This window comes from Elephas maximus, chromosome 1 (assembly GCF_024166365.1).
Source record: "Elephas maximus indicus isolate mEleMax1 chromosome 1, mEleMax1 primary haplotype, whole genome shotgun sequence".
NCBI lineage: Eukaryota > Metazoa > Chordata > Mammalia > Proboscidea > Elephantidae > Elephas > Elephas maximus.
This window is the reverse complement of record NC_064819.1, coordinates 13,542,334-13,750,286: the sequence shown is the minus strand read 5'-3', so window position 1 is coordinate 13,750,286 and position 207,953 is coordinate 13,542,334. Positions and strand designations below refer to the sequence as shown.

The window sequence follows — 207,953 nt, the reverse complement described above, 5'->3', positions numbered from 1 at the left end:
CGAAAGACCACAGCCTTGAAAACCCTATGGAGCAGCTCTACTCTGCATACATGGTGTTCTGGATTGAATTGTGTCCCCCCAAAATATCTGTCAACTTGGGAAAGGGCCACATGAACCAGCGACTACATCATCCTGAGACCAGAAGAACTAGATGGTGCCCAGCTACAACCGATGACTGCCCTGACAGGGAACACAACACAGAACCCCTGAGGGAGCAGGAGAGCAGGGGGATGCAAACCCCAAATTCTCATAAGACCAGACTTAATGGTCTGAATGAGACTGGAAGGACCCCGGTGGTCATGGCCCCCAGACCTTCTGTTGGCCCAGGACAGGAACCATTCCTGAAGCCAACTCTTCAGACATGAATTGGACTGGACAATGGGTTGGAGAGGGTTGCTGGTGAGGAGTGAGCTTCTTGGATCAGGTGGACCCTGAGACTATGTTGGCATCTTCTGCCTGGAGGGGAGATGAGAAGGTTGACGGGGTTAGAAGCTGGTGAAATGGACACAAAAAGAGAGAGTGGAGGAAGGGAGCGGGCTGTCGTATTAGGGGGAGAGTAATTGGGAGTGTGTAGCAAGGTGTATATGGGTTTTTGTGTGAGAGACTGACTTGATTTGTATACTTTCACTTAAAGCACAATAAAAATTATTAAAAAAAAAAAAATCTGTCAACTTGGCTAGGCCATAATTCCCAGTGTTGTGTGATTGTCACCTGATGTGATTTTCCTATGTGTTGTAAATCCTATCTCTATGATATTAATTTGGTTTTGGTAGATATTAATGAGATGGTATTAGCGGCAATTATGTTAATGAGGTAGGACTCAATCTACAAGATTAGGTTGTGTTTTAAACCAATCTCTTTTGAGACATAAAAGAGAGAAGCAGCACAGAGACAAGGGGACTTCATACGACCAAGGAAGTAGTGCCAGGAGCAGAGTGTGTCCTTTGAATCCAGAATCTCTGTGCAGAGAAGCTCCTAGACCACGGGAAGATTGATGACAAGGACCTTCCTTCAGAGCTGACAGAGAGAGAAAGCCTTCCCCTGGAGCTGACGCTCTGAATTTGGACTTCTAGCCTACTAGACTGTGAGAGAATAAACTTCTGTTTGTTGAAGTCATCAGCTTATGGTATTTCTGTTATAGCAGGACTAGATAACTAAGACACATGGGGTCACCATGAGTCAGAATCGACTTGAGGGGAACTAACAACAACACACAGCCTGTAAATGGCAGAGCTAGGATTTGAACCCAAGGCTGTTTGTGCCGGGTAGAAAAAGCCCTCATCCCTGCCTCCCAGGCTTCCACCTAACTTTTTTTTTTCACCCAGCAAAACTTTACTGAGCCCGTTCCATGTGCTAAAAACATTCAGTATGCAATCAGTTATTCATTCGACAAATGTTTATTGAGCACCTACTATGTCCTGAGGCTCAAGATATACAGTAGTGAGACAGACAAGAAAAACACGCAGTCAGGGGCTGGTAGCTGAAAAATCTTCCGCACTTTCTGGGGGTTCAGAGCTCAAAACCTGGAAGTCATCCCTAAATCACTACCTCCTCAACAGGCCCACCAACCCATCATCATGTCCTGTCAGTTCTGCCTCCAAAATATGTCTCTCTGTCATCTCCGGAATCTAAGCCACTGTTGCAACTCACCTAGGCAAGGGCAATCGTCTCCTAAAGGATTTGCCTGCTTCTTCCCACTCATATCCCCTACAATCCAATTTTTAATGTCACTCAAATTCACGCTTGTCACTTCCTTGAAGCCTCCCAATGGCTTCCCATTGCCCTTGGAATGAAATCCAAACTCCTCACCGGGACCTGGCTGCCCTGCCTGGTCCGGCCCCTGGCCTTCTTCACCTGCCTCCGCACCCCCACCCTTGCACTCTTAGCTCCGGTTAGCCAGGCCATTGCTTCCTGTACCACCACTCCCAAACTGCTTCCATTTCATTGCCTGTACTCTTCCTATCTGTCTCAACACCCTTCCCCTGGCCGTTTGCCCAGCTGGTACCCGCTACCCCTTCAGGACCCTCCTGTATGTCCCCCCTCAGAGGGGCCCCTCAGAGCAACCTATCTAACAGAGACTTTATCCTCTCCACCCCCAAGCCTCTTATTCTCAGCTCAGATTGTGCTTATTCCTTTTCCTTCTCCAGCACACATGAGGTCACCATGAGTCAGAGATGACTCAACAAGCCACTGGTACTGGAAGTTTCCTTGGGCTGCCAAAGCAAAATCCCACAAACCCGGTGGCTTTACAAAACAGAAATTTATTCTCTCACAGTTCTGGAAGCTGTTGCTCTTGTTATTAGTTGTTGTTGGGTTTTTCAAGGCTGTGACCTTCCGGAAGCAGACCATCAGGACTGTCTTCAGAGGCATCTCTGGGTGGGTTCGAACTGCCAACGTTTCAGCTCATAGTCAGGTTTTTAACTGTTTGCACCACCCAGGAATCCAAAATGAAGATGTTGGTAGGGTCATGCTCCCTTTGAAGCCCGTGATCCTTACTTGCCTCTTCCAGCTTCTGGTAGCCCCAGAAGCCTAAGCCCAAGTTCTGCCTCTGTCTTCACAGGACGTTCTCTCTGTGTGCCTGCCTCGTTTCTCCTTTTCTTGTAAGAACACCAGTCATATTGAATTAAGGGTCCATCTTACTCCAGTACGATCTCATATTAACTGGGGCAGTTCTACTCTGTCCCATAGGGTCTCTATGAGTCGGCAACGGGTTTGGTTTCATTTGATTTAATTACATCTGCGGAGATCCTAGTTCCAAATAAGGTCACATTCACAGGTCTCAGGGATTAGGACTTCAACCTATCTTTTGGGGGGACACAATTCAACCCACAACAATTTATAAACATGGTCATAGCAGCTTTACTCACAGTACCCAAAACTGGAAACAACCCAAATGTCCTTGAACAGAAGAATAGATAAAGCAAAGATAGTTAGTATATTCTTCAACAACAACAACAAACTACTGGTACATGTGACAACATGGGTGAATCTCAAAACCATTATGTTCAGCAAAAGTAGTCAGACACAAAAGAGTACATACTGTATAATACCGTTGTTCTGAAGTTCAAGAATAGGCAAAAGTGATCTATGGTAATAGAAGAAAAAGAGAGGTTACCTCTGGAGGTGGGGGAAGAGTCGAGGTTGACTGGGCAAAAAGCATGTGTGAACATTCTACATGCTGGAAATGTTCTCTATCCTGATTAATGATGATTATGTAACCATCTACATATGTACAAATTATTTTCTTAATCAAGCCGAGTTAAATAAGCATCACAGGAGAAGTACATCATTTTTGGTAAAGTAGAAGGTCAGCGAAAAAGAGGGAAACCATCCATGAGATGGATTGACAGAGTGCAGTAATGGGCTCAAGCACAGCCATGATTGTGATGATGGCTCAGGACCCATGCAACATTTCATACTGTTATACATAAGATCACTACAAGCCGAAGCCCACTAACATGGCACCTAACAACAACAGTAACGATGCCCAAGATTTGTACACTTTACTGTATGTAAATCATATCTCAATTTTTTAAATGTCCAAAAAATGAAGGGTTGAGTAAATCAGGTAATTGTCAGGATTCCTCTTACATCTTTGGACTCCAGGACTAGCTAAAAGCTTCTGGGTCTCGGGTGAGCAGAACTCAACAGAAATGTAACTGCCAAAAGGGGGAAGAGGCCAGGAAAGGAAGGAAGGAGGGAAGCCATGCGAGTGTGAGCCAGGGAACCAGAGGGCGAGGGATTGAGAGGGAAAAATAAAAATTGCCAAGAAAACAGGCCATTTCATTCTGCAATTGAGAGGAGCGAAAATGAGATTTATGGCCCTACTGGGAATGTTTAACAATTCTCAGCTTCCCTCTCCCCGAAATATCAGAATAGCACAGGGCAAGTGCTGTCCCTCCTCCATTACGGCCTCAGTGGGAACCATCCATTTTTGAGCAGCAGCCCCGCGGGGCCAGGGCAGAGAAACTTCTTGTCCTGCGGCTTATTGTGAATTGTGACACCACCTCGCATTTGTGTAGCTAGTTCCTCTCCATCATCTCAGCTGTAATGAGGACTAGCACCACGACCGTTTTCTGACATTCTAGCAGAATGAGAATTGGCCCAGAACAAAAAAAGAAAAACATTGAGCCAAAGAAGCCAGGCACAAAAGAGTATGTTCTGTAGGATTCCATTTATATCAGGTACAAAAAGAAGCAAAAGTCATCAATTTTGTAAGAAGTCAGGGTAGTGGTTACCTTTGGGGGAAGGGGTCCGTTGGGGACTGGTAAGGTCTATTTCTTGATCTGAGTGCAGAGTACATGAGTGTGTTCACATGGTGAAAATTTATCGTGGGCATTCGTGTGCACTGTTCTGCGTGTATGTTACATTTCAATTTCAAGAAATTTACAATTTAAAAAAGAGGAAGAATGATATGGAGGGAAAGGAAAGTCAGCTCCAAGCAGGGAAGGTGAAAGGAGGGGGAATTCCAAAGAAGAGACAACTGGGAAATAGCTCAGTGACCCCTCTGCCTTGGTGAGCAGCTAGTCTCACCCATGAGGGGTTAAGCATGGATGGCTTGTGGTGCCCTGACATCAGGCTGCCTCACAAGTCTTAGCTTCTGCTCATCCCTTCTGCTGGAGTGTCCATTCCACCCCTTGTTTGGCTGATACCTACCAAGCTGGGGTACCACCTCTTCTAAGAGCCTCTGCTCACACTCATTACCCTCCTACCAACACTCCCATCAGTCTGGGGCTAAGTGCCTCTTTTCTGTGCTTCTGTAAATTCCCATGTAGAGCATGCGCTGTAATCCTAGAAAGGCATGGGTTTGAGTCCTGGCTCTGCCACTTACTAGCTGTGTGACCTTGGGGAAGTCACATGACTTCAGATTCCCCTTCTGTAAAATGGAGATAATAACGGTACTTTCTTCACAAGATTATATTGAGGATTAAATGAAATTATGTATGCAAAATATCCAACTAGCATTTGTACTGGATGAATATTATAATTTATTATAATTTCCTGTAGTGTCCAGTTTCCCAGCCACCTTACCCCCACCCTCCAGCACACACACACACACACACACACACATACATGCACACACTTTTTCTTAAGGAAAAAGGCTGCTTCTTGTTTATTTTATTTATCTTTGTATCCCCAGTGGTCAGGCCAGTGTCTGGCACACAGTAGGAGCTCAATAAGTATTTGAAAGAAACTGTAACATGAGGGTTTGACAATACAGACAAGGAAACGTTTCAACATTAATACGAACAAACAGTAGAACAGGCTGCTGTGGGAAATCCCTCAAGTGTATTTAAGACCGAAAAGAATCCTCCCAGACCTGGGTTAGGGTATGGCCTTCCAGAAACAGGGGTCTAGAAGGTATAGAAAGGACAGCCTTAGGGTATCTTCATCAGCCTCTTGTTTCCATGGCAGACCTGGTACAAGCAAGGCTGGTTATTGAATAATAATTAGTCATTCATTATTGGACATTGATTGGACATTCATCATAGACTCTTTTGTAGGGTTTCCCTCTGACATTTCATTAAGAAAACATCACATTAAAAAGCTCAGGTTTCAAGTTAGTAGAGCACTTGCCACCTGCCCTCTCCAGTCTCGACCTTTATCACTTCCAACTACTTCACCTACCCGTGCCCTGGCTCCAGCTAGTATGCTCCTTAAACCTGTGGACGGTCAAGGTCCTTTCCCACAGGCTTCCAGGCCCACCCTGTGGCCCCAGCAGTCTGCCCAGTCCTGCTCCCTTTGTCTGTTCCTTTGAACCCCCTTAGAAGTCTGGACCTGAGCTGAGACTGCAGAATCCTGAAGTAGCGAGTCCTGACTTCTCCATCCTGATCAGTAGGTATCCTTGAGAGCTGTATCCCTGATGTCTCTGTATTTTTTTCTCCACTTTTTCCTGTTTTCTCAGAAGTTAGCTCTCTCGGTGGCTTCACCTACAGAGCCCCAGGCTCTGTCTAGCTCATTAAAAAAAAAAAAATTGCTTGCTGAAATTAAATCCAGAGTTGGCCTTGGAAGACACCATTTTCTTCCCTAATAACACCCAAATTACTGAAGACTTCAAGTTTACCTTTAAAGCCAAGTATAAGAACCCAGGATGTCCTTATATCCTCTACTTTGTAGGGTCACCCTTCTGTTACTTAAAAAAAAAAAAAAATCCATCGCCGATCAAGTCGATCCTGACTCATACTGACACTAACTGCCCCATAGGGCTTCCAGGGGGTGCCTGGTGAATTTGAACTGCCGATCTTTTGGTTAGCAGGCAAGCTCTTAGCCACTGTGAATAGTTACATCTAGATGACTTAAACCCTCGTCCTGCAAATAATGGGAAACCTAGCACCTTCCCCTACCAAATACCCCTGGGGGGTGTCTCAGAGATAGGATCCCAGGGAGTCTCAGAGATAGCTTGTCATCTCTAGCTTCAATACCTTGCTCCCACTGAAGCATGTAAATCTCACTGGCACTCTGGCTTCTCTCTGCCCTGCGCTGACACAAACATGATGCAGCCTCTTTCCCTTTGATTCTCCATGCACAAACACTGGGATACGGCAGAGCGAGACTGGAGGTTAGGGGATTACGGAGGAGGGTTACATTACCATGCAATTACCAAGCAATACATCAAATAGCAAATGACTTAAGTGGGCGATGAGACATCCTTGTTCTTAAAAGCCCCCACAGCGTTCCCATCCCAAGGAACCCCTCACTGGCTGTGCCTTCTCCTTATACCCCTTGGTTTCTATGTCATCTCCCTCTGGAACCCTTCTGTGATGGGCATTGCTTTTGTGGTGTGTGTGTGTGTGTGTGTGTGTGTGTTGAGGATCTGCAGCAATGTAGGTCTTGGTTGGGGGTCAAGATCCTGTCTCATAGAAGCCTCGAAGACCATATTATAACCAGGGTGTAGGCACAATGATCCAAATGTGGCCAATTAGCTGCTTGGGCCAAGACTTTGTCTTTGGAGCAAGTGCTACAAAAAAGCAAGGGATGTTTACAAAAGGGGTATCTATGTCTAGGCAGCAGGACCTACAATGTCCATCCCTCACCAGGTTGTTCCTTGATATGCCTTCGGCTGAGGTGCTGGCTGCCCTGCTCATTTTCAAAGCTAGTTTACCAACTTACCTATGATGGTTTTAATTTTAAAATACATCCACAACTTCTTTGATACTCCTCTCTAGAAGAGATGGAGCTTAATCTCCCTCCCTCTGAGCATGGACTAGACTTAGTGATTGAATAGAATATGGTGGATCTGATGGTGGGCGACTTGCAAGACTAGGTCATAAAAGGCACTGCGGCTTCCTCCTTATTCTCTCCTGGATTGCTGACTGTGGGGGAAGCCAGCTGCCATGTCACAGGACACCCAGGCAACCCCTTGGAGAGACCATATGTGAGGAAACGAAGCCTCCTGACAATAGCCAATGAAGTACTGAGGTTTCCTACCAACATCCAAGTAGTGAATCATCTTGGAAGCTGAAGCTCCAGACCCAGACCAACCTCGCTGACTGAAGCCACAGTCGACGCCTCCACTACAGTTTCACAAGACTCCAAACCAGAGCTACTATACTCCTTCCGAATTCCTGACCTACTGAAATGATGAGACAACAATAAATGTTTGTTGTTTTAGCCTCTAAATTTTAGGATAATTTTTTACTCAGCACAAACAGCTAATATACTTACCCTGGATTCTGTAAGCCACCCAAAAGTCTACCAGTAATTTTTTTTTTTAATTGTGCTTCAGGTGAAAATTTACAGAGCAAATTAGTTTCTCATTAGACTATTAATACACAAATTATTTTGTGACATTGGTTGCCAACCTCGCGTGTGTCAATTCTCTCCCCTTCTCCACCTCAGTCTTCCTATTTCCATTGGTCCAGTTTTCCCATCCCTTCCTGCCTTCTTGTCTTCGCTTTTGGGCTGGTATGCCCGTTTAGTTTATATACATGATTGAACTACGAAGCATGTTCCTCACATGTGTTATTGTTTATTTTTCCAGTAAATTCTTTTTCTGTTTAAATTAGTGTCTTAGTTATCTAGTGCTGCTACAACAGAAATACCACAAGTGAATGGCTTTAACAAAGAGAAATTTATTTTCTCAGTCGAGGAGGCTAGAAGTCCAAATTCAGGGTGCCACTCCAGGGGAAAGTCCTTGTCATCAATCTTCCATGTTCGAGGAGCTTCTCAGCACAGGAGCCCTGGGTCCAAAAGACACTCTGTTCTCCTGGCTCTTGTTTGTTGATAATATGAGGTCCTCCTGTCTCTCTGCTCCATTCTGTCTTTCATATTTCAAAAGACATTGACTTAAGACACAACCTAATCCTGACCATTGAGTCTTTCATCATTAACATAACTGCCTCTAATCCTGCCTTATTAACTTCATAGAGGTAGGATTTACGACACATAGGGAAATCACATCAGATGACAAAATGATGGACAATCATACAATACTGGGAATCATGGTCTAGCCCAGTCGACGCACATTTTGGGAGGATACAATTGAATCCGTGACGGAGTAAGTTTCTGTTGTTTACAACCAAGAGCCCTAACTAGTACTATTTTTTCACATCTTCTCGCTCTACTCACCATCCTCAGGCTGCCTCCAACCTCTACTCCTAATCCATAGCCCCAACCTCCAACTGCTGTCCCTTTATTAGGCAGGGCAGTTCAGGCTTCTCATGATTTCACTGTCATATCCAGGTTGTGTCCTAGGAGCCTCAACTTTCTTACTCAAGCAGGCTGTCCAGACAGTTTCCTCATTGTAAAGACATCCTCGCCACTCCCTGAGAAGGCAAAAGTAAAAGTAGCTGTAGACTGCTGAGGCATTAAATTACTTGTAGCCTCCTCTCCCCAAGGCCTTGCCATCTGTCTTCCACCCCCATCATTGACTCAATGTTCCCAGGAGGTTTTCCATGATCTCTTCCTCAGCGGTTCAGTCGTCTCTCCTCAGTCCCATGAGAAAGGTCCTTTCTTGGCCTGTCTGCAGTTTTGAACACTGTTCACTGCCATCCCTTAGTGTCTCCTTCCTCAATTTCCTCAACATGGCATTCATTGTGTTTCAGCCCTACCTCTGTGGCTTCTTTTTCTCTCCTACCCAGATTATCCCTTCTATCACTTCCTGAGGAAGGTGCCCACCCCCTCCTCTTCCTCTGTGCTCTCCCTGGGCCATCTTGACCTCTCTAATGGCTCCAGCTCTGTGCTAAGGGGCTGACTTCCCAATCTCTGCTTCTCAGCTTACTTTTCTCCCGAATGCCAGATCACGTCTCCTTCTACTCAGTTACTCTAATTAGCTCTGTCAGTGGTTCCTCAGCTCCACATCAGTGTGTGAGAGCCAGCTCATCTCCTCTCCTGACGTGTCTCCTTCTATTAATGCTTCGTTCTTCCTTCTAGTAACCAGTTTCCAATTCCCAGCCATCTTCAACATTTTCTTCTCCTTTTACTCCTTCGTCCCCTCAGTTGCCAAGTCCTACCACGTGCTTTCCCTCAGTGCCCCCACACACATTTCCTGCCGCTCAGGCCCTCCTCAACTCTCATTCTGACCTGCGAGTGCTTCTGTTATTATCCCTGCTTCCCATCCACGCTCTGCCAACTAATCTCTCCTACATACAGCCCCAGAGCAATATTCCTGAAGAATAGTCTCCATCCTATTTACTGCCTTGCTTTAAAACCTTCAATTATATTCAACAGTTATTGAGTTCCTACTGCGTGTGTATTATTTATGAGTCTTTGCATGCAACCTACCAAAACCAACTTGCGCCAGTTTAAACTAAAAAAGGAAAATTATTACAAGGAAAAAATGGAGGTCTTATAGAACTCAAGGACAGGGATGCAGCCAGGCCACAAAACAGAAAAACCCTCAGAACTCCACGGTCCTCTCTTTTCTTTGTATGTGCTTTGCTCGTCTCCCTCTGCAGGCCCTGATTCTCTCTGCTCCTCAGGCCCTGGCAGAAGATCGTTGCTCCACAGGAGCCAAGGTTATTTCTTTTCCTCACCTCCAAATGGAAATGGAGTCTTTCAGTCCCTGTTTCAAATTTTCACACTTACTAGTCCAGAACCTTCTGGTTGCAAATGATGGAAACCCAACATAGCTAACTTGGACAAAACATAATTTTTTTTTAATTATGTTTTAGGCGAAATTTTATAGTGCAGATTAGTTTCTCATTCAAATATTTATACGCAAATTGTTTTGTGACATTGGTTGCAATCCCCGCAATGTGTCAGCACTCTCCCTCTTTCCCTTTCCACCCTGGGTTCTCCATGTCCCTTGGTCCGGTTTTCTCCCTTCGTGTCTTCTTGCCTTGGCTTTTGGGCAGGTGTTGCCCGTTTGGTCTTGTATACTTGATTCAACTAAGAAGTATGTTCCTTATGGTGTGTTATTATCTGTTTTATAGGCCTGTGTAATCTTTGACTGAGAGGTGGACTTCAGGAGTGGCTTCAGTTCTGAGTTAGCAGGGCGTCCAGGGGCTATTGTCTCGGGGGTTGGCGAAAGTATAATTTATTGGCTCTTATTTTTATATAAAGGCAGAGGTGTGGCTAGGCAGGCCTTTTAGGCAAAGGGGAGCAGCGACTGGAAGGCATTCAGTCTCCATCTCCCCTCTCTGCTTGTCAGTATCTCTCCTTAACGCAGACCTGATCCTTTCACATGTTGATGGACATGACCACATTCTTGAGGGGGAGGAGGGGGAAGTTTACCTAAAGGAGGGGATGAGACAGCGCTGGCCAGACCAACAGTAGATGTCCCACTTCGTTGCTAATTCCCAGGCCTAAATATTCTAGCTTGGGTCAATTGCTCAACCCAAGTCCTGGTGATGTACTTCGTGCTCAACCAGCACGAAGTCCTGGTGATGTACTGGTTAAGCACTTGGCTGGTAATCGAAAGGTTGGCAGTTCAAACCCGTCAGTGTCTTCGTGGGAGAAAAGACCTGGCAATCTGCTTCTGTAAATATTTCAGCACAGGAAACCTATAGGGCAGCTTTACTTTGTCCTATAGGGCTGCTATGGATCGGAATTGAATCGACAGCACACAACCACAACAACAATAGACACCAACAGTGGCTGTAGAAGGAAGAGCGGGGTCACACTGTGCAAAATAACTGTTGGGGACAGTGGGCATTTCTTAGAGAAAGGGCTGGGATATTGGTTCTCCTGCTGGGCATACAACTGAGGTATTGTCCACCTCTATGTGCAAGGTGCAGGTCACTCACTGGGAGATTCAGACATAAGCAAGAAGACGCTTAGTACTCCAATGAGGGTTTATGTTCCATGAAAGCACGAATGGCAGAGCAGGGGACACGGGTTAAGTGCTCCGGGAAGCACAGACAAGGCAGTATGGGAGCGTTAGAGACGATCGAGACATTCCACATAGGGTGGGGGTGGTGGCTGGAAGAGTCTTTCTAGAGGAATATCAGCTGATCTTAGAGAGTAGAATTTTCATGGGCAAAGAAGATGTAGTGTTGGAAGTGGAAAAAGGGGACCCCATGGTCAGAAAACAGTGAGGAAATAAATAATATAATGTGTCTGGGTGGTCAAATAAAAAAAAATGATTGCAAACATTCATTGAGTGCTAACTGGGTGCCAGACAATGTTTTATGCATTCAACATGCATAATTTCTGCTATCCTCCCACGACCTTGGTTCGTTTCTGTTTTACAGATGAGGCTCAGTGACATGCCCAAGGTCACACAATTGGGAGGTGGTAGAGCCCAGAGTCTCCGTGCTTAACCACCATCTCCTACAAAGGATAAGGTTGGAAAATTGGTTAGGCCCGGAACATAGCAGCCTGTGCCAAGGAGTTGAATTTATTCTGCAGGTAAAAGAAGCCACTGAGGAATTGCAGGCAGAGGAGAACCTGACTGGGCCTTTATTTCAGGGTGACAGCTCCAGTGGCGGAGTGGAGGATGCTATGGGGTGCAGAGACAGTCTAGAGGGGAGAACACTTGCCTTCTCCCACCCACAGGGAAGAAGAATTAGCCAGTCATTCTACAGAAGACAGCACCAGGCGCCAGCGGGACCATTTACTAGCTCGTTCCTTTTCATTTAATTTTTATTGAAGCATAATATTCATACCAAAAAATGCACAAATCACAACTATGGCTTCATAGATTTTTTCACCAGATAAACATAACTGTGTAAACTTCAGAGTTTCATTTTATGTAACTACCCCAAATCCTTCTCTGTCAAGCCCACTTTGAATCCACTTTTTTTTTTTTTTACCCCAAATCCTTCTCTGTCAAGCCCACCTTGAATCCACCCTTCTAACAGCTCACCCTTTTTCTGATAAATCTCCCACTGTTTAATTACAGTTTCTTTTGGAGAAACATATGTGTCCTTGGAAAGGGATATGGGCAGCGCAGAGCTGGCCAAACCTGAGTCACATTGCCCAGAGGACCGGCGTGGCTGCTCAGCCTTCCTCACCGTGTGGCTTCGGGCAAGTTCCTTTACCTCTTAAGGCTCACAGTCTTCATCTGTAAAATGGAATTAATAATTTTTTTTTAGCTTCTCAGTTTGGCAAGGCCTCAAAAGGTTAAACTTAGAATTACCATGACTCAGCAATTCAACTCCTAGGAATATACCAAAAAAAAAAAAAAAAAAATTGAAAGTAGGAACTCAAACAAAAACCACCCATGTCCCTTGCAGCACTATTCACAATAGTCGAAAGGTAGAAGCAGCCCAGGTGTTTGTCAGCAGATGAATGGATAAACAAAATGTGGTATACGAATAGAATGGAATATGACTCAGCCATAAAGTGAGATCCAACAACACCCTGTAACATGGCTGAACTTTGAAAACCTTACACACTAAGTAAATAAGTTAGACATAAAAGGACAAATACTGTATGACCTCACTTCCATGAAATACTTAAAAAAGGCAAATGCACAGAGAAAAAAGTTTATTAGTGGTTACCAGGGGCCGGGCCGGTCAGGGATGGGGTGTTATTACTTAAGAGTACTGAGTTTCTGAAACCCAGTGCCATCGAGTCGATTCCGACTCATAGTGACCCTATAGGACAGAGTAGAACTGCCCCATAGAGTTTCCAAGGAGCGCCTGGTGGATTTGAACTGCCGACCCTTTGGTTAGCAGTGGTAGCACTTAACAACTATGCCACCAAGGTTTCCGAGTTTCTGTTCGGGGGCGTAAAAAACATTTGAAAATAGATAGTGATGGTATTTGCACAACACAGTGAATGTAATTAATGTCACTGCATTGTACACTTTAAAATGGCAGTTTTGTTAGATGTATTTTACCACAATTTAGAAAAAAGAATGTATGTGATCTTATTAACAATTTTTTTTTTATATTGAATATAGGTTGACATGCTCATATTTTGGATATAAAACCGACTGCCATTGAGTCGATTCCGACTCATAGCGACCCTATAGGACAGAGTGGAACTGCCCCATAATTTCCAAGGAGAGCCTGGCGGATTTGAACTGCTGACCTCTTGGTTAGCAGCTGTAGCACTTAACCGCTACGCCACCAGGGTTTCCATTTTGGATATATTGGGCTAAATAAAAGATAGAATTCAATAAAAATAATGATTAGTATCTACTTTACAAGTTTAATATAAAAGCCATGGGAGTAAGACAGAAACTAAATATTGGCCCCCACCATCTTTGATGGTGTCCATTCCGTTTACTTGGAGATCCATTCATCAAGGAGTTTCTGGGCCACAAGGAGGCAAGGTGCTGCAGGAGACGCCCCCCGCGCCCCCCTCCACCAGGCACAAGTGATTTAGTGGGGAGCAGTGGAGAGGGTGCTGCCTGGAAGCCAGGTACACAAATGACCTTTAAAGATTCTCTCCACGGGTGTGAAGTTTTATGAGCTCTGATGGAGTTTGAGATATTTACTATCCCTCTTCAGCTGCTCCGAAGGGCTGTGCCCTAGGCCTGAGGGAATTCAGGCCCTGAAGGCGGTGATTGGGGTTAACCCTTTACTGCCCAGTCTGTGACTGGTGTTGGGCTGACAGCCACATCTCTCAGCTACGTAGAGTGTTATGGGGGAGCTTTCTACTTACTGCCCGTACCATTTTCAATGATGGATGATTGTATTCCCCCCCCCCAACACACACTTTCAATTCACCCTCAGAACTGCCTCTCCACTCTGTGCATCCTGGCAGGTAGACACACCTGTGAGAGTGGAACCTCCAGGGGAGAGCTGTGCTGGCCCTCAGCCTCATCTCAGCCACTGACCTCATGGTAAGTCCGCTGCCCAGCCCTGCTTCACCTCCCATAGTCCTCTGGGAGCTGGGTCCTTGGGCACCCTTCCAAACCTACTCAGGACTAGTGGGTGTGGTGCGGGCAGGACAAACCACAGTAAATGCGAACCCGTGTTTTCTGGAACGTTTTGACCTATCAGAATCCTGCTTCTCTGGGGTTCATTTCTGGAGCACAGAATTGTGAGGAGGGCACTGGGATCAAAAAATGTTGGGGTCAGAGGGCTGGAAGCAGGGGCTCTTTAACGGGTAAACGTAGTAGGAAAAGGGCTTACAGTAAGCAAGGTACACATGTCCCTGGATGCAAGGCAGAAGCTCTGGACTCCAGTCCACTTTTTGCAGGTCCTGATGCTCTCACTATGAGGAATGTATGAGATTATTATTCTTACTATCTTTGTCTCTCTTCCCTGTCCCCACTCTTGGAAAATCTTATAATGTTCTTTCAAAAATAAAATGACAAACGTAATGCATGCTTGAGGCACATGATACAAACAGTAGAGAAGGACCTGGGGTGAACAGCTCAACTCCCCCCACACTCCCCACTCCCACACCACCAATCCTACCTCCCTGGATCACCAGTATTAGTAATTCCTTATGTGTTTTTCAGACACCTTCTGTGCAGATACAAGCGAATATGCAAGTAATAGTGTTCATTTTACCCAAATCAGATGCCATCTGTCTCTTCTGCACCTGGATTTTTTTTTTTTTTTTTAGTTATTTATTTATTTATTATTGTACTTTAGATGACGGTTTACAGAACAAACTAGTTTCTCATCAAACACTTAGTACACACATTGTTCTATGACATTGGTTAACAGCCCCACGACACACCAACGCTCTCCCTTCTCAACCCTGGGTTCCCTATTATGGGCTGTCCTCTTCCCTCTTGCTTTCCAGTCCCTACCCCAGGGTTGGTGCACCCCTTTAGTCTTGTTTTGTTCCCTGGGTCTGTTCAATCTTTGGCTGAAGGGTGAACCTCAGGAGTGACCTCATTACTGAGCTGAAAGGGTGTCTGGGGGCCATGCTCTCAGGGTTCTCCAGTCCCTGTCAGGCCAGGAAGTCTGGCCTTTCTTTTGGAGTTAGAATTTTGTTCTATATTTTTCTCCAGCTCTGTCCAGGACCTTCTATTGTGATCCCTGTCAGAGCAATCAGTGGTGGTAGCCGGGCACCATCTGGTTTTACTGGACTCAGTCTGGTGGAGGCCATGGTAGATGTGGTCCATTAGTCCTTTGGACTAATCTTTCCCTTGTATCTTTAGTTTTCTTCATACCTGCTTGCTCCCAAAGGGGTGAGACCAGTGGAGTATCCTAGATGATGGCTCACAGGCTTTTAAGACCCCAGACACTACTCACCAAAGTGGAATGTAGAACAGATTCTTCATAAACTATGTTATGCCAATTGAGCTAGATATTCCCTGAAACCATGGTTCCCACAGCCCAGCAATCTGGTGCCTCAGGGAGTATGGATGTATCTGTGGAGCTACCAAGACCTTGGCTTGTGTAGGTTGTACTGGCTTCCCCAGTATTCTGTCTTATCCTTCACCAAAAAGTTTCCACTTATCTATTGTGTATTAGGTGTTTTTCCATTTCCATCCCTCCCCTCCCTCATAACCATCAAAGATTGTTTTTGTATGTAAACCTTTTCAGGAGTTTTTATAGTCGTGGTCTCATACAGTATTTACCCTTTTGTGACTGACTTATTTCACTCAGCATAATGCCCTCCAGATTCATCCATGCTATGAGATGCTTCACAGATTCATCATTGTTCTTTATTGTTGCATAGTACTCCGTTGTGTGTATGTACCACAGTTTGTTTATCCAGTCATCTGTTGATGGGCATCTGGGTTGTTTCCATCTTTTAGCTTTTGTGAACAATACTGCAATGAACATGGGTGTACATATGTCTATTCGTGTGACAATTCTTATTTCTCTAGGATATATTCCTAGGAGTGGGATTGCTGGATCATATGGTATTTCTATTTCTAGCTTTCTGAGAAAGTCCCATTTCATTTTCCAGAATGGTTGTATCATTTTACATTCCTACCTGCACCTGGATTTTTTAATTCAGTATTTCAAAGAGCTTTTCATTTTAGCACAAATAAACTCTTAACGGCTGCCATGACACTCCTCGATGTGAATGTACTGTGGTGTGTTTGCCAATCCCTGAAAGCTGGGCATTTGGGATGCCTATCCTTTTAAGATCCCTCAGGCTGGCAGCTGGAGACACCACAGAGTCAGGGTTTGTGGGAACTGGGTGTAGCAGCACACACAGCCTCTGGATGGGAGGAGCACGGAGAGAGACGCAGTGGTACCCAGGGCTGGAGGGCTCCCTGGGGCACAGCAAGTAGGCCTGGGGAGATCAATCAGGGTCTGTGTTCCTACTGACCTTCGCTGCTGTGTATCAGCCTCCCTGCCTGGCTTTGGGCCCACACACAGGTGCTCAACCTGGCTGTCAACTCGAATCACCTGGGGGACTTTTAAAATTCCAGAGCAAGGCCACACTCCAGGCCAATTAAGCCAGAATCCCTAGGGGGTGGGGGGGGGGCAGGCCTGGTATCAGTAGTTTGGTAAGTATTCCAAATGATTGGAAGGTGTAGCCACAAGAACCACACACAACACAGAAGCCTGGAGATAACGCTGTGACAAGCATGAAAGACTTTGCTGTCTTCTTGTCTTTTCAGTCCTATGAGAGAGATGATTATGCCACAGCATACAACCCAGAGTGCGTTCCCCCATTGCGTGTACGCCTTATAAATGGCTTTTATTTAGCTCTTTGCTAAGTTTTTATTTGGTCATCTTTTTGACTCGTATTCAAAATTGTTTATGTAATTTGGCAAGAAGATTTCAGCAGGCGATTTGGCAATATGTATCAAGAGCCATAAAACTGTTCAGAATCATTGGTTTAGTTATTCCACTTTCAGAAGCTATTCTGAAGAAACAACACAAATAAGGGGCGGGGGGGGGAGCTATGTGTATAAGATGTTCATTGCGGCATTATTTATATTAACGGAAAACTGGAGAAACCTAAATGTCCAATAACATTAGAAGGGGTAAGCAAACTGTCCCATATGTATTTGGTGGAATATTAAGTAATCATTAAAATTAAGGCAATGACGACAAGGTAATAACAGGGGAAATGCTTGCACTATAAAGGTAAATGAGAAAGCAAACCAAAAGATTCTGCAGATACACTGTAATTTCAACTACATGCAGAGGAAACTGAATGGAAGGGGAAATAACAAAATGCTACCATAGATTGCGCTAGAATATTGAGAATAATTTTTTTCCTTTTTCCTACTTTCCAAGTTTTGTATAATATGATTACACTGTTACAGCTTAGATGGAAACAAATGGTTTTTAGTAAAAAGTTCTGCCTTGTATATTTTTCGAAAGATGTCTGGGGGCATCCTAAGATCAAGGCGGCTGCTTAAGCTAAAGTCACCCAACACCCAGCACCTCAGGCTGCCTACAAAAGGCCTGGAAATACTGGTTCAGCAGGCAGAGGATCTGGCCTTCAATCCCTGCCCCAGTTTCCAAGTATGGCCTTGAACAAGTCATTTCTCCTTTCTGAACCTCAGTTTCCTTATCTGTGAAACAAATGGGTTCCATCAGGAGAATGCTCAAGAACCCCCCAGTTCTGAAATGCGATGATCACGATAATGACAATGATGAGAATGAAGGCGACCTGAATGAAACTTAAGTGCACTCAGACTCATTAAAGGGAAGGCTCAAGAGGCAGAAAACTACCTGCTGATCCTCCCGTGGCAGGCTGCCTCTGCTCCTGGTTTATACATTCAGCATTGCTACCCACCTCTCTGCATTTAAATCCTGAAAAGCATAACTGAATAAATGTAAGGCAAATCGCACACCTCTGTTTGATATTTGGTAATTTCTCTCCACATCGCATGCACGCAGTCCTGATGACTTGTAAATATAGGTGCCTCTGAAATATGCAGGACACTGCTTTCTTTCTGGCTGAGAGCCAGACAGGAAATCCTGCTCCACCCCCACCCCTGGCTTTCCATCTTGATAAAGTGATATTCCTCAACAGGCAGAGGACTGGGAGCTATAAATCAGTGACAACACAGCTCCTGGGGGTCCGCACAGCTCTCCGCTGGGAAGAGATAGGTCTCTTCCTTGGTATGGATGTGCCACCCTCGGGTTGGAGAACAACAGGGAGAAAGGTCTGGGGTTGTAAAAAGCAGGCTCATCTGGATGTGAAGGAAAATTGAAACCCCAGGATTTAAAGAGAGCAGTAAGGTGATGATGGGAAATGTGAGGCCCATGGATATGCAGGGACACTTCACTCATCGGCAGGAGGGAAAGAGCCCTTGCGATAAGTCCATTTTCCAGATGACTGAAGCTTAACTGTTGAAGTGCCAGGACCTGACTTGTAACCACACGAAGAGGCTTTTCTACCTTCTTAAGTGAAACCTATGGGACTTAATTTAGCCTTTTTCTGATAACACAAGGGATAGGGACCACGAGTTATACCGTCGTATATGTATTTGGGTGATTATCTGCAAAATGCCTGTATTCCCTGCTGGACTATAAATTCTGTGAAGATAGCCATCTGGTATCCCAGGCACTAGAACATGTCTCCACCACTCGTCTGTCAGTTTGTCATACTGTGGAGGCTTGTGCGTTGCCATGATGCTGGAAGCTATGCCATTGGTATTTCAAATACCAGCAGGGTTACCTGTGGCACACAGGTTTCAGCGGAGCTTCCAAACTAAAATAGACTAGGAGGAAGGACCTAGCAATCTGCTTCTGAAAAAAATTGGCCTGTGAAAACCTTATGAATAGCAGCGGAACATTGTCTGATATATTGCCAGAAGATAAGTCCTTTAGGTTGGAAGGCACTCAAGATACAACTGAGGAGGAGCTGCCTCCTCAAAGTAGAGTCGACCTTAATGACTCCACTGGATGGAATAACGCTCTCGGGACCTTCATCTGCTGATGTGGCACAACTCAAAATGAGAAGAAACAGCTGCAAACGTCCATTAAGAATCAGAACGTGGAATGTACGAAGTACGAATCCAGAAAAATTGGAAGTCATCAAAAATGAAATGGAATGCATAAAGACTGATATCCTAGGCATTAGTGAGCTGAAATGGACTGGTATTGGCCATTATGAATCAGACAATCATATAGTCTATTATGCCAGGAATGACAAATTGAAGAGGAATGGCATCGTATTCATCGTCAAAAAGAACATTTCAAGATCTATCCTGAAGTACAATGTTGTCAGTGATAGGATAATATTCATGTTGTTTTTTTTTTTACAAGGAAGATCAGTTAACAAAACAATTATTCAAATTTAGGCACCAACCACTAAGAAACTGAAGATTTTTACTAACTTCTGCAATCTGAAATTGATCAAGCATGCAATCAAGACGAATTAGTAATTACTGGTGATTGGAATGAGAAAGGTGGAAACAAAGAGGAAGGATCAGTAGTTGGAAAATACAGCCTTGGTGATAGGAATGACACTGGAGATTGAATGATAGAATTTGCAGGACCAATGACTTATTCATTGAAAATACCTTTTTTCAACAACATAAATGGCAACTATACACATAGACCTCTCCGGATGCAATACACAGGAATCAAATCTACTACATCTGCAGGAAGAGATAATGGAGAAGCTCAATATCATCAGTCAGAACAAGGCCAGGGGCTGACCGCAGAACGGACCATCGATTGCTCATATGCAAGTTCAAGCTGAAGTTAAAGAAAATTAAAACAAGTCCATGAGAACCAAAGTACCATTTTGAGTATAACCCATCTGAATTTAGAAACCATCTCAAGAATAGATTCGATGCACTGAACACTAATGACTAAAAACCAGACGAGTTGTGAAAAGACATCAATGACATCATACATGCAGAAAGCAAAATGTCATTAAAAAGAAAGAAAAGACCAAGATGGGTGTCAGAGGAGACTCTGAAACTTGTTCTTGAACATGGAGTAGTTAATGTCAATGGGAGAAATGATCTTGTAAAAGAGCTGAGCAGAACAGAAGATTTTAAAGGGAGGCTCGAGAAGACAAAGTAAGTTATTATAATGAGATGTGCAAAGACCTGGAGTTAGAAAACCAAAGGGGAAGAACACGCTAGGCGTTTCTTAAGCTGAAAGAACTGAAGAAAAAGTTCAAGCCTCGAGTTGTAATTCTGAAGGGTTTTATGGGCAAAATATTGAAAGACACAGGAAGTGAAACATCAAAAGAAGATGGAAGGAATACACAGAGTCACTGCACCAAAAAGTATTGCTTGACGTTCATCCATTTCAGGAGCATGTGGTCCAGAACCGATGGTACTGAAGGAAGAAGTCCAAGCCGCACTGAAAGCACTGGTGAAAAAGTAGCTCCAGAAATTGGTGGAATATCCATTGAGATGTTTCAACAAAGAGGTACAATGCTAGAAGCACTCACTTATCTACGCCAAGAAGTTTGGAAGACAGCTACCTGGTCAACCAACTGAAGAGATCCATATTTGTGCCATTCCAAAGAAAGGTAAACCAAAAAAATGCAGAAGTTCTCTAACAATATCATTAATATCACACACAAGTAAAAATTTTTTGAAGTTAATTAAAAAACAGTTGCAGCAATACATCAATAGGAAACCGCCAGAAATTTAAGCTGGATTCAAAAGAGGACATGGAACGAGGAATGTAATTGCTGATGTCGGATGGATCTTGGATGAAAGCAGAGAGTACCAGAAAGATGTTTGCTTGTGTCTTAATGACTATGCAAAGGTATTCGACTGTGTGGATCATAATGAATTACAGATAACATTGCAAAGAATGGAAATTTCAGAACAATTAATTGTGCTCATGAGGAACCTGTACATAGACCAAGAGGCAGTCGTTTGAACAAGTAGATACTGCATGGTTTAAAGTCAGGAAAGGTGTGTGTCGGGGTTGTATTCTTTCACCATAGTTATTCAATCTAAACGCTGAAGAAATAATCCTAGAAGCTGGACTATACGAAGGACTCAGCATAAGGATTGGAGGAAGAGGATGATACAATCTTGCTTGCTGAAAGTGAAGAGGACTTGGGGTACTTACTGATGAAGGTCCAAAAGACTACAACTTTCAGTATGGATTACACCACAACATAAGGAAAACAAAAATCCTCACAGCTGGACCAATAAGTAACATGATAAACAGAGTAAAGACTGAAGATGTCAAGGATTTCCTTTTACTTTGATCCACAATCAACGCCCACAGAAGCAGCAGTCAAGAAATCGAAAGACACCTTGCATTGGGCAAATCTGCTGCAAAAGACCTCTTTAAAGTGTTGAAAAGCAAAGATGTCATTTTGAAGACTAAGGTGTGCCTAACTCAAGCCATGGTATTTTCAATTGCCTTATATGCATGTGAGGGCTAGACAATGAATAAGGAAGACAAGAAGAATTGATGCTGTTGGGGAAGAATATTGAATATACCATGAACTGCCAGAAGAACAAACAAATCTGTCTTGGAGGAAGTACAGCCAGAATGCTCCTTAGAATGGATGGCATCCCAAAGGAGCCCTGGTGGTGCGGTGGTTCGCCTCACACACTTTGGACAAGTGAGGGACCAATCCCTGGAGAAGAACGCCATGCTTGGTTGTAAAGTACAGGGTCAGTGAAAAAGAGGAAGACCCTCAATGAGACGGGTTGACACAGCAGCTCCAACAAGCTGCTCAAACATAGCAATGATCGTATGGCTGGCGCAGGGCTAGGCAGTGCTTCGTTCTGTTGTACGTAGTGTTGCTACGAGCCGGAACCAACTCCACGGCACCTAACAAGAACAGAATATGCCTGACAAAGTAGGCGCTCAAAACATATTTGCTGAATGAGTGAGTGAGAATCCTTGACCTAGTTTGTACGCTGTATTATGAAAAACACCATTGGTTGAAAGTTCTTGTTAGGTGCCATTGAGTCAATTTCAACTCGGCCACTCCACGTGACAGAGCAGAACTGCCTCATAGGATTCCCTGGGCTATAATCTTTACAGGAGTAGGTTGCCAGCTCTTTCTCCCATGAAGGAGCTGGATGAGTTTGCACCAACAACCTTTTGGCTAGCCGCCAAGCAATTAACATTGCGCCACCAGAGCTCCTGTGGTTGTAAGTAGTAGAAAACAATCCTTATGAAGCTAGGAAAAATGGAGATACATCAGAGGGCTTTATGGGTTCTCTAATGGAGTCCAAAAGAGCCCTGGTGGTTCAGTGGATTGTAGTGCTCAGCTGCTAATCAAAAAACCAGCAATTCCAAACCACCAGCTGCTCTGTGGGAGAAGGATGTGGTAGTCTCCTTCCACAAAGATTTACAGCCTTGGAAACCCTATGGGGTAGTTCTACTCTGTCTTATAGGGTCACTATGAGCCAGAAGCAACTGACAACAATGAGTTTTTGGAATGCAGTCAAAAGGAGCCCTGGTGGCATAGTGGTTAAACACTCAGCTGCTAACCAAAAGGTTGGCAGTTCAAACACGCTGGGCTGCTAATGGAAAGGTCAGTGGTTTGATCCCACCAGTGAGCTGGGGGGAGAAAAGACCTGGTGATCTGCTTCCACAAAGATTACAGCATGGGAAACCCCATGGGCAGTTGTACTCTGTCATACAGGGTCACTATGAGGTAGAACTGACTCAGTGGCACACAACAACAACACTGGAGTCCAAAGAAGTCCTTGGGTGGTGCAATGGTTAATACACTCAGCTGCTAACTAAAAGGTTGGAAGTTTGAGTTCACCCAGAAGGAACTCGGAAAAAAGGCCTGGAGATCTACATCAGAAGAACCAGTCATTGAAAACCCAGTTCTACTCAGACAGGTGGGGTTGCCATGAGTCGGAACTAACTTCAGGGGAACTGGTGGTTTTTTTTGGTAATGGAATCCAAGGGTGGGGAATGGACTGGCACCAGTTCCTGGAGCCCTATTGGGGGCCCAGGAAGTGTTCCTTCTCTTTACCTCTGTTTATCCTGGGGCTCTGTCTTAGTTACCCAGAGCTGCTATAACACAAATACCACAAGTGGGTGGCTTTAAAGAACATAAATTTATTCTCTCACAGTTCTGGGGGCTAAAAGTCCAAATTAGGGTCTTGGCTGTGCCAATTCCTTCCTTGTAGGTAGGCCTGGGGAATTCTTTGTCCTTGGTTTGTAGATAATTCTCGCATGTCTTTGTCTATTCTGGTCTTTTTATAACTCAGAAATGATTAGGTTTAGGATCCACAGTACACTAGTATGGCCCCAATAACATAGCAAAAGAAAAATCCTATTTCCAACAGAAAAACATCCACAGATACAAGGGAGGTGATCCAACACATATTGTTGGGGGGACACAATTCAATCCATAACAGGCTTCTCCTTCCTTATCCTCTCTCATGGCTGACCATCTTTTTCTGCTTGGTAAAACAGAGTTACCTTCGTCTTTCGAGTTGATTGGTCTCAGTTTCAGGAGTGAGATTGGCCCTTCTTCCTTGGTCGTTTCAGTTCTTAAACCTCCCGGGAGCGGGCTCCAGTGGAGTCCCTGGGTAGTGCAGATGGTTAAGTGCTAAACTACTAATAGCGCTATGTACTGGAAAGGTTGGTGGTTCAAACCCACCCAGAGGCACCTCAGAAGTTAGGCCTGGTGATCTTGTGAAAGGTCACAGTCTTGAAACCCTGCGGAGCAGTTCTACTCTGTACACATGAGGGCCGCCATGAGTCAGAATAAACTCCATGGCAACTAACGATAAACAACAGGCCCCGTTTGGCTAGTGGGTGTCTCAGAGCAAAGAAGCAGGGATCACGTTACCAATGGGTGGATGAGTGGTCCTCAGACAAAGGAATTCAGGTCCGACAAAATAGCAGACATCCACCTCGTTCACATCATGGAGACAGTGGTCGTTCAGTGGTCGAATTCTCACCTTCCCTGTGGGAAAGTCAGGTTCGGTTTCTGGTCAATGCAACTCACTTGCAGACACCACGCGTCTGTCAGCGGAGGCTTGCATGTTCCTACGATGCTGATGGGTTTTAGCAGAACTTCCAGGTGACAGACTAGGGAGAAAGGCCTGGTGATCTCCTTCCAAAAAGCAGCCAATGAAAACCCTATTGATCACAATGGTCTGATCTATAACTCATCCTGGGGATGGCTCAGGACCGGGCAGTGTTTTGTTCAGTTGGCATGGGGTCGCCATCGAGTCAGAGGCCTGTTGGATGGCAGTTACCACCAACAGCAGCATTCACAGTATTTCCTTTAATGTTTACAATATCCTTGTAAGGCAGATGGGCATGTTATCCCAACCTGTAGGTGGAAACACTAAGATTGAGAGAGGATGAGGAATCTCCCAGGGTCACATAACTAGTGAGTGGTGAGACCAGAGGCAGGAGTGGTAGGATACAGATACAGACACAGATAGGTGACATCAAAGCCTAGGAGAGTCCTTCCACGCCTTGTGTCCTCCCAGGGTCAGCATCCCAAACGCTGGCCATCACTTCGTACTGCGGTGATTGTAGCTGACACGTGGCCCAGAGGGCTGAATGATCACTGACCCCAGGAAACACCCTGCAAATTGCTCTCTTGGAAAAGCCCCCAAATCAGCTTGCTCTTTGGCTATTTGCTTCTCTCTCATAAAGCCAGGTGAAGGTTGTGTCCTGCCTGCCCTTGAGGGCAATGTACAGCAGGTTGCCTTTCTGCAAAATTAATTAGCGAATCAAAGGTCAGAGCTGTTTTCTCCCAGCGATGGCTTGGTCCACCAGAAGAGCTGTTTCTTCTTCTCTCCAGCCCTCAGTGTCTTTTAACCCTTTGACAGCAGTAGAAGCTAGTTCTGCATCTCCACCACCAGGAACTGGACTCTCACCCGCTGTTCCTTCACCTTTGGGAGGTTTGGGCGTGAAGGAAGACTATCCCTGGCCATTTCAAGAAGTTGTGCAGGAGAATTTTGACGTCGCTTTATTGCACCATTGACACCATCACCCTTCTCATCATCAGATGACATGTTTCTGCAAATATGCGACTGGTCACGATTTCTTCAAGATCATTTTAGACTTTCAACAAACAAGCAATATGAAAGGCACGTCTTTAATGTTGTCCCGAGGCTGAAAAATCCTCTGTAGTGTCTTTACGATAGAGCTCCTTGTTCATGACATTTGTTTTGTAAAAATACTTCATATTCTGAATATCCCCCTGGTCCAAAGTTCAGGTCAGAGAAGTAACATGGCAGGGAGGAGGTGATGGGGGAGGGCAGGAAAACGGTAAAAATATTATCAGACCATAATCTCAGGGAGCATTTTCTAATTATCTAGTAACAGGATACCTTTGCTTACCTAGGGAGTTCTGTGGTTCTCAAATAATCTTTCGTGAAAGGTTCAAAAGGATGTTAGGATGAGTTAGGAGAAATTTCTTTGGCAGCCAAGCATAAATTTTCACCCTGAGAACAACTGGTGTCATGTATTTAAAAGATTCATTCAGTGCAATTTTTAAAAGGAATTATAAACCCTGAGGGAGAGGGTTTTCAAATAACAGAAAACAAGTCCAAGTGTCTGAACCAATAAAAAGATTTATTATTAATTCACATAACAAGAAGCCCAGAGGTAAGACAGTTTCAGAGTTGGCCAATTTATTATTTCAACAACATCATCAAGGACCAGAGTTATTTCTGCCTTTCCTTTCTGCTATCCTTGGTACACTAGCTGACTTTCCTCACAGTCACAAAACGGATGCGCTGTCTCCAGACATCACAACTGCATACACCACCATCCAGAGGCAGAAAAGGGACAAACTCTTCCTTGTGCCTTTGTTTAAGACTAAGAAACCTATCTTAGAACTGGGACCTTTTACCCAGCCAATGGCTACAATATCGCATTGGATAAATTCCACATGTCCCTTTCAAAGTCAATCGCTTGCAAGGGAAATAGAATTGTTTTGAACAGTTAACACTGTCCATTGGGCCTAGGAATGGGTGAACCACCCCTGAAATACATGGGTGCCTGATACCCAGTGTACATATTCTATTAGCATGGAAGTAGGAGGGGGGATGGCACCAACAATGTCTGTTACAGGGCTACAGGGCTCAATACGTATTTCTTAATTTTAATCTATTTCATTCTGCTTAAACCCCAGGACATTTGATTCACCGACACCTACTGGAAAAGATGTTAAGCCTCACAAAACAAATGGTTTCAGCCACACTATGAAACTGCTCAAGAGAGATGGTATTCAGAAAAGAGTTCTTGAATTGGTCTACAGCTTTATGACGGAGTGATTGTTTTTCACTAGCTTGGTATAATCTTCTGATTCGTTGTCTCGTTTTGAAATGCCAAAGCAGCCCTTCAGAAAATACATGACTCCATCAACCACACTTGCTTGTTCAAATCCATTTGCCTTTTGAGTTAACACTGGGCCAGAGAGAGAATAATTATATGATATTTGAAATAAAAATTTTATTCATACGTATCTGTATGTCTACCTACTCTCTTTTCCTATTTTTCTATCTATCTGTCTGTCTGTGTCTGTCTGTCTCTATGTATCTATCCACTGAACTGCCTGTCACCTTTTATAGCTGTCCACGTTCCACGGCACCTGACATCTGCTGTGACATTTTCATTAGAGGAACTTGGGAATTCTTTTCATAGGATGACACTTGTCATACCTCCAGATCTGTCCTGCCACATATGTTTTCCCTTCAGTTTGACATTCAGATCTTTCCATTGCAAGCAGCAGAAACTGACAATGGCTAATTTATGTGAAAAAGAAGTTTACTTGAAGGACATGGACATGGAGTAATCCGTAGAGTCAAGCGAATTTCCAGTGATCGAGAATAGGAACTAGTCACAGTCTCATCAGAGTATTGCTGTGGCTGGGATGAATTAACTCCAGCTTGCCAGTCCTGCCACTCAAGATTCAAGAGTCTGGGGAGAAAGTCCAATTGGAAGAAAAGCCTTGATTAGCACGCCTATCAAAATGGCAGCAATGGTTGTCATGAATTGAATTGTGTCCCCCTAAAATATCTATCAACTTGGCTAGGTCATGATTCCCAGTATTATATGACTGTTTACCATTTTGTCATCTGACGTGATTTTCCTATGTGTTGTAAATCCTATCACTGTGACATAATGCGATGAATTAGCGGCAGTTACATTGATGAGATCTACAAGATTAGATAGTGTCTTAAGCCAATCCCTTTTGAGATATAAAAGAGAAAAGCAAGCAGAGAGACATGGGGACCTCATACCACCAAGAAAGCAGTGCCAGGAGCAGTGAGTGTCCTTTGGACCTGAGGTTCCTGCGTAGAGAAGCCCCTAGACCAAGGGAAGATTGATGACAGGGGCCTTCTTCCAGAGCTGACAGAGAAAGCCTTCTCCTGGAGCTGAAGCCTACTAGACTGTGAGAGAATAAACTTTTCTTTGTTGAAGCCATCCACTTGTGGTATTTCTGTTATAGCAGCACTAGATAACTAAGACAATGCTTGCAGCGCTGCTCACAATAGCCAAAGGTGAAAACAACCCAATTGTCCACCAACAGATGAATGGATAAACGAAATGTGATATTTACACACAAAGGGATATTATTCAACCATAAAGAGAGATGAAGTTCTAATACAAGCTACAACATGGATGAACCTTGAACACATTATGCCAAGTGAAATAAACCAGTCACAAAAGGACAAATATTATATGACCCCACTTATCTGAAAAACCTAGAATAGGCAAATGCATGGTGACCTAAGTAGATTAGTAGTCAGTCGCCAGGGGCTGGTGGATCAAGGAATGAGGAGTTATTGTTTGTTGGGTACTGAGTTTCTATGTGGGGTGATGAAAAATTTTAGAAATAGGTAACGGAGATGGTTCCGCAATGTGGCAAATGCAATGAACGTCACCTGTAGCCTTAGAATCGACTCGACAGCAATAGGTTTGGTTTTTATGGGTACCCTTAGAAATGGGCAAAATGGCAGATTTTATTGCATGTATTTTACCACAATAAAATTAAAAATGAAACAAAACTGCAGCAATGGCGGAAGAGTGGATACTCACATGACAATCTGAATGCTGCCCACAGAGGAGGCTGGGCAGGCAATTAGAGGCTTCCACTGCACAGCAGAGCACTGCCTGAAAACAACACACAACTCGTACACTGAACAAGCAGGACTCATGGGATGTGATAATAAAACATCTTCTTCCTGATTCCCATGTGTTTTCAAACCTGCTTAGCGGAGAAAATCTACTCCCTGCCTCTGAATGTAAACTCTGTTGCTGTTGATGTTAGTTGCATCATGTGAATTATGACTCATGTCGACCCCATGCGTGCAGAATGGAACGGCTCCATAGGGTTTTCAAGGCAGTGACCTTTCAGAAGCAGATCATTAAGCCTATCTTCCAAGGTGCCTCTGGGAGGGCTTGAACTGCCAACCTTGTGGCTAGTAGTTGAGTGCTTAACCATTACCCTAGGACTCCAATGTAAATTCAAAAAATAAAAACTATTGCCATCTAGTCAGTTCCAACTCATAGCGACCCTGTAGGACAGAGTAGAACTGCCCCTAGGGTTTCCAAGGAGCGGCCAGTGGATTTGAACTGCTGACTTTTTGATTAGCAGCATCCAAGCTTTTAACCACCGCACCACCAGGGCTCCGATGTAAATTCTAAAAAAAAAACAAACCCTTTGCCATTGAATCGATTCCCACTCATAGTGACCCTATAGGACACTGTAGAAACCATAGTGTTTCCAAGGAGTGGCTGATGGATTTGAACTGCCGACCTTTTGGTTAGCAGGCAAATTCTTAACCACTGTACCACCAGGGCTCCTTGTCAACTCTGCTCCCTTCTAAATAATAAAACAAACTGAGATTTTTTTCAAGATGAAGACACAGTCTTCAATTCAGTAATAGAATGTCCAGCTCAATTTATTAATTAGCACGTTAATCTGCATTCAAAGACCAGACCTCTCCCCCATTCCTCCAACTGAGAACAATTGCATGCAAGCTGTCTACCCTTGGGCATGAGAGTGGTCAGCTCATTTTCTCTTTTTCTCATTATCTGTTGCTTCTTGCCCCTCTGTGGTCACAGCAAGGGAGGAAGGAGAGGAAAGGAGGATCAGAAAGTTTTTATTTAACTGGTACTGTCATAAAACAGGAAACCCTGATGGGGTAGTGGTTAAGAGCTATGGCTGTTAACCAAAAGGTCAGCAGTTTGCATCCACCAGGTACTCCTTGGGAACCCTATGGGGAAGTTCCACTCTGTCCTGTAGGGGTCCTGTAAGTTGGAATCGACTCGACAGCAACCAGAGCTGCAGATGTTCACAGCTGACCCTTTCCCTCCTGGCACCTTCATGTATTTTTTTTTTTTTTTTGAGACTTCCCTGCTGTGTCTCTTTGACTGCAACTTCCCTCCTCCCAGCCTCCCAAACAGCCTACCAGTTCACCTCTCTTCCCTCTACGTGTCATGGGATGGGAGGCAGACACCAGTCTCCTGGGCTTCCCTTTTCCAACCATTACTACCACCGGTTGCTGTCCAGTCATTCTGACCCATGGCAACCCCATGGGTTTCAGAGGAGAACTGTGCTCCATAGGGTTTTCATGGCTGTGACCTTTCAGAAGCAGGTCACCAAACCTTTCTTCTGAGGTGGTTCGGGGTAGATTCAAACCACCAACCTTTCAGTTCGTAGTCAAGCACTTAACCATCTGCGCCACCCAAGGACTCCTTCTCCAACTGCAGGGGTCACATATTTAGTTTTCTGAGTGGTTCTGTTGAAACCCTCTTCAATAAGCTTGAAGGTGAGGCACTCATCCCACCCTTGATGGGAGGACAATCAGACTCTCAATGCAACTCTCTCCAAAGGAATCCTCTTAAATAACTCTCTCCTTCCCCAGTTGTCATCCACTAAATTTCTTTCATAACCTCATAGAATGTGACAGGTTCAAGCATTATAGACAAATAAAAAAAGCTTTGCTTATTTGATAGGTGACAATGATATTTTGTTCTCATTTGCATTTCTTTAGTTACTAATGAGGGTACCTGTTTTTTCATATGCCTCGAGTACATTTCACTAATAGAAATAATTCACCCCAAAGTTTACCCTTCAGCCAAAGATTAGACAGGCCTATAAAACAAATAATAACACGTGTGAGGAAGGTGCTTCTTCGTTCAGTCGTGTGTAGGAGACCAAATGGGCAACAGTTGCCCAGAAGAAGGAAGGAAGGGACAGGAGGACTTGAAGACTGGAAACAGGGAACTTGTGGAGAAGGGGAGAGTGTTAATACATCGCAGGAATTGCAACCAATGTCCCAAAACAATTTGTGTTTAAGTTGTTGAATGAGAAACTAATTTGCTCTCTAAGCTTTCACCTAAAGCACACACACAAAAAAAAAAAGTAAGTGAAAGACATAATAATAGAAGTAATGAATGCTCACAGAGCTCTTCCTGTGCAGCTGGTACTTGGCTTACGCTAGCTCATTTAATCCTCACACAGACCCTTGGCGGTAGGTACTATTATTACCTCCACCAGGCAGATGGAGTCCAGAGTGATAAATTACACAGCGAGTGGGTCTGGCTCTGCAGCGCTCCTGCCTGACCTTCCCACCATTTCTTGCCCTCTTTGTTCTACTTTAGGTCCCTGGGTGCTGCAAATGGTTTGCACTCAATAACTAACTTAAAGGTTAGGGGTTCGAACCCACCCAGTGCACCACCAGAGAAAGACTTGGCGATCTGCTTTTGTAAAGATTACAGCCAAGAAAACCCAATGGGGCAGTTCTACCCTGCAACACATGGGGTCACCATGAATTGGAGTCGGGTTTGGGTATTTCATTCTACTTTGTTCCGCGTCTTCTTCCTTTTTCTTTTGTTTTCTATCCTTACCCGCCTGTATTCTTCATCTTCCCAGGGAGCGGTTTGACCTTATTAGCTGCTGTCAATCTGTTCAGTTCAATTCCACAGACGCATAGCAAGTGTGTAGCACAAATCTAACACTGTATTAAGGGCTGAGAGAGAAATACAAGGACAAATACAACCCAGTCTGACCCTCAGGAGTAAAGACATGTGATGGTTTCCCCAGCATGCTCACAAATCTTCCCACCACAGTTCTTGGTCTCAGAGAGGTTAAGTGACTTGTCCAAGGTCACACAACTAAAAAGCGGTAGAAGAGAGAAGAGAATATAAGGGTTTCTGGCTTACAGATCAGCCCATCACAGCATGAGCTCTTCAGGGCTTTCCTTCTTTCACTGTTTTCTTTGTCACTTCATGTCCAGGGACTATTTCTTTGTCATTAGAAACAGCTTTCATCTTCATTTGGGGGCTATACCTGATGATGAAAGCTCCTGGAAGGATAATCTCTCATTAATTGAGGAGTTGGTGTAACAGCAACAATAAAAACCAGGCTAGCAATACACATTCCACATCCACAGACTCAAGTGTGCCAACATGTAACTTCCTTTTCTTATAACCCAAGCTCTTTTGGGACACTGAGCTCCAGTTCTGCTTGAAGCAAGAAATGTATTCCAGGCACTATCAACTAAACCCAAGAAAATCCAAAATTTCTTAGCCATTTTTTATTTAAAAAGTAGCCAATTCAGGATGAGCCCCCTTTTCCTGCTAGGGAATGGCATTGAACTGCTTCTGCAAAAATTCTCCCTTGGCAGCTGGGTTCTGGGAAGTGTGGTAGTATCCTAGTCTGTGGCTCCTGCAGGCCTCTTTGCAGGGTCTCCGGAGGGGTAAGGGGTCCTCCCCTGAATGGAGACTGTGCAGTCCTGGTGCTGGGGATCCCCGAGTGTAGTCAGATTGACTGGGGGAGAGTTCCCACATCCCTCTGGTGAATGCCCCCTCATCCCAACTGAGATACCCTTCCAGGGGCTCTGGCTTGCTCTCTCTTTCAGTTCACTATCTCCCTCAACTCATAGGAACTAGATGCCACTCCCCAGACCTAGGCAATCCAGGGGATTTTCCTTCCTCATCTTGAGGCCAGAATGGGGTGGTCTCAGAGGAGAAGACAAGAACACAGTGGTTAATATTTCAAATATCATTCTGCCACATCAGTATAAATTACCTCTTCCAAAGCAGTAATATTTCTCATTTCCAAGTTCAAATCTACCAACATGCTCCTTTTGTTGCCTTTTAACCAGGCTTCTAATTTATTCTTAGGCGGATCAAAAAATGCCGAGAACTTCTCCCTCACTCAGGAACCTCCACAGATGTTCCTTTTCGGTCTCCATGCCAAATAAGCTAACCTATGACATTCATCCACTGCCAATCATCTCTGCCTTCCCCAGCCATCGGGTCCCTGCACTTGGGACCTGTCACTCTGTTCCCACGGCCAGTCTGAGCCTTCACCCAGCCTCACTTTTCACTCTCCATTCTTGAATCACAAGCCCAACCAATTGGTTGATATGTTTATTTTCTTTTTCTTATATATGTCGTTGTTGTGAGTTGCCATTGAGTCAGCTCCAACTTGTGGAGACCTTATGTGTAAAAGAACGAAACAGTGCCCTGTCTTGTGCCATTCTTACACTCTTTGGTATGTTTGAGCCCATCGTTGCAGCCACTGTGTAAATTCATCTTACGGAGGGATTTCCTTGATTTTGCTGACCTTTACCAAGTATGACTTCTTCTTCTAGTGATTAATCTGTCCTGGTGAATAAGTAAGCAAGCGAGATGAAATCTCACCATCCTCACTTCTAAGGAGCATTCTGGCTGTACTTTACAACAAATTTGTTTGTTCTTCTGGCAGTCCATGGTTTATTCAGTATTCTTCACCAATACCACAATTCAAATGCATCAATTCTCCTTCGATCTTCTTTTCTCATTGCCCAGCTTTCACATCCACATGAGATATTGAAAAGACCATGGCTTGGATCAACCGCACCTGAGTCATCAAAGTGACATCTTTGCTTTTTAACACCTTATCGAGGTCTTTTGCTATATAGCTTTGTTTTGTTTTGTTTTCTACTTGCCTTGAATCCTCTTTGGAAGTGGATGAGGTCTAAAGCAGAATTGTAATAAATAAAACTATTGTATCCCTTTTAAGGTTCAGTGACCAGAGCCACCCACATTATTTCAGACGAGCGTGCACTGTAATTTTCCAGACTTCAAATTGCTTTCATTTTGAATGCATCTCTTTGATGTTTTCCCCCTTCTGAGTCAGTGGAATAATATTGTTGAATTACCTCTGATATCCCAGGCTCCATGCTGCACACACTTATCTATGTTATCTCATTGCCTGCATTCAGATTTGTAGGGACCAAACCAGAGCCTAAGTTAAGTTTACCCTAAGTAAGGTTTAGACAAGCCAATCAGGAGGCTGCAGTGGAAATTTTCTAAGCCTGAGGAAAGAATCCAGTTGGAAGAGAAGAATTGAGTCCATTTGTCCACTCAACAAACATTTACTGAGTGCCTAAAACGTGCCCATACTGTGTTCAGCAGTATGGGATACAATTGTGAGAAACTCAAGGGCAAAGAACCAGTGTGGGAGGGGCAGGAGAATCCGGAATGTGGCAGGGGGTATATCACTCAGGTTGTCCTCTAACCCAGACCCCAGTCCTATGGCATGACAGCTGCAGTGAAAAGCAAAGAAATACCAAATTTTGCTTCAGTCTCATTTTCAGGGGACAATAAAAAGTTCAGAGAGAGAAAAATAGAGGCCAGTGGTTTCTGCACACTGGGAGACAATGCTGTCTATGAAAACATCAGGACACTCAACCTTGGAGATGTTCTTCGACACCCGGAGGGCACTCAAATGGGACATTGGTAGAGATTGGGGAGATCAACCCAAACAATCAAAGCAAGGAGGAGGGACAATGCAAAGGTAGCAGATGGGACTAGGGCCTAGGGTCGGCTCAGACATATGCCGGGGCTTGCAAGGACTAACTGAGAGGAATTCGAGGAGAGCTGCAATGCCCGCAGAGCTAATGGGAGTGGAACCTGAGACCTACAGCTTTGTGACTTTTGCCAAGTCTCTACTTTTTGTCGTTATTGTTTGTTGCCATCAGGTGGGCTCCTACTCAGGGTGACTCCATGTACAATGGAATGAAACGCTGCCCGGTTCCATGCCATCCTCATGATTGCAAGTATGCTTGAGTACATCGTTGCCTTCCAACCCAGGGGACTCATCTTCCAGCACTATATTGGACAATATTCTGTTGTGATCCACAGGGTTTACATTGGCTAATTTTCCGAAGTAGATCGCTAGGCCTTTCTTCCTGGTCTATCTTAGTCTGGAAGCTCTGCTGAAACCTGTCCACCACGGGTGATTCTGCTGGTATTTAAAATACAGGTGGTGTAACTGCCAGAATGATAGCAATATGTAAGCCATCACTGTACGACAAACTGACAGACAGGTAGTGGTCTCTACTTTTATCCCCAGGCTAATGTGGCTTGGGAAGATTATGTTATTTCTTAGTGGACTCAAAGGAGATAAAGTACTTGCTCAAGGTGACTGATTTAGTAATGATCTTTCTCCCAAAGACCCAGTCCACTATATGGTGTAGTAGAAAAACCTCAGATTCCTATCTCTGCTCTGCTGTTAACACATTTTAAGACCTTGGGCAAGTGAATTTATCTCCTTGAGATCAATTTTTTCAACTTTCAGCGGAAAGGGTTGGGTTAGAAGAATTGTAAAGTCCTTCCAGCTACGACGTTCTATGATTCTTGGACTAAATCCAGCCTCTCAGTACTGGTTCTGGGTACCGTTGGTAATCTAGCTCAATCTTACATATCCAAACAAATCCCCCTCATTTTCAACCAAACCAGTTTCCTCTCTGTCCCTGAACACAGCACACTCATAATTCATTCCTGACCTTTGGCCAAATCCCTCCATAGGGACCCTAAGAAAATGAAAATGCCCATCCTAGTCAGACCACGGTCTCTCTGGCCCATTGTTGGAAGGGATATACCCACTATCTTCTCTGACACCGACTGTCAAGGTAGCCATATATCAGCTTCCCTGGGCATCCATTATGTCTCTGATATTAATTTATCGAGACCCTTTGTGAATTCATTTATATTTCACTCATGTACTACATCTTGGAGTAATGTGTTCCACGAGTTTATTGCCCATTCCTTTTATTTGTTCTAACTGTTCCTTGCTCATCTTTCCCTCCAGCAAGTGTTTAGGTTGAGTAAGTTCACCTTCTCCTGGTTATTGATCAGCTTACCCATTTCCATTATGTTCTTCTCCAGTCTGGAGAGTTCTAACCTTTGGCAGGCTCTCACTGTTTTTTTTTTTTTTTTTCCAGTTCCTTCAAAAAAAAAAAAAATTTTTTTTTCCCCCAGTTTCAGAACTTCCCTTCCAATGCTCAGTGACTAGACCTTGAGGTTGATGAGGTGTGGACGTGCCATGTATAGAGAAGAGTGGAGGCTCTCATTTTCAGTCCCCCACTTGCTGGTGCCTGATATGGTTTCTTGCCCTCTGGAAGCAAAGCAGTACTTCAAACACACATATTAGGACGGAATATGTTATTCCAAAGGCTGGGCCCCTTTCCTGGTGTGATGGATTGAATTGTGTCCTCCAGAAATGTGTGTCAGCTTGCCTAGGCCATGATTCCCCATCTTGAGTGGTTGTCCACCATTTTGTGATCTAATGTGATGTGTTTATCCCATGTATTGTAAATCCTACCTCTACGATGTTAATAAGGCAGGATTAGAGGCAGTTATGTCAATGAGGCAGGACTAGATCTACAAGATAAGGTTATATCTTGCGTCAATGTCTTTCGAGATATAAAAGAGAAGCAAGCAGAGGGACAGAAGGACCTCATTATGACCAAGCAAGAAGAGTCAGGAGTGCGTGTGTCCTTTGGAATTGGGGTCCCTGCACCTGAGAAACTCCTAGAGCAAGGGAAGATTGATGACAAGGACCTTTCCCCAGAACTGACAGAGGGAGAGAGCCTTCCCATGGACCTGGCACCCTGAATTCAGACTTCTAGCCTCCTAGACTGTGAGAGAATAAATTTCTGTTTGTTAAAGCTATCCACTTGAGGTATTTCTGTTATAGTAACACCTGATAGCTAACTAAAACACCTGGCTTGGGACAGAGATATTAGTCACAGAATTTGGATTTCTTTATTCTTAAACACATTTGCACTTGGCGTATTAAATTCATCTGTTGCTTTTCTGCCAATTTATATAAATCCAGTTGATAATAACAATTAACATTTAGCGACCTCTTAAAATGCCCTGGAAACCCTGGTGGCATAGTGGTTAAGTGCTATGGCCACTAACCAAAGGATCGGCAGTTCAAATCTGCCAGGCGCTCCTTGGAAACTCTATAGGGCAATTCTACTCTGTCCTATCGGGTCGCTATGAGTCGGAATTGACTCGTCGGCAGTGCATTTGGTTTTGGGTTTTGGTTTAAAATGCCCCATGCACTGTGCTAAGTGCCATATAATCAGTATCCTTCTTAATCCTCTTGGCAGCCCTAAGGTAGGGACTAATACTACCCCATTTTGAAGATGAGAATACCAAGGAACAGAGAGACCAAGACTCAAACTCAGGGAATCTGACGTTTTCAACCATGATGCTCTGTACAGTTAACCCCAGCTGTACATTAGAATAACTTGAGGGCTTTGGAAAAAACACTGATGCCAGGGCCTCACTCCAGGGCAGTTAAATCAGAAGCCCTGGGTGTGGGGCCCAGATACTAAAAACAAAAACCAAAACAAACCTGTTGTCCTGGAATCAATTTCAGTTCATGGTGATTCCTTATATTACAGAGTAAAACTGAGCTTCATAGCGTTTTCTTGGCTATAATCTCTATGGAAGCAAATTGCCAGGCCTTTCTTCTCCAGCACCACTGGGTGGGTTCAAACTACCAGCCTTTCAGTTACTAACTGAGTGCAAACCATTTGCATCCTCCCGAGGACCTCGGGCTCAGAGAGAGCTAAGTGTAAGAGTCCCCCAGCTGGTCCTAATGTCCTTCCAGGGTTGAGAGTCACTCTCTGGTGCCTCCTACTGTCGAAGCCTGTCAATTTGTTTCTACTGTAGCCAGAAGAATACATTTGGATTCCTCTGCAATGTGAACGTTTGCCAGGTAACGTTTGTTCCCCTCCAGCGCGTTTATAAGGATGTTAAATCAGACCACTTTTTGCACAGATTCTTGAGATTTTTAGCAATGCACCATCTGTGATTGTTGTTAGGTGCCGTTGAGTTGGTTCTGACTCGTAGTGACCCTATGCACAACAGAACAAAACACTGTCCAGTCCTGCGCCATCCTCACAATCGTTACGTTTGAGCCGCTGTTGCAGCCACTGTGTCAATCCATCTCATCGAGGGTCTTCCTCTTTTTTGCTGACTCACCATCTAGGGAAGCCTAACTGTGCTCCTGCCTTTTGTTTTCTGTTTCTAATCCATTACCTAATCTTGATAAAAGAGACGTCATCCCCTCCTCCTCCTCCTCCAGCCCTAAGGTGACTTAAACTTTTTAAAGAGCCTTTTTGAAGAGAACTTTCTCAAAAGCTTTAAAAAGTCTGCGTGGTTCATAGTTGTTTCCCTTTATATCTGATGCTTCTTTACTTTCTCAAAGAACTCCACTAAACGTGACTCTTCCCTCCCCTGAGTCTGCTCACTCCTACATTTTCTTTATGGCTCAGAGCAAATTCCCACCTCCTTCAAGAAGTCTTCCTAGACACTAAGCCCTAGGGAGCTCCCTCTCCCCCGAACTTGCCCAGTGTTTACTGCCTGTAGTGGCCAGTCTGGCATTTACTTGCTATTTACTTCTTGCATGCACCTCACATTCCCAATAAGATCATTATCCCTTAAGCATTGTTTATCCTCTATGTCCCCTGTAGCCTCAGTACAGAACTGAGCAAATAACAGGGGTGGAAAACAGTCTTGTTTAATTGAAATGAGGGAGCCTGCTGCCTGTCTCCAGTACTGGTGCTTCTCGGCCAGCATCTGAGATGCAAGCTGCCGTGGCGTTACCAGGATGGCTGAGGCATATCCCATGGCGCCTTCATTTCCCAGACTTGGGGCAGAGCCAGCATTAAGCCAAATGACAGGGGCAAAGTTCCTTTTCATCAGGCCTTCACTTACAATTCACTTGGCTCAACCCCTCTTGTTTTCCGAGCATGTATTCCTGTTATTCTTTTTCACTCCTCCCCACCTCAATTCCCTATTCTGTGATCCATTCCCTTACATAACAAAGGTGGGTAATGGCTTTTAATTCTTTTTGTCCTATCTGCCCCCAGTCAGGTCTCAGTCAGTTGCCAGGGCTGTCGTTAGGGTCTTCTAACCGGGTTCCCTCACTCATGTCCATTCACTGCCACAAACCTTACCATGTCAGCTTCCCACCCCAAACCTCTGATGGTTTCTCTCACCTGGTCCAGAAGAAAATATTCAACCCCCTTTCCTGGCATCCAAGGCCTCCCTAACCTGGTCCTGCCAAGGTCCAGCATCAGCCCCTGCTACATCCCTCCTTGTAGTCAATGACCAATAAAGTATTGAATGTCTTCTCTCTGTAGGGTTCTAAGTGCTTTGTATGGTCCTGGTACATTTGTGTGCTCAACAGAAATTGCAGAAGGAATGACTGCTTCCCTCTATCCCTGCTAAGGTGTTGTTAATTTATGTGTTTCTTGTCTAGATAAGGCATTATGCCAACCCATTGTTCCCCCAGCGTGAGGATCTCAGGGGCCATGGAACACCAAAGGCAAGACGCTTTGATGAAGGCAAAGGAGGTTTTCTGAATCTCTCAACCACTCCAGTGGTTTTCTACCTCTACTCAGGCAAGAGGTTCTCCTTCAGACTCCTTCATATCTCCTGTCCGGGGGTCTCGTTCTTTGCGGGTCCTATAAGCACCAGAGCTATGCCTGGTTTCGGCTACAACCCAGGATGCTCTTCTTAACAGGGTTCAGATCCCCTCTGGGAACACTGCCTTAGGTTACCTTGGCCAACACTCATCCTGTCCTGACATGTCCAGGACTCCTGTAGCTTCACCCTGGCCCTGGGAGATAATCACAGAGACAGAACTCCTGTTTTCAAATGTCTTCAGGAAGGGTGACCACACCTGTATTCTTCCTTGGGTCCAAACATCCTGCACGTGACCCTGTCCCCTCGCCCAGAGTTGAACACTTAATGCAGCTCATCTACCAGGAAGCCTGATATCCTCTGCTGAACCAGTCAGGTCTTTGTTTGCCCTTCCTTCCAATCTTCCACAGCCTTTCATGCTCCTCCCACACCTCACTTCCTCCTAACTCATCTTCAACCCAAATCTGACATCTTTGCTGGGACTTCAGGAAAGGGGAAGGCAGTGGAGCACTTTGGAGTGCCTGGAGAGAGAGTCATGTTTATCTCTGGGTGTCATCCCAAGGGCCAACCACAAAGTCAGCCTTCTTTTTCTCATCTCACCCTGACTTAGGAGATGGGGAGAAGGTGTGTGTTGTGTGTGTGTGTGTGTGTGTGTGTGTGTGTGTGTGTGTGTGTGTGTGTGTGCAAGCACAGGCTCATTTACATGTGTTGACAGACATAATATGTGAAGGTAAACAAACATCTGAAGGCCTGGAAGAGGATTTACTTTTTTTTAAGAATTGGGAAGAAAAATCAGAACAGTAACACAAGAAACAACGATGATTCCAGGATGAATGTAGGCTTGTGGGGTTGGTTTGGGTTTTCAGAGCTAATTTTTCTCTATGTTGGTGTGACTTAGAACGGTGCTGTGAAGGCCAATAGGCTCATGTGGATAACTGGGTGGAAAAGAGCTTAGTATATATTTTATTCTAATATGCTCTTTCTATTAAAAAGTTTTTAAAGTGCTAATATGGATGTTAACTAATAGTCAGTTGAAGAGAAGAGTTTGGAATGAAAAATCTGAGTTCAAGTCTCAGCTCTGAAAATCAACCATTGGGTCACTGAATCTCAGTTTTCCTATCTGTAAAGTGGGGATAATGGTAATATTCATTTGCTAAATCATTATTATGTACTTCTTTTTACCAGGCACCATTCTGTGGGCTGGAATTATAACAATGAACAAAGCAGGCAAAGCCTCTGCTTTCATGGAATGCATATACTGGCTAGGAGAGACAGACATACATAAATAAGTACGTACTATATCAGGCGATGATAGAACGTGGCAGGGGTTTCCCATTTTAGAAAGGATAGGAATGCACCTCTGATGAACTGGTATTTGAGCAGAGACTGAAGGAAGGGAGGGATGATCCATGTGGACATTTGAAGGAAGAGCATCCCAGGCACAGAGAACATCAAGTGCAAAGGGCCTGAGGTGAGTGCCTTGCATGTTAGAGAAATGGCAGGGAGGCTGCTGCGGCTAAAGAGAAGGGAGAAGGGGAGAGTGGGAAGGGGATGATGTCAGAGAGGAGTGGGGGAACCTAGTGGGCCCAGTAAGAACATGGCATTTTCTCTAGTGAGCTGGGGAGCCATAGAAGGTTTCTGAGCAGGGGTGTGGACTTAGGATCTAACTTAGGCTGGCTTCTGTAGGAGAACAAACAGCAGGGCAAACGTGGAAGTGGGAAGACTAACCATCAAGGTTAGAGAAAAGGCTTAAATTGCAGTGCTAGAAGGGCTGATGAGAAGTGGTCAGGCTCTGGAAATATTTCAAAGGCACGGACAACAGGATTTTCTAATAGATTGAGTATGAGGTGTGGGGTGACTTCAAGATTTTGGTTTTGAGGAACTGGGAGAATAAAGTTTTCATTTAGAAGCACTGGTGGCGCAGTGGTTAAGAGCTACAGCTGCTAACCAAAAGATCAGCAGTTCAAATCCATGAGCCACTCCCTGGAAACCGTCTGGGGCAGTTCTACTCTGTCCCATAGGTCGCAAAGAGTCAGAATCGACTCGAGGGCAATGGGTTTTGGTGAGACTGAGGGAGGAGCTCGTTTGGGAGAGAAGATCAGAAGGTATAGTTGAACATATGAAGTTTGAAATGTCTTTTAGCTGTTCACCTGGAGGAGGGGGGTAGTCAATTGGTCTGAGCTTTAAGGAGGGCTCAGGGCTGCAGACACAAACTTGGCAGATGGTGTTTTCAGCTATGGGACTGGACAAGACCATCTAGGAAGTGGGCGTAGCTACTGCCCTCACAGGGGTGTGAAGGTCAGAAGAGTTACTGTACAGAAAATAATTTTGTAAACCGTCAAGTGCTACCCACATGGAAAGGACTAAATGCGTAAATATGGTAAAGAACATGATTGAGAGCTAGAGTTCAAAGAAATACCTGCAGGTGGGCTTAGAATCACAGAATCTTACTGGGAGAACCTTAGAAACCGGTTAGATCAACCCCGCTCATTCTACCCATTAGGTACTGAAGTTGGAGAGATGAAGAGGCTTGCCAAGGACACCCAGCTCATCCGTGGCTGACCTGGTCCCGGAACTGAGATGTCCTAACTGCTGGTTCAGTGCTCTTTCCACCCCACGACGCACCTGCTCACATTCACTGCTTCGCTGTCCCTGAATCTGTTATCCAAGGCCACGTCATTCTTCTAAAACAGAGATCTAATTATATCACCATGTGCCTTTATACATGCTATTTCCTCTGCCTGGAACCCTCAGCCTCCCCCCGCTTCTCTGTCTGGCAAATGCCTGCCCCTTCTTCCGTTCCCAGGCAGAATGCCACTTTCCCGTGAAGACTTCCTTGCCTCGCGGGGTAGGGCTGGCCGTTGGCCCTCCGCGTGCCCTGTCGGGCACTGCATTTGCTGAGTCTGTGCCTCCTTCCCGGGGCCTGCCTGGGAGGCCCTGAAAGGCGGGGCGGTGCCTTTCTCCTCTTCCTATCACCTCCCGGCCTAGCACTGTGAGTGGCACTTAAATGCTTGTGGAAGGAAGGAAGGAAGATCTCTTCTCTTATATTAGCTCAGGACAATGGCAACGATGCCATTTAGTGACACTTCAGTTCCTCTGACCTGAGTATGCTCTTGGAGGGAATTGTCTTTTTTCCTTGCCACCCCCAGGCACAATGAGCAGATGATTCTGGGACCAGGAAATGATTTGGACATTATAAGTGATTGCAGCCTTTTTTCTTTCAATTCTCTCTCTCCTTTCAGTACACAAGTGAGTGTTGCTTGCTTTTTGCTTCAAGGTGCGTGTACACACACACACACACACACACACACACACATGCACACTGCTGTCTTCCTGGGAGAGGCTGCACTCTTGTTTTACAGAGGTAGCATCATCTCCCACGAAATGCCCTCAGGTGGGAGGGAGGAGACGGACTTGTACTCCCAGCTTTGCCACCCTTGACCATGAGGATTCGGACTCACTCCTTAACCTCTAGCCACCTTAGTTCAAGGTAAGTTTGGAATTTCTAGGTCAAGAGTGAATTCTAAGGGACTCCTTCCTACCCCCATGGTCGCTCCTCTTTAGCATGTTTGTTTTGGGTAATTCTGTATTAATTACTGTATTTACAGTCTGCTTCACTAATACTGTTTTAGTCGGTGAAGACCTGCTCCTGATAGAAATAATTACTGTACAGGTTATTGTAAAGATCTAAGGAAGCTGCCAGAAGCTGGTGGTGAGCCTGTGGTGGTGAGGTCAATGCTCCCGGTCAAGAGGTTCTCCCCAGGCTGGGTTTGCCAAACTCTGGGGGATGCCTGGAGCAGGCTGGTCAAGAAACTGTCCCTGGCGAGGTTTGGGCTTCTGAAGTCCTCTTGTATTGAGAGCTCTCGAGTAATCACTGTTAATCAATACAATAGGGTAGAGTGCAATTAGGATTAATTACCCGAGCCTCAGAAGCTCCCCTGCTCCTCCTTCCATCTGTGTCTCTTTGGGTATCTCCCTGTCCTTGCTCCTGCAAGTGATGGTGGGAAGGGAAGAAAAAGATAAAACAGTCAAAACATGGTGGGAAATGAGCAGGAGGGTGAGAGAATGTGGTGAAGGATGGAGATTTTTAATGCCTTTCAAGAGAGAACTGTGCAGGGCGAACCCTCTTAGAAAGCATTTTTCTCCTCTCCCAACTAGACAAACCGGAAACTCCGTGCTCCTCCTGTACAGGGAATATTTTCATGTTCTTGGATTAATGTAAACATGTCTATATACAGCACAATGAGCCCTGGCAGTGCAATGGTTAAGCACTTGGCTGCTAACTGAAAGGTTGGCAGTTTGAGCCAGCCCACTGGCAGCTCTGTGGGAGAAAAGACCCGGCGATCTGTTCCTGTAAAGATTACAGCCCAGAAAAACCCTTTGGGGGCAGCTCTACTCTGTCACATGGAGTCGCCATGAGTCAGAATCAACTCTACAACAATAACATATTGCACACAATTATATTTTTTAAAATCACAAAAACAATCCCATGGTTCTATAGGAAATGGTGATGTGGGGGGCGGAGGGGATGGGGTGGGAAGGGAGCCAACGCTCTCAGTACTGGAAGGAGAGCTGCCTGGGGATCAGGAGGCCTGGGTTCTGGTCTTGAAGCTGCTCCCACCCCAGCCTGGAACTCTCGGAGAATTGTTTTCCTTCTCCACATCTCACTGTCCTTGTCTGTAAAATCATAGGGTTGGACTCAATGCCCTGCCTTGTCTCTTTGAACTTGGTTTCCTACCCCAGTACTAAATGGATGATCTGCCAGGCTGGTACACTCAGAGACATGACCCGTTCCTGGCCTTTTTCCCTCTTGTCTGTGTCTCTCTCCTCTTGTCCTGAATGTGCTTTACCTTTCCAAGTTCCTCTCCGCTCTGCACATTATGAGTTGCAGCATTTCTGTTGCTCTAGAAAGACTTTATCCCTGAGATCTGCACCGTTTCTCTTTTTATAGTCTCATGAACTCCTTCCTTGGATTCAGAGAAAACCCTTTCTTTCTTTCCCATCATCCCGGCCAAACTGCTTTTTACCTTGGTTCAGAGGTGTGTGTGTGTGTGTGTGTGCGCTTTACCCAGGATTTTGTTATGTAAAATACTGCACCTGAGTTGGTTCTAACTCTTCAATTTCTGGCATACTTTTAAACAAGTCTTTTAACGTTTTCCTTATTCCTACATACTTAGTTCTATTTCAGAGTTCTTTTTGGTTATCTTAGAATCACCCTCCCTCGGTTTTAATTTTTCGGTTTCTTTGTCGTTATCCTTTACTCTTTCATTTTCTGTGCTGAGGTAATCCTTTTTTTTTTTCTTCTTCTTAATACCCTTTTTTGTTCAGCAGAGGGCTCCCTTCCCATCCCTCTTGCAGTTTAGGCAGCTAGGATTCAAGCTTGCCCCCTACGTCGTTCCCTCCCGCCTCCTTGCCGTCGAAACAAGATCACTTAAATTTGTAAACAATTCTGCCTCGTTTGGTGTGATCACGCTAGACCTTAAGCCGAGAACACCCCGCCGCCTCCTTGCATGGCTCATCTCTTGGACGCCCTCCCAAAGTTCCTGATGTTAATTTTACTCGCTGTACTCCTTGCTTGTTCTTCACAGTCCTTCTGGAGGGTGGGTATTATCAACCTCAGTTTAGAGCCGAGGAAACTGAGGTTTGGAGAGGTTCGCCCAAGGTCGTGCTCGTAGTTTGTAAGATGAACTCCAATTCGGTCAGTTCCTGTCTTTCCAGTCCAGCCAGCAGTCTAGCCTTAACTCCCTTCCCCTGCGTTTTATACCCCTCTGTCTCCCCTTTTTTGTACCCGGTCGGTCCCCTTCCCCTTCAAACCCCCGGGCAGGAAGGTTGTGCCTAGCTAATAGGGCTGGGGAACTTGGGAGTCTGGGGGAGGGGGGGGGAAGAGAAACATTCCTCTGGCCCCCAGGGTTGAGGTGCTCTGGCAGTGCCCATGCCCCAGGAGGAAGTCAAGTTCCAGATAGCGGTTACCGAGGGCGGAGAGCGAGGATATGGCAAAAGGTGGCAGGTGATCTGGGGACTAGGTCTTGCCGCTAGAGCCCCGTTTGGGGAGGGGGGTGCTTCTGTTCACCCTCCCAGTAGCACACTCTTGGCAGGCAAGGGGCGGGAGTCCGGCGGGGCCCGGGGACACGGGATGCAGGGCGCCCCCTCGCGCTCTTCTGCGCGCCTCAGGGCTGGCGGGTGACGCGCCCGCCGCGGCAGGTCCGCTCCAGCCCCCTCCTCCTTTTCGCTCCCGCGCCCCCTCCTTCTCTCCCATCGCTCCCAACTCCTCCCCCGCCGCCTCTCCCTCCCTCCTTCTACTCCCTCGGTCTTCTCCTCCCTTCGCTCTCCGGCGCGCCGGGTAGGGAGCTAGTTGGAGCGCGGGGGCTGGTGCCAGAGCACAGCTCCGCGGAGCCGGGCGGGTCGGCCGCGCGTCCAGCGCCTGCTGGAGGGACGCGAGCGCAGCGGGTGCAGGCCCAGGGTGGCACTGCACCGGAGCGCGGAGCACGGGGCCGGGGGCCGTTCCGGGCGGCCGCCCCATTCCGAGACGGGCCGCCAGCCCTCCTGGCTCGTCGCCGCCGCTCCGCGCCACCGGGAGCCGCCAGCCGCCGCTAACGGCCGGGAGCTGGCACCTGCGCCCGCCGCCGGGAGGTGAGTCCCGGGGCTCGGGGCGCTTGCCTCGCGCGGGCTGAGGCTGCAAGTTGCAAACTTCAGCAACTCGGGTGGGTAGAGGGGTGGGGGCCCGGGGACACTTGGAGCCAGGTGGGGGAAGGCTGCGGGCGGAAGGAGAAGGGTCCCGGGCTTCCGCGCCGCCCGCTGCCACCTCGGCTTGGGCGTCTTCGGTGCTGCTGCGTTCCCGCCGCCCGCCCGCTCGCTCCGGGGCCCGGCTGCACGGGGCCCTCGCCCCGGTCGCGGTCAGCGCGTCTGGGCTGCAGCCGCGGTGGAGACCCGAGTCCCGGTCCTGGGGGAGGGGACCAGCGAGGGAGAGAGCGCAGCAGCGGCGTTGAGACCGGCGCGGTGATGGAGGCTCCGCGAGGGCTGGCGAGTCAACGGGGCCGAAGGAGAGTGCGGGCAACGAGGCGCGTGGGAACGCGTGGCCCGCCCGGAGTGTGAGACCGCGCTCTCGGGGTCGTCCCCGCTCCGCCGCCGCCGCCGCCGCCTGCGGGACCCCCACCTGGCTCTTCCCGGACCCCCTCCAGGACACTCTGCCGCGCCAGGCCCCGGCTGCAGCAGCCGGGGAGCCCCGCGCTCCAGCCGGGCCCGAGAGGGGTGCGGCGGCGGGAACGCGGGGCGCGCGCGGCGATTTCCTGATTTATTTTTCTCATGGTAATCTGTCTTTGTGGTTGGGGCTGCCCATTGACTTTCCGCTCACGTCGTGCGGGAGCTCCAGAGCGGAGGGAGGAGCGGGGGGCGCTCGGGCACTGGGAGGGATAGAGACCCGAGAGGGGATCGGGGACCCGTGCGGGGCGGGAGCTGGGAGGGAAGTGGCGATAGGACGGGCGGAGGGCGAAGGCCCGGCGGAGGGAGGATGGAGCCCGCTCCTCGCCTGCTGCAAACTTTAAACACCGAGGAGGAGCCACCTGAAGCTCCGTTCTTGCCCCTTCCCCATCCCCCCGTGCCCAGCCCTCGGCTCGTTCCTCCCGCCCGTCGCGCCTGGCTGGCGTGGGCCGCGAGTTTGCAAAGGGAGAGGTAACCGCCGCTTCTGTCCCCACCCCTGTGACCCTCCAGGCTTTCGGCGGTGGGGGATGAGAGCAGCCCTCGGAGCGCGCTCCTTCTCGGCCCCCTCTGTGGAATTGGGATTGGAGGGTTGGAAGCGTGCCGGAGTCTAAACCCCGCCACGATCCCACCCTCTCTGACCCCAACCCCTATCCTCTTGCGAATCCCACCGCCCTTCGCATTTCTCTGCCACCCCCCACCCCCACCCCACTTCTTCTTCAATCCTCTTTGTCGCGGTGCCTCTCCCCACCGCCCTCCCTGCCCGGCTACTCCTCGTCTTCCCCACCCCCGTTTCCCCTCATCTTTTAGCCTATTCTGTTCCATTCTTTCTCCATACCTCCCCTTCCCCCCCCCTCACCTTCTTGACACTCAGAAGTGGCCTCTCACCCTTTCTGGGCCTCCCGGATAGATGACCTTGAGAAAGAGGCAGAGGGGGGGACTTGAGCCTGAGAATTGGACGCCACAACTAGGGAAAAGGGGGGACAGATTAAGAAGCAGCCAGTACCCTGCCCAAAATCTGGGTTCCAAACGCCAGAGGAAGGGGATAAGATGTAAGAGAAAGAGAGAGAGAATTTGCCACTTGGTGTCACAGGGCAGTTAGAACTGCACTGAGCCTGGGGAGGTGTGGGCTAGGCCACTCAGGTGGGCCACATCTGCCTGTGCCAGGATGGAAACGTGGGGTGGGGCCCAGCTTCCTTCTGTACATCTAGTCATGATTGTCAGTTTGAGAGGAGATGGCACACCCTCCATCTCTTCTTTTCTTCTCAGGGAGTCAGTGCCAGAGCCTTCCCTCCTCTAGGGGTGACAACCCTTTGCCGCTGAGTCATCACTGTAGATATCAGATACTTCTAAAGCACATACTGTGTGCGAGGCACCATGCTAAAACCAAAAAAAACAAACCTGTTGCCATGGAGTTGATTTTTGACTCATACTGACCCTATAGGACAGAGTAGAACTGCCCCATAGGGTTTCCAAGGAGCGCCTGGTGGGTTCAAACTGCCAGTGTTTTGGTTGGCAGTCATAGCACTTAACCACTACGCTACCACGGTTTCCTGGTACCGTGCTAGGTGCTAGCAAATATAAACAGGTACAGGTCTGAGCCCACACTCAGAATGGCTGCTTAGTTCACCAGTTTGATCTCTAGACAGTTGTGTGTTCATCTGGGAAGAGAAAACACGGACAGAAAAATGCACGGGCAATTCATGGCAGCAAAGGCTTGGTGCCAAACAATGACCTACGGCTTGAGCTGAGGAGAAGAATGGCTTGATGGCTCGGGGGGACAGAGAACTGGGTTTGTTAACTCTGCCCTTAAAAAAGGGGAACTAGAACCCTCCTCCCCACCCGCTCTTTGTACAGGGAGGGAAGGAACTCTCTTTTCATATCTCCTAGAGCCATACTGACCCTGTAGGACAGAGTAGAACTGCCCCACAGAGCTTCCAAGGAGTGCCTGGCAGATTTGAACTGTTGACCTTTTGATTAGCAGCTGTAGCATCTAATCACTAAGCCAGGGTTTCCCCTTTTTTTTTTTTTTTTTTGGTTTTTTAGAGCCAGACTAGAAAGTCAGAGAAGCTGAGAGGTCCAGTCTTGCTCTGTGGGTCTGTTAGGATTGGGGAAACTCCAGAAGGTTTCCTGTCTTAGAGTGCCCCATTAGTCACTTCTTTGTTGTTGTTGTTGTTAGTTGCCGTCAAGTTCATTCTGACTCGTGGCAACCCCGTGTGTGCAGAGTAGAGCTGCTCCATAGGGTTTTCAAGGCTGTGACCTTTTGGAAGCAGATCACCAGGCCTCACTCCTGAGGCACCGCTGGCTGAGTTTGAACCACCAACCTTTTGGTTAGTAGTGCAGCGCTTAATTATTTGTGCCACCCAGGCAGCCTGGTCACTTCTTACTGAGGCTCAAAGCTGGACGAGGGCTTGGAGATTGTCCGTGCTGGGGGAGTCACAAACTCAAACGCCTGTGGAGGGCAGGCAGGTAACAATGTATTGATCAGGCTGTCAGAGGAGGGACCGGGCTTATAGACAACGGGGTGTTCAAAGTCAAACTGGCTCTTACAGATTGAATTGTGTCCCCCCAAAATGTGTGTCAACTTGGCTAGGCCATGATTCCCTGTATTACGTGGTTGTCCACCATTTTGTGATCTGATGTGATATCCTGTGTGTTGTGAATTCTAACCTCTATGATGTGGCAGGATTAGAGGCAGTTATGTTATTGAGGTAGGACTCAATCTACAGGATTGGGTTGTATCTTGAGTCAATCTCTTTTGAGATATGAAAGACAGAATCTAGCAGACAGGAGAGGGACATTCTACCATCAAGAAAGAAGAGCCAGGAGCAAAGCATGTCCTTTGAACCCAGGGTCCCTGGGCTGAGAAGCCCCTAGACCAGGGGAAGGTTGATGACAAGGACCTTCCCCCAGAACTGAGAAAGAAAGCTTTCCCCTGGAGCTGGCGCCCTGGATCAGGACCTCTAGCCTCCTAAACTGTGAGAATAAATTTCTGTTTGTTAAAGCCATAGCCTTGTGGTATTTCTGTTATAGCAGCACTAGATAACTAAGACTTTGGCCAAATAAAATGGTCCAAACAAAATCAGTTTGCAGCCCTTGACTAGTCTGACCTCCTCTTTCTACAGATCAAGAAATTAAGCTTCTAAGAAGCGATCTCATCTACTTGGGAGGTACATGTTATCATGTCTCCCTGTACTGTGGGGATCGATTGGAACATCCCCCAGCCTGGTCCTGCCTCTGACCTGCTGGGCTGTGGAAGCCCACCCTCAGGACCCACTAGGATTTTTCTGTGAGATGATGGGTCCTTTGAGGTCGAGGAGACATCTTGTTTTATACAAATCTGAACACTTCACATACGTTGATAAAAGGTTCTAGATGCAGAGTCAGGACTGGAACTCAAGTCTTCTGCTCTTCCTTCCCCCCAGCCAGGAGCCTAGAAGGAGGTGTAATTCAATTTCACTTTTTTACAAAAAGGGAAAAATCCAGCTATGTCTTTTGCTTTCCCTAATGAGGCAAAGAGGAGCCCTGGTGACAGAGTGGTTAAGCACCCGGCTGCTAACCGAAAGGTCAGTGGTTTGAACTCACCAGCTGCTCTGTGGGAGAAAGATGTGGCAGTCTGCTTCGGTAAAGATTTACAGCCTTGGAAACCCTGTGGGCCCAGTTCTATTCTGTCCTATAGGGTCACTGTGAATTGGAATGGACTCGATGGCAATGGGTTTAGTTTTTTTTTTTTTTTTCGTTTAATGTAGCAAAGCCTTATTCAGAGGTTGGGTGAGAAAAGACTGGAAGCTCACATTGGAGGTTTGGTGAACCCAAGGACCATCTGGAAAGCACTGGGCCCTGAGTATGGGGCTAAAAAGGGGAAAGGGAGCCACATAAAGGAGTTAGGGGATGGCAGACATTGATGGAAGATCAACCTGGCAAGGCTAAATATTGGTGGATGGGGTATGTATCCTTGGGAAGAAGATGCTATTGGCTCCAATTATTTTGAACATTGATCCAGACACTCCTGCCCTTAATCTTGGTCACCTTCCCAGATCCCACAGGGGAAGTCTTCGAGGTAGCAACTCAGATCACTACCAGACATCCCACCAATTAACTTCTTTTACTGAGGATTGAAATGGCAAAATAGACACGGAGGGCCGAGGACAAGCTCCCCTAGTCAGAAGTGTACATCATCTTACTTTATTGCCTTAAAGGGCCCAGGGCTGAGCCCTGGTGCCCTACCACCACACCCATGGCAGTGACCAGGTGTTCCCCCGTGATTCTCAAGTGTTGGCTTTGTTTTTCCCGGGGTCCATGGTAAAAATGAGGCCAACAGCAGCGGTAAACACATGCTCATCATTTACTGAGCGCCTTCTGTATGCTAGGCGTTGTGCTAGGAGCTGTGGATGCAACAGTAAGCAAGACTTGTCTCTGATCTCACTGGATGGGGGTGAATCAGCACAATTAGGACAACACAGTTATTAGCATTGCCTTGACTTCTCTGATGAAATTGGCTGTGTTTTTCCTGTGGGTTTGTCTGGGTCACCTAACAGCTAGTGTGGAGTTATCCAAAGGATTTGGGGTCCAGGATTGGGGGACAGCTGAGAGTGCTAGGATTCCATAACCTCAACTGTTCCCCCAGCTCCAAGTCCTCTCCGTGTCTTGCATTCTTCACTCAATAAGTGAGGCCGATCACCCACCTGGTTCCTGTGATGTTGTCGTTGTTGTCTTTAGGTGACCTTGAGTTGGTTCTGATGCATAGTGACCCTATAAGACAGAGTAGAACTGCCCTGCAGGGTTTCCAAGGAGCAGCTGGTGGATTTGAACTGCCTACCTTTTGATTAGCAGCCGAGCTCTTAACCACTGTGCCGCCAGGGCTCCTCCTGTGGTGTAAACAGAGGCAAAGCAAGGCACCTGGAGATCTGGGGGTGAGAACGACTGCGAGGGGGTGTTGGTTATTTCTACCAGGGTCTGAACCTCAGTGAGTCCTGGACTCCATCCATCCTTTGCCTCATCCAGTCACCTTGGTCACTAAGTGCCTGTCTTCATTTCCTGACACTTTTGTTGTTGTTGTGTGAGATGGAAATAATTACCTTTAATGTCTGAGTTTTCTTTACGTTCAGATTTTTTTTGCATTTGAGTTTAGCTGCCATTAAGTACTTAATTGACTTGGTCTTAAATTTACGACAAAAGCTTAACTAAGTGTATGACGAGAGACCAAAGCAAGTGCCTTGACTGGTGGAATTTCATTGAACGACTAAATAGAGCCCATTTTAAAGCTTGTGTGGGCAACCCCTAGATTTTTCATTGGGTAATGATATACTTTGGTGAATCTCTCTCAGACTTTTGCTTGATGACATTTGCCTTATCTGAGGAGATGGTTCCCTGATAGGTAATCTGGAAAGAGACCTTTGTGTATGCCATCCCCCATTTCGGATGGAGGAATCTTCCCTAAGACTTTCTGAAGAAATTTCCCTTATAACCGGCTTAAATGCTAGAAAGTGACAGGGAGGCCTCCAGCTGTGTGCAGAGTTCTGAAAGGGAAAGGTGGGGGGTTGCCGAATGTTCTGTGGCTTTGCCTCTTTTCAGTTTTAGTGTTTTGCTTTAGAGGGCATGAAAGATGAAAACCAAACCTTGCAGAATGCACTCTTTAATCCCGACACCAATCACCAATGAGAAATTATTACGCTTTGTAGCTTCAGAGTGGAAAAAAAGGATGGTTCCTGTCCGATTTGCTGTGGGGCATGGTGGGGAAAGCAGGAGGAGGGACCACTGGGATGGAGACCAGGCTTCTGAGAATTTGACCTTGAGCACAACTTCCTGACAGTCAGGCTGCTTATCCTCCTCCATTCTCTGACTTGAAACAGGAGGACAAGGATTCAACTGGGCTTTCCCTAAGTAAATGAAAGCCTTTAAAAGCAAGGCCGAGTGTGCCAAGTCTCACCGTGACCCTACCCTCATTGGTCTGCATTTGATAAGGATGACTTAATCAGACTTGCACCTGGAACTCGTCTGATTTTGAAGCCTTGTCGATATCATCAGAATATCTTTGCATTTGAACCAAGAAAGTCTTTGGCCAGCATCTTCTATGATGGGAAGGGTTGTTACTTGAGGGTAGTTGGTGACCATCTGTTCTGCCCATCCCCTGAGGATCAAATTAGAGGAGATAGTTTCACATTGCCAAGGGAGGAGGCTGGGTGAGAAATGAGGGAGGCTTCCCTACTTGAGGTGCTTCTTCCAAGCCATCAGATTCCTACTCTGAAAAAGCGAGGTGGCCTGATGAACCTTACCACCCTAGCTGGCCCTCAAGCTCAGTAGTTTTTTTTTTTTACAAAACATTTTTTTATTGTGGTGAAAATATATATAACAAAACATATGCTATCACAATTTCTGCATGTACAATTCAATGACATTGATTACAGTCTTCATTGTACAACCATATATCCTTTTCCAAATCACTCCACCACTATTAGCATAAACTCAATGCCCCCTGGCAAAAATCTCATTCTTTCTCCCTCCCACCCATCCTTGGTCAAGCCCAAGTCCGTTGCCGTCAAGTCAATTTCCGACTCATAGCAACCCCATAGGGTTTCCAAAGAGCGGCTGGTGGATTCGAACTGCCGACCTTTTGGTCAGGAGTTGAGCTCTCGACCACTGCACCACCAGGGCTCCCCCATCCCTGGTAGCCACTAATAATCTTTGATTTCTGTACATTTGCTTATAGTACCTCAGTGAGATCATACAGTATTTGCCCTTTGTGATTGATTTATTTTGCTCAGCGCGATGTTTTCAAGATTCCTCCACATTGTGGCATGCATCAAGACTTCATTTCTCTTTATGGCTGAGTAGTATTCCATTGTGTGCATGTGCCACATTTTGTTTATCCAATCATCTGTTGATGGACATTTCAGTTGTTTCCACCTTTTAGCTATCGTGAACAGCGCTGCAATGAACATTGGTGTACAGGTTTCTGTTTGTGTTCCTGCCCTCACTCTTCTGATATATACCTAGGGTTGGGATTACTGGGTCACATGGTAGTTCTGTGTTCACGCTCTTCAGGAACTGCCACACTGTCTTCCACAGTGGCTGCACCATTTTGCATTCCCACCAGCAATCAATGACCGTTTCAGTTCCTCCACAACCTCACCAAGACCTGTTGTTTTCCTTTTTTTTTTTGGTCATTGCCATTCTAATAGGGGTGAGGTAGTATCTCACTGTAGTTTTGATTTGCAGGTCCCTAGCCAAAAGGTCCATGGTTTGCACACTAGCCACTCCATGAAAGAAAGATGTGGCAGTCTGTTCCCATAAAAATTACAGCCTTGGAAACCCTGTGGGGCAGTTCTACTCTGTCCTATAGGGTCACTATGAGTCAGAATCGACTCAATGGCAACATGTTTGGTTTTGTTTGGGGTAGAGGGCACAAACAGTTTGCACTTGACTGCTAACCTGAAGGAACTAACCTAACTCCATGGAAGAAAGGACTGCTGAATTGCTTCCATAAAACACACAGCCAAGAAAACCCTATGAACAGGTGTATTCTGTCTACTCCTGGGTCACCATGAGTCCGAAGGCTCAGTAGTTTTGATTGAAGATTATAGTCACCCTTGATTTTCCAGGAGTGGTTCATCCGCCTTTTGTGGATTACTTGTGGTAAGTGTTTGGGTGTTAACCAAAAGGTCAGCAGTTCAAATCCACCAGCTGCTCCTCAGAAACAATGTGGGGCAGTTCTATTCTGTCCTGTAGGGTCACTATGAGTTGGAATCGACTCCGTGGCAATGAGTTTGGTTTTTGGTTTGCGGTAGTCTCGGCCTAGTTTTCAGTTACCATTCAACCATTTCTGGATGACTGCCAGTCACTCACCTTCAGAGAGTGCAGTCGATCTCCTTTTAGCCTCAGCCTGAACCAAACATAATTCGGAAGGTCAATCTGCTGTATAATTAGGTATACATCTGTGGTGGTGCAAATGCTTAACGCGCTCAGCTGCTACCCCAAAGGCTGGAGGTTTGAGTCTGATCAGAGGCACCTCGGAAGAAAGACCTGGTGATCTGCTTCCAAAAGAATAGCGACCGAGAACCCCGTAGAGCCCAGTTCTACTCTGACACACACGAGGCTGCCATAAGTCAGAGTCGACTTGATGGCAACTGGATTTTTTTTTTTTTTAATACACATATACACAAATGTCCTCACGTAAACATGGTGTAACACATTACAGAGCTGTGCTCTGTGGTGTGATCATCTAGCGGTTTGTATTATCCACAGCACTGTTCCTCCCCCAGAACTGACGTGAGGGGCCCACAGGGAGGCAGCTCCAGTGAAACCGTGTGTGAGGGAGCAATTTTGACCAATCCCTCCTTGCCAACCCCACTGGTCTCCCCAAGTCAAAGCTCATCCCTACCGCCCTAGTCGTTGTCCTGAAGGCTCCCCAGGAGCCCCACTCTGAGGATTACAAAAGAGCTGCAGTTGGCTCTTCATTATTCAGGGATGGATGGATCCAGTGTGCAGAGCACCCCACCCAGGCCTCTTCTTTCCCTGCTTTCGGTGCCTTGAGTAACTCTATCTGTAGTGAGAAGCTGAGCGAGATCTTATCATTTAATACAAACTTTTGTTTCTGGCAGAGCTGTTCTGGCTGTTTCTCTCCCCTCAAGGCGCCTGTGGGAAACTAGGAGCCCTTCAAGAGGCCTCACCCACCCAGAGGAGGCGGCTTTTAAGATTCCCCCACTGCGCTGTTGGTTAGCGTGTATTGCTGCCCAAAAGCAGGACACGAGAGGAAAATCCCACTGCCTCTGGCTTAGGCATTGTCAGGCCCCTGTAGATTTCTTAGGATCCTGGTTTTTTTTTTTTCCTCTCTCTTTGTAGAGTACCTGTACTTTTGTTTTATGGAGTCAGCTGGTACCTGAGCCTCGTCAGGTGTCAAATCAAGTGGAGAGCAGTGTCTTCATGGCAAAAACTTAAGGGCCCCTCAAACAGGCAAGGTCCCAGGAGCATTCATGTTAATGTCCCCCAAGGGGTAAAGGGACATTCTCCTACATAGGCCTTGGGGGCACGTGTTTCCTTTCAGCATCTCTCCAGCTTTCAGAGTGAGTCTTCCTTTACACACTGGGCCCAGTTTAGAGAAAAAGGCTGACTGTGCACTGGGGTGAGCAGCCTCAAGTATCCACTGCATACAGCTAGGAGTCGCTCAGTCCAGCTAACACTTAATTCACGGGTTCCTATTAGATCACCTAGGGAGCTTTTAAAAAATATAAGTGACTGTCCCTATCCTAGATCTTAATTAAGTCAGAATCCCTGAGGGTGGAGCCTGGGCATTGGGTTTTTTTGGGGGGGGTGCTGCTCCAGGAGCTTCTAATATGCAGCCATGATTGAGAGGCACTGACCTAGATCTAACTTTCCTGGGCTTCACCTGGCCTCACGCCAATGGCATGCAGGATCCCTTAGCCCTCAGCCCTTCCAGACAGCCAGTTCCTTTCTCATCGATACCAGCTCAGCTCCCGGCATTCAGATCAGAGCTACTGTTTGTGTTCCTATGTTCTGAATTTAATGACTTTTTATAAGCTGATTGTGGGAGCATCCCCTGGACATTTTCTTTTTTAAGCGTTTATAAAAGCAATGCGTATTCATTTAGTATTTTTGCGTCTATCCTTCTAGGTGTGTATGTTACAAAATTGTGATCATAATGACTGTGCTATTTTATAACCAGCTTTATATTGTGATAATTTCCTCACGTCTTAAGTATTCTTCTGAAATGGACTGTTTTAATGGTTGCTTGGTATTTTATCATAGGGATGTGCCATGATTTATTTAACAAACCCCCTGTGGTTGGACATTTAGACCGTAAACAATTTTTTATATTATAAATAATGCTGCAGTGAACATCCTTACCCATAAATCTTTGTGCCTGTGGATGATTATTTTCTCAGGACAGATTTCCAGAGGTGGAATATTTATGCTTATTTTTAACATGGATCGTTTAGGTCATTTTTGACTGATTTCTTATAGCAATGAAAAGTTCTCGTATTCAGAGCTGAAAAACGAACTATTTTCACTGAACTCCTCTGAGGCTTCAAGCTGGCTCCCTTGACTTAGCCTCGTTCCCTAGCCTTACCTCCAGGTTAGTGCCACAAACTGCTTCCTTGCCCTTTGAGGTTAACACAAAGTCTCTCCTTCTCCTACCTCAAGCATCCTCAGGTATCCTTAGTTTTGTTTTTTTTTTTTTTTCCACCTTCTTAGCCCTTTCTCTCGTAGCTCCAGTCCCTGAATTATCAGCACTGGTTTTAAGCTATTGTTTGATAATAACAGCTAATATTTACTGAGCTGTTGCTATATACTAGACAGCCTTCTAAACTTTGTATATCCATTCTCTCTTTTGATCCTTTTGGGCCTTATGTGCAGGTAAAATTATTTTCTCCACTTTCCACATGAAGAAACTGAAACCTTGAGAGAGAAAACAGTTTGCCTAAGGTCACATGGCTGTAAGTAGTAGAGGCGGGATTTAAACCCAGACTCTTTGGCTTCCGAACCTACACCCTTAATTTCTCTCCATCCTCTCGGGTAACTCTTGGCTCATAGTGTCAACGAGTTGTTCACAAATGTTCCATCAGCCTCCCACGGACGTAAGCTGTGCCTTTCTCGGGCAGAAGTGGTGCGGGTCTCCCATACAAAGTGCAAATGGCAGGAGAGGCAAGCTGCTACTCATCAGTGCTCCCTTTCCTGTGTCACTTCTGTGATTCTGTCCTCATCCCCTTTTCCAGGTAACCCCCACCGGAAAACATTTCTTGCCTCCTCACTGACCAGCTGCCAGGATCCCAACGTGCCTTGTGGCTGAGCAGGTCCAAGTTATGACATATCCCTGTTACAGCTTCCCCAGCCAGTCGGAAGAATTTGGATGCTCCTTTCCCAGAACAGCTTATAAAGCTGTCAGGGAGACATGCTGTAGTAACTATGGCGAATAGGCAGCCTGACTTCGATCCCATGTCAAATATTTCCTAAAGTAGCATCAGATACATTCTTACCTTGTCATTGCTCAGAAGGTAGAGAAATGACAACCAAAATTGCCTTTCTGATTTGATTCTCACCATGACCAAGAACTAGGTGGTGATGTGACAGAACGCTTGGGTGAAAGAGACCATGCCAGCCTGGAGTTTACAATGGCCAAGGAACGAAGTGCCATACCCTTAGACCTTCCTACACTGTAGGAAGGCTGATCTGGCAAGAGACAATCATATGATTAGGGATTCCAAAAGGGAAGGTAGTCTGTGGCAGGTGAGATTCTGCAAAATGAAGCTTCACATTTTTATCCGTGACTTGGATGGAACCGGAGTGAGCGAGCTTATCAGATTTGTCGATGACAAGGCTGTGATGGGCAGCTCCTATAAAAGACAGAATAAATATTCAAAGTGATCTCAACAGACTGGAATTCTGGGCATGGACCAACAAGATGAAATGTAACAGGGGCAGATGGAAAGTCGCATTTAGATTGCAAAAATTAATTACTCAAGTTCAGGAGGGGCGTCAGGGTTGGGGCAGACCTGACTTGGCAGCAGACCCTGAGAAAAAAGATCTTGGCGGTTTAATTGTGCACAGATTTCATAGGAGCCAACAGGGTGATGGGGTTGCTCAAAACACCATCTTAAGCGGCAGTAAGAGAGTGCAGGGTCCAGTTTGTGTTCTCCCTGATCAGTCCGTGTTCACTTCTGGGCATGAGCTTTAAAGGGGACACTGATCAACTAAAATGTACTAAATGGATGATCCAGCCACACAGGTCGGGTGAAAGGAACTCATTTGTTTAGAGAGGCGTCAAATGCTGGGGGTCCTGGTGGCCAACCACAGAAGAATCAGGACTTCCTGCAGAAGAGAACGCAGCTCGCCAGTCTGGGAGAGCCAGAGACCTCAGAGTGGAAAGCTGGATGCTTTAGAATGAGTATCTTCCCAACCAGATGGGCTCCAATGAAACAGATTTCTGTCCCAGCACCAGCTGGCAGTCCTGCTGTCCGGGGTGCCGTTGGGGGGCTGCTGCCCTGGAGACAGGTGATCGACCCAGCAGCGTACCTCTGGCTCTGTGGCCCTAAGGCTAGATGCCCACCTCATTTCTCTAGAGCAGTGGTCCTCAAAGTGAGGTCCCTGGCCAGCATCCTCAGCACCACTCACAACTTACTGAAATCTAAAACCTTGGGCTAAATCAGCAACTCAGGGAGCAGAGCCCAGCCACCTGTGCCTTAACAAGCCCTCCAGGTCGTTCTGGTGCAGGTTCTTGTTTGAGACACAGCCATAGAGAACACTAGATGGTTCTTTCACTGGATGGGTGTGGCACTTACTTGGAATTCACAGTATGCAACCCTTTATGGGGGAAGCACCTTGGGATGAGCATGGGCTTGGGAATGAGAAAGACTTTGGTTCAAACCTAGCTTGACTTTTGGGGTTGTGGGTTTTGTACATGTTCCTTTCCTTTCCCTCTCTGGGCCTCTTTTTTTCACCAAAAGGTGAGAGAAGGCTAGTTTAAGGGAGGATTAAGCGAGGTGGCAGAATGCATGTAGATGCTCATTGTTAGTACTGAGACAGTCTGGGAGGTATCTTATTGGCATCAGAGTTGCCTACTGCAAAAGAATGGTCTTCCAGATGAGCTCACCTTGAGCCCCTCAAAGAGAGGCCTGGCTCAAGGCTTCTGTCTGTCCCCTCACAGTACCCACCAGTATGGGGCTCCCTCAAGCTAGGGGTCTGTTAACTCTTGGGCTGATAGTTCCCTCCCTCCCTTGACAACAGAGAACTGGAGTACTTTCCTTCCCACTCCTCATCCTCCATCCCCTATCCTTGTGAGCACGAGTGGGTTCATCCCTCCAATGGACCTGCGTCTCACTAACCAGATCTTCTGAGGTCTGTGAGTCTAAACCCTCTGACCTCAGCATGCAGTTTTATCTGTTAACGCCATCAGTTAAAGGTCTTGGGGCCAAAACAACTCATGGCAGCCTCTAACTTGAAATGAGTAAGAAGCCTAATTGCTGGTGTCAAGTCAGGTGAAGAATGCAAGTGTATCCTTCTTGGAGCTGCTAGATGCTGGAGTCACCTCTACAAGTCCCTACCAAGTGGTCAGCTGATGGTGTCTTGAGTTCCTCAGAGACAGAGATCTCTGATTCATTTGATATTTTGGGGCAACAATGTCTAATAGAAAGTTCTTATGTTTCTCTGAGATCTGTTTTTCTCTCCCCATGGGATCCATCTCTTCCATGCAAACCCAGTCACTCTTCATACTATAACTTTTCAAATCTTCAAAGCCAATTTGCCTCCCACCTCTTCTCCACCGCTGTTATTCCTCTTCTGACTTCATCTTTGGCCACAGGACCTTGAAAGTCTTAAAATCAGGTCGTCAGGACCAAATCTGGCCCTGCAGGTGAGGCCTGATCAGCATATCCTCATCAGCCCAGGTACCACACCTTCTGTTAACTGGGCCTCAGTTCTAACCTGGCTATTTTTGGCAGCCACAGAACACTGCTGACTTTTATGGCACTTACAGCCAGCCAGCACCCCCAGGTCTTTTTAACACAAGCTGTAACAAAGCTCCATCTTCCCAACTTGGCCTTTGTGCTCCAGCTTTGTGGTCTCATGTTTCGGACTTTACATTTTTCCATAATTCATTTAATCTCATTTAAGTTGAGTCCATCTCTCCAGCTGACTAAGACATTTTGGATCCTGTCTGTGTCATCCAATATATTTACTATCTCTCTTAGCATCGGAAACCCTGGTGGCATAGTGGTTAAGTGCTACGGCTGCTAACCAAACGGTCCGCAGTTTGAGTCCGCCAGGCGCACCTTGGAAACTCTATGGGGCAGTTCTGCTCTGTCCTCTAGGGTTGCTATGAGTCGGAATCGACTCGACGGCACTGGGTTTGGTTTTTGGTTTTCTCCTAGCATCAAATGCTTCCTGTGTATTGATTTAAGGAATTGATAAAATGTGGCGTGATATGAGGTCAGAGCCCTGTGGCAGGACCCTGGGAATTTCCCTCCAAGGAACTTCGATCCATTGGTAAGTACCCTTGGGGTACGATTGTGCAACCAGCTACAGAATACCTCTAATTCTACCACCTTCTAGCTTCCTCTCTCGAGTGCATACACAAGAATTTCATGAAACCAGCTACACGGCAAACCCCATTTCCTTTGCCTGCTAGCCTGTGACCCTGTCAACAGAGAAGATGAACATTGCCTGACAGGACTTTATTACCCAACACACGCTGTCTTCTCATGATCGCAGTTGCCTTCTGTAAGTGCCACCAACCAGCATTTATAGTCTCTTCAGGAGCACATCAAGTTTGCAAATCAAGGAGCACTGTGTGGTTTGCAAACACAACCACAGACCCCTTTCTGGAAGTGAGGACTGTGTGGCCTGTCTGAGGCCCCCAGCACCCTTAGTGCTTGCCAGGACCCTTTCAGAATTCCTCTGAGGTCCCTACAGCTGTTCCCAAGGTTCATTTGCATGTTCCCCCAGTTCCCTTGGACGTGTGTCGGGCCAGGTGGCTTGAACTCATTCAGAGCAGCTGGAGGTTTTGCAGTCTTTTCACCAGCCTTCAGCTTGGACCTCCTAATCCTGAAGCTGCTCTCATTCCTTCCTTCCTGTGAGGCAATTCCCTTCACACCCTGAAGGAGAAGACTGAAGCCAAGCTGGAGAGAGAGACTGTGGGGCCCACCAGAGAAGTCCCCCAGATCTGCGGATACCACATTCACCCCCTTTCAGCGTCCTTTGCCAACTCTAGCACCTCTCAAATTTCTCTCGTTTCTAAAGCCTTTCTGTCCTTTGTGACTCCAGGGTGGGAGAGCATTACAGGTGGGGTGCTTGCATAAGTGGAGGTGAGGTGTGTGTGTCTAGGGGCTGGACGGGCAGCAGTGGGGGCATGAATCCAGCTAGACTGGGGGCGGGGAAGGGGGAGTGCTAAACGCTGGAGGCCTCCGATTATCATGCTCGGGAGCCTGGCTTGGAAGGCAGCCTGGAGTGGTAGGAAAAGCCTGGAGCCACACAGACCTAGGTTTGAATGCCGCCTCTGACATTTACTTGTAGGGTAACTTTGGGCAAATTATTTCTCCTCTCTGAGGCTCAGTTTCTTCATGTGTAAAATGGCCACGACTGCTACTTCAGAGGGTTATTGCGGGAGATAAATTCAGTGAGGTTCTTTTTGTAAAGCAGATCACTAGAAAAAGTACCAGGGACCCAGGGGTTCCAAACAAGCCAGTCCTTCTGCAGAGCAGACTGGTGGGGAAGAGGGAGACCTGTGTGGAAGGTGAGGCCGGGGATGGTCACAGACTGGGCCCAGGTGTGTGAGGCTGAGGGCCGGGACTGTGCTGATGCCCCTGGTATGGAGAAGAAGGAGCGAGTCTAAGAGAGCGGGGGCAGGAAGAAGCCCCAGGAATGAGCAATGGGCAGACGTGGGTGGAGGTGTTGTAAGGATTTCCTAGAGTTTACTGAGAGTTTGTGGTGTGCCAGGCCATTTTAAAAACTGTATGTTTTAGGTCACAAAAGCCTTAAGAGTAGGTACGATTTTATTACTCCTGTTTTTCAGAAGGGGAGACGAAGACATGGAGATATTAGGTAACTAGTAAGCCATGGGCTTCCATCCCGTGTGGGCCCACTGCCTCCCAGTTCTCTCCCTCGCCCACCCAACGGACTTTTCCCTTCCCTGTTTCCCTTCATCCTTCACACTTCCTCCATCCCTGGGTCTATCTTGCAGGATCCTTCACTGAAATCAGCCTTTCCACCATCTCCTCCCCATGGTTGGGTTGGGGAGCTCAAGGCTTTGCCCTTCTCCAGGGACACCTGTCAGGGCTCCCTCCCTAACTCACGTCCATTTCATTTATTCCCCACTCCCTCCCTCAATCTGTAGAGGGAGCGATGTATGTTAGACAACCGGAAACACTTCCTGATATGAATTGCAAAAGGTATTCAAACAGCTGGTTGGAGGGAACTCTGGCATGACTTTGCTGGAGGTCTTTAGGATTAGGGCTGAGGGGTGGAGAAGGAAGAGGAAGCCAGGGAGGTGGTGTGGGCCACATCATGGCCCCTTCAGTTCTGGGCCTCTGAGAAGAATGGCTCTGAATGCACAATGCCAAGGGGTGAGGTGCTGCTTTCAGAAAGATGGCTGCCGCTCCTAATTAACCCATGGCTTTAATTACACTTCACAGCCTGGTCCTGCTGAGAGAGAGGATTGCTCAGAGATTGTCATGCTGGGCTAAATGTCTGAAGCGCTTTCCACTTCAGAAACTCTTTCTTTGAGAGGACAGGACCAGTGAGGAGGGCTTCACAGAGACCTGGGGCCTGGGTGGGCAGGGAGGGGGTGGAGCATGGCTGTGGCTTTCTCCTGCCCTCCCCATGTCACCTGCCTGGGAGACCTCCCTCCACTGTGAATTATTCCTCCTCCTGAACTCACCCATGGGCTCCTCTAGAGGGAAGGAGGCATAGGTAGCCCTGTAGGGGTGGACGAATGCCCCCAGCCCAGGGATCAATTCAAGTGAGGCTCTGCTTTATAGTCTCAAATAATAAGAACCACATGTGAGGGCCTACTATGTGCCAGTGTCTGATTAAAATCCTCAAAAAAGGAGTGCAAGGGAGGGCTTATCCCCCAATTTACACATGAGGGAAAGACTTCAGAGAGGTTAAGCAACTTGCTAACATCACACAACTATATACAGGTAGAGGCAGGATTTCAACCCAGGCCAGAGTGAACCCAAAGTGAGTGTTCTTCCACCTGACAACAGGCCTCTCCCAGTAGCTGAACACCCGCCTACAGGCTCCTGTAACTGGGGCGCCAGACAGAACCAAGGCAATGGATTTGGTGATGGAGGGGAGCTTGGAAACTAGGGGGCCAAAGCATTTGGGGTATGAAGTGTTTTTCTGCAGGGATGCTGCTCTGAAGTGCTGTCACTTCTGGGAACCCCAGGGAGAGTTCCTCTTGGGTCATTCTGTGTCTTGGGGGAGAGGATGGGGAAGATTTTATGGGAAGCCATCTTCCCCTTCTCTATGTTGTTGTTAGTTGTTGTTGTGAGTTGGTTCCGACTCATGGTGACCTTACTACAACAGAATGAAATGTTACTCAGTCCCATGTCATCTTTATGATCAGTGGTGTGTTTGAGTCCATTTTTGTGGCTATCGTGGCAATCTGTCTCACAGAGCATTTCCCTCATTTTTGCTGACCCTCTGCTTTACCAAACATAATGTCGTTTCCTAGCCATTGGTCTTTCCTGGTGATGTGTCCAAAGTAAGCAAGCTGGAGTCTGGCCATCCTCGCTTCTAAGGAGCGTTCTGGTGGTATTTCTTCTAAGACTGATTTGTGTTTTCTTCTGACGGTCCATATTCAGTATTCTTGGCCAGCACTGCTTTCTCATCCATCACAGCCATGGCTGCCTTTCTCTCTTCTCTCTCTCCCAGGTTGTCCCTCTCCTGTGGCCTCGCTGAGGCAGTGGCCTCAGTGCCTTCCCGAGCCCCCTAGTGACTGTTCTGAGGCCTGCATCTTTATCAGGAACCTGTGTCCTGGGAACTCTTTCTGAGCTTCCAGGATGGAAGCTTTAACCTTGAGTCATGGGTTCTGTGTGTGTGTGTCTGTGTCTGTGTGTCGCGTATGTTGAGGTGGAGGACTTACTTCAGGGAGGTCTGAGGCACAGCTTCCCACCCTATGGAGGCCTCATCTCCCAGCTAGGTCTGATTTCAAGATTCCTCCAGCTCTTGGGTAAAACACCACACTCCATCTTGTATCTTCCCACAGGCATAGGAACATCTGTGTAAATTAGGGCTCAGGATGAGCCCTGGATAACCCATAGTCCTCTGCACTGAGCCCACATGACCGCGATCTTCCTCACTGGTCTGACAAGGAGGTTGGACCAGGACCACCATGTCTTGTGCACTGCACATGCCAAGGCCTCTGCTCTCTAACACACCTTCCCTGATCCCCAGGGGTCCATTCCCAGAGCTGTTCCCTCATCTTATGAATGGGGAGACCAAGGCTCTGGTAGATAAATAAGTAGCCCAGGTTGTAACCTGATTGGCTCTCTCCGTTCTCTTCCAGCTGTGTAACACAGTCTGGGCTGGGGGTGAGGTGGCAGCTTGAGAGTGGAAGGGGCTCAGCAGCTCCGTGAGAAGGGAGCCTTCTCTGTGGTCAAGAATGGCCCTTGGGCCTGTCCACTGGAAGGTGGGTCCTGGGACAGATTGTGAATGATGCCTCTGCTGCTGGCTTTGGGGTCCTAGCATTCTATCTGGTGAGAACATTCACATCTCAAAGTGAGAGGTGAGAAACCAGAGACACATGGCCTCAGTCAGGTGAGGAAGTTAGGATGTGAGGAAATCACAGCATCTCTGTGTCAGGATTCCTGCAGCCCCCAACACCCCAGTGTGCGTTCACATTCAGCAGCCAGAGACGAAGAGAGAGACCAAGAAGAGACACCCAGAAGCTGGTGTTGGTCCCCATGGTCAGGGTGGGCTGTGGTGTTACCTGCTCACTGTGCCCACTCGGACTTCTGGGCTCTAACAGCTCAGTCTGGGGCTTCTTGTTCTCAGACTCAGCCTCCTGGCCTGCCCTATCAACTTCTCCAGTTCCAGCTTGGACTGATCATATGTCCAGTGTTGTTGCTGCTGTATGCCATCGAGTTGATTTCAACACATAGCAACCCCATATGACAGAGTAGAACTGCCCCACATGGTTTTCTACTCCCAGCCCTTTCTCTCGAGAAACTGCTGGGTTCAGTTAGCAGCTGAGCGCTTAACTGTTGCTCCACCGGGGCTCCTTAATGTCCAGTATGCACTGTTTATTCAATTTATTTGACAAATATTTACTTGAGTGCCTACCGTGTACCTGGGTTGTACTGAGTGCTATTGAGACAAGAATGAGTAAAGCATGGCTCTTGCTTTCAAGGATATTACAGCTTCTGGGAGAGGCAAGAAGGTTGGCCCCACTGCAGTCTGCTGAGCTCCTGCACTTGCCCATGCCACTGTCTGCCATGCCTCAGGGATACATCCCTTGGAATGAGACTTTTTATGGTCCCAGGTAATTCACCATTGCCTGCTCTAGGCTAAAAGATGATTACATCCATTTACTAGGGCTGCTACAACAAAGTACCACAAGCTAGGTGGCTTAAAACAACAGAAATTTATTGTCTCCTGGCTCTGGAGGTTAGAACTCTGAAATCAAGATGTGGGCAGGACCATGCCTTCTCTCTGAAGGCTTTAGGGGAAGATCTTTCTTTGCCTCGTCCTTGCTTCTGGTGGTTTCTGGCGATCCTTGGCATTCCTTGGCTTGTAGGTACATCACTCCAGTTTTTGCCTCTGTCTATACATGACCAGCTTCCCTCTGTGTTTGTGTCCCTTCTCTTGTTTTTTAAAGCATCCCAGCCATATTGGAATAAGGCCCACCCTACTCGAGTATGGCCTCATGTTAACTGATAACATCCTCAAAGGCCCTATTTCCAACCCAACCGCCCCCCCCAAAAAACCCATTGTTATCAAGTCGATTCCAACTCATAGCAACCCTATAAGACAGAGTAGAACTGCCCCACAGAGTTTCAAAGGAGCGCCTGGTGGATTTGAACTGCTGACCTTTTGGTTAGCAGCCATAGCTCTTAACCGCTATACCACCAGGGTTTCCCCTATTTCCAAAGAAGGTTATATTCACAGGTACCAGGAGTTAGGACTTCATATCTTTTGGGGGGGACACAATTCTCCCAATGATATTGACAAACCCCGTTTTTTAATGGAGTCCTTTACCATTGTCAAAGAACATTGACATCCTCGTTTCACCTACGTCTCCCAGCAACTACAACTTCCTTTTCCTGAGCACTTCTCCGTGCCAGACACTGCTTTAACTGCCTTATGGGCATTATCTCATTTAATTCTTACAGCAAGTCTGCGTTTGGTACTGTTACACCCACTTTAGAGATGAAGAAACTGTCTAGAAAACTTACCGAAGGCCACACATCTAATAAGAGGCAGTTTCAAACCCTTGTCTTCAAACTCCAGATTCCCTGCTCTCTTCCTTCATACCATACCTCTGCTGTCAGTGTGAGTATCTTGGGGGACAGTGGGGTGCCGGACTCTGCCCTGAGTCCTGGAGTTCCCTATCCTCCTAGGGACCTTCCCAACCCGACAGCCAATAGAGCTGTCCATCCTTGGGTACTGGCCTATTCCTCCAGGGCGAGCCCTGTCCTCTCTGTCTAGACCTGTTTGAGAGTGGGCTTGAAGAGCCCCAGCCAGAGCGTGTGCGTCACCCATCAGCACCAGCCTCTCCCTTCCTTGGGCATCGAGGGCACTCAGCCGAGGTGCTGTGCCTTCTCACCCCTCCAGAACACTAGGATGTTTAGAAAAGGTAAGAATAGGACTCAGAAGGAGTTTCAGAAAGAGAAGACTGGGGTGTTCCTAGGTTCCAGGTCAGTAAAACCTCATCCTCTTGGTCTTCCCCAGCCTCAAGGTCAAGGTCACAGGGCAAGGAGCGCAAGCCATACACTTCTTACTCTGGGTTGTCCTGGCATTGGCTGGGAGTGGTGGTTTGGGAGGGGAGGGGATGTTATTGTCCCCACATACCTACGGTGCCACTGCTTCACAAATTCCAGCTTGTAGCACTTCCATGATTCTTTGCCGAGGAGGTAACCCCTGTTTTCCTCTGTCATGCCCATTTTGAAAGGGGATGTTTGGTTTAACAGTCGTTCTTGTCCCCGGCAGCACAGTGGAGTCACCTGGGGGGCTTTTAAAAATACGGAAGCCCAGGCCCCACCGTCAGAGTGATTAACTTGGTCCCAGGTGGGGCCTATGCGTCGGTATATTTAGGGCTCCCCAGGTGAGTCTCAGGAACAGCCAAGGGAAGAGCCACTGGGGCTCTTCCTGCCGTTGCCCTTAGCCTTAGGGGCAGCCTCTACTGCCTGTCTTTGTGAGGGTCTCCTGCCGTGAGCTCCATCTCCAGGACAGGGATAGAGTCCCATTCATCATTGTGTCCCTTCGCCCAGCCCAATGCCTGGCTCTGAGGCCTCACTCAGTAAATGTTGTCACTAAAGAGGAAGCTAAAGCCAAAAACCACCCAGTTTTCTCCTCCCTGTATCTCTCTTTTAGAGCGTGAATGGGGCATACTCTCTAAAAATTCACCTTAATTTTGTGTTTTTAGGGTAGGGTCCTGAACCCTGCAGAACATCAAGTTCACTTAGCGAGTTACTTTATAACTCCCCTCCCCACACTAAAGACCTTTGCCTAGAGAGTAGGGGATGGAGTGTGGGTGCATTAATAGGAGTCTGGGTAAAAACACCCTTTCATTTCAGGCTGAAACGCTGCGCTCATTAACAGAGCAGGGGACACACGCGGGGACTTTGTGGGGCAGCTGAGGAGCCACGTTCTCTCGAATTTTCTCTCTCTTTATCTCTGCCTCCACCCTTTCATACAAATGGAAATGGAGACCAGAAATCTTTAAATACTGGAGTTGGCTAGGGTGCAATGTGCAAGGCTTGAAGAAACACACTGTGTACTCTGGATGTTTCTACCTCAAGTTTATGAAGTTCTCCCTCGTCCCACAGGGGCAGCTTGGGTCATAGAAACCCGCAGAGAGAATACAGACCCTTCCCTTAGCCCCCAGCCCCTCTTGTTACAGGCACCCTCACTGCCTCTTCTTCCCCAGGGAAGTGAGGAAATGGAGAAGAAAGTTAGAAAAGCCCCTAACCCCCCTCCCCGCACTGAGGACCCTGCCCTAGAGAGTGGAGAACGAATGGCGTGTGGGCCCATTAATAGGAGCCTGCGTGAAAACTCCTTTCATCTCAGGCTGAAACGCTGTGCCTTGATTTCCTGCCAGCCACTGTGCCTCGAAGCGATTGCCCTGCCACGGGCCCACATGGTCAGCGCCTTACTGCAGTCCCACTGAAAACTGGGTGGCATTGATGGAGCAGGCTGCACCGGGAAGCTCAGGTTTCCTCCGCCCTGCAGCCTGCGCCACATCAAAGGCGCACCTGCAGTGGGGGCAGGGCCGCTGCACCCGGGGGGGGGGCTGCCCCCTGACAACAGCCCTCCAGCCTTGGGCAGCTGCAGCCCCTCTCCCCCACCCCCACCCGCCCTCACCCCAGCAGAGCCCCCTGCCGTAGTGATGCCAGTCTCCACCCTACCAGTCTATACCCTACCTGCCCCTTGGATGGCCAGGACTCTCTTTTCTGTCTCCAAACAGACCCAGTTTGGCCCTTCACCAAAAACATTCACCCAGCTCAGCTGCCCTCTGAAGTGCCTGTGTTTTTTTCCTTTTTCTGTGGCTGCCAGGTTTTCAAATGCATGCTTTCTACTTGCTGCATCTGTGTAACCGCCTCCCCCAATTCCCTCCTTAGCGTCTCATACTCTGGTTGCCACCATCACCGCCACCCCCAGCTGCCTTCTGTGAGGATGGCCTAGGGATTCGTGGCAGTATCAGATGGTAGCCTAGCAGGCCCACCCGAGGTTATTTCAGCTCCAGGGCAATGTACTTTTATTTGGCTTTCTGCGTGTTATTGATTAGGTGCCAGACTTTATGAAGTTAGATGCTAACTATAGATTAATACGTTGCAAGTGATTTTTGCCCAGCAGAGATGCAAATGATTTCTGTTTTGTAGAAACTCAAAAGTTCATGGTTTCATTGCCCTGTGGGACGTTAACCACTTTTATCTCAACTTATTTCTGCATGCTTTTCCTGACTGATTATATAAACCTCTGTTCTTCAAATCCTCCTTTGAATGAGCTTTACCATCCATCGTTAACGAGTTAAATAAATCTGTGACATATGTTCATTTTGTATTTGTATGAGAGCATTGGGAAAACAGAAGCCCTGATGGCATAGTGGTTAAGTGCTACGGCTGCTAACCAAAGCGTCGGCAGTTCAAATCTGCCAGGCGCTCCTTGGAAACTAAGGGGCAGTTCTAGTCTGTCCTATAGGGTTGCTATGCGTTGGAATCGACTCGACGGCGCGGGTTTGGTTTTTTGTTTTTTCATAGGGAAACTATACTTTGACAGTGGCTTATGCATTGTCTGTAATTTCCCTTCTTATTGTTAGCTGTTGTTGAGTCGACTCTGACTCATGGCGACATCTTATACAACAGAATATAAATGTTGCCCAGTCCAAATTGGGTTCATACTTAATTTTCTTTTTAAATGTTTTTTATTGTATTTTAGATGAAGGTTTACAGAGCAAACTAGTTTCTCATTAAACAACTAATAAACATATTGTTTTGTGACATTGTCAACACTCTCCCCTTCTTGACCTTGGGTTCCCCATTACCAGCTCCTGTCCCATCCTCCCTTCTTGTCCTTGCCATTGGACTGGTGTGCCCATTTAGTCTTGTTTTGTTTTATGGGCCTCTCTAATCTTTGGCTGAAGGGTGAACCTCAGGAGTGACTTCATTACTGAGCTACAAGGATGTCCGGAGGCCATACTCTTGGGGTTTCTCCAGTCTCTGTCAGACCAGTAAGTCTGGTCTTTGTTTTTTTGTGAGTTAGAATTTTGTTCTACATTTTTCTTCAGCTTTGTCCCGGACCCTCTATTGTGATCCCTGTCAGAGCAGTTGGTGGTGGTAGCCGGGCACCATCTAGTTGTGCTGGACTCAAGCTGGTGGAGACTGTGGTACTTGTGGTCCATTAGTCCTTTGGACTAATATTTCCCTTGTGTCTTGGTTTTCTTCATTCTCCGTTGCTCCAAATTGGGTGAGACCAGTGGAGTATCTTAGATAGCTTTTAAGGCCCCAGGCACTACTCACCAAAGTAGAATATGGGACAATTTCTATATAAATTATGTTATGCCAGTTGAGCTAGATGTTCCCCGAGACCATGGTCCCCGCAGCCCTCAGCCCGGCAATTTGGTCCCTCAGGGAGTTCGGATGTATCTATGGAGCTTCCCTGACCTTGCCTTGGTCAAGTTGTGCTGGCTTCCCCAGTATGGTGTACTGTCTTACCCTTCACCAAAGTTACCACTTATTTGTTGTCTGTTTAGTGTTTTTCCCTCCACCCTTCTCCTCCCTAGTAACCATAAAAGATTGTTTCTTTTCTGTGTCTTTACTTAATATTTATAAAGGGAGAGTCAAGGTTTCAAGTTGAAAAGTGCTTAGCAGATGTCATGTAGCTCTGGAGTGAGGGTTGTTGTTGTTAGTTGCTGTCCAGTTGGTTCCGACCCATGGTGACCCCATGTGTGCAGAGCAGAACTGCTCCATAGAGTTTTCAAGGCTGTGAAGTGATCAAAGAAGGTCCCATTGGCTCTGGCCTCTCTGTACTCTACCCTCAAGAGTGAGGGGAGGGTCAGGATCTGTGTGTTAGAGCTAGTCCCAGGGGGTATCCAGAGAACCCTTGTTGACTTTCTGCCCCTGGGAGCAAGATCTAACATTGAGTGGGAAGCGAGGGAACCCTTGCTGACCTTCTGCCCCTGGGAGCAAGATCTAACATTGGGTGGGGAGGGAGGGAAAGGGCAAGGGCGAAATCTGTGTATGTGTGTGGGATGCTGGCTTGCCTTGCTGAGGGGGCAAGGGAAACATTGTGGGAGTGTTCTTTTATGTCTGAAAATCACCACCCTCTGATTCCTCTTGCTTTTCTGGGTGGGAAGTTCTCCTTTATATCTTATTCCAATTATTCCATTACAGTTTAGGCCCAAGGATGTAATGGGAGGTGGGCATATCAGAAAATGCATCTGGGATTGTAGTGGGAGGGCTAGTTTGCGGTGAGAAGCAGCTGCCGGTTTCATCTTCTAAGAAGCTGTGTTTCTCTTGCGAGCACGGGGTGGTGGTAGTGTTGGGTATGTGCCTGGAGCAGAACTGAACAGAGATGGGGGAAAATGAGACTCCTGTGAGTTCCCAGGCCTGGTGGCTACTCAGCATGGAGGACCATGTCTTCCCTTGGCTTGACAATGCCCAATTGCCATCCCTGCTCTCTCTGCCTCCTGAGAGCCTGTCCCACCAAGAAACCAAAATACGTGGACTTAGGGGAAGAGTTTGTCCTCTAAGGCCCTGCCGCAAGCTTCTAAATATCCTAATTCCTAATCTCAACATTCAGTGCAGCGCCAGCCCAGCCAAGCACCCTAGAGAGTTGTTAATAAAAAGGGATTTTCCATTCCCTTTAAAGGTTGAATGTGTTCAATATTTTATTTAAATTAGCATGGGAAAGCTTTAAGAATAGCCTTTTCTATTTGGACCTAGAATTACTTTTTAAAATGACCTGTCTAATCAGTGAAGGGGAGGGGCATATTTGAGTGTCGTTACTCGGTGGAGACAGGGTTAGAGGAAAGGGATAGTAGCATTTTTTCCTTTATCCCTGTCTTCATTTTCACTGTCCTAAGTTGTTAGTCGCTCCTCATCCTCCCCTGTCATCCTCTCCTCATTCGGCTTGTGGACCACCCACGGGCCATCCCCCAGGAGACATTTGCCAATGCCAGACACTAGAGACACAAAGATGAATAAGACATTTTTCCTGCCTGGAGGCTCTCTGAGCCGAGTGGAGAGTCATCCTTCATGAGTGGACAGGGCTTTCTGGTTGACGGAGCACGTTCACATTTATTGCCTGTTTTGAGCTTCTCGAGAACTGGGGAGACAAGACAAGTGTTACCGGTCCCAGAAGAGGAAGATGATGTTGCAGGACATCCCCAAGGTCACACAGGTAGTGCTCAGTGTAGCCAGGACTGGGAGAGCCTTCTGGATGATGGTCAAACCCATAATCTCTGGCCACACAGAGGCTGGTAACTGAAGGCCACAGGAGTTGGGGAGGTGGAGGCAAAGTGACAGACTGAGGACTGGGCAGCAGGACATGGTGGCCTCCACATTGCAGGGCAGGTCTCCAGGAGCTAGGTCTCCTGGCTGGAGTGTTTCAGGGACCAGGACACCATTGCTTTCTCCCTTGCTTGGAAAAAAGTGAAGAGTGTAAATCGCCTCCTCAGACTAACCACCCTTTGGCCGCTTGGAGTCGAATTCTGGTAGCCAAGGAGTCCTGAGTCCCTCTTCATTCCCTACTCCCACCTGTCCACTCTTCAGCCATCTGCAATGAGAGGGATTGAGGCTAGACATGAAATGAAGAACATCTTTGAAGAGTGAGACAGGATGGAGTGGAGAGTTAATTACAAAAGGAGCCTGTGGAGTAGAAAGTGGCAGTGGTACCATTGAATAGGTGACAAAGCTTTAGTGACCTTCCTGGCTGGAGAGGGATCATGTTTTTCAAGCTACCATTGCCCCCCCATTTCCTCATGGCTTTGCTACTGTTGGGGGTGAGGGAGGCTCTGGGCAGAAAGAGGTTAAGTAAAGGAATAGTTGGGTTTCAATGGGGGAATGGCTGTGGTTGTCGAATAAGAGAGTTCCTTGATGAATGAGGTGTGTCAGGTACTATTGGTATCTGCTCCTTGTTGCTGGGGAGGTAGGGGTAGACTTGGGCTTGTGCCCTGAAGAGTAGGGTGCCAGAGCCTGTGCTGTCTCTGACCTCTCATGTGGCCTTCCTAAAAGGCAAGAAGGTACAAAAGAGTTGACCCTCCCATCGAGGGCTTTTCCTGTGGAGTATTCTGGATTCTCAGGGAGGTAGTGGGAGGTTTGGTCTGGCTGATCAATCAGCTTTACAAGGGGAACTTTAAGAAAAGACAGAGGACCAGGCTCCACTCCTGGACCTTCTGATTTGACTGGTCTAGTGGGGCTGGGATTTTGAATGTTTGTTCTAGGACAGCAGCATCATAATATAAATACCTACTGTTGTTTGGCATTGGTAATCAGCCACCCAGCCCAGAGAGGAGGTGCAATCAATTCCCATCAGAGTGAAGGAGTATCGGGGGAGGCCAGCCATGACATATTGCTGGACTCAGTGTATGGTATTTGCCGTCTGCACACTAAATCCCAGCTCTAGAGAAGCTGAGTGGGTCATTCCAAATTTCAAAGTTTCCTAACTCGCTAAAGATTTATCCCTTTAAGCAGCAACGCTTGTAAATTGTTAACGACTGTGTTTGTGATTCTCTATAAAATGTATTACATGCATCCTGCCTTCTTAAACAGAGAAATGCAGGCATAAATGTAACCTTTTCTTGATGTCCCAAGGGTATGTTAGGAACCTTAATTAATGGACTGGGCTGTAATTCAGTGGGGCTTATGCGACTATTTGCTTATACCAAATGGCCCTCGGAGGTTTTGAGTTTTTGTGCCTGCTTTTTAGTTTTTCCAGCTGTGCTTCTTGTTGACTGATGTCCCTTCTTGCTAGGCACTGTACCTGCCTAAAGCAAATTTTCTTCATTTTTAATTTGTATTTATTAAATGAGCTTGAAAAATGGATAGTTAAAGTTCTTATAACTAGGTAGGTTACCTTGTGGTTAATTTCTCAGTGTCCATTCCACACCTCCCCCCTAGTCATGAAATCTGGGGTTGGCCTCAGCCTAAGGAGGTGGGCCTGGTTGGTTTAAAGGCAAACTCCTCTCCTTTGCCAGTGGTTGAGTCATAAATAGACTCATGACACAATTTTGACAAATGGGTTTCGAGGGAAGGTTTTTGGCTGATTTCCGGGAAAGTTCTTCCTCACTAGCAGTAGAGAGCCACAGGAAGTCATTCTCCCTGTGGGTGTAAACAAGGAAGCACACAGCCCCGGTTGTTCTTGGAAGCCAAATTAAAACCTCAAGAACTTTCTTTGGGAAGAAGCCTACTGAGGTTGGCAGAGTAGAGAGATAGAAAGAACCAGAAACTGAGTGATTTTTTGGAATCTCTAAGTCTACTTCCTGGGGGAAGTGCTGTTTCAGTGGTAGATTTCTCATTTTCCATATGGGAGACTGGAGTTCAATTCCAGGCCAATGCTCCTCACGCGCCACACACCTCATGCGAAGCCACCATCTGTCTGTCCGTGGAGGCTTGTGTGTTGCTATGATGCTGAACAGGTTTCAGCAGAACTTCCAGACTAAGACTGACCAGGAAGAAAGGCCTGGTGATCTACTTCCGAATAGCAGCCAGTGAAAACCCTAAGCCCGTCGTGCGACCTCCTCTCGTGAGACTCATCATATTTTCCTTTGTTTAAGCCCTTTTGAGTCGAGTTGAATTTTGGGGTTACTTGCAGTAAGAACATAACATACCAATGGATAAATATTGAATGTGCGAAATGATAGTGAGTGGGTTCTGGGTGAGGCCTGAAGGCTTTAGTATGTGGACTTTGTTCTCTGTTTTGGTTTCTCAGAAATCTGGTTTTGTGTTTTGATTCTGGAGCGGGGGCTTAATTCTTCACTGGGTTTTCCAGGTGGGTGGCAGCTGTTTCTCATTCATCTTTGTATCCGTTGTATGCCTTCCCTTTCCTGGACATCCAAAAACCTGTTAAATTGACCTGAACTCAGCAGTCGGCAAGTATCCACGGTGTGTTTTCTTCCCTTCTTGTTGGCATTTATACACGTTTGTTGCCCTTTACCTATCAGGTTCATTAGGATGTTAAAGCCATACCACAAATATTGGTGTTAGTAATTTTTGTGCAGTGTTTCTTAGCTTACAAGGTGCCATCTCGTTCTTATCTCAGGAAAAAGGAAAGACTGGGGTCAACACTATTTTACAGATTAGAAAACCATAGGTCAGCAGATTTATATGACATTTGATTTTATAACTCTTTCTTAACAAATTTAATTTGGAAAGGAGCCTAGGTGGCACAATGGTTAAGTACTCACTCGCTGCTAACCGAAAGGTTGGCTGTTCGAATCCACCCAGTGGCTGCACAGGAGAAGGACCTGGTGATCTGCTCCCATAAAGGTTACAACCTAGAAAAAAAATGAAACGGGACCCATACCTCACACCATACACAAAAACTAACTCAAAATGGATCAAAGGCCTAGATAAAAAAACTAAAACAATAAAGATCATGGAAGAAAAAAATAGGGACAATGCTAGGGGCCCTAATACATGGCATAAATAGTCTAGAAACCATAACTAACAATGTACAAATGCCAGAAGATAAGCTAGATAACTGGGAGCTCCCAAAAATCAAACAATTATGCTCATCAAAAAATGTCCCTGAAAGAGTAAAAAGAGAACCTATAAACTGGGAAAAAATTTTTGGTTACGGACATATCCAATAAAAGACTAATTGCTGAAATCTACAAGACACTGCAACATCTCGACAACAAAAAGACAAATAATCCAATTACAAAATGGGCAAAGGATATGAACAGACACTTCACCAAAGAAGACCTTCAGGCAGCTAACAGACACATGAGGAAATGCTCATGATCATTAGCCATTAGAGAAATGCAGATCAAAACTGCAATGAAATACCATCTCACCCCAACAAGGCTGGCCCTAAATCCAAAAAACACAAAACAACAAACGCTGGAGAGGTTGTGGGGAGATTGGAACTCTTATGCACTGCTGATGGGAATGTAAAATGGTGCAACCACTTTGCAAAATGATATGACACTTTCTTAAAAAGCTAGAAATAGAAAAACCATATGATCTAGCAGTCCCACTCATAGGAATATACCCGAGAGAAAAAAGCCATCACACGAATAGACATATGCACACCCATGTTCATTGCAGCAGTATTCACAATAGCAAAAAGAGGAAAACAACCTAAATGTCTATCAACAGATGAATGGATAAACAAATTATGGTACATACATACAATGAAATACTATGCAATGACACAGAGCAATGATGAATCCACGAAACATCTCACAACCTGGATGAATCTGGAGGGCATTATGCTGAGTGAAGTAAATCAGTAACAAGAGAACAAATATTGTATGAGACCATTATTAATAAGAACTCAAGAAAAGGTTTAAAGACAGAAAAGAAGGATTCTTTGATGGTTACGAAGATGGGGAGGGCTGGGGAGGGCAATCACTAACTAGATAGTAGACAAGGCTCAACTTTGGTGAAGGAAGGAACACACAGTACAGGGGAAGTTAGCACAACTGGACAAAAGCAAAGTAGTTTCCTAGACACATCCAAACACTTTGAGTGACAGAGTAGCTGGGACTGGAGCCTGGGGACCATAGTTTTAGGGAACATCTAGATCAGTTGGCATAACATAGTTTATAAAGAAAATGTTCTACATCCCACTTTAGTGAGTAGTGTCTGGGGTCTTAGAAGCTTGTGAGTGGCCATCTAAGATACATCAATTGGTCCCATCCCACTCGAAGCAAAAGAGAATGAAGAAAACCAAAGATAAAAGGAAATACTAGCCCAAAGGACTGAAGAACCAAATGAGCCAGAGACTTCACCAGCCTGAGACCTGAGGAACTAGATGGTGCCCGGCTACCACCAATGACCGCCTTGACAGAGAACACTGTGTGTGGAGAGTCCCGGACAGAGCAGGAGAAAAATGTGGAACAAAATTCAAATTCACATAAAAAGACCAGACTTAATGGTCTGACAAAGACTGGAGGAACCCGAAACTATGGCCCCTGGGTGCTCTGTTACCCAGAACTGAAACCATTCCCAAAGCCCACTCTTCAGACAAAGATTAAACAGAACTATGAAACAAAAAACAATACGCATGAGGAACGTGCTGCTTATAATTCATTCAGATATACGAGACCAAATGGTCAGCTCCTGTCCAAAAGCAAGATGAGAAGGCAGAAAGGGACAGGAATGGGACTAATGGACCCAAGGAATCTGGGGTAGAAAGGGGGAGGGTGCTGTTGCATTGTGGGGACTGAAACCAATGTCATAAAACAATTATGTGTATAAATTTTTGGATGAGAAATTAACTTGAGCTATAAATTTTCACCTAAAGCACAATTTAAAAAAATGTATATATAGACAATATTGATAATAATGTGTATAGATATTTGATGAATGAATAAAGAGCAATTACTCTGAGCCAAAAAAAAAAAAAAAGATTACAACATACAAAACCCTACGGGGTAGTTCTACTCTGTCACACAGGGTCACTATGAGTCAGAATTGACTTGGCGGCAACAACAACCATCTTAATTTTGAAATGGTTTCCAAAGCACTTTTGGGGGGAAGAGATAACCCTGTGCTCCAAAACGAACCCCTCCTCTTAATACTTCTCCCAACAAGTGCTCCGACGTTGGCTGAGATACATAAATAACCTACAAAGATCCGCGAAAGTGAGTTGGGTCTTCAGGAGGCCTCTCTGGCTGGGCCCTGGCTCTGCCTTCTGCCATTGCCCTCTGAACAACTGCAATTGGCCAGGAGGTAGAGCTCTTCAGGAGTCACAGCTTGAGCTTCTCGTTTAGCTAATTGGTGCTTATTCTTCAAATTACTTTGCTCTCTCCAGTGGAAGACAGTTGGCCCCATCTCTTCTTGCAAGTTTTGCAGCTAAAAATGAACTGTGAAACTTGACTGTTTTTCTTGCTTGGGACATGTTCTCGTGACGCGTCTTCACACAAAGGCCTTCGGGAGCAGGACACTGGTGTAGGTCTGCTTCCCATGGAACGCATTTTCTTGTGTACGTGAAGAATGTGAAGTGCTCCTTTGTGACAATTGTGTGCGCTGGGGTAATTGAATACTTAAAAATGTAGCTCTCCTAGACCCCTCCCTTCCCCCCATTTTTGATGCCCGTCCCAAGAATGATGCTCTCAAGTTGCCGCTTCCCGTACTCATTTCCTGTTGCTTTGGAGCCCAGTTCTACTCTGACACACATGGGGTCACCATGAGCTAGAATCAGCTTGACAGCAACTGTTGTTTTTTCGACTGGCCCCTCACCAGGGCCTCTCTAACGATGGCTTGGTAGGCTGGGACGCACAGCCCATTCTGATTTCAATGCCTTGTCCTATTGGAGCTGGTCTCGCCTTCCCTTCAAAACGTCTATAGAACTTATTGTCCATAACACTTATCGTGGCGTTGCCTTGAAAATGGCGTTGTGTGTATGTCTTGTCTCCTGGAGGACAAGGATCATGCCTTACGTTGCTCTTGCATGATGCACAGCATCTAGCAGTTACCTCCTTGTGTAGAATTTTAGGGTTATGGAGGGAGTTTGTTACCCAGTAAGTACCCGAGGAATGTCATCGCCTCTTAGTTTTCTGCTTTATGGATTATCTGTGCTCACTCTTGCCACTAAGTGCCTTGCCCGGCTACTCACTGTGAGGCTGAATTAGAAGTTGTCAGGCCTGGGTTTTCCAGGGAGTGAGTGGGTGTGAACTGAGCTTATCTTGTCTGAATGCGTTCTTCAGCCAATTATAAGTGTATTTTGGATTATTGGTCCCTGGGAATTTTGATGGGGCGAGAAGTGGGGCTGGTTATTGAATACTAGGAGAGAAAAGTTTGAAGACTCCTCCCATGTCCCAGTTGCATGCTTGATGATGAGATGGAGGGGGTCCCTGTTAAGGGGGACAGAGGACTCCCCCAGACTTCTCCGTGTTGCTGTAGCTGATTGTGAATTTTCTGCTGTTACCAGCCAAGGAATCCCTGGGTGGTAGAAATGGTTAATGGGCTGGACTGCTAACCAAAAGGCTGAAGGTTCAAGCCCACCTAGAGGTGCCTTGGAAGAAAGGCCTGGCAGTCTACATCTGAAAAATCAACCACTGAAAACCCTATGGCGCACAGTCATACTCTGACACACATGGGGTCACCGTGAGTCAGAATCCACTCGGCCCACTGGTGTGGTGACTAGCTGAGGTTAAAAAGAATGGTGTGAGGGATCATTTCTTTTGCAAAGTCCACGGCCCTAGGTTCTCGGACTTGTTTTCCCTTTTTGTCTGTGATACCCCTGCTCCTACCCAGGCCTCTGCAGAAAAGCACAGACCCAGAGATGCTGAGAGCTGTGACCAGTCTGCCATTGTGTGAAAGAATGAGGAGATACTGAGGTCAAGCAAAGGCAGTTGAGGTGAACCCACACTCAGACTCACCTGGGATTTCTTTTTCAAGCCTTGGGTGTCCAAGTTTCTGGGCTCTCCCCAGTCGTTTTCCTGTTTCTCCAGCCTCACCCTTCCCCACCACCTGCTGCAGCCCAGTACCCTGAGCTCCTCCCAGGCAGCCCCTCCTGTGGCTCAGCCCAGCACCCAGTCTAGGAGCAGTCCCTTCGCTGAGCTTCTGGAAATTCAGTGCATCTCCCCATCCATCCTTGTTTCCATTGGCTCCCCTATTGAGGAACACTGTGCACCCCAAGCCAAAGGACCGGCTTTTGATCTACGGAATCAGAATAGGCTTGATTCGCTGGGTTTGAGTTCCTGCTCTGCCCCTTATTGCCTCTATGACCTTGATTTCCTGGCCTCTCTTTCCTCATCTGTAACATGGGACTAATAACAGTGCCCCCACTTTGCAGAGTTTAAATCGGATGACATTTGTTAATACATGCAAAGCACTTGGTTCAGTCCCCAGTACCTATGTGCTGTAGACGCATTAGCTATTATTATTATGCTTTTTAAGGTCCTTCCTGCTGGGCCTCCAAGGCCATGTTGAAACTGTTGTATTGGCAGACATTTGCCTCGTCAAAAACCTGGGCCTGTGGCCACCATAGCGGAGAACCTTGGCTCCAAGTGTGGGCGCTTGCTCAGGGTCCTGGACCCGAGCCACCCATGGGTGCTTGCATTTCCTTGATTCTGCTCTCAGTCCAGCTCTGCCCTCCTGCCCTCACTCCACGGGCTGCTCTTCTGTTCCTTTTGCCCGGAGTCCACTTGGTGTTTCCTTCTCTGGCCCCATAGCTGTTGTGTGTATGTGTTGTTTTCTTTTTGAAAGCCTCTTTTAACCCGTGGCGTGCAAAGCTTAGTGTGCATCAGACTCAGCTAAACTGGCCTAAAAGTGCAGGTTCTCAGGCCCCACTCCAGAGAGTCTGACTGAGGATTTCCAGGTGGTGGCCAAGAATCTGCATGTTATCCTGGTGCTGGTGGTTCTTGGCAGAGCCAGCCTCTAGCTCCATCCATCCAGTCTGTTGTCTCCTCTTCCCCAGGAGTGGGAGGGTCGTGGCTGCCCTCACTCCCAGGGGCACAAGGCCCATTAGCACGTTACAGCTGATCGCCATCTGGCACAGGTACATAGATCATCATCCTTACCCATTGCCTCGAGTTGATCCCAACTCATAGTGACCCCTATAGGACGGAGTAGAACTGCCCCGGAGGGTTCCCAAGGTATGGCTGGTGGATTAGAACTGCTGATCTTTGGTTAGCAGCTGAGCTCTTAACCACTGTACCACCAGAGCTCCTCGTCATCCTTAGTGGGCTTTTATCTACTTAAAATTCCTCATTTATATTTTCTTTCTGCTGGGGCCATGCTTCAATCTAGAATCACTCCTTTGGGTAAATAATAGATGATAGGAAGTAAGGGGTGGCACTGTTTCCCTTTAGGCAAAGTGGCAATTGGGAAGGAAGGCCTCTGGACTGGAACTGCATGACTCGGGTTTCTAGCTCCGATTCCATCACTAACCTGCTGTGTGACCTTGGTCGAGTCACTTAACCTCTCTCGGCCTCACTTTCCTCATTTGTAGTACAAGGGAGTTGGATAAGTTGGACTTGCTGAAGTTCCCTTCCAGTTCTAAAATTCTGTTAGTCTATGAGTCTATTTAAAAGTGCTGACAACTTTAGAATGGCTAATTAATGAGTTTTTAGTGGGAACACAATTAAGTGATAATGAAGGCCTCAGAAGTAAATCTTTCCACTTCTTCCTAATGAGTTGAGCGGACGGACTTGGAGTGAGTTTTTGCTGAGTGGAGCCCCTGGGAAGAGGAAGCATTGAGCCCCGGGCTCCTTTGTGGGGACTGAAGGAAGCCAGGAGTCAGGAACAAAGTCACACATCATAGGAAGCGAGGCAGCACACTGATGACTCGGAAGGTGGGCTTGAAGCCATATGGATGGAGTAGAATCCTGGCCGCTCTGTGTAGGCCTGGGCAATAGAAATCCTACCTTACATCATCATTTCCAGAACACGTTTGTCTGCATTGTCTTGTTCAGTCCTCTTAAACCTGGTAAAATAGATAAGCCTGGTACTTTTATCTTCCCCATTTTACGGATGAGAAATGGAGGCTCAGAGGAGTGCCCTGTCCAAGGTCATGGAGCCAGTAAGTGACATATCAGGATTTAGCCCCAAGCTGCTGGATTGCAAAGCCCACGTCCTTCAGATCCACCCAGCTAGTTCCTCAGCCTGGCAGGCCCCCTCTTCTGGCTGCTCTGAGTGCGTGACCTCAGGGTGAAGTGGGCCACCCTATTCAGAGCACTCCGAGGGTGCTTGCAAAGCCACCCTGGGTCATGGAGCTGTGGAATGTGCCCCGGGAGTAGGAAAGACCAGGCTGGGGCATGGAGTGTGGGATGCTCAGTGTGTGGTAAAAGGGCCCCAGGGGAGGCCAAGTTCCTCCCTGTGAGGCCTCCCAGAATCTTCTGGACAGACCATGGCCTTGTACCTGAGCGCTGGGCACAGCCAGGCGCGGGAGAGTGCTCAGGGTGCTTGTTGACTGGCTGAGTTTGCATCTAAGGAGGGAATGTCCCAAGAGGGGCTTGTGAGCAAGAGAAACGGTGATCCAAAGAGCCTGGAGGATCTGGATTCCAAGGTGACAAACAGTAACAATGACCCAGCAGGGAGAAAAGCACAACCTGAGGTGTCTGGGGAAGGCAGAGGGTCTCCTGGCCTGGGGGTAGAGCCTGGGAGCTGAGGAACTCAAACACCGCCACTGGTGTCTTTGCCTGCAGAGACACAAGACCTTGACCTTTCCCTTCTGAGTGAAACGGGGCGCAACCGCAACCGTTATGCAGAGTTGCAGCATCTTTGCTGCAGAGGGAGGGAGGGAGGAGGGAACGCATACTTGTCTGGGTCCTGCCCTAGAAATGCTTCAAGTAATAAAATCAGGATGGCTTAAGATATTCACTACCTCTCTCGGCCTCCCACAGCCACCCACATGTCCTGGTGGAGAGCCTGGGGACCCAGCTGGGTAATGTGGCCTCAGTCTCCTCACCTATAAACCAGGGGGTAGAGTGAGAGGATCCTGAGGGCCCCGCCTGCTCTGACCTCAGGTGGGTCTGGAGCCGTTTTTCTGGGGGAACAGAGGGGGAGTTGAGAAGAGATGCCAGAAAAAAAGGGAGGAAGAGAGCAGGGCGGAGACAAAGAAGAGGAGAGAAAAATGAGAGAAGCAGAAGAGAGGTGAAGAGAGAGTCACGTAAAGTGAGAAACCCACAGGGCTTGGAGATCTCCTGTCCTCCTGCCACTTATAGGTCTGTGCCCATGGGCAAGTCAGACCCTTAGAGCTTCAGTTTCCTCACCTGAAAAATGGAGATGGTCACACTCACCTCATCGTTGTGAAGGGCAAATGAACAGTTTACACACCATGAAGTGCCACACAAAGTAATACATGGAAGGAAAGAGGAAGAAGGAAATGGGGAAGGCTGGGGGTGGGGAAGTGGGGCAGATCCTTTTTTGAACATTTCCTTTCCCAGGGATGTGGATAGGGGAGAGTAGATGAGAGTGGGAAATAAACACTGAAGAAGGGCCAGGAAGAAATAAAATCTTCCCGCAGTGAGGTTGTTTGTATCCCCTCTGGGAGACAGAGAATCCAGGGGGCTGTCTGTGCCCAGGCTGTATCTATGTGTCAGCTGAGGAGACTGCCTGGGTAAGAACAGTCCCTGTGGAGCTGGGCAAGCAGAATGCTGCTCTGGCTTTCTTCTCAGAGACCCAGAGCAGGGAGAGGGCAGTCTTGGGCTTCAAGGCCTCACGGAACTTCCTAATTTGTGTCCGACTTAAAACTCTGAAAGGGCTGAGGAGGCTGGTATAAAGGGGACATGGTGGAAGCTTCTGGCAGAATCCTGGACAGGAGAAGTAAAGGACTAGAAACACTAAAGGACTAAGAGAACAAAGTGTGTGAAGAACATTCCAGAAAGCCCCAAACCAAGACAGGGTCCTCGGTCCGTGTGGGCCAAGCACCACAGTCCCTCCTGCTGCTAGTGCCTGGATCCTCCTCTTGGCATGAGGCGAGGCCAAGGCGGGAGAGGCACAGGGCCGGGGTCAGGGCAGCCAGCTTCCCTGGCAGGCTAGATTTATGATTTGGCTGAGCTGGGAAAGAGAGAGCCCGCAACCATCCAGGGTATGAAAAGCAGCCCAGTGTTTCCTCGAGGAGCCACAGTGCCAAAGGCAGGGGCATCCATCTGGCCTCACCGTGTAGTACATTTTCCACCCTGGATCCCAGGGCCTGCCTGGCCTTCTTTTTGTCATTTGCAGCCACCGAGGCCAGCTCCCACCTTTAGCAGCTTCTGCTTCAGGGCCTACAGCTCCAACAGGTGCTCTGAGCGGGGAGGCCTCCTCCCTCCCTTGGGGCCCTCTCACACTGGGCCCTCCAGCTGGTGCCCCATCAAAGCTGGCATCCAATTAACTTTCCCTGGGGATAAAAAGCCTTGGAGTCAAGAGAGGTGAAAAGGCCCTCAGAGACTGCAGTAATTTCATGCCGTGTTCTGGAGAGCTCTGTGTTGAGAGCTGCTGTGGGAAGCTGTGCATCAGGGTCTTGTTCCACACCCCCACCCCCTACCCTGCACCAGAGTAGCTCTGCTTGTATCTGCTCTATATACAGATGTTCTAGGTAAGACTTAACTTGAAGAATTGGTTCAACTGCTGAAAAAGACTTGGAAGACCACAAATCTGGTCTCATTTCAAAGAGGAAGATACAGAAGGCCAGAGAAGGCCAGCAGTTCAGCCAGTTGTTGGCAGAGTGAGGACTAGAACCCGAGTCTCCTGGCTCCCCTAGCCAGGGTCTCTCCATGATACTAGGCTCCGTTTTCTAAGATGCTGGCCTGAGCATTCACAGCCAACCCCCTTCTCTTCCCCAGCAGTGCTACCCCCACCCCCATGCTGTCCAGCAGAACCAGACCACCCCCCCACAAGCCAGACCTAAAGCTTGGGTACCACTTCAGCTTTACCTCTGCCAGAGGGGGCTTCAGGATGTAAGCCATGTCTGACCCAGGCAAATGTTGTTTCGGATGTGGAACTTGACCTCCACGGTTGGCCCTGTGCTTCGGCTGCTTCCAGGTCCAGACCCTTGGGTTGCAGCCTCCCTGATATCCCAGTGGACCATTTGGTGGTTATTGAGAGTCTTTTGGTAGAATGTGGGCCATTTCCTTTACTTTCCTTTTGGTCTTGGGAGAAACTTGGCCCCCTTCTATTTAGGGCTCGATTTGTCTATTTTATCTTCTGATTGTTGGTGCCAACCTGGCTGTCCTCTGCAGTGGTCCCTAGATTCAGTTCTAGAAAACCCCACGCTAACCTTTCTCCTGGGCAAGGGGCTCTCTCCACACCCAACACTCCATGCCCTGTTTCTCTGGCACAGTTCCTGCAGCCATCACCAGGGTCCTGTTCCTCAGCTTGGTTTGCCCTGTTTTATGTTCTACCTTCTCTCTTGCACTTTTCTCTCCTGGCTTTTCCAACACATAACCCCTCAGCCTCGTCTCTCTGAACTGACACCTTTGCTCCTTCTATACACCTGGTAGAGCTGGGCCCTTCTGCTTCCTCACTGGCCCACCCGGAGGCTTCCTTCTCATTATAGAAGCCACCACATTACTTTTCCATATTCTGTAGAAGAAGGTAAAAAGGGCCCAGCATTCCCTGAGGGCTTGATATGTACCAGGCATTGTGGGCAGTGCTTTACATGTTTTATCCCATTTGATGCTCACAACAATCCGAGGAAATAGATATTAGTATCCCATTTTCCTATTCATGTTTTCATTTCCTAGATTCAGGAGAAAATGGATCTCAGAGATTTAGCAACACAGTTGATAAGTCCTGCTTCTGCCTAACCCTTGAGCAGTTGCCCCCAATAGGTAGCAGCCTAATAACCCTACTGATAACCCATAGGCCCTGCCAGTAACAGCCTGGTGGTGATCTCTGTCCAAAGCACTCATGCCAATCCCAAATCTTTTATCCTGCTTATTCTTGCTCTTCATTTCTCCCTATAGGTCCATCAGCACCTACCTAGCATGGTGGGGAAATGTAGGAAAGAGAGGTAGGGGCTCCCACTCATTTCACAGGTGGAGAAAGACTAAGGTTGAGAGCAAGCCACCATTTTCTCCAAAGAAGAAGGAAAATGTTAAAGCCACAGAGGGATCCCGGGCTTCTCTAGGGTAGCCAGGATATGAAACTGAGAAGAGGTGCTCAGGCCCGTAGGTGCTAGTCTTAGAGAAAGCTTCTGGGCTCAGCATCTTCTGGAGAATGGGCACTGGCGTGTGGCGAGGGGCTGGGGAGGGAAGGCAGTGGCCCAGATGGGGGCAGGAAGGGACCTGGGCTGGAAAAAAGAAGGACCGTGCAGGCACGTCCGCTTTCGTGGAATGCTCCTTCTTCTGAAGTTGTTACCCGAGAGTGTTCGGCAGAGGGAGCCGAGTGCTGAGAGCAGCTGCTGTGGAGGAGGCGGGAGGGAGAGGAGTGGCATTATCACCCTTGAGGGGCGGGCGGTGGTGGGGGCGGAAGGAGAGGATGGTGTCTCCTGCCTCATCGGGATCTGTGAGTCTCTCACCACCCATCCTCCAGCCTCATAACTCAGGAGGAGAGAGCCAGGACTGGTTGAAAATCAGAAGACAGAAACCCCGGAAGATGCACGTACACACATGGCCTCTTAGACTGTCTCTCTCTCACGTGCGACCTCACAGACAACCTCATACACACACGCACACACACACACAACCTCTCACACTCCTTTCATACACACACACAACCTCACACACATAGATGCACAACCTCTCACACAGCTTCTTTCTCTCATACATACACACAACCTCACACGCATAGACGCACAACCTCTCACACTCCTTTCTCTCTCATACATACACACAACTTTACACACACACAGCCTCCCACGATCCCTCTCTTTCTCTCACACACACTACCTTTTAAAATCTTTCTCACACACACAGCCTCTCACATTCTGTCTTGCTCACACTCACACACACCTCACGCTCCCTGTCTCACAACCTCTCTCGTACATACTTCTCTCACATACAACCTCTCACACTTTCTCTCTCTCTCTCACACACACACAAAACCTCTTATACACACACAACCTCTCACTCTCCCTCTGTCTTACACACACACACACACACAACCTCTCACACATAACCTCTCACACATACACACAACCTCTCACACTCCCTCTCTCTCTTACGCACACAACCTCTCACACACACACAACCTGTCACACTCCCTCTCTCACACACACACTGCCTCTCACAACCGTTCTCTCTCACATGCAGCCTCTCACATTGGCTCTTGCTCACATACACACTCACACACATGCACACAAACTCTTGCAGTGTCTCTCTTGCAAACCTGGGGCATCACACCACTGCTCTCTGGTCCAGCCAAAGTTGGAGCAATCCACTTCAGGGGGAGAAATCACCCTAAACCATCCTCAGGCATCTTTGAGGAAACTTGTGAGAGGAAGCCAGTCCTCAGTAGGGTGGCCGAGACTCCGAGGGGAGGACAGCCTGGGCGCTGGTGATTGGTGTGTCACTGCTGGGGCCCCGAGCTGTTTCCAGCGCTTTTGTCTGGTCCTGGGAGCCAGGCTGGCAGTGTGAGGGACAGACAATCAGAGCTGTTCCTGGGAGGGCTGCTGGCTGTGCCCTGCTTTCCCTGCGGTCGGACAAGTGGGCACAGCTGCCAGGCAGGACGGAGGTGTTTTTTTGCTGACCTCACCTGAGCACAGCGGCCTGGGTTGATCTCACAGGGAAATGTTTTCTCTCTGAAAGCAATACAGCAGTCCTGGCTCCCCTGGACTGAGACTCTGGGACTTGAGCCCTGGCCCCTCCTCAGCCCAAAGCCAGGCCGAGCCCCATTGGGAGGCCTGGGAGCTGGGCGGGCCTGGTGGCCCTGGGTCTGCTCCTGACAGTGGCCAGTCTCCTGGGTTCTGGGCCTGCGAGTGAGGAGTGGGAGAGCCCACTCTTGCCCAGGCTCTGGTGAACCGTCGAGCTGATGGTGCCCAGGACTGCTTCTCCTGCCTCCATCTGTTCCCTGCAAGGTGTCTGGGCTTTGGGGACTGTAGCTGAGCCACTCATGGGTCAGCACTTGGACAGATGTTTCTGGTGTGTCCGTGTGAGTGGCAGTGCAGTAGCTCTGCAGCTTCATTTTCAGAGACCAGACATGCCAGCTGGGCATGTGGAGGATCTAGGGAGCAGGGTGCAGCATGGGGTGAGAAGGGGGGGTGTCAGAAAACGAGAGCTATTTTTCTCAGGAGTAAGGAGACTGGGAAGAAGAAGCTTCTTCAATTGCCATCCTCTCCTGGGTGGGAAAAGATGTGCCTAAGGGCGTATGGTGGGATGGCGGCCCCGAAATGCCTGCCGTTCGCAGAGCTTCCTGCTTTACGGGGGTAACTTGCACTCTTGCTGCCAACCATCTGCCAGTTGAAGGTTGGGAACGCAGAGCGAGGTTTACCCTTTTCTTCCCCTGGCCACGTGGGGCACCGCCTCCTCCCAGCCTGACATCACCACTCTGGGGCCATTGCAAAGGGGCCTGCTATCCTGCTTGCTCCCTGGGAGACCCTGCTGGCTCCTGAGGCCACTGGCACTGCCAGGAAAAGCATCAGGACAAGTGAGACATCACCTCGCCTTTTTTGCAAAATAATTTATTTTTTGGTTGTTAAAAATATACACAGTAGAATATACGCCAATTCAACAATTTTTACATGGGCAATTCATTGATATTGATTACATTCTTTGAGCTGTGCAACCATTCTCATCTTCTTTTTCTGAATAATTCCTCCTTCATTAACATAAACTCATTGCCCCCTAAGCTTCCTGTCTAACTTTCTGAGCTGCTATTTTCAATTTGATCCCATATAGATGGTTCTCTAGAAGAGCACAATGTGGCCCCGGTTTTTTGCAAACAGTGGTAAGTTCCCACCTCAAATGTGCACAAAAGGAGACCCAGTGAGACTGGAGAGGGGTAGCCCTTGGGATTTAGGGACTTTCTGTTGTAGCCCTGTCCCCTGCCTACCCGTCTAAACCCTTGTCCTCAGTGGTTATGGTTATGTTTTCAGCCTGGACTGCCTTTGGGAGTAAGGAGGTCTGTGAGGTCGCTACATGCTAAGTGAAGTCACGCTTTCTATATTCCTATTTGTGCCCTCAAATAATCTCTTCTGATTTCATGGGAGGCCTATTTTCTAGCGTTCCAAGCGTGGCTGTGATCACGTTTCCTGCTCCTTTGCTTCTATCCCCGTACGTTTCATGCGGTGTTCCCATTGGGAAACGTCTCCAACTTCCCAAAAGATTGTCGTGGAGGACAGCTCTACACACCCTCTCCCCCAGTATATCCTGATCCTGTCTGGAATCCAAGGCTAAGTCCAAGAGGACTGGGATTCTAACTCATTTGAGAATTCTGTTCCTAGGATTCCATAATCGTGGCATGGAGGGGCTGGCAGTCTTAGATGAGAGTTTCTCAACCTTGGCACTGTGGACTTTTTGGGCTGAGTAATTCTGTTATGGGGGGCTGCCCTGTGCAGCGTTGATGTTTAGCAGCATCCCTGCGTCTACCCACTCTACCCACTGGATGCCAGTAGCACTCCCTCATTTGTGACAACCCAAAATGTCTTCAGGTATCACCAGATGTCTCCCAGGGGTGGAGGCAAAATCTCCCCTGGTTGAGAACCACTGGTTCAGGTTAATGGTGCTGCCGCTGCATTGTCTCCTTGGGCCGTCACGCGGACTTTGGCCTCATGGTGTTGGGCCTCTGGGTGGCCAGATGAAGTGTTGCCTTCTCTGGCCTGGGAGTGCAGACACCTGGGCTCTGGATTATATGATCTCACTCAAGTTCCCATCCCAACCTAGGCTGGAGAATGACTCTAATCCTCCCAACCTCCAGATCTTCCTCCTGGAAACATGGTGGTGAAGCTCAGAGATGCTGGCTTGGCCCCTCCATCTGTGTGGTGTGAGGTCTGGAAAGGAAAATCCCATTGCAGGGCACCACTTGTCCTTCCTGGTACTTGCCCAAAAGCCAAAAGTGGCACCGAGGCCAGAATGAGTTCAGCGCCCAGGGTGTGTGTGTGTACGTGCATGTGTGTGCTTGCATGTATGCATGCATGCAATTGCTTGTACCTTTTTGGACCCTCTACCAAATGAATGATGTGTAAGCGAGTCCCGCCTTGGGGAGCTTCCAGCATGAGACAGACATCTTGTTATGTTCCAGTGGAGAAATAAACCAATCAAGAGGACTCTGTGCCTTGCTTGGGATAAGTCTTGTCCTTTTAAGCAGAATACCTTTGCAGAAGAGTAAACAAGGGGAGAAGAAACTCTTGAGTTCCATGTTTATCAGGATCCCTGTGGTCATGGTGGTCTTGCTCTTCATCAATCTAGGAGGACTTCATGAAGGAGGAGATGTTTCAGAAGCAGTAATGTTGTGGATGGGAGGTAGGATGGCTAGTGTGTGTGTGCATGCTGTGAAGCCCTTGGGTCCTTTTTTTCTCTAACTGGGAGTTTGGAGGAGGGAGATAGGAAAGATGGCTAAGGAATGCCCTCGCCCCATCCTCTCCTTGAGTAGGCAGGTACTAGTCCTTTTTCCCCAAGCATACTCTGCTGAAACTTCTTCAGAGCTGGAAGACAGGCTTCTCCCCCTTAGCACGGAGGAACAATTTACAGGAAGCTCCACGTTGCACAGAAATTATACTCAAATTAGAATTTGTGGAACAGGGCGCAGTGGTGCTTCGGGTGGTACGCTCTAGCAAATCATCTCCTAATCAGCCTACTGGGCTTGGAAATGCCTTGTATGGTCCATCTGCAGCAGATTTTATCTCTTAATGATGCTTGATTCTGGTGGGTAAGTTTGTTGTTGCTAGGTGCCGTCGAGCCAGTTCTGATTCATAGAAACCCTATGTACAACAGAACAAAACACTGCCCTGTCCTGCACTGTTACCATCCTCACAGTTGTTACTATGTTTGGGCCCATTTGTGCGGTCACTGTGTCAGTTCATCTCATTGAGGGTCTTCCTCTTTTTCCCTGACCCTCTACTTTACCAAGCATGGTGTCCTTCTCCAGGGACAGGTCCCTCCAAGTTATCAAACGTGCCCAAAGCGTGTGAGACGGTCTTACCATCCTCGCTCCTAAGGAGCATTCTGGCTGTACTTCTTCCAAAAAGAGAGTTGTTTGTTCTTCTGGCAGTCCATGGTATATTCGATATTCTTCACCAACACCATAATTCAAAGGCATCAATTCTTCTTCATTCTTCCTTATTTATTATCCAGCTTACACATGCATATGAGGCGATTGAAAATATCATGGCTCGGGTCAGGCGTACCTTAGTCCTTCAAGTGATATCTTTGTTTTTTAACACTTTAAGGAGGTCTTTTGCAGTAGATTTGCCCAACACACATTTCATTATAATTCTTTACTTTGTCTTCTCGAGTCTCCTTTGAAATCTTCTGTTCAACTTTTTTACGTCATCATTTCTTCTTTTCAATTTAGCTACTCTGCATTCAAGGACAACTTTCAGAGTCTCTTCTGACATCCTTTTTGATCTTTTCTTTCTTTCCTGTCTTTTTAATGACCTTTTGCTTTGTTCATGTATGATGTTCTTGATGTCATCCTACAACTTGTCTGATCTTAGTGTTCAATGCATCAAATCTATTCTTGAGATGGCCTTTAAATTCAGGTGGGATATACTCACAGTCGTACTTTGGCTCTCGTGGACTTGTTTTAATTTTCTTCAGCTTCAGCTTGAACTTGCATATGAGCAATTGATGGTCTGTTCTGCGGTGGGGCCTTGACCTTGTTCTGACTGATGATATTGAGCTTCTCCATTATCTTTTCCCGCAGATGTAGTCAGTTTGATTCCTGTGTATTCCATCCGCTGAGGTCCATGTGTATAAAAAATAGTAGCCGTTTATGTTGTTGAAAAAAGGTATTTCCAATAAATAGGTCATTGGTCTTGCAAAATTCTATCATGCAATCTCTGGCATTGTTTCTATCACTAAGCCCATATTTTCTGACTACAAAAAAAAAAAAAAAACCCATTGCCGTCAAGTCGATTCCGACTTACAGCGACCCTATAGGACAGGGTACAACTGTCCCATAGGGTTTCCAAAGAGTGCTTGGTGGATCCAAACTACCAACCTTTTGGTTAGCAGCCGTAGCTCTTAACCGCTACACCACCTTCTTTGTTTCTAGCTTTCACATTCCAATCACCAGTAATTATCGATGCATCTCGATTGCATGTTTGATCAATTTCAGACTGCAGAAGTTGGTAAAAGTCTTCAATTTCTTCATCTTCGGCATTAGTGGTTGGTGCATAAATTTGAATAATAGTCGTATTAACTGGTCTTCCACGTAGGCATATGGATATTGTCCTATCACTGACAGCGTTGTACTTTAGGACAGATCTTGTAATGTTCTTTTTGACAATGAGTGCGATGTCATTCCTCTTCAATTTGTCATTCCTGGCATAGGACACCATATGATTGTCTCATTCAGAATGGCCAATACCAGTCCATTTCAGCTCACTAATACCTAGGATATTGATCATTATGCGGTCCATTTCAGTTATGACAAATTCCAATTTTCCTAGATTCACACTTCATACCTTCCACGTTCTGATTATTTATGGATGTTTGCAGCTGTTTCTTTTTGAGTCATGCTACATTAGCAACTGAAGGTCCCAAAAGCTTGACTCCATGCACGTCACTAAGGTCCACTCTGCTTTGAGAAGGCAGCTTTTCCCCAGTCATCTTTTGAGTGCCTTCCAACCTGAGGGGCTCATCTTCCAGCACTGTATCAGATGATGTTCCGCTGCTATTCATAAGGTTTTCACTGGTCAGTTTGTTTAGAAGGATCACCAGATCCTTCTTGCTAGTCTGTCTTAGTCTGGAAAAATCTGCCCACCATGGGTGTCCCTGCTGGTATTTGAAATACCGATGGCTTGGCTTCCAGCATCACAGCAACACACAAGCCACCACAGTACAACAAACTAACAAACAAGGGTAAGTTTACAATCCGTGAAGAAACAGCATCTAAAGAACAGAGAAGGGGAGGGGACTGGACTGTGCTACCCGGGATCTAAATTCTCCCCAGGTAAGCTACAGCATAGCGTCTTTAAACCCAACCCACTGCCACTGAGTCCATTCTGACTCATAGCGACCCCTAAGGGACCCCAAATCTCTATGACTGCCCACAGAACTAACCAGAATCTTTTTTCCCCAACATTGATTTGGGAGGCTTTGACCTTCTCTTCTTTCCCCAGCCTCATCTCCCTCAAGGAGCTGGTTTCCTGTGAAAAACTTGATAGGCATTAGATAAGGGGAGAGAAATCCCAACAAACGGGCAACTTTGGGGCAATAAGCAGCTCAGTGGTTTGTGGCTTTCAAATCTATAGTATTGTGACAATGCTCAGTGGTTCATGGCTCCCTGGCCCCAGGACAGAGTTGGATCCTGACCCACTCTGTATCTGTTCTGTTCTGGGTTGGTCACATAGGGGCAAAGGGCTTGTAAGCAGGGCCAGGCCTGAGTTTATATAACTCCCAGGGCTGGCATGAGGCTCAGCCCGAGTGAACAGGGCCAGAGAGACCACGAAGAGACCCAGAGGCCCACGTGTGTGCTCACATGGAGGGCACAAGCATGTGTACAGGAAAAAAACATAGAGCTGGGAAGCCCTCCGGGGCCCTGGTGGGCCAATCCAGGGTCTGCTCAATGGGAGCAGCAGGGACCAATCAAAGCTACCTCTGGAGTCGTGGTGCAGCTCCATAGCACCACCACCTGAGCATGGGAACGTTAAGCAGCGGACTCCAACTCACAGGACCCTCTGGCCCACGGGAGGCCTCTGGCCCTGGAAAGTGGTTGGGATTAAGCTGGAGGGGGTACTGGGACAGAGACTGGGGGTAAGAGAAGCTCTGTCGGGGTCTGTGACTCCAAGCCTATTCCCCCTGCGTAGGGGTGTTAATTGTCAGAACATGTGCTGGTCAGATGCAAAGTATTTTTTCCCCTAGCAGAGCAGGGAGAAAGATGTGGGGATGGCATTTTGGAGAGGAGGGACTGCTGCCCATCCCATGCCCGTTAGTAACAGGAGCCCGCTGGCCATTCCGAACCTAGGAGAGTTATGCTCAAAGCTTAACCGGGTGTGATTCCTCTGGAGGAAATATCCGGTAGCCAAAGGGCTTTGTTCATTCCTGCCTTTATTCATTTATTTATCCAGCCTTTACTGAGTGCGCCCTAGCCCTGTGTGAGGTGACGCCCTCTCTGGTTTCGAGGAGCTGGCAGACCAGAGGAGGGCAGAAGATGGACGTGGCCAGTGGCCCCAGGCAGGTTGAAGCGTGGAGGACAGGAAGCGCGAGCACAGTACTGTGGGGGCCCAAACGAGGGCCAGGTTGGACTGGTTTTCTGGCCCTTCTCCCAGCAGAGCTTTCCAGGCCCCACCCCAGGGCCTTGGAGGGGGATAACTGAGATGTGGGGTCAAGTCACAGCTGGAAGTGGGCCTGCTCCCAAACTGCCTTGTTCTAGAGGGGTTGTTAATCTCTGCCCCCTGGGGCTGGCAGGACTCCCCAGTGCCCTTCGATTATGCACCCTGGGTTAATTGCTCTCCACAATCCGTTCACTCCCTTTCTTCCTCTCCCCTGCCCGCTGCAGTCTGCCTGCCCAGCTTTGGGACTGATCACTTCCTCCCCAGTTTTTCATCAGAGCCCCCAGTGGGACCCAGGCGTTTGGTGTTTCTGCAGACCCTCCCTCGACATGTGGGGAATGCAGAGAGGGTGTGATTTTAACTGTACCTGGGGTTCTTCCTCTCCTTTGCACTCACCTCCCCCTTGGGGGTTTACGCTAGGCCTGGCGCCATCTTTGATTCTCACCTTGTCACCAGCCTTTCTCCTGTCCCAGTGGGGAGGAGATCAGGGAAAGGGGCTGTACCTACTAAAGCCCACTTAACTCAGTTTGCTAGAACAGTCATCCTCAAAGTGTGGTGCTCTGACCAGCAGCATCAGCATCAACAGGGAACTTGTTAGAAACGCAGATGGAGACCCGGAGCCTCACCCTGATCACAGAATTGGAAAGGCCTGGGGGTGGGCTGGGTTGGGGCCCAGCAGCCTGTGTTTTAACAGGCCTTGCTCATGATTCTGATGCAGCTCAAGTTTGAAGACCACCAGGCTACAGCATGTCTATCTAGAGCCACCTTCAGCTGTAGCTCTGTGGCTGGTCTCCTCATATTCCAGTGACTTGCAAAAAATCCAGGAACTCCTGGCCCCACGTTTTACCACATTCTGGAGCACTGCCAGTTATCTTGAAAAAAAGTTATCTTGAAGGTATCATTAAATTCTCAAAATCCCTCCAAAAATCAAACCAAGCCGAAACAAAACCACTGCTTCTTCTACCCTGGCTTTTTCTAAAAAGGAGTCAAGGTAGTTTACATTCCCTTTAATTTAAAGGGCTCTCTTCTCCCAGTCCCTTCGGGGGAGGAGGCTGCAGAGGTGGCCATGCAAGCCAGGGCTTCTGTCCCACATACCACTGAGAATTGGTCGCAGGATGCGGCCAGGCTTGACCCTCCTGTATCCTCCCCCAAGCGGCATACACATTCCTGCCTTTTCAGAGCTTTAGGTGAGCCCAGTGCCCCGGTGATTTTAATACACTTCTCCCCCCCAGCAGCAGAATGCCCTAACATCTCTCTCCTGCTGCTGGCATTTAGCCCATTGCTGAGTTAATTCAAGCAGTACTAATAACTGGTTTGCTGGTGAGAAGACCTCTTGCAGACCCCTAAATCCTCCTCGCTGGGGTGCCGATAACCGGCTAAGAATCCTGTCTGACCACCGGCAGTCATTCAAAAAACAACGCACAAAGGGCCTGGCGCTGGGCTGGGTTCTGTGAAGACATCAAAAGAAATAAAACCCTGGTCCCTGCCCGCTATGGACTCTAGGTGGGGTATCAGTGCCTCGGGAGTGGTGGTGGTGGTGGTGGTGTTGGGGACCTTGAGTCAATTTTGACTTATAGTGACCCCATGCGACAGAGTAGAACTGCCCTATAGGGTTTTCTAGGCTGTAATCTTTATGGGAGCAGGTTGCCAGGTCTTTCTCCCATGGAGGGGCTAGATGGATTCAAGCTACCAACCTTCAGGCTCGCAGTCAGGCGCTTAACCATTGCGCTACCAGGGCTCCTTGGAGACCCAAAACGTTTGTTCAGAGTTGCGTAGATGAATAATGAAGCTCGTTCTGCTACCATCAACAGTTTTCAGTGTTGGGCTTGGGCTTCCTCCCTGCTCCTGCTTTTCCTCCTTCCTGTGTCATTCCCCTCTCCGAAACTCCTCACAGGCGACCAGCTTCAGTTTCCGGGAGGTCCTCAAACCCCAGCTGATCTTGCTCAGTCGGGTCAGGCTCAGCATCCTGCCTTCCACTGGTTCTCTGAGGGGCCCGGCCCCAGCCCCAGCTGAGACCTCTCCTGGCCTTTTTCCTGTCTCCAAGGAGCCTGCAAGCAATGCAGCCTGAGAAAATAGCCTCCCTTCCCTTCCCCCACTGCTCTGTTCTCCTTGCCCACTTCCCGCAACTCCCTGAGGCTTCCCCAGGCCTGCTTGCGCTGCCCCGTCCTTCTCCTCTGCTCTCCCAAACTCATGTTTTATGCAGGAACATCCCATTCTCACGGAAAGTGCAGCAAAGTTTGGGAAAGAATTTCAAACTTCTTCTTAAGAGGGCGGAGCAAATGCAGGGTTGTGGGGTTAACCTCAGCAGGGAGTTTTTTTCCCCCGGCTGGGTGTGTGCTCAGAGAGAGAGAGAGCGCGCACATACTTTTGTGTGTGTGTGTGTGTGTGTGTGTACGTACATGTCTCTCTGTGTGTGTGCTTTCCTTGATCCCTTCTTTCCACCATTTGCACTGCAGACAGGGAGGAAGACCAACACACAGAGACAAACACACACACACAGACATACACACAGATACACACACACACACCCCGTGGCTGGAGCCTTTCCTCACCTTCCCAGTGTCCCATCCTGCCTTGCCTTCTGCTGAGCACCAGGACTGTCTTATCTTGGATTTAAACATTCCCAGAAATTTGGGAGGCACAGGGGAAATGGAGTGTTGTTTTCACAGATTAGAAGGAAAGTGAAAATACTTGTAAAACTTTCAGGGTTTGATTTTCTCAAGATCTCACGTCCCTTTGTTTTGAAGCAACAAAATGGTTGTATAGAATTGATTTTTAAAAATAAAATTAGATTGTTAGGTATATCAAATTGTATGTTACAGTGCTTTCTGCTAACAACTCCAGGTTGCCTGTTATTAAGGGGAAACCGTGGTGGCGTAGGGGTTAATTGCTACGGCTGCTAACCAAAGGGTCGGCAGTTCGAATCCGCCGGGCGCTGCTTGGAAACTCTATGGGGAAACTGCTTGGAAACTCTGTCTTGTAGGGTCACTATGAGTCGGAATCGACTTGACGGCACTGGGGTTGTTATTAAGGTACCAGCCATTTTCAGAAGTTTAGCACCCCTTCCTTTCTGACAGTTTTTAAGAAAGGCAAAACCTTCAACAGAAGAATCTGTCCGCAATACACTTAGGGTGAGACAAAGGACAGTATTATGTTTTCTGGACTTGGTGTTGACTAGAGAGACAGAAAAGCCCTTATTTCCAGAAAAGGAATTGTGGAAAGAAAGGCGAGGGAAACCTTTAAATCTCATCCAACGCAATTTGTACCACAGAACTTTATCTAATCAGCCTCATTCTCTGCGCCATCACCTTGAATCATTTCTGATTCTTCTAACACTTCATTTTTATCAGCCTTCCCAGGGTCCTGAAAACTTAAGATTTGCCTAGATTGAAACAAGCCTCCTTCCCTTTTCACATGGTAATTTCCTTTTTTTTTTTTTTGAAGCTTTGTATTGTGCTTTCTGGTGAAGGTTTGCATAGTGAATTCAATGATTCTTACACAAATTGTTTCATGATATTGGTTGCAATCCCTCTCTCCCTGCAATATGTCAGCACTCTCCCCATTTTCTCCCTCGCTGCCCTGTTTTCATTAGTCCAGTTTCCCTGTCCCTCCCTGCCTTCTCATCTTTGGTTTTGGGCAAATGTTGCCCATTTGGTCTCATATAGTTGATTGGTTTAAGGAACGCATTCTTCACAGGTATAGTTTTTTATTTCATAGCCCTGTCTATTATTCGGCTGAAAGGTGGCCTCCAGAAGTGTCTTCAGCTTCAAGTTAGAAGGTTATTTTGGGGGAAATAGTTTCGAGGTTCCTCCAGTCTCTTTCAGACCAGTGACTCTCGTCTTTTTTTTTTTTTAATTTGAATTTTGTTCTACATTTTTTACCTATTTTAATCGTGACTTTCTATTGTGATCACAGTCAGAGTGGTTGGTAGTGGTAGCTGGGCACCATCTAGTTCTTCTGGTCTCGGGTTAGAGGAGGCTGTGGTTCATGTGGGTCTTTAGTCCTTTGGATTAATTACTTCCTTGAGTCTTTGGTTTTCTTTGCTCTCCTTTGCTCCAGGTGGGAAGAGACCAGTAGTTGCTTCTTAGATGGCTGCTCACAAGCTTTTAAGACCCCAGATACTACTCACCAGGCTAGAAGGATGTAGAACATTGTCCTTATGAACTGTGTTTTGCCAGTTGCCTAGATGCCCCCCAAGACTATGGCCCTTAACCTTCAAGCCCAGTAGTTCAGTCCCAATGTCTAAGAAGTTTCTATAACTCTGCCCCCATGTGCTCTTTTATATGTATGAATATACATGCAGAATTTACAAATATGTATGTAGAAATATCCATACCTATATATGTACAAGGGTGTACTCCTGTACGTCCTCCCTCACCTATTTAGCACACGTTAGCCTATGTATCTGCTTACAAATTATTGTTATTACTGTTGTTACAGGATTGTATATGTTATAGCATTTACCATAGTTTCTCTTTATTCTTGCATACCTCTCAGTGTCTTCTTTTGCCTTGGTCACATTGTATTGACTTCCTCCATATTGCGTATTGCCTTTCCCTTCACCAGAATTGACACTTGTCTACTATCTAGTTAGTGATTCTCCCTACCCCTGCCTCTCGTTCCCGGAAACATTAAAGAATGTTTCTCTCTGTGTGTAAAACCTATTCTTGACTTTTTATAATAGTGGTCTCATACAATATTTGTCCTTTGGTGATTGACTTCTTGCACTCAGCATAACATCCTCCGTATTCATCCATGTTGTGAGATGTTTCGTGGATTCATTATTATTCTTTATCATTGCGTGGTATTCCATCGTGGATGTGTACCACAGTTTGTTTATCCCTTCATCCGTTGGTGGGCATTTAGATTGTTTCCATCTTTTTGCTGTTGTGAACACTGCTGCAGTGAACATGGACATGTATTTGTGTGTTCCTGTTATAGCTCTTATTTTTCTAGGATATATACCTAGTAGTGCCATTGCTGGATCATATGGTATTTCTATTTCTAGCTTTTTAAGGAAGCACCATACCATTTTCCATAGTGGTTGTATCATTTTACACTCCTACCAGCAGTGTATAAGAGTTCTGATCTCCCCACAACTCTGCCAACATTTGTTGTTTTCTGTTTTTTTTTATCAGAGCCATTCTTGCTGGGGTAAGATGGTCTCATTATATTTTTGATTTGCATCTCTGTAATGGCTAATGGAAGCCCTGGTGGCTGCTAACTAAAAGGTCAGCAGTTCCATTCCACTAGGCGCTCCTTGGGAACTGTATCGGGCAGTTCTACTCCGTCCTATAAGGTCGCTATGAGTGGGAATTGACTTGACGGCAACGGGTTTGCCTTTTTTTGGTTAATGGCTAATGATCACGAACATCTCTTCATGTGTTTGTTAGCTGCCTGGATGTTTTCTTGGTGAAGTGTCTCTTCGTGTCCAATGCCCTTTTTTTGTTGTTGTTTTTTAATTGTGCTTTAAGTGAAAGTTTACAAATCAAGTCAGTCTCTCATACAAAAATTTATATACACTTTGCTATATACTCCTCATTGCTCTCCCCCTAATGAAACAGCTCACTCCTTCTCTCCACTCTCTTTTGGTGTCCATTTGCCAATACCCATTTTTTAATTGGATTGTTTGTCTTTTTGTTGTTGAGGTGTTGAATTTTTCCATAAATCTTAGAGATTAGACCCTTGTTAGACAAATTTTTTTTCCCAATCTGTAGGTTCTCTTTTTACTCTTTGGGCAAAGTTTTTTTATGAGCATAAGTATTTAATTTTTAGGAGGCCCCTATTATCTGGTATTTGTGTTTTTTTTTGTTGTTATGTTTGGTATTCTGTTTATGCCTAATATTAGGGACCCTAGTGTTGTCCCTGTTTTTTCTTCCATGATCCTTATAGTTTTAGATTTTACATTTAGGCCTTTGATCTATTTTGAGTTAGTTTTTGTGTATGATGTAAGTATGGACCTAGTTTTATTTTTCTGCAAATAGGTAGTCAGTTTTGCCAGCACCATTTGTTAAAGAGACTTTCTTTTCACTGTTTAATTGACTTCAACCCTTTGTCGAAGATCAGCTGTTCATAGGTGCATGGATTTACTTCCGGATTCTCAATTCTGTTTGCTTGGTCTATGTATCTGTGTTGTACGAATACCAGGCTGTTTTGACTACTGTGACTGTATAGTAGGTTCTGAAAATTGGGAAATGTGATGTCTCCTACTTTGTTCTTCTTCTTCAGCAATGTCTCCTAACTTCCAGTATAAAGTTGGCGATTAGTTTTTCTGTCTCATTAAAGAATGTTGGATGGATATTGTCTCATCTTTCATGATATTAGGGAAGTTTTCTGCCAGCAAATCTTCAAAATTTTTCTCTGTGCTTTTTTTTTTTTTTGGCTCCTCCTATTCTGAAATTCCTATCACGTGTAAGTTGTTCCTCTTGATAATGCCCCACGTAACTCTTAGGCTTCCTTCAATTTCTCCATTCTTTTTTTTTTCCAAATATTCCTCAAAAAAAATAATTTCAAGTGATTTGTTCTCTATTTCCCAGATTCTGTCTTCCATGGGTTCAATTCTACTCCTGTGTTCTTCCACTGAGTTATCTATTTTTGCATTTTTCTTTTGGTTAAACTTCTGGGTTTCTAGTTGCTGTTTTTGTATGCTTTCTAGTTGTCTATTTTTCTTGTGTTGTTTTCCTGAATTCTTCTGGGGTTTTGTCTGTGTTTTCCTTGATCTGTTTGAGGATCCTATATATAAACCTTTTAAATTCTTTATCAGGTAGTTCCATTACCATTTCTTCCTCAGGAAGGTTTTCCGCCTCTTTATTTTGGTCATATGCCTAAGCTATCTTATCCTATTTCTTTATATGATTTGATATTGTCTTCTGTCTCCGAGGGTTAAGATGTTATTTTATTTATCTATGCTTTTTTGTTTTGTTTTGATATATCAGTGCGGGCAGGTTGGGCGTGCTCCGCTGATCATTCATCTGGTGGCATGGGAGCATACCTGCAGTGGACAGGTCAAGCCCACATCACTGTTCACTTTGTGTGTGAGTTGGCTGAGGGCATGCTGGGTGAGTGCTGGCTGCCGTCTGTCATCGGTCTGGTGGTATGGGAATGCATCCAGTTACGGAGGCATTCACTCCACCTGCTTGGTGGGTTGGCAGGTGAGGGGCAGGTGGGAGAGGCAGGTGGCTGAGGAGTACTCATCTCTGCTGCTAAACTATTTCCCTTCTTCCTGTATTTTCCCTCCTTCACTCCAGTTCATGTCCTGCTCACCTTGCTTCACTCTGGGTGTGTCTACACAGTTTCTCTCTTTCCTATTGGGAGTTCTGTGAAGTTGCCTTCCTGTGCTCCTCACCCGGGATCCCTGCTGGCTTTGTCTCAAGATGGCTATACTGTACCGAGCTGACTGGCAGGGCATCTCTGCTCCATTTCTCAACTTGTTCACAGTTTTCATTTAGCTGCTTCTTCCAATCGATGTTTGATCTAATTCTTTATCCTTTCATTCAATACTCAGGGTTCCAGGATTGTCACCTGTAACAGTTTCACTTGGCTACTCGAGTCTTTGCTGTAGAGGGATGGCATGGTGTGTCTTACTAAGCTGCCATCTTGGCTCTTCCTCTGGTAATTTATTTCTTGATTTGCACTGTGTATTTTTCCAAATATGACGCTAATTCTTTCACATGTGTAGAAGACTAAGGGAGCGGATTGGAGCTATTCAATGGAGTGGCCATCATGTTGGGGTAGAATTTGCTGGGAGACCCCCACATCTCTCCAGACCCAACCCCCTGAAGATGCCTGGCTGTCTGTAGCATTTGAAAGACTTTAAGACCTTTCCCACCCTAAGCAGCAGGGAATTTTGTTTTGTTTTTGGTAGATCCGTCAAGCGCTGTGGCCATGTCACTCTTATCTCTACACAGATCTGTCTCTGAACCTTAGATCCTAGATCCAGTACTTCATAACTACTTGAGTTGCTAAGGACAAAATTTTTCCCATTTTTCATTAAAGTGATTTTTTACTTTCCTCTATACTTCTAAGTGGAAATGTACTTGGATTCCCAGGAACAATTGATTTTTCTGTAGGTCATTCAGAAAAGAATGTTAAACAAGGTGCATCATTATATGCAGACGAAAAGATTGATGTAGCTAGTTTAACATAAAATCTTATTGCATAGTTTTTAGAAATAGTTTGGGAGTGTAAAAAAAACCTTATCCTAAACTCTTTATTCATTCTAAAAAGTTTCAGAATCCAGAAATGTATATTATATTTTCAAGAAGTTCTTGGGACAAAAAAGAGGGGAGAAAGGATTTTTTTTTCTCCCTTGTATGTTTTTTTCTGGGTCTTCACATTTTCAGTCTTGTCCCTGGGGAATCTCCTGTGTCAGACAAATTTAGAATAAAGTCTACCTTACTCTTTCCTCCTCTGTAGCTTCCTTTGTCATTATTCTTAAAGAAACGCATTTATGTTGTGTTCAGGATTCCACTATGGCTTCTGGGTGGAGCAGAGGAGACCAAGAGTGTTAAGAGAGGGAGACAGCAAGGAGATAAAGACATGGTCCCAAGCAGAAACCACAGACAGACATAAAGAAACATCAACGGATTAGCAACCCCAACTGACAAGTGACAAAGAGGGCTTCAGCGGCAAACCCAGATGCTCTTCTAACAATGGATACCCCTCCTGACTGTAAAGGGAGTCTTTAGGTATCTCCAAGCCTTTTTCTAGGCATATCCATCAGCTGTGGAGGTGGAGATGATGGGGAGACTGGGCAGACAAACCGGAGGTGAGGTCCCACCCTAGGCTCTTGGACTTATATCTGCAGCTCCCAATCCCTAGGGGGATGGCCCTATGTGAATGAGTCTATAGAAGCCACTTAGGGGAAGCAGCAAATGAGAAGATTAGTTGAATTATGGACAAACTATAAGAAAACGCTGTAGGATGGTGAAGTTTGCCTCCATCAGTCTTGCTAGTTGTTTATTTATTTATCCCTCTTCACAGCAGCTGATGATTACCTGCTCTTGCTTCTCTCTCCCCTTTCTTTTCCCCACCTCTACTATCATGTTTCCTGTCCTTCTGCCTCTTCACAACGGTGGTGATGGAAAGAATCATAATTGTTGTTGTTGTGTGCCCTTGAGTCGATTCTGACTCATAGTGACCCTATAGGTCAGAATAGAACTCCCCCCATAGGATTTCCTAGGCTGTAATCTTTGTGGGAGAAGATGGCCGTCTTTTCTCCTGTGGAGTGGCTAATGGGTTTATTTAACATTTAACAGTGACTATGTGGTGGTTCAGTGGTAGAATTCTCAACTTCCATGAGGGAGACCTGGGTTCTACATTACTACATTACCGGCCAATGTACCTAAAGGGAAGCCATCTGTCAGTGCAGGCTTGTGGGTCACTGTGATGCTGAATAGAGTTCAGCAAGCTTCCAGACTAAGATGGACTATGAAGAAAGGCCTGTGGATCTACTTGAAAACCAATCAGTGAAAATTCTGTGGCTCACAATGGTCTGATCTGCAACTGGTCATGGGTATGGCGCAGGACCGGGCACCATTTTGTTCCGGTGTGCACGGTGTCACGATGAGTTGGGGACTCACTCTACGGCAGCTAACAACAGCTATCATGTTCCCTGCCACTCTGCTTCCCTCCCCCTTCACAGTTGTGGTAATGGGGAGAATCATAACAGCTCACGTGTATTTAGCAGTCACTGTGCCAAACTGGAGTCCTTGAGCCGTGCACATGGCGAAAGTGCTTAGCTGCTAACTGAACGTTTGAGGTTCAAGTCTACCCAAAGGTGCCTTGGAAGAAAGGCCTAGTGGACTTCTGAAAGATCAGCCGTTGAAAATCTCCTACTCTGACACACAGGGGCTGCCAGAATTGGAACGGACTCAACAATGACTAGTATTGGTCTGTGCCAAGCTGAGATGAACTGCCTGACTCTTAGGTTCTTTTTGGCAAATATTGGTAACCTCCAACATCTAGGAAGGAGTATTGAGGGTTATGGGGCCTTCTCCCCACCTCATCACCAAGATGTCACAAAAAAACAAGACTAAAGTGGCACACCAGCCCTGGGGCAGGGACTGGAAAGTAGGAAGGAACAGGAAAGCTGGTAATAGAGAACCCAGGGTTGAGAAGGGAGAGTGTTGACATGTTGTGGAGTTGTTAACCAATGTCGTACAACAATGTGTGTACTGTTTGATGAGAAACTAGTTTGTTCTGTAAACTTTCATCTAAAGTTCAATAAAAATAAATAAGACATCAGAAAAAGCAGTATCACGCCGAAGTCTGTCTCTCTGCAGGTATTTATTGATAAGGAAGCACAAAACAGCCATACAACCTGTCCTGGAAGCTTGAGGAAGTCCCAGCTCTCTGTCCTTCTAAGTGCTCCAGCAACACCTGGCCTGGGAGGTTCCCTTGAGACAAACGTCACAAAGATTTGGCTAACCATCTAGTGCAAGGATTCTGAACCATGGAAGATATGTAAAGGAGTTGGAGTTGTCCGCCCCAAAGACAGCCCTGTAGGGAGGGGACGTGGATGATGACACGGGTTGACGGATTGTTTTTAACACTCTAGTGATTTATTATAGAGAGATGGTGGGGCTTCAGATGGCTGCACTCAGAACAACCCATAATACATCAAACCTGATGCAGGAAAGATTTCGGTTAGGTTGCAGAAAGAATTTCCTGGATTTTAGAGTACTAGAAATCAGGGATATGGATACAGAAGGAAAGAAAATGATAGTCTTGAGATGACCTTGATGTCGTTCTGGTTGGAGGCAGGGAAATAAATGAGACCACCTACCTTAATTTCCTAGGGGTGCCTTCAGTGGGGGGCTTTAAAGAACAGAAACTTATTTCCTCACAGTACTGGAGGCTAGAAGTCCAAAGCAGGGTGCCAGCCGTGTTGATTGCTTCTGGAGGCTGTGAGAGTGGAACTTTTCCGAGCCCCTCTCCTAGTTTCTGCTGACTGCTAGCAATCCTTGACATTTCTTTGCTGCTGAGGGATGCTGCTGATGGATGCATGAGATCTGTGTCCCCCATGTGTGTGACCCTGTTTCTGTGTCTGTCCTCTTTTATAAAAAAACACCTGAAGACAGTAGGATTAGGACCCACTCTACTCCGGTAGGAGTCCATTAATTTAACCGATAATATCTGCAAAGAAAAACCCTCTTTCCCCAAACATGGTCACATTCATAGTGCTGGGGTTAGGACTTAAGTATATCTTTTTAGGGGACATAATTCAACCCATAACCCGTAAACCTGTTGCTGTTGAGTCTACTCCAATTCCTAGCGACCCTATAAGACAGAGTAGAACTGCCCTATAGCGTTTCCAAGGCTGTAATCTTTCCAGAAGCTGACTGCTTTCTCCAGTGGAGCTCCTGGTGGGTTTCAACCACCGTCCTTTTGGTTAGCAGCTGAGCGTTTAACCACTGTGCCACCAGGGCTCCTTTCAACCCGTGATAGCACCATGAAAGATCAGGGTCTTGGGGCTGCCCTCAAAGAACTAGCCTGGCTGGGCACCCCTTGCTTTTTCTGACCAGCAGGAGATAGAGGAGCCTCCCTGGTCAGGGGTGATGGGGCCGTGGTCACTGCATCTCATAGCCAACCTCGGAGGTCTGCCCAGCTGTCTGAGACCCCTTCTCCTGATGCATTTTTTCCTCCTGAAGCCTCTAAGCCTGCCTAAGCCAGTCCAAGAAAGTGACTCTCGAAAGAGAGAATGACCAGCTGGTGGACAGGCCTGGGATCTGAGCCCAGCCCATTCCTGGGTGACCAGGGCAGCCCAACAGACACACTCTGGCCCTGGGCCCGAGGGACACCAGGCAAGGTGCCTGGAGGAAATGGGGCAGTGGAATGAGAGGAAAGTGAATGGACTCCCTGCTTTGCCCCCATTCAGTGTGTGGTTTCCATGGGGCTCCAAGTGTTTACAGGGAGCAGGCCTGGGGTTGGGGGGACACTGGGGGACCTGGGCTGCAAGGCTGCAGTGACAAGAAAGGGAAGACTGGGGGGCAGGCGGAGGGCTGGGGCACTTGAAAAACCAAATAAAAAGTTGGCTGTAGAATGCTTTTTGCCAACCATAGTTAATTCTTAATTATCCCCGTAATGGGAGGGAGCCGGGGCAGGAATAATTCAAAGCAGCAAATAATCCCAAACCATTTAAGCTACATGATTTTTAAAAGAGAGAGAAGGAGATTTTCCTTCCTAATGATGTCTGGCGCGGGCCGATGGTAAATGAGGGAAGTATTAACAGTGAGCTCCCCAGGGATCAAGGCTTGAACTAGTCTTATTTAACATGTTTATAAATTATTTAGAGTTCACATTTCCTGATTTTGTGAACTGTGCTGGAAGGGGGCTGTTAGTCCTCCCCGGCACCGGAGGAAACCCTCTTCCAGGGATTATGCACTCACTGGGAGAAATCCCCGAAGTGGGAAACCAAGAAGGGATTGGAGGTGTCAGGCTAAGCAGCTGCTGCTTATGGAAGGGGAGAGGGGTCAGGAGACACCCCCTCCAGGCCTGTGGCTAGCAGCTCAGTGTGTGAGTGTCCTAGGCTGCAGTAACAAAGTTCCATAAACTGGGTGGCTTTTAAGAAAAGACATTTAACAGTTGCGGAGGCTAGAAGTCTGAATAAATTCAGGGTGTGGGCACAGCCATGTTCTCCCTGAAGGCTCTTGGGGAGCCTCTGTTGTCAGTTCTAGCTTCTGGCTAGTCCCAGGTGTACTTTGGCTTGCAGCTGTAGCCTAACTCCATCATCGCATGACCATGTCCCTCTGTCTGTCTTATCTTCTCTTTTGTAGGACGGCACTCAGGTTGTGATGACTGATAACGCCTTCAGAGACCCTATTTCCAAACAATGTCATGTTCACGGGTACCAGGGTTTGGGACTTCAACATATATTTTGGCCAGACACAATTCAATTCCTAACAATGAGTCTCTGCTCTAAAACTCTTAATGGCTCCCAGTTTCTCCCTGAATTAAGTGCTTTTAAGGACCCTCTGCAGTATGGTATGGTCCCAGCCTCCTCTCCCGGCACTTCCCTCAGACTCCTGACATGAGGACTGACAGCCTGCAGGGGCTGGTGGCCTGCCGTCGTCACATGGCTCAGTGCAAAGCACTTGGAATTGTACCCAGAATTCTGATTCAGAATCTCTCCATCCGTCCACTTCACACTGAATCCTGGCTGACTCCCAAACCCACACCTTGCTCTCCATCCTCAGGTTTTGGGATATAACTCCGGCTACTTCTCCTATACCCACTGTTTGGAATTCTGTTGATCTCAAGTGCCACGTCATCTGAGAAGCTCCCCTGCTTCAAAAGTGCTTTCTCATTTGAACACCAGTGGTGCTATGTACCTCTTTCCCAGCTCGTGTTGAGCTCTGCCCTGGGTAACAACCACAGGCGTTTGTGTCTCCTTCCCCCCAGACACCCCCAGGAGACTTCTTGCTCTGTGTCTCCTCCCTGCAGAGCCCAGCACCCTGGCTTGCCCTTGGTGGGTGCTGTCAGGGGTTAGCTGAGTAGAGAAAAATGAGAGCCTCCCCTGGAAAGGGTATAGGAAGATTGATCAACTCACATAAGCCAGGCGTGCCCTTAGCGATGTGGTAACCTTATTTCCTGACAAGGTCCTCACCTGTTGGTTTTCACAAGAGGTTGTCAAATTCAGACTCTCCTCAACACATCAGAGCCAGTGCTCATTGCAAATAGAGCAGCCCCTAGGACCCCATGGCTCCCAAAGTGTGGTGCCTCAGAATCACCGGTTGCACTCTGCTTACCCGGAACCTCTGCAGGCCTGGGAACTCACACTGTTGACCGGCTTCTGATGTCTCTTATGCACAGGGAGTGCTGAGAGCTGCTTCTTAAGGGAGGGAGGGCAGCCCTCTGGGATTCCTGGAGGGGTGTGTGTAAGCATGTGTGTATTTCCGTGCACAGGCCTGTAAGGTCCAAGTGTGTGCACTTGTCCACATTTATGGGTGTCATGTCAGTAATTGCATCCATTCCTTCTTTGCCAGTTGCCCCAAGTGCCACCCATTGACATGCCTTAAAAAATAATTGAGGCCATTGCCCTGCCTCTGGGAAGAGCCCTGCTAGCCAGAATGATCAGCCCTGCCCCTGATCTTGAAGCTCTCCAGGGAAGGTGCGATTACACCCATCACTGCCCTGCCCAGTGCCCCACAGCTCTGGGGAGCTTCCTTGGGTCCTTTAGAGTCCACAGCACAAAAAGTCATTCTAGGACTGGGAGGGGTGTAGTGTTATGAGTCAGAAACTGGCTCAAGAACCAAACAGAAGGAAACAATACTTCTTTGGATAGAGGAAGTCATCAAAGCTTCCAAATGATGAAATGTCAGGTCAGTGGCCCAAAAAGTGTCAGCTTCACTTGAATATATAAGGCCACACATTCAGGGAAAAGTAAGTAAAGTCATAATCACAAATTGGGAGTTGCCAATAGCCTGATATAAGCCAGCACATCTGTCTAAGGAGCTTTTGGAAACGTTCTCCTAAAGGCTTTGGCCCCATGTGCTAGTTTGGCCAAAAAGACCAGCCAGCAGCCAGATGTTATTGTAACAGTATTGGCAACAATATGCCATTTCACTGTGACTTCAGCAGAACCAGACGTGTGGTGTTATAGATTGAATTGTGTTCCCAGCAAAAGATACGCTGAAATCCTAACCCGTTGCCATCGAGTCAATTCTGACTCAGCAAACCTATAGGACAGAGTAGAACTGCCCCATAGGGTTTCCAAGGAGTAGCTGGTGAATTCGAACTGCCAGCCTTTTGTTTAGCAGCCTTTTGTTTAGCTCTTAACCACTGCACCACCAGGGCTCCATTCTGAAGTCCTAACCCCTACTATCTGTGAATGTGACCTTATGTGGAAATAGGGTCTTTGAAGATGTTACCAGGGAACACAAGGTCATACTGGAGCGGAGTGCATTCTGATCCACTCTGAATGCTGTTCTATAAAAAAAGGAGAGGAAACATAGAGAGAGACACAGAAGGAAGGTGGCCATATGAAGATGCTTCTATACACCAAAGAATACCTGGGGCTACGAGAAGCCTGGAGAGACAAGAAAAGATTGTCCCTTAGAGCCTTCAGCAAGAACATGGCCTTGCTGACACCACCCTGAATTCAGATTCCCACCCTCCAGAACTGTGAGACAATACAGTTCTGTTCTTATAAGCCACCCAGCCCATGGCACTTTGTCGCTGCCGCCCTGGGGAACTAAAACATAGGCCTGTCGTTCCTTGCCTAAGGGACGGTCTTTCTGAGATGAGACTGAAATCTCCTGGGACTCCAGTGCAGAAGGAAAGTGTGAGGGGGACATCCCGATGGTGAATGCTCCCCACCCCCGTCCCCGCAAGAAGGCTGTGGCTGCAGTGACATGCGGACTTGATCTCCAAGCCCCCGAAATCAGAACGAGAAAGCTGGCAAAAGGTAGCTTTAGCACAAATGAAAGTAAGTGCTATTTACACAGCAGGTAGTAAACTTCAATGGAACTTATAACCCCAGAGGTGGCATAAGCTGAATATAGAAATAGACTCAGGGAGGGTATGGAAACATTCATGGATGACAGAGCCCTAACGGGTGGTCAGTGTGGCCGGCTTCTGCATCTGTGTAGGGCCTAGCGGCGTTTCCTCTGGAGACACCCTGAGTGCTCTAACACAAGGTGGGCCGGGTCAACGCCAAGGCTGCAGTTCTGATTTTTCTCCTCAGAGTGTCTTTCCAAGGTTCTTGCTCACTTTGCACTATCCTTAGGGCAATGGGTGTGTTGGATCATCCCCTTTGGGTAAGCAGCCTTCAGAGGCCTAAGGGTTTTATTTCCTAACCCCACCTCCCATCCCATATGTATTCTTGTTTGTTTTCCAGGCCACAGAGTTCCAGTCCTTTATAGTTTCCTTTCAGGGTGTTCTTTGCACTTCTCTCCCTCTCTGTACACCCTTCCCAGCTACTGTGCAATCATAGCGCTGGCTGAAGAAGGCCAAGCAGGACCCAGGTAGGTGGACTAGGGCGGAAGGGCGCATGGTGGTGCTTGAGGTCACACAGAAGGGCTGGAAAGAGCAGCTCAGAACTGCAGGACACAATTACAGGTGCCCAAAGGTTCCCGGGAGCCTTGGTGGCTCAGTGCTTAAGAGCTTGGCTGCCAACTGAAAGGTTGGCAGTTCGAATCCACCAGCCACTCCTTGGATACCCTATGGGGCAGTTCTACTCTGCCCTATAGTGTTGCCATGAGCTGGAATCTACTCCACGGCAATGGTTTGGTTTGGTTTAGAAGTCCCTGGATGGTGCAAACAGTTTGTACTCACCTACTAACTGAAAGATTGACAGTTGGAACCCAGCCAGGGGCACCGCAGAAGAAAGGCTTGGCGGTCTGCTTCTGTTAAGATAACAGCCAAGAAAACCCATACTCTCTAACACATAGGGTGGCCATGAGTTAGAATCAACTCCATGGCAACAGGTTTTTTGATTTAAGGAACAGCCAACAGCTTCCTCTGCTCCCCTGTGCTTTAACCTCTCCCTTGCCCAGTTCAGCTGTAGTTGCAATTATTGAGCGCTTATTTACTTCCAGTAGGCACCATGCAAAACCTTGAAGATGAACAAGTCTTCTGGCCCAAAACTCGCTGCCCTGGCCTCCACCCCTGAAGTAGCTTCCCCAGCGCCCCATCCCGGGCCACCTGGCTGAGGCCAGTCCCCCACCATGACATCACACTGAGGTGATTTAGAAGGTCAGTGCTGGGAGAAGGGGCCCAACCAGCTCCCGTGTTTCTCCTTCTGTCCTAACTCCCTCCACTCACAGGCTTTTACCTATTTCCTGTTAGGTTTCCAGGGACGTAACTTTTACCCATGGTATATAGGAGCCCATTAAAAAACAAGCTGTGTCTTAATGGGCTTCTACTGTCCTCTATTGATTTTCTTCCTTTCAGAAGAAAAGGAAGAAACGCTGGCTGCCCAGTGTTTGGGATGCACGGGACCCTGCATCCAGCGCCCTGTAGCCCCGCACCTCCCTGGCTCACCCCACCCCCTTCCCCTCGCTGTGGATGGCCTGTGAATGCTCAGCCTCCGGCTTCCCTAGCTGAGTGAGCAGTTCTTTTCAGGGGCAACCAACTGCACACAGATTCCTGAGCCATGATCTCATCGGCCCCTGACAGACCCAGCACCCAGCACGTCCACTGACTCACACAGACAGAGAGGGCACCCTGGGGCCCTGGGGGAGCAGGAAAGGTTCAGAGTTCACCCTTTTGGTTAGTGCTGGGTGGCATAGGCACCAGGCTTGCCCTCCACCCACAGCTCTGTCTCTGGGTCTGTCTGCAGCAGTGCTGTGGATCCCTGCCTGCTAAACAGGTTGGCTCCCTGTCTGCCTTCACTCTGCGCCCCCCAGAGCCCACAGGACACGCTCTTGCTGGGGTGGCTTGGGCCTTGCTCCACCCAGTACTTCCCTGCCCACACTCGTTTACCTTCAGCATTCCTTTAGTTGGCAAATATTTATTGAGCTCCAACTGCAGTGCTTCCCAAAGGGGGCCCATGGAGCCTCTGGATTAGAATCATCTGGAGTGATGGTTAAAAATGCTGGCTCATGGGCACCACGCCAGACCTAATGCATCAAAGCCTCTAGGGTGGAGCCTGGGGTCTGCATTTCAGCCAGTCATCCCAAGCGATGCCTTTGTGCTGCAGTGTTTGAGACTCGCGGAGTTATTGTGGAAGGCTCTGTGTACCTGGGCAGGTGTCAGCTTAGAGCCGACTCTGCCTGGCTCTGCCCACCGGTCCTGGCTCTGCAGGCACATACTCTGAGGAGCCAGAGAGGCTGGCTGGGCAGAGTAGTCATCCCTGTTGTCCAGCCCTGATGCTCCTCTGGGCCAAGGATCCCAATCCTCCCACCCTTCACCCGACAGGACTTAGCTCCTGGGGTGGCCCAAAGCACTTGCTGTCCAGTCATTTCTGACTCATGGCCACCTCCTGTGTGTCAGAGTGGAACTGTGCTCCACAGGGTTTTCAAGGGCTGATTTTTTTCAGAAGTAAATCACCAAACCTTTCGTTTGAGGTGCCTCTGGGTAGATTCAAACCTCCAACCTTTCAGTTAGCAGCTGAGCACGTAAACCATTTGGACCACCCACTGACTCCCCTAAGGTTGCCAGATTTAGCAAATAAAAATACAGGAGGCCCAGTTAAATTTGAATAATATTCACATATGTCTCATGCCACCACACATCTATCAGTTTTTCATACTGTGGTGGCTTATGTGTTGCTGTGATGCTGAAAGCTATGCCACCAGTATTTCAAATGGTAACAGAGCCCCCCATGGTGGACAGATTTCAGCAGCCCTTCCAGACTAAAACAGACTAGGAAGAGGACTTGGCAGCCTACTTCTGAAAAAGTTGGCCAGTGAAAACCTTATGAATGGAAGCAGAACATTGTCTGATATAGCGCCAGAAGATAAGCCCTTCAGGTTGGAACCACTCAAAATATGACCAGGGAAAAGCTGCCTCCTTAAAGTGGTGTTGAACGTAATGATAGGGATGGAGTAACGCTTTCAGGACCTTCATTTGCCGATGCGGCACAACACAAGATGAGAAGACAGCTGCAAAAACATCCATTAATAATGTACGAAGTATTTTTTTTTATTAGTCTAGGAAAATTGGAAATCATCAAAAATGAAGTGGAACACACAAAGATCAACATCTTAGACATTAACATGCTGAATTGGACTAGCACTGGCCATTTAAAATAGGACAATCATATGGTCTACTATTCCAGGAACGATGATACATTGAAGAGAAATGGCATTGCATTCATCATCAAAAAGAACAGTTCAAGATCTATTCTGAAGTACAACACTGTCAGTGATGGGATAATATCCAGACACCTACAAGGAAGACTAGTTAATACGACTATTATTCAAATTTACACACCAACCACTAATGCCAAAGATGAGGAAATTGAGGATTTTTACTAACTTCAGTGGTCTGAAATTGATCAAACATGCAATCAAGATGCATTGATAATTACTGGTGGTTGGAATATGAAAGCTGGAAACAAAAGAAGTATCTGTATTTGAAAAATATAGCCTTGGTGATAAAAAGGACACCAGAGATTGCATGATAGAATTTTGCAAGACCGACTATTCATGGCAAATACATTTTGTCAACAACTTAAATGGCAACTCACCAGATGGAAAATGCAGGAATCAAATTGACTACATCTGTGGAAAGAGATGATGGAAAAGCTCAATATAATCAGTCAGAATAAGGCCGGGGGCCGACTATGGAACAGACCATCATTTGCTCAAATACAAGTTCAAGTAGAAGTTGAAGAAAATTAAAACAAGTCCATGAAAGCCAAAATACAATCTTGAGTATATTCCACCTGAGTTTGGAGACCATCTCAAGAATAGATTTGACTCATTAAAAACTAATGACCAAAGACCAGACGAGTTGTAGAATGACATCAAGGACATCAAACGTGAAGAAAGCAAAAGATCATTAGGAGGACAAGAAAGAAAGAAAAGATCAAGATAGATGTCAGAAGAGACTCTGAAACTTACTCTTGAGCTTAGAGTAGCTAAAGTGAATGAAAGAAATGATGAAGTAAAAGAGCTGAATAGAAGATTTTGAAGGGTGACTTGAGAGGACAAAGTAAACTATTATAATGGAATGTGCAAAGACCTGGAATTAGAAAACCAAAAGGGAAGAACACTCTCAGCATTTTTCAAGCTGAAAGAATTGAAGAAAAAATTCAAGCCTTGAGTTGTAATATTGAAGGATTCTACAGGGAAAATACAAAAAGACACAGGAAACATCAAAATAAGGTGGAAGGAATACACAGAGTCACTGTACCAAAAGGAATTGGTCGACGTTTAACCATTCCTGGAGGTAGCATATGATCTATAACCAATGCTACTAAAGGAAGAAGTCCAAGCTGCAGTGAAGGCATTGGCGCAAAACAAGGCTCCAGGAATTGACGGACTACCAACTGGGATGTTTCAGCAAATGGATGCAGCGCTGGAAGCACTCACTTATCTATGCCAAGAAATTTGGAAAACAGCTGTCTGGCCAACCGACTGGAAGAGATCCATATTTGTGCCCATTCCAAAAAAAGGTGATCCAACAGAATGCAGAAATTTTCTAATAATATCATTAATATCACACATAAGCAAAATTTTGCTGAAAATAATCAAAAACAGTTGCAGCAGTACATCAACAGGGAACTGCCAGAAATTCAAGCCAGATTCAGAAGACAATGATGTGGAATGAAGGATATCACTGCTGATGTCAGATGGATCCTGGCTGAAAGCAGAGAATACCAGAAAGATGTTTACCTGTGTTTTATTGACTATGCAAAGGCATTCAACTGTGTGAATCATACAAATTATGGATAACATTGTGAAGAATGGGAATTCCAGAACACTTAATTGTGCTAATGAGGAACCTGTACATAGACCAAGAGGCAGTCGTTTGGACAGAACAAAAGGATACTGTGTGGTTTAAAGTCAGCAAAGGTGCGTGTCAGGGTTGTATCCTTTCACCACACTTATTCAATCTGAATGCTGAGCAAATAATCCCAGAAGCTGAACTATATGAAGAAGAATGCAGCATCAAGATTGGAGGAAGACTCATTAACAACCCGTGATATGCAGATGACACAACCTTGCTTGCTGAAAGTGAAGAGGACTTAGAGTACTTATTGATGAAGATCAAAGACCACAGCCTTCAGTATGGACTACATCTCAACATAAAGAAAACAAAAAATCCTCACAACTGGACCAATATCATGGTAAGTGGAGAAAAGATTGAAGTTGTCAGAGATTTCATTTTACTTGGGTCCACAATCAACACCCATGGAAGCAATCATCGCGAAATCAAAGGACATGTTGCACTGGGCAAATCTGCTGCGAAAGACTACTTTAAAGTGTTCAAAAGCAAAGATGTCACTTTAAGGATTATGGTGTGCCTTACCCAAGCCATGATATTTTCAATTGCCTCCTCTGCGTGAGAAAGCTGAACGATGAATAAGGAAGACTGGAGAAGAGTTGGTGCCTTGGAATTATGGTGTTGGTGAAGACTACTGAATACGTCATGGACTGCCAGGAGAACGAACAAGTGTGTCTTGGAAGAAGTACAGCCAGAGTGCTCCTTGGAAATGAGGGTGGTGAGACCCCATCTCACGTACTTTGGGCATGCTGTCAGGACGGATCAGTCCCTGGAGAAAGACATGCTTGATAAGGTGGAGGGTCGGCAAAAAAGAGGAAGACCCTCAATGAGATGGGTTGACACAGTGGCTGCAACAATGGGCTCAAACGTAGCAAAGATGGTGAGGATGGCTCGGGACAGGGCAGTGTTTTCTTCTGTTGTTAATAGTGTCACTATGAGTTGAAACCCACACGACGTCACCTAACAACAACATGCTTTGTGCAATATTTGGGTGTTGTTGCTTTTGTTGTTGTTAGGTGCCATTGAGTTGATTCTGACTCATGGTTACCCTGTGTGACAGAGTGGAAGTGCCCCATTCGGTTTTCTAGGCTATAATTCTTACGGGAGCAGATCACCAGGTCTTCCTCCCACAGAGCTAATGGGTGGGTTTGAACCTCCAACCGTTCCATTAGCAACCAGGTGCTTAAATGTTATACCACCAGGGCTCCTTATTTGGGACTTACATATATTTAAAAATTATTTCTAGTTTATTTGAAATTTTCACTCAGCTGGGCATGTGGCCACCCGATGATGGCTCTGAACACTTGTCTCTCCAGCGTGGAGTCAGGGATTGTTTCCTGTTAATTATACAGCCCAGGACTTTTTCATGCCGGATTTCATCACAGCTTTGTATCAATGAGGAGACAGAGCAGGTGTCCTCCTCAACATCATCCTCATCATGGCCATTCCCATTTCACAACAGTGGGCTGAGGCTGGTGAGGCAGTCAGAGGCCCCAGCTGGAATCAGGGCGGCCCTGGCTGCACAGTGGAACCACCTGGAGAGTTCTGACAACACTCACATGTGTTTGAGGTGACATGTCCCATGCTCAAAACTTATTCTGAAGTGCATCAAAAAGTCAGGTGAATGAACTCATGGGCAGAGGGATGGTAGATGCATACGTATGTATAAAGCAAATATAGCAAAATGGTAATGATGGAATCTGGGTAGGCCGGTATTCACTGTACAATCTTTTAACTGCTCCGTATGTTTGAGAACATTCGTAGTAACATGTTGGGGTGGGGCTTGAATGTGGAGGCGCCATCCTAGATAGACCAATTAAGTCAGAATCTCTGCAGATGAGGTCCAGGCGGCAGTATTTTTTCAAAGCTCCCATGCCATGTGCAGGTGCAGCCAGGGCAAAACCTCTGACCTCACCCATCACTTCCATCACAACACCCCATGCCCGTGGTTCTCCAAACTGAACGTGCCTCAGAGGCCCTCGGAAGACTGGTTAAAATACAGATTACTGGGCCTCACCCTCAGGATTTCTGAGCCAGTAGATCTGGGGTGGGGCCTGAGAAGGAGTGTTTCTGACAAGTTCCCAGGTGATGCAGATGCTGCTGGTCCGGGACCGCACTTTGAGAAGCACTGCCCACACATACACAGCCAAACCCAGGGTGAGTAGGAGCCGAGAGCAGTATAAACCACTGTGAGCATATATGTCAGCAGAGGAAGCCATTAGCTGTGTGAGGGTCAGGATCAGCTCCACAGAGGAGCGGGCAAGCGTCGGAGCCTCGAAGGCTGGAGAGGTTTTCATTGGTGGAGAGGGCATGCCACATGGAGGAAATAGAGTCAGCAAGGCCACGGAAGCACAGGACGGGGGTGGTGTATGGTGGTGGCTAGATTTGGGATAAGAAACAGTGGGGATGGAGGGGGCATGGCCAGAGGAGGAGGCAGGAAAGGTAGTTTGTGGCAGATGGAAAGGGCCTTGCGATGGAGGGCGTTTGGATCCAATTCTTAGGCAGTGCAGAGCTGGTGGAGGTTTTTAGCAGCAGAATAATATGACCAAATCATTGCCGTGGACTGTCCTGGCAGCTCTGTGTAGGGTGGTGTGGAGCAGAGAGATGAAAGATAAGCAATGTCCTTAGGAGGCTATTGTGAGCATTGGAGTGAGCGATGTGGAGGGCCTGCATGCTAACGACACTAATAATGATGGTAAAGTAATGGTCCACATTTATCGAGTGCCTTCTAGGTTCCTGCCAGATAGTGCTCTGTGCTTTTGCAAACGTGGCCTGTTTTAATCTTCGCAACTGCCCTGCATGGTCTTGCAGATGAGAAAACTGGCTCAGAGAGGTGAAGGAATGCCCGGTCTGGATTTGAACCCAGGTCTGTCCGTCCTCTGTGTGTGTGTGTGTGTGTGTGTGTGTGTGTGTGCTGAGGCTATCAGCCTGAGGCTGGGCAGGGTAGGTGGTGGGGAGAGGAGACCACCATGTCTGCCTTGGTCTCCATCTCCCCAGTCCCCAGCTGAGGACAAGGCCAGGAGAGGCCCAGCTGGGCTTGGGAGTATCCATCACTTTCCTTCCCCACCAGTGGGCAGCAGCTACTTTCCTGGCAGGCAGGGCCTCAGCAGGGCCTCCCCTACCCTGCCCTGGCATGGTGCCCAATCCTTGTGCCTCCTCATCCAGCACTTCCTACGTCTGCCTGCAGACCACACCTGCAGACCACGCCTCCGGACCACGCCTACAGACCATACCTGCAGACCGCACCTGCAGACCGCACCTGCAGAGTACACCTGCAGACTACACCAGACCACACCTGCAGGCCCTTGGCTAAAGCTTCTAGAAGAAAAACGATGTTGCTTCCCACTCCCTTTTGTGTTCCTGCTGGCCCTTGAGGTCTCAGCAGAGGATACTTCCAGGCGCCCTCCCAAGAATTTGTACATTTCAGATGTCCTCCAGCAACTGTGAGCTAAGGAATCCTGGCACAGCCGCTCTGTACGCAGGCAGTGACATTACTGAAACGGAGGCTGGAGGCAGGGAAGAGCAGGGGTTGACAGGGCCCACAGGGTGAGTAATAGATAAAGTGCTTATAGAAAAATGCCTGCAAATAGTGGGCCAGTTAGCTGCTATTCCTATTATAACTGGGCTCCATGAATGAGGAGCTTACGGGGCCTTGGCACCAGTGGTCAGGTTTAAAGAGAGACGTTCATTAAGCACTGGAAGGGCTTTGTCAGATCTTGACAGTCTTTCTGTCTCTAAGAAGGGCTGCTTTTATACCCAATCAGAAAGAGCTCAGTGTACTGCGCTCACACACCCCTCTTCTCCTCCCATCCCCTGGCCACGGGCAGAAGCTCTCTGTTTGCCCTGAACCAAGCCCCACAGCCTGCCCACCTCCTAGACACTGTCCATCTGCAAGGCCCTTGAGCACGTGCCCCAGCCATGCCCCTCAGCACATCCAAACCCAGAAAGACCAGTTTAGGTGCCAAGGGTTGGGCCAGCAGTGAGACTGCATTATTCCACCTGCAGGAGAAGCAGTGGAGGAGTACTTCTGGGTCTTAGCATCTGTGTGTGTGTGTGTGCACATCAGTGTGTGTGCATAGGTGTGTGTAGATATATATGTGCATAGATGTGTTTGTATGTGCATAGATATATGTGTCTGCAGAGACATGTGTGAGTAGACGTGTGTGTCTATAGTTATGTGTGTGCATATAGGTGTGTGTGTGTGTGCATGGACGTGTGTACACCCACTTGCACATTCACATGTTTAGGGTGTGGGGGCGAGTGGTGGCGATGCAGCCTTGAAGACCCCAGCCGCAGGGCTAGCTTCACTCAACCACCTGTGGCCTGTCTGTGGAGGAGAGGAGGGCTCACTTGGCAAAGAGGAAGGAGGGGAGGTTCAGGGAAGGGCTTCTTGTTGGAGCTGAACAGTGGGGCCGTGCTGTGCCCTGTCCTCTCTCCCAGCCTCCCGTCCTCATCAGCCAACCACTTGTGAGCCTTCTGCCTCCCGGACTGCAGTGGGTGTCGCTGTTGGGAGCAGATGGGGGTGGTGTGCTTGGTTGGGCGCTTTCTCCAGACTTCACTCAGCCAACCATTTGCTCTCCAGATGGACCTGGGCACTGACAGGTGTGTGCGGGGGATGACAGCCTGCTCCCGGCTGGCCCATGGCCTTGCCCCCACCACTTGGGACATAACCACGTTCTAGACATTCGGGAATCTGAGCTGGCAGGACCCGAATCACCAGGAACTGAGAACGGTGGAGGAAATTCTCAGCCCTCCAGGAGGAAGCCCTGCAGGGATGTGAGGACAGGAAGCACGGCTTTCTGCCCTTCCGCAGCTCCTGCCCAGCTCTTCCCCTCCACTCCTTCCCACCACTTTCTCGCCTCCCTGGCAATCTGCAGCCCACCCTATTTGCAGCTTCACGCAGCTCTAGCACAGACTTCAGACACTTATCCTGTCACTGTCTTATTATTTATTGCACAAACACCATCATAACAGCAATAACATGTTGTTGTTAGTTGCCGTTGAATGGATTCTGATTCATGGCGACCCCATGTGTGCAGACTAGAAATGCTCCGTAGGGTTTTCAGGGCTGTGGCCTTTTACAGGCGGATCACTGGGCCTGTCTTCTGAGGCGCCTCTGAGCAGGTCCAGCCTGTGTACTCTGGATTTGGCAGCTCACTGGCGGGGTCCTCTAAGACCTGGGAGTTCTGGCCTGTTTGGCATCCCTGACTACAAAGCTGGAATAGGAAGGGGGAGAAGCATATAAAAGTAAACTGGGCTCAGGCTGGAGTCAGGGAAGCCAGGGATGGGCATCTATCCTCTCTCTTTCTGGCCCCAATCTCAATATTGTTCACTCTCCAAAAAGGATGTTGAGAGTGATTTTGCTGGGGACCTTGGGATCCAGTCATTCTCAGATCCCAGGTTTCTAAACCAAGGTATGTAGACATTGAATTGCCTATCGTTAATCAGTGCCTCCCCCCCCTGCCCCACAGTTTCAAGACTCCCAGCCCCAAGTTACTTGGGTCTTGTCCGGTGTGAGCCCGGGCCCCCAATCAAGGCCCAACAGGGGGATGAGGGAGCGTCCAGGGCATGGAGGGGGTGTGGGGTTGGAGGGAAGATCTACCTGCGTTAACTTCCCACTCTGAGCAGTTGGATCTGTGGTTAAAGTCAAGTCATTTAACCTCTCCAGGGCTCTCTCTGATTTCGCATCTGTTCAGTGGGAGTGATGGCAGCCTGCCTGCAAACATCATAGGCCATCTGATGGAGTAGTGGTTGTGAAAAGCAGAAAGGGTTTGTCAAAGGGAATATGTGTGATCCTTGCACTAACCTTTGTTAGTTATCTCTGCTGCTCCCAACCCAGAAGCCTAGCCACTCTCACCGACTCAGACAGAGTTCTCTCCCTGGGGCTGGACCTACTTTCCCACTAGCATCACTGGCACCATCTGAAGGTAGTGGGTTAAATAGTTCTCAAGTATTGTCTCAGGCTGGGTTCTCTAGAGAAGCAAAACTGGTAAAGCATAAATATATAGAGAGAGAGATAGATATCAAAGAAATGGCTCATGGGGTGGTAGAGGCTGGAATGTCCCAAGTCCATGGGTCAGGCTGGAGGCTTCTCCTGATTCAAGTAGTTACAGGGGCTGGCGAACCCGAAATTGGTAGATCAGACAGCAGAGCTTTTGCTGACAGGCTTCAAAGATCAATAAACCCCAAGGTTGGCAGGAAAGATGCTAGGTAAGCTGCTAGCTCAAGTCCCAAGAACTGGAGATCAGATGAACAGGAGCCAGCTGCAGGATCCAGAGTAAGCAAAAGCCTTTGAACCTTGCCAGAGAATCCACCTATATTGGATGTAGGCCGCACGGCCAAGGAAACTTTCAACTGATTGGCTACTCACAGCGGATCCCATCGTGGAGGTGATCACTTTATATCAGATCCCATTATGGAAGTGACCACATCATCATACAGCTGCCAAGCTACGTCATAAATGCCAAACCATTGAGAATCATGTCTCAGACAAGTTGACACAACATTAACGATCACAGGTATCCATATGAATGAAGTTAAACCATGTCACGGATAATGTAAAACTGTAATCCAAGATCAATTTTTATTTGACTCAAATTCTGGGGATGATTGGTCCAAGTTGAGTATTGAGCACCCATAACTGGACGAAGGGAGAGATCAGAGTGGCAGACAACAGGGCTGGCATGCTTCCCACATGGGCAGCAGAACCTTATATGTTACTGTATGGCTCAGAGTTGTGTAGATTTGGACATATCACAAATTAAATCAACACACACTCTCCACAGCATAAGTGCATCACACCAAAACGCCTGTTACTGCCTGCCTTCCCCATGAGACACAGGAGAACAAGTGTTACAGAAAGGTTCTACCAACTGCTGATCTCTTTACTGTCACTACAGACAGCGGAGTAAGATGTTTTAATTTGCAGTAGGAGAACGAAAACTAGACAATGGAAGAACTTCCCACATGAACAGGTGAAGGGCTCTTCTCTATCTGTGCTGTAGAAGTGGCCCAGGCATGGCAGATCTGTCCATGAATTCACTTGGTCAACAAGCACTTGTTGAGTGGCTACTCTACTCACGGAGTAGCCACTTTCCCCAGCATTTCATCTTCACAAGTCTGTGGAGTAGGTAATCAGTGTTATTATTACCCCTCTTTGAAAGGCAAGGACCACCTCCCCGTCTCTCAGTATGTCATACTGTGGTGGCTTGTGTGTTGCTGTGATGCTGGAAGGTATGCCCCCAGTATCTCAAATACCAGCAGGGACACCCGTGGTGCCTAGGTTTCAGAAAGGCCTGGTGATCTAGTTCCAAAAATTAGCCAATGAAAACCTTATGGATCGCAACAGAATATTGTCCAACCCACTTGCTTTGTGCACATTATCGGGAGGAATTAATTGCTGGAGGAGGATATTATGTTTGGCGAAGCAGAGAGCCAGTGAGGGTGAGGGAGACTCTCAGGGAGATGGATTGGCACAGTGACCACAGCGATGCAGTCTAACATGCCCGTGATCATGAGAGTGACACAGAATCAGGCAACCTTTTGTTTTGTTGTATGCAAGGTCACCACAAGTCAGAGTCAACCTGATGGCAGCTATCTACCTCCCTCCCTCCCCACCTACCCACCCACCCATCTACCTACCAACCGACCTACCCACCTATGTACCCACCCTCAAAAACAAGGAAGACGTGCGGGACAGTGGCACTGCTTCACTGAGAATTTGTCTGTTGACTAGTTCAGGAACGAAGCCAGGGCTTCCCACCCCAAGTCCACGCTCTTCCCACCACTCCCAGCAGCCTTTCTGAAAGATCTGGGGGAGACTTCCTCTGCAGAGGCACGCCACCACCTCTGTGGCATAGGCAATAGGTCTGCAGACCCCTACCCTACGGGGCATTCAGGATGGGAGACTCACACATTCATTCATTCAGCAGACCCAGGGACAGCAGATTCAGAGGAGAGCGAGACATTACTCCTGCCAGCTCCTGGCAGATCTGTTAATATCTTTGCTTCTCAGCCCACGATGGATTTGGGAAATATTTCCGATCAATTACCTTGAGCAGAGCTATCATCTGTCTCGTTTTCCTTCTCCAGGCTGGCTGCTTTATGAGTGTCTAAACTTTCAACCTGAGTGAGCACATTATCCAAAGTTCCTTTGACGATAAACAAAACTTGCCTACCCTTTGTTCTACCATTTTGTCATTCAAAGAATAATTCAGCGTCTACCTCATGTCGGGTGCTGTGTTAGGAGGTAGGGATACAGCATTGAACCTTACAGACGTAATTCCTGCCCTTGTGAATTTACAGACATTAACCAGATAATCCCCCATCCTGCTCTGATGTATTTCCAAGGACTAAGGCACTTTGTTCAGGAGTGGCTTCCTCAGGCGTGACTTACCCAGGACCCCATGCATCTCCAGAGCCAGGCTGTCCTGTCTTCTGGGAATTATAGACCCTGTGGCAGTTCTCCTCTGTCCTATAGGGTCGCTATGAGTCGGAATCAACTCAAGGACAGCAGGTTTGGTTTTTGCTTTTTTGGTTCAGTGCCCAGGGCTTGTTGATCCTTCCCTTTGGAAGGAGGCAAAGGACACCTGTACCTCTCCTCTCTCTAGGTCTCCTGGCTCTTGATCTAGCCCTTCTTATGAGAGTTGGCCTTGATGGACAGACTTAAAGGGCCTTAAGGAGGAGGCCGTGGTCACCCCATGTGTGTCAGAATAGAACTGCACCGTAGGGTTTTCAATGCCTCATCTCTTGAAAGTAGATCACCAAGATTTCTTCTAAGGGACTTCCAGGTGGACTTGAACCTCTAACCTTTTGGTTAGCAGCCAAGCGCATTAACTTTATGCTACCCAAGGACACCATCCACCAGGAGTCACAATCCGCTTGACAGCAATTGATTTACTGGCTATGGAGGAGGCCATTCTGCTCAATCCCCAGAAAGAGGACTTACTATGAAGAGGGAGTTTGATGGCTTGGGAAAATTATGGGTGCTGGAGTTAGACTGGTGTGGATTTCAGCCGCAGGACTGTCACTTACTAGCTGTGTGACCTTGGGTAAACCACGGACCATCTATGTACCTTAGGCCCTCAGCTGTAAAATGGGGGCAGTAACGCCTACCTTGCAGGGACGGTGTGATGATCAAATGAGATATTGCTTATGAAAGTTTCTGATGCGTGTTTGACATTTAATAAATGTGAGTGCCCACCCTTTCCTCAGAGTACATCTGACTTTCGATTTCATGATACTTGAGCTGACACTGGAAAAGGGAGACCTGGGTTTAATTTCTGGCCAATTTCAGCAAGCAAGGTTGTGTCATCTGCATTTCTGGCCAATACCCCTCATGCACAGCCACCACCCATACCTCAGCCTGTTGCTATGATGCTGAACAGGTCTCAGCAGAGCTTCCAGACTAGGAAGGACTAGAAAGAAAGGGCTGGCAATCTATGTGAATCACAATGGTCTGATTCACAATATATCATAGGGATGGTGCAGGGCCAAGCAGCCTTTCCTTCTGTTGTGCAAGGGGTCTTCATGAGTCAGGAGCTGGCTAAACGGCAGCTAACAACCACAATAAGGATGTACTAAGCATTTTCCCCAGCACCAAGACTTTAACGGTCAAAATTACCCCAATTACATAGCCACGGCTATAGCAGTGGTTCTCACAGTGTGGCCCCTGGACCATCAGCTTCAGCACTACCTGGGAACTTGATGGAAATGCAAATTCTTGGGCCCCATCCTAGATCTGCTGAATCTGAAAATCTGGGGGCAGGGCCCAGCTATCTGTTTTAACCTTTTGGTGACCCAATTATTTCCTGCTTTGAATTTTTTGTTGATACCATGTATTTTCACTAATGGAAGCATGCTAATTAAAGGGCCAATTCAGAAGTTTTGTTATCAGTTATGGATTTTGATACCCATTATCTGGGATCCCATATATCCTAGTGGATCCTTGTTGTTGTTAGCTGCCAACTCATAGCTACTGTATATACAACAGAATGAAATAATCGTTATGATGCTTGAGCCCATTGTGGCAGCCACTGTGTTAATCCATCTCTTTGAAGGTTTTCCTGTTTTTTGCTGGCCCTCTACTTTTTCAAGCATGATGTACTTCTCCAGGGACTGTTCCCTCCTGATAACATGTCCAAAGTATGTGAGACGAATCCTTGCCATCCTTGCTACTAAGGAGCATTCTGGCTGTACTTCTTTCAAGACAAATTTATTCATTCTTCTGACAGTCCATGGTGTATTCAGTATTCTTCGCCAACACCATAATCCAAAGGCATTCTTCTTCATATAGTTCAATTTCTGGGATTATTTGCTTAGCATAGATTGAATAAGTATGGTGAAAGGATACAACCCTAACACCCACCTTTCTTGACTTTAAACCTCTTGTTCTGTTCTAACAACTGCCTCTTGGTCTATGTACAGGTTCCTCATGAGCACAATTAGTGTTCTTGAATTCCCGTTCTTCGCAATGTTATCCATAATTTGTATGATTCACACAGTCGAATGCCTTTGCATAATAAAACACAGGTAAACATCCTTCTAGTATTCTCTGCTTTCAGCCATGACAACAGCAATGCTATCCCTCTTTCCACGTCCTTCTGAATCTGGCTTGAATTTCTGGCAGTTCCCTGTTGATGTATTGCTGCAACCACTTCTGAACGATCTTCAGCAAAATTTTACTTGTGTGTGGTATTAATGATATTGTTTGATAATTTCTGCATTCTGTTGGATCACCTTTCTTTGGAATGGGTAAAAATATGGACCTCTTCCAGTTGGTTGGCCAGGTAACTATTTTCCAAATTTCTTGGCATAGACAAGTGAGCACCTCCAGTGCTGCATCCATTTGTTGGAACATCTCAGTTGGTATTCTGCCAATTCTTGGAGCCTTGTTTTTTGCCAGTGCCTTCAGTGCAGCTTGGACTTCTTCCTTCAGTATCATTAGTTCTTGACCTGATGCTACCTCGTGAAATGTTTGGATTTTGACCAATTCTTCCATCTTCTTTTGATGTTTCCTTTGTCATTTAATATTTTCACCGTAGAATCCTTCAATATTGCAACTCAAGGCTTGAATTTTTTCTTCAGTTCTTTCAGCTTGAGAAATGCTTGAGAGTGTGTTCTTCTCTTTTTGTTTTCTATCTCCAGGTCTTTGCACGTTTCATTATAATTCTTCTCGAGCCACCTGTTGAAATCTTCTGTTCAGCTCTTTTACTTCGTTGTTTCTTCCTTTCGCTTTAGCTATTCTACATTCTAAAGCAACTTTCAGAGTCTCTTCTGACATCCATTTTGGTCTTTTGTTTCTTTCCTTTCTTTTTAATGACCTCTTGTTTTCTTCATGTTTGATGTCCTTGATGTCAGCCCACAACTTGTCTGGCCTTCAGTCATTAGCATTTAATGTGTCAAATCTGTTCTTGAGATGGTCTCTAAATTCAGGTGGGATATATTCAAGGTCGTACTTTGGCTCTTGTGAACTCGTTCTAATTTTCTTCACGTTCAGCTTGAACTCGCATATGAGCAATTGATGGTCTGTTCTGCAGTCAGCCTCTGGCCTTGTTCTGACTGATGATATTGAGGTTTTCCATGTCTCTTTCCACAGATGTAGTTGATATGATTCCTGTGTATTCCATCTGGCAAGTTCCACGTGTATGGTCACTGTTTATGTTGTTGAAAAAACATATTTGCAATGAAGAAGTCATTGGTCTTGCAAAACTCTGTCATATGATGTCCAGTGTCATTTCTATCACTTAAGCCATATTTTCCAACTACCAATCCTTCATTTCCAACTTTCACATTCTAATCACCGGTAATTGTCAATGCATCCTGATTGCATGTTTGATCAATTTCAGCCTGCAGAAGTTGACAGAAATCTTCATGTTTAACCTTAGTGGTTGGTGCATAAATTTGGATAATAGTTGTATTAACTGGTCTTCCTAGTGTTGTTGTTGTTGTTAGGTGCTGTCGAGTCGGTTCCGACTCATAGCGACCCTATGCACAACAGAACGAAACACTGCCTGGTCCTGAGCCATCCATACAATCGATGTTATGCTTGAGCTCTTTGTTGCAACCACTGTGTCAATCCATCTCGTTGAGGGTCTTCCTCCTTTCCGCTGACCCTCTACTCTGCCAAGCATGATGTCCTTCTCCAGGGACTGATCCCTCCTGACAACACGTCCAAAGTATGTAAGATGCAGTCTCGCCATCCATGCTTCTAAGGAGCATTCTGGCCGTACTTCTTCTAAGACAGATTTGTTGGTTCTTTTGACAGTCCACTGTATATTCAATATTCTTCACCAACATCACAATTCAAAGGCGTCAGTTCTTCTTCGGTCTTCCTTATTCATTGTCCAGCTTTCACATGCATACGATGCAATTGAAAACACCATGGCTTGGGTCAGGCGCACCTTCGTCTTCAAGGTGACATCTTTGCTCTTCAACACTTTGAAAAGGTCCTTTGCAGCAGATTTACCCAATGCAATGCATCTTTTGATTTCTTCACTGCTGTTTCCATGGCTGTTGATTGTGGATCCAAGTAAAATGAAATCCTTGACAACTTCAATCTTTTCTCCATTTATCATGATGTTGCTCATTGGTCCAGTTGTGAGGATTTTTGTTTTCTTTATGTTGAGGTGCAATCCATACTGAAGGCTGTGATCTTTGATCTTCATTAGTAAGTGCTTCAAGTCCTCTTCACTTTCAGCAAGGAAGGTTGTGTCATCTGCATAACGCAGGTTTGTTCATGAATCTTCCTTCAATCCTGATGCCACGTTCTTCTTCACATAGCCCAGCTTCTCGGATTATTTGCTCAGCATACAGATTGAGTAGGTATGGTGAAAGAATACAGCCCTTACGCACACCTTTCCTGACTTTAAACCATGCAGTATCCCCTTGTTCTGTCTGAACAACTGCATCTTGGTCTATGTAAAGGTTCCTCATGAGCACAATTAAGTGTTCTAGAACTCCCATTCTTCGCAATATTATCCATAATTTGTTATGATCCACACAGTCCAATCCCTTTGCATAGTCAATAAAAAACAGGTAAACATCTTTCTGGTATTCTCTGCTTTCAGCCAGGATCCATCTGACATCAGCAATGATATCTCTGGTTCCACGCCCTTTTCTGAAGCCGGCCTGAATTTCTGGCAGTTCCCTGTTGATATACTGCTGCCACCATTTTTGAATGATCTTCAGCAAAATTTTGCTTGCGTGTTATATTAATGATATTGTTCTATAATTTCCACATTCGGTTGGATCACCTTTCTTGGGAATAGGCATAAATATGGATCTCTTCTAGTCAGTTGGCCAGGAAGCTGTCTTCCATACGTCTTGGCATAGACGAGTGAGCACCTCCAGCGCTGCATCTGTTTGTTGAAACATCTCAATTGATATTCCATCAATTCCTGGTGCCTTGTTTTTCGCCAATGCCTTCAGAGCAGCTTGGACTTCTTCCTTCAGTACCATCGGTTTCTGATCATATGCCACCTCTTGAAATGGTTGAACATCGACTAATTCTTTTTGGTGTAATGACTCTGTGTATTCTTCCATCTTCTTTTGATGCTTCCTGCATCGTTTAATATTTTCCCCATGGAATCCTTCACTATTGCAACTCGAGGCTTGAATTTTTTCTTCATTTCTTTCAGCTTGAGAAACGCCAAGAGTGTTCTTCCCTTTTGGTTTCCCATCTCCAGCTCTTTGCACATGTCGTTATGATACTTTACTTTGTCTTCTCGAGGCGCCCTTTGAAATCTTCTGTTCAGTTCTTTTACTTCATCAATTCTTCCTTTTGCTTTAGCTGCTCAGACGTTCGAGAGCAAGTTTCAGAGTCTCATCTGACTTCCATCTTGGTCTTTTCTTTCTTTTCTGTCTTTTCTTTGCTTTCTTCATGGATGATGTCCTTGATGTCATTCCACAACTCATCTGGTCTTCAGTCACTAGTGTTCAATGCATCAAATCTATTCTTCAGATGGTCTCTAAATTCAGGTGGGATATACTCAAGGTCATATTTTGGCTCTCGTGGACTTGCTATGATTTTCTTCTGTTTCAGCTTGAACTTACATATGAGCAATTGATGGTCAGTTCCACAGTCAGCCCCTGGCCTTGTTCTGACTGATGATACTGAGCTTTTCCGTCGTCTCTTTCCACAGATGTAGTCAATTTGATTTCTGTGTATTCCATCTGGTGAGGTCCATGTGTATAGTCACCGTTTATGTTGGTGAAAGAAGGCATTTGCAATGAAGAAGTCGTTGGTCTTGCAGACTAAGACAGACTAGGAAGAAGGACCTGGCAGTCTACTTCTGAAAAGTATTAGCCAGTGAAAACTTCATGAATAGCCACGGAACATTGTCTTCCTTGTAGGCATATGGATATTATCATATCACTGACAGCGTTGTACTTCAGGATAGATCCTGAAATGTTCTTTTTGAGAATGAATGTGACACCATTCCTCTTCAATTTATCATTCCCAGCATAGTAGACCATATGATTGTCTGATTCTGAATGGCCAGTACCAGTCCACGTTAGCTCACTTATGCCTAGGATATCGATCCTTATGTGTTCCATTTCATTTTTGACGACTTCCAGTTTTCTTAGATTCGTGATTCGTACATTCCATGTTCCCATTATTAATAGATGTTTGCAGCTGTTTCTTCTCGTTTTTACCTTTGCCGCATTGGCAAATGAAGATCCCAAGCGCCTTACTCCATACTCATCATTATGGTTGACTCTGCTTTGAAGAGGCAGCCCTTTTCTCAGTCATATTTTTAATGCCTTCCTACTGAGGGGCTCATCTTCCAGCACTATATCAGACAATGTTCTGCTGCTATTCATAAGGTTTTCGCTGGCCAATTTTTTCAGAAATAGAGTTCCAGGTCCTTCTTCCTGGTCCGTCTTAGCCTGTGAGCTCCGCTGAAACCTGTCTACCAAATACCTGATCCTGCTGGTATTTGAAACACAGGTGGCAAGGCTTCCAGTATCACAGCAACATGTAAGCCAGCACAGTACGACAAACTGACAGACACTTGGTGGACCCTGGACAGAGTAAATCCTACTGATATGAGTCAATTTATAATATCTTTTTTTTTTTCAATGAACATTTCCAAAACATGAGGTAAAACATGAAGGCAGCAACGGGCAGTGGCTGCACATAGATTTTATTCTGGTCTCCTTCTTCTTAGCATTTTTATTATTTTTCATGAAACTTTTCAAAAACATAGTACAACAAATTCTTGCTTGCTGTAAAAGCAGTACTTATAGCCCAAAAAAATAAAGCCAAGGTTTTTTTATCTCGGGAAAATTACCGCTACTGTATGTTCTTCATTATAACAGAGGCGGTACTAACAGCTAAGAAGCAGAAACAGCTGCCCCGGAACACTGCAGAACTGCTCACAGCGGTGCATTCCACCTGCTACACGTGGAAGCAATGATTGGGTCCTCAGATTGGATGGTGGGCAAGAATAACTTACAGGACTTTGAGGCTCTTGAAAAGTATCATTACGGTGCATTATTCCTTATTGCAAAGACATTATTGACTGTTCATAAGCTAGAAAAGCAGGCAGCCAATAACCCTGGAAACAATGAATGACATCAAAGAGAAAATGGCCACTATGACTCAGTGAAGACTGAGAATAGCTTATTCTCACGATTAAGTATGTTCTCATGAGAGCATAGTAACTGGGAAACATAGTGTGGAGGCTTATCTCACAGAGATAAAAGCAAACCTGTCAAATGTTTAGAAATCTGACACAACCAGGAGGCATCACCTCCTGTAGACAGTGTTCAATCTACACAAAAATGAGGCTCCAAATTGGGGTTCTTGAGCTTTGTGCATTTTAAAAGGCTCCCATCATGAAGGTAAATGCTTTAAAATTTAGCTACCTCCTTCCCAAAGAACTCCAGAGGCGTAAAAAGTGGTTGGGATACCGTGTGTCCCACAGGTCAACCAAGACCTCCAGGTGTTTCCGATGCAAGCTGAAGCTTGAGAACCACTGGACCAGATCTTGCAAACCAGTTGTCAGTGAGCCAAATTCTTTCACAGATATATTTTTTTTGGCTCCTACCATCAGCTGGAGCGGAGTAGCAGCTGCCCCTGAGGAGTGGCTCTGGCCTTCTGAAGGGGCTCAGAGTCCCACTTAGCTACTCCCTTTTGTGCTACCCCATCTGGCTCCCCTTGCTTAGCTGCCAAGCCCTTGTAGGCATCAAGTTTGCAGCCACAGCTCCAGATCAGGGGGAGAGCATTGCTCTGACTTCTAGAGAGGGGGGAGCTCTGCCAAATCTGGTCCTGAGTGACAGTCTGAGCAGTGGAGCTCCCTGGCTTAGCTGGAAATAGGAATAGTTGGACAGCTTTCTAATTCCTAAAACCAGCAGTCAGGTCCTGCTGATTTAGCTTTAGTGTTTGGTTTGAAATGTTGTGAGTTCGCAACACATCACACACACCCACATTCTACTGTAGGTCCAAAAATACCTTCCATAGCCAAATAGAGATGATTTTTACATTCCCCACTACTTTGGATTATCTGCCTCGCTGCTCTCTGCCACCCCCGCCGTTGGCACAGCTAATGAGCAGTGACTTTCCCTGCGACTGTGAACACTGAACATCTCAAGGAGCAGAAGGAGCCAGTGACTCCAACTCCTGCAGCAGTGAGCAGCTCAGCCGGCCAGAAGGATTTCTCTCACCCTAGAAATACAGATACACATGGGCTCCATGAAGACTGGGTGGACCGGGGGCTGTGATATTTGGGGTGAGAGGGGAACTGGGAGCTCTGGTTGAAGAGGCTGGAATAGAGAATCTTTTTGTGTGTGTGTGGTGAACATATACAAAACAAAAATACACCAATTCAACAATTTCCACATGTACAGTTCAGCGACATTGGTTACATTCCTCCAGTTGTGCAACCATTTTCGCTATCCTTTTCCAAATTATTCCACTGCCTTTGACATAAGCTCTCTGTCCCCAAGTGAACGCTCCCCCTTTCCTTTCCCCCTCCCTCCCAGCCCTGGTAACCACTAATAATTTTTGGTTTCTATATATTTGTTTGGAAACCCTGGTGGCATAGTGGTTAAGTGCTATGGCTGCTAACCAAAAGGTCGGCAGTTCGAATCCACCAGGTGCTCCTTGGAAACTCTACAGGGCAGTTCTACTGTGTCCTATAGGGTTCCTATGAGTCGGAATTGACTCGATGGCAGTGGGTTTTTTTTGGTTTTTATGTATTTGTTTGGGGCCCTGGTGGTGCAGTGGTTAAGCATTTGGCTGCTAACCAAAGGTCAGCAGCTCGAATTCACCAGCAGCTCCTTGGAAACCCTATGAGGCAGTTCTGTTCATATAAGTGAGATCATACAATATTTGTCCTTTTGCAACTGACTAATTTTGCTCAGCGTAATGTTTTCAAGGTTTATCCATATTGTGGCTAGCATGCATCAGGATTTCATTTCTCTTTGTGTTGTTGTTGTTAAGGTGCCGGTTCTGACTCATAGCAACCCTATGTACAACAGAACAAAACACTACCCGATCCTGCGCCATCCTCACAATAGTTGCACTGCTTGAGCCCATTGTTGCAGCCACCGTATCAATCCATCTCTTTGAGGGTCTTCTTTTTTGCTGACCCTCTACTTTACCAAGCATGATGTCCTTCTCCAGGGACTGATCCCTCCTGATAACATGTCCAAAGCGTGTGAGACGGAGTCTCACCATCCTTGCTTCTAAGGAGCATTCTGGTTGCACTTCTTCCAAGACAGATTTGTTCATTCTTTTGGCAGTCCATGGTATATTCAATATTCTTCGCCAACATCACAATTCAAAGACATCAATTCTTCTTCAGTCTTCCTTATTCCTTGTCCAGCTTTCACATGCATATGAGGTGATTTAAAACAACAAGGCTTGGGGTCTGGCACACCCTAGTCTTCAAGTTGACATCTTTGCTTTTCAACACTTTAAAGAGGTCTTTTGCAGCAGATTTGCCCAATGCAGTGTGTCTTTTGATTTCTTGACTGCTGCTTCCATGGCTGTTGATTGTGGATCCAGGTAAAATGAAATCCTTGACAACTTCAACCTTTTCTCCATTTATCATGGTGTTGCTTATTGGTCCACTTGTGAGGATTTTTGTTTTCTTTATGTTGAGGTGTAATCCATGCTGAAGGCTGTGGTCTTTGATCGTCATCAGTAACTGCTTCAAGTCCTCTTCACTTTCAGCAAGAAAGGCTGTGTCATCTGCATAACACAGGTTGTTAATACATCTTTCTCCAATCTTGATGCCCTGTCCTTCTTCATTGAGTCTAGCTTCTCGGATTATTTGTTCACCATACAGATTGAATAGTTATGGTGAAAGACTACAGCCCTGATGCACACCTCTCCTGACTTTAAACTACTCAGTATCTCCTTGTTCTGTTAGAACGACTGCCTCTTGATCTGTGTACAGGTTCCTCACGAGCACAATTAAGTGTTCTGGAATTCTCATTCTTCACAACGTTATCCATAATTTGTTATGATCCACACAGTTGAATGCCTTTGCATAGTCAATAAAACACAGGTAAACATCTTATATTCCATTGTATATATCATATCTTGTTTATCCATTCATCTGTTGTTGGACATTTTGGTGGTCTCCACCTTCTGACTGTTAGCAATGGTGCTGGTGACCGTTGGTGTCATGTGTCTGTTCGCCCAGCTGCTTTTAAGACCCTTGAGTATATACCTAGGAGTGGAATTGCTGGGTCATGTGGAAGTTCTATATTCAACTTTTGGAGAAACCTCCAAACTGTTTCCACAGGAGCCATATCATTTTTGAATAGAGAATCTTGATCAAAGGCTCTGACAGCCACAGGGATCTGACCAGGAGAGATGAAGAAAATGAATCCAGGACCTGGCGTGTAATGGGACCTAGGGAGGTGGAGGGAGAGGAGCTGACCTAGACTCAGCCTTGGGTATGGGGAGTGAGGAGGTGCCCTCCCTCCCTGGGAGCTGCCCCTCTCTGTACCCCCACTGCCTGGAGAGAGCACAAAGCCCTCGCCTGCCTTCCTGGGTGAATCCACCTCCACAGCAGCTCTGTAAGGAGGTGGGAAGGAGACTGGCTAAAGGCACAGCCTTTGCCGTCAGGCAAACCTGACTGAGATCAGATCCAGGGCATTTACTGTGTGACCCTGGCCAAGCCACCCAACCTCTCCAAGTCTCCGTTTTCTCATCTGTTAAAAGGCAATGATGCCTGTTTCATAGACATAGGGTGAGGGTGAGATGAGGTAACATTTGTAAAGCAACTAGCACACTGTCATAGAGTGAAGAACCCCAGAAAGCTTAGCTGTAACTATGACTACCAGAGGACAGAAACCATGTGCTTTCCCTAGAAGACCTATTATCTGGGATTTGGAAGATGGGGGGCAGGAGGGAGTCATTTGTGAGTAGAATCAGATGTAACTGTTAATAAATGGCCAGAAGACCATGGAATTCTCAAAGATTCCCCCAAGGAGAGAGATGGTGTCTTTTCCCAGTACTTGGGCTCCTAGCTATTTTTAGGGCCTTTGACAAATGTTGGTCCATGTAGCAGAAAAGTTGCAAGAATGTCCTGACATTGAGGGGCACCAGACACTGCTGAGGTCACTAAGAGATGTGGTTGAAATCAAGTGACCCTGGACTGAGGGAGGAGCTGCCTTGCCTAGAAGTGGCAGAATGGATAGAGTATCCTCAGACGTCCATGCAAGGCACTGTTAACCTCAAGAAGACATGGAATTACCTGATTTCCCCTGAACCTTCTTAGAAAGAAATGGTATTTCCAATTGTGCTGGTGTGAAAGGTTGGTAATAGTGCAAAGAGTTGCCTCTTCCGTCTTCCAAACTAAGAGGCATAGCACCTGGGGCTGGAGCCAGTTGGCCCTTTCAATCCCCCCTCCAGTGCTAGGTCACCCCCAGGACCAGCATCTCTTCTGGCTCAAGGTCATTGCCTCTGGGGAGCCCAGCCCTGAGAAAGAGGCTTAGGGGGTGATTAGCATACATTTGTTTTCCACTCTGTCCAGCTGTGTAAATGGTTTAGAGGAGAATAAAACAGTCCATAATTGTCACAATTGTAATGAGAGGAGAGAGAGGCATGGGCTCAGAAGTCTGATCCAAATTAAACCCTAAAGGAGAGTTACATTTTCTCCCAAGGCCCTTTCAACACTAATGGTTCATGAGTCTGTGAGCCTGAACATTCCTGGGGGCCTGTCCTGATAATCTGTGACATGGAAACCAATTGATTTTTGGATTCACAGCTTTCCAGAAAAATGTTTTGGGGTCTGGGAGAGGATTTACACATTTCCTCGGAAAGAGGTGGGGGTTGGAGAGGTCCAGAGAGTAGGAAGGATGAAGGCTCCTGTACCAGCTTTGGTCTGGCTCCTGCCCTCAAGGGGTCTGAGAGCTGGGGCCTGGTCCACGTTTTCTCTTGCATGCAGGGTGAGGGGACCAACCCTGGGCCAAGTCAGACGTGTGCGGAGTTTGTCCTTCCCAGCAACCCACTTCTTCCCGTACCTCCTCCCCAGTCCTCCTCTGCGAAATTCCCCTAAGGGCTTACCCTAGGTCAAGATCCCTGGAAGTGGAGCCTGAGGCTGGGATTCTTGTGCAGGTGGTTGACTGAGGATGTCCTCATGAAGAACCTGTGAGGCACTGAGGGAAGCGGGACACAGCAGAGGAAGAAGCCAGGCAAAGGTGCCATATCAGCCTGATCCCAGGGGCACTCTGGAGTATGGATTGTACCCACAGAATCTGTTACACCTAACCAAAAGGTCGGCAGTTCGAATCCGCCAGGCGCTCCTTGGAAACTCTAGGGGGCAGTTCTACTCTGTCCTATAGGGTTGCTGAGTCAGAATTGGCTTGACGGCAGTGGGTTTGGTTTGAGACAAGGGGGCTGGGCCCTTATACTCTGCATTAGTCAATGATTGGCCAGAGTGCGTGGAGTGGGGGCTAGGGCTGGAAGCTCCCAGGCACATCTGGGTGAGGAGACTACTCTAGGCTAAAGTCAGGCCTCTGAAGAAGGTTGCACGTGTGCGCCATTAATTGTCAACACCTGCAGCAGCTGGGAGATGGAAATACCATCATAGTAATGGGGATATGGCTAAGGCACCAAAAGCAATTTCTACAGGGCTGTTCCCCTCCCACAGATTTACCCTCTTTCTCTCCTATGAAACTCCACATTAGTTAAACTTAGAAATTCCTCAAGTGCTTGTGAAGATGATGTAGAGGTCATTTATGGAGTGGCTGGGGAAGGGGAAGTCTAAGATTCCTCCCCACCCCAAAGTCTACAAAATTACCCTAAAAAGTGATAATTACTGGGGTAATTCTTTCAAGACTAATCACATTTTTTTTTAATATTTAATTTCATTTTTGGTGAAAATATACACAGCAAAACCCACTCCCATTCAGCGCTTTCTAGACATAATGGTCAGTGACATAGATTACATTCTTCACATTGTGTCAACATTCTCATTATTTCTGTTCTAGTTGTTTCACTTCATTTACTTAAACTCCCTGTCCCCTTCTCCCCCAACTTTCTCATCTACAGTTTGAAATAGTTGTGACACTTTGGTCTTATATACGCATTGCCGGTGAGTTGATTCCAACTCATAGTGACCCTACAAGACAGAATAGGACTGCCCCATAGGGCTTCTAAGGAGCAGCTGGTAGATTTAAACTGCCGATCTTTCGGTTAGTAGCTAAACACTTAACCACTGCGTTACCAGGTCTTATATAGATTTTTTTTTTTTTTTTTAAAGGGTAAGTCACTACACGAAATTGGGGAAGCCAGCACAACTTGTACAAGGCAAGGTCCTGGAAGCTCCATAGATGCACCCGAACTCCCTAAGCAACTGAATTACTGGACTGAGGGCTATGGGGACCATGGTCTCAGGGAACATCTAGCTCAATTGGCATAACATAGTTTATAAAGAACATGTTCTACATTCTACTTTGGTGAGTAACGTCTGGGGTCTTAAAAGCCTGTGAGTGGCCATATAGGATACTCCGCTGGTCTCATCCCCTTGATAGCAAGGGAGAATGAAGAAAAGTAAAGATACAAGGGAAAGATCAGTCCAAAGGACTAATGGACCACAACTACCACGGCCTCCACCAGGCTGAGTCCAGTACAACTAGATGGTGTCTGGCTACCACCACTGACTGCTCTGACAGGTATCGCAGTAGAGGCTCCCGGACAGAGCTGGAGAAAAATGTAGAACAAACTTCTAACTCATAAAAAGAGACCAGGCTTACTGGCCTGACAGAGACTGGAGAAACCCCGAGAGTATAGTCCCCAGATACCCTTTTAGCTCAGTAATAAAGTCACTCCCGAGGTTCACCCTTCAGCTAAAGATTAGACAGGCCAATGAAACAAAATGAGACTAAAGGGGCACACCAGCCCTGGGACAAGGACTAGAAGGCACGAGGGGACAGGAAAGCTGGTAATAGGGAACCCGAGGTTGAGAAGGGAAAGTGTTGACATGTTATGGGATTGTTAGCCAGTGTCATAAAACAATATGTGTACTGTTTAATGAGAAACTAGTTTGTTCTGTAAACCTTCATCCAAAGTACTATTAAAAAAAACAAAACAAAACCGCAATACTCAAGTGTGGCAATCTTTACCCTTTGAGCTAAACGGTTAGTGTAAAGGTGACTTTAGAGGGTAGTTGCAATTCAAGCTTTGAAGAGCAACTCGGCCATAGTCTCAGGGACTTCTCCAGCCTCAATAGGCCCAGCAAGTCTTGATTCTTTAAGAATTTGAAGTTCTGTTCCAGATTTTTCTCCCTTCTTATCAAGATTTATCTGTCGTGTCCCTGATCAGAACAGTCAGTAGTGATAGCTGGGCACCATCTGTTCTGCCAGCCTCAGGGTGAAGGAGGCAGTGGTTCACAGAGACCGTTAGTCCTGTAGTTCACTTCCTTCTCTGATTCTTGGGTTTATTTTTCTGTTTTGTTCTATACAAATAAAGACCAGTAGTTGTATCTTATGGCCTCTTGTAAACTTTTAAGACCCCAGACACTGCTCAGCATATTGGGAGGTAGAACATAAACTTCAAGAACTATATTATGGCAGTTGACTTAATTGTCCCATAAGACCACAACTGTAAGCCCTCTGTGATGATTAAGGTTTTGTGTCAGCTTGGCTGGGCCATGCTTCTCAGTGGTTTGGCAGTTACGTAATAATGTAGTTTGGCAGTTATATAATGATGTAATCATCCTCCATCTTATGATCTGATATAGCCATCCCCATTTTGTGATCTGATGTGAGCAGCCAATCAGTTGAAAAGGGAGTTTCCTTCAGGGTATGACTTCATTCCAATATATGTAGATGTTTTGGCAAATCTCGCGCGTCCCCAATCCTCCATCCAACTCATCATCCCCTGACCTCCAATTCTTGGGACGTGAGCCAGCAGCCTGCCATCAGACCTGCTGATTTGGGGTTCGTCAGCCCCTGCAACCACGTGAGTGAGGAGAAACCTGCAGCTTGACACCTGACTCACAGATTTGGGACTTGCCAGCCTCCACAACTGCATGAACCGTGTGTGTGTGTGTGTACATTTACATATGTAAAAAGTATTATGTATGTATATGTATATATCTTTTTAAATTGCCGTCAAGTTGATTCCGATCCATAGTGACCCTATAGGACAGAGTAGAATTGCCCCATAGGGTTTCCAAGGAGTGGCTGGTGGGTTTGAACTACTAACCTTTTGATTAGCAGCTCTAGCTTTTAACCATACATATACACTTCACTGGTTTGCTCCTCTAGAGAACCCAGGCTAAGCTTCTCTAGAGCACCCAGACCAACACATTTGGTACCGAAAGTAGTAGAGGAACAAAATCGTAAGGATGAGTTTTCTGAATTCGTTCTCAAGTCTGGCTAGTCTTAAAGGCGCCAATGACTCTACCTCCAATAACAGAGAGCACTGCTAATCTATGGTGTGAAGTGGCAATAAAACCCAAAAAACCAAACCCATTGCGGTTGAGTCAATTCCAACTCCTAGCGACTCTAAAGGACAGAGTAGAACTGCACCCATAGTTTCCAAGGAGCAGTGGTGGATTCGAACTGCTGACCTTTTGGTTAGCAGCTGAGCTCTTAAACACCATGCCACCAGGGTTTCCAAAGGGGCAGTAGAAATACGCAAAATATCACCAACAATGGGTCAAATACTTGTGAGAAACAAGGCTCTGGGTGACTGTATATTTGATACTTTCCACGGTTTTGTCAGAATGAGAAGTATAAGGAAACTGGCTGGTGGATCCTGCTTTCTCTGGGCAAAGTGGTGAAAGAAAGAGATGAGCTCAGGGCTTCAGAGTCAAGCTCAAGCACCACATACAAGATCTGAAAGTTGCCACTTGTACCCTGAAAGAGAGCCTTATTTCTTGTAGTAACAGAGCTAGTATTGCCAGAAACCAAACCCAGAATCTCATGGTAAGAGTGACTGAATTACAATGCCAATTGAAATTCAGTCCAATCATGGTGTCTGAAATTCAAGTGAAGGCATTGATTGGGAAGAAATGGGATCCTAAAATGTGGGATGGGGACATATGGGCAAATAACCAGGAAGCTGAGGACATTCAGCCCCTAAATTCCATTGAATCCCTCCTGCCAACAGAACCAGCCGCCTTACTTCCATCTGAAGAGATTACTCCATGTTTGTCTGCCAAGCCACCCTTCCCAGTAAAACCATTATCCCTTCCACCACCATCCGATGAGATTAACCTAGCTGTGTCTGAAGAGTCTGTCTGAGATATTGCCTGGGGCGGCAACTGGTTCATTGCCTGGGGCATCGCCTGAGGAAGATGCCTTGAAAGACATTGCTGAATGTCTCCAGGACCCCACCACCCATTTTGCTTCTGAACCTTTAACTAGACTTAAGTCCCAGCAAGCCCCAAGAGGCAAAGTACAAAGTGTGACCCAGGAGCAGATACACTACACTCCAAAAAGAACTGCTTGATTTTTCCAAGATATAAAACAGAGACCTGGGGAGTATGTGTGTGAATAACTATTAAGGGTGTGGGATAATAGTGCAAGGAACATAAAGTTGGATCAGTCTGAGTTTATTGATATAGGCCCCCTAAGCAGAGATTCTTCATTCAGTGTTTCAGCTTGAGAGGTTAGAAAAGGATCTAATAGTTTATTTGCCTGGTTCACTGAAGCATGAATTAAGCGGTGGCCTACACTAAATCAAGTTGAAATCCCAAACCTGCCTTGGAATACTGTAGAAGAAGGCATCCAAAGGTTTAGGAAAATTGGCATGTTAGGATAGATTTATCAGGTTGGACCCACAGACCCACCTATGGAGTGCCCAGAGGACACACCTTTTATTGCACGGTGAGGAACAAATTTGTGAAGAGAGCCGCAGCATCCTTGAAGACTGCTGTGATTGCTATTTTATGTAAGTCAGATTTGACAGTGGGAACTGACCTAACTGAACTAAGACATCGAACTACAATATGTGGCTGATTGGACCCCATGATGGTAGGGGCCAAGCAGCAGCGCATAAACAACAAAGACAAGGTGGGCGTGATGGCTGCATTGGACAGCAGAGTCAAAGCAGTAATCAGAATAGTCTGACTTGTATGGATTTATGGCATTGGCAACTTAGTCATGGTGTCCCCTAGGTGTGAAATAGGTGGGAAATCTACTAAATATTTACTTGATCTGTACAAGCAGAAGAATTCTATGTCAAGTGAATAGCAGTGTAACTCCAGTCACCAGAATAGTCGTGGCCTCTCAATCAATTCCCAGACTTGAACCAGTTTACAAACCCACAACCCATGGGGTGAAAGAGAGGCTGGGGTCCCTTGAGGAATAACCCCACTGTACTGGCAAAAATTGAAGCTGTTAATCTTTCTGCTAGCCTTCCCCAAAGGGATCTATGGTCTTTTACAAGAGTGGCCGTTCATTGGAGAAAAGGAAACAATCAGACTTTTCAGAGATTACTGGACACTGGCTCTGAACTGACACTAATTCCAGGAGCCCGAAAACATCACTGTGGCCCACCAGTCAGAGTCAGAGCATATGGAGGTCAGGTTATTAGTGGAGTCTTAGCTTATGTCTGTCTCACAGTGGGTCCAGTGAGTCCCCAAGCCCATCCTTTAGTGATTTTCCCAGTTCTAGAATGCATAATTGAACAGATATACTCAGCAGCTGGTAGAAGCACCACGTTGGATCTCTGACATGTGGAGTAAGGGCTATTATGGTAGGAAAGGCCAAGTGGAAGCCATTAGAACTGCCCCTACCTAGGAAAGTAGTAAACCAAAAGCAATACTACATTCCTGGAGGGATTGCAGAGATTAGCGCTGCCATCAAGGACTTGAAGGATGCAGGGGTGGTGCTTCCCAACGCATCTCCACGCAACTTGCCTATTTGGCCTGTGCGGAAAACAGATGGATCTTGGAGAATGACAGTGGATTGTCAAAAACTTAACCAGGTGGTGACTCCAATTGGCAGCTGCTTTTCCAGATGTGGTTTCATTGCTGAGCAAATTAATACATCTCCTGGTACCTGATATGAAGCTTCTGATCTAGCTAATGCCTTTTTCTCCTTACCAATTTTAAAGGATCACCAGAAGCAGTTTGCCTTCAGCTAGAAGGCAAGCAATACACCTTCACTGTCCTACCTCAGGGGTCTATCAACCCTCCAGCCCTATGTCATAACTGAGTCCTCAGAGACCTTGATCACCTTTCCCTCGTGCAAGGCTTCACACTTGTCCATTACATTGATGACATTATGGTGATTGGACCTAATAAGGAAGAAATGGCAATGACTCTAGACTTATTGGTAAGACATTTGCGTGCTATAGGGTGGGAAATTAACCTGACGAAAATTCAGGCACCTTCCATCTGTGAAATTTCTAGGAGTCCAGTGGTGTGGGGCATGTTGAGATATTCCTTCTAAAGTGAAGGATAAGTTGTTGCATCTGGCCCTTCTTGTAACTAAAAAGGAAGCACAACACCTGGTGGGCCTCTCTGAATTTTGGAGCCAACATAACCCTCAGTTGGGTGTACCACTCTGGCCTATTTGTCAAGTGAGTCAAAAAGCTACTAGTTTTGAGTAGGGCCCAGAACAAGAGAAGGCTCTGCAGTTTACAGTCTTACCAGGGAGCCAGATACATGTAGCAAATGGAGAGGTTTGATTAGGTGCCAAGTGTGAGGGTTGATAGGCTCCACAGGAACTGGGGAAGGCGTGAGGAGGATTCCTGAAGGGGAGGGGTGTTCCAGGCTGGCCTTCTGAGAGGGTGGGTCTTGAATCAGCTAGACTCTAGCTGCGAAAGAGTCCCTCTCTGCCAGCTGCCTGTCACGGGACACCTGTGCCAAGAAGGGACTAAGTGCTTCATCCATCCATTCATGTATTCATTCACACAAACACGTGTCAGCTGTGCTCCCACTCAATGGCAGGCTCTGTGCTTGGTGCAGAAGAGACAGAGATGAGAGGGCTGCCCTTGGAGCTCACCATCTAATACAGCCAAAGCCCACACTGCTGTCAGCTTTCCGGTTCCTAATCTCAGGTCCTGGGCAGTCCAGGCTGAGAAATGCTGTGAGTAGCGTTGTATACTCTTGACTTGACTCAGCTCTGAGTAAACGAGTGGTCGGTTAGCTATCTCCCTGGAAGGAGCAGTTTGCGCTGAAGTTTTGGTGGGGAATATATCACTAACGAATGCTTTTGGCAGCAAGTAATAGAAATCACCACCTACAATAGCTTTTAAAGTAGAGATGTGTTCAATCGCGTAAGAGGTTTGGAGGTGGCAGGAACTGCTGGTCTTTGCCCACTGGCTCAGCTGTATCAGGATAAGTATTTCTAATATCCTCTTGGCTTTTCTCTTGTGCCTCTTGTGTCATGGTTAAAAAATGGTTGCTGTTGCTGAAGACATCACATTCCTGTGCAAGGCAGCAAGCCGGGGTGAGGGAAGGGGTTGGTGCCGTCTGAGTCTCTTATAAGGAAAGTAGAAGCCTTCCCAGAGTCTGCAGCAGGCTCCTAACTTACTTCTCATGGGTCAGAACTACATCTCATGGCCACCCCTAACTGCAAAGGAGCCTGGGAAAGTACGCATCGCCCCTTGGGCTAGGAACGTTGTCACTCTATACAACATGGGAGTTTGGTATCAAGGACGGTGGGGGAATGTGTATCAGGGAGGCAACCAATGCTGGTAGCCACAAGAGCCATGGACTTCTTTACACAATCCTGGTACTAAGCTTCTGTCCCCAACTCCTGCCTAAGAAACTTCTGGTCTGATCTGAAACCATTTTGTTGAAACACAAACCTACTTCTTCCTAGCCTGTCTTCAGAGGCTACAGAGCTACCTCTCTTACCCCTCAGCACATAGGGATTGTAACCAGATCCGTCTTCTTCCCCTGCCCTGATTCTAGTCGGGACTCCCCATCTCATTTCACTTGTCTGCTCTCCTGGTTTCTGCTTCAGTTTCACCCACCATGGTGCCCCTCTGGGAAAGGGAAGCAGGAGGGAGAATGAAGGAGGAGAGAGAGTGTTAATTAAACACCAGGTGTTTAACTCTGTTAATTAATGGCTCTGTCACCCTGAGTGGCATCTGCCTTCTTTTCTCTGTCTCCTTCATCCTCACCATTCTCTCCCCCTCTGGAGGGCCTGGAATATAAAGCTGAGAGCTCAACATTTATTCACTGGGGACTGAGACCAGCAGAGGAGAGATGGAGAAAGTGGGCCAGGGAGATCCGGGAGGAGGCGGTTCCTTTGTCCAGAAGGGAGGCTGAAGTTATTGGCATATTGGCAGTGGGAACGGAGAGCAGGAACAGTGGGAGAGAGGCTGGAGTCCAGGGGTCACAAACAGACACGTTTTGTTTGGTGCACATAGGGATTTCTAAACGTAGAAGTAATTGCCAACATTTAAAAATAAGAGAACCTCGCATGAATCCAGATGTATGGGCTTTCTTTGACAATGGGCGGACTGGGATGCACATCCTCACAAGGGACGGTCAGCTGCAGAAGAGGAGAGCTGAGTCGCAGCTGCCCTGATCAGGCAATGGGGTGTGTGTCCTCCTCTGACCCTTCCCATCCCTGTAACTCATGTTACCTGCTGACCCTGAGGACATCTGGGTTTGGAACCCACTGTAGAGGTACAAGTGCCAAGATTTAGCAACGGATTAGCGGCGGGGGGTAAGGGAAGGGGAGTCCAGGAGAATGCTGAGTGAGTCAGGATACCTGGGAGTGTTGTGGCACCATCGACAGAAATGGGGAACGTGGGAGGAGCAGGCCAAGGGAAAGTGATGATCAGTTCACGTGGGAGTAGGCTGCGGTAGAGCTGTCTGTCATTGTGATGGCGGTGTCCATTAGAGTCCACAAGGGGGCTGGATATCTGGGAGCTGACCGAGCAGGAGTGGGAGGGGAGGCCCCAGGAAGGGGGGAGCTGGGGCTGAGACCACACAGAAGGCACTCAGAGTGAGAGAAGAAGGAACTAGAATAGACCCTTGGGAAACTACATGTTTGGAAGAAAGAACCAGAAACTAGGGCTGACCTAGAAGGAATGTGGATGGCGCAGTGACAGAGTAGGTTTACGAACCAATATATTTATGGCACCTTGTTTTGAAGCCCAAGGAATATTTCCAGAAGGCTGTACAGCCAGTGAGGTCAAATGCAGCCAAGCCCTTGTTCATCCTGATGCCTTTGTGTTCTCTCGATCTTCCTTATTCTCCCCCAGTAGGCGCCCAAAAGAGATGTGAGATCAACCATTTACATCATGGTATTTACTTCTTTCAGGCCATCCAAAGCCTTGTCTCTAATAAGTTTAGGATGAGAGGCTTTGTCCCCAGTATTACTCCAGAAATGACCCGCTTGGTGAGCAACGGCCCTGTGTGTTCTGTGTTCAACACCTCCATGAGTGTGTAAGAGAGATGCATCTTCTTTTACTGACACAGCCCACAGCTCCTTTCCTTCTTGAAAATCCCTCTTCTCTCTAGAGAGGCAGAAGGAACATGGTTTTAGAGTCAAAGAGGCCGGTTGCTTCTGAGTTGTGAGCTTTCCTTGCCTCTCGAGCCTTGGTTCCTACATCTCTGCAGTGAAGGTAAGGTGGCTGTGAGAATGAAATGCGATGACATTCACGGGGGCCCAGGATGGAGTGTGAGCTCTGCAGCTCCCAGTCGGTGGTTCCTTTCCTCTCCCATCGACACCACAGCACAGAAGGCGGCAGATGTTACTGGTCTCACTTCATTTCAATAGATTTACAAGCATCTCTTTATGTGTTACTGAAAGGTTGGGTATAAATTCTATTTTAAGAACGCAGTGGAACTCATTACTTAAAGAACTCTTTGGAAAATCCTTTTGTGAAGTGCATAATCACCCCTTGCTGTAACGTTTGCGCCAGTGTTTACAAATTTCTTTTTGTTCGAAGTGTGGTTCACCTGTGAGGTCTTTCGGCAATCTCACCTTTGCATTTTATAGCTGTCCTCTTTCCCATGGATCTGACACTGTTACTCTTCCCTGTGCCCTCTGTCTCATCTCTGGTCCTCTCACTCCCTCTTCTGCTCACTCCCACGCAGTGCCCCCACCCACCTCAGATTCCTACATCCGTGCGTCTCTGGCACCGCCTCAGTGGTCGCTCCTTTCCTTTCCATGTAGCCATGACTTGCTGGGAACAGTTTTCTGGCTGCTGCTCTTAAGGCGTTCAGACAGAGATGAGTTCTGTGGATGCCAGAAATGTGTTTGCAACATGCGAACAACTGGGTGGCAGTATGTATGGTGGGGGCAGAATAATGGCCCCCCCAGAGATGTCTGCATCCTATAATCTCCAGGATCTGTGATATGCGACTTTACATGGCAAAAGAGCCTTTGCAGATGTGATTATATTAAGCACCTTGAGCTGGGAAGATTATCCTGGATTATACAGGTGAGCCCTATCTAATCTCATGGGGCCTACAATGTGGAGAAACCTTCCCAGCTGTGGCCAGAGGAAGCTGTGACTATGGAAGATTGTTAGAGAGATGCAACATTGCTGGCTGTCAAGATGGAATGTGGACAGCCTCTAGAAGCTGGAAAAGTCAAGGAAGCAGATCCTCCCCTAGAGCTTCTAGAAGGAACGAAGCCATGCTGACACCTTGATTTTAGCCCATTGAGACCAGCATCGGACTTGTAACCTATAGCACTATAAAATAATAAATTTGTGTTGTTTCAAGCTACTAAATTTGTGGTAATTTGTCACAGCAACAGTAGGGAACTGATACAACAGGCAACCACATGGTCCATCAGGAAGTCTTGCCTCACACCTAATTTTATCTCTTCTGCTTAGTTCATCATGTATCCATGGACTCACCTGGGATTACTTCCCCCTTTAGTGAGTTCAGCTAGTCCCCAGCCCTTGGATGCCCTGTGGCTTCACTCCATCTCCTGGTGCCCACCTCTTTGTCTCCTGGACTGCCTCATCCCCCAGTCAAACAGCCAAAGTGTGGATGGGCAGTAGGGGCTCACCTCACTTACTGGTAAGGGGTGGGCGTGTCTTGGGGGAGAGTGAGGGGCTGGCAGTCTGAGGGGAAAGCAGAGAGAAGACCCATTATCTGTGGGGTTCATTAGCACACCCCCCAGGTCCTCCTGGTCTTCCTCTGTCCTGAGCACAGTGAGATTTGGGAGTGTATTTTAGGAGCTCTTTGAATCTGAATTATAGGAGAATTAGAATAAGTCATCAGGAAAGACCAATCGCTAGAAAAGGACATCATGTTTGGTAAAGTAGGGGGTCAGCAAAAACGAGGGAAACCCTCAATGAGATGGACTGACACAATAGCACAACAATGGTTTCAAGCATACCAGCCCTCAGGAAGATGGTACAGAACTGGGCAACATCTTCTGTTCTGTTCTGTTCTATTGTACAGAAGGTATCCATGAGTTGGAGCCAATCCAGCGGCAGCTAACAACAGCTCTTTGGGTGTTGGAGAAACATGCCCAGGAGACCGAGTAGAAATGCGCCCTCCCCACAAAGGTTTATGTTGAGCAAGCGAATCTGTGATTGAAAACCCAAGAAAGCCCAGGCCTTTAACTGGATTTGTGGGTGTGTTTGAGCTGTAGCCATGTTTTCAAAAGCAGTTTTCATTTTATATAGCAACTAAATACCTGGTAGTGGAATGTTTCCTTGGAGAGAGCCTGCCCATAGGGAGGAGAAAAAGGAGGCTGCTCTAATGAATAGATAAGCTTGATTTCTGTTTGGCAACACCCATAGCATTTAATTCCAGCAATTAAAGTGGGCAAGTCGCCTTTGTTTTCCCTTTCCTTTCAAAAACAATAAAATATTACAGAATGTTTAGGAAACGGGGGTGGGGGGGACCTGCTCATCATCATAGCACCTTAGTGCAACCAGCACTGTTTGTAATATTAATCTGTGCTCAGCATGATCCAAACGTGCTGTGTTTAAGCCTCACTGCAGCCTTATGGGGTAACGCTGGTGGCATAGTGGTTAAGTGCTACAGCTGCTAACCAAGAGACTGGGAGTTCGAATCCGCCAGGCACTCCTTGGAAACTCTATCGGGCAGTTCTGCTGTGTCCCATAGGGTCGCTATGAGTCGGAATCGACTTGATGGCAGTGGGTTTTGGGTTTTGGCAGCTTTATGGAGGGGGCAGTGGTGATTTGGTAGAATTCTTGCCTTCCATGTGTGAGACCCTGGTTCGATTCCTGGCCAATACACTTCATGAGGCGCCACCACTTATCTGTCAACGGAAGTTTGTGTGTTGCTATGATGCTGAACAGGTTTCGGGGAAGCGTCCAGACTAAAACAGACTAGGGAGAAAGGCCTGGTGATTTACTTCCAAAAATCAGCCAATGAAAACCCTATGTAGAAACTGTTGAATTAATATATGTGTTTTGCGGTGTAGATTCTCAAGAACAACAACAAAATAAATAAAATTAAAAAAAAAAGGTAAGAAAACCCTATGGATCACAACGGTCATATCTACAACCGACCACGGAGATGGTACAGGACTGGGCAGCGTTTTGTTGTGTTGTTTGTGAGGTTGGCATGAGTTGGGGGCTGGTAACAACACTATGAGGCAGGCATTACTGCACGCATTCAAAAATGAAGAAAATAGATTTAGAAGAGGAAAAGCAGCTTGCTTGCTGAAGAACCTGGTGGAGCTGGGTCCTAACCACCATCAGCTCTCTCTAATGCTGGCCCGTCATGCACCTGGTCCCGCCTTCTCCACACGCCTATCACCTGCCACAAATTGCCCTCACAGTGTTCATGCTCATTTTCCCAAGTGTTGCAAACATGCCCTTTATGTTGTTGTTTTCAGTTCTTACCTTGTGTTGGCTGCACCGTTCATAGAGAGCAAGTCCACAATCCCAAATACAGAGCGATTGTGGATCCCCGGAGTGAAACGAGCCCCTGTAGAAGCCGCTCACAAGGCTGTGTCAAGTACAGGTAGTCCCCGACTTAGGATGGGGTTCCCTCCCGACAACTGTGTCGTAAGTCGGTTCTCACGTTAACTTGAATACCTAATTTTTTTTTAATTTTTCATTATTATTGCCTTTTATTGTCAGTATTTTTATAAATTTGATTTTTGTCTTTGGGGGTTGGCAGGAGAATATTAACATCAGCGAATTACACGCTGCAACATTGTATGTGCTACATATTACTAACAATAAAATGTACAAAAAAGGAGAAACGGAGGGTGGTTAATTGCAGTCCACTGTAACTGGTATATAAGTCTGGAACTGCCTGTAACGTCATTTTCTAATGGCTGATCAGCAAGGTGCAGGCTCTGGAGCCCGACTGCCTGGGTTTGCATCCAACTTCTACCAGTCTCACTGGAAGCAAGTTACTTAACCTGTTTGTGCCTCATTTTTCCCATCCATAAATGGGGATAATAGTACCTACCTCACAGGGTTATTGTGAGGATCAAATGGCATAATGTAAAGAGCATAGAACTCTGCCTGGTACATAATAGCATGGTTATTATCATTATCTTGTTGTTGTTGATACTATTTTTAGTCTCGGTATGCTGGTGCAGTGGTTAAGCCCTTGGCTGCTAAGCCAAAGGTGAGTGGTTGGAACCCACCAGCCACTTGGTGATAAAAATGTCACAGTCTGCTTGTAAAGATTTATGGTCTTGGAAATCCTATGGGGCCCTCCTACTCTGCCCTAGAGGGTGGCTATGACTCAGAATCAATTGCCCAATCTTGAGCTAGATCCTCTCCCTCCAAGCCTCAGTTTCCTTTTTTATAAAATACCCGATTGAACCAGACGGTCTTTAGGAACTCTTCTTGCTAAGCTGCCTGTGACCACATTTTTCCTTTTTGTCTTCCCCACGTGTTTAATTGCTGTTGGTGGGATTGCAGGAAGGACAGCTCAGCGTTGATGGGGGAAATGCCCCATTAGGGTTTTTATGGTTTTCACCCTGACACCTCCCAACCCCCGCCCCAAGCAAAATGCAAAGACAGGGAATGAACTCGCCCCTGGGAAAAGGGAGGCGTCCCCACCCCCTCTCTCACCCCCAGGCTCCTGAGCTACTAAGTGCTGGGAAGACGTTCCGAGCCTCTGCCCCTCCCCCGCCTGGTCCCACCCTTCCCTAGCAGCCCGGGTCGCCCAGCTGGTCTAAATGGGAAGAAAAGGGGAAAATCCGTATCCAATCTGCTCTATTCAGGACAAAATGGAAGAGAATCTGCAGCTCAATCTTATCTTTGTGCCGAGCTCGGCTTCGTTTTGCCCCCCAAGTGGTGAGTAATGGGTGGGAGGGAAGATGCCTTCGCGGGCTCCGCGGAGAAGCCCACAGCTGGGCCGCGACATCGGTGGCCCGGGCGGGGGTGGGCAGGGGATGAGGGCGCCCCCAGACCTTCCCCTCCCGCCACGCCGCTGACAGAAGACATTCTTTCCTGCTCGTGGTTTCCCCCATTTCCTCTTCTTTTCTTTTCCTTCTGTTTTTCTCCTCCTTTCCCAGGCACTCAGCCAAGTGGAGGCTTGAATGGAGGTGGAGGGGGGTGTCGGGGAGAACCGGCCGAGCCCCCTGCCCCGAAGGCGCCCACAGGCTGAGCTGGTTGGGGACGACAGCAAGCGGCTCCTCGTCTGCCCGCGCGCGCCCTGGCCCCCTGGCTGGCCGGCCGGGCTGGGCAAGGTGGCAGGGGGCTGTGTCAGCGCACTGGACTGCGCTCTGCCCACCTGGAGCCTCTGGAATTGTTTCTCAAGAGCCTCTCTGGCTCTGGAAAACCTGGCTGTCGCAGCCCAAACTTACAGGAGACTGATTTGCAGCAGGAAGTCAGCTTAATAATTTATAGTCAGAAAGCCATCTCCCTGGTGGGGAAGCCGACTCGAGAGACCAGATGAAACTCCCAGGGCTGCTTGGAGAGTGCCTAGGGCCACAGCTGTGGAGGGTGCCAGCAAGTAGCAGCCTGTCTCCACCCAAAGGGCTGGGGCTGCTTTCTTCTCCAATGATGCGGGTGCCTGTGGCAGTCCAGAGTACTGGCTTTGGCAGCAGAGAGTCTTGGGTTCAAATCCCGACTCCGTTATTAACTAGTTCTGGGAACTTGGGCAACTTCCTCAGCCCGGCTAACCTGGGCTTCCTCCCTATAAATTGGGAATGACAACAACACGGGTTGTTGTTGGGAGGTTGCCATGGGATGCTGTGGATAGAGGGCAGGCGAGGGGAGCTTAACACATTGCTTGGCAGAGTCTCAATGCATACCAACCATTTTTATTCAAGCCCTTATCTTTGAGGGTCACAAGTTGTGCCTTCCTTGATACAAGTCCCTGGTTGCTCTGGAGAGGACCCCTCGTCAGCAGTAATTCTCTACCACTCTTGCCTTGGCCCCACACAACCTTCTAACGGCTCCTCAGTTTCCCTGCTTCCCTGTGGGGCCACCCCTGATAGTGGGGCCTGTGTGTGCCCCATAGCGTGTGCCCTCCACAAGGCGTGTCCTCCAGCTGCGAGGGCAAGCAGAGGCTGAAATTCAGCCATGCTCCGTGGTGCGGAACTGGGTTCTCTTGGATTCTCACAAAACTGCCCTATGGGTGAGTGACCTGCTCCACCCATCCTCCCCCTTTCCCACTGCCACCCAACTTCCCAAAGCACAGATCTAACTGCATCCTTCCAGCACCCCAGTGTATCAACGAGTCCTCCTTTTCTGCAGAAAAAAGCGTCCTAATGCTTTGTGCTCAAGTCTTTCCGTGATTTACCCTTGGTCTTTTTTTCTAGACTCTTCTCCCTCTACGCCTCCCACAGCTCGTTTCTCCAGCCTCGCTGGATTACCAGAGCACAGTCCAGGGCCAAGTCTTTGCCTGTGTTGGCCCCTCAGCCTGGAATATTCTTTGCCCCCACCCCCACCCCCAAGGCTACCTTCTTTCCTTTAAGGCCCTATTTGAGTTCTACTTCCCCCTGAGGCCTCTTAGGCCCCTTCTCCCATCAACATTCCTCTCTCCCCCCCTTTCCCAGGGTATCTTGCACCCCTTAGGACACCCTCATAATCTACTTCCTGTTGACCTTTTTTCTACACATGCTTCAGTCTCCTCTGCAGGATTCTAAAAGGCAGGTGAGCTAGGACCCTTATTCGTCTCATTTCCCTGATTGCTGAATGGAAGTGATGGTTCTCAGTGTGGCAGCTCAGCTTCTACCCCCATAAAGGACAAGTAGGTCCCCTGGCAAGCAGAGGGGCGGGGGGAGCAGGGCTGTGCAGGGGGTGCCTGCTGGGAGCTGGTTTGGACTCTGTGAGGACTAAGCTGTAACATACTCTCCGACCCACCCTGACCTGGTATGGCCCCTCTCTAAGTGCTGGTCTCCAGCAGCTCAGGCCTTGGCCCTCTGCCCGTCCCACTCTCACTCAGTGATTTCATCTACTCCCCCAGTTTCAGCTAATCCTCCTCCCCTGCTATCTGTGCTGGGAAAACGAGCCCTGGAGAAGTCCCATAGAAGGTGAGGAGCCCTCAAGAGGGTGCCTGCGTGGGTGTGCTCTCTCTCACATACAGGCACATGCATTCACACGCCTCCAGGCACCATTAGAGTGACCCCCATACCGAGGACCCACAGGGAATTGGAGCAGCAGCGTAAGAGAAGCCAATAGAATCTCTGCCCAGTGATTTGGGAAAATGCTTTCCTTGTCACTGAGAGTTTCCCGAAATAGCAGGAATCAGCTGGTACCGTGCCTCCCTTCCCCCACTCCTAGACTATCCTATCACAGCTCTCCACACAGCAGTGCCAGTGACAAGAGACCCAGAGAGAGACAGGGGGAAGGACAGGCTCTGTGCCCCTCCCCATCCAGACCCCAGGCCCTGGGTTGCTGCCTCTGCCTTGTAATAGCTCTTTGGGAGGTGTCTCTTCTCCCCTAATAGACTCTAAGCTCTTTGAGGGCAGGGACCATGCTTTTGACAACTTGCCCACTCCCTCATCTCCCTCATCTATCCAGGGCCTAGCACATAGTAGGTGTTCAGTAAATGCACAGTAAACTATTGTATAAAGGAATGAATAGATGAACCTGGGACAGACTCCTAGGTAAACAGTTGACTATTTTATGTACAGTAATAAACTTACTCATAGCGACCTTCTAGGACAGAGTAGAACTGCCCCATACAGTTTCCAAGGAGTGCCTGGTGGATTCCAACTGCTGACCTATTGGTTAGCAGCTCTTAACCACTATGACACCAGGTGGGAATCAACTTGACAGCAACCGGTAATAAGCTTATAATAAAGGGCTTCATAAAGGACCTGCTGTGTGCCAGACATAGTTTGGCTGCTTTACAAGCCTTCTGTCTAAGGCAAGGTAGTACTAGCCTTATTTTTTAAAAAACCAAACCAGTTCCCAATAGAGTGGCTTCCAACTTATGGTGATCCCATGTGTTTCATAGTAGAACTGCACTCTATAAGGTTTTCAATGGCTGTGATATTTTTTTCATACCCATAAGAGTTTCTTTGTTGTTGTAAAAATATAGATAACATGAAATTTGCCAATTCAACATTTTTCTCATGCACAATTCAGTGAGACAAATTACATCAATCATGTTGTACAAAAATAGCCATTTTTTAAAATGTAAGTTTATACGTATTTTGTGGCAGAGCTTAGGATGTGGTGGTCAAAAATGTTAAAGAATAAAAACACTGTTTGGATACCATTCTGTAGTGTGAGTAGAATGAAAGCAGGAGTTCAAGGAAAAAAAGTTGTCATATAAAACTTCCAACTGTTCAAAAGGAATTTGTTCATGTTTCTTTTAAATCAATAATGGTGGATAGTAAAATGCTATGATAGTTGGTTCTATTTTTTTTTTATTGTACTTTAGATGAAGGTTTACAGAGCAAATTAGTTTCTCATTAAACACTTAATACTCATATTGTTTTGTGACATTGGTTGCCAACCCCACAACATATCAAGACTCTCCTCTCCTCAGCTGTGGGTTCCCTGTTACCAGCTTTCCTGTCCCCTCCTGCCTTCTCATCCTTGCCCCTGGGCTGGTGTGCCCATTTAGTCTCGTTCTGCTTTATAGGCCTCTCTAATCTTCGGCTGAAGGGTGAACCTCAGGAGTGACTTCATTACTGGGTTAAAAAGGTGTCCGGAGGACATGTTCTCAGGGTTTTTCCAATCTGTCAGACCAGTAAGTCTGGTCTTTTTTTGTGACTTAGAATTTTGTTCTACATTTTTCTCCAGCTCTGTCCAGGACGCTCTGCTGTGATCTTTGTCACAGCGGTTGGTGGTGGTAGCTGGGTACCATCTAGTTGTGCTGGACTCAAGCTGGTGGAGGCTGCAGTTCTTGTGGTCCGTTAGTCCTTTGGACTAACATTATGTCTTTGGTCTTCTTCATTCTCCCTTGCTCTGATAGTTGGTTCCATATAATGCCTTTAAAAGAGGGATAAACCTGTCGCTGTCAATTAGATTCCAAATCATAGTGACCCTATAGGGCAGAGTAGAACTGCCCCACAGGGCCTCCAAGTCTGGAATCCCTATGGAAGCAGATCGCCACATTCTCCTCCCGTGGAGCAGCTGGTGGCTTTGAATTGCTGACCCCTCAGTCAGCAGCCAAGCTCCTAACCACCGCACCATCACGGCTTCCTAAAAGAGGGATACAGCAGTTTATTTTAAATATCAATATTCCCAATATGCCAGAAATTACATCTTTGCAATTATTTAAACTTCCATAATTCTCTTTATAGAAAATTGTTAGATGTCAACTTTAAGATATGTTAGGGGGCATATGGAGTCTCCTGGTGGCACAAACTATTAAGCGCTGAACTACTAGTTGAAAGTTTGGCAGCTCAAACCCACCCAGAGGTACCTCGGAAGACAGGCTTAGTGATCGGCCTCTGAAAGTTCACAGCCTTGAAAACGCCGTGGAGCAGTTCCCTCTGCACACATGGGGTTGCCATGAGGTGGAATCGACTCCACGGCGTTTAACAATATTAATGGGGCCTATTTTTTTTTTATAGTTTTTCCAAAATTCTTTTAGAGAGTATGTGAGCAGAAACATTTGAAGACCGTCATCCTAGGTGGAGAATGAACGAGGTGGAAAATTACCTACCTGCAGCTTTGGGGTCTCTTATCCCCCAGAGTTGCCAAGGATGAAACAAATTGGAACCTTTCCTTCGTCAACCAGAAACACGGACTCTTCCCAGGCCAGACATAAGACCTTCCTTCCAGTGTCTCTACTTTTAACCGCCTGGTGTGTGCACCTTCACTCTCGTTTAGCCTTCTTAGCTCTCCCTGCCTCCCCTCTCCTAACTCAGACTTCCAACAGTGTTTCTCTCCTCCCTTTGCCTGAATACAAATACTCCTATAATTAAGGGTAGGATGAATTTAAAAGGACTTTAAGTCTGTTTGTTCGCAAGTCAGTGAGAGAGGTTTAAGGTTGCGGTTCTTGGAAGCCTTTACACCCAGCTGCTGTATTGGCTGCAAAGAGCCCACAGCTGGCCTCCTTCTCCAGGGAATTGCCCTGGTCTGCTAGGCATTGCCAGCCAAGGAAGTTACACCATAGTCTGAAAGTGCCCCCTAGCTAGGGACTGACTGATAAGAGGCTCAAAAGGTGGTCCCTTGCCTCAAGAGCAAGCAACTCTGGCTACTGTGAAGTTTTTGTTCAAGAACCTTCCACCTCGGATCAAGTCAGTGTGGGCCTGTCCTTCCATCTCCTCCTCGTTGACATACCCTATCAGGCACTGTTCCCCAGACAGACTAGTTTTGCGTACATTGAAAATCTATTGTGGTCGATACCTCCTCCCCACACCCAGCCTTGTGATCTATGATAATAGCTGGTGTTTTAGAGAACGCAATGGCAACAGTGAAGATTCAAACATCCTTGAGCCCACGGAACTTAAAACCCAGGGAACAAGCCATTGCTTGTGGTACATTTGCTCTTTTAGGCAAAAAAATGTATTAAGTACGTGTTAGGGACTCTTCTGGTCTATTAAGATACATTCATGAGCAAAATAAATATCCTTGCCCCCATGGAGCTTACATTCTAGCAGGGAGAGAAGATCAGACCATCAACATAGCAAATAGGTCAATTAGATATGAGAAGGAAAGAGTACCAATACCAGTTGCCGTCTGGTTGATTCCAGCTCATGGCAACCCCACGTGTTTCTGAGTGGAACTGTGCTCCACAGGTTTTCAGTGGCTGGTTTTTCAAAAGTAGATCAACCGAGCCTTTCTTCCGAGGCACCTCTGGGTGGGCTTGAACCTGTGACCTTGCAGTTAGCAGCTAGGCACATTAACCATTTACATTACACATGGATTCCGGTAGTCACGCAAACATTTCCGACTTTGATTTTGGCACAAAGCCAAAGGCTTGAGGGCCGCACCCTGCCCATATTCTGATCTTAAGGTAAAGAAAGATCACTGAGGTTTTCCCTCTATGATGTCTGGCACCTGGGCTGATTGAAGCGGATGAAGCTAATAATACTCCTTCTCATGCTGAGATTCTCTTGATTCCAGGGGGGGAATGTCCCCTGCGTAGACTTAAACAGAGGCTTGATGATGACATTCAAAACCCGGTTCCTCACATTCCCATCTTTTCACCTCATCTATTCCATGCAGGCACTGTAGGTCCCTAACCTCCTCTTAGCCCTGGAAGGGAGGGGAGAACCCAGCACAGGGAACCAGCCACCTCTTCTGGCTGCAGAGTTAATGGCTGTGATCTTTCAGAAGCAGATCTCCAGGCCTTTCTTCCGAGGTGCGGCTGGGTGGATTCAAATTGCCAACCTTTCAGTTAGTAGCTGAGCACTTAACCGTTGGTACCACCTGCTTGGACCCAGGTATGGAAGTCTCCCAATCCCAGGATTTTCCACGGTACCACACTACTCTGCCCATGGCCATCGGAGAAATTCTGGGATTACTTTAGCATCAGATCAGACAAACATATTAGAAATAGAAATTCCTGTGTATCTTATGAATATTCATTTGTAAGTAAGAAAAACCAATCTGTGTGGGATAGGAATGTGGTTGGCTTATGATAACTGAGACCTGAAAAACAAGGGCTTAAACAAATTATTTTCCGATAATGATAAAATACGTTAAATAACAAGTCAGCATTTACACAGTGCTTACTTTTTGTCTAAGCTCGTTAGACATAACTTATTTTATCCTTAGAACAACTTTATGAGGTAGGTGTCATTATTCTCCCCATTATACAGACAAGAAAACAGGCACAGAAGTCTAAGGTCAGAAAGCGGAAGGACTGGAGGTTGAGGGTCCAGAGCTCATTCTGTCACCTGTCTGTCTGTACCACCCTCGTTTTATGGAGTCAGCTCTAACTCATGTTTACCTAGGTCCAAAATGGAAAAATAGAAAAAGGAATATATTGAGAAATCGTGATCATGACTTTGCTGCTTATCTAGTTGTTGCCATTGAGTTGGCAGTGACTCGTGGTGACCTTACGTACAACAGAATGAAGTGTTGCCCATCCTGTGCCATCTCCATGATTGTTGGTATGTTTGAGGCCATTGTTATGGCTACCGTGTCAATCCATTTCATTGACGGTTTCCCTCATTTTTTTGGCCCTCTGCCCATTGTTGGTGACCCATTCTTAGCACATGCCTAAAGGTCGCTTCACAGTTGTAGGTGGCCAGTGTAGCCCCAGCCACCATATCTATATTCCCAGGAGGGAAGAAGGAAGCCCTCATAGAGACCTTCCCTGCAAGCCCTGCCCAGCGGCTTCTGTGTACATCCTACTGTACACCATTGTCTGCAAGGGAGCCCAAGAAAGGTTTTGAGCAGGACACATTGCCACCCCAAGGACACAGAGGCTCTGTAAGAAAGGAGGAAGGCGAAAATGGACAATGAGTAGGCTCCACCACCACGTAGACAGCTAGTGGTCTAACTCAACTCCAGACTCCAACTTAAGAAAAAAGAGGAGACATTTTATTACAGGGATCTGGGATGGGGATTGCTCATGGAAGGAGAATGTAGTCAGACCTCAGGAAAGGACTAGAACTGGGAACTGAGTGGGTGTCGGCATCCCAGCGAGTCTTTGCACTGTCTCCTATCACTGCTTCTGACTGGCCCGGCGCCTCTCCTCAGCCCGCGTGGCAGGCAAAAGATGGCCACCCCCCAGGGCCCACATTTAGGAGTTACAGGTTTCTCTACAAAGATAGACTCAACCCAAATTGCCATGAGAGAGCTTCTGATTGGCTTGTTTCGATCACATGATTATCCGTGGTCTGGCCAACAGTTGCTGGGGTGGAGGTTACAGAGCACGAATATGCTTTACCCCGACCTGTGGATGGAGGGGGAGCAGGTGGAGTATTGGTGGAGGCTAGGAAGACTCCTCCTCCCTCCCTCTTCCTGTCTTTTCAGCACAGCACTTCCCGTCCTGATGACATTTGCAAAGCCGCAAGCACAAGCTCATGGCGCTCTGCCTCTGGCCACAGCATCCGCCACTCCACTGCGGCCCCGTTCCCAATTTTGTCGATAGCTGCTGAGGAGTAGGCCCTGACTTGTGGTGACCCCATACATAACGCAGTGAAGTGCTGCCCTGTCCTGCACCATCCCCATAACTGGTTATAGATTGAACCATTGTGATCCATAGGATTTTAACTGGCTGGTTTTTGGAAGTAGATTGCCAGGCCTTTCCTCCTAGTCTGTCTTAGTCTAGAAGCTCCACGAAAACTTGTTCAGCATCATAGCAACATGCACGCTCTACTGACAGATGGGTGGTGGTCACATGAGGTACATTGAGCAGGAATTGAACCCGGGTCTATTGTGTGGAAGGTGAGAGTTCTACCACTGAACCACCGATGTCACTAACTTGCCCTACTCCTTTTGTTGTTTGGGGCCTACTGGCTTCTTTTGCCAAGAAGGAGCCTCAAAAGTGATGGGAAAATAGGCCTAAAATCAGCCCCTTGGCCATGCAAGGATTGGAACGCTGATCTGAGTAAAGGCTTTCCTGCCACCGCCTCACTAGTTATCTCTCAGGCTCCATACAGCTCAGGCTCTCCATTTGTGAGGCTCTGGTCTGTGTGTGTGTGCATGTCCATCTGCTGCGCTGCTCCTGCTCCCTCTCTCCCAGAGGAAAGGTAACAACCTAGAGGAGATCCTGGATTCGGGTCCTGCCTCACCCCTTCCCCGCTTAGTCATGTCCAATGTTTCCTTTCTCTTCTCCTTAAACAGCAGTGCTGTGCTAGCCCAGGTGGACTCAGTGATATTAATCTAGCAATTATTGATTCAGGAGGGACTTGAAGGACATATTTACATAAAAGCCATAATAAGTCTCGAACTTCTCCAGCCCACTCAGGTACTTCAGGTCCTGGGCCCTGCGGGAAGGGAAAGGGGCCCAGAATGTGGTACTCATTCAGGCTCGAGGAGCTCAGAATCTGGCCACACCCAGGGCCCAGCCTCACTAGGGCTGCCTCGGAGGCTCTGGGGGCAGTTGGAGGCAGGGAGGCCTGGGAAGGGAGCACAGAGGCAGGGGGAGGATTGGGAAGAATGAAGGGAGGGCAATTGTCTCACCACCTTAGATGCCGTTAGGGGCTGATGGGAGAAAAGCCTCAGCTAAGATCTAAAAGGATGGTGTTTGCACATACGTTGAATGTTACTAACCCGCTGCCGGTCAAGTCCAATTCTGACTCGTAGTGACCCCATAGGGTTTCTGAGGCTGTAAATCTTTATGAAGATAGACTGCCACATCTTTTTCCTGTGGAGCCAGCTGTTGGTGGTTTCGAACCACTGACCTTTCGGTTAGCAGTCGATGGCTTTACCCACGGTGCCACCAGGGCTCCTTTGAATATCACTAATTAGGTGTTCTATCAGTCAGGAATGCCACAGGAAACAGATGGCACGCTCAAATTGGGAAATGGGAGGACGGTTTAATAAAGGAACTGTTTACAAAGGTGGGAAGGGGTTTGGGAACCATATGGGGTAGTGCACGGTATAGTACCCCTGCTGCTAACAGAGGGGCTGCTAACAGAGGGGGTGTACCTCGCCTCACCTGAAGGGAGGGGGAGGGGGCAATCTCTGGAATCTGGAGGCAGAAAAGGCTACATGGCAGGAGCTACGACCTTCTGTCTGTCTCTGTCTGTCAGGGATGCAGCCGCTCAGTCTGCTCCCCACTTCCCTGTCCCATCTTCTGCCAGTGCCCCCACTGGCCAAACCCAAATGGAGGGAGGGAGGCCTTTGACACAGTCCCGACACATCGGCCTCCTGGACACAGAGCAGGGAGAGGACAAGGAAAAGACAACCGGCACAGGCGTCCAAGGGCAAAAGGAAATTCACCAGTCCCTGCTCCACTTCTAGAATGTTGCCGTTAGGTGTTGCAGAGTCAATTTCAACTCATAGTGACTGCATGTGACAGAGTAGGGCTGCCGTATCAGGTTTTCTAGGCTGTGGTCTTTATGGAAGCAGATCACCAGGTCCTTCTCCCACAAAGCCAGTGGGCGGTTTGACCCGCCAACCTTTTGGTTAGCAGCCGAGGGTTTAATCGTTGCACCACCAAAACCGAACGCATTGCCATTGAGTCCATACAGACTCATAGCGACCCTGTAGGACAGAGTAGAATAGCTCACACTAATTAACCACTCATTGTTTGCCAGACCCTGTTCTTGGCCTTTTAAAGGCATTTACTCATTTAACCCTTCTGACTCTCTGAGGAAATAGTTTTTTTTAGTGTGATTCCCAATTTTGCAAATGGGGAAAGTAAGGCACATAGAGGTTGAGGATTTTTTTCTATAGTCTCACAGTAAGGAGCAAAGCTGGGATCTGAACTTGAGTTGTCCTACTCCAGAGGGCTGGTCCTGTGCTTTGATTCCCCTTTGCCCCACCTCTGTGGCCCTGTCTGAGAGGACAGGACAGGAGTACCAAGTCCCGTGTAGCAGGCAGGACTCAGCCTAGCGCTGAGGAAAAATTCTGTGACTAAGAAATCGCTCCTGGGAGCAAGCTTACTGGCCAACTCTCCCTCCCCATTGCCCTCTGCCAAGAGGGAAGGAAGACGAGGCTCTTCTGCCTAGGGGCAGAGATTGTAGGCATTTGATCCTGAGGAGAGGGATCAAAGAGGCATTCTGAGGGGCTAATCCCCCATGGGTGCATGAGGGGCAGGGACAGGGAGAAAGGGATGTGCTGGGTGCACTAGTCATGTAGGGTCACTTGGTTATTTCCTTGAAGCCTCACAGCAATTCAATAATTTGTCTTCATTCCCCACATATGTGAGGAAACTGAGGCAGGAGGAAAATAACCCTACTGGAATTTTCCAGAACCTGAAGTAAGGTAGTGACAGTGGGAAGGGGAGAGAGAGGAAGGGTTAGGGCCTTAGAGCTAGAAGAAACCCCAGGAGCCTCTATTCCTCTGGCTCTGCCCCTGGGGGGGCTCGTCAGAATCACCTTTGGGGTCAGTCACCTGCTGCCCCAGGCTCTGCTCCAGTGGAGGTGATTCTGATTTGATCCCAGCCCCAGGTGGGAATCCCTGATGTACTTCAACTTTTCATTTTACAGATAAGGAAAGTGAGCCCAGTGAGGTCACTCAGGTTGGGGAAGTGTGAGGGATGTGGGGCCAGCAGTGTTTGGTGAACACATTGGATGGCTGGGGAAGGAGAGAGGCGAGGGCTGATTCAGAGGTTACAAGTTAGGCTTCAAGTCAGGGAAACTGTTAGACCACACCATATTAGAAGGTTTGCTGAACTAAAGCTAGTTTTTAAAGAGCTTTTTTTTTTTTTTTTGTTGAAAAGGTAGTATGTTTACCTAGTTCAGAAATAAAAATAGATAAAAGGCATATATTGAGAAATCTTGAGCACGACTTTGCTGCAGCTGCACATGTCGTTGTCATCGAGTTGACTCCGACTCACGGCGACCTTACGTAGAACAGACGGAAACGTTGCCCAGTTCTGTGCCGTGTCCGCGATCATTGGTATGTTTGAGTCCTTTGTTGCAGCTACTACGTCAGTCCATCTCACTGAGGGTTTCCTTCATTTTCCTTGGCCCTCTACCAAACATGACTACTGTGCCACCAGGGATCCTTTGCCCTTTCCTAGCGATTGGTCTTTGTCATGGATTGAATTATGTCCCCCCGCAAAATGTGTGTATCAACTTGGCTAGGCCACGATTCCCAGTATTCTGTGGTTGTCCTCCATTCTGTGATTGTAATTTTATGTTCAAAGGATTAGGGTGGGATTGTAACACCACCCTTACCCAGGTCACCTCACTGATCCAAGGTAAAGGGAGTTTCCCTGGAGTGTGGCCTGGGAAGCAAGCAGAGAGTCGGGGACCTCATACCACCAAGAAAGCAGCACCAGGAGCAGAGCGCGTCCTTTGGACTTAGGGTCCCTGCGCCTGAGGAGCTCCTCGACCAGGGGAAGATTGACAAGAAAGACCTTCTTCCAGAGCTGACAGAGAGAGAAAGCCTTCCCCTGGAGCTGATGCCCTGAATTTGGACTTGTAACCTACTAGACTGTGAGAAAATAAATTTCTCTTTGTTAAAACCATCGCTCCTGGTACTTCTGTTGTGGCAGCACTAGATGACTAAGACAGTCTTTCCTGAAGACATGTCCAAAGTAAGCGAGGATGGTTTTGCCATCCTCGCTTCTAAGGAGCATTCTGGCTGTATTTCTTCTAAGACTTATTTGTTTGTTCTTTTGGAAGTCCACAGTATATTCAGTATTCTTTACCAACATCACAGTTTGAACACATCAATTCTTCTGTCTTCCTTTTTTATTATCCAACTTTCTTTCATATGCATATGGGGCGATTGGAAGACCATGGTTTGGGTTACTTTTCCAGTGTATATTAATGCATATACAAGCAAATGTAAATATACATTCTCATTTCTACCTTTTTTTTTTTTAAAGGAGCCCTGGTGGCCCAATGGTTAGGCACTCAGCTGCTGACTGAAAGGTTGGCAGTTCAAACTCACTTAGCATCTCCTTAGGACAAAAACCTGGCAATCTGCTGCCATAAAGATACCAGTCTAGAAAACCCAATAGGGTAGGTTTCTGTCACGTGGGTTCACTGTGAATCGAAAATCCACTCAATGGCCCCTAACAACAACAACAACCACCTTCTTTTTTACACAGAAAGGTAGCATACTCTATGCACTCTTCTACACTTTGCTTTTTTCCCTTAATATGCCCTGGAGATCGCTCAATATCAAAACCTAGAGAAATCCCTCTTTCTTTTCTACAGCTAACTAGTATTCCATTACGAAGATGTACCATAGTTTATTTAAGCCGTTTCCTATTGCTAGACAGTTGGTTATTTCCTGTCTTCTGTTCCTTCAAAGAATGCCACAATGAATAGTCCTGTCCATAAGTCAGTTTGCACATGTCAGGTACCACTGTAGTATATTATTGCTTCTCATCTATCCATGGTGCCAGAGCCGTTTTTTGTTTTGTTTTGTTTTTTCTTAATTTACAGTCTGTCGCAGATGGATGCTTATGTAAAATTCATAAGTGAATCACTGGAGAAATGAATTGGAAGAAAAAAACATGCAAACTACAAGCTCAAATATTTTATTAGATTTAGTAGACATAAAATCACTCTTTAGATTACTGTAGAAGCTTTTAAACACTCGCAAATTTCCGCACTTATCGTGGAGTTGTTCCAGTCTGGAGATCAGCACTGGTGCCTGGACCACACTTTGAGTAGCACTGGTCTAAACCAAAAATCGGTTGCTATTGAGCCAATTCTGCTGCATGAAGACCCAAGTGTGTCAAAGTAGAACCGCACTCTGTAGGGTTTCCAGGCCGTGACCTTCCAGAAGCAGGTCAACAAACCTTCTTTCAAGGCGCCTCTGGGTGGGTTCAAAGAGAGCATCAACCTTTCGGTTTGCACCACCCATGAAAGCCCAGAAATTAGATCACTAGGTCAAAGGGTAAATGCATCTGTAATTTTATCAGATATTACGAGATCCCCTCGGCAGGGCTTGTACCGTTTTGCTCATCCATCTGCAATGTGTAAGAGTGGCCTTCTCCCCACAGCCTCACCAAGAGCGGGTGGTCTAACTTGGATTTTTGCTCAACTGATTGATGAGAAGTGGTATCTTAGTCTAAGCTCAGTTTGCACTGCTCTTATTAGGACTGAGAATAAGCATCATTCATATTTATACTCTTCACCCATTTTTTTCTACTGGATTGTTCCTCTTTGTTCTTGATCCCTAGATCTTATATATTAGGAATATTAGCCCAGTTTGTCATTTGCCTTTCGATTTTGCTTAAAGTTTTTTTCGTTTGTTTTCTTGAAGGGGTGGATGCAGAAGTTTGTGTTTATTATATAGTCAAATTTGTCTATCTTTATGACTTTTGAATTTTGAGTCGTAAGTCTCCACTCCAAGGTTACAAAGGATCCTGCTTACATTTTCTTCTAGTATTTTTATGGTTTTATTTTTAACCTTTAAATCTTTTATCCATCTGGAGTTTTTCCTAATTTATAAGGTGTAATTGTAGATCCAACTTTATCATTTTACAAATGACTACCCATTTGTCCCAACTCCACTTATGAAGTGTTCTATTTTTACCCCTAAGCTAGCACCTTTATCATCAAAACTAATTTTAAACCATTTGGGATCATAATAGAAAAGGTCCTGTAATTTGTCAGTTTTGCCCAGGCTACTACTACAAGGAAAATTAGTTTTCAAGATACGATCTATAACTTTTGCATTATTAGAGCAGAGTAAACTCTGAGTAACATAAATAAAACACAAATTTACTGAAAAAGGAAAACCACTGTGGGGCCACTGGCAACCACAGGGGAATTGCAAGCCATGGGCATTGCTGGTGGGAGCGCTTGGTGCGACTGAGTGTTTTCATTGCAGGTCTTCTCCCAAGCCCGCCTCCAGGAGCTAGGACTGCAGAGGGGCCCCACCATGGTGGTCCCGGGTCCCCTGGCTGTCACCCTGTTGCTGTCCAGCCTCACATTACTGGTGTTCCACCTCTCCAGCTCCCAGGACATCTCCAGTGAACCCAGCAGTGAGCAGGAATTATGCACCCTGAGGGAGCACCCCATCGTGGCCTTTGAAGGTGAGAGCCACCTCCTGCTCCATTCTTTTTTACATTGCCTGTGCCCTGAAGGATTTAGGCCAAGCCTCAGAGGGTCCTTCTAAAGGTTGGAAGTCCCTGGGATGTTCATTTCCTATAGGGTATTGAGACTCTTCCTTAAGGGATAGATGTTTTAAGAAGGATGGGCTGTGATGGGTTGGAGGGTCGGAATTTTGTCTCCAGGTAATTTAGTCAGATCCTTCATCCACGTTTACTTGGAGGGAGAGGCAGCCTTCTCTGGGATGCCTTTGCTAAAGAACAAAGCTGTGGACGCTCTGGTTGGAGGTAGACCAGGGGTTGGTTGTGGTCACAACTCTAGCTCTTCTGGAAGCATGGGCTCCAGTTCTTGGCTTCCTGAAGGAAGTGCTTGAAGCTCTCCAGAAAGCTGCCTTCTGCTCTAAGACAGCTGTAGGAATGTCCTTCTTTGGGGTCCTGGGAGCCCCCAGGGAAAGGGGCCCTGGTGACTAATAACTCCTTCTGTTTGTCAAGGGAGAGCATTAGTGTGCCCTATTAAAGTGTTTCCCAAGCTAGGATTTGTAGGTTGCTGGGCATGTTCTGAGGGGAACATAAATTCTCTCTAATAATTTCTAAAATTAGTACATACATTTGACGGTAGTCTAAAACAAAGCACAAGTACACAGAGTCCAGATGATTCTCCCATCGACTGTTAATCGGCTTGCAGGGCCCTGGTTGTGTGATGAGCATGCTGGTGGCACACAGTGGGGTCTGCAGGTTCTGATGTCTGACTGACACTTTGCTATTTCCTTCTCATACTAACTCTGGGAGACAGGCACTTCCTGTTACAAATGGGAAGAGTAAGGCACAGAGAGTCAGAGAGACTGGTCAGAGTCAGGCCTCAACGTTGATCTCCCAATCCCCCACCCAGTGCTCTTTGTACAATTACCCATGGCAGAGCGATCGGGTGCTTCTGCTGAGGTCCTCCGCCCGCCCTCAGTTGCCCTATCTGGGAGACGTGCCACCCCTCCCTGTGGTGGTCCCCTCCCTGTGGAAAAGGTGGAAACCAGAGCACAAAAATTAATCGATGGGTACGAAACTGACATGGGATTTGGGAGGAGGGTGGGATACGGATAAGAGTTGGGGCTTACTAAGTGGGGAGGCTGGGGGTGTTCTGCAAGTGTGAGGTTCCTAGCTGTGGGTTGGCTCCTGTCTCCAGGAGGAAGGTTTCCAGCTGTCTTCTCTGCGCTGTCTTGTTTGAGCTGGGATCCAGGGCTTTGAAGGCGTAAGTGGATTAGAGGAAATTAGCAATGTCCTTAAGCCCACAAAACGTGCGCACACCCTCAGACTTCTGATGGCTCCCGGAGTGCTGGTGGCTGTCACTGAGGGACAAGACCGAGTAGGGGTTCCAGGGCTGTCCTCTCATGGTGGGGGCCTCTGAGGCAGCTCCTAATGAAACATTTCCTCTGAGGGGCTTTTCTGGGGACACCGTTCCCCTGGCTGACTGTTGGCATGGAGGAATCCCTGTCCCCCAGCCAGGCTGGTCTATATTGGGCCATTTGGGCAGGGGTGGAGGTGGGGGACAAGAGGTGCTGTTTGGGTACCTGGGTTCCTTGAGGCCATTTTTTTTTTTATTGTGTTAAAAATATATACAGCAGACATTTGCTAACTCAACAGTTTTCAAACGTATAATTCAGTGACATTGATCATGTTTACTGTGTTGCACAACCATTACCACAGTCTCCTCGAGGCCATTTTTGATCTTTGGATGTGAATTCCTTGAATGACACACTGATTCCCCCATCACCCTCCTTCAGCCTTAAGGACCGAGTCTCACATTGACAAAGGTGATTGATATCAAGGGACCGATTATCCCTGTTTTACTTGGATCATCTATGCTTTTCTTCCCCAACCCTGCACCCCTGTCCTCCCCGACCTCACCCTCATCTCCTTTCTGACCGCTCTGGGTTTTCCTATCCATTTGCCAAATTTTTATTGGGCCCTGCTTGGCACCAGGCACAGAACGGAACGCTGTGGGGCCTTAGAGGTGAACAAGAGCTTCCTTTGAGCACTCGATTGTCTCCTATTGTTCATTAAAGGTCCCTGTGACTTCCTTTGGTCCCCAGCACAGTTGGTCCTGGACCGGGACCGGGTCTCTTGTCTCCTACATCCTTTAGCGCTGCTGAGCTCACAGTAGGGACTCCACCCACACTGGGTGATTGACTGTGCTCTGGGTGGTGGCTGTTCCGGAGAGGCTGCCATAAATCCGGCATAGCACCCCAGCTTCCAAGATTCTGTCAGATGGTACACTATTTGTAACGGCTAGGTAGGCTTCTAACCGTGTAGCTGTGAGTTTCCCTCTCCCCTGGCCCCTGACTGATCTGTGATAACCCCTAAATACCCTAGAGGAGCTGCCAGTTGTGCAATCTGACAGACGTTTTTCTGTTTGGTAAGGTTAAATTTCCTGCTATGGGTGTCTTTTCAGGGGGCCCACCTGTGTTTCTCTTTGGCCTGCAGATTATTCTATTTGCCATGGAGTTAACTGTTCTAGGTGGCAGGGAGAAGCCAGTCTGGAGTTAAACATTGGCGGTGGTTAATCCACAAAGTGGGTAATTGAATTGACTGTAATTAAAAACACAAGCGCATCATGGAGAATGTCATTTTTCTCTTAAAGCCGCCGTCCAAAGCCTCAGCTGCACACGGAGCTCAAAACGTGCTTGGTGTTTTAAAGACAGCCTTCCCTCTGGTCCCCTTTGCCTGTTTAATAAAAGGAGGCTGGCTCCCTTCCCAAGAAGGCTCCCCCAGGATCACGGCGCTGCTCCTGACCACCTCTCTCCACTCGCCCGAGTCCACCCCTTCAGGGCTAGGGGGACAGAAACCAGTAGGGGCTTCCACCCTTCACTCCCCTCACCCCCACCACCCCATCCCAGTTCCTGCCCTGTTTCCACTTTCCCTCCCTTCCCCTCATAAAGCGCCCTGAATGAACACCGAGCTGAGAGGCCCCCAGATGGGGCTTCTCAGGGAATTTGCTGCAGACCAGGCTGCCACCTCTTGCGTCCAGCTGCCCACATCCCAGATGCCCATGTCAAAAGAGAAGGAGGGAATTAAAATGTGACCTAGTTGTTCCTGTTGGCGAAGCACCCAGTCTGATGTGGGTAAGCATGCCCCTTACCACCACCCCCTCACCATATACATGCAGAAAGTAAACTTGAACACATTCAGAGTAACAATAACACACCATGCGAATGGAACAGAAAGGGTAGAGAGAATGTGGACAAAATACTAATCAGGGTGGAAAGGTTAGAATCAAGGGAGGCTTCCTGGAGGAGGAGGTCCCTTGGCTTAGGCTCTAAGGTGCCAGGATTTCTGCGAGTGGCCCTCAGGTCAGATAAAAACCAGCCCACCCCTGACTTCAGATCCACTCCTTACACCTGCTATTGCGCAGACACCGTTGAGACTATGTGACAATTCTTGCCAACCTCTAGTCACCTGCTGGAGGCAGAGGCAAGCCCAGGGGGTTTGCTTCATTTTGCTGCAGAATTTCTTTCTTTTTTTAAATCATGCATATCACAGTTTTCTGAAAAACATCCCGCTTGCAAAACCTCCAGTTGTCCAGGGAGCGATTAAGTGTTTGCCTGTCGTGCAGAAATGAAGGGCTGCTTTTACTCTGTAGTGGAGGGATAATGACCAATGATTTATTGCCCTTGGATCACACACACGCACACAGGCACACACGCACACCCTCTCTCTGTCACATGCACACACTCCCCTGGGCCTTCTGTGACCTGTCGCTAATGCACCATGGGGAGAAAGCAACTGTACCTTATCAGTATGAATGTTCCTCTGCCCTGTGGCTCTCTCATCACTGATGCCAGTCCCCTCCCATCCGTGAGTCAGGCGCTGAGGGAGAACTATTAAGGGGCTCCAGACTGAGATGAGAGCCCCGGTGGTACAGCGGTTAAGTGCTCAGCTGCTAACCAAAAGGTCAGCGGTTCAAACCCACCATCTTCTCCACGGGAGAAAGGTGTGGCAACCTGCTTCCCTAAAGATTTACAGCCTTGGAAATCCTATGGGGCAGTTCTACTCCATCCTACAGGGTCACTAGGAGTCGGAATCGACTTGATGGCAGTGGGTTTGGTTTGGTTTAGACCAAGATGGGAGAAGTGGGTCTCCAGCTGGAGTGAAGGGGGAAATCAGCTGGGTGCTGTGGTCTGAGGGTGCCCTCCCTAGACCCCTCTCCCCATCCATCCAGAGGGTTGTGAGGTCTCCTGTCTGTCCCACCCAATCCCTGTGAAAGCCTTTGCTGGAAGGAGCCTTCCTTGGAGACAGGGGCTAGACCCTAACCACCCATCTCCCACCTCTGTGAAGCCTTAAATGAAAAGCTGCTTCTCCGCATACAGAAGGATTTTTGGAAGCTGAGGGTTATTCGCATACTCGTTCAGACATTGCTGGGTGCTGGAATGGGCTGGGAATCCAAGGACCAAGATCTTTCCTGTCCCTGAGGGCAAATCACCGGGCAGCATGCACAGGGTGCGGGCTACGATAGCAGTGAAGTATAGGACTATGGGAGCGCTTACCCCTGATCTGGGGAAATCAGGGAGGGCTTCTTGGAGGAGGCACGGGTGAAAATGGGGTTAACAGAAGCCTCCATCAAGGGAGAACAGGAGTGCAGAAGTTGGCAGGCTCTTGTGGGACCGGCTTGGGGAAGTGCGCAGCCTTCTGGTTTAATGCGGCTGGCATGAAGAGTTTGAGGGAAGTTGTAAAGAGGAAGCATCATTTGTTCCCAATCAATCACTACGTAATTAAGTGAGTATCTTACATGTGCCAGGCATCTGACCTGGGAGGAATGCGGGGCCAAAACCCAAAGGCCTTATAAACCACAAGGAGTTGGGGCTTTTCCTGGGAGCATCTGGGAGTGGCTGGAGGGTTCTGTGCAGGAGACTGCCATAACCAGCGTTGCATTTAGAACGGTGTCCCTGGTTGCCTCGTGGGAAACGGGCTGGAGGGCGCAGGAGGGGAAGCCAGGGGACCAGTTAGGAGAATGTCGGCACCCGTCCAGGCAGGAGGTGATGGAGGCTTAGATGGGGGTATGGAGAGGGAAAGAAGTGGATGGATTTCAGAGACAGTTCAGAGATAGAACAGACAGGATTTGCTGGTGTGTTTGATATGGTTGGTGAGGGCCTGGGAGGAAAAAAAAAAAAAAAAAAAGAGTCAAGGACAATTCTGGTTTCCCTTTGGGCAGCTGGGAGGAAGGTAGAGCTGTTTTCTGAACTGAGGGACATGGCAGGAACTGTGGTGTCCCCATCCACCCCACCATCTGGGTCACAATGCTGGCTATAGACAGAGAAAGGCCCGAACCCTGGTCTCCTGGGAGCCTCCTGCCCACTTCACCCTGATTTCACCCTTTCTATTCTCTGGTGTGACGCTGGCAGAGCTGGGAGCCCCTGGCCACACAGTGATGGAATGGTTGCCTCTCCTTCCTCTAGATCTGAACCCATGGGTCTCTAACTTCACCTACCCTGGAGCCCGAGATTTCTCCCAGCTCGCCCTGGATCCCTCCAGGAACCAGCTCATCGTAGGAGCCAGGTAATGAGGTGGCAGGAGGGTTGTGGCCAGGACGGGGTGGGCGGCAGGGTGCTTTAGAATTGTATTACTTGGGATCTGCCCACGGGTGGGCACACCCGCGTCCTGGCCCTGCGTTTACCTCTGCCAGGCCCTGTCTGTGTCTGAGTGCGTGTCCTCCATAGAAGGAAGAGTGTGGTGGCTGTGTAGGGGTTGGGGCATGACCCCTAGACCTCTGAATCTCAACAAGCCACACACTTCAGTGGCAGTTATTGAGAGCAGAGCACCTGCTGGCCACCTGCTGCCCCCATCTGTGCCAGGCTGCCAGGACCTGCTGGGTCAGAGTCCTTCCAGGGAGCTCCCAGCAGAGAAGGTGCCCTGGAGCCCCCTGCTGGCCAGCTGGTGACCTGCACCGGGGGACAGCCGGCACAATGTGCTCCTTTTATGAAAGGCCTCATTTCCCAGTGGCCTGATCTCCTTTAGACCCACTCTCTAGATCCTGAAGGAACCCTGGTTGCGCGGTGGTTAATCACTGGGCCGATACTGGAAAGAAAGGTCAGCAGTTCGAACCCACCGGCCACTCTGTGGGAGAAAGATGTGGCAGTCTGCTTCCATAAAGTTTACAGCCTTGGAAACCCTATGGGGCAGTTCTACTCTGCCCTGTAGAGTCTCTATGAGTTGGAATCCACTCAACAGCGACGGGTATGGGTCCAGACCCTGTATCCAACGGATAATTTTCTCTAGGGAGCGCTTGTGGAGGCATTACAGAGTGGAGTGGAAGGAGGTAATTCCTTACAAACTCATACAGCATCAGATCCGGACTCCAGTGGGTCTCATGGTGTGGTCCTGAACCGACAGTACTCGCGTGACCAGCATCACCTGGGAACTTGTTAGAAATGCAGGTTCTCAGCTCTACCCCAGACTGACTGGACTAGAAGCTCTGGGAGTAGGACCCAGCCATCTGTGTTTTAATCAGCTCTCCAGGTGATTCTGATCTACAATTAAGTTTGAGAATCACTAGTCTAATCCAGCTGCCCTAATTTTAAACATAAAAAAGCAGAGACCCTGAGAGGGAAAGGTAACTTTCCCAAGATCACATAGCAAGATGACAAAAGAATAAGGGGACTAGAACCCAGGTGTCTTAGTTATCTAGTGCTGCTATAACAGAAATACCACAGGTGAATGGCTTTAACAACGAGAAATTTATTCTCTCACAGTATAAAAAAAAAAAGAGACTAGAAATCCGAATTCAGGACACCAGCTCCTGGGAAAGGCTTTCTCTGTCTGTGGGTTCTGAGGGAAAGTCCTTGTCATCAACCCTTCCTGGTCTAGGAGCTTCTCTGGGCAGAAACCCCAGGTCCAAAGGACACATTCTGCTCCCAGCACTGCCTTCTTGGTGGTATGAAGTCCCCATCTCTCTGCTCACTTCTCTCTTTTATGTCTCAAAAGAGATTGACTTAAAACACAATCTAATCTTGTAGATTGAGTCCTAACTCATTAACGTGACTGCCTCCAATCCTGCCTCATTAACATCACGGAGGCAGGATTTACAACACATAGGAAAATTACATCAGATGACAAAATGGTGGACAATCACACAATACTGGGAATCATGGCCTAGCCAAGGTGACACACATTTTTGAGGGACACAACTCAATCCGTGACACCAGATCTCCTAACTTTGGGGCTAAAGTTCTTTTTGCTACATCAGTGTTATCAACTTTAACTGTACTGGTCTTTTTTAGAAGCTCTACAGTCCAGAGGTTCTGATTCAGCTGATCTGGGCTGGGGAGAGGGTGATCACGGGTTGTCACTTCCGAAGTGTACCGTGTAGCTGACCACCCTCAACCTCTGGGCTTTCCTTAGTGTCTTCACGCTCTCATTTGCTGTATGAAAAGGAGACAAGTCAAGGACAGAGCCCTGGACTAGGATTAGATGGGCTGGGTTGATCTTGACTTTTGAGCTTCAGTTTCCCCATCTGTAAAATCTAGGCTGTAGTCCCTGTCCTATCAACCTCACAGAGCTGTTGTGGAGCAAGGGCTGTAAACACTTTGAAATCTGTGAAAGGGAATTGACGTCCTGCACCCGCTATGAGCCAGGAACGGTTTTATGCACCTTACATGTAGTAAATCACCCACTCGTCACAGTAACCCCGGGAGGTGGGTTCCATGATTATCCCCATTTTATGGATGTGGAAACAGAGGCTCCGAAAGGTTAAGTCACTTGCTTGTGGTCACAGTGCTCTTCCTGATCCACTCGGGGCTTTCCTTCATAGTCCCGATGTAAACCATGGTTATTGTGTCTGGAGGCTTCTCCCCACACGGGGGTGGGCACGCCTTTTCCTCAGACTGTGAGCCTAGCTGTGCCCTCAGATGATAATTGGTGGGGAAAATTCATCTGGATTGGCCCCTCACGCTCCTTGGGACAATGCCGTGTGCCCTCAGCTTCTTTCTCCTCCTTTTCTGGGTCGCTTTCCTTTTTCCTCTTCTGAGGAAAGTTTTTCCCCTTCTTCCTGACCCCCTTGGGCCTCTGGAATTCAGGCCAGGGAAATTCTGTGTTCATTCATACCCTGCCTTGCTGCATGAGAGATTTAGGGCGGATCAGGCTAAAGATATTTCTCTCTGTTCTCATCTCCCAAAAGAGCAGACTGTGATGTCATGATGAATGACTTTTGATGGGATAAAAATGAATTCAGTGATACAGTGTTTTCCCTCATTTTTTTAAGCTGTGAGCAGATGCCTGTGTTACCTGAGCAGACAGCCGAGGCAGAGCCATAAGCCTGAGCTGGTCTGTCCCCAGGCCAGAGGAACGGGGCGGAGAAGCTCTCCCAGGGTCTGGGGAAGGAGGAGGGCCTGGGGAGAAGCCACAGAGGCCTGGAGCCAAGGTAACCAGTGAGGCCCACTCTACCTCAGGACAGCGGAGAAGCTGAGTGGGGCTGGCCTGGAGCCAGAGCTGGGGAAGAGAAGTCCCTGGCCTGAGGTATCTCTTTGAGGATCCTGGATCCATTCAGCAGGGCCCCTCCTTTTCTTTCTGGCCCTCTCCAAGACCTTTCCCCTCGTTTCTTTTCTCAGCACAGCTGAGGTAGGCCAGAACTTTCTAGAGCAGTTGTGCCTAAAATTTCAGAGGAATAGCCAAAGAAGATATAAGAAAGAAAGAAATTCTCAGGGGGAACCAAGACTTTATATCTGCTTGCTGTCGATAAAGCCTTGTGATATGCCATTTTTCCTTCTCCAAGCTCCTGAGAATAAGAAAGACAGACATTAGTTTCTCCATTTTACAGATGCAAAAATTAAGGCCCTCAGAAGGCCTTACCAGCAAGTGGCTGAGCTGAAATTCCCACTGTCTCTGTCACGGAGTCTACATGGTGAACCCAAAATCACTTTCCTGTGCTCCAGCCAGGGAGCTCTGCCACCCTCACGACTGCTACATTGGTGTATGGTGGCCCTCTGGCTCCAGGGTCTGTACACAGTCATTTCAGCAGTGCCTGACACTTTCCTGTTCAATAAGTGTCTGCTATTTTTATTACTATCATCATCATCATCATTTACAACTCCTGAGCAGCAGGCCAATATGATGAAAACTATGTTTGCGGAAGATGTATCTGGAAGCCTGCTGCGGGGTGGACTGTGAGGGAGAGATCAGGGGTGATGGATAGGGTACCTTGGGCAAGAGGAAACAGGGTGGAGCAGGGAGGTGGCCGTGGAAAGGTCTGATCCAGAAGAGAAGCCTGGGCCAGACTCACTGGCTATAGCAGCACCGCATGAGATGAAGAGGCAAACAGGACTCTCAGGGCCCAAAGCTGGAGCCAGGAGAGATGGCCAGTCTGTGCAATGAGGGGGAAGTGGGCCAGGGCGGTAGACGGGCCAAGGAGGAGAATGGCCTGACTGGGCCCCCGCAGGAGCTTGGTGAGGCTTTAAGCTGAACAGGCTCTGTGGTTGTGGAGCTGGGGGCGGGGTTCCCCCGGGCCTGCTGGGATGGCCAGGAGTAGAGAGAGCACTGGCTTTGGGGTTAGTTCTGGGCTGTAATCCCCCCTCCTTCACTGTCTCTGCAACTTGGACCAATTACCCAGCCTCTTGGTGCCTGTTTCATCTATAAAATGGAGTTTCCTACATCACTCCCAGGTGAAGGGTTGCTGTGAAGGTTAAAAGAGCTAGTGGAGGGTAAAGCTCCTCCCCAGGAGTCAACCCACCGTAGGCTTCTGCAAGATTCGATACCCAGGCCTTGTACCCCACAAGCTAGGAGGCTGTTTCCTGGGGTCCTGCCTGCCGAGCCAGCTTGACTTCTAATTTCGCTTCTGTTTTCACAGGAACTACCTCTTCAGACTCAGCCTTGCCAATGCCTCCCTCCTTCAGGTACGTTTGCTTTTCTCCTCCTCTTCCTTTGCTGGAATTTCCGAGGTATTTGGGGCAATACAAGGTGCAAGATTCAGGACTCAGCCCCTGGGGTGAGAAATGGGCGCCATTTCCTCTTTTCACTGACCGCTGACTCAGACACTGGCAGTCAGGAAACTGTGGGGAGATGGTTGGGAAGTGGGGCAGCACCCCACATGTACATGTAGGAGACCAAGGAGCTGGTCAATGAGGAAGGACACTGGGGAAGCTGATGAGGAGCTAGGGTGACCAGCTGTCTCTGCTCGCCTGGGACTGAGGGTGTCTCAGGGTGCGGAGCTTTCAGTTCTAAAACCAGGACAGTACGGGGCAAATTGGGAACGCTGGTCCTTCTAAGTCCATAGGAGGGTGTCTGAGGCTGGGCTTCCTTTCTAGCCTGCCCTGAGTGATCCCATCCCAACTCAGCGTTTTCACTGGGCTGTGATTGATTTATTATCTGCTGCCAAGAAGGACTCCCTTAGCCTAATTCCCTAAGTGCTCTGGGTGGCATTTTAATGGGACTCCTTGATCCAGAACATTTATCCCAGATTGAAAAACAGATGCCAAACCACCTCTGCAGAAGCTGAACATTCTAGAGAAAGGAAGGGCATCTCTTCTTTATCCTCCTTTTTCAAGTGAGTTTCCGTTCTCATTTCTGCGGGAGGGCAGAGGGGCATGTTGGTCTCCCAGTGATCAAGCAGTCATTGAGCACTTACGTGTGCCAGGACTGAGCTGGGGGCTGAGGGGACCTAAGAAAAGCAGAGTCTGCTCTCCAGAGCTCACGGTACAGCAGGATAGAGGAGGAGTGGTGTGTATCCCTCGTTAGAGAACGATACAAGGAGGTAAGCAAGCGCCGGGCTGTTTGGTAGAGAGTTTAACTGCAGTGGGCAGTCAGGGAAGGGAAGACCTCCCCGGTGAGCTGATGTGACATTCTGGTCTCCTTTCTTCCAGCTGCACCTGGGTTACCCCCAGGGGCCATTGCAGCTCTGGGCTAGTGGTCACAGGTGAGGTGTGAGGCAGCAGAAAAGGTGTGCCTATTGGAAAGGAGGGGCCAGAAGGAACCAGGACAAGTTGAAAGGAAACACCATCCATCCATCTATCCGTCTACCCATATCCTTACCAGTAAACCCACATGTCCACCCACCCATCCACCCTATAGACATTTGCTGAACACCTACTAAAGGCCAGGCCCAGTCCTAAGCATGGCACTAGACATTTGCTATCCAAAGGAGAGTCAGACCTAGTCCCTGCCTCAAGGGCATGCATATGAGAGATCATATTTGAATCCCTTTCCTGGTTGGGGACCATGTGGCATGTCCTGGGGCCTGGGTTGAAGCAAAGCAGGGGAAGTTTGCAGAGGTAGCATCCTATGGCCTGCCAGCTCAGAGCCTAGTTTCCAGTTGGCACCCACAGAAAATGAAGCTAAGATGCCAAGCCCAGCAGGTCAGGGCCTAGGGGAAGTCAGTACAGAGGAGGCTCAAAGTGGTGGCAGGAACTGGGTCCGGGTCGTGCCCTGACATCCAGGTAGTTGGCTTTTTCTTTGGTTCCATGGTCTGCAAAGATGGACAAGTGAAGTAGCCAAAGGGATTAAGAGTGATAGATGCAAAAAGAAATAATGGCAGTGCCTTGGGAAGCATGCAGGGGCAGGTGTGTGCTGGGGGGGTCACAGTGGCCCAGAAGCAAGAGAAAGCCACTGGGCTCAGCAGGGTCTACAAAGACTTCCCAGAGGAGCTGCCATTGAGCTGGAAGCTTGAAGGGTGGGTTTGCCAGACACAGAGGTGTGAAATAGTGTGGAGTACGGAGGGGCTTAATGTGGCTGGGTCAGAGGGTGTGAGTGGCGTGAGGTGGAGATGAGGCCCTGGAAGAGAGAGAGGCCACAGGGCAGAGACTCATGATTGCTGAGCAGAGGACTCCATATTTTATTTTTAAGACAACGGACACCCACTCAAGGCTTCTGAGCAGAGAAGTGGCATGAGCAGATATGGTGTTTAGCTCCTCTGGCACGGTGTAGAGAACGGATTAGCGGAGGAGCCAGTTAAGGGACAATTGTAATAGGCCAGGTGAGTGATGGGGAGGCTTGAACTAAGGCAGCAGCTATGGGGTTGGAGAGAAGACAGGGGAAGAGATCTTATCATTGATTTTATGTTTGGGTATTGTTGTGAACATACACAGCAGGACACACGCCAATTCGACAATTTCTCCATGTACACCGATTACCTTCTTCTGGTTGTGCAACCATTCTCACCCTCCTGTTTAGAATGTTCCTCCCCTATTGGCATAAACTCACTTTCCCCTAAGGTTCCTAAGAGGAAGGGATCTTAAGGTGGCAGAATCACTCAGGGCCATCACGGTGCACAGCTCCAGGGGCACCAGGCACATCGTCTTCCGTCTGAAGGTGACCCTGGAGTTGGGCAGGCTGCCAGTCCTGGAGGATTTAGCAAATGGTGGGACCACCGTGCTGATGGCTAGGTTTCTGGCTTGCACACCTGGATACCTTAAATTAGGATGGGAATGAGGCCCCTGGATCTCTTTTGGCTGCCCTCTAGAGTTACCAGGTGAGTTTTTACAAGGCTCTGATGCCTGAGTCCCACCTTCAGAGATTCTGATTTGATTGGTCAGGGGTATAGCCTGGCACTGGGGTTTTGAAAAGCTCCCAGAGGGTTTCAGTGAGCAGCCAACTCTAAGAACCACTGCTCTGGGATATCAAGGCCTTGTCTGTAGGGGCCTGAGGTTTGATGCTGCCCAACAGGCTTGGCCTCCCCTGGTCTTCTTGGCAGCTAGTCAGATGTTAGGACTCTCTGACTTGAGGCCTGGGGTCTGGTTCCTCCAGCTCAGTGTTCATTTGGTCTGAGCCTGGTCAGGTATCTTTCGCTAACCCTATATCTCACCTTTGGGGCAGGGGCTCAGCTTTGGGGAAGTCTCTGAAGGACTCTGCAAACCAGCCACAGGAGTACCAGAAATTGGTTTTGCCCCCTTCCCCACCATGTCTCTTAGGGACCTGGCCTCAGGAGTTCAGGCTGGATCCTCCACCACAGAACTAAGGAGAGGAATAAATACATCCAATGTCCACATTCCCACCCTACTGGGTACCATGTGGCCACCAGGGGAAAGAACAAGAGAGAGAAGATGGGGCAGGCCACCTAGCATCTCCTCCACTAGGGCTGGTGGCAGAGCTCGGCCTGTCTGGTCTGGTTGTCTGGCCTGGTGGGAAAGCCCAGCCTTTTGACCATAAAAGCCCGACTTCAGTGAGTGCCCGGCCACCGGCCTATCTGGGCTTCGGGCCCCTGCTTATAGGTTTGCGGTCCTCAGCATTTACCATCAAAAGTGGCTCTTCTTAGTTCAGTCAGATGTACGAGACCAAATGGGCGGCTCCTGCCCAGAGGAGGATGAGAAGGCAGCAAGGGACAGGAAATAGTTAAATGGACACAGGGATCCTGAGGTGAAAAGGGCAAGCCTGCTGTCACATTGTGGGGATTGCAGCTAAAGTAAAAAATAATATGTATACAAATTTTTGAATGAGAAATGAACTTGAGCTATAAACTTTCACCTAAAGCACAATTAAAAAAACAGAACAAAGTGGCTCACCACGTGCAGAGCGTGACTGCACCCCTTTGCCAACAGGGGAGGCTGAGATGCAGCTCCCAGCCCAGCTGGTGATACGCCTGAGTGCTTCATTACAGAGCCAGTCAGTCCCCTTACTCGGCCCCAGGGTATGATTTAACCAAACTGAAAACCCAATGCTTTTTATTGATAGTTTAAATAATTAACATTCCTTAAAGAAAATTCTAACTGCAAACAGTTCATGCAAACCAAACCCATTGCTGTGAAGTCGATTCAGTCTCATAGCGAACCAGTGACCAGTGTCCTTTAAAGGGACTTGTAAGTACCTAATCCCTATTAAAAATTTTATATAAACTACTATTCCTTAGAGGAGCCCTAGTGACACAGTGGTTAAAGTGCTTGACTTCTAATGGCAGTTCGAACCCACGAGCCGCTCCTCAGTAGAAAGATGTGGCAATCTGCTTCCGTAAGGATTTACAGCCTTGAAAACTCTATGGGGCAGTTCTATTCTGTCCGTACAGGGTCCCTATGAGTCGGAATCGACTCAATGACAATGGGTTGGGTTGGGTTTGGTACTGTTCCTTAAGGAAAATCCAAACAGCCTCTTTGCAAATTCTCCAAGCACTATAAGTAGGGAAAATGCTGGTAGGAGGTGTGTGTGTGTGTGCGTGTGTGCGTATGTGCGTGTGCGTGTGCGTGTGTGTGGGGGGTTAGGGAGGGGATAGGGAAGATCAGATCAGGTCACTGTGATGGTTATTCATCAATGTAATTTAATAGAATTGTCTCGGGAAAGAAAAGGAAGCAAATGGTCAACAGTGTCGCGGGTTGCTAAGAGGGCTCCTGTGACAAGCACTAGAGTGCTAACCTGGATTTGACAATTAGGAGCTCAGGAGCGACCTTTGCCAGAGCAGCTCCAGGGGATGATGTGGCTGGAGGTCTAATTGCAATGGATTTATGATCTAGGGTTGCCAGATGTCCTGCAAGTGCCACAACAGGGACTGTTCTGCACATACTGAGGCTGATTCCTGAGTCTTTTCCAGCTTATCTCCAAATCCTCCGTGCTGGAATCTGGCAGTCCTAGGGTCATTTGAAATTTAAACTCCGCCGAGTGATGGACTTAATGCTCAGCAGATGTTTTCATGTTCAGCCATCGTCTCTGGCTCACAGGTGTCCAGGGGAGGTGATGAGCCTGCAAGGAGAGTATCCAGCCTCCTGGTTGCCTCACCTGCTGGCTCCTGAGCATGAAAGCCATGCAGTTACCATGTACCTGGGGATTGGTGCCCTGGAATTTCTGGCACAGCCCTAGTTTAAAGCATTATCTCCACTTCTTCTCAAGACCCCACTGAAAGGACAGTAAGAAACAAAGGTAGAGATATACGGTGACATATAGAATGCAAGAGGAGGTGTTGTGGAAAAGAGATTAAATGCATTTTGGAAAGATGGGAGGTGGATGGAGGCATCACAACTGACTTAGAGCAGAAGATGCCCCTGCTGACCAGCTCAAAGAGGGGGATATGGCAGAGAAGCAAGCTGACTCCCCAGCTGAACCCCAGAAGGGTTCAGAGATTGGGTGTCAGGTATTGTAAAATGTGAAGATGATGTACAAGGCTAAAGAGGAGAGATGGGTTGAAATTGTCTAAATCAAGAGGTTGGAACCCAGGTCTCCTGTCGCACCCCACACAGAATCCCTTCCTCCACCTTAACCCCTCCCCCAACAATGGAGTTTTGTTTTCCAGATGCTCAACTGGAGAGGATCCAGGAAAGATAAAGGGCACTGATGGGGTTTTGGACTAGAACAATGGCAACAAGGGGAAGTGGATACTCTGGATGCCCCCTGCCCCACTCCCAGGCAGGAGCTTGGAGGAGTCCTTGCTGGAGACACTCAATGGCTTCAGAGAACAATCTTCTAGAGTATGCGAGAAGGGGTCCCCCATCTCACTCCAGTCACTCTAAGAGAAGTCCACCAGTCTATACAAACCCATGCAGTTTCCAATCAGCTGTTTAGTACTTTATTCTTAAACAAACAAGCAAACTTTTATCATGTAAAATGTCATGCTAAAAAGGGAATAGTACAATAAACCCAATGTTCTCAACAACAGCTTAAAAAGTACTCACTCATGGTCAATCTTACTTCATCCGTATCCTCCCCCCTCCCCTCCCGCCCCACCCTGAATCATTTCTAAGCAAATCTTGGATGTATCATGCCACTCATAAATATTTCAGTATGCATTGCTAAAAGATAAAGACTCTCCCCAAAAAAGCCACCTAAAATGAACATATTTGTGCTCATTCTGAAGAAAGGTGGTCCAACAGAATGCAGAAATTATCAAACGATATCATTAATATCACACACAAGTAAAATTTTGCTGAAGATCATTCAAAAATGGTTGTGACAGTACATTGACAGGGAACTGACAGAAATTCCCTGGCTGGGTTCAGAAGAGGACGTGGAATCAGGGATATCATTATATCATTGCTGATGTCAGATGGATCTTGGCTAAAAGCAGAGAATACCTGAAAGATGTTTACCTGTGCTTATTGACTATGTAAAGGCATTTGACTGTGTGAATCATAACAAATTATGGTAACATAGCAAAGAAAGGGAATTTCAGAACACTTAATTTTGCTCATGATAAATCTCTACTTAGACCAAGAGGCAGTCGTTCGAACAAACCAAGGGAATGCTGCATGGTTTAAAGTCAAGAAAGGTGTTCTTCAGGGTTGTATCTTTTCACCATATGTATTCAATCTGTAGGTTGAGCAAAATAATCGGAGAAGCTGGACTATATGAAGAAGAACACGGCATCAAGATTGGAGGAAGACTTACTAACAACCTGCTATATGCACATGATACAACCTTGCTTGCTGAAAGTGAAGAGGACTTGAAGCACTTACTGATGAAGGTCAAAGACTACAGCCTTCATAAACATAAAATAAAAATATCACAACTGGACCAATAAGCAACGTCAAGATGAATGGAGAAAATACTGAAGTTGTCAAGGATTTCATTTTGGATCCACAGTCAACGTCCATAGAAGCGGCAATCAAGAAGTCAAAAGATGTATTGCACTGGGCAAATCTGCTACAAAATACCTCTTTAAAGGGTTAAAAAGCAAAGATGTCATTTGGGGACTGAGGCGCCCCTGACCCAAGGCCTGGTGTTTTCAATGGCCTCATATGCATGTGAAAGCTGGACCATGAGTAAGGCAGACCAAAGAAGAATTGATGCTTTTGAATTATGGTGTTGGTGAAGAATATTGAAGATACCACGGACTGCTGAAGAACGAACAAGTCTCTCTTGGAAGAAGTACAGCCAGAATGGCCCTTAGAAACGAGGATGGTGAGACTTGGTCTCACGTACTTTTGACATGTTATCAGAAGGGACCAACCCCTGGAGAAGGAATCATCCTTGGTAAGGTAGAGGGTCAGTGAAAAAGAGGAAGACCCTCAACGAAATGAATTGACACAATGGCTGCAATAATGGGCTCAAGCATAACAAAGACGGAGAAGATGGCGCAGAGCCAGGCAGTGTTTCGTTCTGTTGTACATAGGATCACAATGAGTCGGAACCGACTCCACACCACCTAAAAACACAACAGCAAAATCAACAATAATTTCATAATATCACTGAATATCCACCCAATGTTTAACTTTCCCCAAAAGTCTTATAAATTAAAAAAAAAAAAAAAAAAGTTTTTTTTGTTGCAATCAGGGTCCAAATAAGGACTATATGGTACAATTTGTTGATATGCCTCTTCAAGTCTCTTTTACATAGTATTTCCCCTTTTTCTCTATTTTTGCAGTTTATTTGTTGAAGAAACATGGTCGTTTGTCCAATAGAGTTTCCCATAGCCTGGATTTTGCTGATTGCAATCCAGGTGGTATAATTTAACATGTTCCTCTATCCCCCCTGTATTACCGGCCAATCAGTTGTAAGATTTAAAGGCTTTATTAAATTTAGATTCTGGCAAGATTGCTTCATAGGTGAAAGTGTGTCCTTCCTTTAGGAAGTACATAGTGTCTGGTTTTCCTTCTTTTGTTGGTGTTAGCAGTCATCGATGATCATTTCCTGAATGCATTAATTCTTTAAGTGTTGCCATATGGTGATACTCCAATTCTCCTTCATATATTAGCTGGACTACTTCTACAAAGAGAAACTTCCCTTCATCTACTATTTGGTTAGCCTATGAGACAGGTAAGGCAGGATAAATGCTTGTTACTTTGTCTTTATTTACCACCTTTCAAACAGTGAATTGCTTGATAGTATCCTTCAGTGATGATAAGTTAATTTTATTCTTTCATCATTAGTATTAAATACTCATAGATTTAAGCATTTTTGATGTGTTTTAATCCATTACAGTTATTGTCTTTCATGACTCTTTCATCTTTGGCCAATGGGGGACTCTTCAAGTTGGCTTCTGGGTCTTCTTGACAGAACCCCGGTAGTCTTTGATAGCTTGCTCTCTGGCGTGACAAGATGTTTCAGGCTCATCTTGTACGTTTTCTGCCTGACCTGGGATCAGTCAATTCTCCAAGGAGCTCTGAGTCCTTCTAGTGGGAAATGATTAGAGATTTATTTTAAAATATAAACAAATAGCCCCAAATCACCAGTCATTTGAGGAAAGCCTGTAAAGAGAAAGACCAAAACAAACAAACAAGCAAGCAAACAGGAAGCTGTAAGAAACAGAGGTGATGCAAAAAATAGAAGAAAATGTTTATAAAAATTAAGAGAAACAAAGCTAGTGGATTCATAGAAAGATATCTTTGTTGATAAAACAATAAATTAAAAATATGGAAGTTAAATACACAACTGGGAAATTTAAAAAATGGAATTAAGGGATTAGAAGATAAAGCTAAAGAAAAATCTCCCAGGATTTAGAATAACGACAAGAAACAAGAAATGGAAAGAAAACACCAGAAATCTCGAGGACCAACACACAAGGGTCAAGGCAACGGTGGGCTGAATTAAGAAGAGTTTCAAAAAAGAGAACAGAGGAAAAGGTGAGGGAGAAATTAAGGACAAAATAAGATAAGAAAATTAGCCAAAACAAAGGATGAGCCTTCAGACTGGAAGGGCTGAAGAGACCCCCTCTAAGGCACATTATTGTGAAATTGGAGGCATTTTTTAAAGCAAAGATTCTGAAAGCTAAGGAAAAGGAAACTAGTCACTACAAAGGACGGGGAATAGGAATCACAACAGACTTCGCAGTCACTGTGCTGGGATCCTGAAGACAAAGGAGGAATAAATTTGGAACCTAGAATTTTGTATCAAAACTATCAGCCAAGTACGAAGATAGACTCCATCGGACATTCCAGGTTTTGTAAAAATTCATTTGTGATGCTCCTTTTCTTAGAAAGATACTGGAGATGTGTTTCACTAAAATAAGCAAGTAAATCAAGAAAGAGGAAGCAATGAGATTCAGAAAACAGAAGAGGAGAGAAGGTAAGTCCCAGGTCGACAGCCAAGCAGGAGGCCTCAAGCGCAGTGCTCCATTCGGGGGGCGGGAAGATGGGGGGTGAGCAGGAGGGAGGGATCTAATAGATTACTGGACACATTGGCCTGTGCACTTAGAAAATTATATTGAGAGGAATTTGTTGGACCTGCTGGGCCTTTGGGGAAAATTGTTGTCAGCTGCCACCAAGTCAGCCCCGAACTCATGGTGATCCCACCAAGTCAGCCCCCAACTCATGGTGATCCCACGAACAACAGAATGAAACACTCCCGGTTCTTCGCCCTCCCCAGGATCAGTTGCAGACCAGATCGGTTAGGATCCATAGGGTTTTCTTTGGCTAATTTTGAAAGGCACATCACTAGGCCTTTCTTCCTTGACTGTCTTAGTCTGGAAGCTTCGCTGAAACCTGTTTAGCACCATAGCAACATGTAAGCCCCCGCTGACAGATGGGTGGTGGCTGCACATGAGGGGCATTGGCTGGGAATCGAACCCAGGCCTTCTGCATGGAAGGCAAGAATTCCACCACCGAACCACCAGTGCCTGGGGAAAATTGGTGATAGGAATACTACACAACAAGCAAATGGAAAAAAAAAAAAAAATCAAGGCAATTATTCAGTCCAGAAAGAAAAAGGCCAAGAAAGAAAACCTCATCAGAATATGCATATTTCATTATTTCCAAAATGTTTGTGTTTTCACATTTTAATGAGTGTGAAATCAGGGAGCATCTTTCAAGTCAGAGACATCTTACGGTCACTATCGGCCAGACTGTAATTGTGGCGTAGTTGTCATTCCTTGTGCAGGCCTGAACTTGGTCATTATTCCTGGCATTCTGATTAGAGAACACCAACCCCTTGACATTTCGGTCCACAGACCATTTTAGGATCCTGAGGAAAAAATGAGGGAGATTATGTGTCCTGGCTTGGCTGCAAACCTTCTGTGGACACCTTCTGGTAAGAACAGGAAAGTGCCAGCATCCAAACTTGCAGAAGGGGGTCAATGCTGGGAAGAAAATCACGGGAACCAGTCTCAGGAATTGATGCCTCACTGACGCCCTGGATGGTTCAAACAGGGATGCTGCGGGGGGAGGGGGGAAATACTGAGGCTGAGGACTCTGAGTAGAAAAGTGATTCAGAAGAAATGAACTCTGCATTCAAAGAGGTTTTAAGGCTACTTAACCGATTAATTTCACTTACATTTCTCTTCTTCGTATGCGCAAGATCGATTTATGATAAATGTATATGTCCAAGTCTAAAGCGCACTTGGAATAAATCTGCATTAAAAATTTAAATAAGAGAGCATTCTGTCAGAGTTTGATTGGCAGTGTTTTTTCTTTCTTATTGTTGTGTGCTGTTGAGTCAATTCCGACTCATATCGACCCTATAGGACAGAGTAGAACTGCCCCCTAAAGTTTCCAAGGAGCACCTGGTGAATTTGAACTGCTGACCTTTTGGTTAGCAGCCCAACGCTTAACCACTACACCACCAGGGTTTCCATAGTATAAATAGTGATGTTGATTTTAATTAAAAAATATGAAGTAATTATAATGGGAGGATGGAGAGAGGGGAAATGTATCGATGTTTTAGGGTGGAGAAGAATGGGGATGGATGGGTAGGTCAGAAAAGTCTTCATTTCCCTAACAAGAAGTCAAAAGATAAAGTCTGAAATTGATGCACAGTTTTGACAAATTGGGTGAAAAACGAGAGAGAAACAGCTAAAGGAGTTGAAAGTAGTTATCTTGGGAAGTGGAACTGGAAATGGAAGAAGTGGGTTGCTTTTTTTTTTTTTCTAATCAGTTTTTTAATACTATTTAACTTTTCAAACCGTGCATTATTACTTTGATAAAAACTATTCTAAAAATAAATAAAATGACTCAAAAAGTCCGTTCTGTGCTGTTATCATTATAAATATACATGTTCTCTTCAGGCCTTATGTTCTAACTTTTCTGTTGAGAAATCTGTTCCCCATGAGAGGTTGTAGGCTGTAGCAGAAAAGAGCTTAGCTCTGCAGTCATCTGTGTTGGCATCACGGGTCTGTTGCTTACTAGCTGTGTGACCTTGGGCAAATTGCTTAACCCCTCTGGGCCTCAGTTTCCTCACCTGTAAAATGAGCAAAAGGTGACCTGTCTCACTGGCTGTCGTGACGATCAAAGAGAAAAAGTGAGTCAAGTCCCTGGCACATGCCTGGCACATTGTTCAGCTCAGTGTAATTGTACCTAACACCTTTGTATTGTACACACCTGCCCCCACCCAATATGGTTCCCACCCTCTTAAGAGCAAGGCTGACTCCCTTCAGCGTGCTACTGTGCTCAGAGACCTCAAGACCCACACAGGTCCCTCGCCCACACAGGTCCCCCTCCCCTCGAAGCTGCCCTTTGTCTGAAGCGTTCAGCCAGGACATCTGCGGGGTTTGTAGGTCATCGCTCTTTTCTGCTCCCAGAGGCCCTCTCTCCTCTCACTTCAGGCTGAGCTGGGAGTGGCCAGAAGCCAGGGGTTATTTGCCCTTCTCCAGAGTCTGGGAGAAGCAGGGACCTGAGCTCTAGACATTGTGGAATGGGCCCAACCTGCTCACAGGTCTGATGGGGGCTGACGAAACTCGTCACCCAGCTGCTGGGTCCAGGGTCTGCAGAAGTCACCCTCCTGCCCCATGAAGGAGCCACCTCCATGCGGGAGTGCTGGGGGGCAGTGCTGGGGTGCTGGGGGTCGGCTGCAGCGGGGACAGTGGAGAGTAGCCCTGCTGCCCCCACTCCCAGCCTCTTCCTCCTCTCCCACACATCCTCCCCTTCCAGCTCTGCAGCAGTGACTAAACAGCTAGAAGGAGTTTTGTTAGAAATTAAAAGCAGTTTTTTTTTTTTTCCCTTGGATGGCAGAACTGCTTGCTCAGGGCTCCTCCCACGACAGGTAGGAAGTTCATGCTTATACATGTGACCCAGAAATATATAATGAGCCACACCCCAGGGCTGTTGATGTTGCCTGAACATGAAGGATATCACTCCCTTCAGCTGCCATTTGGAAGCTCAGGGGTGGAGGTGGGGGTGGCGTGGAGTAGGGACAGAAGAGATGAACAGAATAGAGAGGGGGCTCCTGGGTGGGAACAACTCTCCACTAATGCCATGGGCCTCTGGGTCCTAGTGAAAGCTGTGTCCCAAACTGATTACCTCATGACAGAACATGAGCGACTCCACAAGGGCAACAAGAAGGAAAACGTGGACAGCAAGGGGCGGGGGCAGCGGCGTTGGAAATGGGAAGTCCTAGGCCCCTGAGACCATGGGATAAACAGAAAAAAACATACATAGCCTTTGGAGCCAGGAATGTGGGTTCCAATCCCTGCTCTGCCACGTATGAGCTGTGTGACCTCAAGCAAGTCACACAGAACCAAAGTTTCCTCATCTGTTACGAAAAACAAAATAAAACAAGCAGCCACTTCGCATGGGTACAGTGGGAGAATTCAGTAGACCTCGCATATCTGAGGAGCCCTGGTGGCACGGTGGTTAAGAGTTCAGCTGCTAACCAAAAGGTCAGCGGTTCAAATCCACCAGCCGCTCCTTGGAAACACTATGGGGCAGTTCTACTCTGTCCTGTAGGGTCACTGTGAGTTGGAATCGGCTCAATGGTAACAGGTTTGGTTTCAGGTTTTCCCATATCTGGGTTTCACAAAATCCAACCTTTCCTTCCTCCCTGCCCCTTGCCTTTTGAGGGACATCTGGCACATAATACATGCACATTTCCAGTCTACTGCTCAGGGCTTAGGGTGGGATTGAAGGTCCTTCTTGGCCACTTCCAGCTCCCTGGCTAGCCGGGGGAGGGGAGGATTGGCGGGTCCTAGGACAGAGCTGATGGGATGGTGGAGCACAAGGAAGTCATCACTCTAGGCTTCACACAGCCCGTCTTCTACTTCCACCTTGAGCCTGCTCTGCGCTACCCCAGCCCGAGCAGGTGGGGAGGGTGTGGGAGCATCCACTCATTAAAGATGTCTGGGTAAGAACACCTGGCAGCCCCTTCAGGAGCCCTCGCTCTGCAGGCTGCTCCTGACCCTTTCACAGCTTCCTGTCCACCTCTGACTTGGGCATCCCAGGGGTGTGCCTGCCCTGGCAGTGTGTGGTGCAGCCGTGTGATGCTGTGTGTTCCTTCCGCAGGTCACAGAGTGGGCCTCCAGCGAGGACACCCGCCGCTCCTGTCAAAGCAAAGGGAAGACAGAGGTACGTGGCCTTGGTGGTCCCAGGTGGCCATGCCTGGATAGAGGGGGTGCATGTCCTGCTCTGAAAGAGCCAGAGCTCCCTCTGCAGCGTGAGGGTGTAGCTCTGTGGGCGGGTGGTCCTCAGCATCCACATGGGTGCTGATGTAGGGAGAGGGTGGGTGCGAGGCTGTGGGGCTGTCTCCAGCGTCATCAGAGCCTCCACAGATGCCACTTGAACTCCCCCAAGCCACTGCCTTAGGAGGATCTGGGGTAGAGGGGAGTGTTGTGGAATATTGTGGGCCTCTGTGGTGCAGTGAGGTGAGGTGAAGACACACAGGGTCGTACCCTGGTAGCTGTGTCCCCTCACGACTTTCCCTTCCTACCACAGGAGGAGTGCCAGAACTACGTGCGAGTCCTGATTGTCGCTGGCCGGAAGGTGTTCATGTGTGGGACCAATGCCTTTTCCCCAGTGTGCTCCAGCAGACAGGTGGGGGCGGCTCAGGGTGGGGGCAGCGGGAGGGAGCACCATGGATCCTCTCCCCCAGGCACACAACCTTGGGGTAGAGTTGCCAGATTCAGAAAAATAAATAAAACAGAAATTTAAATTTCAGATAAACAACGAGTAGTATTTTAGCATAGGTATGTCCCATGAAACATTTGGGATATGCTTATACTTAAAAAAAAAAAATCCACATTTATCTGAAATTCAAATTTAGCTGGGCCTCCTGTTTTTATCGGGCATCCCTACCTTGGAGGGTCCCGGCTGGTAGGCAGGGGCCAGAGGTGGATGGAGCTCTGGGCGGGACCTTCTCCCGCCCTGATGGCTGCTCCCTCAGAGGGGCTATGAGTGGGCAATGAGGAGGATGGAGGAGGGGAGAGGCCCAGAGAGGCCAGGGCCCCAGAAGGAAACAGAACTCTGGGGTGGAAAGAATAGGCGGCCTCGGGAAAAGCTCTCCCTTTCCTCCCTTGTCCCCAGGTGGGGAACCTCAGCCGGACCATCGAGAAGATCAATGGTGTGGCCCGCTGCCCCTACGACCCACGCCACAACTCCACAGCTGTCATTTCCTCCCAGGGGGAGCTTTACGCGGCCACAGTCATCGACTTCTCAGGTCGGGACCCCGCCATCTACCGCAGCCTGGGCAACGGGCCACCGCTTCGTACTGCCCAGTATAACTCCAAGTGGCTCAATGGTAAGGAGGCCTCAGCCCCAGGGGTCTGACCTGGCCAGCCTTCCTGACTGCCTTCAGGCTTCCTGTCTGACCTCTGAAGGGGCTCACACTTGCATAATCAAAGGAGAGGCCCAGAGTAGGGCAGATGTTTGCTCAAGGACCATAGCATGTCGAAGATAGACCTGGGGTAAAAACATGGATGGCCTGGCTCCCAATTCGCATACACAGAGGATTCAGAAAAGACGGAGGACAAGCAATGAGGGAAGGGAAAAAGTTAGGAATTGATTAGGAAAAAAGGTTATGGGGAAGAAAAGAGACTGGGCGGGGGGGTGTTACGAGAGTTTTCTCATAACTTGGTATTAAACCCCTGCTTCTCCACCAACTAGCTGTGTGACTTTAAGCAAATTACTTAACCTCTCTGTGGCACAATATCCTTCACAGTAAAATGGAGGTAATAATAGTGCTTACTTCATAGGTTAGTGTGGGATCAAGTGAGTTAATCCACATGAACTATTTATAGTAATGCCTGAAACACAGTGAGTGCTCATTAGGGTCGCTATGAGTTGGAATCCACTCAATGGCAATGGGTTTGGTTTTGGTTCTGGTACTTTATATTGGAAGTAAGAACAAAGTTAGTTAGAGCCCCCAGATCACCGAGCTGGTGGGGGTGTTGGGATGCCCACATGGGAAAACCGAAGTAGTCGATTATTCCTGACTCTGCTTCCTTCTCCCTGCCAGCCTGACACCCTTCTTGTTCCTCTTCTTTCCCCCAGAGCCAAACTTTGTGGCAGCCTATGACATTGGGCTGTTTGCATACTTCTTCCTGCGGGAGAACGCGGTGGAACATGACTGCGGCCGGACCGTGTATTCAAGAGTGGCCCGCGTGTGCAAAAATGACGTGGGGGGCCGCTTCCTGCTGGAGGACACCTGGACCACGTTCATGAAGGCCCGGCTCAACTGCTCCCGCCCGGGCGAGGTCCCTTTCTACTACAATGAGTTGCAGAGTGCCTTCCACCTGCCGGAGCAAGACCTCATCTACGGGGTCTTCACCACCAATGTGTGAGTCCCTGGCCCTCTGCCACCCCCTGCCCTGTATATCGGAGACTCACACTGACCTGGCCTTGAACCTGGTGGCCTGGGCAAGTGGCTGTCTGAATCTTTGCTTCTTCATCTGTAAAATGGGTCTTGCAGAACCTTCTGCACCGGGGTGTCTGAGGATTTCCTGATTACTGCCTCTGGAGGAGTGAGCATGTGTTCTGGGTTGCTGGGAAGGGCAGGCCTAGGCTAGATGTGACAGAATTAAAAGGAGATGGAATGTGGCTCCATGAAGGAAGAGCTTGCTGAATGGAATAGCCAGCCTTTGGTTGAGGGGACGGCAGCCCTGGGAGGGTTCATCAGGGGTACTTGGAGGGATTGGGCTCCAAGGTCCCTCCCAACCTCAAAATTCCATGATTTGCTCGATCTAACCATAGGAGTCTTTCGGCAATCCTGCTATCACCTAACTTCTTCTGAGACACCTTGACTGCACTGGTAAAGGCAGAGAGTTAGACCCCTTTAGGTTTCCCAAAAGTCCCCGGGTGGCGCAAATAGTTTGCACTCGACCACTAATCTAAAGGTTGGCAGTTCGAATCCCATCCAGTGGCACCACAGAGGAAAGGCCTGGCAATCTGCTTCCATAAAGATTACAGCTAAGAAAACCCTGTGGGGCAGTTCTACTCTGTAACACATGGGGTCACCATGAGTCAAAATCGACTCGACAGCGACAGGTTTGGTTTGGTTTTGGTTTATGTTTACTAGGTGTGAGGAAGGGTAACCTTCACCGAGATCATGAGACCCTCCTCCTACTGCCTCCTTCTGTGTAAAGACTAACCCAATCAGGTAATTTCCATACAGAGAATGGCAGAAGGGCAGCAGAGACCGAGGGAAGCATGTTATGTGCAGGATGCTATACGTGGTTTTTATAAGCACATGAGAAACATGGTGTGGTGTTTGCTTACCTTGGGCCTCATGTAGCAGGCATCGGATGAGGGCCGGGCTAATGCCAGGAAGGACAGTGTGAGGGGATGGACAGGGATGAGAGTAAGGCTGGGAAGCAGGAACAGAGAGACCCTTCAAACCAGGGGAACAGACACGCAGGCCAGCCCCCGCCACCGCTGAGGTGCAGGCTGGGCTCACCAGGATTAAGCCTGCATAGCGGTCAGCACCAGAAGGTGGGCGGCCATAAGCAAAAGGCAGGAGCAGCTGGAGAGGTAGTGATGTTAAGGAAAATCACGATGCTAATGTGACTGAGCCCCGATGGTGTAGTGGCTAAGGGCTACGGCTGCTACCAGAGAATCAGTGGTTTGAATCCACTAGCCGCTCCTTGGAAATTTTATGGGGCAGTTCTACCCTGTCCTTTACAGTCGGTATGAGTCAGAATCAACTCAACAGCAGTGGGTTTGTTTTTTTTTAATGGGATTGTAAATAGTTTGTTAAGCAAGTATTTATTGAGTGCCTTCTCCATGCCAGGTGCTGGGTTGGGGGGATACCAATGAATAATAGCAGACATGGCCCTGCCTTCAAAGAGCTTACATTATAGAGAGGGTAATGAATGTCACACAACCTATTTTAATTGTGATAAATGCTACAAAGGCGAAGGGCAACCTGCATGGAAGCCTATGGCAGTATGGAGGAGTGGTAATCTGAGAAGGCTTCCTGTAGGAAGTGATACCCAGTGCCGTCGAGTCGATTCGGACTCATAGCGACCCTACAGGACAGAGTAGAACTGCCCCATAGAGTTTCCAAGGAGCGCCTGGTGGATTCGAACTGCCGACCCTTTGGTTAGCAGCCGTAGCACTTAACCACTACGCCACCAGGGTTTCCGTAGGAAGTGATAACTACAGAATAAACAGGAATTTACTAGGGGAGAAGAGCATGCTAGCTTGAGGGAACAACATATGCAAAGAAAGCTTTGAGATGGAAGGAAATGCTTGAGTTATTGAGCAGAGACTAGCGTGACAGGGGCCTTGTGATGACGGGAAAGACAGGAGTGGGGGCTGAAGAGCTGGGTCCGAGAGGATTATGTCCTGAAGGGCCTTGTGCACCACGCTGAGGGTTTTGATCTTTATCCTAAGGGGAAGGGGAAGTAATTGAAGGGTTTGAAGCAGGCCTGTGACCGGCTCAGATCAGAAGCGCACTGTGAAATGATGGCTCTGGCTGCTACGTGGAGAATGGGTTAAAGGAGACACGTTACGGTCACCTGGCTCCAGTGCTGGGGCCTCAGAGAAGCTGGTGGTTCGGCAACCAGCTTTAAAGTATAAAAAAATAAAAAGAAGTAGAATGGAATGGAATAAAAATATCAGAGTACAATGTACTTAGTAAGGGTAAGTATTGTTTTATGAAAGTCATTGCAGATACACACACATAAAATGCTGAGCTGTGATATAAAATACATTTTTTACTGTGGCTCCAAAATGTCTGAAAGCCACTGAGTGTAAAACCTCCCACTTGATAAGGGAAGGGGATCAGGAGTTAGCAGCCGAGGACCCACCGGGGTTTCTCATCAGTGAGTCTTTCCCTGGGGCGGGGTTTGGAGCATGAGGACACGTCTCTTCCTCCTGTGACAGCCCCACAGTGCAGAAGGCATGAGGCTCATCAGAGGTGCTTCATAAGCCTTGGAGGTATGCCATGCTGTGGTGGGACAGCTGGCTGTGAGATTTAAGAGAAGGCTGCCAAGGCCTCTGGCGATCTACTACCGAAAAACCAGCCACTGAAAACCCCATGGGGCACAGTTCTACTCCGGCACACATGGGGGTGGCCATGAATCAGCCAACGGCAGCTGGTACCGGTGCTGCGGAAGTCCACGGGGAGGGCAGTTTCCTACCATCTCTTGCCTTTCAGAAACAGCATTGCCGCATCTGCTGTCTGCGCCTTCAACCTCAGTGCCATCTCCCAGGCTTTCAATGGCCCTTTTCGCTACCAGGAGAACCCCAGGGCTGCCTGGCTCCCCATCGCCAACCCCATCCCCAATTTCCAGGTACAGCTCTGCTTTCTGCTTTCCCTCTCTTTTATACCCAAGCCCACCAACACTACCAGCCCCAAGCTCATTCCCAGCTGCTCAGAGCCGTCGCTGCTGGTCTATACCCATCTCTGGGATCTGTGATGGCTCCCTGAAGAGGGTGGTAACCTCGAAGACAATGGGATGAGAAAGGAGAGTGAATAGGAAGCGTGCTGTGGGCTGTCTCTAAATGTGACTCCACACCTCCAGAGAATCAGGGAGGTGAGACCTCAGCGCCACTCAGTGCAGGGGGCTTGGAAAGCGCTCACAAGATCTCTGGCCAGAATTCCAGGATTTGACCTGGAGTTTGCTTACTGTCTACCCAGCATGGATGCCTGGAGGGTCTTTGTGTGCCAGAAAGGTCAGAGCTTAGTCATGGGTAATGTGAGCATCCCGGGTCATGGGATGGGGAAGGAGTAGTAGGCCAAGAGGGCTGAGGATAGGTTGACTTTTCTTGCATCCCACTTCCAGCCCAGGGGGCAGTGTGGGGCAGAGAAGGACCTCAGGATTGCAGGCTGACTGTCCTGATCCAGACCTGGCCCTGTCTCTGTGTGACCTTGAGCAAGTCACCCAACCCCTTTGAGACTCTTTTTCCTTATCTGGAATGTAGGGTTAACACCATCAACCTCACGGGTTTCTGCGGGGTTGGTTGATGTGGTTGATAGTTGCCAACAAATGGAATCGGACTCATGGAGAAGTGTAGTACATGTTCAGTAAATGGGAATTCCCTTCAGCTTTGGGTTGGAAGGCATAAGAACCTCTGAGCTGGTAGGAGCACAGGAGAGGGAAGGTGGTGCTTGGCCCGACATGCCAGGAGGGGCATCTAGGGCAACAGTGTAACTAGGGGGACACTTTTATGCACAGTCAAATGATCTGTTTTTAGATAGTTCAGCCTCCTTTGCCCCTCCTACCCTATCTCCCCAGCCTTACTCTTTCTTAGTGAAGAGACACCCCTCCACGGAAAGGGGTGCAGGGGGACCAGTGGAAACTTCTTTTGGGGGGAGGTGAGGATTGGAGAAGCCAAGTCTGCCGGTGGCCACCTGGGCTCCAAAACCGAAGGGGGGTAAGTTGGGGCCGCGGTAGCCTCCTTCCCTTACCCTCCGCGGCTGAGCGCATGACCCCTCCTTCCCATGCAGTGTGGCACCCTGCCCGAGATGGGCCCCAATGAGAACCTGACCGAGCGCAGCCTGCAGGACGCACAGCGCCTGTTCCTCATGAGCGAGGCCGTGCAGCCGGTGACACCCGAGCCCTGTGTCACCCAGGACAGCGTGCGCTTCTCACACCTCGTGGTGGACCTTGTGCAGGCCAAGGACACGCTCTACCACGTGCTGTACATCGGCACCGGTGAGCCCGCCTGGGCGGCCCTGGGCCCCAGGAGGGGAGGAGGTGGCAGAGCGGGGGGGGCCGGCCTGCGAGGCTCTGGGGTCTTCAGGCCACCGCGTCTGGCCCCTGCAGAGTCGGGCACCATCCTGAAGGCCCTGTCCACGGCCAGCCGCAGCCTCCGCGGCTGCTACCTGGAGGAGCTGCAAGTCCTGCCGCCGGGGCGCCGCGAGCCCCTGCTCAGCCTGCGGATCCTGCACAGCGCCCGCGCGCTCTTCGTGGGGCTCAGCGACGGCGTGCTGCGGGTCCCGCTGGAGAGGTGCACCGCCTACCGCAGCCAAGGGTAAGCCGGGGTGCAGGTGGGCGGGCCTCCCACCCTGTCCCCACCCCCAGGCTCATTCCGGCCGGTCACACCTTGGAGGTGGGAGGTGGCCATTAAGAGAGCTGGCTTTGGAGTCGGGCAGACCTGGGGTCGCATCCTGGCATGGTGTCCAGTTGTGTGGCTTTGGGCAAGCCACTTAACCTGCCTGAACCATGGCTTTCTCTACATCAAATATCTTGCAGGGTTTTTGTGGGGGTTAATTGGGGGTAATCTACATAAAGCAGCTACTGCCTGGGGGAAGTATGCCCTTAGAAAAGGGTGGTTGTTATCCTTGTGGTCAAGGCCACAGTTAGGGTCTGTCGGCCCCCCTTAGCCGGCTAGATTTATCCTCAGCTGGGTCAGTTGAGAAGAGAGGTCTTTATCTTTGAAACCGCAGCACTTGCTACCTTTATGCAGAGGCAGTTAGGGCTGATGCTTTGAGTCCCACCTGAATTTTAGCTCCTCTTCCTCCCTTAGAAGAGGCAGAGAGGGCTTTTCTAGGGTAGGCTGGAGGATGAGGACCCATGTGGAGTTGTATTCGCTTCCCAAGGGCTTGAAATCAGCTCTTGATATTGTAGCTTCACGTGGATTCACACTTTGGCATCCGTGACACTGATACTTCTGGGGGAAAACAAAAACCAATTTCAAAGCCAAATGGAAAAGCGTCACAGACTCCTGTCATGTGAGGCTCCCCCAGGCTGCACCCCCTCTTTTGTGTGATAATCTAAAGCTGGCCTTAGCTGGCATAGCCACAGCCACGTAGGCTCCTGCCGCCTTTGCAATGCAGAGTCCTGGCTGTGCCCATCTGACCTCGAGATCTGGGAGATAAATGGTGTCACTCCTGCCAAGGGTTGTTTTCCAGACCCAGTGAGGTGTGCTGGGAGCTGAGCCCAGGTCTGGATGGTGGGGGAAGAACTGAATGTCATGGTGTGGCAGCCGTGGACGGGGAGGGCTCTGGCAGACACTGGAACTCCCCTCAGCCCCAACACATGGCTCCATCAGCTGATACCAAACAGTTACTAAGCCCGGCAATGTTCAGGACACTTTGCAGGGCTGTTGGTCTAAGAGGAGGGGTAATCTACGTAAAGCACTTACTGCCTGAGGGAAGTATCATTTCCCTCAAAGCTTTCAAAGTCTGACAGGAAGAGAATCCTTGGCTTAGCCCATTTCTGACGTGCGGAAAGAGACCGTGGCGTGTGGTGGGAAGACCATGACTGGTGGGATCAGACACAACTGGGTTTCCATGTCAGTTCCAACATCTACAAGCTGTCAGATCTTGAGCAAATGACTTAACCTATTAAGCTTCAGCTTTCTCATCAGGAAATTGGGGGCAGATTGGGATGGAGCAAATGATATTTCATTTAGGCAGAACCCAAGGATTGAGAATACTATGAAGTACCTAGCCCGGCAGATCATAAGTGGTATCTTATTCAGAATTCCTGGATGGAACAAACAGTTAACACGCTCGGCTGCTAACCAAAAGGTTGGAGGTTTGAGTCCAACCAGATGTATCTCAGAAGAAAGGCCTGGCAACTTACTCCCAAAAAATCAGCCATTGAAAGCTCTGTGGAGCACAGCTCTACTCTAACACACATGGGGTCGCTGTGAGTAGGAATAGACTCGAAGGCAACTGGTTTTAGTATCTTATTCCTTTTTTATCTCCACAAATACTGTTTAGGAGCCTCCCACCCCCAGACTCTCTAATTTCAGAATCTGTGACATTGATTGTAGACACCGCTGCCTGGCAATGAATCACAGGCTACCTGCTGACAGTATATTCCCGTATCTTGTGTTCTTCTTTGACGCTTGTGTTTTTCTTAAACTTGTCACATATGCCTTGTTCTCCAAGAGGTGGTAAATCCTTGAAGGCAAACACAGTACCCCAGGCTTTTCAGGAGGCCACATCCAGTCCAAGGCACAAAGTTGCCTTCCACACATGTTTGATCCTCCAGTTGGTTGATAATTGGTAATTTGGCCCGGGAAGGAGTTGATGCTGGGGAGGAGGGGGGAATGGGAGTGGAAAGTGGATTGAAGCCAGCTGAGAATGCCGAGGGAGCCTTTTGACTTGAATCCCCTGGCTGTGGGACCTGAAGCGGTCTTTGAGCAGAAGAGTGACAGGCAGCATGAAAACAGTGTTCTAGAAAGATCAGACCATGGTGAGCAGGATGGTACCCTCTTCCGCCGGGGTGAGCTGGTGTGGCTCGAGGCCAGATATGAAGTAATGGTCTGCAGTGGGGCAGAGGAGGGAAAGATGCCTGGGACATTTCCCCATGCCCACGGTTTTGCAGGGAGGGGGCAAGGAGGTTGCACGGGGAGCAGCGAGGTAAAAGAGAGACAGTTTGGAGTCCAGTATTTTAGTCTTATTTGGTTTCTCAAATTTGCGATAAGAGTTCTTGACACGTACAGTGAAAACCCTGCCATAAAGCTGTAGGTGGGATCCAAACAATGTAAACTGTAGGGTCACATTATTGCAAGGTTAATACAATGGTGAGAGCAGACCGGTGCAGCCACCAGGCTGTGAGCTCTGGGGGTCTGGGAGCAACTGCCAATCACATTAGATCAGAATTTGTGTTTTCACAGTGCATGTGGGCACAGGGTTTTACTATCCTAGGATAGACATTTCCTGCTTTTTACTCATTCCTTCCAAACTTGGCAAGGATGAGGGTGGGTGCAAAGAGGCTCCCCCTCCAGGTCCCCTCCTCTGCCCAGGACCCAGGAGCATATCTCTCCCCCCTCCTTCCACTCAGACAAACCTCAGCCCCACAAGCATGACCAAGACCGTGGTCTGCCCGGAGAGAGTCAGAGTTCACACTGAGAAGAGCCAAGGGAGAGAATGAGCTGCTGACTGGCTCTACATAGCAGATGTTTTATGTATGAGCCATCTCTTCCTCCTTCTAGGATGCCTTCATGTTGTCCTTGGGGGGACCCCTACCCCAACTCACTCACAGATTCCCCCTGCCTCCCCTGTGAGTGAAAGAATGGCCTGCCCTCCTTCAAAACCTTGGAAAGTAGCTCTGAGGATACCTCCTCCCAACCGCCTTCCCTGGCAGAGCGGCTGGACCCATCTAAGTAATGGCCCCTGAGCCTCCAAGTTCTTGGGCCGCCTCTCCATTCTGGACAGCTCCCCTTGTGAGGCTTTTGCTACGTGGCGCTGGAATCCACCTGCTTACAGCCTCCACCATCCATCTCTGTCCTGCCTCTGAGCCCATGGAATGAACCTGTTCCCTCTTGTAATGGCTTCTTAAGATGCTTCAGTAAAAAAGACGTGGTGATATATCATTGGTCTGAAGGCTCCTTTTGTGAAAAGACCTCCAAAAGGCTGCTCTTCCTACAGTCAGAGATGCTTGGTGACTCTCTTCTGCTTGGGCTTTAATTTTCTCCACAGCATTCCCTGCTCTGGGAGCATGGAAGTGGCCTTTGACTAAAAGTAGCAAATGTGGACCCTCCTGCGCTGGGAGGTACAGGTATCTATCCCCTTCAGTTATCCACAAGAAGAGAATGCAGGCATTGGCCCCGGGGGGGGGTCTCCCCAGGCCCCCTCAGACTGCCAGGGGCAAGGCAGGCATGTCCTCAGAGAATCGGGTCTCCTATTTCTTCTTCGGGTCTTAACTGAGAGCAGGAAAGGCTGAGAAAGCATGGGAGGCTGGAGAGGACGGGCTTGGGCGGCATCTACTCTGTGTTTTTCCTCCCTTCTTTTCTATTCTGTCACAAGTTGGAAAGACAAGGCACTCATTTCTTGGCTTGGGAACCCTGGCAGAAGTGGCTCCCGGAACAATCACCTGGGGAGATTTTAAAAGATTCCAATGCCTGGGCCTACTGCAGTCCAAAAGGCCCAGATTTAGGCAGGTTTTGTTGGTTTGGGCTTTTTTTAAAGATCCCCAGGAGATTCTAAATGCAGTCCAGACTGGGAACTAGCGCTCTAGAATGACCGAAGCACCAGGAGAATGAAATAGCACAAGGCAAAGGGCACTCCGCCAGAATCTTCTGTTTTGCCTTGTGTAAGCTGACTCAAATTTTCTGCTCTTATCCATTCTCTCTGCTGGCAGACATTTGTTGTTGATGGATAGAATCTTATTATTATTCATCACTAACCAAAACAAAAAAACAAACCTGTTGCCATCCAGTTGATTCCGACTCGTAGTGACCCTATAAGACAGAGTAGAACTGCCCTGTAGGGTTTCCAAGGAGTGGCTGGGGGATTCCAATTGCCAGCCTTTGGTTAGCAGTCACAGCTCTTAATCACTGTACCATCAGGGCACCATTCCTCACTACCAACCAACCCCATTGCTGTCAAGTCAATTCCGACTCATAGTGACCCTACAGGACAGAGTAGAACTGCTCTATAGGGTTTCCAAGGAGCTGCTGGTGGATTCGAAGTGCCGACCTTTTGGTTAGCAGCGAAGCTCTTAACCACTGTGCCACATCCCTAGTCACAGCTAATTTTTTTTTCCAGTTGATTTAAGTCATTTATAAAGTGCAGCATCAACTGCCTCTAGATTTTGATGCCCTTTTCTGAATGCTGCGAGAAATAAACTTTCTACTGGGCTCCATTGAATTTGATTGGTCGAAGTTGCTAGCAGTCCACTTGGTCCAAATGTCAGCCAGTGAGTAGAGTCTAAGAATCCCATGTTGCTGGGACTACTTTGCACATGTATTCATTCCCATGATGTCCAGTGTGATAGATTCTGCCAGTGAAACACCCCAAAATCAAACCATTGACCCCAGATGAACATATGAGCACACCTACTTTGTATGATTTACACAAATTATCTTTGAGTGAATAAAATGGAAACAGATTCCTAAGCGACAGATGAATAGTCTGGATTCCTGGGTTGGCCAGAATGTGCTTACCGGGGTCCAGTGAGGCCCTCAGGAGCTGAGGCCTCAGGCATCATCTCCCCTATAAGGGATCATGGGTTGACCTCAACCAGGAGCCAGCACTATCTTCTTTGACCTCCTATGGAGACATGGGGAACCCCACTCTCTTCTCTGTGAGTTCCCTTGCATAACTTTTTTCTCTCTGGGGCTTGACAGGGTGTATTGAACACACTGAAATTAAAGAACTCACCTGACAGGTGCGAGTCTCTCCTTGAAGCTTCAGGAGAGAAAAAAATTCTCTCCAGGGGTCACCGAAAGCCGCAATCCCCTAACTCTCTGGGTCCCTTTAGCCCTTGGCATCCTCCAGTGTGACATAGAGATCCTCTTTGGCCAGTGGAAAGTCCCTTTGCAAACTCACATAATGATGTCAGACTCTCCACCCCACCAGCCGCCCCATCTCCACCAATGTCTCTCATCCTCCTCTCAGTCCAGCGTCTCCCTCATCCAAAGCCTCCATTGTCTGAGCCTCTACACTCGCTGCTCTCTCCACACCCTCTCCAGCAGGCCTGCTGCTTCAGAGAAACAGGGCCTGGTCGGAAGAGGGTGGAAGTAGGGGAGAGGGGACAGAGGAGACTCAGGGTATTCCCTGGACTTGGCAGTGGGCTCTCTGTGTGTTGGGGAACCCTCCTTCATGCTCCAGGATCCATTGCTCTCCTTGCTTAGAAATGGACAGCAAGTCCTGCTTCAAAAATTTCCTGTCGACTCTTTTTCTCCCTCCTTGAAGCATAAGCACTGGAGACTGAAATTGATTTGTTAAAAAACTGTAAAGGATACAGTGAGTAACTCAGAAGGAGAAAGGGAAAAGAGGAGCCGTACAATGTGAGGAGTTGAGGCATTTGGGCGTGTGTTGGTGTGTGAACCCTCACCCTCTCTGGGCCATTGCAGAGAGAGCAGCCCTAAGGGCTGGGGAAGGGGGACCTGGGATATGACCCCCTCTCCTGGCAGCCTGAGCTTATTGTCATAATGTTAATTCACCAGATTTGGGTTCCTGCCACTGAGCAGCACAAACAGTGTGAGTGCCCCAGGTGCCCCCTGACCTGGCACCTGTGTTTTGAGGGATGAACCATCTTCCCTCAGTGTATGAAATCAGACTCAGCCTCCATCTGGGAGGCAGTAGTGTGAGGGGAAGGAAGGGATTTCCCCAAGATCACACAAATCTACTTTCCCTCACACCTGAGCAGCTTTTTGGTGGAGATTGTGCTGTGGATCACAGTGATTGTCAACCTGGCTCCCGTTAGAATCATGTGGGCAGCTTTTAGAACCTACCTGGTCCCCGTAGGTTCTCCTCTGGGGTGGGCCCAGCTCTCAGTCTTTTTAAAAAGCTGCTTGGGTGGTCCTAATGGGCAGTCAGGATTGAGCACTGCAGTGCCCAGTGACCCTGAAGGTCTTTCCCATCTCTAAACATATCGTCTGACAGGAAGTACTACCCCTTTGGCTTTCTGTTGACTGCATTCGATCCTGTGGGCCTGGGTGAGGGGTGTGGTGGGGGCCCCTCAGACCTGGGGAGGGCAGTACCATCTGTTGGCAAAGCGTGTGGGCATGGAGGGTGACGGTTTGAATTCTTGGTCAGCTCTCTGCGTTTGCTCATCCGTAACATGGGGACTATGAAAACACTGCCTTACTGGGTGGTGGTATTAAATTCATTCATGCTTGTAAATGAATGCTGACACACAACAAATACTCAATGAACTTAGTTGTTTTGATTATTATTAATATTATTATTGAGGGCATATGGATAGAAAGGGGTGCCCAGAAAGGAATGTCCCGGTGTGTTCCTGGGATGCAAGAGACCGGGAGACCTGTGGGCTTGTGTCTTAGGCCCTCTGTCTGACAGGGCATGCCTGGGGGCACGGGACCCCTACTGCGGCTGGGATGGGAAGCAGCAGCGTTGCAGCACGCTTGAGGACAGCTCCAACATGAGTCTCTGGACCCAGAACATCACAGCATGCCCTGTGAGCACCCATTTCTGTACTCCACCCCGGACCCCTCCCCCAAATCAGGCTGTGTCTCCCCATCAGCAACCCCACCATCCCCTGGGACCTCATACCTTCCCTGCTCCTTGCGTGACAGGGGTCTCTTGCCTCCCACGTGTGTCTACAGGTGAGGGACCTGACACGGGATGGGGGTTTCGGCCCATGGTCGCCATGGCAACCATGTGAGCATTTAGATGGAGACAATTCAGGCTCTTGCCTGTGTCAAGCCCGAGTCTGCGACTCTCCGCCACCCCGCTGTGGGGGCCGTGACTGCCTGGGGCCAGCCATCCACATCGCCAACTGTTCCAGGTATCTGAGGAGACAGGGCTTGCTCAGTGGCTTCCTGGGACTGGGGTGAAGGAAAGACGGGGGATGGGGCATCCTAAGTGTTTGCATTAAGAGACAGAAACCACTTCAGGGCCACGCAGGGACTGGACAGGTGGCTGATGTCTGAGGCAGGAAACATGAGCCCTGGGGAGTTTCCACTCTAGTGGGAGAGAAAAGTGTCGGCCTAGTGGGAGTTCTTGATGCAAAGAAGAAGCCTGGACAGACATGGAAATCAGCCCCCAGACAGCCTCAGTAACTAGCTGTCTCAAACATGAGGGACAGCATGGCACAGTGGCAAAGCAGACAGACCTGGTGCCAATCCTAGCTTGCCACCAGAGGTGTGACCTTGGCCAAGCCACCTGACCACTCTGAACCTAAGTGAGGGTAATAGTATCTACCCCAGGGTTGTCAGGAGTTAAATGAGACGATGCCAGTAAAATGCTTGCACACTGCCTGCAGCCCAGGGCCTCAATAAACAGCTGATCCTTACGAGGTACTTCATATACTTCAAATAACTGTCTTGTATACATAATTTAATCCTTAAAACAACCTCATACGGTAGGAATATAGTCATTATTCCTATTTTACAGACGAGGGTACTGTGAGGTACAGAAATGTCAGTAACTTGCCCGTGTGGTCAATTGGTAGAGCCAAAATTTGAAAACTAGAGTCAAAGTAGACAAGCGTGAGTGGTGTCTGAGGCTAGAGCAAAGCACATGCAGAACAGGGGGGAGAGGGCAGATCACACTGCAAAGATTGGCCAACCAAGAAGGTGGAAGAGAAGGCTGCAGGTTAGAAAGGCAAGTGGTGGCCTTCTCTAGAGATGTTTCCGGCTCCCTGTGAGCAAAGGCTACATCCTACATCTGTGCCTTAGCACTGAGCACAGTCAGATACATGGAAGAGGTCTCTCAATACCTGTTTGAGGAGTGAATGAGAAAATAAACGAGTGAGTTTGCCTGAGAAGGCCTGGTTGGGGGCTGCTATTTTCTGGGTCACTGTCTGACACTTCCTGGCAATAACACAGAATCCATTTGCCCAGAAGTGGACGAGATCTGAGAAGGTAGGGCTCAATGGGTCATCTGTCCGTCCCCTCTGTGACTCCACCAGGAACGGGGCATGGACGCCGTGGTCGTCGTGGGCCCTGTGCAGCACCTCCTGCGGCATTGGCTTCCAGGTCCGCCAGCGAAGTTGCAGCAACCCTGCTCCCCGCCACGGGGGCCGCATCTGCGTGGGCAAGAGCCGAGAGGAGCGGTGAGCTGGGCTGTGGCCTGGGCGTTCTGAGGACAGGTTCGCCCCAAGCTGGCAGACTTTCCGGGGTCCCTAGACAGTGGCCTGGATTCTCCAGTCCATCCGGTGGACTCTCATCCTTCCGGGTCTCCACATTCCCAGTAACCTCATGTTAGGGAGGGGCACCCACTCCCTGGGGTGACAACTCCTTCCTCCCCACGCCCTCAGGTTCTGCAATGAAAACACGCCTTGCCCGGTGCCCATCTTCTGGGCTTCCTGGGGCTCCTGGAGCAAGTGTACCAGCAACTGTGGGGGTGGCGTGCAGTCGCGGCGCCGGTCCTGTGAGAATGGCAATTCCTGCCCGGGCTGCAACGTGGTGGGTCCGAGCTTGGGGGAGCCATGTGGGGGCCGCGGGCGGAATGCGTGGACGTGAGGACCTTGGGCCAAGGGGAGGGCAGGCATGCCTGGGGTGGGGGAGCAGGAGGCGCAGGACCAACCTGGTGGCTGCGGGACAATAAAATACCACTTGCTCCGGCTGCGAAGGAGTTCAAGACGTGCAACCCGGAGAGTTGCCCCGAAGTGCGGCGCAACACCCCGTGGACACCGTGGCTGCCTGTGAACGTGACGCAGGGCGGGGCGCGGCAGGAGCAACGCTTCCGCTTCACCTGCCGCGCGCCTCTGCCGGACCCCCACGGCCTGCAGTTTGGCAGGAGGAGGACAGAGACGAGGACCTGCCCTGTGGACGGCTCAGGAGCCTGTGACACTGATGGTACACCTCGCCCGTCGTCCTCCCAGGCCACAGAGCAATAGGGTCGGGGTGAGGGGGCCTGGGAAGGGCGCTCAGGGTGGGCGCGAACGCGTGGTTTGAAAGAAGGCAGGAGTCCTGTGGGGCGGAAGGGGCGCGCGGTCATCACTGAGGCCGGTCCCCTCCCCAGCCCTGGTGGATGATCTCCTGCGCACCGGGAGCACCTCCCCGCACACGGTGAGCGGGAGCTGGGCCGCCTGGGGTCCCTGGTCATCCTGCTCCCGGGACTGCGAGCTGGGCTTCCGTGTCCGCAAGAGAACGTGCACGAACCCGGAGCCCCGCAATGGGGGCCTGCCCTGCGTGGGCGATGCAGCGGAGTACCAGGACTGCAACCCCCAGGCTTGTCCAGGTAATCTTTCGCATAAAGAATCCTTGGCTCAGGTCAGCCCTTGCCTGAGGAAACCCCGCCCCATACCCTCATCTAGGAGATCTCCAGGCCCGCTGAGGGCACTTCCAGCCCAAGAAACCCCTGGCCCAGGGGACCTCTTTTCCCTGCCAACTCTGTACAGGGGACCCTGAGCAGTTTTCTACTCTGACCATGGATTTAGCGGCCACTCCTGTAGAAATGGGCCTTTCCTCAGTCTCGCAGTCTGTTTTCCTCTCCCCTAATGGGAGCCCTTGTGGTGCAGTGGTTAAGCGTTTGGCTGATAACCAAAAGGCTGGCAGTTTGAATCCACCAGCTGCTCCGTGGAAACCCTATGGGACAGTTCTACTCTGCCCTGTAGGGTCGCTATGAAGCTGAATCCACTCGATGGCAACATATTAATGGGTTGGCTGGAGTCCTGGTGGCACATTGGCTGAGAGCTAAGGTGAGCTATGGCTGCTAACCAAAAAGGTTGGCAGTTCAAATCCACCAACTGCTTCTTGGAAACCCTGCTGGGCATTTCTACTCTGTCCTGTAGGGTCGCTATGAGTCAGAATCAACTCAATGGCAATGGAAATGTATTGGCCAGATAAGAAACTTGACGTTGACATATAGCACGTTTCCCTCCATCTTCGGTTCTTCGCTGCTACCTGCATTTCTCCTGCCACCTCAGGGGGGGTTGGAAGGCACTTCCTAACAGTGGACTGGGGAGGGGGGCAGTGTAGAGAGTAAAGGATGAGGTGGATTAGAAACCAGAGGTCTGTGTGGCCCAGCCTGGGATGGGATGGAAGGCTGTCTTGGACCCTGCCCCTGTCCTTCCTCACACACCTTCCTCGCTCCCCCTGCAGTGCGGGGAGCCTGGTCCTGCTGGACCTCATGGTCCCCTTGCTCAGCCTCCTGTGGTGGAGGCCACTATCAGCGCACACGCTCCTGCACCAGCCCTGCGCCCTCCCCTGGCGAGGACATCTGTCTCGGGCTGCACACAGAGGAGGCGCTATGTGCCACACAGCCCTGTCCAGGTAATGGACGCATCTGGCTGGGGCTGGGGAGCACCCCCAGAGGGTTCCAGGACGGTTAACTTTGTCCCAACCCACAACCCACAGAAGGCTGGTCGCCATGGTCTGAGTGGAGCACGTGCACTCAGGACGGAGCCCAGAGCCGCAGTAGGCACTGTGAAGAGCTTGTCCCGGGGCCCAGCTCCTGTACCGGAAACAGCAGCCAGAGCCGCCCCTGCCCCTACAGTGAGATTCCTGGTAAGTCCTGGTGTCAGTGCCCTCACACCAACCTTTCTAACCCCGAACCCCCACCTTCTTTCCCATTCTGAGGCATGTCTCCTGAGGGGTGTCAAGATGAAACACCAGGGTGGGAGATGCCAAGAGAGAACTCAGATTTTTGCTTCAGGCCACTCTCACACACGCACTCACTCGCTCACTCACTTTGAGCCTCTGCCACTCCTCAACTAGTGAATGGGCTAAAGCTTTTTAGAGGTGGGATCTGGGTAGAGACAAAGGGGAATGAGGGCCCCCAATCCCACAGCCCCATGCTGACCCAGAGGTGCTCCCAGATCCACACACAGCCCTGGAGGGACCCTTCACCTCTCCTCTCTCCCCTAACCCCTCTCTGGATTGTCTTCCTGCAGTGATCCTGCCTGCTTCCAGTGTGGAGGAGGCCACCAGCTGTGGAGGTAAAAAGAATTGGACCCCCGCCTCATGACACCTTCCTTCTCCTCAAGGAGGAGACCCTCTCTACCCCAAAATCTAGATTCTCCCTACCTCATGCTCCAGACAGCCCAGCCTTGTTGGGGCTCCCCACTGTTTTGACACCATGGGGATGGGGGCTCTGGGCAGTTCCATCCATGACGCCCCGGTAGGAGGAGTCTGTCATCAAGTCCAAACCCAAGGAAGAGTCACCCTCTGGTTGCCACCACTGACTAAAGCCACAGGTTGTCCTGTGACAGAGGTCCCCATGACAAGCTGCCCAGCCTCCCTGATTCCTTTGGCTCTGGCCTCAAAGCCCTTTCCTTTGTGTGCCAGAGCCTCCTACTGCTATTTCTGCTTTTTCTATTCTGAAAGGCCCGGGGAGGCAGCCTAGAGTCTCACTACCTGTCTCTCCCTCTCCCAGGGTTCAGCCTCATCCACCTGGTGGCCACAGGCGTCTCCTGCTTCCTGGGCTCTGGGCTCCTGACTTTAGCGGTATACCTGTCCTGTCAGCACTGCCAGCGCCAGTCCCAGGAGTCCACACTTGTCCACCCTGCCACCCCCAACCACCTGCACTACAAGGGTGGGGGCACCCCCAAGAATGAGAAGTACACACCCATGGAGTTCAAGGTGGGGGCTCAAAAGATCCAAGAAGCAGAGGGCAGGGTAGAAGGCCAGGGTGGAGAGATCAAGGGTTCTGTGGGCTGGACACTCAGGAGGGAGCAGTGGGGGTACAAAGAGACGCTGTATTGGCAGTCGGCATGTCCCGCCACTGACTGGCTCCTGGACTCCTTGCCTCGGCCTTTCCCCGTCCCCCATCCCTCCCTTCACTCCTTCCCCTCTGCTTCCTTCTTTCTCCCACAGACCCTGAACAAGAATAACCTGATCCCCGATGACAGAGCCAACTTCTACCCATTGCAGCAGACGAATGTGTACACAACCACTTACTACCCAAGCCCACTGAACAAACCCAACTTCCGGCCTGAGGCCTCACCTGGACAACGGTGCTTCCCAAACAGCTGATGCCACCATCCTGGGACTTGGGCTTCTTGCCTTCCTAAGACACAGAGCAGGTGGCGATGGGACGGTGGAGCCAGTTTGGTCTTCTCCCCCCACAGTAGGCTGAGAACTTGCTACCTTGCCTTGTGGGGGTCCCATCCGGCTTCAGAGAGGTCTGGCTGGCAGTGACCATGGGGGAGAGGGCTGGCTTGAGGCTGGCACGTGGCCGCAGTTCCAGCTCACCCATGTCTCTCATGGCCTCTTTGTGACCCACCATCATGCTGACCCAATCCCCTGTCATGTCTGGGCTGCGGACCTACTGGGCATGTGACGAATTGGAGAGTGGAGATGGCAGGAGGGCAGGCTCTTTATGTTTGGGTTGGAAATGACTTCCTGTGGCCATCACAAGTCAAGTCTGCCCCTCTGGCTGGCCCCAGGAAGGGCCTGGGCTATACCCTGATGATCTCTGAAAGGAACAAATCAAATGGCCCCAGGAGCTCTGGATTCTCTGCCCAGGGCTGGGCTATTGTGGTGCTGCCCCAGTGTGACACAGGGGACCAAGGCTGACCCAGGCTGTCCACCTCTGCCTAGCAGTCTGCACTTTGCCCAGGAACATCACTCCTGTCAGAGGCAGTGGGGACTGAGACTGGCGGCTGATCTTTGCTGAGAAGCTCTTTAATCTGAGCTGTCACAGGCTCAGCCTTGCCCTCCTCAGAGTGCACAAGAGATCACCCAGGAGAAAGGGAGGCTCAAGACCATCAGAGGCAGGAGTTTGGCCTCCAAGTCTCTCTGGAGACCATCTTCCAGTTGCTGCTCAACAGAGTTGTTAGCTGAGACTTGCTTGGGAGTCTCTGCTGGCCCCTCATTTGTTCAGGAACACACAGATACAAACACACACACACACACACATCACAGTCTGCTACAGCAACAAAAACAAAGTTGAGCTGTGGCGTTATTAATTAAAGATGATACCCTGTCTCCAAATGTAGCATTGTCTTTGTGCATATGAGGGGGGGGCGCTCTTCTTGGCATGGCATAGTCAATCATAGCAATTCACTGGGGTAGCAGATAGCTTTCTCAGGGTGGAGGAAATGATCCAAGGAGAGTTTGACTTTTAATAGAGGATATCTTTCCACCTGTGGGCATATGTACACACACACACACGCATGCACACATTACCCTAATCTCTTTTTGGAAAAGAGGTTGGGGATAAGCATACTCGTAAGTAGAGACACAAGATACACTGCAAATAACAGGAGAGATTTCTGTCCACCCCCTTAGTAGCTCTTCCAGGCAACAGGTCCAACTCCAGAGAAAATTGTTTATGTGTGAGTCCAGCAAAGGAGTATTGATGAGATTTATTTGATGAAGTATTTACAAGGCTGAGTTTTATAAGAATAGAATCGACTGAGAAGTGAGTAAACCTGTGGGAGCGGGGGAGGAGGGTGTAGTTTTTGCTGGATTAAAAACTCCTCAAAACCTCAGCTCACCAAATCAGTGCTACCATTTTGGATGATATTGATGGACATGTTAAACCTTGAGAGCAATGTCCTGATTTAATTGACCGGATCAAGCCTCATGGGATCCCCAGCAAAATCTAATTGTAGGTCAGGCGGTGAAGCCAGTGACCCTAGTGGTAGGAGGATTTTGGGGAGTGGAGTAGTGCTGGAAGGTGCCTGGAAGGGGAAAGGGGAAGAGAGCCTTCCTAGACCCCTGGTCCTAGAATTCTTTGTGATTGCCTGAGACAGCCAAAATGTCTAGTGTCCTCAGGCCGAGGTGGATCCCAATCTGAAAGCACAGACACTCAGGCCCAGGAGGCATGTGGATGGTTCTACAACTTTGGGATTACCGACTGGGTTACTGTTAGCCCCATGAGTCCAGAGCTTCAGGGGGTTTGTAGAGCATGTTATATTCTGGGGTCTCAGATTCTCTTGGACCTGGTAGAACCTGTGACGTTTAAGAATCCCTCAAGGCCCAGGATGCCTGCCTCAGGTGGGTCACTCATGTATGTCCAACTGGAGGGGATTACAGCCTTGAAAACCCTAGGGGCAGTTCTACTCTGTCCTATAGGGTCACTATGAGTCAGAATCGACTTGATGGCAGTGGGTTTTTGAGCCACGTGGATAGCTGCATGTGTCAGGGAGCTGAAATGAGAAAAGCAAAGGGCTTCACAGACATAGCCAGCTCAGCAGGGGAGGGAAGAAAATGCAGAGGTGGGCTGCTCCAAGCCTTTTGGGGCCCTCTTGTCTTTATATGACGTTTATTGTGTGTTTATGGATTTTCTCGTTTAATATATGTTCATTGCAGAAAATTTACAGAATACAGGAAAACAGAAATACAATCCAAGTTACATTAAAGACAAAGGTAGAGACTTCTGGTTTTAAAGTTGTGGCGTGAAGACATTTCTGCCCCTTTCTCTCAAAATTGTCCTAAAAGCAAAATGAATGATACAAAAAAAAAAAAAAGCTCTGTCACTATTTTCAATAAATCTAGTACATATCAGTAATTCCAAACCACAATACACGAAGACAGCAGATGGCCTAGAAGACTGACCTAGCAGGGTGAGTGCACACATAGGGAACAACTACAAAAAGCAATTTCAGGCAGTATTGGAAATTCTAAGAACCAGGTATCAGGGAAGGTAGGGGCCCAAACGAGAGGGGTTGGTTGAAAATCTGTGTGTAAACTTCAGCGAGACCCTCCAGTTCTCTTTACTCTCAACCCTTATGTTTTAGTCATCTAGTGCTGCTGTAACAGAAATACCACAAGTGGATGGCTTTAACAAAGAG

At 47.8% G+C, this 207,953-nt stretch overlaps 1 protein-coding gene across 2 annotated transcripts; it reads left to right on the top strand.

Annotated features, from left to right (window-relative positions):
• Nucleotides 1-45,369: 45,369 nt before the first annotated feature.
• SEMA5B (semaphorin 5B) lies at nt 45,370-206,191 on the top strand. 2 transcript variants are annotated; one of them, XM_049878209.1, is made up of 22 exons: nt 45,370-45,500; nt 162,715-162,919; nt 168,379-168,478; nt 172,761-172,806; nt 185,968-186,030; nt 186,397-186,495; nt 186,985-187,198; nt 187,951-188,236; nt 191,057-191,192; nt 192,350-192,557; nt 192,669-192,876; nt 199,607-199,724; nt 199,873-200,054; nt 201,180-201,323; nt 201,528-201,675; nt 201,843-202,068; nt 202,235-202,453; nt 203,317-203,487; nt 203,575-203,721; nt 204,108-204,152; nt 204,590-204,795; nt 205,030-206,191. In XM_049878209.1, exons 2-22 carry the CDS (start codon nt 162,766-162,768, stop codon nt 205,186-205,188), a joined length of 3,279 nt encoding a protein of 1,092 aa, XP_049734166.1. In that variant the 5' UTR covers nt 45,370-45,500; nt 162,715-162,765; the 3' UTR covers nt 205,189-206,191. The 2 variants fall into 2 exon arrangements, with proteins under 2 accessions (XP_049734166.1, XP_049734155.1); XM_049878198.1 differs by having other exon boundaries at nt 203,572-203,721.
• Nucleotides 206,192-207,953: the final 1,762 nt, after the last annotated feature.

Excerpts from the sequence above, each read along its gene's own strand:
- SEMA5B (XM_049878198.1), top strand. The coding sequence starts at position 162,766 with ATGGTGGTCCCGGGTCCCCTGGCTGTCACCCTGTTGCTGTCCAGCCTC. Across the intron at positions 191,193-192,349 it reads ACCCCATCCCCAATTTCCAG|TGTGGCACCCTGCCCGAGAT; the intron begins GTACAGCTCTGC and ends CTTCCCATGCAG. Across the intron at positions 202,069-202,234 it reads AGGAGCCTGTGACACTGATG|CCCTGGTGGATGATCTCCTG; the intron begins GTACACCTCGCC and ends TCCCCTCCCCAG.